Source organism: Anser brachyrhynchus, assembly GCF_964034855.1.
Source record: "Anser brachyrhynchus genome assembly, chromosome: Z".
NCBI classification, from domain to species: domain Eukaryota; kingdom Metazoa; phylum Chordata; class Aves; order Anseriformes; family Anatidae; genus Anser; species Anser brachyrhynchus.
The window spans coordinates 22,973,064-23,222,672 of NC_137697.1; the positions used below are offsets into that span (position 1 = coordinate 22,973,064).

Here is a 249,609-nt window from a genome sequence, read left to right on the forward strand (position 1 = left end):
ATATGACAGAACACTGACTATTAAACTATGTTATATGCATAAATTCCAGCCTCTCATCCTCTCTTCCTTCTTCTTTATATGCCTGCTATGTAAGATGTATGTACCTTGGAGTACAGTGTTATGTTCAGGGACAAGATAGCCACAGCTTACAGACAGTGAGTTGACTGACCCCTTGCAGAAACCACCAAACTTCTACAGCTTGCAAAAATGTGAAGATCTGTAAATGTGGAACAGCTGGCAGATCTGCAGGTTCCCCTGGCCAAGAGCTCCTTTACTACTCCTCCCTTCCCCGCTGCTCCAAGTTTATCAAGCAAACCAGTTCTTCCCCTCCGTGCAATGTGTGTAGATTAGCCCCTGCCTTTGGTTCTTTTGGCAGCTTATAGAGGTTATTTTAACCTTTGTAACTTCTTCATTAGACATTTTTCAGAATATTTCTTCTTGATTCTAGTATAGAAAGGGCATGTATCTGAATTATATTTCATATAGAGCCAGAGTATTATTTCTTGCTCAGCTTTTTCTATAACAATTAACCTAGCCTATGCCCACACAGATAAGACGCTATTGTGTTCAAGTTATAAAATTAAAACATGCAGATAAATAAATAAAAAAAAAAGAAAGAAAGGCAAGTAAGGGCTGTTTTCATCAACACAGTTATTTCAGTGTGTACTATATGGAAGATGAAAGAAAAGTATTACAGAAGATATGAATTACATAAGCTTTGGATAGCAGTCATGAATAGCTCAGTGTTTCTACATGTGGGTAGTCTGCAAGATCTGAATCTTCAAAAAACAGCAGAAGTAAGGAGGATGATTTTGCAAAGTATGTTTAACATATAGGGAAAAAGTGAAAATTATACTGGAAAAATACCATTGTAAATTAATTTGGATCTGCTAGCCTATGGGGGAAAACAAATTGAAGGAAGAACATCCATAAGTATTTGGAACAAGGAAGTACGAAACGAAGGCGGTCCGGGAAATGGCCCTGAGCATGGCTTTGACCCTCCTGGGCAAGGCAACCTCTGCTTTCGTCTGTCTGCTGGAATGCCTTTGGGAGACTTGGAGTATGTAAAACCGATGGCTGAAAAAGAAAGATACAAATGGAGAGCTCTAAAGATGGAGAGCCCAATTTTTGTCTCCATTACAATGTTGAGCCTTAAGGATGAAGCATTACCTCAACAGTTTCACTAGTGGAGCATAGCAAATCACCATGACACATATCTATTACATTTTGAAGGTGTTTAATTGCCCAAATAAGATGTTTAATTAATTAAATAAAAGTGTTTAATTAAACAACTGGATTGTTTAATTAACCTTGCAATGACAAGTGGCTTAGTCTCTTTTATAGTTGAAAGGTGTCTAGAATCCTAAGCTCCAATTTCATTGAAAATTACACTCTCATGAGAGAAAATAACTAAAATTGAGACTGAAATGATACAACTCCTTGATTGTTCAGCCTTTTATATACCCTTTCAAAATAGAGGCCACGTTTCTGGAAATTTTCTTAAGGTGGTTTATTAGCTGGGACAGATAACAACACTGATGCAATAGCTTCTATTTTACTACTTGATATAAAGTACTGCATCCTGAACATGATGTTCATTTGGTGATGTTTTTACCACCTTGCAGTGAAACTTTTTTGTCCTTCCCCACACGGTGTGAACCAACTTTCACTGCCACAAGAGAGTGCCTGTGTGATAACTGTGACTGGTGGACACTGATAACTCTGCAAGGGAGGAACAGGCTTCTTCTGAAAGCAACTGGAGAAGGGACAAACTTTCACCTTACAAATTCTAGCCAGATGTGCCTGCAGAAAGACATCAAGTCAGTAGGTCTTGAGTCTTACGTGATGGCAACTCCTACCTGGGCAAGTGGCTGAATGTGAAAGGTGCACGCACCTATGCAAGTTATCTTCGCACCACCTCCCTGCTGAGCTGCAGCAGATCACGCATGCTTGCCTAACCCACCCTTTCCTCCTGGTGTACCAGTTCAAGGAGATGCTTGGACATGCAGTAGAAACACAGAGCACACAGGTGCTCAGTTAGCTTCTCCATCCCTATGTGCTGTCAGTTTGACAAACCACAGCAACTCCATGACATCCTTCATTGTCACCTTGTCTTGACAAGACCAAGACAGCAAGCAGGGTGATAGCTTCTCTCTGCAACTCTGCAGACAGAACAGAGTGCAGCAGGTGTTGTCTCTGAATGTCCATTTCCCTCTCATGTCAAAGTCTGTATAAATATGACATGAGTATGTCTAGATATGGATCTGTCACACACACTCTGTATCATAGAATCATAGAATGGTTTGGACTGGAAGGGTTCTTAAAGATCATTTAGTTCCAACCCCCCTGCCATAGGCAGGGACACCTCACTAGGCCAGGTTGCCCAGGGCCTTGTCCAACCTAGTCTTGAACACCCCCAGGGATGGGGCATCCACAGCTTCTCTGGCAACCTGTTCCAGTGCCTCACCACCCTCTGAGTGAAGAATTTCCTCCTAACATCTAATCTAAATCTCCCCTCTTTTAGTTTAAAGCCATTCCCACTTGTCCTGTCGCTGTCTGCCTGAGCAAAAAGTTGCTCTCCATCTTTTTTGTAAGCCCATTTTAAGTACTGAAAAGCTGCAATGAGGTCACGTCAGAGCCTTCACTTCTTTAGGGTGAACATCCCCAGCTCTCTCAGCCTTTACTCACAGGAGAGGTGCTCCAGCCCTCTGATTATCTTTGTGGCCCTCCTCTGGACCCATTCTAACACTCCACACCATTCTTGTGCTGGGGACCCCATACCTGGGTGCAGCACTCTGGGTGGGTCCTCACAAGGGCAGAGCAGAGGGGCACAATCCCCTTCCTCCATCTGCTGGCCACTCCTCTTTTGATGCAGCCCAGGATGCAGTTGGCCTTCTGGGCTGCAAGCACACACTGCTGGTTCATGTCGAGATTTTCATCCACCAGAACCCCCACGTCCTTCTCCGCAGGGCTGCTCTCAGTGAGTTCTTCTCCCAGTCTGTCCTCATGTCTGGGACTGACCTGACCCAGGTGCAGCACCTTGCACTTGGCCTTGTTGAACTTCATTAGGTTCACATGGGCCCAGTTATGTAGCTCATCCAGGTCCCTTTGGATGGCATCCCTTCCTTCTGTTGTACCAGCTGCACCACTCAGCTTGGTGTCATCTGCAAACTTGCTGAGGGTGCACATGATCCCACTGTCTATATTGTTGATAAAGATATTAAACAGTAACGGTCCCAGGACAGAACCCTGAGGGACACCACTTGTCGACAGTCTCCACCTGGACAGAGTCATTGACCACTATCCTTTGGGTGTGACCCCCAAGCCAATTCCTTATCCAGTTAATGGCCCACCCATCAAATCCGTATCTCCCCAGTTTGGAGATCAGGATGTCATGTGGGACCGCACCAAAAGCCTTGCAGAAGTCCAGGCAGATGACATTGGTTGGTCTTACCTTGACAACTGATACAGTCACTCCATCACACAAGGCCACCAGCTTGGTCAGGCACTGTTTACCCATGGTGAAGCCATGCTGGCCGTCTTGGATCACCTCCTTGTCCTGCATGTGCCTTGACATTGCTTGCAGGAGGATTCATTCCATGCTCTTGCCAGGCACAGAGGCGAAGCTCACTGGGTCCTCCTTTCTACCCTTTTTAAAAATGGGAGTGATGTTTCCCTTTTTCCAGTGTACTCCATGTCTGTCATTACCAGTTCACCCTTCTCGTCCATCAGCGGGGGTACAATCTCCTTGGTCTTTCTTTTCTGAGCAATGTACCTATAGAAACCCTTCTTGCTATTCTTTGCATCCCTTGCAAAGCTCAGTTCCATCTGTGTATGCCTATCCTAGCTTTGAGAAAACTTTAAGATCAGGCTTGTGAGTTCATCTTCAAGGGCTGCTGGAACACAGCTTCCAGAAACTGTGCAGGTTCACAGCATGGATGGTGAGGATCCAGAGGCGGGGATTTTAGCCGTGGCGGGTGCGGATCGCTAAAGGCAGGTGGAGGCTGGAGCAAGCTGGCGGTTTTGAAGCAGGATCAGAGCTCCTGACCAGCATGGTGACACAGGCTTCAATCCGGGACAGCTGGGTGAGGACAAGTGCATACCTGGAGAGGCAACAGGATCTCAGTTCGACCTTTCAGGGACATGCCAAGCATGCAGCACTCAGCACTGAGAACCAGGTTGCTATTGCAATCCAAAATCTGCTAACCACTTCTCCAGCTGAAAGAAATGACTAGAAACCTGCAGCAGTGGCAATGAACGAAGCACAAGCATGAGAGAGGGAGCTTTACTGAGCAGTTATCATTTCTATTCATCCATGAGCAGGCAAGACAATGCATTTCCCAAAATACCAGAAGGTTTTCTGCAAGATAGCTCAAGCCAGAGAGGTAAGCAGATAAACAATATCTGATTCCCAAGTTGCATTATGTGAAAATATAAGAAGGAAAGATTTGACATTGTACAGATAGAGATCAGAGGCTCAAGATACCTAGGTGGAACTGTACAACAGTTTTGTGCATCCGAGGCACTCTGGAGATTTGGTGCATTTGGGCACGTCTGTGAATTGCTACTGTATAAGCTGATCCTGAGATATTAGTCTGCGATGTCCTCACACAAGAGATTCAAAAGAGTAGTATTAGCCTAATAAATCACTGCGGCAATGATTTCCTTGTCAGCATAATTAAACAGAGAAAACACAGTACAAGAAACTATGTGTGACCATGAGTTTCGGGAAACTACGTGCAAACGTGAGTTTTGGACATCCAGATCATAGAAAATCTATGGGCAACAGAATACGGCCAGAAGAACTTGTGAGAAGGCACTGGAGAGCACTTGGCTTGCTTCGCCTGGTTTATCATATCAGCTGCAGGTTTTGTTGGCACTTGCTCATGCCCTTATCGGCTCTTGAGGCCACACCGCTCTCCTCCGGTGCTGTGCAGGTGACTGCAGCAGGCTGCCCAGAGGATGGGGTTATTTTGGCTTTGGCACAGCTGTGCTCTGAAAGGAAGGCTGCCCCGAATGACTTTTCATTTTTATTGTGATTTAAGAGTGGCTCACCTCAGAAAAATCCTGTCCAGTGATGATGTTTTTACAGGGTTTGTTCTTGGTGTTGACCTTTTGATAGACCCTCAAGCTAGAAAGTCTTCACAGACCCTCTGAAAACTAAAGAAGCACTGATGGTAGCTGGAGTTAAAATTAATTGCACCTTATCAGAATGCATGGCAGCTTTGCACCAGCTGCTGTTCCTTGTGGTTTGTTGTAAATGACATTTGGACAAAGCTGGGGTAGAAAATTGCAGCGCTAGTAGAGCAGTCACGAAATGCCACATGAGATACCATAGAGCTGTTATGAGAGGTAGAGTGAGGCTGCGTGCCATGGTGAGACAAAGATGACCGGGTACTTCCAGGACTCCTGGATGGACAGAAATGTCCTCAGTGGCCAGTCTCCTCCTGGCCAGTGGAAGACAGGGGTCTTGAGTCTCCCCTGGAAGAGCCTGTGAAGAGCTCCCCCACCAGAGCTACAGGCAGTCTCGCCAGCAGCATGAGCTGGAGCCTTTCTTGTCCTGTCAAAATTCTTGTTGTCATTTGTCATCACCCATACATAACCCACCGCACGGATTATCATGCAGCAGCTCTTGCATTAAACTCAGTAATACCATAAAGATTTGAGTCTGAGACTATGTTTTGGAACGGTCCCCTGCTCTGATTTGCTCACTGTCTGCAATGAAGATTTTACTACACAGCTGGGCATGGTCAGATTAATTTCTCCAGTGATGAAAATATTTAAAAATATAATTGATAATGTTACAAATAAGGTAGCATTAATAGACAAGTGAAGTTCTGATTATGAAGTTTGCTACCTCCTCTCAAAAATTAATGAGTATACTCTCCAGGGGAGAATCCATGGATTTGGCTAATTCCAAAAAAATAATTTTTGCACTGGAGGTAGCAGTATTTAGGCCTAAAATCTGTGTTGTCATTTCTGATATATATACATATATATACACACACACACATATGTACGTGTGTATAAATATACATATATATACACATGTATGTATATTTATACACACATATACGTATATGTATATATATATATCAGTAAGCATCTCTTTGAATTTTAGATGTTTAATTATAATCAGAAAATAAGTCCAGGTGTTTCTGCATAGGTTTAAGAACTGAACCTTTTGAAAATCAGTTGGAAAGTCAATGAAAATTGCTGGAAGAAAGAAGAGAATAGCAAAAAAAAAAAAAAAAAAGAATCATCTTATGATTTAAGTTGCATACAAAGTATGAGATTTTCTGTATGCCTATGTCACCTATGTCTTTTTTTTTTACATTATACAGTTTTCATTTTTGTTTGCACTTTATATGTTAAATTCATTGATGATATCATGTTGCAAGCTAGAAATCTATCCTTTATTCAAAGGACTGATAAAAATATCAAGGCAGTTGAATAATCTGTCAAAGACAGAATAACACCAAAACCCACTGAGATATGAAAATGCATGATTATGAAAGAAGTATGTTTTCCCATCAAACTTTTAAGGTGAAGTTATGAGCAGTGTTTTGTGCTGCTTTCTTTTTTATTAGGACGGACAGATATGGAGGTTGTCCTTCATGAACCAGCAAAGTGTATAAACCACTGCAAATTGTAGCATGTAATGAACGCAGCAGTCCAGTAAGCACTCCAGAGATAACAGTGGCAAAGAACTGGTTCAGGAAGTTTCTGTTTCTTTCCTGTTAGTAGGTTTCAGATAACAAATTAATCTCAAAAGAGATTATGACTATCTTGAAGAGTTAATGAGTATCTTAAAATTGTCTGCTTGTCCAAGGCCAATTGTCTGCTGTCCAATTGTCTGCTGTCCAAAGGGCAATTGATCCTGCAGTATATAAATCACTGATGCGTGAAGATGAGAAGCAGATCTGAGACAGACAGCAAACAAATAACACATGGGAGCTCAGTGCTGTGTTTGTGGGGAAAGATGAAGAAGTTTGTTTTTTGCTTCATTCGTGTTTCTGTGCTCTTGCTCAGTTTCTCCATCATTTGTCTGGGAGTCCTTTGCATTTACACCAGTTCCTCTGTGTGCAGATGCGGGAACAACAAGCTGGTTGTTTATTTCCTCTTAGCTGTGGGGCTCTTGCTCCTTGTGGCTGGCATTTTCTGGAGCACAGTCCATGAAGCCATGAAATATAGGGGCTTCAGCAGCATCTTCATGAGAAATCTCAGCCTTAGAGAGCTCCGTGTCAGCACCATAGACAGGTATGTGTTACAGTACTGGTACCAATGCATGGGGGGAGAGACGCTGTTTTTTAAATGTACTCTGAGAAGAGAAAAGCAATACAAGGTTTTCATAAAAAAAAAAAATCCATCTTAGTATATTGTGATGGAGGGAAATTTTACATTTTTATATTTTTTTATTTTTTTTAGAACAGACGTCAATCTGTGTAATACACACCAGTGCATAATGTAAGGCTTATTCTTGAAAACAGGACAGGTTGCGCGGAATGGTGCAAATCCATTCATGGGGAGAGCAGGTGCAACTGCACTGACATCAGTGGAGATCCCAGGGGAACCTCTCTAGTTTCACCCCACCAGACAGCTCAGGATGTGCTGCTGCAGGCTGTGTTCTCATAGGGCTTGTTCTAGCCACATTGCTCAATGGTGTGTGCAATGAGCTGCAGCTTCCCATATGGCCCTAGCCAACGTTTTCTTGCATGATTGTCCCTGCTATTTCTGAGTGAAGTCTGGTGCTCTGAGAGAGAGAGTTTCTTAAACTGATTGGTGCGAGGCCTGACAAAGTTTTTAACACGGTCACTGCATACAGATTACTTTCCCCAGACTGTTGAGGAAACCGCATCAGAAACACTGGCAATGGGTGCTCTGAAAGCACTCCAGGTACAACATTTAGCACATTTTGGTGAGATAAGCAGGAACACGCAATGCATATTTTAAAAGTGTGGAAAACAATGATTATTGTAATAATAAATAACTTACTAATTTAACGTACTCCAGACAATGACCTCTCTTTTTTTTTTTTTTTTTTTTTTTTCCAAATCAAGCTTTTCTCTGGCACTTTGCTGAAATACTTACATGTGTAAGAGTCTGTATGCCAGGGGTGGGAACTCCCATGGTGAAGGCTCTTGTTTCTCTGAATTTTGTGTTTTAATAAAAGATTTTGGAGAAAGACACAGGTAATGACCCCAGCTATGCTGGCTCTTTTGTACTTACATATTGCACTGACCCAGCCCTGCTTAGGTTTCCACCTACAGCTTAAGCCTCAGCTAAACTCTGGAAACACAGCAGACATCACCAAGCCCCCTGAGACAAATCATGTTTCACCTCCACATGCTTCATGTTGGCTTGCTGTGTTTTCAGGCCGGACTTCTACCCGCCATCCTACGAGGACAGCACAGATCCTGCAAAGCAGACCTTCCCATTGCCAGCAGTCTCCACACCGAAGGAGCAAGAAGTCATCGACATCCCCCCGCCGCTGTACAGCGAGCGCAGCACGGAGTCCGCCGGCGAAAATAACGAGGGAGAGCAGCCCCCACCCTACGCATTAGCTGCTGGCCAGGACTCGAGCCCAGGGGGGGAGCCAAATACTGGTGCACCCACTCAAGAAGATGTTTGCTGACAGCATGGAGGCTGCCAAGGGACCTCAGAGAGAGTAGGGGAGACATGGACAGAGGTGTGTGTCGGTGCTGCCTGACGCTGCACCACAAGGCCGCCCCAGAAAAGCACTGACCATCCTGGTGTTTGGGTGAAGTTGGAAGGGTGTATGTAAAAAGTTGCTCTGTGTTTCAAAGCAGCAGGAGGGTCTCCATCCTGCAGGGGTTTGCTGAGCGAGGAGGTACCTCCCGTCGTGGTCACCGTGCTCATTCAGCTGGGAACAGACACCCCAGCACAACGCTCTGTGTGGCCACTCAGCCTGCAGGGCTCGGAGCTGCCACAATGCTTACAAGAGAGCAAACAAGCTGTCCACAGCATTCAGAAAACCAGGCGGTAAGGTGCATATCAGAGATGTGCTTCGTTGTTACTGCACAGCCTGAGGGAAGCACCCACTGGGGACTGCTGCTCCCCTGGTGCATCAAGGACAGACCCCATCCCTCCCCCCATGCGTGAGGGTTTGCTGCTCTGACGGTCTGTGCCTTAAAATGCTGCGTGAAATTGCAGATTCTTTGGGAAAAAATGTAACAGTAAATGGGTCTGAGAGCCAGAGTCAGTCGCTGTCAAGGTCAATCAGAAATCATCTATCGGTTTCATTGGAACTATAATAATAGTGCAGTTTTAAAGCTTGATACCAAAGCTATTCTACCCAAAAGGCACAATGGGCTTCGCTGGTGTCTGAGATTTTCAGCTGGATACAGAAATATGCCTGCAAGACTGCCATTCTTACAGAATTGAAGGATATACTGTGTTGCTCCATTGAGAATCATACTCAACAGAAAAAAAAAAGACACCACTGCTTAATATTTTGTTTTTTGAAATGGCCATAAATGAAAAGCCCAACTAGCTACTTTCATTTTCATAAAACGTCTTATTGTTTTTCTGCCTCTCATACAACAGAGGTACTATTGAGATAGGAACTGACGTACTGTATCTTAGAAAAGTCAACGTCACAGGCAATAGGAGTAATTTCCTATGCTGCTAGGTGGATGCTAGTCATGGAGCTTTGTGCTGCTATTAATCTTAAAATGTCTTCTGCCTTACAAGGAGTTTTGGCTGTAAATCCTCATTTGTGTTTTTCTAACATTATCTGACTAGCAAAACCCATTAATTCATGAGCTTTTGTCTGGAATTTTTAACATTTACAGTAATTGAGTATTTTTGTAACATATGTCTTTGAAGCTACTTGTTTTATTTTGGGGTAATAATAGCAGGTATTTTACTATGGATTTCATAATAAATTTTGTATTTAAAACCAATACCATGTCATGTATTTACTTATATGATACAAGATGTTCATGATTCAAGAAAAGCATACAGTAGGAAACCTTAGTACACATCTTAACTGCTAAAGGACAACCCTCTTTATGCCCACAGCTCCTCAAAGGGAATGGACAACTGTGGCAGGGAAACCTGCTCAGGCTCATTCTTCGGAGCTGTCTCTAAACACAGTTGCTTCCGCCGCTGCTTATTCAAGAGCTGTGAGAACTAAAAGGTGGGTCCTGTATCCTGTTTATGATACAAGTGGCCCCATGGTTAGGGAAAGAGTACCGGAAAGAGGACAGGCTTGGACTCATCCTTCCTCTGTAACATGGTTCCTTCCTTCCGCAAAATCACAGACAAAAGTTTGCATCCAGTCCACTGTAGTCTGTAATTCCAAATAACAAGAAAACTTTATGGAGGTTCACCCATTTGGACCTTCAACAGTGACTACAACTGGAGCCTTGTTTTTGGTTGCAAAAGCAGCTAATCAGAAGAGCTTCCAGATGCCCATATGCCACAAGAGAAAAAGTTTAACATTAAGTTTGCATTTACATTAGAAATGCAAAGCATATTGTTGGTGGTAATAATGGTTAAGTCCAGAGAAGTGAGGAATTTTTTCTTCCAAAGAACTTCGTCTCTTATGGGAAGGACCTTTAAACCTTCAGTTGATGTAAGGAGAAAGGAAATCAGGACAAAATAATGTGGAGAAACTGCAGGGAAAGGAATATCCATGCAAGGCAAGTGGAGGAAGAGGAATGTGTTAAAAAAATCAGATATTTTTTAAAAGTCTCTGAGAAAGATAAAAACAGACAAAAGATTTTATCATTATGTAGAGATTTTCCTAAGTTACTGAGAAGCTGCACAGCACAGTAAAAGCCAGAGCACTGCACATTATTTCCAAAACATCTGGAGTGAGGATGTCATGTGTCAAGTGACCCTGATACAGTCAGTACTACATTCAGCTTACATCCTGACAAAACTCAGACACAAAAAGGAAGTGCACAAGAGGTGGAAGCAGGGACAGGTAACCCACAAGGAATAAGAGATGCTGTCTGATCATGCAGGGATGGGATTAGGAAGGCCAAAGCGTATAAGGTGTTGAATCTGGTGAGGAACAAGAAGGACAAGAAACGTTTCTACAGGTACAGTTGGTGACAAAGAAAAGGCCGAGGTACTCAGTGACTACTTTGCCTTTCTTCACTGGTAAGACTGGCCTTCAGGAACCACAGGCCCTCCAAGACAAGAGGGAAAGTCTGGAGCAAGGAGGACTTACCCTGGGTGGAGCAAGATCAGGTTAAGGAGCACTTAAACAAAACAGACACACACACATATCCATGGGATGAGATGGGATGTGTGTACTGAGCTGAAGAAGCTGGGCCATGCCTTTACAAGGCCAGTCTTTGTTATCTTTTGGAAGGTTGTGGTGGCTGGGAGAGGTTCCTGAGGACTGGAAGTGATCAAAGGTCACTCCTGCCTTCAAAAAGGGACAGGCTGGAGAACTGGGCTGACAGGAACCTCATGAACTTCCGTGAAGGGAAGTTCAAAGTCCTGCCTCTAGGGAAGAATGATCCCTGGCACCAATACACACTGGGGCCAGTGGACTGCAAAGCAGCTTTACAGACAAGTACCGATGGGTCATGATGGACAACAAGTTGACCACTCATCAGTAATTCACCCTCATAGCAAGGATGACCAATGGCACTCTGAACAGCATTAGGAAAAGCATCACCAGCAGGTCAAGGGTGGTGATCTTCCACTCTGCTCAGCACCGATGAGACATCCTGGAGCACTAGGTCCAGATGGGCTCCCCAGTGCAATAGAGACATGGGCATACTGGAGTACCTCCAGCAAAAAGGCCACAAATATCATTAAGGGATTGGAGCATTTGTCTTATGAGGAGAGGCTGAGAGAGCTGGGAGTGTTCAGCCTGGAGAAAGTTTAGTGGGATCTTGTCAATTTTTATAAGTACCTGATAGGAGACAAAGAAGAAAATGGAGCTCTTCTGAGTGGTGCCCGGTGACAGCATGAAGCAATAGTCACAAATTAAAACACACAGAACTCCATCACAACAGTCAAGAAAGTTTCTGTTGGCCTGTTTTTTTTTTTGTGGCAGTGGTCGAACACTTCAACAGGTCACCCAGAGAGGTTGTGGTGTCTCCTTCTTTGGAGACAGTCCACACCAGACTGGACACAGCTCTGGGCAATCTGCTCTTCCTGGCCCTGCACTGAGCCAAGGGGTGCACTAGTTGATCCTAGTCCTGATGGACTGGATAGACCCTTCCACCCTCAACAGTTCTGTGATTCTAGTGAGCACTGCTGCCATCCAAGTTGTCTCTGAACACAAAGTGCTTTTCATCCTGCCACTAACTCTTTTACAGGAGGCCACCGCTCCCAAGGGAAAATGCAATAACCATTCAGCTGTGCTAGGTGGTAAATTTGCTTGTATTTTATGACTTAGCTCAAACCACGTAATGCTGAAGAGCAGATGCTAGTAGTCTGTACAGTAAAAAGCTACAACCATGCTCCTCCCTTGAGACTGCTCAAAACAATTTGTTGCTTCCAGTCACATGTGCACTACAGTCTCCTATTGTTTTCAGTAATTCAGTCTTAGCTATTGTGATTTGTAAACTGTTAAAGTTATGTCAGTCACCATTTTATACTGTTCCAAAGTTGGCTTTATTTCCCCCCAGTGAAGACCATGTATCTTAGATCATGACAGTAATTACTACAATACACTGTCAATAAATGGATGAGATTACAATTTTCTTTAATATTGCATCTTATTATATCATTCTTAAATTATGCTCCCTTGTATCTATTTCCTTTCTCTCTCTTTCCATCTCTCAAACCCATTGTTGTGCTATTAGCATTTTTTATCATCTCTCTCTGTTTTCAGTGGAATCCAGCAATCTGTGCTTTCCTAGTCCTCTCCTCTACCCGTTGCCTCTTTCTTTATTCATGGGACCCACCCAAGCCCCATCTTGGTTAGCCCCTCTGCTAATATACCTTGAAATAGTTTTTCTCACTGGTGTCTGTGAACTCCTCCCTTTTCTCCATTGTGTTGCCAGAATATCTTTCTATCAATGGGTGCAGAAAAAATCGTGGTTTTGAAGACAGAATTACTGTACCTGTCAATGCTAGCAAAATCACAAACAACATGGGAACCTTGCAATTTCCAGACCTGATAAAACTGCTACTTCAATAATAGCAACAGAGGGGTCTAGGTCTCCATCAAAAACCTCAGACACTGTGATAAGACAGATATTATTAATAATAGTTTTCTCTCTGCTAGATTTATATGCTGTTTTAGGAGCCTTGCATCTTTGTGTGAGCATGTGTATGTTGCTCCTTTCCCTCATATAAATATCCAACCATTCATCTCTTACATGAATAAGTAAAAGACCTGAGCAAACACAGCACACTTTGAGATAATGGCTACAGTCCTTCCCCAAAGACATTAGATTTAAAGATATACCCTGTACTTCAGCCTTGCAAAGTTATATGCAACTTCTTGCCCAGAAAAGCAATTTGTTACATTTTATCAACATTGCCAATCATCATTAAAAAGGGATGGTGAGTGGATTTGGATTTGGGGTTAGGCTGGTTTTGTTTGACAGTTATTTCAAGTCACACACAAACAGTCTTTTTCTCCATTTCAGTACTGAGGCAAAACTATTGTTTCTGAACAAAGTCAGTACAGAACTTCTGAAGCATACCCTTTGTTCACAAAGGCTGCCTTCATGAAAGCAGACTGCCATCTACTGCAGCTAGTGCTCCAGTAACTTTCTGATAAAAGCATGAGTATGATCCGATTACCATGTGATCAAAAATGATTACATTTTCAGAGAACATTTAAGAGATTTTAGAAGTTCTCGGACTGTCCCTGTCAAAACATCCATCCATGCAGCACAGTAATTTGAATTTAAATGTCATTATCTGGAGTAAGTCTATGCTTGACCACCTGTAATACACTACAGTTAGGAACTCACTAGCCTGCACCTAGAGGAGTTTGATCTATAGGAAAACTGAAAGAATAGTTAAACAATTCTTCTCTAAAGATGATGATTCTTACATTCAAAATATGTCCAAAGTATGTGAGAACGCCATGGTCTTCTCCAAAAAAAAAGTCTGTAGAAAAAGAACTGAAGCCTTACAATTTCTTTTGGCTTACAGGAACGCTTAATAGAAAGGTGAGATGCTTTGTGAAAACATGAGTGCCTCGTCTGTTTAGAGTCAATTAAGTAGATAGTGTATTTGTATTAAAGACAGTTTTATTAGGATGCTTGAAAGTGCAGTGTGTCTTGTTAACAATTGCATATGAAGACAGAAATACAGCATACCTCTTTATTGTGTATTCAGTGTCATAGAAATTTTTTGACAGAAGTGTTGAAAGAAATAAAACAATTTCCTTCGCTGCAATGTTATATAAATTGCACTAAAATTTGACAACCACAATGAATTGGAACGCACTGCAAAGAGGCAAGTTGCACAAAGCCACCTTGACAAATGATACAAGTGACCACACTGTTCCCAAGGAAGCAAAGCTTTCAAACAAGTCACATGCATAAAGTGTTTGTGTTCTTATTCAGAGCACAGTACTGTAGCTAGAACTGCCATATCACTTCACAAGCAGAAAAACGCTGACGTCTGTATCCCCAATGTCCTTCTCAGATTTATGCCAGGTCATCTCTTCTCTCTTTGCGCTCCCCAACTTTTTATTTCATAATCTACTGTAACATAGAATCTAACAAAAGCTGAGTCCAGTTGGTATATCAAACAAGTTACTTCTATTTAATTCATTAGTGTTTGTTTTCATTTCCTCTTCACTACACAACTGACTTGCCGCTTTGTGGTAAGCAGAATGTCACTGCTCCAAAGACTTAAAAAGCTTCCATAATAACTTCTTCATGAAAAACTGCTGAACTTGCAATGTTTACCTTTCAAACACAGTAAGTACCAATATTATCTGCTGACATGAGGAATACTGCAAAAGACAGCCAAGATTCCACACCCAACATATTGCTGGAAGGACACAATCAGCTTTTATAGCACAACTGCCTCCCTCTGGAGGTAAAAAAAGAGTCTCAAAATTCAGGAAGATGTAAAGGCACAGGTCACACTGATATGCTTTAAAAGCAGGGGTAAAAAAAAAACATAGGATGACCCTTTCTTTAGGAGCATGTGCAAGTGTGTACACAACACTGCTGCCAGCGTGTATTTGTGAGCAATGGGAGAGACTGGTGAGGAGAAGTGGTGTCAGGTTAGGAAACACACCCTTTGCAAAGTTTAGTATAAAGCTCTTAAGCCCCAGACTTGCTTTGTGTGTCTCCATAAACCAACAATAAGATAAGAATCACAAACAATATTCACCAAACATGTCTGTGTTTTGCAACCTCTCCTCCTCTCTCCTTAACTGAAATTCCCCCAACCTTTATAATAGCATTCAAAAATAAGCAGTTTGCCTTTTCTGTAACATTGCTGGCAACATTTGAGAGTTAAGGCCTTTTCTGTGGTTATATTGCTATCTGAAATAAAGATATTGCAGGTAAAACAAAGAAGTCAATACACGACTGTCTTTGGAGATCGATGCAACTGAATATGCTCAATATCATATTGAATTTTTCTTCCCACCTCCCTCTATCCCCACAAAAAGTTTTAAAATCATACAAGGCACAAACAGCTAAAATGTTTCAGCAAGGTCCCGTCTCTTCCTTGCTGTTCCTCCTTTGGCCCTGGTTTAACAATCCTCTGTGGCTTCAGGTGATGACAGTGGGTCCCTTTCGCCCTGTCCTCTCATGAATCTGAGATATTTTCAGTGCGATTGCTATAAGAGGACTCAGCACAGCCTGAAGAGGAAGAAATGCAATGGATTACATAGAGCAGAAATATCAAGAGACAGCTTATATTTATCTATTCCCCTCTTTACTGTAGCATTATATAATAGTCAATTATTAAATGCAATTATAACAAAAAATCTTATGCGCTTACACTGTGTTGTTGTACTTGATACACCACAATATCATGTCGTTTTGTGAAGTTTTACCTTATAAATACCTAAGATGCGCATAAAAGAGAAACCAGTAAATATACCAAAATGGCAATGTCTCAGTGTAACAGGAATTGTGGAGCTCTTCTGAAATCTGCTGTACAAAACAGTTAGAAATAACATATGCAGAATTATTTCTGTTCTGACGAGTGATATATTAAACAGGATAAAAGCCACAGAAGCAGCATGAACTCTCAAGTTTCAGGCTACTGACCTTACTGAATGTTTTTATGTATGAAACCGCCCATATGTGTAAGTGCAGATAACAGCTGTGATAGTACAATACGAAAACCAAGTAAAACACAATTATTCAAATGACAACTAAATCTTCTCTCAGTTAATTATATGATACGGAAAGTTAAACTGGCAAAGCTGAGTTTTGTAGAAAAACATATATTAAGAGAATTATATATTTTATTGCCTAACTAGGATTTTAATTTTCTGACACTCAAAAATTATTTTTCCCCTGTCTCAAATAAACTACATTCTGTCTTTAAGCCTGTCAGGTTTAAAAATCAAATCAAATCTGTGACTCTGAAGAGCTTAACAGATATCTTTTTACAAGCTTAATATAATTAATTCTTTAAATCAGTTTTTCACCTAACAGTTTCTGATAGTATGATTTGCTTTATTGATGCAAATGGTCAGATGGTTAAATGGTAGAGTGGGGAGACAAATTAACTGTGCAGTCAGAGTCATGATACAACACCAAGCATGCCATTATCAAGAGAGTTGATGATCAAACTTAGCTGTGTACAAGTGTGAGTGGTCTGACATTATTATTCAACAACCTCGACATTTGTAGATATCTATCAACTGAATAATGATTAAACAGAATACAAGCCCATTAAAGTCAAACTTGCTTAGAGCGATTAACACATGGAGCATGGATTCACCTCGTGGACAAATCATGCAGAAATAAATAGTAAAATGTGCCAATTTATAGGGTCTGGACCATGTCGTTCCTTCTTTCCTGCACCATGGATTAAGGAAAACTGAAAGAATGAAGCATCTGAACACTGTCTGGCACTCTCCTGAGAACCTTCTTCCATATCTAAGCTAAAAAGCACGGGAAAATTTAACAAAAAATCCTACTGAACTAGCTATACTTGACCCTCATTTCTCAATCAACTAATTTACTCTGAAGAAACAAGAAGAAAAACAAAGGTCTACCCAGTGCTTTGAACAAAAAAAACAAAATCAAATCAGTTTATGTGACACCCATTTACGTAAACATTCTAGCTGCTGTTGTTTTGCCAAGTGGTTCCAATTACCATTAAAATATTCTGCTTCTTATAATCACACTTGTCAAAAGAGAAAAGCCTATTTTAGTTCTGTCCTCTCATACTTCAATTTAACTACACTTTCTTCATCCTGCAGATGTTAAAAAAGTGCATTCTTTCTGGAATAGCAAAAGCAGAGCAGAACAAGGAACAAGAGCTGCATATGCCTTTTAAAAACTCCTTATCTCTGCAACGAACAGTTTACATTTCAGTTGCAAAATATAAATCCCAGACAGCAGGCATTTATAGTTAACATAAACCTATAAAGACTTCTTAAAGATACTATCTTAAAGAGATATTGATTCAAAAATATTTTCCAAATGCTCATTTTACTTGAGAAGTTCTAAAACCTTTCTATTGTCAGGTCAACTTGCAATTGCAATCACTCTCTAAGTTTATAACATATTTATTCCTTATAAACTATTTGTAAGATATAAAATGTTATACTCTATGCAATATTTAAGAATAGAACTGTAAATTAGCAGAACTAGTGACTTTAACCAGAAAAAAAAAAAAAACTCTTTTGTTTTGTAAGAACAAATAGAAGCTATACCGCTAAAAAAAAGAAACTAGGATAATTAAGGATAATTATTCATATGAGGAAATGTTTCAAACATGCAGCTATCTAACGTAAAGCAAAAAAATATTCAAAGCACTTTGCATGGGAATAATCAGTACCAGAATGGTCTGAGGTGTGTTATTCCTGGTTGGTTGATGTAGTATTTTAGCTCTCTGTGACTTTGTAAGAAAATTCTGTTCAACTACCTTTCTCCTAGTCAAGCTCTAGATAAGATTTGTCCCACGATGTAGCCAGTTTATTAAAAGCTCAGGCAGGGCTGAAGTGTACCTAATTGCATGTTAAAAGGTCAGCAGGTGCCTGCACTTTGGCTTTAGACAAACATTTTTCTCAATACAGGTGGTCAAGCATCAAGAAATACCTTGTTAAAACCTGTGCAGTACATGTTACAACTTGCCAACTTTCATCAAAAAATCATGCAATTCGGATGCCAAAATCATAATCTGTTCAGACTTTGCCTGGAAAGCTCACGAATCTTTTCTCTCAAGTCTCTTGCCTAGTCTGTGCTGAATTTCAGTCTTGCTAGGGAAAACCAAATATAGATGAGTTTTACATAGTCTAGGCATGGACATTTTCCATAAGGTCTTAAAATCACTTTTCTCAGTCCACTGCAAGTCTCAAAAACAAGTTGCCCAACCAGTTGCATCAGTTAAAAGAATTCTGCAGATCTTATCTTGGAAAAATAAAGCAGAAAAAGCTCAGAGAATGGTAGTAACTTCAACAGGACCCAAAGCATTTTAGTGAACACAAGTAACTACAACTCTCTCATGGTTCTCAAATTTTTGCTCTGTCTTCTCTTCCTGTATGGATCTGCATTTTGCACACAGCATCATGTCCTCCAGCATTATTTTTGGCTTTCTCAGCTTTAAATGTACCCAAGCAAATAAGCAAGGTGTAATAATAAAAACATGGGGTCAAGTTATTTGTATACATACTGGCATTTGTAAAACATGAAGCACTACCCCATTTGTTCCTTGAATTCTGGGACCAGAGAGAGATAATGGAAAGCCATTTGAATTAGCCATTCATTAAAAGAATGCCCTGCTGGAGGCAAAGATCCAGCATCAATCAGCTAAGCCTTGTGTGACTATTACATGGTATATAAGCATTTAGGCACCTGAATTACTAATAACCAAAAGGACACTCTGGACAGTAATTATTTCAGAACAAATGCTCATGCCTTGCTACAGATTTCTAAGCAGAGCTGGCATAGTATTACATGTTCCAGAAGAATTCACTTTCCTGGAACAATTTTTAATGCCTCAAAATTAAAGAGAGATAAACAAGTCAGTTAGTACAGCATGAAGTCATCAAAGAAGGACTATAGTTTAACATTTGGAGCTCTGCCAAGATAGCAGATGTGCCAAGTGTTTTCCATCTTTGCATCCTCCCTTTCTAAAAACTGCTGTCAAATCCAAAATTCTACCTCTTCAGCTGCTTGTCTATCAGATTTAATATCAATTAAAGTCGTTTTCTAATTCCTCAAGGCAGCCTTCAGAAAAACATGCTTGCAGATTATTTTGAAGTCACCAAAAGCTGTTCTTGCTAGGTGTTGTTATTATATAAATTATGATAAGCCTTGAAGCTTTATAGGAATCCTTTTCACTCATAACACTTAAATTCATTCTAAGTCCGTCTCATCATTTACACATCATAAAGAAGGCAGCTCAGAGATCAGGGTAACTGAAATAGCTCTAAGTCCAAGAACAAGGACACAGAGGAGTTATGAAATAACTCCTTCCTTTCTGACCTGTCCCTGCTCCCATGTCATTTTCCCTTGTTTCATGTGCCTGCTTACAGCTGCTGTTACCCCTTCTTAACCCGGGGCAGCAGAATCGGTTTTACTTTAACTTAGGGAACAGAAAAAGAAAGGCAGAAGAGAGTGGGGAATCCCCCAAACATGTTTTGATGGCCTTACTTACCAGAAGGATCTTTTCCTTTGGCTGTAATGTATTTTGAAAATCAAACCAATACGCTTACAAAGCAACACTTAAGTGATGGAAGAGACATATAGAATGGACTAAAGCAACTGCAAAGTGAGCTCAGCATTAGCAAGCACTCAGCACTAAACACACAGCCTGGCACCATATTGTATATCCTGCATATGGGGTAAACGCACAGCTCATCTCAGAGTGCCCGTCTGGTGGACAGATAGCTGTTGGGTCTTGTATTCCAAAAAAAGCAGAATTATTTGGAAAAGTTTACGCTACAGCCACCAGTCCTAAAAGATCTAAGCAATGTGGATAACCTGGTTAATCATGGAACAAACTGACTGGGTCTCTAACATCCACAGCACTGGTGGTGGCCACCTCATTACAATGAAGCTACATGTGATACGGGGAAAAGGGAACTGCCATCTCTATTTAGCTACTTCTACTGACTATTAACTACTGCTTGCTAACTCTAATAAAGCAATAAAAAGGGCCATGAGGCCAGTTGTTCTGTCCCAAGCAGTAGAGAAAGGCATGCATGAGGCATAAAAAAGACAGGAGGAAAATGTATCCTGAGCGGTGCTTGGAAATATATATGTTTGCAACAGATCAGTTCTTTTCTAGCATACCCAAAGAGCTCAGATTGAAGCTTAGGTTTAATGAACTTGCTTCCTTGATTCAGGAAATATTTTATAATTACTATCACATGATATATTTTTCCAAGATAACATGAAAACAAACTACCCCGTCCAGTTCCAACTTAGAGTGAAAGTTGTTCACTATAAAGCTTCAGGCAGAATTTGACGTTAAATTATTTAAATAGCATACACACAGAAGTTTGATCAAACAGATGGAAATCTCCATATCCCACATCCATTCAAAGAAAATCTATGAATAGTAAAGGCAAAACTTTATATGAACTCTTTGACCCATACTGTACATTTAATAGCCAACCAGAGGCATGCTAAAAGACCTAATGCTTCAAAAATAAATGAAGAGGCAGTAACTCTCTAGTGAACTGCACTTGTGCATAGGTGTTGTTAAGAACATTTTGATAGAACCCTATAGAAACTTTTCATTTTATCTCTATTAAATAATATTGGGCAAAAGGGCTTCTAGGTTATTGATTCCAGTTCCGTGCTCTGAGACAAACTTATGTTTGTGAGTGATAAACAATCCCTTTATACAATCACCACATATATATAATCATATATAATCCCAATTTTTTATATAAGTCCTTACAAAGGTCCACCTGAAAATGAGTTTATTTTTTCCTCTGCTATTTGCTATTCAAAAATTGTTTCAGAAATTCAGTCTTTGATGGTGAAGAAACTTTATATGTCAATGACTTTTTTAGTTGGCACGTCTTTTTGGCAAAGCACAATGAAACAACTCTTGCTCCAAAATCACTGTGTGGTTGCTGTTAATCTACTGATTCTTTAGATAACTAGTACCTAATTCAACAGACTTTGGCTACAGTAATTGTAGCATTTGTGATTCACTGTATCCCAGTTAAGGAGTACTTCATATGGACTGAATGGGTCTATGACAACACCTATTTATTTCTATTGCAATTCAAGTAATGAATAATAACATACTGTAAACAGAGCTGGTTAGTTAATATGTAGAACAATCCAGATTATTCACTACACTGCTTCCAGGGTGTTTAGTCTGCAACAGCAGCAAAATTGTGTTGTTGGAGGGAACACTGCTTTCATGAATAAAACAATTCAAAACAATTCTGCATAATGAGTCATTTCATTTTTGGTGTTTGTATATGAATCTTCCTGTTTGGATCTTATCCAAGTTTGATAATGTATCCAGGTGGCTAGAAAAAGGACAAGCAGATATTAACCATCTGTTGGGATCCATAAATTGGGAACGAGTTGATCTGTAAAACAAAGCTATAAATGAATTTAAAGGTCAAAAAAACTCATATTTTAGTTCTTTGTGCCCATTCATCTACTCATCTCTAGATCTTCATCTGCGTTTGATTTAGCATAGCTACTAACCCTATTAAATTTATACAAAGAACTATTCCAATGCATAAAGGCCCAAGACTTTACATAGAAGTTTGTTGTTTATTATAAAGCAATAAAACTCCAGAAATTGCTAGTTGGATGCCTATTTGACTGATGAAAGCTAAAGAAATCATCTTTTTAAATAATATGTTCCAAGGTAGCTAGAAAGCAGCCTTCTCAGTAATATACAGTGATGAGGTACATCACCAGTGATAAGAAGCAGCAACAGACTGTTATTCTATTTTAAGGTGAACATTCACATTTTAGAGAAGTGTTGGGCATTGTTTTAAATACTTTTGTTTTAGCCTGCATAGAACCAGATGCCATCATAATTATAAACTGTGATTCTAAAATGCTGACAGCAAATTGTTTTTAATGTACTTTTGCACCGAACTTGACAGTCATTTACCATTAATCACTCCTGATTTTTATTTCTGTTGATACTGGCTTATAGGAGGAACTGAACTACTCATGGAAATGGAGTAACCACTCCTTAATTCCCAGGTGATCATGACGCTGCTTCTGCCAATTTCCTTGAACTGATCATAGAGCAGGCAGTGACCACAGATATTCGCATTTACCTGTGACCTTGGACTTCTAATCATTAGCATGTTTTACTACTTTCCCTTGGACTTTTCTGTTGTTGTTCAAGCAGTTGGCTATGCTTTATTTGTTCCAAGGTGGAAAGTATTAACCAATTAATTGTATGAAGATGCTACTAAAATAACATTTGGGTGACCCTTACATTCATTAATAGCTACTGTTTGGCCCACATATGAATTGGAACAAAAGGCCCTTATGGGCCTTGCTTCTCTCTAGTTACAAAAATGCTCTTACAGAAGCTCTGAAGGTGGAAAGTAAACACTTGCAGGCCATGAGACCTGAAAATCAGCTCTTCCTCTGAGAGTCATGGAGACATAGATAGAACTGAAGCACAATGAGGTATGAAGAAAGCCTCACTTGAGCACAACTCATTTAAGTGGCCCCATGGTACCAAAATTGTGCCAAACGAAAGTCACAAGTTCAAGCATCCTAAACAGTACTTCAGAGTATCTCAGGTTTTCTGTTGGCTATCAAAACAAACACACTGTAGTACTCTCCAAGTAGTTGAAACTTGATGATATCGAGCATAGTTATATATCTTTTTTCAAATTGTATTCTGGACAAGTGTTGCTCATACAGCACCCTTGCTTCTTATGCAGTAATGGCTGCTCCACAAGCAAATGTTAGGTACTGCAAATGAGGGAAAAAGAGTCACAGTGGAAAGAGAACAAAGACACTCAAGCAATGCTAAGACTGGCTAGTTAGGTATCGTGTATATATAGATACAAGGTAATGCTAAAACATCGCAAGCATTTCTATTTACTGCTACTGATTCTACACCTAGAACAGAATATTATAGTCTGTCCAAACTGCGAATTTGTCTATCCAAGAATTCAGATGAAATGGAAGGTAACAAGGTCTGGCCCTTGCCTTCATTCAGAACACATGAACAAACACACAGAGAAAAGCATATAAAACTTTTCATGCACAATCTTCTAACATTTCGCACAAAGAATCATTACACTTGGCTGAATAAGTAAGGCTACTGAGCTGTCCTAAATGTTTAACAAGCTTGTTGATTTTATGTCATAAATCATATCCTACTTTCACAATAAGAAGTGACAAAAAGTTAACAGAAGAGGTTTCTTTTGGGGGGAAATTTTCCCAAATTCCCATTATTTGACTTTTAAAATTATAAAGAAAAATAAATTCAATTGGAATTGCAGCTGTACTAAATATGGGTGATTTCATTCACATTTAGAGAAACAATTTATACTAAACATGGAATGGTTTCGATCACACCCTGTGGATAGCCACCTTGCTTATGAAGGGCATCTGTGAAAATCAACTTACAAAAAAAAAAAAAAAACAAGAAAAGATTTCTGCTTCAGCTTTCCAGATTATTGAATAATAATGATAAGATCAGATATACATGGTAAATTAACACTCAAACATCAGAACCACACAAGGGCAAAACTCATCAATTTCACAGAGGTTTGGTTTTAGTTCAGAGAACCACAAAACTCCTCCATCACCTGGCCAGCAGAGCTGGTCCTAAGCACAGTTACTGTGGGCAGAGCCCAGACCAGTAAGGCAAACCTGAAATTGAGTAAAAACCCTGAATTAACACAAAGCTTGATCTGTTGCTAGATTTCTACCCCATTCTTTCATTTTAAGAATCCCCTCATTCTTTAATCAGTACAGCGTTATTATAACTAAAAACAATTAAAACAATTGAGAAGTACTGCTGATACAGAAAACATTTTTATTTCTTCCCAGCTGATTCAGAATCAAGACCGAGCTTATGTTTGTATTCAACACGTTTAGATTCAGGTGGAAGAAACTCAGACTTGGTAGAAGAGGCCATAAAGTGGCACTGTTATTTGAGTCAATTGGTTGAAATGCATATGTGTTGCATAGCGTGAAACAGAGATTCAAGTGTCACATACCCAAAGAACTGCAAACTGTCCTAAAATGGGTTATAGTTTTAATGCATGGGTTTATTATTTTAAGAGAAGTGAGATGATACTCTCCCTGGAACATGAAAATAAAGGTGAGATTCATCTCTCCAAAAAGTATAGCATCTGTTTTGAGTTATCTCCTTCTACCCCCTCCTAATGTCAGAGGAGATAAAATCACTTGAAGGGAGCAATTTATCTCAGACTAACACAGGTGGCTATGTAAGGTTTGATACTGCAGGATATGTAGAACTGTCTTCTAGAGATGCTTTCACTCACTAGGGACAGAGTACTAAAGACTAAATTAGATGAATACAGTTAACTGAGATTAATCCCACTCTAACAATACAGTATAACAATTTCACAGGAAAGCCTGCTTTTCTTTTGACACTGTCAGTCACTAAAATGTGTTAAATTACTGATTTAAAAAAAGCAAATGCCAAGCTGAAGAGAAACTACTAATTGATACTAAATTATTTGTTGGATACAAAGATTTGTGTACCTTAATTCTTAGGCATTACAAATGTACTTGTAAATGTACTAGTACCTGTAAAAAAAAATATTAAATACTTTTACGTTGCTCTACCTCCCACAGCAGATTTCACCAGTTCAGGTTTTGTCAAGTATGTAGTAAGTCTCCATGTTTGAACATCAGTTTTAGTGAGATCTGAATACCCTCAGAACAGTTTCACCTTACAGATTCACTCTAAGGATAACACATGTCAGTGAAGACGGAATAAGACTTTCACGGATACTTTTTCTTACAGAAAAATACCAGCACTTGGAAATAGTACTTTTGTGTTTATCAGTAACAGCAACCAAAACTTGAGGGGGAGAGGGCGTTAGCAACCTGGTGTCGCAATCCTATTTTTGAAAATTTTGATTAATTTTCTTGTTTGCTGTAGTGAAATGAAAACTGAATAGTATCTCAGGAGTTATGATTATCCAAAGAAGTAGAATCAACTGGAATTTTCAACAGGCAGAAACACAGGGCAATGAAAATAATCCATCTTCAAACTCTATCTAAAAATAATACAAAAAAAAAAAGGTACTGACAGAAGATGATCCAATAAGCAGAAGCAACAATGTGTTTACTTAAGCATTTAAGCAACAAGTATGTATTTTTTTGTTTTATAATATATAACGTATGGAACTAACAGTGTTATTCCTGATCAGCTGTTCCAGGCACAATGTAATGATACAGAATTTACATGTCATCACCTAGCCAATTACAAAGATCAGGTATACTTAGACTAAAATAAGCATTTATCCCAAATGTAACAAAATCTTGCTACTCACACTCTTCCACATACTCCACTGAAGATTATCAAATGCTCTTCTGAAAAAAAATATTGTTATTTTTGTACTGTCATGAGAATCTCCTAAAATCAAATGTACGTATTCCCTCAAAACCTGTCATATGGGGCAACCTAGCGATCAGGCCCAGTCAGAATGATTTTATGAAAGGCAGGTCCTGCTTGATGAACCTGATCTCCTTCTGCAACAGCATGATACTCTCAGTGGATGAGGGAAAACTGTGGATGTTGTTTATCTAGACTTCAGAAAGGCTTTTGACACCATTTCCCACAGCATTCTACTGGAGAAACTGGCTGCTCTTGGCTTGGATGGGTGTACGCTTTGTGGGGTTAAAAGCTGGCTGGGTGGCCAGGCCCAAAAAGTCATGAATGGAGCTAAATCCAGTTGAAGGCTGGTCCCAAGTGGAGTCCCCCAGGGCTCAGTACTGGGGCCAGTTCTCTTCATTATCTTCATCAATGATCTGGATGAGGGGATCGAGCACACCCTCAGTAAGTTTGAAGACAACACCAAGTTAGGTGCATGTGTCAATCTGCTCGAGGGTAAGAGGGCTCTGCAGGAGGATCTGGATAGGCTGGACCGATGGGCTGAGACCAACAGTATGAAGTTCAACAAGGCCAAGTGCCAGGTCCTGCACTTGAGGCACAACAACCCCACACAACACTATAGGCTGGGGAAGGAGTCACAGAACCAGAGAATCATCTAGGTTGGAAGAGACCTCCAAGATCACCTAGTCCAACCTCTGACCTAACACTAACAAGTCCTCCACTAAACCATCTCACTAAGCTCTGCATCGAAACGTCTTTTACAGACCTCCAGGGACGGTGACTCAACCACTTCCCTGGGTAGCCCATTCCAATGCCTAACAACCCTTTCGGTAAAGAAGCTCTTCCTAATATCCAACCTAAACCTCCCCTGGCACAACTTTAGCCCATTCCCCCTTGTCCTATCACCAGGCACATGGGAGAATAGACCAACACCCACCTCGCTACAGCCTCCTTTAAGGAACCTGTAGAGTGCGATAAGGTCGCCCCTGAGCCTCTTCTTTTCCAGGCTGAACAATCCCAGCTCCCTCAGCCGCTCCTCATAAGACTTGTTCTCCAGACCCCTCACCAGCTTCATTGCCCTTCTCTGGACTCACTCAAGTACCTCGATGTCCTTCTTGTAGTGAGGGGCCCAAAACTGAACACAGTACTCGAGGAGAGCTGCCTGGCAGAAAGGGACCCAGGGGTATTTGTTGATAGCCATCTGATCATGAGCCAGCAGTGTGCCCAGGTGGCAAAGAAGGCCAACGGCATCCTGGCTTGTATCAGAAATAGCATGGCTAGCAGGACTAGAGAAGTGATTGTCCCTCTGTACTTGGCTCTGGTGAGGCCACACCTTGAGCACTGTGCTCAGCGTTGTGCCCCTCACTACAAGAAGGACATCGAGGTGCTGGAGTATGTCCAAAGAAGAGCAACAAGGCTGGTAAGGAGTCTAGAGAACAAGTCTTATGAGGAGCAGCTGAGGAGCTGAGGGAGCTGGGATTGTTTAGCCTGAAGAAAAAGAGGCTCAGGGGAGACCTTATCATGCTCTACAATTACCTGAAAGGAGGCTATAGCAAGGTGGGGATCAGTCTCTTCTCCCAAGCACCAAATGATAAGACAAGAGGAAATGGCCTTAAGTTGCACCAGGGGAGGTTTAGGTAGGATACTAGGAAATACTTCTTCACTGAAAGGGTTGTGAAGTATTGGAACAGGTTGCCCAGAAAAGTAATTGAGTCACCATTCCTGGAAGTCTTCAAAAAACCTGTAGATGTACTAGATGACCTTCAGAGGTCCCTTCCAACCTCAGCTGTTCTGTGATTCTGTGATAATTCCTTTTAATCTTATGACAGGATGAGATGTAGAGCTTAGTGACATGGTTTAATGATGGACTTGGCAATGTTAGATTGAAGGTTGGACTAGATCATCTTAGATGTCTTTTCCAACCTTAATGGTTCTACAGTTCTATAATTCCATGATTCTATATGCCTGTGGGATACAATCTATGACCCTGAAGTTCATAATGCCCCACTGCTGGTGGCAATGTAACCAGCCAGGGCAAGGAAAGAGGAGCAGTGGGAACTGTGCTATATACAATGAGAAACTAGATGACGAATTCATCGCATTAATCAAGCTGGAATGACTATTTGTCCCAGCATTTTGCACATGGCAAGAGATAAAAAGGATGTCTACAAGACTAGGTATTTCCTAAGGTTGTCTGAATGTTAAAACATCTACCTGTCTTCACTGTGCAGTAAAGCTCCTGCAGCAAGTTTCAAGGTAATGCCATTTCTTCCCCTGGAATTACCAGTTCACTAGTGAGTATCTTGGATAAACAGACAGAAATGTAACAATCAGAAAAGCTCTGGCACATGTATAGAAAAAGATGTACAGGCTTTTTTTCTGTCTCTAGGAGTAACAGATGCTTTCGGTGTTTTGAAAAAAAGACCAGACTCTAAAATGCCTGAGGACACTGAGAAGGCTTACTGATCCTGACCATCTCCGCTGAGGACTTCCCCTGCACCCTGTCCAAGTGCACACAGGGCCAATTTCAGCTCCCCCCAGTGGTGCTAGTTCCTGCCTGAGCAACTCCATGGGTGTGCCCATCTCCAGACCCACCTTTGGATCTGCAAAATATCTGGAGAAATTGAAGCACTTTTACACTTCTGATAGACAATTGTTTAATAACATAAAAAGAAACTCATTAATTTTATGGTAGGAATCTGATAAAGAAACAATGCCAAACATTCCCCTAGGGTTCAAAAGGATTTCATAACACTTATCATAGAATCACAGAATGGCTTGGGTTGGAAGGGACCTTAAAGATCATCTAACTCCAATCTCCCTGCCACAGGCAGGGATGTACTTATGTTTGTGGAAATTTGCATTTGCATTCTAGTCATTAATACAAAACTACATGGGACTTCAAATACAGGCTTTTTATTTATTATGAGCTAAAAGCTTATCCATTCTTTCATTACACATCCTCAGTCCTCTCTTGTTTTATTTCATAACATGTGGTTGAGATGGAAAAATCTGAGAGGTGGATACATAATTTATATTACTAATTGGTTTAGCTGTCTTCTAGATTGTAATAAAACTTACTCTCAACCTTCTGTCTTCCTAGGAAAGAGTCTGGTTGTGATGTAAGATAATTCTTGGACAGCTGCAAGTCTTTCCCTTACAAGGAATCCCTACACTGTTTAGACTCAGGCATCCATACTTCCTAAGTGTACTCTCCTTGCAAGGAATGCCTGGGATACCTTAAGTAAGTGATCCCCAGACAACCTGCCTGAAAATTAATTAAATTTTTAAAATATATAACTCAGAATACAACACTTACAAAAACTGAGTGAAAAAAATAAAAAACCTCTTGAAAGACTAAAACTCATTCCTCAGCTCTTATCACTCAGACATCTCAGCCCTTGAAATTCCTGTTGTGTTAGCTATTACATAAACATGTACTAAAACTGCTAGTCCTGCCTCAGAATGTCGTCACACAATTAGGAAAATTATCTACAAGCACAGAAAACAGAGGTTGGAGTGTTGAGTGTTCCTTGTGATTCCAGATGAAAACCTGTGGCAATTGCTATAATTGGGAAGTGTGTTACATATACACTCACTTCAAATGAATTAAATATAAAAAAACATTCTGTCAATGTGATGTGTGAAGAAGTTTCTTCTTCCCCATTCCAGCAGTTATGAGCAGAGGGGGACTCTCCTCTCCAGAAGTCTGTCAGAAAGTCATCAGTTTGCTCTGACAGCACCCGTGATAAAACTAACCTTCAGACCCTACTGCAAAGAAGTATCCCTAATGTCCCAATGGATTCAGAGAGCTGCACCGAGGGCAGAATCGGGCATAGATTAGTTACCTGCATGGCAGGGCTGAAGGAAGACTTATGGAAGAGTCAAGCTGGGGGTGACAGAAGGAGATGGAAGCATCACGAACAAGACAGATACTGTCAGGAGGCTGCAAAGGCTGGCTGCTCCCTCAGTGCCAGGGACAGCAACATAGGCTGGCAGGGCAGGGCTCAGGTCCACATTACCCAAATCAGGCAAGCATGACAGACACAGAAATTGTGCCAAGGTTCAACTGACAGCCCAGATCAACAGACAAGCTGATGGCAATGAGACAGGTCCAAGGTCAAACTGGGAATTCAATCCACAAGTCAGGTCCACTGATTGCCAGCAGGACCACAGTGACAAGTTCTAGGTCAAGCCAAGAGACACTTGGATAGAAACTTTTCTTGGACAGAAAACCTGTAACTGCTGGATTAATGCTCCTTAATCTGGAAAATGGACCTCACACTAGAGGAGCTACAAAGGAAGCAAGGCACATCTGATTCTACAGGCTGAGGTGATGCATGAAATTGTTTGGAATTGTATGAAAACAAGTAGCTGTCAAGGAAAAAGCTGAGATGCAGAACACATGCCCTCTCCTCTCTAAGAGCCCTGAAACTACTCAAGGCACCTAAAGCTTCACTACTATTCCCACCAGCATAAAATGGGTCCATCTAAACCAGTATCCTGTCTGAGAGTGGCACACTGGATACTTAGAGTACAAGAACAGAACAAGTATTAAGCAACCCTTCCACAGCACATATTCAAATATCCAACAATCTCTTGCTAGGAACTGACTTGGCAGTTACATCTGCAGCTCTGCTTCATGTCCCAGCAAATCAGTTTTAAGCAGCTCCATTTTCATCATCCCAACCTGCTTATTCTTTTTCTAGACCATCTCCAGATGCGAGCAGCCTATCAGTGGTTGCAGTGCAATTAAGTAGGTCTGCAAAACCTTTCAGAGCAAAAAGGACACCCTCTATGCTTCTTCCACAGGCCATGAATGAGAGTCGAGTCACGCTAGCACAAGTGACAGTACATAGTAAAATCCAGGACTAACCCAGGACTTCTATGATTATGAGTTTAGTAAATTACATAGATGTGAAAAGATAGCATTAAAAGACTTGAATAAAGCCAATATACCCTTCAAAGTTAAGGCAATATTTGGTGCTTTAGATGTCACTGTCTTTCTGGCATTCCACTTAAACCACTAACACATGCATTTTAAACAAAAAATGGGATTTCTCTGGGTGTGATATTTTCTAGAGTTGTCTGGACTGACTGACTGAATGCATGAATATTCACATAGCACTTCTTTCCTTTTTACTCTTTGGCTCTCTGCTTCAATGATCCTCACTGAATTGATGATTTCCAAAATATCTTCTTTCCAAATTATCCTATTTTCAAAATATCCTTTTACACTTCAATCTGTATCATTATAACTAATGTAAATTCTTCAGTCTCTCATTGTATCCCTGATATTTCCTTTCCAAGATCAAGAAGCAGCTTTCCCAAACGAAACACAGATCTAGTGATGCTTCCTGAGCACTTTTAGCAGTTTTGGCACAATGCTCAGGTATTTTGCGTTTAGCACTTCACAAAACAATAGTGATAGTGTATTTCAGGCTCCTACGGGCATCTGCTGGACTTCCAGACAATTACAAATGGCCAATTTTTACAGGTCTTATTACAGTGTTATTACATTACCTGTGGTTCCTTATTGTGTTGGCTAGGATCCTTCTCATAACTCTCTGCATAGATCCGGAGAGTAGCTCTCACATGGCTAGAAGCACTCATTCTGAAGATGAGCCTGGAAGCATCTGAAAAAATAATCCGCAAGCCCTATGGGAGAAGAATAAGTGGCACATATGTAAGTTGGCAATACCTTTTACAGATGTACTGTGTTTACATGGCAAGGTTTCAGTAGTGGGGGACTTCTGTGAGAAGAGTCCAGAAGCTGCCCCATGTTAGATAAGGGCCAGTTTCATCCGGCTCCAAAGGGACCCACTGCTGGCCAGAACTGAGCCAATACGTGATGTTGTTTATGCCTCTGTGAGAGCAGATTTAAGAAAGGGAAAAAAACAAACAAACAAACAAAAAAAAAAAAACCGCTAGGCAACAGCAGCTGGGAGAGAGAGAGGAGTGAGAAGCAGCCCTGCAGCCCCCCAGGTCAGTGCAGCAGGAGGGCAGGAGGTGCCCCAGGCATGCAGCAGCAGTTCCCCTGCGGCCTGTGGAGAGGCCCCTGGTGGAGCAGGCTGTCCCCCTGCAGCCCACGGGTCCCACACGGAGCAGATCTCCACGCTGCAGCCCGTGGAGGAGCCCCCGGTGCAGCAGGTGGATGTGGCCACTGTGGAGCAGAGGAGACAAAGCATTAGGGACACAGCCACCATTCCCCATCCCCCCGTGCTACTTGGCAGGAGGAGGTAGGAGAGGGTGGATGTGGGGAAGGTGTTTCAAGTTTGTTTTCTTTGTTTCTCACTTCTCTAGCTTGTTAATAACAGGCAATACATTTCCCTAATCTCCCTGTGCTGAGTCTGTTTTGCCCATGACGATAACTGTTGAGTGATCTCCCCTTGAGCCCTTTGTATCGTATTTTCTCCCCCTTTCCCTTTGAGAAGGGAAAGTGAGAGAGTGGCTGTGGTGGAGCTCGGCTGCTCACCTGAGTAAAACCACCACAACAAATCACAGTTTACTGCCCTAAAATAAAACGTGAAAGGAAGAGTCATTTGGATGCAATTCCACTTTCTCTATAACTTTGGACAACTCATTTATTACTTTCTTCCCTTCTCAAGAACAGAAATGATCTTGTCTTTTCCCTCCCACTCCTCGTAACAAGGGTTTTTTTTACTGTTGTTTTTAATTTCTTTCAATGATTTGTTCTTGTTCTGTTTGCTAGAGCAAAAAATCAATGGTCTGAGAAATATTTATATGATCAGCAAAGTGTTAGAAGCAGCTACAGGAGCAAAAAAACATTGGTAGTGAAAACAAAAGACAATATCAGTTCCCTTATAGACCACGCAGCTAGGTTTGATTACAAGGATTTCAACAAAAGTCTGTGAAACAGTTCAGAAACTTAACCTATGGTGTTAATTTCAAGTATACTAATTAACACACAATAACTGCATGTAGAATAAAAATGATTTATTATTAATTCAACAGGAATTTGCTTTTTGCTTCCATCTTCATCTCTTTTTCTTTACTCCTTCCTGCTTTCATACTGTATGTATGAACACATTCTTCCACAGACTACAGACAATGTACCTGGTTCCACAGTCAACAGATTTTCTGTACAGGAGGGCCATAAAGTAAGCAAGAAGGTCAGACAGATAAACTTGCTCGCACTAAAACTAAAGGACTAAATTGAACCGTTAAATAGTTGCAGTGTTTTAATACTCTACTAATTCTGCACTACCACACATCCTAGTTCCCTTTCTCTAAATAGTACCCCTAGGCCAAATGCCACCTCTGTTCTACTACTGAACTTTATTTCCCGTTTTAGTCCTGCTGTTGGCAAATGCCTAGTGCAGAAATTGAGATCCTTGCTAATTTTAAGGGGCAGCAAACCACTCAAAAATGAAAGACGAGAATTAAAGTATTTTATTCTTCCATTTTTATCAGCAGCTTGAGAAGACTCTGATGTTATCAACACAGTGCTTCAGCATTCTAAAATACAGGTGGAAAACCTTTGTTTTCTCAGATATATGTCAAAATATCTTCAGCCCTGTATAAAGTACTTTCTGGCTGATAGTACCCATTAACACTAGGGAATACGAAAATATCACATGTGGATAAAGGGTTGGCTCAGATGGCCTAAGAGATATTATCCATCTCTAAGTTTGGTGATAACATGAACCTCTTTTTCACTGGTACGAGAGTAATATAAATTAATTTTAACATGCACCAGCACTTTGAATGGTAATCAAACATAGGACCAGCATCTCAAAGTATGTAACATTAATATCAAATAGCTTTAAGAAGGAAGGGAGTGCAACACATGCACAAACTGAAACCGTAACTATCATGAGCATGTGAACGTCTTCCTATTCAATTACTAAGTGGACTTTCTGTATGTTCCTGGCAGACCAAGCCACCCCCACAACGACATGACTAGCAACACCAACTTGAATACTCTTCCACATACTCCCTGTTTATCTGTCAATAATAACAATAACACATTGTTACTTCTCTTAGAACATGAGATTCTGAAGTCTCACCACTCACTAACTTAAGGTCTTTTGGAACAAAAAGGGTTTATAAACACTCCCCATAACTCTGCCTTTAACTTTATGATGCCAAAATATTCCACCAAACTACAGCATCTGTAGCCACTTCGATGGTTTTATGGTATTTGGGATTTTTGTGTAACATACACACACACACGACCAGCATTCAGACAGTTCACTGTACTATTTCTGAGCTTGTTACTTTCTCCATTTCACATTTCTCAGGGACACATGACCAACGGTATTGATTTTTACACAGGAGTGATGACAGCTGATTATTTGTATATAAGACTACAATTCCTGCCGTACAACTTAAAATAGTCTGGCAAAAGGGAATTATAGAAACACAGAGGCTGTGTTAAAAACAACAATCTTCTAAGTGCCAGGCAGAAATTATATGGTAGGGAAAAATGAAAGAGTAGCACACTGAAAAGTACACAGGACAGAAACTTGCACTTTTAATAAGATAGGGCACACTATTTGTCACAAACATATTTTCTTGTGGAAACTGATAAGATTTTTTTCCGGGAGAAAGCATGTGAAAATGTTCAGCACAGCTCCCACACTGCACATCTGCAGATATTTATTCTAGGCAAATTAGGCCTGCTAATGGATATTAATGAGCTGTGTGGAAACACTGAAACAAAATTATGTTCCATGGTTAACTCACTGGCTTGGAAGGTAGTATGACAGACAGAGCTTTACAGGGATTTCTCCCTTCTGCATTATAATCTGGTTAAGCACCAAATTTATTAGGATCTGCGAAGCACCCATAAAACTAAACTTAATGCATATTGTACTATGTAAATTTGGTTTTTAGCAGTCTGGTTGTGTGTTTTTTTTTGTTTTTTTGGTTTTTTTTTTTCAGTTAGCATTTTCATATTTAAATAAGTAAGAATTAACCAGGATAGTAAGTTAGGATGAACAAGACTAAGTAGCAAACTTAAAGCAAAATGGCTTAGGATTTTGAAAACCATTATTAAAGTATAACAGAAGAATATGCAACACCAGTAGAAAATATAGCATATCAGTAATATATTAAACAGAGACACGTACATAAATTAAGTGCATGTAAAATAGCTACATCTTTCTTCAAAATACTGTGGTTATCATAATTTCTATTCATCCCTCTATGGACCCTCGAGTGTCTCCAAGGCATAGCAGACCACCATTCTGATAGGAAATACCTTATTGCTGGTACAGGATTGAAATAATCATTCTGAACAGAAAAGAATTTTTGCCTTATCTCCGGAGTTACATGAAACAACTTTCTTCCAGCTTTTCCAATGCCTTTTTCCTGACTCTTGCTTAAACAACAACCAAAATAAAAAAAAAAAAAAAAAGAAAGACTGTATGCAGAGCCTTTTGAATCCTAAATCTAACAAAGGAGCAAGAAAACATTAAAATTTAAATGATAAAGCTCAGGAGTTTTATTCTGTGCATCTCAGAATATGATAGGTCTCTAAAAAGAGCCCAAAGTTAATCATTATAATGGGCAACTTCTACTTCTGGTCCTTCTAATTCAAATTTCACAGACAAATGCAACTGGTCCTGTTTCTGGATTGCAGGATCCTCAGGAGCATCACTGTTATGTGCTAATGTTTGTGCAAAGGCTCACACAATAAGACTTCAAAAATGAAAAGAGTCTTCAAGAACAGCAGAATGTTTAGTTTTATACCTTATTGCACTGTGATAAACAATATTCATGGGTTTCAATAGTCAGAATAAATTAGAACTTACAGTCTGGGTGTATTATTATCTGCCTTTTTTGTTGTTGCTGTGTTTGTTTTCTGTTGCTGTGTCTGTTTTTGCTGTTTATTAACACTGATTTATTAGTATGAGGCCAGCTTCTCATTCATGAGAAGTTGCGTAGTTACACTGAATATAAATGTCTCTTCACGTACTGCTGGGGAACAAAACTTTGAACGGGCTCCTGAAGACACAGCTTGAAAATCTACATGAAACTCATAACAGTCACAATGAGGCATCTGTATTTACACAAGAGAAAGCCACCTGAGGAAAATGGCAGCAGGAACTGTTGTTTCATTTGTACAGATTAATGGCCTTTCTTATTTTATTGTGCTTGGAGAATCCCACTGAGGCTGCAGACACACAGAGCTAGGAATGTAACCTTGTATGAAGACAATCTGGTTGAACTGTACTCTCAATAACTGAGTGCTTTTGCCTATGAAAACATATGCTTTCTGGTTTTATGGACTCAGAGTCCATCTAAAAACATGCCAAGTCATGCTTCTCTATTTGTGTTACATTGTGATTTGATTAGCAATTACATTGCAATTTAGGGCAGGGCTTTGGATGCAAAGTAAGGGAAAGAAAAATACGCTAAACATTTACTAGCTATTTTTTAAAAGAACAAGGGCCACAAGCCTGCTGTGCCCATAATTTTCCAGTGGACTTGGATATGACAATATCCTCGTGTATTGTTTCAGCAGCAAAAAGCGCAAAGAGAATAGCTCACTGGCAGGTGGGCTGCTTATATTATCTGGATGCAATGATGAATGGAAACTATAAAGATGCTGAGCAGAATGGCATGACAATAGCTTTAATGGCTCGTAATATCATTTGTAAGGGTCCAGTCAGGTCAAGTAATTTACAAACCACAGAAACTAGGACAATAAAAATAAACAGCATAAAGTTTAAAACATTTAAATATGAGCCACAGTTCATATTCAAGATGTTTTAATAAACATTTAACCAGGCAACAGTACATCGTTAGTTTTTAGTACGTCATGAAACACTGAAGGTTTAGTTTGAGTTGCAAAACTCGATAGCCAAGGAATCTTACAGACTACAGTCAGCCCAGAAAGACCAAAGAAGCAGTCATTTTGGCTAGAGAAGTCAAACATGCCCGCATATGGTACAATCTACTTAAGTTTTCTGCATGCTGTTGGCCACAAGAGAATAATGTGCCTTGTGCACATAATGCAAATACTGTGCGACACTGAGAGCAAGAAAATTTGACCTTTTTTTTTTTTTTTTAAGTGTAGATTTCAGATAGAAAATAGGAAAAGCAAAGACTGTCTTTCTACAGGACACTTTCCATTGTTCAGGAAAGGGAACCCTCACTATACTTGCATTGCTGTCAACAGGGACTCAATGCCTTGCTACATTCCCAGTGACACTACAGCTGGCCTCCATCTATGCACAGCAAGGGCAAGCTAAACCAGAGGTATATTATCTTATCCTGTCTGAGCTAATCTTAAGTAGGAAATATGGTATCTATCAGAGCAAAGAAATCACCATCCTATAAATAAATGGTGAGGCTTGTCACCTGAATGTTAGAAACAACATTTTAAGAGACACGTTGAAAGCTCCAAAACTTAGCTACTCCATCACTACAGCCATACCTGTCTTTTGGTCACAGTGCCATCCACAGGATCTATGTACTCAAAGCTGTCTGTTCTTTCCACACTGTAGATATTGTTGCCCACAGCAAACTGCTGATGGCTGAATGATTTGTCAGTGATCAAAGCTTCGAGGTCTCTCATTATGAAATACGCTGTTCTGGGCTCCAATGCTTCATAATCAAACCTTTCATATATACAAGAAAAGTAGAAGTAAAAAGTAAGTCCTGAACAGCTTAGGAAAAAAAAAAAAAAAAAAAAAAAAAAAAGCTCGGTATATGCACAGTTAGCAATTTACTGCTTACTTCAAAAATTAGAGGTGGACCATTGAAGTACTTCATTGCAAATCAAACTAGCACATGCATGCAGTTCTGTGCAACCTGCCCATGATGTGCGAGTACCACAGTTCTACACTGGCCACTTAACTCTGAGGCAAAAGAAACCATTTAGAAAATGCATGATCTCTAAAGTAACACAGAAAACATAATCAATACACAGACAGCCTTCTGAAATTAAGGACACAATCAGCCCAGTGCTCAAAAGAAACTGAAATAGATGAAATTTTGCTAAAATTTTTGACCAATAGCTGTGGGCAGAAGATGTTACAGATATGTTAACTCCTCTGGATTAAGTATATTCTGAAAAAAAAAAAAAAAGAGAGAGGCAGAGACTAAGATAAAATACGTATCACGTAAACACCAGTTAGAATTCACCTTTCCAAGACCTTAATAAAAATGAGTAAACATCTGGATCTTTGGAAGAGTTCTCTCTTGGACAACAGTCCAAGTTGTCACAAAAACATTTTCATGTGGAAGCACAGACAGAAACAAATACATGAGTAAATTGTGCTGAGATTTTGATATTTTTCAATACCATGTAGCTAACTACTCCCATGGATTCCACATGTAAGTAATTTGAATATTTCAGCATTTGATGTCAGAAAAATCAATTATCCATACACTGTAAGTGACATATACACACTGCTCCTTCAGTAAGTAATTAAGCTCTCCTTTCTCAACAGAAAAAAAACTGCATACAGAACAATGGTAATCTGTGGCAGATTTTCATCGTGCAGACATAGCAAACACCCACCTGCAGTAGTAGTGCCGGCCAAATTTTGCCCAATGATCCCTGACAATCTCCTCGACACTTTGCTTTCGAGCTGCTAGGATTGAAAGCCAGACTAGCACAGCCCATAGTCCATCTTTCTCTCGAAGGTGATCAGACCCTAAGGAGAGAGATGTAAAGCACATTATTTGCTACCACTGCCTATCAGAAAACAAGGTGAGGAGGCTGGGCAAATGTCTCATTCAACTTGTATGTCACCTAACAGTAATCTGTAAGGTAGTAATCTCCACAACTATGGGAGCTCCCAGACGGACAAGCAGAACTAATGTTTAAAATATGATTCATTTACATACGACAAAGTCTGTGCTTCTAAGGTTAAATAAAAAAGATACTCAAGTACTTGGATAAAAGTAGTAGTAGCAGTAAAACATTTTTAATCATTGCTCCCGCTCACAGCCATGCAGGGTATTTTCACACCTCTGGTACCCTTTCCTAGAACTGGGTCAGATATGCAAACTCTTGGCCATGAAGCAGAATGTTCTGAGTTACATGAGTCAAGTTCAACTGCATCTCCTTATTTGCACAGACGTTCATCATCAAGCCATGGAGAAGGAATTTTCCTGTTTCATAAAGAATGAAGATTTCCAGAATGTTCATGACCTCCCACCAGGAAAAAAAAGAAAAAAAAAGAAAAAAAAAAAAAGGATCATGATGAGCATGATAAAATAAGTCTGGGGGAAAAAAAAAAAAAAAGTAGAAAATAACACTTTTTCCCCTTTCTGCATTTCTCTATACCTCTCAGTGATAAAACTGTTTGAACGCTCAGACCTAACTCATTTCCTAGCTTTTTATTTATGAAGACAGAAATTGATACAACAGTGGAGACTGAGAACAATTTTGGACTACCCCCAAAGGATTTAGCACATGCTCTGAGACGTAGGAGGCACAAGTTCAAGTCTACTGTCTGAATTCAAACAAGCATGGACTTGAACTTGCACTTCCCATGTCCAAAACCAAAATGCCAACTTGGAATAATGACCTGCTCTGCAATAAATACGTAACATATCTCATACCTTGACTAGAAACATTTCTATGAAGCTAAACTCTACCTGTTAAAACAAGAATGCAAAAGGTTTCAATAATCAGTGCAATAATCAGCGTTTTCTAACAAAGGAGTATTTCATAGGAAAGGTCTTGGCCACTTCAGCTAGTGCCCTCTACTTTTGGATAATTTAGAGCAAATTTTTGAGGCAATCTGTACCTAAACCAGATTACAAAAATTCATAACAAAGCATGCATTACTGATAATTAATATAAAGTAAGATCTCAGACACCTGATGCTCAGTAGATATGGAAGATGACTACTTAAGCTAATAAACTCAAAAAGCTTGACTAGACAGGTTAAATCTGTGGCCATTACTCTAGCATAATAATGCTAGATTTGGCTGAAGTTTGTTAGCTGTACTGTTATCATTTTTTGTCTAGTCACACAATACAGAAACCCTGGGTACAAAGTAAACACATTAAATCACAAGTTTTGTTTCCTCCATCAATTACTGACAAATCAGTGGCAACCAGTTAGACTATCCATGTCCCTTGAAATTACTTAGCAAAAATCCTTCACAGAGAAATCTAAACAGATTTAGTTTCAAAACCTGCCGCATGACGTATCCTCCTTCACCAAACACAAAAACCTTGTTGCAAGACTGCTTTTCAGTTTTACTGAATAGCCTGAAAGTTCTGTACACTCATTTGTTAAAATGGCTGTGTTTTCCTACTGGCAGCAAACCTGGATCCCATAATATAAATTGATACACTGAAGCTATTAGTCCTGTGAAAAGTCAAGAGAAAATTAAAGACATATAAGGAAAACAGTAAGACGTGCATGGAGCCACCGTGATTCCTGGGCTTCACTCTTGACATCTATCTTCCAGTCACTGCTGCTGCCTTCAACTTGCAGTCCCTCTTCTTGAGAGACAGCAGCAGTCAGGCTAACAGAGGCTATTCATACGAATTTGCTAAGAGCCCATCATTCTGGGCTTGCCACAGCTCTGCCTGCCACTTAGGCTCACTTGCTTTCATTCACCCCTGGGGTGTAGACCCTCAGCCCCCTGAATCTAACAAAAAAAACAATCAAAAAAAAAAGACCACAAGGTTAACTACGTGTAAATGACTATTTCAGCACAATACTAGAGCTGTATAAAATAATTATTGAAGAGTTTTTAAGGGAAAAAATGTTTCTAGAAAGCACAACAAAAAAGACGTGAAGATTATGCTTGTGTCTGTGAGTTTGGTAACACAGAAAACAGGGACATTGAATAGCACAGATGGATTTAAAAACTGAGACAGACAGTAATGTTCCTTCATGTTTGCAAAGTAGCTGTCACGATACTGAGAATACTTCGTTTCTCCTCTTTTTAATCTGCCTTGGTCTGTAGTCTGTGAGCTCTCTGCAACAAGAACAGTCTCCTAATACAATGCCTAGAGCAATCGGCTGGTCCTCTAGCAGCTGCTATAAAAACAGCAAGAGCTTACTGTGTTCCCTGGTTCAGAGCCTCCGGGCGCTATCAAAGCATGGAGTGCCGACTAATCAGAAGAAAAAGGGCAGGGTTATTTATGAGCTCTCAGAGCTTTGCAAATAGCTTCAGATAAAAAAGGAAAACAAATGTCCCTCCAGAGGAAGTCAGCCCTTCAGATAATCAGGTCCTCAGCTCTTCTACTCCCTTGTCATGATAACACGCTAGGTCAGCTGAAGGATGCCTTCCACAGAAACACCAACATTAAGACCTACAGATAATAAAGTCATCTTTGCTCATACGCAAAGCAGATGGCATGGTCATGATCAATTTTACTTTAGCCAAGAGTCTGTCCCCGACAATGCTGCCGGTGCAGGTTTCTGCCACTATCACCAAAAGAGAGATCTGGAAGAGAGCTGTCACTTCCCCCCATTGTCTGCATTCCTTGTCATGTCACCAGTTGTCGGGTCACCACAGGGTCTGGGGCTCCATGGGGACCAGAAGCAGCTTGGCAGGGCCCATGTCTGGGCAGGACAGGAGCGTGGGGAGCTGGAGCCCAGCCCTGCTGGGGTGTTGCTGGGGCAGGGGCTGATATGGGGTCCTAGGCCCTGAGCAGGGCCAGGGAGCCCTGAGAGGCTGTGCATAGCCCTGGTAACTGTGAGCATGCCCCACCATGGCTGTTCCTTTCCTTCTTAACCTTCCTTGCTCTTCTTTTAGTCATTCATCCTTAGCACAGGAAAAGTCAATTTTGCCTAAAAAGTCATCTCTATTGCTGATATTACCAGTAACTTAAATTGCTTACGTATCTCCACAGATACTAGCAACAAGTGGAGACATGGTATTGAGCCAAACACCTGGATAATTTGTTCTAATATAAGCAATCATTTATTCTCCTATTGTATAATGCCCTGCAGACTACAAGCTATCAAATCATGTAGTGAAAAATAGATTATTTAGTCAGCAAAATGATCAATATATCAAGACTTCTGTGCAAAGGTCTGAACTAAACACCAAAGAAGAGATGCATTTTGATTTAACAAACAGTTTGAGCATGTTTCATTGAACCAAAACGGTCCAATGAAACATGGAGTGAAGAATTTTTGGAAAGGTCTCTGTCATGCTCCAAGCCTTGTTCTGGCATGGCTTAAGCTTATAAATCTCTACGAAGAAGGATGAGTGTACACACGTATCATCCTTCTGATCCATTTAGCAGCTTTGGCATGTACTGTGTCCTTGTGTGTCCTTCAGGACAACAGACAGACTGATGTTTCTCTGGAAAGAGAAAGCATTGAACAAAAGCAATCCAGAGGCAAAAGTCTCGATGGAGAAACCTGGAAACCACACAACAGTTCCAGAATTAAAAATCACTGATTAAAAATGCTAGCCTAATGTGGATATAGCAACAATAATCCTGTGTGCCCGAGAAATGTCTCAGTTCATTATTCTTACTAGAAGGAAAATTGGCAACTGGGATTTCTCAGAACTTTTTTATTCCACCTCTTTTATTGTAACAGTATATCCATCAGTTGAGTTACTATTTGCACCTATGTGTGAATGTATTGCCTTTATTTCTTTTAGCAGATTAAAATTCACTACCACAACTCAGACAACTCTGGTTTTCACCTGCTGCACCTTCGTTTGCAGATGTCTTTGCTTTTCTCCCTCTTTTATTCCTACCTCTCAACTTACATGTTAGAAAGATTAGGGAGGAAGCTAGTTCTGCCTCAGCTCAGATAACAGTATTTCGTTTATATACCCAGTATCTCTTGCGGATTTGCAGAGGCAGAGCTGGTCTGAACAAAGTGATCAAGATGCCTCACAACTATGTATTCCTGAAATTACAATACTAACAGTTGTCCTGTCTTGCTGAGGGAATTTATCAATCTCAGGATAATCCTGAGCTATACGTTTTATTGAAAAACCAACACATTAATGAATTCCAGGCCCTGTAAGGAGCTGAAGCAGAAAGAACAGTGGAGTCAACAAGTATTTTTCCAATTATCCCATTATATTTATTTTGACATTGGTAAGGAAAATTATAAGAACAAGTACTTTCACAGCTTATTTTTGAGTTAATGTGTCACGTATTTCTCCATATAATAGTAGCAAAAGGTTTTTTTTTACTACTGTAACAGTCAATTGCTAAGGCCAGACTCAGAGTAAACAATCTGGGAAAAACTGTCAGAGCATGTTCCCATTCAGAAATAAGTACTCAGCTTAGACAGGCTTAAACTGAAGTAAAGACTTGAGAGTCAGTAGCCTGAGAAACAAAGTAAGATCATACAAAATATGTTCATATTATGATTTTTCTGATGCTGTAAAGCTGTTGGGCATGCAAGATTTCATATGCCTCATTTGTTCTTTATCTGAAATGACTTGCAATTTTGATTGAGAGAGTGAGCCCTGAGGGTCATATGCATGAAAACAACATATTTGCTTTTCCCTAAACTAGCTAACTCTGTCTAGTGTATTGCATTCTGTAAATACAATTTTAAAGCAAAAATGAGATTGAAGCAAGTACACAAACTCACAGTACAACATTTTTGTTTGCACGCAGTTCTTACAAATTTAGTCTTACAAATTTATCATCCAGGAATCTGAATCCTGGTGATATTTTAGGCAAATGGAGATTTAGGGACATTCTGATCTGTTCTTTGACTCAAGTTAACAGGATTATTTCAGATTTGTGTTACTGTAATAGATACCACCATACGGGTTTTTAAAGGCTTTCATTATTTTCAGCACCAGACCACCTTTATATTCTCCACTAGCTGTTCTTCCACATAATCTTGCAGGAGAAGACAGCTGGTGTTAATGGCATCTGGAAATTTGGAGATGAAACATGCAAGGTTATGAAAGATGCAGAAATTACTGAAGGGGCTTAAATTGCAGAAAGATAAATCAACCACACAGCTCTCCTAATCCTGATTAATAGTTTGCTGATGAAATTTAGAAACTAATTGCTGCTGCTGACGCCCTTCTCTGAACTGTGTCCTGGGCATTAGTCACAGAACCAGAAAGCTACTAACCTCATCTGACAAGCTCCCCACACTGCTACAAAAATGGAAGAAGTTTTTAAAGCATTGGTTGAGCTCCAAGATCAGCTGCCAAAAAACAAGTCTGGGAAACACAGCCATATGGGATGTTTTCAGAATCTTTTTTCCTTTTATAGCAGAAATTTTGCTTTTATTTACTTGCCAGTGCAAAATCCCTTATATTATAAAACTAGGGCTCTGTATTGTTTGGAAATTCCAGCTGGGCTGGATTACCTGGGTACACAACCAATCAGTCTCCAATGCTGTTCAGTTAGTTTGACAAGAGAACATGGATCTATAAAACTACATTCTGTTGCACAGAACAACAATTATACCACTCTGTGGTGTAATGTGCTGTATGGCACATTTCTTGAAAAATCCCACACTGAAGCTAAAAAAGTACTAAATTTCAGTTCCCTAAATAGCTACGATGGAGGGGAAAGATGTAAAATTGATTCAAATGCCCAATAGTGGCAGAAACTTGTGAAGGTCATGCAGCTTAGGACATTACCAAAAGGTTCGCAATAAGGTAAATATTTATTGCTAAAAACAGCTCACATCGCTAATGTGTTGGTCATCTACAGACCAGCCTGTGTTTTACAAATAAACCTCCTGGCATATGAGATATTTTGAGACAGCTGCACTGAACTGAAAGATGATAAGAAAACTGAGGCAGGGAGAAAAACAAACTTTAGACATCACTGTAATTGCCCTGCAGGCACTGTCACAATCCATTTACACAGCAACTACCTACACGCTGATCCAGTGCTCCAAGTTGTCTGAATGCCCATGGGCTTCAATCTTGATAGTTTATACCAGCATTTAGATGGAATTGTCAAAAATGGAAGGCCTTCCAACACTTCCAATGAAGTGCTGCAGGTACCAGGAAGCCCATCTGAGCAGAATGGACTGAGATGCACAGGTTAAGTGCTGCTGTAGAGCAGCTCTCCATGCTGGCCAGCAATGTTTTGGTCAAGGAATCTTAAAACTCACAAGAGACAGAATTTACTAGAAATGTGAAGAATTAATGACAGGATAGGAGAAAACAGATTCAGACAGGAACACAGACAGTGCTAGGAATGCAGAGACTGGTGTGAGGTCAAGAGATGCAAGCTTCAAAATTAGAAGACAGGCTATTGTACAAAATACAATTGTTTTAGTGTCCTACAGCAAGATCCTAGTGAAGGAAAAAAAGTCAAGGGCAGGGAGAGAGAGGAATTGTAATTATGTTGCCCACCTTGAAGAACAGGCAAAACTCAAAGGCCCTTTACCTCTGTTAGACACCTGCCCCTGTTTCCCAACCCCAATAAGCAACTGCTACTCTGGGTAATAAAGAAGTTAGGCCAACACAAAGCATAATGCCCTTAGTGTTTCAGTAGATCAAGCCCTGAAACCACTTCTTTTGATTTCTATAAAAGTGATCTGCAGGCTTGAAGTCCACCAACGCTTGGGAGAACCTACTTGGGAAGACCTGAACATGGATATAGGTCATACCTTTTCAAGGTGCCAGGGAAATTTGGTGTTTGGTCTTTATCATAACTGCATGTAGTGGGTTTACATGGCAAGGTTTTGGTAGCGGGGGGCCACAGGGGTGGCTTCTGAGAGAAGAATCAAGAAGCTGCCCCATGTTAAGATAAGGGCCCCACCACTGGCAAGAGCGAGGCCAATAAGCGATGTTGTTTGCACCTCTGTGAGAGCATATTTAAGAAAGGAAGAAAGAACTTCTGGGGAACAGCAGCTGGGAGTGTGGAGTGAGAACCAGGCCAGCAGACACCAAGGTCACTGCAGAAGGAAGGCAGGAGGTGCTCCAGCCATGGAGCAGCAGTTCCCTTGCAGCCTGTGGAGAGGCAGAGCAGGCTGTCCCCCTGCAGCCCATGGGTCCCACACGGAGCAGATCTCCACGCTGCAGCCCGTGGAGGAGCCCCCGGTGGAGCAGGTGGATGTGGCCTGGAGGAGGCTGCAGCCCATGGAGAGCCCCCGCAGGAGCAGGCCCCGGGCCGGAGCTGCAGCCCGTGGACAGGAGCCTCCACAGGAGCAGGGGTCTGGGGGGAGCTGCTGCCCGTGGGGGACCCGTGCTGGAGCAGTTTGCTCCTGGGGGATGGACCCCGTGGTACGGAGCCGTGTGGGAGCAGTTCTTGGAGAGCTGCTGCCTGTGGGCAGCCCCCGCAGGCTCAGTTCGGGAAGGACGGCATCCCGTGGGGGGGACCCCGCGTGGAGCAGGGGCAGAGTGACCGTGAAGGAGCAGTGGAGACCAAGCACTAGGGACTGACCGCAGCCCCCATTCCTCATCCCCCTGCTCCAGTCTGGGGGAGGAGGTAGAAGAGGGTGGATGGGGGGAAGGTGTTTTTGGTTTCTTTCCTTTGTTTCCCACTTCTCTAGATTATTAATAATAGGCAATAAATTTCTCTAATCTCCCCATGCTGAGACTGTTTTGCCCATCATGATAATTGTTGAGTGATCTCCCCATCCTTATCTCAGCCCCTGTGCCCTTTGCATTGTATTTTCTTCCCCTTTCCTTTTGAGGAGGGGCAGTGAGAGAGAGCATGTGGTGGAGCTCAGCTGCCCACCTGAGTAAAACCACCACACTGAACTATAAATTTTTCCTGACAATTGTCCTTTGAAGCCAGTCACTATTAAGCAAGCAAAGATGCCTCTCTTCTCCCTGAGAAAGGAAACATCTACAAGAATCATAATCAACACCACCAGATGAAGCTGGTCTAGGTGCCTTACTTCCCAACCAGAAACAGGCCTGAAGTAGTGGTTTGTCACGGCATACGGCCCGTACAGGCTACTACTGCTTGCTTTGCATTACCTCTGCAGACAAAACTGCATGCAGTAAGACATGATACACTTAGCAGGCTAGGGTGTGCAGACATACTTCAGTACCTGTATAGGAGCTCACCACCAAACTCCTACAGGTCTCAATTCCTAGTCCTTCCAGTCACAATCCACATTTCTCTTCCTTCAGCATGACAATGAAAGTAGGTTGGTTTTGTTTTTGTTTTTTCCCAAAATAATTTGGGTGCTACTGAGGTCCTGTTGATGTCTCAAGAGGCACCCAACTTTCATGATAATATCTGTCGTCAGATATGCAAGAGGAACTTTAATATTTAGAGAGAAGGGGTACAGAACTGGCCTGGTGAAAAAGCATCAAAACACAGTAAAAGTTGAAAGCTGCCCAGTAAAGACCTCTCATGGGCAAATGGAGATGTGGTCTAAAAGCATATGGCAGCAAAAGACAGTATGTTCTGAAAAGAACAAGACCTTCCTACTTCTAGAAACACCCTTCTCTCCAAACTAGAACTGTCACTCAATGACCCTGCAAAAGACCATTAAAAATATCCATTCAAAAGATACACCCAAGGCAATACAAATCTCTGCTCCTCACAGCAGTTAAGGCAAGGCAACTAGGTTTCCTATCTTGGGACAGTCATTCACATTCAGAACAGAAAGCAAAATACACATTCATCATTCATTTAATTTCTTTTACTTCCTACAGACAGGCACCCAAAGAAATCTAACATATTTTTGTTTTTTCCATCATAATCCAGATACTTACAGGAAAGTTAATGAGAGGCTACTGTATAAAGTGGCATGTGTATGCCTTAAAGAAGTCTTCATTTTTAAAAAAGCAGCATTCTGCTCTAATCTCAACTAATACTAAATACTAAAGAAAGCAACAAGAAATTTGTAAACCAAACTTCACTGCATGATAAATAACTTTCTGTGAAAAGCTGTAGGCAATGAATTACACACCAAAAAATCAAACTCCATGGAACTCACATCAAAATACAGAATAAATTAGCCAGGAAATAGGTCAAGTAATTCTGATATGTGATTATTCAAAAACATTTATAACGTAACTGTCCTGGTTCCAGTTACTACTACCACTACTAAAAAAAAAGTAGAAATAATTTATGTGGCAAAATCTGGAAAAGGAAAACCAAACACTGTAAAATGTATTTGGTTTCTCTCATAATCCAAAACTATGTTTGTGTAGATTTACAGAGTAAAGACTCTTCTGGTTTGCTCTGACTGAATACCATCAGTACTGAATTCTTGAGGACTGCTCAGATTTGTCTTTAGTTCTGCACTCTGTTGTTGACTGGTCTTGGGACAGATGAGGGACAAATACTTAGAGAAAATAAGTGCTGACATGCAGCTGAATTTATTCTAGTGATGATTTTATCTTTATCTGACTGTCCAGTAATTGTGATGTTCTAAACATGGGATGTTTGGAACAGGTTTGACTAGATATGCCATTAGACATACCAGTCTTCATGCTTTGTAGACTCATCCACAAGTCCACAAGAACCATGTGTATGCAGGCAACATTCCTCAAAAGGCTGTTGCAGTCTGTGAAAAATACTATTATAGTGTGACCAGTGAGATCCTTCTGCATAATGTCCAAGTCAGAAGAGAGTGGCAGACATCTCTGAAAGCTGTCTGGGCAGTGATAGGATTGCCTATGGTTTCACAATGTCCATCTTTCACATTTTTCTTACTCCAAAAGTATATGAACAACAGAGATTGCAAGAAGATGTTCAAGATACAACCAACTGACAGTCCTCTGTTCAAGCACAAGATCGAGTTAATTTGATGGTTTTTTTGGCTTTGACTTGTTTAACTTTGAAAAAATATTGTCATTAAAAGTCTGTGGAAATCTTTGATTATGTATTACTTACCAGTGCCAAAGCTTTCCTCCCCACAGAGTGAACAACGTCCAGAATCCATGAGATTGGAAAAATATCTCCATCCTGTTGGTGTTTCATACACAGGAACCTTCATTACTTTTGCCACTCTATAGAAGACAGAATAAAACACCAACAATTAAGACTGTGGTTTTTTATATATATGGCTTGAGATCACAGTATCACAGAATGGTTTAGGTTGGAAGGGACCTCTGAAGACAATCTGGTCCAACCCCACTGCCAAGCAGGATCACCTAGAGCACACTGCGCAGGATAGCATCAAGGCAGGTTTTGAATATCTCCAGAGAAGAGACTCTACAACCTATCTGGGCTGCCTGTCCCAGTGCTCTGTCACCCTCACAGTAAAGAAGTGCCCTCTCATATTCAGCCGGAACCTCCTGTGCTTCAGTCTGTGCCCATTGCCTCTCGTCCTGTTGCTGGGCACAACTGAAGAGAAACTGGCTCCATCCTCTTGGCACCCTCCCCTCAGATATTTATACACATTGATGAGGTCTCCCCTCATTCTTCTCTTTTCCAGGCTAAACAGGCCCAGCTCTCTCAGCCTGTCCTCGTATGACCGGTGCTCCAGTTCCCTAATCATCTTCGTAGCCCTCCTCTGAACTCACTCCAGTAGCTCCATGTCCCTCTTTTACAGGGGAGCCCAGAACTGGACACAATATTCCAGGTGTGGCCTCACCAGGGCTGAGCAGAGGGGGGGATCACCTCCTTGACCTGCTGGCAACTTCTTCAGTTGAGGAATATTGTAGGTTTCGCTCTGTCTCCTGACAGCTAGACTATGAAGTAAAACACAACATGGCAGACCAACAGCACCATTCAAAACTGATCCTTGTCTCAGAAACCAACATCAGTCAGAACCCAGGTACGTTTACACACTGTAGTATTTTCATATATTCTAGGAATAGGTGTTCATTTTTGTATCTATATGTTACACCCTAAAAACGGTGTTTATAAATGAGATCAAGTAAGAGTTGCTAATACCTATTTGAAAAGAGCTAGAGAGGTACTTGGAGTAAAAAGAATTATCAGAATGTTTAATCTTAAACTCAGCTTTCATGTCTGTGTAGAGTTAGAGGCAAGTGTACCTCTTGTGTTTATACAGCACTAGCTGTATTACTGACCCTTAGATATATCACTGCATAATAGATGTTATACAGTGCAGAGCTGAAAAGGGCTCTAGCTGGCTCTGCAGAAAATAAAAAACATAAAAGGATTTAATCTCTGTGTGACAATAATTGCAGGCTGGGAACGGGACAATCCTGCCAAAATGTAGAAAACAATCAAACAGAAAACAGTGACTAACATGCTTGAAGAGCAAAACTAATTCTCTTGAGGTAGCCTAATAATATACCAGGAATATCTCTGTTTGCAGAAATGTTCCAATATCCTGGTACTGTTAACAGAGAAGGAAATCTCTTCCCTTTCACTTTTCTGTATTCCTCTAGTTTGGGGACAAACAGCCTCAGATGGACCTATCTTGATGAGCATGAGAGTCTCCCAGAGACTGTTATGCTTGTTGAAAGTTTTCTGTTTACTAGGCCAGCTCTGAAAATACAGATAATGATTTGTTGGTATTGGGTTTAACTTAGACTATGTCTTTCAAACAAACAAACATAATATAAATATAAATACATATGTATAAAGTTTATAGTGAAATACAAGACTGTTTCTAGCAATTATTTTTTGTTTGTTCTTGATTCTCACAGACTTCAACAGAGTAAATAGACTTTAACAGAGTAAATAGTTAGAAGCAGCAAATTCAGGCCAACTTTAGCTACTACTGTTCAGCAGTGCTGGAGGGAAGATAGTTACATTATATTACGCAACAAGCAAAAGATCTAGTAAATAAGGTACTCAACAATACACCATATTCTAAACCAGAATGATTTCTGCTATAATTTGTGTCCAGAGGAGATTCACTTTCCTCTCTCTGCCTGTTTTCCCCATTTAGACTGTCACTTTTTGAGCAAGGACTAGTACTGTTTTCAAAGCACTGTAAAAATAAAAGGCTTCAGTCCCAGCTGAGTAACACAAACCACAATAACCTTCATAATAATCTTTCTTTGCCTCAAAGCTACAGAAAAGCAATAGTATTAATAAACCAACAGTCTGTCTGAATTAACATGCAATTATTATAATATCTGACAAGACTGGCATCTCATCAAAGCAGCACTGCAAAGAGCCCCATCCTCAGTGTAGGGGTGTTACAATGACTAGAGGGTGCAAATTGGAAAAATATAAGGCTACTCTTACTGTACCCAGCCCAAGATTATCCCTGCCTTGCCCATAAATCTATGCCTATGGTTAGTAATCTGAGGAGAATGTACACTTTAAATATGACAACTTTAAAGAATCAGTATCTACCAGTCACAATTATTGGCAGCAGAGCATAAATATCGGTGAGCAAAGGATGGACAGATCAATTCAATAAAATCTTCTGCATTTATAAATTCTACACAAAATGCTTAAATTTCCCATACTAAATTTGTGACATCACTAAACACTGAAGATGAGAGCTATTGAAAGCACACTAAAAAATAAGCACCATCTTTTTTATTGTCATTTTGCTGAAATAAAGTGGAAGTCCCAATAAATACAGCATGTGCCTTTGTGCAACTTGGAGACATTTACAGCCGATGACCACCCTGGAAAATATGGATTCCCACAGGAAGATGAACAAAATACTCAAAACTGCAGATTAAGAGCAATAATGTGTTGTGTCAGATCAAACAAATAATAACACAAGCTACAGGACAATAACTCTCAGAAGATGGAAACAAATATTTTGTAACTGGGAAATTACTAAATCTTCAAAGCCATGGAAAATAGAGATTGAGCAGTGGTGGAGGAAGGGGGATTTTCAGTACATCTGCATCTTTTGAAACAAGAAGCAAGACAGGCATAACACCAGTGTTAAAAAAAAAAAGTATCTTCAGTTACTCAAACATTTTTTTTCAGCCAAACTGCTTTCTTGTAGACATGACAAAATCAGAGCTTTCAGTCACTGCAAAGGCAGATACGTAAAAAGAAGTGCCATCTGAAACATAAGCATTGCATTTCTCGTGGTCCAAAATTTGGTAGTTAGTTTCTATGTACTAATGAAGATTCCAGCACTCTCTCACGCAGCATAAGACTTCATGAAAAGTTTAAAAAACACTAAGAAGACATTTATTCCACTAGGCAAAGAAAAGCTTATGATGAGGATTCCTGGAACATGTAATTCTGCATGAACAATTGGTCATGGTAATTGTACTCGATCACAGATCCAAAACAACAATCAATCTATGATGTTTTTAGCAATGTACTTTTACAGGATAGTTCAAACAAGTCTATGTGTATGCAGCTTTTAAAGTTTTTCTTCTTCTTTCTGCATGTTTAAACTGGAGTCTGAGTTCTTGAATCCCTAAATTTTGGGGAGTTAGACAGGTGGTTACCATAAAGTTTTTGCTGTCTACATAAGATCTCATGGTCAGACAGGATACTATTTCTCTCAGAAAATGAGTTTTGGAACTGCTGTTGCAAAGAGATTATAACTTGTAGAAGTCACGGACACACTGTCCCACTCTTCTGAGGAAATTTTGTATGTTATTATATACATTTGAATGATGAATCATCACCGAGATACTGATGCAGCAGTGCTTCTGTAAGGACAGTACCTAACCCTCTGAGTTCTCTGTGTGTAAGTGTCAACTGTCAAGAGTTCTGACTCAATGGTTGGAAAGTACCTCCAGAGCAATTCAAAAGAAAAACTGGAAGAAAACATGCCATATGAATAGGTTTCTTTTCCTAGTCTGTTTGAAGCAAAGGCATTCTATTTATGTCTAACCACACAGTTGATATACCTGTGTTTATATGTTCTGTGAGTATGAACTATGTGGAAGGAATACAGAAAACCCCGGGCATTCTGGTTCTTCTCACCTCAGACATTTAATGGGACTGACTTCAAACAGTATTCTTTCTTGCTTTCTCTCAGCGTAAGTGCTCACTACATCAATGAGATTACGCAGTAAAGTTTCTTGTGTCTGTGTGTAGCACTAAGAAGCTCTTGCTAGACTGGGACATAGGGCATTTACACTTCCACCTGAACTGTAGGGCAGCCACTTCAGTTATTCTGCCCATATCAGAGCTAAAAGTACTTAGGTTCCCAGTATGCTGAAGTACAAAGAAAAAAAAATCAAGAAATAGTAGACTGTACTTTTTACAGTTACACATATTATTTAAAACTATGTATGCTTTGTGAATTAAAACAAAAAAAAAGCACATGTTTTTACAAGGGGAGATAATAAAGTGAGTAAAAATAAGAACATAATTACTGTAAGGATATGTAGTAACATTTACCCTTCTACTGCACAACTCAATTCTCATTTTTATTTTCAGGATCTATTCCCACACTACCTATACTTGCTGTCCATTTTTTATTAAAACATAAAAACACACACAATGCAACTATGAGAAGTAGCTTGAGCTATTTCATCACTGAAAAGCAGAATTACTGGAGAGTTTAGTACCAACCAAGAACTGTTAAGCCAGTTCTTGAGCTCTACAGTACAGCTCACCAAAGAATGAGCTGGCTAGTTCATAAAGAAGGTAATAATGAACATAGGAAGTAATAATGAACATAGCTTCATAAGGAAGACCAGGACTTTTGAAAATTTCCTGTCAGGAAAAAAGAATTAATAGCTAATTCTGAAATTGCTTCTGAAAGCCTTGAGAAACAAATGTGGAAAATTTACCTGTTCTGCACCAGGCAAGTGGATAAATTATCTTACAGTTGAACATCTGAATATCCCAGATCTTCCTTGTACTTCATTAACCATATGCAGATCATCTAACTATGAAAACAGAGGATACAGGACTCTCCATGGTCCAAATCATTTTCCTTGGCACAGCAGTAACAATGTTATCCTGCTTAAACTGTGTAAAAAGGTAACTCTCCATTGTGAAGAAAAAAGAAAAAAAAAAAGAAAAAAAAAACACATTCTTTTATTTCAAAGAGTTAAAGGAATTAACCTTGCGAGACTGTTCTTTCAGTTTTCCATCCAGTGAAAACAACGAACTACTTTTCACAAATGGCCAAACAAGGCAAAGTGATCCTTGAGGGTATCTCTCAGTCACTGTGGTTCTGCACTAACTAAACACCACTGGTTTAAGCAGAATTATCCATACATTCACAAAAGTTAGAGGAGGGTTTACTCCAACCTATTCTCTACAATGCCACAGAAAGACCTGATGAATACACATCATTCAGATACAACAAATGGCCTGGGGCAAGCTGACTTTCTTGTGCGCAGTGAAACTTTTATAACTTCTGAGAATAGATCAGTAAATCAAACAAAATTATCCTGCCAGAGTCATAATGCCTGTTCACTGCAAAGATAAAGGTCACAACACTGAGGGAAGGGCTTTCTTTGACAGGCCTCATGAACTGGTCTAAATAACTGGCTAGAGTTTTGCATTGTAGATTTAATGCTGGCTAGGGTAAACTGCGGTGTTGCATTCATTCTGTAGTCTTAACCTGGAGGAAAAAAAAAAGAAGATTTCAATAAAATAATTATTAAAGAAGTAACTATTACATGTCTTCCTCTCATCTTCCACCACCTACAGGTGTCAGCTGCACATCTGAAGCATGCTCACAGACACTTGGGTGAGCAGACGTGAAAATACAGACTTGCATTTCATGGACATATTTTCTTCAAGCCTATTCCACTCTGTGGAGCCAGTGCTGAGGTAGACAAGGTGCTGTAACTTGGGCAGCAAAGAGCCCCATTCTGCAGGAGGGTAAGCACCCTCAAAGCCCAAACAAAGTCAATAGGAATTGAAAGAATTTGAGAGGCAGACATATGGGTCGTTGCAGGAAAGCATGCGGTAGTGGCATTTCTCAAAAGATACCTGTAAGATCTTCTTTCAGAGTTAATGGCTAAAAAAGAAAAAGGGTTCACACTGGGTCTTCTAAACCTCTACTTTAGCCACTGAAATATACTCTGTGTTACCTGATCTCCAGCCGATTAAAAACCTCATTTTTTTAAGGCCTAAAGCGTATTTTATTTTAACGTAAAGACTATGATTTAACTGAAGCTAAGAAAGCCAGTTTTTCTTCCCACTTCCGTAGTCTTTCTTCACACAAAGGACAGAAAATATCTCAAGTAAGAATCTGCATATGATTTATCAAGAAAATCATCTCTCTAGCTGCAATATAGTCTTCTGGCACAGTCAAACCTTGCTGCACAAATGCTGAGTTTTATTTGATATTTTATTTACTCAGATGCTTCAAAATGTTTGTAACTCCCTGGACACTTCTGAGATCATAATAACTGACTTATGTTTGCCTACATCAATTTTTCTGATCCTTTATTAGAGATCCTGCTTTTACTGTTCTCTAGCCACATCGTACAGCTTTTGTCTTCACAGGCTTACTTAAGTTTCCTTCAACCAGTCCTAAAATTTCATTCTTTTGGAGTACTGAGATAACATCCAGGATTGAACTCCTAACATGCTGCCACACTTTCTTCTCCATCCAGTGTTTGCATTAGTTAGCTCACTCCCTCTCCAACTTTCTAAATCCCTTTGTTAAGGAATTTTTTTTAAACTTCCTTGAAAATATTCATTGTCTTTTCAGCCACAGAGTCCCTATCCCATTCTCACTGCATGATGTTTCCACTCCGGTGTTCTCTTCTCATTGATGCTGCAGAACTCCTTGCTACTTTGTTTCTCAACTCTGGAAGTCTAATTCTGCTCACCTCTGGTCAGTTTCCTCTTCATTATTATTTCTCAAGGTGCAGGAGCCATGAACTAAACAGTTTTAACTTTCTTCTGTGATATCTTCTGCAACTTCCCCCTTTTTCTTTTCAGCTCTGAAACTCTTAACAGCCTGTGAGAAATTCACAGCAGTAGCAATGACAGCACTAGCACTGGCACCAAGTATAATGTGAAATAGATGTTCTGCTTCTGGATGTTTTCACTCTGTCTGCACCGCCTTCCCTTAAAAGGCTTCGACTGCATATTGTGCAAGGAGCAGAACTAAAACAAGTCACCTCCCTTATACGGTCAAGTATTACAGTGTTACTCCCTCCCAGTCTCTAATTTATTAAGCAAAAAGCAGTGGAATGCTAAGTGCTCGCACACAACTCAGATAACCAGGACATGTCACTAAGATAAGACGTAAACCGCTATGGTTGGCAGAGAGGCTGTCAGGACCACAAGGCAGGGAAAAAAAAAAAAAAAAAGAAAGAAAGAAAGAAAGAAAGAAAGAAAAAAAAAAGTACTTACAAGACAGCAAGTTAATTTTCTTTCTGCTTTTAAGTATGCTGCATCTCACAGAGAAAGATTACAGTAACAGAAACTGATAAACAAAAAGCACCCGAAGACACTTTTGCTACGAAGGATCTAAAACTGTTTGGCTTTTTTTTCGTTTTGCCACCTCCCCACCCCCTTCAAAGTTTTAACTCTAAGATACTTCTGTGGGTAGACTGAAAGTGCACTAAATCAGTATCTGGTGTTCAAGGTAGTTTCTGTCTTGAAAATTGGTAACTTCAGGTGAATTTTTTCACCTGGCTACAGTTCTGGGTATGGTTACAAATTGCTAATAAATGCAGAAATCCTATTACTGCTAAATTATATTCAAGACAGTTTGAATTCCCTTTCCATCAATGGAACCTCTTGGCACTCATGCAGCATTAAGCGTGGTGCCAACTCACTGTTCCAATAATCTCTTCTGCTTCTTAGACTCACATTGGCCCTTCCCTGTGTCTAAATGCTTTCAACAACACAAACTAAAAATTATCCCAGCAGAAACGGAAAGTCATATAAACACTACCTACCTTTCATAGAATCATCGTATCATAGAATCATTAAGGTTGGAAGAGACCTACAAGATCATCTGGTCCAACCATCATCCTACCACCAATGTCACCCACTAAACCATGTCCCTAAGCACCACGTCCAACCTTTCCTTAAGCACCCCCAGGGATGGTGATGCCATCACCTCCCTGGGCAACCCGCTTCAATGCCTGACTACTTTTTCAGAGGGAAATGTCTCCTAATTTTTAAACCTAAACCTCCCCTGGCACAACTTGAAGCCATTCTCTCTAGTCCTGTCACTAGTTACCTGTGAGAAGAGGCCAACCCCCAGCTCCCCACACCTTCCTTTCAGGTAGCTGTAGAGAACAATAAGGTCTCTCCTGAGCCTCCTCTTCTCCAGACTAAACAACCCCAGTTCCCTCAGCCGCTCCTCACAGGACTTGTGCTCCAGGCCCTTCACCAGCTTCGTAGCCCTTCTCTGGACATGCTCCAGGGCCTCGATGTCCTTCCTGTAGTGAGGGGCCCAAAGCTGAACACAGCACTCGAGGTGTGGCTTCACCAGAGCTGAGTACAGGGGGACAATCACCTCCCTGGTCCTGCTGGTTACACTATTCCTGATCCAAGCCAGGATGCTGCTGGCCTTCTTGGCCACCTGGGCACACTGCCTGCTCATGTTCAGGCGAGCATCAATCAGCACCCCCAGATCCTTTCCCTCTGCACAGTTTTCCAGCCACTCTGTCCCAAGCCTGTAGCATTGCATGGGGTTGTTCTGACCAAAGTGCAGAAGCCAGCACTTAGCCATGTTGAACCTCATCCCCTTGGCCTCTGCCTATTGACCCATCCTGTCCAGGTCCCTCTGCAGGGCCTTCCTACCTTCTGGCAGATCGACACTTCCCCCCAACTTGGTGTCGTCTGCAAACTTACTGGAGGTGCACTCAATTCCCTCATCCAAGTCATCAATAAAGATATTAAACAGGATGGGCCCCAGCATCGGCCCCTGGGGAAGATCACTGGTGACCGGTCGCCAGCTGGATTTAACTACATTCATCACCATGCTCTGGGCCTGGCCATCCAGCCAGTGTTTAACCCAGGAAAGAGTGTACCTGTGAAAGCCATGGGCTGCTAGCTTCTCCAGGAGAATACTGTGGGAGACATGCCTTGTAACACAGCAACCATACATACCAGAAACTTATTTGAGCTACACGGAACACTTTCATTTTCAGCACAATCACCACTATATCGCATGGACATGAAGTATTGTGTGGACGATAAGCACTAAATTCCTAAAACAAATGAATTAAAAATTTAGTATCTCCCTTGGGCCTTTGAAGTTCATTGGATTTTTCTTTTAATTATTATTATTTTTTTTTTGACAGGAGAAGGACTCTTTGTCAGGGAGCATAGTGACAGGACAAGGAGTAACGGCTTTAATCTAAAAAAAGGTAGATTTAGGATAGATATTAGGAAGAAATTCTTTGTTCAGAGGGTGGTGAGGCACTGGCACAGGTTACCCAGAGAAGCTGCGGATTCCCCATTCCTGGAATTGTTCAAGGCCAGGCTGGGTGGGGCTTTGGGCAACTTGGTCTGGTGGGAGGTGTCCCTGCCCATGGCAGGGGGTTTGGTGAGCAACCATCACTGGCTGATCTTTAAGGTCCCTTCCAACCCAAACTGTTCTGTGATTCTATGATTCCATGACTCCAGTACGAGCAGACTTGAGGAGACTTGAGAAGGGAAGTCTGGCTCCAAAATACGCACACAGTGGGGCCTTGGCGTAATTTACATTCCTTGTTGCCACCTGTAGGCCATCGTGTGAACACACAGTTCAATGTTTTACACCACCCTGTTTTCTTGCACACATTCTGTAACACCTCAGCCAAATTTTACAAACCCCTTGTGGGGAAAAAAAAAAAAAAAAAAGATAGCACTTTCTGAAGTACACGAGACACTTTACAAAACAGTGTTAAACTAACTTGTGTCCCAAGACCGAAAGGCAACTTTGGGATTCAATCACAGGTGGTAGAAGTAAATTGATGTGTCAGCTTCATAGCCAGCTGGGGAGCACTGCCGAACTGAAACACATTTCTAAGCAGGACAGCAGATGCAGAGATGCAGCACAGCTCTACTTGCAAACTCTGCCAAAAGGCTGCAGAAAGCCTCTGCCTCTTCCTTGCTTTTCAAGGAGTAAGTGGTCAAAGTAAAAACAGCCAGCACAGCTCCTTGTGGAGTCTGCTTTTGCCTTCAGAACTGACGTGATAATCCTATCCACTGTGTAAGGGTACTTTTTTATGGATACTGTACTTCAGACCAGTCTCCCTAATTTGCTCTAGAATGAAATGTCATTGATGTAGAATTAACTGGTGACTAGGCACAGTAAATGCACCTTTAATGAACAAAATAGAGAGCATTCAAAGATGAAATTTTTCACCCCACATTTGCATGCACTGCAACTTCTTTATTGTTGTAGCTATTGAGATATGAAATTACTGTCAATGTTAAAACTACCATTAACAGTAGTTACATGCATATTATCACAGTGAGATTGTTACCATCCCCAATTTGTGGCTAAGGGGATTATGAGGCATTAAAGTATCTCCTTCTGAGAAGTTAAACCACTTTTAAGAAGTTGCACTGAGAGAGACCTAATAGGCTTAGGTTTTATGGCCTTTAAGTACAGCTTTGGTTAATAAGTTCCCCTGTAAAGTTTGAATGATATCAAAGCATCCTAGCAATGAGATTCTATGGGAGACAAAAGTTCTCTGAAGAGCTACGTATTTAATTCAATTTAACTGAAGTTTGTGCATATGTTACCTACCTAAGTTTCCTTCTTTTCATGGAAATACAGCATTAAAGAAGTCCTACCATGTAAAACTGGACTTTATTAGAAACCCCTCCTTCAGACAGGAAACTGGCCAATGAACCTGCAACACCTGTTTCTGCTCATCCAGGTTATCATGGTATGGACGGTACTGTCAGCAACAAAGCAGTGTAGCTCAGAGTACAAAACACACAATTCTTTGCAGTCTCCAGAACCCTCCCCCCAAATCTCCTCCCTCAGCCTTTTAAAAAAAATTCTCAGCACTTTGACAAATTTTAGCATGTTCAGAAAAGAATCATAAACAGACACAACTGTTAGATGTTAGACTTTTGCATGATAATAATAAAATAGAACCAGATAAATACTGACTTGGTGGTGTTTGCTATAAGCAGAGTAACTAAGAGGCACTTTCTTGAAACTGCATTTAAAATTAGAATACTCCAATAATAAGCATGTTCAAAGGTCAAGAGAAAAAAAAATCATCCAATTGTTTAAAAGAAAAATTAATTTAATTATAATGAGAAATGGTTCACTACAAAAGAAGTATTTTTGCTGTTATTACAGGTAGAGGAACCAGACCTTATGTGAATTCACATCTAGCTGCTATAAATGATTCTCAGATACTTTTTGTTAGGAATTAGATAAATGGAAAATCCTGTTTCCAAACTGCTAAGAATTTTACCTGTGTTGGGTTCCTCACATGGCCAACATCTCTTTCATTTCTCTCCCATTGAATGTTACAAGTCAGAATGAATCCACTGTGTTTAAATCCAGATTGACTGTCAGCCCTAATGTCTATATCTGCACTGAGTTTGCTAATAGAAAGAGTTTATTCTTAGAATTTATACTAGTGTTCTTTTCTACTGTGTATGACAGAAAACATAGTCATGACTGCACAAGAAACAAGAAAAAAGACAAGAAATAAGTCTACAGCACTTCTCAGGTTCAGCTCCACAAAGCTGTCCTGCTCTGAAGGTGCAAGTGATAGTAAAGCATGTCATACTGTGCAACACAGCATGGTTCAGGGATTACTAACCTCACTGTGAAGAAGCTTATCTGTTAAGCAGGAAGCAGTCTGGTCTCATCAGTGGGGCACTGTTCTTCTGCTGGTTGATCTCCTGGTGCCTTGCTAGCACAAACACACATGCAGTGGGACTCCAGCTAGTGTCTCTGCACTGCTCTGTATTATAACATGTAGACATATGGGCTTACTTAGGCTTCCAGAAAAAACACTGCGCTGAGTGATGTAGGCATGATACAGGCACTGAATCTTCCCTGAGGTGGAGCACTCTCCAGAAACTTCTCAGATTTTATATGCTTTCAAACTAGAGTACTGTTTGTGGACAAGCAACCCAGCTTTCTGAGTTGTGTTCCACACCATTTCCATGTCTTCTTATGTCTTCTCAGCCCTGCTTGAATGTGCCACCCATGCTGAGATTTATGAAGAGGAGCAATCTGGGAGGCTTATGCTAAGAGAATGCTGACCCGGTCACGGTACAACTGCAATTTCTACTATACAGAACAACAAGTGTTTTATAGAAAGGCTCAGAGCCAAAAAGTAACAAGGATAGCACATAATAAAATGGGGGAAAAGATAAAAACATTGAAGTCATGGAAAAACGAGTGCTTTGTGATTTTTTTTTATTCTCCATTCTTTTTTTTTTAATAAACTATTAAAAAGGTCTTTCATATTTCCATTCAAATCTCTGGGGTTTCTCACAAGCCTGAAAGTTAAGTGTATGCTTAAGTATTTTGCTGAACTGGTGCCAAAAGGCAAAAGTCAACTATTTTCCTTTATTGAGTATTAAGCACCCATTAAAAAATCAAGAGTAGTTACTTGCACTGTAAAGCCTGCTTCCAAGAAATCTAACAAATCCAGCACCTTGCAGACAGAAATACTGTTCCTTATGAAGAGAAAAAAAAACTGATGCCAAGGTGGATAGGTCTGTGTAAATAAAGATAAGTTCAAAGGTTTATTATTTTAAGGGGAGGGAAGAAGTACTTCTAATGCACAAAAATGGTTGTGTTCATCCTCTTGCTCCTGATTTCTCCTCATTGTGTACATCTGTATAGAAAAACAGGATGCTGTGAACACACACCCTATAAGAAACCCCAGCAATTCTTTAGTGTTAATAAAAAGAGTTGAGATACTTGTCTGTGCTGAGACTAGATATTGCATGTGTTCCTCCTGCCTAGACCCTGCAGGTCCCTCATTTTCTTTAACCAGAAGTACCAATCAGACATAAACAGACTCCAAAGTTTGAGGGAGGAAGGGCATCTCATCACATCCACATGGGGAAAGAAAACATTCTAAAATGAACACTTAATGAATGTTAAGAAGTTATTTTTGTCCTCTCAGTCTCTGCCCACACGGATTTGCCTCACTTATTATAACTTGGAGCAGTTTCCCAAGTTAAAGGGTGATGTTTAAAAGATCCTAGAGATAGCAGGTTAAATAAAGGGTGTGTAAATAAGGGGCTCATTAAACTGGGGCACGAGCAATGGGCACAGGAGGAATTAAGTAGACCCCTTGCCTATTTTGTCTCAGGTATGGAAATACTCTGAGGCATACTGAAGTGTTACAGGGACTCTCAGCCATTCATGATTAACAAACCGTAATGTGCTGAATGATCCTTCTGAAGAATTTCTAAGAAGATACTGCAGGGCTTTCCACAACGTTCTTCAGTACCACAAAGAATGGACTCATCTGGTACAAATAACAAAGTATTACTCTGAAAACATACAACATGTGGAGCTTGATTCTTCCTGCATTTGGTGGTGGCTATAAGAATAGAAAAGGAAGGTTCTGATGGGTTAGTCTAAGCTACAGTTAAACATTATTATGGTAAACTCAGCACGACATTCTACCAACACTTCAAGCCAGTGAGTTATAGAAACCTCAGTTTAGTCTCTCCAATTATACTGTCTGAGTGATACCCACTGCAAAGCCAATTTTTGCAAAGCAGAGAAGTCAGATGTAAACTGTAGGATGAGCACGCAGCTCAGAATGGTAACAAACTCAGTAAGATCCTAGAGTTGGCAAAGGCAAGCATGAATCAGGCCTTAAGCATTGCTAAATTATGGGAGAAAGAACAAAACAAATTACGTTTGTACAGAAGTTTGACAAAAAGAAATTGAGATCTTTTGATGTACCTGACTCATTTGAACAAGAAGTAATCTTACTGTTGCATCAGATCACAGCACGCTTGCTGTGAACTCATAGACTCATATGGTTTTAGACCAAAATTTCTTGTGCTTCTGTAGAACTATCTAAACAAGATTCAAATAGAAAGGAGGGATATAGAATTAGCTCTCCGTTCCAGAAGACTTAAGAACCAAGAGTTGGTGTGGACAGTCGATGCTGTCTGGCCCACAGAGGAGCAATCCTTAAGATTGCATCATGCCCAGTCTTCCCTACGAAGTCAATCTTCACATAGGAAAAAAAGACTGAAAAAATGTGACACAGAATTACTGCAGAGGTAAAACAATTCAGCAGACTACCCCAGCAATAAGTGATCAGTCAGTTTGGAACAGCTGCAAAAGAACATTAATTCTCCAATTTACAAATAGATCTATGACCAAGCTCATTTCCTAACACAATCCAGCAGTAAATGTCCAGAGACACTTGCTACATATGTACTTGGTCACTCTCCAGAATCACAGAAAGATTCTGCAGGCCAGACAAACCACCTGTGATGTCTGGACATTGACTTCAAGCAAGGAGGCTCTCTGGCATACTACAGGAGACATATAGCATGCTGTGAGTCTACATCTCTAAAAAACATTACGAGTTACTGGGGAAAAAAGGTATGGAGTGGTACCTTTAGTATGCCACCTTGCACCTTGGAGTGTATCCATAGACAGCATTCTGTCAGTCTTAAGGCAGGAGAGGAGAGGCTAAATTTGCTATCTAGGGTCACAGTATTTGTAGTGGCATTTGTGGCAGAAAACAGCCAAAGTGTGGGGTTGCTCTCTTATTCTTCCTAGACAAAAAATACACAGTAGAAGTACATAGTAAAAAGAAAATGTGAAAAATGTGAAGAAAATTGAAACATGGAGCAAACAACAATTCCTGAAAATCCCATAAAGAATGTGAATTACAATGATTACAGATGTACCTATACCTAACCTATATTAGCTATAAAGATTAATTATGTTTATGGCATTTGAGTAAAAGGATATAGTAGAGTAGCAGGAAGGTACTGATGAACTTTGCTAATTGGAGAGGGAAATAAATGCCGATTTGACATAAATGCCTTCTAGAGCACACAGATGCAGAACAGGCTCACATGGTACTGTAGTTGTATGCATGCCACATCCGAGATCCACAGTACCAAGCAAAAGAAAGAGAATGAAGCAATCCTTAAAGGAAATCTACAGACTGTGATTTAGTTCACACTGTAACATCTTGGCAACTTCATGATGTTGTTTTAGTGGCAACAAACACTACTGGTACACCGAAACCTTAATAAAAACCTAGGTATTAGTGCAGGTTCCTCAACAACAAAGACCATACTTCTCAGAACATCAAATGAGTAATAGAAGCGATGTAATAATGAAAACAAAAAAACTCTTACTGGTCTCATGGGCAAATCAGCTAGGGTAAAAATTATTTATGTATTACTGTGGTCAGCTAAATATATAGGAAACTATTCCTCCTTATAGATGCATATATATGTATAATGGACAGACGCCAGTGGGATGAGGTTCAACATGGCTAAGTGCCGGCTCCTGCACTTTGGTCACAACAACCCCATGCAGCTCTACAGGCTTGGGGCAGAGTGTCTGGAAAGCTGTGCAGAGGAAAAGGATCTGAGGGTGCTGATTGATGCTCGCCTGAACATGAGCAGGCAGTGTGCCCAGGTGGCCAAGAAGGCCAGCAGCATCCTGGCTTGTATTAGGAATAGTGTAACCAGCAGGACCAGGGGGGTGATCGTCCCCCTGTACTCAGCTCTGGTAAGGCCGCCCCTCGAGTGCTGTGTTCAGCTTTGGGCCCCTCACTACAAGACGGACATCGAGGCCCTGGAGCGTGTCCAGAGAAGGGCTACGAAGCTGGTGAAGGGCCTGGAGCACAAGTCCTGTGAGGAGCGGCTGAGGGAACTGGGGTTGTTTAGTCTGGAGAAGAGGAGGCTCAGGGGAGACCTTATTGTTCTCTACAACTACCTGAAAGGAAGGTGTGGGGAGCTGGGGTTCGGCCTCTTCTCACAGGTAACTAGTGACAGGACTAGAGGGAATGGCCTCAAGTTGCACCAGGGAAGGTTTAGGCTGGAAATGAGGAGACATTTCTTCTCAGAAAGAGCAGTCAGGCATTGGAATGGGTTGCCCAGGGAGGTGGTGGAGTCACCGTCCCTGGTGGTGTTCAAGGAAAGGTTGGATGTGGTGCTTGGGGACATGGTTTAGTGGGTGACAGTGGTGGTAGGATGGTGGTTGGACCAGATGATCTTGGATGTTTCTTCCAACCGTAATGATTCTGTGATTCTGTGATTCTACATGAAAATGTCATCACTTGGACACTGAACTGTGCAATATTTCCATGAACTCAAACTTTTGAGTTTGAAAACTTCTAACAAACAGTATTACAGTAACTAATGCTGTTTTTATCTGTTTCTCTTGGTTACAAATGCATTGGAAAGCTTTTCACATGAAGCAGTCTGAGTAACTCTTCATTATGGATTTGTTTTCTTCGTTGTGTGGGATGCTAACAGGTGTACTCATCATAACGTTCCATACCAGATGCTGTTCTCATGTTGCTTTAGTCATCAGTTTGAGATTCAAATCCAAAATGTGTAACTTTGCACCCTCTTTCATAAAAGGTTTAAAAGTCAGCTCCCAAAGGAAGTATAACCTTCAGGACAGAGAGCCTGTGACTCCCTGCCATGTGAAAACTTCATTGTCCCCTTCATACCAACTCTAATAGAATCACTAGAAACAGCTGTTCATATATACAGTATCTAAATACAGCTATGCTAAAAGCAAGGATAAAACAAGAGATGAAAGTTGCTCTGGTAAAATCAACTAGTAAATATAAGCATTTGTATGAGTATATAATGAGAGAGAGATGTGCTTTGGCAGCAACATAAGCTAACAGAATTTTGTCTTTCACATAATAAAACCAGTTGGCACATTGCTCAGAGTCCCTGTGAGGTGAAATTGCTCACACATGTACTGTAGATCCGCACAGAATCTGAGGTTTGATTGCAGAGAGTTCATAGTAACGATGACTGAAAAGTCCAACCATCTGGTAAGCATGTGACCACGTTCTCCAGATGTATTGCAATAATCCTTAATGTTATTCATGCCTTTCCTGGCTGAGACACAAAAAATCACTTTTCATTACTATTTCCGCATTCATATGCACATATATGGTTAACATCTATATATGTACATATATAGTTAAGACATGGAGAAGGCTGAGGTACTCAGCAAGTTCTTTGCCTCAGTCTTCACTGCCAGTCAGACTTCCCATGTCTCTCGAGTCCCTGACCCTCTAGGCAAGGGCTGGGGGGAGCAAAGTCCCTCCCACTATAAGCAAAGAGCAGGTTTGAGACCACCTAATGAAAGTGAACAGGTACAAGTCTAGGGGACCCGATGCCATGTATCCCAGGGTCCTCAGCGAGCTGGCTCATGGAGTTGCCAAGCCTCTCTCCAGCATATTTGAAAAGTCCTGGCAGTCAAGTGAAGTCCCCTGTGACTGGAAAAGGGGAAACATCACTCCCATTTTTAAAAAGGGTAGAAAGGAAGTCCCAGGGAACTCCAGGCCAGTGAGCCTCACCTCTGTGCCTGGCAAGAGCATGGAACAGATCCTCCTGCAAGCAATGTCAAGGCACATGCAGGACAAGGAGGTGATCCTGGACAGCCAGCATGGCTTAATCAAGGGCAAACAGTGCCTGACCAAGCTGGTGGCCTTCTATGCTGGAGCGACTGCATCAGTTGTCAAAGCAAGACTGACCAATGTCATCTACCTGGACTTCTGCAAGGCCTTTGACACAGTCCCACACGATATCCTGATCTCCAAATTGGAGAAGAACAGATTTGAAGGGTGGGCCATTAACTGGATTGAAGGATTGGCTTGAAGGTCACACCCAGACAGTGGTGGTCAATGACTGGCCAGGTAGAGGCTGGTGATAACTGGTGTCCCTCAGCGGTCTGTCTTGGGACTAGTGCTGTTTAATATCTTCAACAGTGATGCAGACAGTGGGACTGAGTGTGCCCTCAGCAAGTTTGCAGATGACACATGGCTGAGTGGTGCTGTAAACAGACCAGAAGGAAGGGATGCCTTCAAAAGAGGCCTGGACAAGCTTGAGAAGTGGGCCCATGTGCATCGAATGAGGTTCAACAAGTCTAACAGCAAGGTGCTGCACTTGGGTCAGGGCAATTCCAGACATGAGGACAGACCAAGAGAAGAACTCATTGAGAGCAGCCCTGCAGAGAAGGTTCTGGTGAACAAAAAGCTTGACATGGGCCAGCAGTGTCTGCCTGCAGCCCAGAAGGCCAACTGCATCCTGGGCTGCATCAACAGGGGAGTGGCCAGCAGGTGGAGGGAGGGGATTGTGCCCCTCTGCTCTGCCCTTGTGAGGACCCACCTGGAGTGCTGCATCCAGGTCTGGGGCCCCCAGCACAAGAAGGATGTGGGGCTGTTAGAGCGGGTCCAGAGGAGGGTTAAGAAACTGATCTGAGGGCTGGAGCACCTCTCCTGTGAAGAAAGGCTGAGAGAGATGGGGATATTCAGCCTGAAGAGAAGGCTCCGAGGTGATCTCATTGCAGCTTTTCAGTATTTAAAGGGGGCTTATAAAAAAGACGGAGAACAACTTTTTACTCGGACAGGTAATGAGAGAACAAAGGAGAATGCTTTAAACCAAAAGATGGGAGATTTAGATTAGATGTGAGTAGGAAATTCCTCACTCAGAGGGTGGTGAGGCACTGGCACAGGTTGCCCAGAGAAGCTGTGGATGCCCCATCCCTGGAGGTGTTATAGACCAGGTTGGATGGGGCTTTGAGCAACCTGGCCTAGTGGCCTAGTCCCTGCCCATGGCAGGGGGTTGGAACTGGGTGGTCTTTAAGGTCAGTACTGGACTTTGCCTGATTAAGGATTTGGCAAGAATTTCATAAAGAGTGCAAAAATGAAATGTCAAAAGGACCCTTAAGATATGCATAGTACAGGGAAAGAGAACAAAGTTTCATAGCCTACAGGTTCCTCATGAGAGGTGTGGAGGGCACACGTCTCACATTATTCTGCAAATCCTTACTGAGATTGTTGTCCGTACGTTCATGCCCGTAGGTGAGTCTCGGTAAGCACATCATTAACAACTGGCAAGACCTGTGACCTTTTACAAAAAAAAATCAAGAATCCCATGAACCAACTACAGGAAAAAGACTCTCCAGTAATTTGGAGTACACATGTGACCAATGATATTTAGCCTGCTTAGGCCTATTACAGTGAGGTCAGCTGGTTCAAAAGGCACTGTGTCTATGCTCATTAATAACAACACAAAACAGATATGAATATAACTACAACCTGTGGCACCAAAATGTGTTTTGATAGCAATTCAAGCTGGAGTTCCAGTACTCTGAATTGTCCAAGTAACAGAGAAACAACAGTCTTAGGTACTTGTCAGAAGTTACTGGCTGGTTCCACTGCATTTTCTTCCTCACCTCCCAAGTACTGTAATACTGCACACATCCTCTCACTCAGAGTCAGCAGGATAGCTTAGAAAATGATCAGAAAAAAAAAAAAAAGTGTAGTTTCTCCAGCTGGTTAATCTCTTGCATTTAAAAGAGAACAAAAAATGAAAGAACTGAAACTAAGATAGAGGTTTTCTATACATCACTTTGCTGATAATCATGGTAACTACAGGACTGCAAGAATGCTGGCAACCTTAACAATCTTGCAGCACCAGGATGTTCCAGCAATGGTCTCTTCAGAGGGCCACAGCACAATAAAAAAAAAGTTCAGATTGTAAGGTACCATGGGAGATCCCTAGTCCAACCTCCTGACCAAGGCAGGGTCAACTATGAGGTAAGATAAGGTTGCTCATTACTTAATCCAGATGGGTTTGGAACAACCCCCTTGTTCCAAACTATGTGTTGTCTCTTGTCCTCTCATCATACATAGCTGTGATGTGCCTGGCTCCATCCTGACATTTATATAGGTGGATACTACAGGTGGCTGCAATTATGTCTTGACAAAGACATCCCTTCTACAGGCTGAACAAACCCACAGCTCCCAAGACTTCTTTTAGGGCCTGTGCTCCAGCCCCCAGCTGTCTTGGCGACCCTTCATTGAACTCATTCCAACTTGAGATCTTTCCTGTGTTGAGAATCCCCGGTCCAAACACAGTATGTGGAAGTGTTTTCAAAAGTGCTGAGAATAATCAATTCCCACAGGCTCTGGGCCATGCTCTCATTCATACAGCCAAGACTGCTGCTGATTCTGGGACACACAGATGGCCCTCATCCAGCTCACTGCACACCAGGACCTAAGAGCAGGTTTCTATAGAGCTGCTCTCCAGCTCCTCTGCCTGCAGCCTGCGTCACTGCAGGGCTCTGCCATTTTAGGGACAGGATTCACCATCTGTCCTTGCAGAATTTCATCAGGTCCCTGTCTGTCTGTTCTTCCCAGCTGTCCAGGTCTCTCTGATACCTTCCAGCATACCAACAGGCCACCTTCCAATCTGGTATCATCTGCAAACTTGGTTATAGTGCCCTCCATCCCCTTCCCCGATCACTGATAAAGATTTATACAGGACAGGTCACAGGTGGACTCCTGCACTATCCCTCTATTTTTATTTTTCTTACGAGCTCATTAACAACTGGCTCATAAGCCTGACTACCAAACCATGTATGCTGACTTTTACCTGTATAGTTGTCCACCCATCCAGATCATAAAGTCCTGAGTTGAATAAAAGAGTATTGCAAAACACATTGTCGAAAATCTTGTTATGTCTGCTGCCCTACCCTTATCAACAGATTCAATTATTGTATGACCTAGGCAATTAGCTTGGTCAGACATGATTTATTCTAGTTGCTCACTAATTATGCCATCTAGATTTGGACTTTCTTCCTTAAAATTCTTCTGCTTTTTCTCTTACGCAAACTCCTCTGTGGATTTTAGAGATTGAGAGTTACTAAATATTCTGTGTGGTAGTGATGTTTGGCTGAGAAGGGAAAGGAAGAAAGCAGTTTTAGAACTTTATGATAGTGTTCACAGCAACAGAGAAAAAGAAAAATTAAAATGAAGAAGAAACTACAATATGCCACAGAAATAGATTGTTATTCCAGAATGGTTGAGATTGGCAAGGACCTCTGGAGATCATCCGGTCTAATCCCTCTGCTCAAGCAGGGTCACCCGGAGCAGGTTGCCCAGGATCATGTCCAGGTGGCTTTTAAATATCTACAAGGAGGGAGACTCCACAACCACTCTCAGCAACCTGTACCACTGCTCAGTTACCCTATAAAGTTGTGTGCTCGTTTGTTTGGTTTTTTTTTTTTAAAAAAAACATTTCCTTTCAGATGCAACCTTCTGCGTTTCAGTCTGTACCCACTGCCTCTTGCCCTGTCACTGGGCACCACTGGAAAGAACCCAGCTCTGTCTTCTTTATATTTGGAACACTGGATTTGGATACTGGATATTCTTTATATCTGGAATCTGCAATATTCTTATAGTAAAAATTACCAGAGTATTCCAGCACTTTTCATATATTCTGTTTATAGAAAGAATTTCATTCTGTTTTGACTGCAGTGTACTACGTGAAATTAAAAGTGATTTCTCAGACTCACACTAAAAACAGAGCTTCAATGGTAATTTATAATACTATTAAGAAAGGAAACCTCCATTCTCCTTTAATACTAGGTTCTCCTAAGAGCACTCTCTCTCTCACACACACACACACACACCACTCTTTTCACCTCCTTATTCTGATTCTGGAAAGATCTTAGGCCTCTTTCATTACTCCACAAAAGGAAGCAGAAGACAATGTTTCTGCTCCTTCAAAATTAATCTGACAATTCAAGTGACTAAGTCTTAAAGTAAGATCTGCTCTTACAGGACTCCCATATTTCTCTGAAGATTGTTAAGTGGCTCTATCACAGTTCTACAGAGAACTTCTTCAAAGCCACCAGAATGTAAAGAACAATTTCCTGTCTTCTTAATTTGAAAACAATCTGATCTATTAAATTAGCAGAAGATCACACTTTAAAAAATACACATAAAAAATAGAATTTCAAACATACGGTTCTGAAATTCTGTGCCAGAAAGGTTTTCTTTGAAATCAGCAGGAAGCCTTCTCCATGAAGGTCACCAATTTACAAAAATCCTTTGATTGGAGAGGTCGCTCTTGGGCTGATACCAGCTGTGCTGTCTGACACAGACGAAACTTGTTCAGACATGCTAATCCACGTGGGAGTCTTTCAAGGTTAAAGCCGAAAATAAGACTGCATAAATCCTTGAAAGTAAAAGGGGACTTTATTTTAAACTCTCTTTTAGTAGTCACAGTCTTCTTTACCTGACTTGCTGAGCAATGCCTCAGATTGTTTTAATTAGAATGCCTTTGGTCTTTTTTATCAAGACATTTGTAGAAATTCTTGTTGCTTATTCATATTCACATACATTTTCAGATATAAGACAGATGTGTCACTAAGAAGACTGTGGACTTTACTGTGGACTTTACTAAGGAGACTGTGGACTGTTGCCCAACATCTGTCCATTGCACAGTGCAAGGCCTGCTCAGAATGATTTGCAAAAAAATTGTTCTTTTTCTTCAGGTAGTTTTCACATGTGGCAGAGTAAGTCCAGACAAAAGTTTGTTTGTTAAGACTCCAAATAAACTTATTTCTTAATAAATTATTACAGAATACGTTTATGTCCCACCAAGCACAAAATCTTGTTCTCTCTAACTCTGGCAGACAAACTGTACAAGCAGACCTCATTTACAGTCATAACTTAAGCTGGAAACAGAGCACAGTAAAGCTTTCAACTCTTCTTTTCATTGATAAATGTCAAGAGTTTTCAATACAACTTTCTACACTCAGTCCTGAAAACTGTTCACTGTACAACCAATCAACCTGTTCATTCCAGGCTCAGAGCCATAGCTGCCCACTTCAAGCACAGGCCAGAAGGCAACTAACTGCATAACTGCAACCCACCATTCCTAGTAGGGTCGGTTGCCTCAGGGTCAGAACTGGCCAGTGAATCCCTTTCAGGCCCAAAAACGAAGCTGTGTGCGAAGTAAAGATGTAAGCCACAGGACCTTTCAGCCACAGAGAACAACACAGGGTTTCCTACTGATATTTCCTAGTGCACAGACATGCTTTCTGTACTTTTCTTTCCAAGAAATTAAATGCAGCCACTGAAAAACACAAAAACACAATTCATTCTCTCCCGGAAAGTTCAAAAATACACAATACATTGAGGATAACAGCTAGATTACAAGCACATTGTAGAAATGAAACTAAGGCAGAGCTAATGAAAGGATTGCAATGCCTTGTAACAATAATTGCGGTTTTTTTCTCCACAAAGCTTTTGAAACATGGCATATTTATATAAATAAAACGTTTAGCTGCATAACATATTTGAAAGTTGGAAGGGAAAAAACAGTATTCTTTATCAGATATACAAGGACACAAAGGACATACACAGCCATTTTTGTTGCAGTGTTGTTTAAAAAGTTGCAAATCCTGAACAAATTTCCCATAACACAGCGCTCAACAAATCTGTATTATACTTCCAACATGTTAAATTATATTTATGAAGGTTTTATGCAGCTGTTCTTCTGCAGCATTCCAGAACAGACCTTCCACTTGTCCTTCTGTTTCGTCTAATTTAAAAACTGCTTATATGTGACACAGATTCAGCTCGACAGAGGTGTTTTAAAAAATCCGCAAGCCTATTCCAGATAAGAGAAAGTGAGACTGACTTATTCCACTGAAGGAAGATAAAAAGAGCAGCGTCACAACTGGCAAAACTTAAACAAATCACAGTTACAGCAAGTGAATGCTCCATCAGCCAAGTAGAAGGCTGTATTTATAACTTGGAGAAGTCATTATTTTGGAAGAATCTCTTACAACTCGAGAGTGAAGGACATCCATGTGGGGAAAGGAATGCACAGTACCAATCCTGCTTCTTTCACAAACTTTGTCGTTAGAATAGATCATCAAGAATACAGAAGAAAAGCATATGGTTACAATGAAACAAGATACTAAGTTACAAAAACTTCATACAAAAGTTTAAAAAACTTCAGCAAAATTCAGAGAAATATTCACAAAGGCACAAGTGGAATTTGGTACACTGTTCTCCATGGCAACTAAGAGTTGCATGTTGTTTTAATTGCTACTGCCTGATAAACAGCAATAAAAGGCCACATACATTAATGCATCCAAAAACTTTTTTTTGGTGCTTACAGAGGGAAGACAAGGGTTTAACCTTGATCTGTGATTAAAGCACAGGAAACCTTAAGTCTCTGCTTCACAGTAGACTCGTCTTAACTTACCTACATCACTTAGACTTCATTTTTTCAAACACGGTGTATAATTAAAGAAGATTAACAGTCAATGGCCAAGGTCAAACTTGCTACGTAAAGGCTGTCAATGGAAACAGCCAGTCCTCAGAATCCTTTGAAAGTAAGATCAGACAAGGAAAAGAAAAGCTGGTAGTCTCCAAATTGGAGATCACTTCTGAAAATAACAGCTCTTAATTTTCTGGTCTACAAATAACTTATTTATAATGAACTTGTTGGGAGCCTACTTCCTGATTACATAAGCTGATACAATTTCTCTCTTCACTTGCTTATTCCAAGACAGTATTTGTCCCTATGCAATCACACAAAAAGGGCTGAGGTTTGATCAATGCCCTCGTGTCTGTGAAGTATTCAAGATCTTCACGCTGAAGATGTGAACAGTGTCACTAAACCTGTTTGAGTTATACCTAGCTGAGTATCGATAGACAGATTGCACAATAACTTTTAATAATGAACATGTTCGAATAGATTCTCTTTCAGAGATCAGACATTACAGAAAATCTTTTAGTTAGAAAAGCCTGAAGTTAAACTGCAGATTGAAACCATGTTGTAACAGAGTCAAGGAAATATGCTATAATCCGTTTTTATGAGTAGTTGTAATCAAACACATGGGGCCTTTTTAAGCTTGCTTGACTAGACATCCTTCAACTGACTCAGTTAGATTCAGGACAAGTGGCAGCACTTAGAAAGACCCTCCTCACTCCAGCCTAGTTAAGACTTGTGCATTAGGCACTAGTTGAAGGCCTGAGTCCCTTACTCCTTCAAAATAATTCTTACAGCATAGCGTCTATTTTTACCTGTTCAGTCTGTGATCTGCTGCAAATGATGTCTCAGTTGATTATGCTCTGTACATAAATCCACTCATTCATATGTACACTGTTCTGTAAATACACATACCTAGCGGCCACGCTACTAGATACTATTCAGCCAACACTGAACGTACCCACAGAGCTATTACCGAAAGCAATCCCACTATCTGGTCAGAAAAGTCAACTTCCTAATTTTTTCAAGTTTACCAGTTTATTTATGTAACTATTTAGAGTTGTCTAGAGATGAAATAACATCTATTTTCAGCAGGCTCCGTGATCTCCTGTATTCCTACTTGCTTTCAGGATTCAGGAACTAACAATGCATGCACCCTGTTGCACACATACATTAATTGCCCTCAGGAACACTAAATCCTACATATAATGGAATGATTATAGCACAGCAGGAAAGCATATATATGCAGCACAGATTTCTGAGGAAGACACTATTTAAATTTTTATTTGTTTCCCTGACAGTCTCCTGCTGTGTCAGGGAACTGGGGGATGGGAAGCAGGGGACAAGAAGAAGCAGCACAGGCACTTCACACTGGACAATACTCTCCAAATGTACAGAGAGGGTCCAACATTTCAAGGGGAAGGAGGTCTGCGTGGGGCTGTATCCCCCAGTTGAGACTTGGGTTTAGAGCACTGCCTCCCCGTAGCTCTGTCCTTGCTGGTACCAGGCCCTGGGAATCACGTTCAGGGGAACATTCAGTCCTTCTTTCTTTGCCATCTCACCAGCCTGTATTAATTTTTGTGCATAGTTTGACTCTGACATAACACAGTAAGCACTAAGTCATCATTCAAACTTCATTATGCCCTTGTGGTTTCTTTCTATTGCAACCGTTTTCAATGCCAAAGAAAGATGTTCAATATTTGTTAGTGGAAGCAATGTTTGCTTCTCTAGTGTTTCCAGGTAGGAGTCAGAGACAAAAGCAAGCTGACAAAAGCTAAGAATGGAGAGGACATCTTCTTGGGCAATTCCTACAAGCCAATTCTTTTGTTTTTTCCTAATTCTTACAATGAGATAAAAACTCCTGGAGCACTGTTGCTCCTCTCTAAGCAATAATTGAGAGGAATTTGGCTGGTAATAATGAGTAAGCAAAAATACAGCCTTTGCCATGCAACTGGGCAAAATAATACTAAGATGACAGTTAGTTGGATTAATATTCTTCATCCCGTCCTTTGTGCCATTCATTGCCGTTCATAATGTTGGGGGCTTCTGACCTACAGGAACAAAACAGGCAGAGCCATTTCAGCGAACCCTTCTGCTGTGCTTCGGACAAAACCGATCCCCCTCCAAATCCTCATCAGCACTATGAATTTAAGAGTTTCTTGCTAACAGAGATTGCCTCCTCCTGTACCCAACATAGTTTATTCAGAGCCATCACATCTTTACCCTATTCGCTGCATGAAGATATTTAAGTCAGAACAGTCACTATCACTGCAGGCCCCCTCAAAACCTGCCTCTAGCCAACCAGACAGTAAATGGACAGTCAGCATACAGAAAACTGAAGTGTCAGAACTGCATTAAAAGATGGGCTATCACATGTAAAGCAGATACTGAGTGGTGAGGTGACTAGTTCTGCTCAGGAAAAACATAATCAGAGCAACTAAATGTTGTTATACTGACCTGGCCATAGAAACAATAGCCATAAATGAATTCTCTAAACAATCCTCTTTTCCTGTACCAACTTGACTGTTATTTTCCACACCCACCCAACTTCGTAATTCCTACAGAAACAACTTTTGCTCACTCTTGTGATTCTCATTTTGCAGACCATTAGCTAACATCTCAGTATTCCATTTCCTTTTCTGTTAAGCAGACATCAGATAAACCAGAATACAAGGATATGAAAAAGAATAGTTTGTTCAACAGTGTACACAGCTCCACATTCCCCAAAAGAAAAAGAATACCAGCCTAAGGTTATGTATTGCCAGAGAATTGATGTCTGGAGACTTACTGCCACAATCCTGTTGATGTTGGAGCATATTAAAGCAGATGTTTCCTGTCAACTGCTATACTCTTCCTACAGTACATACAAGTATACTCCAGCAGTCACTTCAAGCAAACACATGTAAATGTCAAAAATCTCAAGTGAATTATCTTGTAATCCACTGCTCCATCTGCTATTGGTGTATTCCTAAGCAACATTTAAGTCCTCTAGATTATTGCTTCCCTCTATTAAACGCACGCTGAAAAATTATTAAACATGCATAAAAGTGAACAAACTACTAGATTTTCTATATCTTTTCTTTCACGTGCTATGCGTGGTATTTTAATAGCTGGAGGAAAAGCTCTAATATAATGATTTAGTCTAAACTATGGCCACACAATATGGATGCACCATAAGAAGACGTGTTTTCTCTTTGCTTTACAGACAAGATTCCAGGTAAGAGAGGTCCCATGACCTCAGAAGACAGTAGTTCTATTGAGCCAATTCTCTCCTGTGAAAGCTATGTTATCACTGAGACACAGAAGCAGGCCCAAAAAGACAGTTGGGTACACAACACTAAACAAATTCATTTTGTAAACACAGATCAAATTATACCTTTCAGTCATTAGTGGGGCTCTGAAAATATAAGTGCTTTTCCAGAGACATGGTTACACCATCAAATACAATGAAGCATGCCTAGCAGAATCCATCATTGTCTCATGAAAAAAAATAAGGAATGTTCACATCCTTATGACCATCATTAGCTCCATTCTCTTACTTGTAACAACAATCAACTGGGAAAACATTTCCATGTGTTTTAATTTTTTTACGGAGTAATGACTGCATTATTAAATCCCAGATAGATATGCTTGAAGTTAGCATTTCCTAACTTCTTCAGGAAGACTGAGACATAGCAAGTACAATACAAGTTTTGCTTCTTTTCTACGTACTATTTCTTCTAACCTACTGTATATAGCATTACAAATATTGTCATTTCCTTTTCAATCATCATTTTTTTAACACATTTTCTCATTTTTTAGTATTAGATTGTCAAAATATAAAAAATAAGGAATATCAGCATTCAACAGCACAGTAGAAATGTTTTCTAAGTACTCAGTTTATTAAGTGTGCTTTTCCTCCCTTGTTAATGAAGTGATACTCTTATTCTCCTCAAGGAAATGAAATTGGTAACTTCACAACTTTTTCAGGCATAGCCTGCTGTCCATACTATCACATGCTGTAGATCACAGTTGGCTCTGATTGTCCTTCTCCTTTATTTGTATCTTTATTTGTATATGTAAAAAGACTTTTCAAACTGTTTTCAAACAACTATTCCAATGGAATTGAATAGTTCTAGACGTGCATTCAAAGCCAAATTATGACTAATTCAAGTTACCATACTTCAAGATTAAATCTAGCAAGGTAAGTGAGACATCTAAGCAACTTATTAAAGTAAACTGGTATGAATTTGAACACAATTCACCACTTAATCTTTGTCTATAAGATCTGCTCTGAGTTTACTATCTCAAATGGAATATATGCAAACTTGAACAAATGACAGACTAGATGTGAGTGAAATATTTAATCATTTAAAGGATTTGTTTTAGTTGTTACACTGGGTGTAGCCGTGCAGGTGTTGGCAGCAAGGGCATGGGTCCTCACACTAGACCCAGATAGTTTCAAACAGCTCCGAAAAGGACAAAGCACAGGGCACAGCTAAGACCAGCAGACAAGATGGTGGCAACTCAGAGAAAACAAACTTTTGAAAGGGTAAAATGCTGCCCAGCAATGAGGGCTTGGGAATAAAAAGCCCAAGAAACAACCCTACAAACACCAAGGTCTGTGAAGAAGGAGTAGGAGGAGGTTCCCCCACAGACCACAGAGAGAACAACAGTGGAGGAGATATCCACCGTGCGTGCTGTGGGTGACCCCATGCTGTAAGCTGGTGGATATTCCCTGACAAGAACTGCCATCTGTGGAGAGCCCATACAGGACAAACATTTTCCTGAAGGACTGCAGCCCACGTGGAGACCCCATGCTACTTTAGGGGAGAAGCGTAAGGATAAAGGAGTGCCAGAAATGAGCTGCTATGAATTGACTGCAACCTCTACTCCCCAACCTCTTGTGCAGCTTGAGGGAAAAAGGTCAAAGAGTTGGGAACAAAGGAGTAAAGTTAAGCCTGCAAAAAAAAGCAGGACACAGGAGGAAGGTATTATTTTAATTTTTGTGGCTTTTTTGTTTCTCACTGCCCAAATCTGTTTTGGTTGGCAATAAATTTCCCCAAGTCAAGTGTGTTTTGCCCATAATTGGTAAGAGATCTCCCTGTCTTTAGCTTGACCCATGAGTTCTTTCATCCTATTTTCTCTCCCCGTTCTGTTGAGGATAGGGAGAAAGCAGCTGGATAAGCGTTTATTAGCTGCCAAGGTCAAGACCCACCATAAATACTTTGATGCATATTTTGATGTCCATTTTAGAAACAAACAAAATCTTCAGTACTGGCATAACAGCAAATAGTTAATAGTTGCAAGGAAGGCAAAAACCAAGCAGCTTTGGAAAGTTAGGCAAACAGGACAGATTTCAGCTAACATCAGATGATGAACTGTGATTTTCATTCAAAACTTTTTACAGTTTTCATTAAAATCATTATTTGGAAGTTCATTAGGATTTAATTCAGCAAGTCCATTTTAACCAATACTTCGATTAAAGCTTTATCTGTGAGACATTTCACTCACCTAACAATTCACACTTTCTACTGTGACTATAACTATGTAACACAAGAGCTTTTTTCTAAGGACAAATGTAAGATGAGGGATGAGCGAAAAATTCTTAAGCAAGGAATACTTTCCTTCAGTAAAGGAGAAACACAACAGGGAATGTTTAAACAAACAAGACATGCACAAGTACATGAGACCTCAGGTCCTGAGAGAGCTGGACAATGTCATTGCCAGGCTACTCTCAGTTATATTCAAAAGATCATGGCAACTGAGGGAGCCTTTGGTGGACAGAAAGCAAGCAAATATCAATCCTAGCTTCAAGAGGGGCAACAGAGAGGATCTAGAGAATTACAGACCAGTCAGCCTCACCTTAATCTCTGGCAGGTAGTTGGAGTGCCTAGTCTGGAAATCACTTCCAAACCTATGAAGGACAAGAAGGTGACTGCAAGTAATCAACACAGATTTATAAAGAGGAAATCATGCCTAACCAATCTGTTAGCCTTCTACGGTGAGGTGGCTAGCTCACTGGATGAGGGAAGAATAGCAGATATTGTCTATATAGACTTCAGCGAGGCTTTCAACTCTCTCTCCCATAATATCTTCATAGACAAAATGATGAAACACACAGCAGATAACTTGACATTGAGGTAGATTGAAAACTGGCAAAAAAAAAGCTCTAGCAGATGTGATCAGCAGCACAAATTCCAGCTGGAGACCAATCACTACGGGTGTCCCCCAGGGGTCTATACCATGGCTCTATTTATGACCTGGACAACTGGGTAGAGTGTATCCTCCACAAGTCTGCAGATGATACAACACTCAGAGGAGTGGATAATATGCTGGGTGGTTACGCAGCCACTACAAGGAATCTTAACAGGCTTGAGAAACTGGCAAACAGAAACCCCATAAGGGTCAACACAGGGCAATGCCAAGCCCTGCACAAGGGCAGGAATAATCCCAGTACATACTGGGGGCCAATGAGCTGGAAAGCAACTCTGCAGAAAAGGCCCTGGGGTCCTAGTGGACGATGACTTGACCACATACCAGCAATAAGCCTTTGTGGCAAAGAAGACAAACAACATGCTGGGCTGCATTAGGAAAAGTACTGCCAGCAGATCAAGTGAGTCTTCCTCACTACTTAGTACTGGTGCAGCAGGACTTGTGATCCTGTCTCCACTTCTGGGCTCTCCAGAACAAGTAAAATACGGACCTACTAGACTAGTTCTACCAAAGGGCCACGAAGAAGTCTATGGGATTGGAGCTTTTGTCATACTAGGAGAGGCTGAGAGAGACAGAATTTTTAAACCTTGAGGAGAGAAGGTTCAGGGGGAAATCTTACCGATGTGCATAAACACCTGATGGAAGGGAGGAATGAAGACGGAGACAGACTCTTCTAGTGGTGCCCACTGACAGGCAGGGAGTCAATGGGCACAAACTGAAATACAGGAAATTTTGCTTCACCACAAAAAATAAATGTTTAATGTGAGAGTAGTGAGACACAGGCAGAGGTTGCCCAGACAGGTTGTGGAGTCTCCATTCTTGGGGACACCCAAAGCCCAGTGGACATGGCCCTTAGCAACACACTCTGGTTGATCCTGCTTTGAACAGGGTTATTAAACTAAAGGATGTCCAAGCATCCTTTCCAGCCTCAACTATGCCATGATTACTTCCTTCTTTTCTGCCAGGATTAATATTCACAGTACACTTCTAATTTAATTTTCAATCCTTTCCTTCCAGTGCATGAGCTTGCAGCATGAGCTGTACGGGCAGATATAGAACGGGCTTCTACGACAATTGTCCCTGGAGCACAGAAGACAGCCTATCAAAAAGGAATAAAAAGGATCAAGAAACAAAAAAGACAATAGATTAAAAGCATACACAAGTAAGCAGCAACTTGAAACCTACTCCAGAATTTAAAGAAGGAGTGTTATATTTTCTTTTCTGAATGTTCTACTGAGAACAAAAATATTTTCCACACTGACTTAATTATATTGGAGATGAGATATGCAGCAGAAAACAGAGATGGTACTGTCACACTAAACAACATGCTGTCTATTATCAGCCGTCATAATCTTGAAGAGAAAGGATTTCCCTTCCCTTTGCAGAGAGTTCAGGTTTCTAATCCTAAACATTATACTAGTACACTAATTCTACACAGAACTGCTCAGTCTTGCTTTTTTCTTTTTGCTTCAATGCACTGGCAACATATTCTAGTCCTTCAAAAGTACAACTCACAAAATACACAATTATTTATTTTTTCTTGTAAGTTAACTTTTTAGTCCATGGGAATGGAATCATGAATGCTTTAAGCATTTTATTTTATATCCAGTGTCCCATAGAAAGATTTCACTGACACTAGTACAACTGTCCCTTATGTATAGAGATATATGAGATTGGAGTCCAACTCAACATGAAACTCCTTCAGGCAATATATTGGATTTCAGACAATGACGTTCTACAATTTTCTGGAAAAATCGCTCTTATAGAAAACAATCTTTCCTGGATGTTAAGCAGTTCCTTAAGGTGGGCTCCAACAGGAATCCTGGAAGACATGATTGTTCAATAATTCTTCTAGTTGATCTTTGAGGAAGGTGTTTATAATATTGCTTACTGCATGTCAATGCATGTAGCCAGCCATTATATAGAAAAAGTGACTTGCTTAAGAGGAACTACTGTGTGTGATTTCATGACTAAGCTGGGCTCTTCAAGGGCTGAGTTCAGCACTGGCACATGGAAGTTAAGCAACTTATAGAATTTTGGCCACCAAAGCATATGAATATCTGGATATCATTATGGCATTATTACAGAAACTTCAGAATTCAGGTATTTTGGATTGTCATTAATCTAAATGAAGAGTCACAAAACAAAAGTAACCATCTTTGAAAGGATGCAACTTTTAAATCTTCAGGAAAACACAGACAACCTCAAAACAAAAGAGAAAAAAACAAAAGTGTCCTGGGTACAAGCAGCAAACATCATTATAATAAATATTTCTAAGAATGGCTAGGAAAATATTTACATCCTCCCATCATTATCAATTGCTCAGTTTTATTTAATAATAAGACTTAGCTCCACCGAACTAAATAAGGCAGTAATGACTACGAGACAATCTGTGCTCCAGAAGGTCAAATAAACATTGTCAAGAACATATGTCAAGTAGTCACAGTGTTACTGAAGGGGACTTCAGTACATTCATACTTTCTGACGTACTTACCCAGCTTTAAGAAGAAAGACAAACATATTTTAAAGTCACGGAGTCTTCAAGTCTTACAACAACGTACATACTCCAGGTTGTATAACAAAAATGAACCTCTATTTATTTCATGTATTATCTTAATATAATAGTAGCTTTCACTTAAACAATGAGATTTTCAGATTGCTGAATGGATTAGGTAAAATACAGCAAACCCCATCCTAACAGTATTTTCTTAAAACAGACCATCCACCTACAAGTAAGGAATATTTCCTTGAAGATTCAGTCAATCATTCAATGAAGCTGCTAGCTTTGAATTTAGTAAATTTTTGGAATTTTCCAAATACAGAAGCACCCTAATATTCTTGTTTTTCAAATAGTGATCAATCTCTTCATGTAAGCTACATTTCATTTTAAAATGACTGTTTCCTGATTAGACCAATTTAATAGGAGCAGCAGATCATTCTTCTGTTAGTAAAGCTATGCAGCCAGATTAATACTGAGATACAATTATCACTGTGAACACTCTTTCCACATGGAAAATCTAAGGCAACAACATTTAGCTTAATCCTCTTAGGAGGAGATTTATAGAAAATATAGGCCTGGACGAGACTTGTTTAAAATCCATCTGCTAACAGAGGATGCACCTTCACCAGGGTTTTTTTGGAGCAGATTTGCCTTGTCAGAAATAGCTTAAGTATACTTTCAACTGGCCTTGATTAGGCTGTAAACCATTATTTATTAAGAAAAACAGTGAAGTTATTTGGAAAAGGAATAACTCGGTGTTCATACTTGCAGAAAGATTTTACTTTTCACACTGTATTGAACTTTTTTCATCCAAGTAAAGGTTGGTAATATTAATCTAGGTAAGATCAAAACATCCTTGAAACTAGTTAAAACAATCAATCACATAAAGGTTGTGAAAATTAGAAGCTTTAATCAAAAGACTTAATAATTTTGGTATTCCTATATAATACAAAACAGAGAGATAACTAATGAAATGACCAAGGTGATAGAGATATATGTTTTGTCTTACTTGTCCAGGGCTGTGCTGGTGGGCATGCTCCTACCAAATCCTCGGACACCCATCTGACAGAAGTATGGAATGCAAGACAGATTGGCAGCAATAATTGCCAACGAATCAGATGCGTTAACAAAGAAACCATTTTGGCCAAGGATCATGTAGCGGTCCTGAAGAAGACAAGAGATACAAAAAAGCGTCTTAAATCTTACATTTTGGGGAAAGGTAATTTCTTTTCTTAGAACCACTGCAGATACAGTAAAAAAGGAACAGGTTTTGGGTTACCTGGATCCCTATTTGGGCAGAATAATTTATTGGCATTGTCCTGACAGCTTTACAGTTTCACTATCACAACATAATTTTCTCAAGCCCTACAAACAGAAGTTCCAAATCAGTCCCTAGCATCAGCCTCCTACATGATACTTTAGTAGGTCTGTTCCTGCCAGGGAATGCTTGTGTAGGAGAATCTTTCTGCCAATGTCACGCACTATACAGGGAGTAGGAGGGTATTTTGTGTATAAGGACAACAAAAAACAGCTTCTGTTCTTCACAGCCTTTTCATCATTCCCACATCCTGTCAGGTCAGAAAGCTGTTTCTGTAATACTTTGTTGGTAGGCTGATAATATGACATAAAAAAAAATAAAACAAACACTATTAAGTGCTTTATTTAGCTAAAAAACCTTCAGTTTGTGATGTTAACCAAAACTGACTTCACTTAGTTACTTAGTTACTACGTAACTGTGACAAGTCAATATTATCTGTATATGCTGCCTTTTCCCACCTGGGGAAGTTTTACACCAATACAGAAAAAAAAAAAAAAAAGCCTAATATTTAAAGAATTCTCATTCCGGACTCACATCCTGTTCAGTTTGCAAACATCTGCAGGGTCAAATTACCCCATATGTGTCTGATTTATGAGTACAAATACTATAATCTTTGCTTGAAGGTATCACCACTCCATTTTGAGGACTTACTGAAAAGCAAATAAATTATACTTACATGTCCCATATCCGACCCCAGATAAAACAACAACTACATTGAAACCTCCAGATGAATTAAAATACTTACTCCATCAGCATCAAAAGCAGCTCCAAATCCATACTCTCCGCCTCTCATAGCCTCCAGCAAGGCAGTTGCATATGTTAAATTGGGATCAGGACGCTGTCCACCAAAATCCTCTAGAGGAACACAGTTTATGGCAGAATTTGCAGGAGCTCCTAATTCATCACACAGGATTCTTCTCACATAAGGTCCCATAACTGTAAAAACAGAAATCTGCCATGCAATCACAAGAGCATATGCTTGACATTTAAATTTTTCACAGTACCGTGGAGACTTGATACAAAACATACTTTCAGCAACTCTATACATCTGTCTTACCAACAGAAGACAGACTATTATTTCATATAAAAGTATGTGATTGTCCCCATAGTAAATGACCAATTGGCAAGTCAGCATCAAAAACACACTGCCCCACTAGTGGAAGTGAAAAAGTAATCACTGAAGGGTGAAAGATCAAAGTTTTATTTAGCTATTATTAGGGAAAGAAACTATCATATACATTTAGGGGTATTCCTTACTAAAATAAAAATGAGATGCTATTTTGGGTCTCCCAGAATGCAAGTAACAGTTTAACAAACATACTGGCAAAGAAAGTAAACAATAGGGGAATACAAATGGGGAATAAGCTCCTCAAAGGTTTCTAATTCTTATTGAAATTACAACAGATTTGTCCACCAATGAATTTTACCACATTTTTTCTACTCTCATGTAGAGAATAAATAAAAGTTTTCTTTCAACTAACTCCAAAATAACTCCTTTATTTTTTTATGATGTAGCCAAATAAGACCCCAGTTCACGCTATTATATCATAATTAGTATATGCAATACTGTGGACTATCCAAAAGCAACACCGAGTTTCATTTTGGAGCAGCTTTTTATTTCACCTAGATTCCCTATTAAAATCTCATGTCTTTTCTTAATTCCCTAGTAGGACTTACCTGATTTTACTTACTGAAAAAAGGATATAAATTTATATTCTTCAACCCATGAGTCTTCATCTTAAATAACTACAAGGAATATTTTATAACCTTTAATAGTAAATGTCTATCATTTCAGCCCAGAAATAAAAGGAACCTAAACACACATGCACCTCGAAATGCAGTCATTATCAAACTATATGAAACATTAGTCCATCCCACAATTAAAACTTTTGCTTCTATGGAGAAACTGTAACGTTAGTCGTGTCTGAAATCTACACTAGAGCATTCGATGGCTGAACAGACACTAACAACTGACTGAGCTCTCTGCATTCCTAGTGCAAGTGTGAACAGGTCACACAGAGGTAAAAAAACACAAGTGACTGCTTTCTCACTTGCTCTTGCTTCCTCTCTCTCCACACATTACACACATTACACATTATTGCAAGAAACTTGTGTTCAAGAAAATTTAGATGCCAGTTCCATAAATATACTATAAATGATGATTGAGGTTCTTATCAAGAGTAGACTCATGATAAATTATTCTTCTCTATGCCAATGTTAAACCAGCAATGTCTACATGAACAAAAGCATATTCCAAAGCTGAAGAGCTAGTTTGTAACTCGCTCTTAGTTAGTTTGTAACTAACTCTCTTACAGTTTGTAACTCTATTATGGCTGGTGGTTCACTTTTGGCTAATGCACTTTATCCAGGAAGGCATTTTGGTGAGTTGCCACCAAAATATGACAAATCCCAACTCATTTGATAGATTGTTCCTGCGATTAACCACCATAACCCATAAACATGTGTGCTACATTTCATATTGAATTTGTCTGGCCTCAGATTTCTTCTGTTGATTCTTCTTGGTATTTTGGAAAGAGATAACTGGGTCATGATTTTGCTGAACAAAAATGAGAAAAAAAACCTCTCTGTTGCACAAACTTCTTGTATATGCTACTGCATGTGTACAGTGTATTTACAGTACAGCTACTTCTCCATCACGATACAAAGTCATAAAGTCCTTATCACCTTACCACCTTGTAAACAAAGTGAACAAACCTGGTCCTTTAAATTTCTTATGATTAATCAGTTTTTCTAACCCTTAGCCAGACCATGCATCTTTTTGGACACCGTTAGCACTTTTCAGTACTCTGCAATAGATGTGGGCATCAGAGCTCTACACACTATTTCAATTACATTCTCTCCAAAACTGTATGTGACACAAAGCATTCCCTTCCTTATTGCTCAGCCAACAATTTGAGGACTCTTGGGTGGAATTTATTCATGTTTAAATAATCTTATACCATTTACCCTTAGTAGAGACTGTCCTGCAACATCCTTGGTAACTACACACTGCAAATGCTTCATCATCCTTTCATGGCAAGATTAGCTCATCCTGCTTGCTTCCAAATGCAGAAAAATAAAAATAAAATAAAATAAAATAAAAATTGGATACATATGCCTTCGATTCTTATCAAGAAATATCTACCCCCTCACCTAGTAAGGGGCCTAACCCATTGTTAAGATTGTCTTTGTTACTAGCCTAATGCTCAAATCCTGTCTTATTGCCCCAAGTTTTTCTAAAAAGTCTGACTATTATACACCATACCTTTATTGGTAAACCACTGCAGTGTACTCACAGTTTTGTCCTGACAGTAACTTAAATTCATACCTCCATTCATGGCATCAATCCTTATTTTAATCTGGTTGGGTCCAGTCAGCAAATTTCTGATTGCATTGAAGTCAAATATATTTCGAAGGAGATTGAGGTAGATATCCACAGAATCAACAATTTCCACTGGAAAAAATAAGGTTAAAGAAAAATTGTACAGTTCACATATGGGAACATGTCTCCCAGAACAGTTTCACAACCCATGCACCTGAACAATAATCGGAGCGTGCAACCTCTACATAATATGGATTTGCTCTGAAGTCCACAGAGGCAAAGTAAAAGATTTCTACTGATTTCAGTGTGGCTTCCATTAGGCTTTAAGCCTTGCACAGGTTAGCAGCTTTACCTGGTAAAGGACTGCAGAAGATGGAAGATGTCTGTGTGGATATAAAGTCACAGTTTCTATTATTTGACAGCAGTATCTGTATCACCCCATCCGGAGAGATGTACAGCCTATTCTTCTCATTTTTTTGGCACCTAGAAAATCTGTCTCCAGTTTGTCGTCAATTCACTACTATACTTTTGCATTTTATAACTTACTGACTCGGGAAAGTTAGGTTCAAACACAACATCTGTTTTTTTGCTAAGGTCTTGCTAATCTGAATTGTGAATTCATAAAGGCACAGAGATACAATTTTTCTAGTTCTGTCAGATGTAAAACAGATCAAACTAAAATGAATTAATGAAAGTAAGTCTGTCATAATCAAAGCAGTTATCAAGCACCTGTCAAAAGCCATGCTTTTCAGTCATCTTGGAACATATTACTTTTCCTAATTAAATTAAAAAGCATATGTTATACAAATGCCTTTTCATCTGGTTAAATGAATATCTTGAAATAATTTAGTTACAAGTTAAATTATTACTTAGAATATCAGCCAGTTTTCCTCAGAAACACTGACCTCACCCCACTGCTCTTCTTCAGCGTAACATGAAAATGACACAGATATTTTTGTGCCTAAGAAAAAAGCTTAGAATAGATTAGGAAAATACACTTGAACTGAGAAACAAACCCCCCCCCCAAAAAAAAAAAAAATCCCAAGGCTGAAAAGTAATCTGTAAAGCTTATTTGAAAAAGAGTCAATTCTGTGGTATAAAGTGACATTCTCAAAAATTCACTAAAAGACAGTTTTGTATATCTTCTTAGCCCTGCTCCTAATAAAGTATATGCAGGATCTAAGCTTCACACAAATGAACAAATGCCTCAACTTCAGTGGAACTGCTCACACATGTTAAGGTAAAGTGCATGCAAGATTAAAATCTAAAAATTATTTTAGTTCCTGCCAAATCCAACTGACTTATTCTCAGTTGTTTCAACATCTCTGTAGTCTTGATTTGCAGGAGTTAGTTCATACAACTGAGTAATGAGAAGTTTGAAATACATCAGATAAAATCTTAAAATACTTCTTAAATTATTTTCATTTTTTCTGCAACTTGATTTTGCATTCAGACCTGTGTAAATTGTATTTATTCATGTACCTGTAGGCCAATTGCAGGAGGGTTCTCTGGCAGCTATATTGTCCCAGAATGATGCATTCTGGGGAGAGATGATTGGGAAACAATTTTTCCTCAGAAGAAAATTCAATAAAATTGAAGTTATTTTTAATCTATTTTTATGCTACTTGTCAGGTATTTTGTTTTGTTTTTTTTTTTCAATTTTCATTTTGAAAAATACAATTTGGAGAGATTAAAATGCTGAAAAATCAAAATTCAGCGATCAAGTATGATTCTGGAGTGGTGTTAAGAGCTGAATTTTCTTTGCTTTTTGTTTGAAATAGAAGCCAAAAAGAACATGTTATTTTAAATGACAACAGAAACAAAACAAAACAAAACAAAAAACATAATTTAAGATTTGTATTTAAATCACAAACTTCATCTATCAAAATGTACTTTCCCTCAGAAAATGTATTGTGGAAAACCAAGTGGCTTTAATTCTAGACCATCAAGAATGAGGAATAGTTCCCAAGGCCACACAGAAGTTTTACACTATTTGGAATATTCCTCTTCTGGAGTTCTTCCCTTGCTTTTGACTCCTTCAGGACAAAATGGCAGTGTTATCTCAATTTAAGTCAAGTGTAGCCATAAAATTGTTGACATGCTTAAAATTAAACATGTGCTTCGTGTTACTTCACATTTTAAGTTACTCCTTCTGTATCTCACAACTTTTCAGAAAGGAAGTATGAGCAAAGAATGAGTAAAGCAAGATTCTCACTAACTGTTCTGCCAATAAGACTTACATGAGCAAACTATACCTAGCCCAAAAATATGTTTTGTGTTTAACCATTAGCAGGCCTAAGCACATATATTCCACATAGGTGTTTGACTAAATGGTAAGGCCCAACGCACTTGCAGTCCATGCCTTAGCTCCCTTGTGTGCAAGACAAATGGAACACTTACCTGTACTGCTTAATATTTTGAGAACTGGTAGTAGTAAAGCATTACAAAGAAATTAAATTTTGTTTAAATAGTTACCAACTATCATTCTGCAGCAACTCTAGTATCTAGAATAAACAAATGTAGCATGCATAAAAGCCTATGTCTATACCTCGGAAAGGTTTGAATTTGTTCTCCAGATCAAACTCTTGTCTTCCTAAGCGAGATAAATCAACTCTGAGATCAGGACAAATTGCATATTCCTCCAAGGTTTTGCTGATTTGATAAATTTTATCTGAAACTGCATCTGGAGCAGGTCCTGTAAGAAAAGAGAACATGTTGTTTCATTTTTTATATTTTTTTTTCAAATTTTAAGATTTACAAAAAAAGTTTGCTACTTAAAAAAAAAAAAGTTTAAGAATGTATCAGCAGTATTGAAGAATAAGCCCCAAAAAAGAACACTGTAGTAAAATATGGTCATTTCTTACATTGTAACACATTTAACATATTTTTGGAAAAAAAAATACAATATGGAAATACAGTGTAATCTCACTCAATGCATTCATAAAACTTATTTAAGTCAATCATTACCCAGGGAAAAACAATTACAGCCAACTTTCCTTGGGTTTACTGCTCAAAGACTTTGACATTTTTTCTTCTACAACAGATCTCAACATATATATTAATGGAAAAACTGTCAGAAACAGTTTCTGGTATTTTGTAGGGTTTTTGCAAATGCATACCTGTGAAGCTGAGATAGTTTGGTGTTTCACTTAATTTCATTCAGCACAGATTATCATTAATAAATACTTTACAGATTAACAGAGTTATTTTCTTTCAGCTTCCCTCCAATGGCTTAATGAAATATATCTTTGTTAGAATTCAAAATAACTTTATCGCTTGACAGCAATTCTGACCTGGAACAGTTAGGTCATTGAAAAACAGAAATCACATCTTACTCATGCATTACTTTTATTACCAAATCCTGAAGATTGACTATATTTTACAAAATTTACTGACAATCTGATAAAAATTGTAGGCTTCATGTAGAAATTACCACCTAAGCTATGCTGTACGTAATACAAGATTTCAGTCAAAGTTACAACAGAAGACCATTCTGGCTTCTCTGACTCTTCTTCTCCTACACTTCCACTCTGAAAAAACGACTTCCTATATTCTCTTTTATGTTCACTCTCTCCTGATCCAATGTCTCAATCTTTTCACCACTAAATCCCCACCTCCTCTAGCAATGCTGCTGTATTCAATGCAGTTTTGCCACATGAATCACCTTGCCACATCTCAGATCCAGTTCATCAGATAGTCCAAGGCAATACAACAAGTAACAGTCACTTAACTCTTTACTTGGCTTAGAAAATGACTTCTTACTGGTCTATTCCAAAACTACCTGTAGGGTGAGGACAGGTTTAATTAGCTCTAGATCATCCTCAATGAATGGATATTTCACCTAGAAATATTTCCAGCTAAGGCAATCCCATAGTGTCACTCTGCATTCTCTCCTACAACTACAGAAATAAGCCTGTTTGCCCAGCCAGGATCTGCAAAATAGACTGCATGAGAACACTGAGCAACAGTAGCCTCCCCTAGGACCTTGTTGTGGTGCTCAACTATTCTCTGAGACAAATAGTCTTGCCTGGTGCTTAACCCACGTTTTCTCAATGACAAGTTAAACCAACTATTTTGCATTTTGTCCTTGCAGATTATCATAAATAATTGAACTCTGTGACCTGTGCTTGAGGAGCACAGGTATATATATTTATAAAGATTTAAATTTAAAGTTTAATAGCCTGTTTGAATTTTCTTTAAAAAGGCAAAATACACCACCAAAAAAAAATGCCCCACCAACTGCTACCTACTTATCAAACAGATTTTAGGTGGTACATGGTATTTTGAAGTTTACAGAGTGCTAAAACATCTAACAGTTTGGTTCTGGCGTGTTTGTGCTCTACCCCTGGCTTTCTCACTGTCTGCCCTTACATAGTCCCTTTAATCTCTCTAGGATTCAAGCCTGTTCTGTTTATAAAATCCCACTGATTTAACTATGCATGTTTTTCAGTCAAACAACAGACAAGGGAGAAGCACCCCCTTGTCAAGTCTTCCCAGCTTCAAAATAGGCAAGAAAACATTATTTTAAGGGCACTTCGAGATTTTCAAAAGGAACGCACTCTACGTTTATGAATTATACAAGGTGTCAGCAATTGTCACTGTGATGTTTTATGGGTGTGCACAGATCTACAACATAAAATATATACAATGTGTAACATAATTACGTGTGAACTTGCAGATTTCAGAAAATGAGACATCAGCTGTATACATAAATTACATTATTCAAGAGTGAGATTTTAACTATTTAACAATAGTGTTTAACAATAGTTAACTAAAGTGGTACAACTCTCCTTTGATAAATGCAGTTATTTTCTGGGTAAACATGAGAAGTTCTTTCTTCTATATAAGACATGTAAGTTATGCTGCTTATAGCACTTCTGAAATTAAACACTTTAAAGTAAGCCAAGACAAGCAATACAGAAATACAAGCAAAATGAAGTTCCTTCATAGGCATCTTTATAAAAGGAAGAAAATTGTTACAATGATCTGGCAGACCAAGTAAAATATAATAAAAATGGGATAGCAAAACTCCATAGTAGAAATCTTACCGATCTCACAAGGACTTTAATGAACACTTAATATTTATTGTACATATGCATGCAAACAAAGGCACTCCTACCCTTGAGAAAAAAAAAAAAAGTGTTCTTTCTAGTTCTAACAGAATAACCAAAATCACTAACAGTTAAAATCAGTTGGACTGTATTTTCATCAAACTGAGATGCAATGTGGTAAACGCATTAATAAAAAAAGACCCACCTCCATTAGCAACCTCAAACTTGACTCCAAACTCTCCTCCAGGTCCCCCAGGACTGTGGCTAGCTGTTAGAATAATACCTCCAGCTGCTTTGATCTTTCGAATAATACATGAAACAGCAGGTGTGGATAAGATACCATTCTGCCCAATAACCAATCTGCCAATCTAGGTGAAAAAAGAAGTTAAAATATTCTGAATGGTACTAAATTCTTGAACATTAATAAACAAACACACACGCTATACACACACAGAGTATAGATGTATACAGTGGCTAAGATGGAAATACAAATTCCTGCTATGGAACCTATTCGCTTGCAGAAAAAAACACGTACACAGGTTGGTTGGATGCTACTCTGGAATGTGAACAAATATTGTATCTTGTAGCCCCAGTGCAGCAAGCACGAGCATAGGCACAACAGTGATTTGCAAAGCTTCCAAGCACAGTACCGGGGCATGATCCTGTTATCAGACTTTTCAAGGTATCCCTATGAATCAGCAAAGACCCTCAAATATCAGTATAGTTTAGGGCTGACTGTGTGGATACAGTGTGTGCAGGGCTGGAGCTTCAACAAGCTAAGAGAGAACAGCAAGCAACTTGCCTTTCATGGAGGAGCCTTTCAGTGCAATCACAAGTATTGAACTTACTAAAACTTGTAATCTCTAAGTCACATCTCTGTAACCCAAATACCCTTGGATGTCCTGCCCCATAGGAAATACTATTTCTCCTTCAGTCATCGTTTACTCTTTGGCTACTCCAGATGAACAGGCTGCATTTCCCAGGGCAGAGCTGAGCAGAAGTTCTCACCATTCTTAAACTAAAAAAAAATGCTTTCAGGTGGTGTTATTAAACACTGACTCAATGTGTTTGGTATTATGTGCAGCTCTACTGTGTGGTTCCAATTTCAAAACCTTCCTTCATCACCTACACATACTACAGTTTCAACTCAACATAAATAAACTAGGAGCCAACTAGAAATTTACTTACAAAGAAATACCAAAAAGTTCTAGTTCCTGTGAAACATGCAATTGAAAAAGCATTGATGAGAGGGGAAGGTTAATATTACAGATGAGAACTGAGGCAGCTCTATATAGAGCTTCAGAAGATACTGCAAAATATTTTTAATAGCCTCACGAAGACAAAGCAAACCAAACAAAAAAAAAAACATAAAACCACCTATTCTGTAACAGTTCAGGAAGGTTAAAAACAGAAACGGGGGGAAGGAGGGAAAGAGAGGGAGAATACCAAATCCTTCACATTCCCTACCTAAAAATAGGGAGTTCAACCTCAGATTTTTTTTTCTACTTTAAGGGAGATTTTATGGCTTTACAGTCTGTGTGGAAAAGCAACAGCACATGAGATGTCACTACCTGCCTCCTCTGTAGAAATACTTGTTCCATATATAGATGATCTTCTGGGTCCAGCAGTTGTGTGAGGCCTTTAACAGTTATTTAGAGGTGGGATTACAAATAGTTTCAGAAAAGCAAAGGATAGACAATTTATTAAGCCTGTTACTGTCAACCATTTTAACAAAAAAGAAAGACTTCCAAATGGAAACAATCAACTTCTGAAATGAAAAACTAATTGTTGTTTTTTCTAACTCTCACAAAACACAGAACTATGGTTAGCTATTTCTCCTTCACCGACAATGACAAGACCTGTTTTCAAATTAAAAATATATACATATTCAGAACAACATATTCTATTAACTGAGGTTTCCATCTCAAGATCTGGTGCCAGGATGATGTGTTTATCCACCCTGATCTCTTTTCACAGTTTTTGCAGATAACTTTGATGCCTTGGGATCTTTTTGCTAGAAAACAGAAAAGCTATCTAAATCATAAGTAAAGTTCATTGAAAACTTTCAGGGTTCATTTGATTTACTGTTGCTACTACTAGGAAAATGTTTTGTCTCACTGCCTTTTTTTCTCCACGGTAGGGGCAATTATGAAGGAAATGATAAGAAATAAATATAAGAAACCAAAAATTGTGGTTTCTCATTATTCTACCTTAATTATAATATTTTCCAGGGAAATATGTATGCTTTGGGGGAAAAATTATGCAAATAACAAAACTGACATTTTGTTTCAACAGATGTTTTTTTCTAAGTCGTTGTTCCATTGGCATGGTCAATTGGTCAGGGTTGGGCATATGCATGGTTAACACATGTACCAGATGGCTGAACCTCATTTCTGCTCAGTTCAGTGTTCAGTTTGAACAATTTTATTTCTTATTCAAGACTAATAATATGGTTTCATTAGCCTAAGATTGAATGATTAAGAACAATAGTGTCTTCCTATTTGCAGAACCTGAGGCCAACATTTGATTATTTGTGGAAGAACAAAACACAGTAGTGATTAGTTTTCCCTGAAGAACAGATTAAATGTTATGCTAGTGCCCTGTGACAGCATTTGCTCCTGGAAGACTCTATTGCTTTCTGGCTCTCTGTCTCTCCGGCCTTCCCACTCTTGCTTCTCCCTGAAGGTAAAACTAAGCAGTAATTTACAGTACATGTGTTTGTCAATCTCTCAATTTATCACAATTTACAAATCTTAGGAGCAACAATAAAGGCATCTTTCTTCCGCTTCTATCCCCAAGCTTAGTGAAGTGGCTGATTAAATGTTATTTCACTGATTACAGAACAAAACTAGTATCTTTCTTAGTAACTAGACAACTTGGCATGCATGTAATGTTATTGCCATCTTTTACAGCTACTTTAAATCTCCTAATGTTACATTTGCACTTCCTTTATTCAACTGTTTTGAATACTAAACTACTTCAAAAATACCTTATATACAACGCTACTTGTTACTGCAGAAATGTAATTCCTACGTTGTGGAACAAGGAAAACTTTTTTTTATAAAGCAGAAGTGTTTCCAGTTGTTGTGGGCTGACTTTTGACAAGACTCACTTTTGCCTCAGAAAACACATACGGTAAAACACCTTCAAAACTCCTCCAGGAGGGGCACTGAAATCACTAGCAGTTCAAGCACATGCCTTGAGGCACTTTCAGAATCAAGTTCAAGAAAGAAAACTTTCAATTAGCCGCATTACTTACTGTTTTATTTATACCAGTGCCATGTAAGTAATTTGAAAGAGAAATACAGACTTTTTTCAAATTATTTTGAATTTGAATGTGTCCTTTTATGGGTTCTTTTCAGTCCATGAAGAAGTTTTTGGACAAGATGCCATTTCTTCCAAGACTGTTGTGTTAGTACTGTCATTTAACCATTATTGCCAATTGTACCGAAGCTTTAGAAAAAACACAGAACATTAGTTAACAGGCTTTAACAAACATTCTTCCAGCCTATACCATGTACATTTATTATGAGAAGGAAAGCATAATGAAAATAAACATTGAAAAAAATGTTTTGAACATTTTCTCTCCCTTTTTTAAACTATGAAGCATGTAGAACACTAGAGCAATGACTCAATCTTCCAAATACAGCTGTCAGAAATGGGTGCCAACTCTTAGAACAGAATTGTATATGGGTAAACAAAAGGACAAGAATTATATTTTGCAAAATGCTTGAAAACAACAGAGCTGAATCTATCTTGATGTATTCAAGTACAAATACATTTATATTTGAAAATAGGGTATATCATGAATTCTTCTGTACTTCTAAGCAAGGTTTAGATTTGTGCTTTCAAGCACACAGAAACTACTGTTTTGAAGTAAGCAAAATATGTAGAGTATTCAGAATACACAAATTACCTGGCATTCTCTCTTCACTGTACCTCCATTTTTTCCTGTTCAACACAAACCATCTTTCCCATTTTTCTGGATGCCCCAAATTAATATGAACAGGACTACTTTGCTTTCCCTTCAACATTTGTCACAAGGTTATTGGGTGTATTCTAATTAGAAATGTTATTCATTACACCAATTTCCATACTGTAAAAATACTGTAATATTTAGTATTCTAAATTAAGGATGAAAGTGAAATTGTATGTTATAGCACACAGATATTTTGTTTGTAGTGACTGTTGCAAAGAGCTTTGCTCTATGTGAAGGTCTTCAGTGTTTCTGTGAAAATCCCTGAAGACACTCCTTATAAGTGTACACATCTTCCTCTCTTCTCTTCATTTTGGTGGCAGGAATGCACAGCCTCATCCACTCTTGGCCCAGTTGCTGTTCATTTTGTCTCTGAATCAAATATTAAACTGACATCTAATTAATTTTAAGTAATGAACTCTCAGATTTACAGACTTCACACAATCTGGGCTAGAACAGAAATGAAATAGTGTCCGTATACTGGCTCACAATTAAAGTTCCAGTAATATCCTTCTGAAAATCTTGGACAGTTTCATAGCACGGAAAGACTATCTTTGGAATTCAAAAACTTGCATGGCTACAAGATCACAGGCATGTAATGGCTCTTCTAATACTGTGCCCCACGCCACATTCTATTTTGTCACTCTGCTTTTAGTAGCAACGGCAGCAACAAAGACCATGATCCTCAGCAAACTCGAACGGCCAAAAGAATAGTCGCCCTAGCAAGTACTTTAAAAGAACATTTTTATGCAATATCACCATGTGCAGCTGTGCATTTGCAGACAATTCAGTAGATCAACATTCAGTCACTTAATGCTTTTTTATTATTATTTTTTCCAGTAATCTCTCCCTCACATGCCGCAGTCAATTAAACTTGAAAGAATATAAGAGAGTAGATTATATCTTAAACAGCATGGGGCAATGCCGTCCGATCTTCCACTATGATATCTTAATGATAACTGACTGTAAGGCTCAACAAAGAAGCAAATATGTCAGTCATACAGGTGCAGGAAGGAAAGGTGAGATTTGCACGGAAGACCATGGAAAATAAAAACAACATGGTATTATAAAGACAACTGGAAAATTCTTTGCCATCTCAAACCTTTACAGCATTATTATCAGTACTCAGTGATTCCTCTGGGATGTTGCTATGACTTTCCATAGACAAAGTATGATCATCAATTCATCTGCTTCTGATCAGACCCTGACATAATTGTTTCTCATTTAAATTTATCCTAAATTATGCATCAAAAATAAAGTGCCACATCCAGCTGATGGGTCTAATGGAATACTTGCATTGAATTTGTAGTGGAACTGTGTTACATGTCATGGAGTTTTCTGCCTCAGTTCTTTCTGTTAAGATACACGGACACTGCTACTGACAGGACACAGGTGAAAAGGAAGATAGAGCCTCAGATATTCTCCTACCATCTCACTTTGCAAAAGTGGCTACTGCAAACTGGAATAGGACAGGACCTGTCTGGCTTTCTTTACACTCCCTCACGCTCCCGTGACGTGCAGTCCCTTAGCTAAATGAGTTTGCTGCAAACCCATCCGTGCACTCCATCAAAGGGTGACCACTTCCAGCTAGCCTGTACCCATTTTTCTGAACAGAAAGATGCGGTGAACCATGTGCAGACTACAGTTGCATGGCACGGACCACCCTGTAGCTGTTGCCAACAGCAGAAGCCTCCACAAGCTGCAGCTGTGGAGTGTATACCTGCAACCCCAACTTGGAGGGTGAGAGCAGGAGGGACCGCTGATGACAGGAAGGCAGGGCAAGCAGTGGCAGCTGACTGGGCAGGGGGCCTCAGCTCATTCCTTGTCCTGGGGCCGATGCCAACTGTGCTCGGCTGCTAACACAGGGAGAATGCGGGGTGAGTCACCGAATTAGAACAAGGGGAACCTAGTGACTCTAAAGGGCAATACTTTTACAGTTGATAACAGAAAATCCCCTTTATTTTTATACTCAGCAGGCACAATTAACCATACGACTCAGTACATGTCTTGCAGGACAGAGAATCAGGTTCAGTTTCTGAGCACTATTTGGCCATCACCCTACTGGAATTCTGCTGCAGGTAAAGGTTTTAAGTGCAGCTTCAAGGCTTCCACACTTTTCATATCATCCCGTCTATGCCAGCTCACTTTTTTTCCCCTTGTGATATTGGCCACACTCCTTTTAGTGACATTCACCTCGCCCAAAGGGAAAGATATTTGCCCTCAGGAGTATTCCCTTTCTCTTCCCCCACCCAGTTACACAGCACAGCACTGAACAATGGCTTCAGGGACATTCAGATAATTTCCCAGCTGTCACATTTTAACAGTCACAGAATAAAATGTGCAATTAGTATTCACTGGGGAAAAGAAAAAGAAAGTGAGGCTTATGGACTTAACAGTGTGCTGTAGAGAGACGAGGAAGAGGGTGCACAAGGTGGGGATGGTAGAGAAGGGATGGAGCACATGGAAACAGGAAGACTTTTCAGTGTCAGTGTCACCCCACCAGCCAGCCTCCTGAATCTCTAAAACTGTATCATTAGTAAGAGTATCATGCTTTAATTCACATATTTGTGGGAACTGTTGAGCACAAAAACTTTGTTTATTGGCTTCAGAAAATAGTCAGGAGAAACTGTTTCCAAGAAAGTTGCAGTAACTTAAGAAAAGAGGAAGCACTATTACAGCAAAGTGCCAGCAATCTGTCAAATTGGAAACCTCCTGAGGTCAAAAAGGCTTAATCTGCAGGCGAATGGGGAATGTGACAGGAGAAGTTGGAAGGAGGCAAGCTGACAGGAAAATTAGCCAGGAAGGAGTCTGGAATACAGCACAGTCTGGCTGAGAACCCCCTGCTCTCCTAAGCCCTCAACTTCTTGCCTCCCTCAGCACCTCAGTCCTTGTGGTCACCTTGCAGCCCTAGCTCACACTGCCCACACAAGGGACACGCACGACCTCAGGACGGGCAAAGCAGCTCTCACTGCAGGGCTGCCGCTTTAGCTTTCACTGTGCTTTATCCTGCCCTGTCAGCAGACAGTTCCAGCGGCTTCCCTCACTGAGCCAGCTGGAAGAGGGGCCAGGGGAAAGGGCTCCTCTGGGCCTCCCATGGGGCTCCCAGCAGCAAGTTGCGGCACCCTGCTGCTCCCCACAGCCGGTGCTCGCTCCCCGTGCCGCACATCCTGGCGGGTGCCCCGAGAGCCTTCCTCGTGCCCGGTGCCACTGAGACTCCATCCCGTGCCAAGCCCTGCGTGAACAGCGAGTTTACACAGGCACCTGGTACGCAAGGCAGGCAGGCTCCCTGAAACCTCAGGTGCTGCTCAGCGTGTGTTTGGTAGCATTGGACTGGCGTGACCGCAATTTTGGGATAAATTAAAACTGCTCGTTGTTTGCAACGGGCTGGCTAAACCACACAGCTCGTACTTGACACTAATGAGAAGGAAAGATTCAGACACATGGAAATTTGCTTTGAAGTTGAAGGACATTCTGGTTATGAAATTGGACTGAATGTAAAGAACTTTGGGGAAATTAAAAAAAAAATCAAGTCAATTCACTAATAAAAATGTGATAAAATTGTATTGCTTCTTTTGCAAGACCTGAAGAATCAAATTAGCCATCCTAACGAAGAGACAGCAGTTTCAACTCTGCTTTAAAGTGAAAACTTCGAGCCTACGTTAGCTGGTATTTCCAGCTAGAAAGCTGGAAATATGTACAAATAGACACATAAGTGTGTGCTATCAGAAGATACAGGTTCTCTTACTATTTTTTATTTTCAAAATTGAACAAAAGAAACCTGTAAGCCATCTGATCAGAGTTATCTGTCACTGTTGTCTTCTTGTATTTCATAATTTGTTCATTTGGTGAACAGGGAAGAACAATTTTTCCTAAGGTGCAGCCAAGGTGCTGTATTTCTCCTGTTTCGACAATATTTTCCCTTTATGTCTTTAAAAGACCATGAGTACACGCTTGACACCTTCGTTTCCCACACACTTATTTCTAATTCCGCCACATTTCTCTGCCGCGGGGTCAAACGCGCTTTCCAGCTCCCGCGCCTGCCCCATGAGGGGCGAGGCGTGAAGCCAGGCGGCGGGGCCGGCAGCCCCTCGGGGCTCTCAGGGACACCTCGGCTACACCCGGGGGCACCACAGCCTAAGGGGCGGCGGGGCCGGCACAGCCCGGGGGCGAACCGCGCCGAGCCGCCTGAGGGGCGAGCCCGAGCCCTGAGGGGCGCCGAGGCGTGAGGCGGCGGGCGGCCGTTGGCGGGGCGGGAAGGGCCGCGGGCGGGCAGCCGCCGCCCTGAGGGGGCGCCGCGAGGGCGGCGGGGGGGGCTCGCTGGTCTTACCCCGTTGGCCGCCGCCATCTGGACGACGATCTCGATGGCCGCCCGGCTGAAGTACCTGCCGTCGCTGCCCACCACCATGGTGCAGCCCTGGCGGTCGCGGAGGTCGACGGAGGAGAGGAGGCTCTGCACGAAGTTGGGCAGGTAGTTGCGCTGGCTCTCGAAGAGCCCCGTGGGGCGCCGCAGCCCCCCGCCGCCCGTCGGCCGCTGGTCCTCGTAGGGCGCCGTCTGCACGGTCAGCACCGGGATGGGGGTCCTCTCCATGGCGGCGCCCCGCCGCCGCCCGCCCGGCTGTGGCTCGGCTGGCGAGCGGCAGCCTCTGGCGGCCGGGCTGGCTGGCTGGACGGCGGCGGGGCGGCGGCGGGCGGTGCCGCCCCCCCCCCCCCCCCGGCCGCCGCGGGGTCGGGCTCCCTCACGGCCGGCCCCCCGGGACGGAGGCGGGCTCGGGGCCCCCGCGGCACCTCTGCCGTCGGCCAAAAATAGCCCTGCAAGGCGAAGCCGAGCGCCGCCGCCTCCTGCCAGGGCTGTAACTGGAGGCTGGGGGCAGAGGGGCGGACAGCGCGGCACACTTGCGCGGGGGGATCACGCTCTGTCAGCGCCGCAGCCGGCCCCGGCAGGCACGTATGGTCCCGGGAGGCACTATCGGCAGCCGGCCGTGCCGTCCCCGAGGGAGCGCAGCCCCGCTCCGGGTGCCAGAAACACCTGCATCTGACCCCGAGTCCGCTCCCTCGCTGGAGGTGGTGGTGCCCCGTTTTGCGGGCGAGAAAAGAGAGGAGCAAGGAATTAACGCATAAACACCGTCTTTCACTACAGAGCCTGAAGTGAGGCGAAGGGATTTTTTCCCCGTGTTGCTCACAAGCAAGCTTCTTGGATAATAAGCAGGCTCACAGAGGGGTTTTCTTTTGTTTGTTTTCACAGCAGGAGTTGAGTACCACAGAAAGGGTCTAGTCTGACAGAAGGATAACCGAACATGCAAGTTTCCATCCAGGCGTCTTTCCTGTGAGGCTAAGCATCCCTCTGAAACAGTCTTTCACTTTGAAAAAATGTCAGGTATTATGTATTTCCTAGGGATGTTCATTGACTCAGTCCATTCACGTCAGTGTTCATTCTGTTTAAAATAAACGCAGAGGTGCTAGCACTATTGCAGGGATGTCTGACATTTCCCAGTATAAAAGCAGTGTTTACAGATGCTTATGGCTGTCAAACATCAGCTGAAATTTTCCATCCAAATGCTTGCTTCACACTAGGTCCACACAACAGTGTTGTGTGTGTGTGTGTGTTTTGTTTTGTTTTGTTTTTTCTTGCCAGGGCAGCTCTGTTGGCTGGAGAACTGGAAAAAAAAAAAAAAAAGGCATGCAACCTAAATGTCATTCTTGTGCTTATGAAATCCCTGAATAAGTGCACCTGAGCAGATAAAAAAATTTGTAGTTCACTGGGTTCTCTTTCGTGGAAGCATTCTCAAGGTCTCCTCTAAAGAGGCTGCTCAGAAACTGCTCAGAAACTTGATGGAGTGTCAAGGCTCAACAAGACATGTTAGCAGCATTACAAGAGGTGACCAGGCAAACAAGGAGTAAAATGCTTCTGTCTATTACATAGTCTAAGTGCTCATGAAGCAAGACTCATGAGAGTAAGACTCTCAGTGAGACTCACCTGATGAATGGTAACCACAGTAACTCAGTCATGCTTTTGAGCCGTCTCTGCAGACCTCTTGGTGGTTCGGACAGACTATGTATGGCATTTTTAAAATGATTGTCTACTACTCATCCACCCCATTGTGAGTGACCACCACCTTCACAGGAGAATGCTACCCATGCCACAGTAGGCAAGGCCTAACAGTTTAAATAAACTTGCCCGCTGAAGCAGGTAGGAATTTTAGTTCTCTTGAAGGGTCACTTACATTCTGGCAGAGGGCCAGTACTGCAGAACAGATAGAAAGAAGCAGTAATCTGTTCCCTGTTAGATCTCCTAGAGCTTATGTACTATGGTCTATAGTAGAGCTATGTCAGCAAAGCCATTGTTGCAGGGATCTCTCTGTTTAGATGAGCCCACATGCTGGCCTTTTTGTGACAGTGGACGATTTAATAGATAAATCACTTCTGAAAAGGAAGAAGGAGAAAATGTTTTTCCTTAAGAAAAGTCCTAAACTTACCAGTGTTTGAGAAATTCTAGTGCTCCTATGCTCTGAACAACAGTAGAAGTGGGGTAATAATATAATATTTCCAGAAGGTCATCTATGTGTTTAAGCCTGTGAACTAGGTTGATGGTTGGTTGGTTGTTTTTTTGTTTGTGTGTTTGTTTGTTTGTTTTGAATTCAGAAATCAATGGAAGAAAAACTAGAAGAAAAGTAAATCTATCCAGTATTTCTTAGAAATATCAATTCTGCAGAAATTAGTGACATTTATGGCTGTCTGTTCCAATCAGAATGCATGTTAAATAGCAAAAGGAAAGTATAGAAATGCCAGTTCTCACGCTCCTAATGCAAACAAGGCACAGTTATAGATGAGGTGGTTACACCTTAAATAATTTTGGGCATTACCAGTATTGCAGCCACAATATATAGTCTGCAATAGTGAAAACTGAAATTGAATCAGGTAACTGACACTGACTACAGCAACAATTCAAAGAGGAAACAGCAACAAAGGTAGAAAGCCTTAGAAACAATGGATGATAAGTTCCAAATACCAAATAAAGGAATACACAGGATCAAAGTAAGAAGCAAAGTACTAGTCTTCAAAACAGGGAAATGACTGGACATTTTGTACTTGTAGGGGAAATGCATTCAGCGTTTGGAAAAAAAAAATACATCAGTTTGGAGAATGCCACAAACACTGAAATTCCCAGAATATACATGTTTTAGAGGCACTGATAGTGACAGTTTTCCAGAAGTGTTTGTTTTCAGCCATTTCCTTTACATAAACAATGTTGAAAAGTAAAGAAAAATAGTGTTTTGGAGTTTTTTTTCAGGTATCACCTTGACATTGGCTCTACCAGGAGTATAATGGATTATAAAGAGCACTGTAAATTTTTTAATTCATAGTCAGTCTTTCCTAGAAAAGTATCTCCAGGCAAAAGTCTTCATGATCCCTCTTTTACTGTGATTCCTTTAATAATTTGCAGAACTCGAGTTCCCAAAGTCATACTATTTCCTGAGAAGCTCAGTTGTTGTTGTTATTGTTGTTTCAATTAAAAACTCACCAGCCTAGAGAACTAGAGAATGTATAGAACTAGAGAACATTCTAGTACAAGAACTGAGTAAAAGGAACCTTTTTTTTTTTTTAATAAGTTCCCAATTTTTCAAGCACCTGGATTAGCATTACATTGATGTATTTATACCTAGGAAAGCTCTTCAAATTCTCTTTTATAGCAATGTGAGTCCCACAAGTGGCTCTGCTCTCAGCAAATTTCATTCAAAAGTGGAGGTCTCTGTAAATGGCCTCTATTGCAGTACATTAAGTGGTTACTGCTATGTATCTCTTAACAAAGGAACAACTATCAATATGGGATGATATTAAAACCTTGGAATGCCTTCAAGGAAAACAACAGCTAAATATATTCTTAGAATTACCATAGTGTGTTGTGATTTAGTCTTTAAATGGTGGTAAAATGAAAAACAACTTAATGGAGTGATAGAATACATGCTCAATTTGCTCCGTTTCCAAGTAAAACAATTAGCTTTCTGACTGCCAACTTTGCAGGCTAGCTTTGGCATACATTATCCAGCTCAGGAGTATTTTCAACCTTTATTTTGATTAACGCTTGTTAATTTCTGGGCCTTATAATGTTTACAATAACTCACTTGTGTTCTGCGATTGAATGAGTCAATGTTGTAAGAGACATAATTTTTACATTTTGTTATTTTTTTCCAGCATTGTACTGATGTCTGTTCTTGTGCCTTTAGCTCCAATTTTTTCATCCACTGAGCTGGACACTGGGTTCTTGTCTGATTGACTCACAGGAAAGAAATCACTCCCACAGAAGTCCTCTGTAGCCATGTAATTACTTCTGCCTCAGTGGCCTGGTGACCGTAAGTGTCCCCTCTGCAAGACAACAGAAACTGCAAAGGGATCTGCTTAAAGGTTGGTTAAAGAAGCCCAGCCCAGATGTGATTTGATGCAAATATACAAAAAATTGCTATGGACCTGAAGCTTATTTCCCGTTAAAGAAAAATATTCTTTTTTATTGCCTTGCAAACGCTGCCTCAGCAGCAGAACTGTGTTAATACCATTAGCTAACAAGTTTTGCTCCTCAATTTGCATTACTAGTCGTAATTCAGTGCTAGGATACCTGAGTTTTGGATAGAAACATACTTTTACAACAGTTCCATGCAGTACATGCTTGTGATAGAAATGCAGATAGATACTCAAAATTAAGCCATGCACCAAGGTGCCATATTTTGCATTTCAAATTCTCATTCTGGCATGCAACTGGATTTTCCAATTACTGTTAAAGTGCAGTGATCATTTGAAGAACAGCATACAGTTTTCTCATTATCAAATGAAAATTGCTAATCTGACCTATAAAAAAAAAAGCATTTTGCAGAAAAGTCATCATAAAATGTTGGCACATCAAAATCAAAACATAGAAAGAAAATAGCTAATTCCAATCTATGTACTGTTTTGCAAATAAAAGCAAAAACAATTTTTAAAACACACTGCTTCCAGATGAGGCATTTTCTACTTGTGAGTACTTCATTTTCTCTGGCTTTAATGACCTTGTTTCAAAATGTAAATCACTTTGGAGTTAAAAAAAAATAAAAGAGAAAATCAAAATGAAAGATTTTTAAGTAGCTTGAGCTGTCCTTTCTTTCACACCAAAAGATGAAAATGAGTTCACAAATGAAAGATTTTCTATGTAAGCCCTGCTATAAACTGTTTAGAAAAGGTCAAAAAGTGTATTTTTATACACTTGTAGGAAAATGAGTTCCCTTGTAGCAGGGCTTTATTGAGAAATAGTATTAATAATAATGTGGATATCACAACTCAGAGAGGCTGTTTTCTGGAAATTACTCTTAATCACCGGAAAAGGCTATATTTCACCACAGCTGTAAGCTTCTAATTATTATGAAACAGGGCTATTGTTCTAAGGGACATTTTCACACAAACTCACATGCAAATTGATTTACAGAGTCCACACAGCAAAAGTTCCCTAAAAAAATGATTCTCATAATTGGCAACTAGTTTACTGCTATGTCAGCAACTCACAATGTTGCATAGATTAGGTATGACTTAAAAAATTGCCCATCACTAAGCATCAAATTAGGAAAAACAAGGAAGGAAGGGAGTGAGGAAGGAAGATCACTGATCATTAACCTAACAGAGAAAGCAACATTTGTAAAAATAACATCCCCTCAAATGCGGAAAGTTTGTTTAAATATTTTTGTGCATAACTGAGAAAATTGGGATAAGTATCCATTTCAAAACTATAACAATATGCCTACTCAAATTAATGCTTTCAATTCTCTGGGTATCTTGGCATCACTAGCAATTTTTCTTTTTCCAGTGCTATGAACAGACCAATCAGTTATTCTTATTTTCAATAAGTAAATCCATAAACACTCAGGCATGCACATTGAGTTCTAGTCCACGAGGCATGGAAAGGTAAGGGCATTTACCCATTCAGCCCTTGCTAGTCTGGGGAAGAGGCAGAACCTGAATGTGGGCCCAAGCAACTGTCTTTGTCCCCACTCTAGTCCTGCCACAGCTCACCAGCTCCATTGCTGCCAGGACTGGAGCAAGCAGGGGAAGCAGCTGAAACTAATTCTCCTATCGCCTTAACAGGGACTTGGAATGTGACTCACCAGCATGGGAAAGGAAACAAAATACAATGCCTGGGAGTTGAAGTAAGCCTTCTTCAGTCCTGCAAGGGGATATGCAAAGCTTCTATGTATGTATTGCCATTCTATGCATGTATTGCAAGAACACCATTATACTTACTTACACAGCCTTCTTAGGTCATCAACTATTATGCACTCCCTGTACATTAAAAGAATTAAAATATATTCAAGTCTTGGTCTGCATGCTAGGTTTGCTGTCTAGTCCAAAACAAGTGCTGCCGTACAGCGGCTTTGGCTGGATGTCTGAAATAAGGATGTAGTGGATACGTTTCTGCACAAATTACAGCTTCTCATTAGGCAGCCTGGCTGGGTTCATACAGCCTGGGAAAAGGGGTGGAATAAATGCTGTGTTGATAATAAGACTGTAAGTAATGTACAATTCAAGTTTTTCTCAGTATTGTTCAATAACTCCTGTTTAACAGCTGCTAGATTCAATCATTCAAGTAAGCTCTAAAATGTGTATAACTCTGTGCACACACTAGCTACCAACATTAGGAATCTGGACATCTGCAGAGGACATCTTCTGGGAACATTTCAGTATTCTTAACTTGAGTTCATGCTGGGGTTTATGTAGAGATGTGAGATTATTCTTCTCTGTGTGGGAATTAAAAATGAATGAATACCAAAAAACTCAGCATGGAATAATGAACCATCAACCTATACAATGTTAGTTCCTGTCGTTTAATTAAATACAGATTGGGAAGTCACTTGATTCAAGGGTAGAGAGAGCTGGGATGGGGATGGGGAAGGGCAAGGCTAGGGACAAGAAAGATCTGTGCAGAACAGTTGTCTCCTTCTTACCAGCAGGAAAAGGCACTTGGGAGAGGGCACTGTGCAGTACGAGTCCCTCCTACTACCCCATAAAAATGCTTCGGGGCAGTCAGTGCCCAGAATGAACAATGCACATTGTTCATTCAATGATGTGATGATGTGTGCATTGAACAATGCACACATGCAAAACAAAAAGGACTTCCGACATGGATCTTCTGGAAGTTATTCACAGAATCTGGAAATGTATTTAAGCCATCTAAAACACTAATATTATCAAATGTTAACATTTTGTAATTACCTAATTAAATTCTTGTTCAGGAGGTGACAGATTCTCTGAGTCCAGCAGAAACTCTTCCTATATTTGTTTCTGTAGGAATATGTCTTTTCCTTCTGGAAGTGCTTAATATAGAGCAATGCTTCATACTCTTAGTTTTGCCCACTGTTAAGAGATTTGTAGTCTTTCTAACACAAATAAGTAAGTTAATTAATCCTTCTACATGTAAGATTACATGTGCAATCACCACAATCTTGTTGGCCTGTGTGGTAAAGATCGTTATATTCTGTTTAAGAAACTGTTTGTGTTGCCAAGTAAGCAACATGCCGTCAAGTCCTGATTTAGCAAGAGCTTACTCCGTATATGCTGTGGAAGCCTTCCACTTCCATTTATGGCTATTTACCATTTGTGTCACAAGTTAAGAGTGAAAACTTCATGCATATGATTGACATTCTGGCAGGTGACATTCAAAGAATAAAGCACAACCTGCAAACTGCTCCGACTGCAAAAGACCTGCAGATTTCAGGTCTGATGTTCCGAGGCGCAAGAAATAGGTACTACCACTGCAGCCAATGAGAATGACACGAGACCAGGCTGTTATGCTGTGACATCATGTTCTATAACTGTTACCGAATAATCCTCACAGATACTGCCAACTGAATGGCCTCTTCACCATCGTTTCCCACTTTTGCATTTCAGAAACCTGGCAGATAAATTGCTTCATGGCCCAGAGTTTGCTCCTTACAAGCTAGCATATCCGCTATGTATGTTGATGCTTTCCAATGGAATTGCTGAGTAAAATGAAACAAAACTAATCAGAATCTCACCTGAGGACCAGCAGTTTGATACGGAGACCTGGGCAGTGATAACAGAGAAGTGAAATGTACATTCTGATATATATTCTGGCTATCTTTTTGAGCCACCAGCACCAGGGATGCTAATTAGTAATGGTAACAGAGAAAACACTGGTTTTCTCACTGTACTGGCAGATTGGCGCACAAAGCTGAGACACTAGTTTTTGTACAGATCTGCTGCCCACACAATTAAAAAGTCCTGGAATTTTTAACTTGTAGTCAAAGCATATATAAAGCTGAAAAATGCACAGCAGGAAACACTCTTCCCCAGCCATTCTGAAAGCAAACACCTTTGAAGGGAGATACACAATATTATGATTGTTTGGTTCAGGGACTCCTTGTTGTATATATGCTGGCTTCCACAACAAGGTATCAAGGTAGGAAAAACAAAGAAGGGGTTGTCATCTCTGCTCCAAGTCACAGTCTCTCTGACAAGGACTCAAGACTTGAAAACTATTCAGGAATGCAACAGAGATGGAAGGAGAAAGCAACACGGAAAACCAGCTCCTTGGAAAGAGGGGGAAAAAAATAATACCAAGTTTACTTTCTGAGTTTTGGGTAAAGTCACATTTATTTAAGTCCCTCAGTTCACACGCTTTAGAAAGCTCTTTAAGACCTTGGGATTACAAAGCCACCCTAGGTACATTTTCAGGAAGGTCCCAGGCAGAATTCCATCAATTCCTTAAAAAGTATCAATATCATGGTTCAGATCACTTTGTATAGTTGATTAAAGAATTTCTCTGCTCCTCTTTGCACCTAGTGAAAAAGACATTGTTAACTTCAGTCTTCACTGTCTGCTGTTTCTGGCCCTGCCATTTCAGGGAATATTACTGGTTAAAGCATGGGAGATTTTTCTCTTTTTAAGTATTTCCCTCTCTTTCATGTCAAGGATCAAGAAAGTTTTCAGCATTAATACTCTAAATTCTAGCTGACAGTAAGATTTTCCCAGCAAACTTATTTTATCATCTGACTATAAGTGGTGGCAAGAAGAGAAATGTCTTATGGTAATGTACTGTGTCTGTTAAACAGCTTCTCTGAATTCAGGTGGCTCTGACTATTTCTTTGACCACTAACAAGCTTGGATAGACATAAAAGCAGTACCTTAAAGGGATTAAAATAATCCAGAAAAAAATACTGACTTTAAGTTCTGAACCGACCTTATACTCCAGAAAAATCAGACAGAACCGAGTCAAAGGTGTAGTTTCGAGGTGATTCACGACATCGCCGCTCGAGTCCTGAGAATCCCAGCCAGCTTTCAGCAGTGATGCGCAAACTGATCGGGCAGCGCCTCCTTCTGCAGTCGTTCCCTGTGTCTGCTCCTCAACGGTCCGTTTTTCCGCAGGAAAAGCTGCTTTATTTTTCCCTTCCTTAGCCTGCCACGTCCTGCTGCTCGTCCGTGAGACACCTGCAAGCCCAGCAGGGTGTTTCGCTGGGCATCTCCGCTTGGAGGAGCGCCTCTGAGCGCCTGCAGTCAGAAAAGCTAGCTTTTCCATTCTGGTGCCTCTTCCCTCCTGGTCTTCCCTGCCCTTTCATTTGGCTTCGGGTGAATCCAGTGACACTTCAGATTTTCTTATCTAGATACTTTGCAAGCACAAGTGGAATCAATATTTGATGCACTTTGGAAAACGAGCCTAGCTGTGCTTGGCAATTGCAACACAAAGTTAACTAAATTACTAATATAAGCAAAGTATCAATTGCAGGTATTTAATAGGTGGTTTCCCTGCAGATTTCCAAGGCACTGAGTTAATGTACCTAGTATTTCTGTGATTGTAAAGGCATACAGAGAATAAAATAGTAAAATATCTCTTTCCAAAGAACTGCAAGGCTGAATTGCTGTTTTTATTGGGCTGTAAACTACTCAGCTGTTCTGTTTCCTGTTTGAGGATCTCTGACCACTTACAAGAAAGGAAATGAACATGTCTCCATGTAATAGCGCAATAGACAATAAATTATCAGCTTAAATCACAAGCAGGGTGATACAGGTGACCTTTGTGCAACCATGGGGGATAATTCCTTTAATTCCTGCTATATATAAAACAATTCATTTTATGCCAGCAGTCCAGTTCTGGATTGAGGTCTTCAGAGCCTAATGCTTCAGAAATGAATCTGCCTTGAGCAAGTTTGTCTTATTTAGTCCACAAAGCTTTTTGAAGAAGTAACATGCTGCTTAATTTCTTCACTCTAGAGCTACAAGTTCGTTTTCCTGGGAGACTCCCCTTGCACAGAAGTGAAGGTCTGTGTGTGCATGCCAAGCTGTTTTGACTTGCTCGCATCAGGCTTTACTTTGAATTCTATTGTCTTTGATGCCACTTCCCTTCCAGCTTCTCTTGCAGATAAGTAACAAGCAAATGTCCTACCAAAGTGGTGGTCTCCTGGGGTTTCTGGACTTTGAATATTTTAGCTTTTCTTCAGCCAGTCTTGACCTAATACAAAAATATTCAACCATAGTTCACAAGCATTTCTCTTTCAGCCTCAGCCCCATGGCAATGACTTTTTATTCACAAAATCACATTTGAGTGAAAAGGACTGGAAGCATACATGAAAACATATGACAAATTAGCCTTCTCCTTCATAACAGACAATGTTAAGATACAGATAGTTAAAAAGAGGTTAGGACAAACTCAGAAATGGTGTCTGTGGACACTGCATCCCTTTTTCTTAGTGGTGCCTCTTAACAAAGAGTGTATTACAGAATAGTCTCATTTGTCTTCCATCCTGCCCTTTCCCAGCAGTGCTGTGTGCATCATTTCCTGCACGCTTAAACATGGACAAAATGCAGCTTCACACATTTAACATCCATGATTTTCCTGTTTTTCTGCTGCGTTATTGGACTGCCTCATCCAGAGCATGTGTTGTCTAGCAGCCTTCAGCATAAATGTCTGTCAGTGGTGTGGAGCAGGACTGCCTGACCTGGCAATTCCTCAAAGAGTACAAATTGCTATTGATTGGTACCTACAGAGCTAAAGCAAGGAAGAGCAGCTGTAACTCAGCACACCATGCATGATAGATAGTAATAGATGCAAGTGATCCCTCAGGAATTCACACACTGGCGTCCACCCAGTAGCAGCAAGAATATCACCTAGAAGCCTCCTTAGGAATTATATATTCAAAAAGTCCTAATCTTTTCATGGTATGATATAAACATTACCCATGCAGTTGCTTGGTTTTAGATAGATGGTTTTGTTTTCTTTTGTTTTGGATAGATCTCCCTTTTTTCCTTGTTTTCTTTCTTTCTTTCTTTTCTTTCTTTCTTTCTTTCTTTCTTTCTTTCTTTCTTTCTTTCTTTCTTTCTTTCTTTCTTTCTTTCTTTCTTTCTTTCTCTTTCTTTCTTTCTTTCTTTCTTTCTTTCTTTCTTTCTTTCTTTCTTTCTTTCTTTCTTTCTCTCTTTCTCTCTCTCTCTCTCTCTCTCTTTCTCTCTTCCTTCCTTCCTTCCTTCCTTCCTTCCTTCCTTCCTTCCTTCCTTCCTTCCTTCCTTCCTTCCTTCCTTCCTTCCTTCCTTCCTTCCTTCCTTCCTTTCTTTCCTTCCTTTCAGGAGGAGGGGGGAATTAGTTCAATTGTACTGAGAAAATACTGCTTGTATATTCTTCACAATAATGAAGAGCTCTTTTCAGTTGTGATTAAAGTTATCCCTCCTCTGTTGGTGCTCGTGTCAGTAAGCTAAAGTTTAGCTTCTCAGGCACCTTTGATGCCATCATTGGTTCTTGCAATAATGTCAGTAAAGTTGCTCATCAGAAAACTGGTCAGAATTCTCATAGTTTTACAAGACAGAGGTGTCCTGGTTTTGGCTAGGATAGAGTTAGTTTTCCTCCTAATAGTGGTATGGTGCTGTGCTTTGGATTTAAACCACAAGAAGAGGAAAGCATTTAGTAAGAAAAAATAAAACAGAGTTACCACTAAAAAGACATAGGCCTTCTCTCCCCCACCTTTACTGCCTGAAAAAGAGAGTAAATCCAAGATCAGCTTTAGAACCCTGTATGAGAAAACACAAGAACATTGCTGCAGCTAAGCTCAAATCGTTGCTAAAATCAGTGTTACCAGTAGATGACAGCAAATACTAGTTTTCTGCAACATTTTCTTTTCTTTGGTCTGCATAATCTTCGAATATGCTCCCCTCCCCCACCCTTTCCTACCCCCCCATGGAGAAAGTTTTTTTTTCAATGATGTAAATTGTAGCGAATGACATTAAAAAGCACGGTTTCACAAACACTTGATTTCTTAGCTCTGTGCTGCTCCTCTTGCGCACAAGGTTCCCAAACCAGTTTCCAAAAGGCAGGAGCAGACCTCACAACCAGAGGTTCCCTGTCATGCAGTGGCATTTTGGCCTTCACAGGAAAATGTTTGACTGCCGCTGCGTTGCGCAGCAGCTGGTGCTGCTCCCCAGTCATAAATGTTGATTTGTGATGGACAAAGGTGTGTTTTGGGAGCAGGTGTTAAGGCTGCAGGTAGCACCCCTCCAGCTGGGGGGGGGGGGCACATGGATGTTCCCCAGCGGGTGGACTGTATGCCCTTTTTATTGAGCTAAATAACAAAGTTCTGGGAATGGGTGTTCTGACATATTCTGACGTGCTATTCTGATGAGATAGCTGGGGTAAGTGGGAAACTGGTAGTCCTCCCTTACGGGGAAAAAAAAAAAAATCCCCCAAATAGCCGGCACCCCTGCCTAACAGCAGACTGGTTAACTGGGCATAAGCCACTTGCTCCAGCTGTAAAACCTGTGACTGGATTAATGAAGCCACCAGATCAATGGGGAAATAGGGAATATTAGGAAAATAGGAAATAGGAAATGCAGCTACAACAAATAGGAAAATACAGCTGCCCATGCTATGTTAGCAAAAGAGCTGGAATCCGTCCTCCTCCCACCTCTCATCCCCTCCATCACACTCTGCATCATGAGGTGTTTTGTAACATACACGCGGTGTCTCAGTGTGAGGACCAGGTAAGGAAATAGTTCTCCAGGCAATGTTTAGGTACCCGACAGACAGGAGGGTGGGAAGCTGCCAGGATCAGTTTCAGCAGAAATGCAAAGTGATGCGGCACCTTCTGGTTAAAATGGGGTGGTGGGCTTCCTTACTGACCCGAGCGGGGCACGGGAGCAGATCCTACCCCTCAGCAAACTTGGCTCCCACCACTCCTGGGGAACACAGGGATGGAGAGATGTGGAGTTCTGGTTAGTAGTATTGCAGTGCTTACTCTGAATTTGCTACTGTGAATTATGTTGTGTATTTTTTTTAAATAAAACCTGTCTTTTTTTTTTTTTCCCCTTTAGCTTAAGAGATTGGCTTTCTGCAACACTAATAATAGATGCAACATGGAACACTGATGTCAGACACCCCATGAAACTGCTGGTATTTGTTTTTCAGACAACTGTAACTTACGTAATTTACAGTCAAAATTATAGAATTCAATTTTAGAAAAATATTGATAGGTAATGGGAAAAAAAAAAAAAGCTTATATGTTCTTATGGTCAAAAAAGACAGCTATATAATTGTCTGTTCTGACTTTCCTGCATGTTAAAATAAAATAACCTATGATATTTCTTAGAATGACAGAATTTGGAAATTTGGAAGGGACCCACAGGGATCAAGTCCAGCTCCTTGCTCCACACAGGACCACCCCAAAATCAAACCATAGAATCACGGAATATCCAGAAACTCCAGGAATATGATATCAAGGAATGTGAACTACAATGCATACTCTGGAAGGATGTCCTTCTTTGATTTAAGGAGCCTAGGTAACTGAGACTCCAGGTTGCTTCAGATAGTTAAATATCTGAAAAAGAACATCTTTCCACTACTTGATCTTTGTATAGATCCAGCCCTAGGCTTCAGCTCTGGCTGTGACCTTGTCTGCTAAACTGAGAACAGTTCGGTCTGTGAAAAGCCTCTCACAGCAATGATAAAAATAACTGACAAAAGGTGGAGTGAAAAAATAAAAACATGGTGTTAAAAAGGAAAGTAAATATTAAAAGCATAAGCCTTCAGGTGATTATGACAACTAAAGGTTACTTCTAGAGCTGTGAATTCCTTGTCGCTCCTGGCAGAAACAAACAGACAGCAGCACACTCCACTTTGGCAAGGTGTGAAATTTCTAATTTCTTCACCAAGTTGTGCAATTTCCCAAGGGATATTTTAGTATGAGCAACAGAAAGAATTCTAAGAAACTAAAGCACACTACCTTCCAAAAGTCTGATCTTTGTTTTATGCTCTCTTCTGACGAAGAGAGGTTCCAGAAGACATGCTGTTTTTAAAAATTGCATCTGCTAACAACAACACAAAGAGAACTGTGCAGTTTCAGTGAATTAACCTATTGGAAGGTAGACTCTGTGCTCTGCAGCTAGCACAGCTGAAGACATCGAGATATCCAGGTGCTTGCTTCTGTTCAACAGCAGGAGGGATTGTATTTTTATTGTATTTTAAAAGGAAAACAAACAAAAAACACAGCAAAACTTTCTCCATAAGGAAAGATTTAATGCTGTAAATCCAAGCAGCCTATTGTGAAATAAAATAAAATCACACATCCTGAGTAATTCCTGAAAACGGAACACAATAGGTGACACAATCCGATGGTGCTTTGGCTAGTCCAAGGGAAGAGATCGTTATTCTTGGTTATTTTTGGGTTACCTAAAAAAATATGTGGGAAGTAAAATGCAGTAGAGAAAATGCTGCTTTGGAAAGGTGATTCCAGGTAAGAAATATTTGTGATGGTGCAGAGGGTACCAAACTGTTGGGATTTTACAGTGGGATTTACAATGTATTGTAAAATGCCTCCTCTGCCTCTGCTGGGGAAATAAGTGTGATTTTATTGGTAAGACCAATGCCAAGTGCGTACCTAGTATCTTGCATGGTTTAGTGTGGTTTAGCAGAGGCAGAAGCATGGGGAGACCCTGCGCCTGAGGAGGTGCAACCCTGCCGGAGCAGGTGGGGCCACGAGGCGTGCCGGGCTGTGGGTGGCTCCTGTCCCACAGTAGGCACAACTTCCTAACGAGCGAGGCACGGCCGCTCACTGCTGCGCCCCTCCTGGGACCCCCACAGGGAGAATCATAGAAGTGAATCATTAAGGTTGGAAAACACCTCCAAGATCACCTGGTCCAACCACCCCCCTACCACCAGTATCACCCACTAAACCATGTCCCTAAGCACCACGTTCAGAAATGCTGATGCTATTACTCACAGGCCCTTCTCTGCCCCACAGGTGGACCTGCCCCTGCACTCATGCCCTCTCCGTGCAGTCTCTGGCATGAACTTACAGGTAACACCTCACTGTAACACAGGCTCCATGCCAGGATGAGGGCATCCTTGATGTTACTGCCACTAACACAAAACAAATAGCAGAAGTGTTCAACCATCAGTTCATAAAGCGTAGTTTTTATTGGAGCTCAGACGTATACTTTCCTTCTTCTTTTCATTCTGATGTGATGCAAGAACAAGCACCCCAAGCTGGACACATGATACAAGAAAACAGTCCCTCCAACAAATATCCAACAAAAAAGAATACAATAATCTTCTTGGGAGGAGAGAATAAAGAGCAGGCCCTTGATAGTACTACTACTGTGTCAACGGAGTAGACAATGACACGACATGGCAGGCAAACTGATGGCCAGCAAGGATAAAGACGTGCACCATCTCGCCCTGCCTATCTTTCTCTGGGCCAGTGGCTCCCTGCAGATCTATGGGAAGAAATGTGCAAATAGTTTATCGGAGACAGGAGGAGAGAAGAGCTGGTCGCGGTGACTGAAGTTTCTCTAGAGCTACCTTTGCAAAAGGTAAGGGCCTGCAGAGGAAGAGTAGTACCAAGATGAGCTGTACAGAAGTAGATGGCCAGCTGCAGAGATGCCCCATTAACAACATCAACACAAACCAGGATATTGACAGTACTTGTGGGATCTCTGGAATATGTGATTGGTAAGCAAATGCAAAAAGAATGCATTTAAACTGTGATGATAAATGTCAGGTATCCATGGCTTGCTGTCTTATGATTCATGGTTGAAGTTCTTATTAAATCTCTGGACCCTTTTTTCAAGTTGAAAATGATCAGTTGGGCACTTCAGAGAATATCAATTCATGTTTCTAAAAGTAACAGACTTCCTGAAGTACATAAGGTATTTATATGATAAAAGGTATTTGATTGCTTTCTCTACCCCCCAAAAAAATATATCTTTTTATAAATGATTGCTTTTTCTGCCAAAAAAAAAAAATCTTTCTTTTTATAAACTTCAGTTTATAGTTTATGGAAACTTCTTCAAGCTACCTAAAACTACTTACAAATCAATTCACGTCTGCTTGTCTATCCACTGGTAGACTGAGGGCCTCTATCTTAACGGACACATGACTTCATATATTAATCAAATGAGCCAACAGCATCTGGCAGTGAAAGATTAACCATGTCTCCTTCTTCAGTTCGTTGGAAACTCTGATTGTTTCCCTAAGGTCATTTATAATAGTAGAAGCAAAAGAAATTTTTAAGGCTGCTGTTCAGGAAATGGCCGTGTATTTTTACTTTGATGCACCTTTTCTCCTAAAGCATACATTATGTGCATAACACGTGACACACCCTAGTGAAAACTAACTTCTGTTTACCCTATTCTTCTACCCTGTTCACCGCATATGCTATAATTGTATTTTGAAATATTTTTAATTTCATCTTATTTTCTTCCATCCACTCTCTTGCATTCACCTAGCTGTGGTGAACTTACCCTTCTAAAGCTAGGAGGTGTACAATGACTGTTGGAGAAGTCAGAGAGCAAGAAATTCAGCTTTATCTTCTACAAGCAAGGAGCACAGAAAGAGAAATTTCAAACTAGGTTTACAAGGCAGCAATTGCAGTGCCATAGAACCCCACAACAAATCGTGCAGGGCAGTCTAGATAACAACACAGTGAAAATCTCCTGTCCCCAGCCCCCCAGAATCCTGAACTGGCAAGGTCAAGGCCTAGACCTACGAGGCCAGTTACATCTTTCAACACTTTGACTACATGACTGAATGCTGCATTATTATGTGGGCTATATATTCCAAGTGGTCTTGATCCTCTGCTATTTACATATTTTCAGTTTCATTTAATAAAACAGATTTAGTGCTACCTACGGTGGATGCATTCAAAAATCAAGGAACAAGTAGAAAGTTATACAAGAGAGTTTAATAGTAAACATTAAATACTTTTTACTGTAATTACATGACTGGTAAAAATCAATACTACTTAATTTCCAGTACTAAAAGAGAATTAGCAGGAGAAAGGACTAGGTTTCTAACAAGTTTACTACATGCCTATTGGAATTTATGGCTTCTTTTCACATATGGCATAATAAAGGCTTTTGCATATCTGTATTTCTGCAATCTAAATGATGTTAGTGATGTAACTTAAGCCAAATCCAAAATGCTAGAATTCTTTGTGTTTGATTCTAGGCCATAACAGCTAATCTTTAAGCAGTAGGTGAGCTGGATTTCTCAGGAGAACTTCAGAGTTTAACTGTTCTGTAAACTGCAAAATGAAAACGAAACAACTGCACTGCATGCCATTCAGTCTTTTTTATTATAAAAGGCTCGCAAGGTTAAGCAGAGACTTTCAACTTGTTTTTAGTTTGATGTCAACTGTTTCCGTGTTTCTCTGTCACAGTGGCTATGAATACTTCTTTGATGATCTCCTTATCCAAGTGCCTACCTGTAAAGAGAAAAACAGGTTAGCTATTTGTATTTCACAAAAAGCCATGCATGAACCTACAGGTCTTCTCAACAAAGAAAATATTTATTGTATCAATGAGTGAAAATAGAACTTTGATAAAATTAAGCTGCTGGTAACAAGCTTAACTTTACATTTTACGTGCAACACCACATTTCAAGCTGTACATGGAAAAGAGGAAAATTAGGAGGTTTTTTGGTCATAAAAACACTTTGCAAAGCACAGTATCAAGCCAGAAATAAGAAACATGCAACCCCAGTGTTAAAAGCTTTTCAGAAACAAATCGTATTTTGTACACTTTGATGACTATAATCACCTTCCTCACCACTACTGAATGTGCTCAAATAATCAAACTATTCCCAACAACGTTTATATTTAAGTATTTTCAAAATAATCTTAAATATGCCTATATAATTTATGAATACTTATTATGTTATTTTATTTCACTAAAAAGGATAGCACAGATTCTCCTCAGCTGCAATAAAAAAACCAGGAGGTCCTCAGGTATAAACCTTGGAGTGAAGGTTATACTGAACATCCCCTCACTGCTGTTACTCTGGCTAGTTTAGGCTGGTTGCTTTTTACTGGACAGGTCCCAGGACCACCTGCTGAAAGAAACAGCTCCTTAAACTTACACAAAGAGATGCATAATTTATTTTTACCTATTAAAACCAGTCTATTTGTTCTCTTTTCATCTTCCTTCCATTCTACTGCAGTTTCCTCCAAATCGTAGAGCTCGTGGACACCTTGGACTATCACTTGATGAGATTTGCCTTGAATAGATACCAGTCCCTTATCAGAAAAATAACTGTTAGGGTATATAAACAAATCTTTAAAGAGGAAACACTTAAGGGAGGGAAAAACAACTCTGAAAGTAGGCAAACAGGGAAAAGTATTTCTGTAAACTATGCACCAGTTAATCCAAATGACAATGCAGTACGGTCACCTCTTGTAACATCCATTTTCGTATCTTTTGAGTTTGCTGAAGACTTAACAATTACGCTCTGACATACTCTACCTTCATTTGGACAGTTACCTACTACGTTTGAGTAAAATAAAACATCATCTGCTACCATGCCGCTTTAAATATATGCATGAAGTGTGTTCCTACGAAAGACTGATTGCCAGCCAAAGATGATGTAAAATGAGCAAAAATGTTGAGATAATTCCGATTAAGCTCTCATGCTTAGCATTAATGCTATTCTGAAAAAGAACCTCTGGATACTGGAGAAAGAACTAACATTTGTGAGGTAAAATGGATTTAGCAATGGAATTAGAATGGATTCCTGTCAGACTGAGCCCATTAACCCACATTCTAGAAGTTGCATTAAAGAGTTTCCATCACTTTGTGTAAAACTTTGTAAAATACTCTAGTGGCACACATTCTGTCAAACACTTCTACACTTCCCTAAGGAAGTAAAAAAAATATTGAGCTAAGAATATTTCATGAAAAAAAGATCTGCATTTGACAAACTAGTTGGAATTCTACGACTGTCACTGCCAAAAGGATTATCACTGCAGGCAAAATATAAACATAAAAGCAATAAACTTTGGAACCCATTCTATAATTAACTGGGGTTTGTTTGCTTTGGTGTGTTTGTCCATGACTGAGGCTCAGCACACAGTATGTTATTTGCCTCAGATCTCCTGAAGAATTACTTTCATTCCAATGCTCAGTACAACAAAAGCATACTTGTGCACAGCAGTACTGTTTTCAGACAGCTTAAAATGCCATCAGTGGCTAGTTTCTTCTATTTTTAGGAGGGGGAAGACAAGAATCTTCAGTTTTGATGCTGAAAGATCAAAGAATACAACCTTTCTTCCAATGAAGTAAAAATAATTACGTTGCTATCCATGACACACAAGTATTCTCAGAAAACAAACCAGAGCATATTTTCTTGTATTTCTCAAACCTTACTAACTGACAGACTTGATTTTTACTTTTTAATGATAGTCCTTTAAGGAAAATGAAAATATATCCTAAAATGTTACCTACGTTCACCTCAAAACCATGCAACAGAATCACATATGAAGTGTTCATGAAGACGAATACATGTATGTATGGGTCTCATCTTTAAAACTGTGGTTTGACATATTAGAAAAAGTTTTTAAGTGTAGACCACAACTAGTATTGTGCTGCTTTGTTATGTTGAATTCAACTTCTGCGTATTACGTCAATAACTGTAACTACAGATAGCAACCTATAGTTAGAACCCTAGATAAGGAGACGTTTATGCGAGATGGATGAAACCTTTCAGAGCAAAGCAGGTGAAAAATGAAGGACTGACTTTGTTATGTCCTGCTCATTAATCCTGCCACATTGTGTGTTGGGGATGTTTGGGACTGCAAGTCTTCCCTTTGAGTTCACAACAAGTAGGATCAATGTTTGCTTCTCTGTCAGCTATCTCCTTTTGAGTTGCTCCACTGGCCAGCAAAGAACAAGCTGTCTCTACAAGGAACAATGACAAACTGCTATTCTCCCTTTTGTCTGCTCTGCTCCAGCACTGCCTTTGATAGCTCTGTAACTGACAGTACATTTTAAATGTAAAAGAGGGAAAGGACAAAACAAATAAGTTGGTCATTTCAGACTAACCTTCAGTCTTATAACATCCATGGCATGTCCAGTCTTATCTTTCACATTCTTCTCCCACAGAAGATTCTATAAAGAGGAAAAATGTTTTCATAAACAGAATAGTGTGGGATGACTTCCTATACAAAGCCACAATGACTTCAGTTGACAGTGATGTATTATTTACCTGTATAAAGAGATTCAGGTTTTCTTCTTTTATATCTCCTAGAACTTCAAATGTTACTGTCATTATACCCTGCAAATGAAAAGACCAAGTTGTTACTACTGAATGGCATAAACATTTCAATACATTAATTTTAAAAGTTAGCATTCTTTATAACTTGGCCTTATAGAAAAGAAAGTAACTATCTACTACTCCATCCCAAATTACAACAAAATAAAATAAAATCTCCATTTCTCTTTTGCCCTAATATGCTGGATTTTTTGGTTCTGTTTGGGTGTGCACTTAGGGGGCATAACCAATACTCTGGACAGGCTAATACCATCATATTCTATGGCAAAACTCTTTGCTGCAGGTGATGTTAGCTCTCAAAGAAAGCCTAACAATTCCAAATCTTAAAGGCCAGTAAGCTCAATCATATAACTAAGTTTAAAAATGCTATTTTCTTGGCCTACTAATCCTTGTCATTTCTGCTTCTCATCACAGTTCTATCAAATGAAAAATCATCAACGTACTTTTCATCTATGAGTACTTTCCTTTCATAAAAAAGCTTTTTACAAATAAACAATGTAGGAATAGATTCCGGAAATAAAGATGTCTGAAGTTTTATTCCAAACCAACCACCAGCTACCAGTCAGAAGCAGCTACTGTAACAGAAGCTGACAGTAAGAATGCAGTTTGGGATTTACATTTTGTTCAAAAATAAAGGAAATCATATGTCTTCTTAATGTATTTTTGCAAGTACAACCTCTCAATGGCATAAAAGCACACAGAAAATGTTTACTGTACAACCTAAAAATCTTTCAGATTAGTACTTTCGGAAAATTGCTAATTCAATTTAACAAAAATAAATAAAAGCAATAAGCAGCGAATCTACGTGTTTATCCAATGCCCAAGAAATCTCACCAGAACATCCAAGCGCTAACACACTTCAAGCAACTTCAAAACAAGAGAGATAGCAGTGCACTACTTTGTGCACAGCGTATTTTTTCCGTTGACCTTCCACATTAAGTCAATAAACACACTTTATCATTCAACAGGGACTTACAGCCTACTGTGAGAGGAGCGTTCTGCTCTCATTTATGCCTCATTTGTCTCACCAGCTATCTTAAAACTGTGGTTGTTGAACTAGACAGGGATAATAACAATGAATTCTGTTTCCTGCTGGTTGAATGGCTCCACACTACAAAACCAGCAAGAAATCTCCATAGTGATACAAGTATACTATGAAAATTGCAACATTCAGGAATGCTTCTACTGTACTTCAGACTATTATTACAATAACTGAACCCTGTTAAGACAAACATAAGTTTTTATTAAACAAAAACCTATGAATTTAAGATTCAGATCATAATTTTAGTTAAGCAAGAAACTGTTTTATATTTAATCTTTAGTTCCAAGAGAAAACTATAACCATCTTTCATGTTTTTGAGACTATCAATTTCACAGTCAAGACTTGCAGTTCAAAAGGAAAACTACAGGTATCATATGTACTGCATTTTAACTTGAAAATTAAATTCAATCATAACAACTTTCTCCCACGTGCCTGGTGATAGGATGAGGGGGAATAGGCTAAAGTTGTGCCAGGGGAGGTTTAGGTTGGATATTAGGAAGAACTTCTTTACTGAAAGGGTTGTTAGGCATTGGAATGGGCTGCCCAGGGAAGTGATTGAGTCACCATCCCTGGAGGTCTTTAAAAGACGTTTAGATGTAGAGCTTAGTGATAAGGTTTAATGGAGGACTTGTTAGTGTTAGGTCAGAGGATGGACTAGGTGATCTTGGAGGTCTCTTCCAACCTAGACGATTCTGTCGTTCTGTGAACTTTCTAAAAAGATGGCACACTTTTCTAGTCTGCTGCATAAAAATAAAAGTTTGGTTTTTTTTTCCAGCCCCTTAGAGAGCTCTTATAAGTGGGTGAAGTGCACCAGACTGGGGATACCTTGAAGATGTTGGTGGCCCATCACTGATCCATAGAGCAGGGTACCTGTACATAGACTGGGGTCATGGGTGACCCGTGGAGCAGGCATACCAAGGAACTGAGCAGTGAAAAAAAACATTACGTAAAAAACAGCAGAAAGCTACAATGCCGTATCTCCATTCCTCCATGGAGAAATGTTGACGGACTCAAAAACCTACTAGGAAGGTAAGAAAATTTCACACTTGTAAACAGAGAGGGTAGGTGTTCAATCATCCATGTATTTCTTTTGATACCAAACAAGGTATCAGTAACTTTTTATGACTAACACAATATTAAGTAAAAGTCCCCAATGATAGTTGGGGAACAGGTTGCCCAGAGAAGCTGTGGATGCCCCACCCCTGGAGACGTTCAAGGCTGGATGCCCAGGCTGGATGGGGCTTTGGGCAACCTGGTCTGGTGGGAGGTGTCCCTGCTCACGGCAGGGGATTTGGAACTAGGTCATCTTCAAGGTCCCTTCCAACCCAAACCATTGTGTGATTCTCTAACTGATGGGAAGGTTATGTTGAGCTCAATCCTTCCAAACACACAAACATGACCTCTGTCAAGGGACTGGGCAGAAGTGGCAATTTGTCCACAGTTGCTTGGACTACCACTTGACTTTACAGGAGAGGGGTAAAGAACCCTGAAAAGGTGTTATCACCGAAGCCACGGCCCCAGAGCTCTGACATCTGGACACTGTCACTCTTGACCCTCTAGTGTTACCTTCCACCTGATAAAATAGTGGGACATCCTACAGGCACTTGAGTGACCTACAGCATCATACTATGGGTAGCATGCAGGTGTGAGATCAGCCTCACAGCAAAGCATGACGAAACTGCAGTAGCGAAAGTGACAGTAGGGGATGAAAAACCTCCCTGCTCCCACCCTACAAACCATGACTTCGAGGTGGCAGAAAGTCCTTCAAAGATCTATAGATCTCAGTTAAGTAATTGCAAGCTGAGGAGAAAGATCTGAGCTCAGCTAGAATGCTTATAGGATGTGGAGCAAACTCTGGGAAATTTAAGTCATCGGATGTATCATTTTACTCTTCAACTGGGGAAATGCCCATGCTGTATCAAATGAACATCGTTCACCACACATTTCAGGTCCTGAGTGAAACTACAGCTGCTAGACTCTGATATACTGGATATCCAGTAGTGATGTTACTCTGTGTTTGTACTTTTTAATGGTTTTGTTTGAGTATTTGCTCATATACTAAGGTATAGTGAATAAACTAAACAGTTGAGTGTCTTGGTTTGGTGTTTTACAGAAATAGGGCCTAAACCTTGCAGTAAGCACTACTAATCTCTGTAACGTACAGCAAAGGGGAAAAGGGTAAAGTCTACAAAGGAAATAGGTAAACTGTTACACTGCTAACCCCCACAATCCAGTTGAAGGAGTATGCAATGGAATTTTTCAAGTGTATATTCAGACTGCTACACTTTTATACCTATGCTCTGATTCTTAGAGGCAACAGGTGAAATATGATGTAGGTATAAACTCAGTTTCTGATGATATAAGGGGTGGAGCATATAATCCACGTATGTTCACACAGCTCTTACACAAGCATTTCTAATACGTGTAAGCTTACAAGATTTGTGTAGCAGGAGGCTGCACTGGTGAGGTATGTGGGAGGAGGCCATCAGCTGCCTGGTGTCTCTCAGGACCTGTTCCAGTCAGCTTTGAAACTGTACAACAGCGAAAAATAAAAACAAAAAAATAATCCCACTAAATCTTCAGCCATTCAGAGAAGTATATGGCACCCTGTTAAAACAGAGAGAGACAACTCCAGTCATGTGGGACAGCAGATTCTTTGGAGGAGGCACAGCATGCCAAAGGGGTTACACATACCCCTGAGGGATGGCAGCCTGTGCTTTATCCACAGCACAACAGAACTCCGCAGGGACTGCAGCACGTGGGTGAACCAGAGGGCAGTAGCACCACAGAAAAGTCACTGAACAAACATCCCCAACCTCTTATGCCAGTCATTGCCTTGCTGGATGAACTTGGATTGACTAAGTGTAACCCACCAAAAAAAAATAGGGCAAGCTGAGGGAAAGAAGGGCAGAGAAAGCGGTATTCACTTACGCATTTGTGTAACTGTTTTGAAGTTTTCTGTTGTTGTTGTTTTTGTTTGTTTGTTTTTTCCCAGTATTAAATCAGTAGGCTTTTGTTGCCTGGCAATAAACTCTATAGTTCCCTTTTTTAAAAAAAATTGTTTTGCTTTTGGCAAGGTTCTAAGCAAAACAAAACAAAAAGACTGATTACAGCAGTTGGAAAACCAAAAAGAAACCAAAAAAAAAGAAAATGAAAAGGGAGCTTTACTAGTAAAACCTGTATATCAAGGATAAGACAGATGCTTGAAAGCAGCATTTAGCCCAAAACTGTTTGTATTCTGTAGGGATGACAGACCAGATCCTTTTTCCTTGAGTCTGTGTTAGAAATTCAATTTGCAAACCACAAAGAATACTTTATTTGCTCTGTATATAAACAAAAGCCATGAAGGCAGAAATGCGTTTTACAGCTGCATTATGCAAGCATAATTTTATTACACACAGGGATAGAAGATTTCTGCATTGACATAAATACACATTGGGTTGCAGATCTGGAAAAACAGAACATTTTAGAGTTTGACAAACTAAAAATAGTATCAACGTAACTGTTCCTAATTTCTACCATACACATACTTGTAAAATTTACAACTAGTTTAGGGTAAAATCTACTTGACTATTACAAGTCAAACTGTTGCTATTCCTTGTGAAAGCAATGGCTAGCACTCAGAACAGGAATATACACCCCCTTAACCTCCTAGTTAAGTTTTAATAAAGCTTCAAAAAATGCAAAGTACGTACACAGACTATTTGGACACAAAACCTACAGGATAGAGATCAGCTATAAATTCATGACTCAATTCTGCAAATATTGAAGAGTAGTGTTTTTTGTCTGTTTCAATAACCGTCTCCAATATACCTGAGTAAATGATGTGACTGCCTGCAACAGTGTAACTCTAAGCTATTTTTGATAGTGTAATTTACTATATACATTTAGAATGTATCTACAAAGTACACTGCAGTAGACATTCAAGGTAATCTTCCAGAGGTATTAAGGCATTCTACTACCTAACTGAAACTTTCTGAAAAAGTAAGATGATGAGCATGCAATGGTTGCAATTATCCTCAACAATTCTCTTACAAACAGACTGAAGCAGTGTCTTTGGTAGTTACCTTATCTAAATGTGCTTGTGTTGTCTTCACATGCTCAAGTTTTTTCTGCAAACTGAAAATAAGTAAAATTAAATGTCGCATTTGAATAGTATGGATGTAATGTCATTATTTTGAAGTTTACACAAACTCTTCAGTATTGCAGAGCAAAACTAAAATACCAAATATCACACTCAGAATAACCTTAAACTGTTAGTTCCGTATTAATCTCAAAATAGTTACATTTAATTACATGGTTTGATCTTGTTAATGGTTTGTGTTAGAAAGTTTGTCACAGTTTACCTGTTGTATTTCCACTCAACACATTACTGACAATCATATAATATTATTTTTATAATGTACAAAACAGATTTTTTTTTCTACATTAGAAAAAAATTTAAAAGTGTGTGATAGAGGAAGGAGTGATTGATGTTCCAGCCTATATGGTCAACATATTCTTGTTTGAAGTTGTAGGATTAAAGCTGTGCATCAGCTAAAGAGCTAACAAAGTGTCTCTAATCACAACAGACTAATCAACTGTCAGACTGACTTAAAAGATTTGGAGATCCGTTTTTATAAACAGGCTAACAGTATTGCCCTCTAATTCATTTTTAACAATCGTGTCACTATGTAACTTCCATTGAGAAGACAATGAAACAGGTAATAGTTTGAATTAAAAATACTGTTGTGAAACAGCAAATCACATTAAACACATGGAAGCTTATAAACATTTTTCTGACAAGAACAGTTGCAACACTAGACAGTACTCGCTCAAAAATAAATTCATTATAACTATGGATTCAACATCGTGGAGTCACACACTGCACAGGTGTGCTGAGGTTCAAATACAAGAAAACACAACCTCAGAAAGAAACTATTTTACATGAAAAAAGGATCACAATATTGGCGCTGTGACTTCAGTCACAGCAAGATGACAAAGATTTTTGGAAATCTGGTGAAAGCGGACCGAGGAAAAACGTGAAATTTACGAACTGGTAAGAATGAGCTTAAAAAGTTTCAAAAAGTTCACATGCAAATACGCTATTTAGCCAAGTTAATCATCAGGGTGTCTTGACACTGATAGAGTTCAGTGTTATGCTTTTCTCCTTCCTTTTTTGGTTCTTCAGAAAATAAAAACTCATGAATAAATAATCAAAATACCAATTTAAAATTATGCTCACTAGCACACCACCACATTTTATACTTTTGTATTTTTATAAAAGAAAAAAAACCTTCTGGTATCAGGGGGATGTCTTTATTACTGTCAGCGACACAGAATATTTTTAAAAAATAAACTTAAGTATTAAATTATCACTCAAGGCATTCACCAATCTGAAACATGCCTGAATATTACAATTCCTTGTTTGTTTGCTTAAAACATAAACACAGATTATAGTACGAATTAACAGTATACTTAAGTATTTATACTTCAAATAAGAACAATGTTGATACTCCTTTGTGTATGAGCAAAAGTAGGAGCTTGCATCATTAGTGCAAGCAGGGAAAACTAACTAGAATCTGTCCATGTAGTGGACATTAGCTATCAAAAGTACTTTAGGAAAAAAAAAAAAAAGTACAAAACTATTGCTTGTGAGAATGAAATCAGTACTATAACACTAAGTGAAATACTACATGCCAGCTTCTATTCAACTCCAGTGAACAGCTCACTCCTACTGCACAGCGTGTCTTCTAATTTAAAATTGGTCCTCTCTTCAACCTTAAAGAACCTGGGGACTTCAGGGAACCAGGAACATATTATACAGCATTTGCAGTGGCTTAGAATGCTATGGAACTTCAGTCCCTCTTGGTTTTCTGTGAAAACTAAGAAGGTCTCCAGTTCTTCGTGATGTGAAGTGAGAAAATTTTTCAAAATCCTGTAAGTTTTAAAAGAAACTTACAAGTCAGAAAAAAAAAAAAAATCAAAATCTGATTTATTAGTAGTAGTATTAAAGCAAAACTTAAAACCTTAAAAAAAACTTCTGTTGCATGCATGTCCAGTGGAAAAAAAACTGTTATTTATAAAGTGAGAATGTTAAACAACCGACTTAACTAGAATTTGTACCAGAAACCCTGATGTAGACTTTGCCAGCATATATCTATTTCATGCCTGTATTTATACAATGAACATTATTTCTGATAAAAGACAGTGAAATTCTTGCCATACCTTATTCCAGATAGACTGTCAAAAGCATGCAGGTCCAACACATTGGAGAGATCAACTCTATACAAGGGAAGAAAAAAAAAGCTTTGTATTTTTACTGCATTTAAAGATTTTGCATAGTTCAATGAATCATCTTTGAAATAGCTTTATGTTTCTGTGTTTTTTTTCTGGTCTATTATTCTAATGCCACCAAACACAAGTAGCTAGCCTTAATTTTGGACTTCGGTGGTTGGCGTTCTCTACTACAGCAAAAAGCAGCTTTTAGTTACACAGTCACACAAGCACAAAAACAGAACTTTGAACAACATAGTTTAAAAAAATAAAGGTCAAGAAAGTATTTCCAGAAATATAAAATCCCTCATGATGGCTGCCTGAATAATGTAAAGTTCCCATACAAGAAAAGGAATCTTGAAGTTCTTCCTGCAATTATTCTGCACCCTTAATATTTACTAATATAATTCTACAACACACGTGTGCACTAAAAAAACTGGCAGATACACAAAATACTGCTGAAATACATGCAGTTATACTGACACACAGCCAAGAGAGCTGAAGTTTTTAAGTTCACAACTTGAGTTAAGTACATTCCCCTTCATCAAACCACTGACTGGCCCCTTCTGTACTGGATTCCTGCAGCTTTATTAAAAATAAGAGTCTATATCTATTTTTTAGACGTTTCAGTGCAAGTGTATCTGGCGTGTACCACCGTGAGACCGAAGCAGCAACTTCGGCATTTGCAGCCCTGGACAAGAGCTGGCTGAGAAAAATCCACATTGCTTGGCCACTGAATTCTCCGAACTAGAAAACCATGAGTACTTACAGGCTGTCATTTTCAGAGAGTGGATTTCAGGAGAACATAAAAGCCATACACCTAGAAACAAAGTTATTTAAAAGCTATTCTATCTAGAGACCTTGTTTGAGAACATGGGATGCTGAGACTTCTTTTCGGAAATGGCCATAGTTTGATTTTATTTTTCAAACACTGGTGGAACAAGGTGGAACACCAAAACCTCGTTCAGCAGAACAACCAAGCTGCATCTGCTCAAATAATCACTAGAAATATGCTATGATGCAAATGTTACTACGACGAATTTCAGCTCTAATATCTGAAGCTAAGACTGATGAAAAAACATAATTTGAAATAGGCAGCACCGATCATATTTACTTTTAAGAATAGCTACCTGGAACACCTGCATAAAAATATTTTGTTTTATAAAAGAAATATACTCATTTGATTTGTAACAAAGGTTTCACTGCTAATAGCAACTGACAGCTTTATAAACATATTTAACATGGCTGAAGACCAGGAATACATTTACAGACAAGACATTAAAAAGAGACTTCTAGAGTGTAGCCAGTATTACTGTATTATTATGAAACTTTAATATCCAACAGTAGCTTTACAAAGCCGTATCTAAGATGAAAGGTTTATAATGTAAAATGCATAACAAACCCTCTATAAAGTTCAAGACTAGCTTCAGTGCAAACTGTTTGTCCTCAGCAGTCTTCTGAAAACTCGTATTTGGTTTATAGAAACACAAGAAATTGTTTTTACATGTTGGATTTTGTGGGACAAAAACCGTAATTAAAGAAAAATGTTTTCAAATGATAATAAATTATTTTGGTGCCTATTTCACTTCTGAAATGTATCACTCACTAAAGAATATTTATTGGTAAAATAACAGTTATCACTGAGGATTGTACCTGAGGTCCACTTAATTTAATCTCTCTAACATTGGCTGGCATCAAACACTCACAGAAAGTACAGATGTGAACATTACGCCTCACACACAGGATTTCCCTAACCCTCCATGGACAGATACTAATTCAAGCCTCAAAGCAGTAAATTTAGTATGCTCTTCAAAATTGGTAGCCACTATAGATTTCTTTTTTTTTTTTTGGCACATTACAAAAATTGGCCCCAAAGTTGTAATCATCTCCTTCAGGCAGTTAGACCGGTACACATTAATAAAGTTATATCCTGCATAAATTGTGTAAGAGCTTTCTTCCCACCCCCAAACACAAAGAATTCTGTTGATGATTTCTGTTCTCTGCCTTGCAGCAAAAGAACATGGAGCTCTTGATCCGCTTTCTCAGTATCACTATTTTCACTAAAACTCTCATGTTGTCCCTTCTTTGATTTCAGCTTGAACAATCTATTACAAGTCTTTTTTCATAAAGACTTCTTTCCTAAGCCCTAATTTACTTCTCCACTCTTTGCCACGCATAAAATTTCCCATTCCTCCTAAGATGAAATCCAGAATTTTAAGAATTTATATAATGTTCTGAAATGCTTACTTAACAGGAGAAAAGGGAAATGCTACAACTGCATCTCTGCAACTCCATCACTTCACAGCATTTTTACACTTGCTCTTAACCTTAAGGAAGATGCTAATATCTTTCAATCTTTTAATATAGAATCACGGAAGGGACCTTAAAGATCAGCCAGTTCCAACCCTCCCTGCCATGGGCAGGGACACCTCCCACCAGAGCAGGCTGCTCAAAGCCCCATCCAGCCTGGCCTTGAACACCTCCAGGGATGGGGCATCCACAGCTTCTCTGGGAAACCTGTTCCAGTGCCTCACCACCCTCTGAGTGAAGAATTTCCTCCTAACATCTAATCTAAATCTCCCCTCTTTTAGTTTGAAGCCATTCCCACTCGTCCTGTCGCTGTCTGCCTGAGCAAAAAGTTGCTCTCCATCTTTTTTGTAAGCCCATTTTAAGTACTGAAAAGCTGCAGGGAGGCGTCCCTGAAGCCTTCTCATCTGCAGGCTGAACATCCCCAGCTCTCTCAGACTTTCTTCACAGGAGAGGTGCTCCAGCCCTCTGATCAGCTCCGTGGCCCTCCTCTGGACTCGTTCTAACACATCGATGTCCTTTTTGTTCTGGGGAGCTCAGACCTGGACGCAGCACTCCAAGTGGGGGGCCTCAGTGGGCAGAGCAGAGGGGCACAATCCCCTCCCTCCACCTGCTGGCCACTCCTCTGTTGATGCAGCCCAGGATGCAGTTGGACTTCTGGGCTGCAAGCACACACTGCTGGTTCATGTCAAGCTTTTCATCCACCAGAACCCCCACATCCTTCTCCGTAGGGCTGTTCCCAATGAGTTCTTTACCCAGATGCTACACTTATGCTATACTTAAAGTATATACATACATTAAGTGAAGAAATGTCACTGCACAGAGGTCATGTAAACAGCGATCTCAAAAATAAGATACTCAAATGTGGATATTGTAAAATTTGTAATCAACTTTTACCTCAGAAACAACTGGGCCTCACAAGTTACTCTAAATACAAGATCTGGGTCACAAGTTACGAGAAAAACTGAATTCCTGCCTGTAACACTCCCTTAAAAATCTGCTATGTTTTTGGAATATACTGAAGCCATTAAATTATGTCCGCATTAGCATTTCTCAGAAACTTTCCAAATGCTATTATTCCCAAAGTAACAGCATTACTAAAAAGCAATTTTAATAATTAAAAGTTACATTCATATTAAACTTAGACCAAAATGCAGGTTTTGCTAAAATAACATCCATGAAACATGATTTGGTACCTAGTAATACTGGCCAATCTAATACCTTGATCTTTGCGTCTCTAGAATTTTAGCAAATCCATTTACTGACCTAAAATAAAACAGAAAAAAGCAGAAGTGTAAAAGCAATTGTAATAGACAGATTGAACAATCTGACCATGTAAAAAAGCACAAGAAAGAGCACCGCAACAACTCCAATGCCATTATTAACAAATCGAACAATCCCACAGATATCCCAAAAGGCTTTGCTTTTGTGACTTTTTTATACCATAAGATTGAACTTCACAAGTTCTAACAACAAAATTAGTGAATATAGTGTTTTCTTATGTGAGACTCCTCCTGATAGATACTGAAACACATTTTGACTTTTTTTTGTTTTAGAGGAACCATTAATAAAGTAGCAAGGTATTTCTCCATTTTAATATTTTGTTTATCAGTTTATTGAGAAAGATGGCACAAGCCTTTGATCGCTCATTCAGTTCAAACCACTGGTTCTTTTACACCCAAGACAATTATTTGGAATATCTTCTATAACCCTTTGTATTTGCTAACGAAAACATATCTACTAACAGATTCTCCCCCTCCTACAAATGGTTAACTCAAAAATGGTAACAGCTGCCCCGAAATAAAAGAAAGTAGACACTTAAGACAAAGGCCTTCCCTTAGCAGATAATATCAGATCTTATGTAGGCAAGCTGTTAAGACTGTGGAAGCTCATAAATGTAATGGACATGTCTTTTTAAAAGTCTCTTTTGCAGTCTCTTTTTCACTGCTGACTAAACGATGTATCAGAATAATCATGAGATCTAACTTCTGTATTAGCAGTAAGAACTGTGGTTACACAGAAAAATAACATTTGAGCCAGTACAGCGTTACAGGTACACCAAAAGTTTCATACCTGACAGATGTTCTGACTTTATTCAATTCTTCCCCTGAAACCAAATCTGTTTTATTGATGATTATAAGATCAGCTAATGCAACCTGCCTATATGTTAAGAAAAAAAATAAAAGACACTTGAACAAACAAATTATTTCTGTAAGGCAGAAGCAACATCTCTCCCACATGAACACAAAAGTATTATATTGTTAGTAAAGAAGAGCAAGCGTTAATCAAACAAGAACATCATGGAGTATAACTACAATACTATTGACTTCACCTTCGTGTAACTCCTCTCCTTTGACAGAATTGGAGACTACTAAGCTACAAAGGCTTGATGTAGAAAGGCTAAAAAAAAGTTATCTACTCCAAAGTGTTTGGTGATTTATGAACCTAATTCTCTTGCATGTACTCTTCATAAAGTGATATCGGAAGTCCCTGCTTTATGAAGACTGCTATTACTACAATTACATTTACTCATTGTGGCTCCACATTTAATAAACAAAATATTTCTCTATCTCCCATTCTACTTTGACTATCTGACAGATCCTAACGTCATTCTTTTTTGCCCCCAGTACAGGTTATTTCCCCATATTTTATGTAAAATTCCATCTCTCTTAAAACATGTATTAGAAGAGTTAGGATGGAACATGAACTCACTTTTGTTTTCTACCTCATTAGATCAATGTAGATTGGTGTGAAAGTAAAGAAGCAAAAAGATTTATAAAAAAATTTAATGACCTTCCATATCCTTCCATAACTCAACATACAGTTCCAGTTGCTGACAACAATAAAAAATAATTAGTCTTTATATCCATACCGAGATGCTTCATTGACAAGGCCTTCTGGTTTCTCCTCTGTCAAGTGCTAGACAAAAATTAAAACAATTGGATTAAGGATGTTCAAATAACGGTCAAATTCATTTGCGCATAAAGTAAGCCAAAAACATTGCAGCCAAGGTATGATTTTCAACAAGAAATAACAATGACTACATCTTGGTTATTTTAATTACTTTTTAAAAGTTTATATACTCATCATTACAGAAGCTTAACTTTTCTTTAATGAAAACTTTTTTTAATTTTTTTTTTATTAGAATGCCGAAGAGTTGGAAAATTATATTATAGTATTTATATTCAGTTAATTCACGATAAATCTGAAAACTAAAGTCACCATGACATATAGTAACCATGGAAAAAAATATTTGAATTTTAAAAGTACAGTGATTTTCCTAACAAGTGTGATGTCATCTAACGGTTAAAGATGTACTAGGCTTGCAGTACAGGAGTGCATACTACTCCAAAAAACTTGAAAACCTATATATTTATAGTAAAAATTCACAACTCTTTCTGGGTTTGTATGTATAAACTACTCCTTGGCGAGTCTGCCCATCACCACTGTGCACTGCCTATGCAAGCAGTAACTGGGCAAAATAATTAGTCAGCACTGCCAAGAAAAGCAGTATCTGGTTATGCTGCAGGAGCTCAATGTCTTACCACCTGCAGCTTTGTACTACACTTGTGTGCCCAACAACGTCTCCCACAGAATTAAGTGAAAGAGAAGAAAATGCCCCCATTTCAATCAGCAGTGCAAAGTGTAGCAACTTAAAACCATATTTTCATCAATAATTTAGAGCAACAGACTTCATACTCTAACAGAAGACATTCAGCTACAAGCCATCTTTTGCACACCCTGCCATTAAGGCAGTAATGCCTCAGAAGCATCACAAACACCTGGAAGAGTTGAAATTTTAAATTGACATAATATTTAAGAGTGCACCTCTGATGCTTTACATATCTGGGAAGATCATCCTGTGCATTCCTTCATCAGCTCTAAATGTATCAGGAGTATTATTTTAAAATCAATTTCTTGAAGACACAGGAATACCAAATGAAAGTGTAATTAATTTTCATTTGAAATGTGTCAATTAACAAAATTTAGAAAACTATTGTTTAAGTGGAACTTAATTAAAGCAATTGTTAAAAAATATTTGTCAAAATGAACATTATTGCAATAACTTTTTTAACGTTGCAAATCTTTTTCAAATATGTAACAAAGCCAGTACCTTACCTGCAATCCATGCTTTGCATCAACGACAGATATAATGCCTAAAAGAGAATATCAAAATGGAGTAAAACTGTTAGCCGTTTTCAGCATAATTCAACAATTTCTTAGCTTCCTGTGCAACTAGTAAAATGACGGCATCATCACACTTAAAACTGCTCATAATACTTCCAATGCTTCCAATGCATCTCAACATTAGACTTGTCACTTTTTTTTGTTTTTGTTTAAAAAAAAAAAAATCTACTGAGCCAGGTAAGAGAAATTCATACCAGATGGATGCCTCTCCTTCTCCTTCCAGGCCAAAGCAAATTGGCAGAGAGATACTTCCACAGATCATTAAAATAAATTAAGGGGACTGACCAAGGTATACAGTTATTTTAAGTGACCAGGAATCTGCAATTGTCTTAGCAGAAACTTAGGAAGCTGTTTCCTACACAACTGAACGCTTCCTTGACTAGCTGGCTGTTTCACAGCCGAAACAAATTGTTACGGGGACTTTTTTTTAATCCAAAATCTAAGTTTTCTTCTAGCTAAAAACAACAACATTCAACATGCTCTTTAACTACTGACAGTTTATATTACAGTAAACTCAGATATTTAATGGAACAAGCAAATGTTAGAGCAAACAAGAGTACAAAAGACAAAAAAAACACAGAACAGAAGACAGATGAGTCCAGATACTAACTTAAGAGTTCAGAAAAAAAAAAGAAAAATGAAACATTGAATAAAAATAATAGAAACTGAATAGAAACTGTAATATTACTCCTGAGTAATGTTTAATAACATCTAACTAATGAGGTGTTTTGTTTTTGATTTTTTCCCCCTTGTATCAAAATCAAGATCTCTCATTATCTGATCCCTCTGCAAAACATACACAACTTTTGCTGGGTTTAGTGAACTGAAACAGCTCATCAAGTATACGAGCATCAGAGCAAGAAAATGGATCTCTGTTGTTAAATCTGGGGATGTGAGAACCAAGATTATGTCTTTCAAACATCTTCTGAAATCTTGCCTTAAATTATAAGAATACATTACACTAAACACGGGTACAGATAAACAAGCCTGCGCTGCTTACCATCAAGATAAATGTCACTTCCCAGCTCAGAATCAACCCAGAACATGGAGGCCACAGCTCCTAAGAAGAACAGTAAATTTAGCTGCAAAAATAACATTAATAGTGCTGTATTTAAAATTCTTCTCTTCCAAATTCAGGTAGCGTCACAGAGGTCAAGTACCCAACCACACATTTTATCTATCAGCTGCTACATTATATTTGTGTGCAGATCAACAGCTATGACTAAGAAAAGCTTTAAAAACCCCACACAGATGCACATAAGTTGTCTGAACTAGCTTAGTAACTCAGTAGTATTAACTCAGTGCTGTACTCATTGCATGGCTCCCTCATTTTTAAAGATTTCTGCACTACCCCCTTCACCCATTGTTTCCAGGTCACTGTGCACACATTTTATATATAAAAAAAGGGGGGGGGGGGGGGGGCATTTAAAAGAGATAAAACAGTTAAAGAAAAATGGTATTGGGACGTTTGGGAGAAATCAGCTCCCTCCCAAGGATCTTTTTTGCTTCACTGGCTTTACTAAAATGTCCTATGCAGCTTCTTACATCACAAATCAACAGTATGAAGAAAGTCAAGAATAACTGAAGACAGAAAAGAACATTTTCCTTATCTCAGATCTCCACAAGAAAACTTCTGGCCTAAAATATTTTAGGATAAATCAGGTTAACACATCTCTAACATAGGTTCAAACTGCAGACAAGTATTATACTGGAGGTTTAACAGCGTAAATCATGACTGATCAATCTGTCAAGGCCATTCCTGGCCTTCTTTTCTGATGAGTAATTTCTCTGTGGACCAGGGCAGTCCACCGCATGCCATTTACCTCAACTCTAGCAAAGTTTTCAACGCTGTATTCTAAGACATTCTTGTAAGCACACTGCAGCATTACCAATCTAAGCAGAAACACAACTAGACGAAACTGGTTGGACAATCAAAATCTGAAGGCTGCAGTTAATGGGTCACACCCTATTTGGAAGCCAGTATAAGCAGGGTATTGCAGGGGTCTATCCTGGCACCTGTCCTTTTCTAACCTCTTTAGCAGCAGTCCAGAGTAGGAGATAGAGGACATGCCTGCCAAGCTCACATTGAACATCAAACCGGGAAATGGACAGTCAATATGCTTAAGGGTAGGGCTGCCTTTCAGAGGGGCGGTCAGGAAGGAAAGGGCAATAGGAACCTGATGAAATTCAGCAAGAATGGTCAAGCCACACACTAAGGAAAAGCCAGCCCCTTGCAACTATACAGGCTAGGCAGCAGGTCTATGGAAATGGCCCTTGGGATCCTGGTCAGCAGAAGCTGTGCGATCAGTACGCCATGGGATTAAAGAAGGCCAACAGCATCCCAAGCTGCTGGAACAGGAGCATGGCTGAGGCAGGTCATCTTCCTCAATTCAGCACTTTTAAGACCATACCTGGATAGTACTTCCAGCATGGGGATCCCATGTACACAAAAAATGTCAATACACGTGTATGAGTTCAGCACAGGATCACAGGAACAAGGGGTTCAGACCACATATAGCAGAAATACGCTTTTTCACCATGAAAAGGCAGGCACAGAACAGGCTGACTAGAATTGTTCTATCACTCCCATTCTCTGACTGAATACCCTGCAACCTGATCTTATATCTTACGCTGCTTTGAGCAGGAAGTTGGACTAAAGACCTCCCAGCATCCTTTCCAACCTGAAATAGTCTGTGATTATAAAAAATATAAATGTAAAAATTACGTAACGTAAAACAGAACATACTAAGCTGATAAGCCTAGAAGAAAAAGAATCAAAAAGTATTTGAACCACTGTGGTCACATTCTATCAAGGATTTAGAAATTTGTGACCTGGAACCTGTGTAATATATATGGCCTAAGAGCACGCTACTCCTTGCTTTCTGCTAGAAAGACCCTGTGAAATAGATTCTAGGAACTGTAGGATGTGCTGCATATTTATGAAACAAATCACAAGGTGTCGTGAAACAAACCAATTTAGCATGTATCAGTGCCCCAATATGAAGGACAGAAGGAGCTAACAGCAGTAACAGTACTTGTATTTTTCAATTATCAGACCCTTCATTACTGACAGGCTGTCTAAGCAGAAAGAAGAAAACAATAACTGAACTTATTCTAATGCCTAGAGCTGTCCACCTGAACTGACAAGACGCAGTCCTCCAAACATCACTCTGTATCAACACCAAATACCTGTCAATCGTTTACAGGGCTTACTCATGCAGGCTATAGCAAAGGCCACAAGATCTAATGGTTTTCTGGTATCTATTGATTTTTTCCAAAAAGCTTAATAGTTTTCCAATTTGACTCAAATAGGATTTGTGAGTAACAGAGGCCAAATCAATGTCCTTCCTTCGAAAAAAAAAAATTACTTTACTATGACAACTATTTAACTTTGAGCTGGAAAGTGTCAATCTATTAAATGGGAAACAACTGAATTGCCAGTAAGAATTTCCTTCACTCTCAATCAACGACACATTTTTAATTGGTATGGCTCAGAGACAACCATTTAGATAGCTATTACTAACATGAACTCCAGTTGAAACACCTTTTTATAATAAATATCATTAAACAGCACACAAGGAATTTGTAAGATCTATTACTGCCCTCTACATACCAAACCAATGTGTTAGTCTGGTTGGCAGTACATTTTATGACTTCACAGAATACAAGGCTTATGACAACCAACATAACACTAAACTAGATGATGCTAATCTATACCTTGAAAGGAGAAATGCAAGACAGAAAAGACTACTGAAAGCTCGCAGATTTAGAATGCGCTTCTCTTCTCCAAGCCTTACCAGCTGTTTTCTTGACAGACATATATTCTAACTGGATTTCTGTTAAGCTTTAGAGTCAATCTGAAGTTTAAAAGTTTAAAAACACCAACAAAAAACACCACAACCTGTTTGTGCACCAATTCCCTTAACCAGTTCAGTTTCAGTCTATACAGCAACCAAAGCATGTGACTAGTGACTCACCCCTTTATAATACATTCTGAATGGTGAACTGACCGGTGAGCAAATAAACACTTCATAAAAACAGGATAATTATAATGGTTATGGAAAACATACATAATGTGAACTACCTGGATCTGCCAAACCAGTTGTTTCTAACAGTATATAGTCAAATTTTCCTCTCCTTTTCATGAGGTTCTCAATAGCCTTCACACCATTGTCCCTGTAAGAAGAAACAATTAAACCTGAGAACAGAGAATACAAGTAAAACATGCATAAACATGTTTTATATAAACACATTTCTCCATCTTCTCATGCAGAACACAGTGACAGTATCATCAAAGCAAAGGTCTGAGTCAGGACTTACAGTCTACACTTAAAATTCGGTCATCAAGATGTTGTTCCAGTATCAGGTAAACAGCAGTTTTCTGTTTTGTTTTAGTCTGAAAACACTATTTGCCCACTCCCAAGGACATAACAATGCTAATTTAAATGAATATTCAAACACTGAAATAACTGTAAAGCAGGGCTGTGTGAATGTGTAACTGTTTTTATTTGGAAACAGATTTTAAAATGAAGGGGGGTAGGGGGGTGGAGACTGATCAATGTTCTCCTGTCTTTCTCTATCACATATAGCAAAATCAAGATGCATCATTGACTGAAATCGCAGCTGATGAAGTCAAAACATATGGTATTTTATGTAAGAAACCAATGTATTTAAAAAAACAGTAGTAATGGCGGCATTCTTTATATCCCGCCATACAACACAGTACAATAGGATCTTTGTTTTCCCCTTACTAATCCAATTGTAAGGCATAAGGCCAGTTCTTCAAACTTCCTGGACAAACAAACCATCACCTTTCTTATAAATTTATCACAAACAATCTGGCATTCAAACAAACATGGGAACAAAACATAACAAAACCAAATGCACTACTACTTTTCAACATAACCATCAATTTACAATTCAGAATACCGCGTTTCGTTAGGTCACCAAGCCCACCCTCTACCCTTTCTGAGGAATAAAATATTCAAGTGTTAGTCAATATAGAGCAAGAAACACCAAGTAAGGATTTAAACTGGAAATTAGTTCACCTGAGGCCTAGTTCCAGCCTTCCTGTTTAACAGCATATACTAGTAACAGAAGACTGAGAGCTCCTTACCCTACAACACCCAATTGGTGTTTAGACCAACGCATTTCTAAAATACATTTCTACCTATCAAATTCCAATTCTTGTTTTAACTGAGGAAAAGAGGTCACAATCAACACTACCATCAGTTTTATGAATCAAGACCTCGATCTCCTCTCCTCAATTCCCCAAAAACCCACTGTAAGAACTTGCGTAACAGTCCTTCCTTACTTTACTGAACAGCACAGGCAGCCATTTCTGAGCTCCAGCCATTCTTCATAGAGTTCTCCCCCTTGACTGATTGCCAGGGATTTCTCCAATGCACTTCCTGGAAAAAGAGGAAGTACTATAATTTGAAATCAAAAATCTGTGAAAGAATGCCTGCAAAGGAGATATGAAAGACTCAGGTTGGCATACATTTCACTCTTAAATTACATTTTGTTTTCTAAGACTCTTTCTAACATGTTGTTCATAAATCAGTATTTTCCATTTTCTGAGAAATTTAAAAAACAAAGTCAAACTGGTTCCACAAACACCAAAACCCAAAGGATAAACATGACAGCACAACTGCAACTAACTTTGCTAAAAGCAAGGGAAAAGGCTATGTTATTTTAGGCTCCATGACCAGAAATGACATGCATATAGAAAAAACACCACCACTAAAGAAAAACAACACTACCACAGTGCAAACTGTAAGCAACACTGACCATTGTAGAGATATAAAATCCATCCTGACACCTAAAAATCCTAGGTACAGAAGCAAAAAGGTCATAGGACCAGAGAGACCATGCATGTATCTCCCTGTTTTCTTGGTCTAAGATAATTTGTGATCTGTAAGTGACTAGGGAGAAATGGAAGAAAAGCTTATCCACCAACAGTTCATTTTAATTTCCATCTGCTTAAGAATGAGTAGACCAAATGGAGGTACAGCACTTGTAGCAGCATAATATATGCATTTACTTGACTTCAAGGAATTGAACTGATGTACAAAACTGATTAGCACATAGTATTTTCTATTAATACCAACCAAAAGACTTTTTGCCTTTTTAAAGGGTGAGTTATAACAATAATCTCAGCAATGAATTTAGAACTTCAATGTTCTTGATTTCTAGAAATTTTACATATATTTTACAGGCAGAAATAAATAATAATAATGTTTCTACAGGTGTACATACCTTCTCCAAACTCATTGAGTATCACTGCGATTTTTTTACTATGTTGTTCTGTCAGTATGTAATTTAGAAGTGTTGTTTTCCCAGCACCTAGAACACAAACATAATTTCTGATATGGTTTTAAAAGTGGCTAAATTTTCAAATTAAAAACAAATACTACTGTGGGCACACATACTTCAGACGAATCTAATCTCTTTTGAAATAAAAATTTTCAGTCTCACATCCTGCATTCTATTATAACATTGTAAAAATTAACCCGAAGATATATTTGAAGGAGACTTCGAAGAACTATTAGCTCATTGTATCTCAGCTTAAAAACGAACAAACCAAAAAACACAGTCTTCTCTACACTAAGTGTCAGTGCTCAACTAATTTACAAGTCCCTTACGAGCTGGGCAGTCTTTTCCTTGAAAATTCATTTTTACTCTGTTAACAGAATGAGCATTTCTTCTTCTACCTCTCATTGCTTCTTCTAAGCAGCAATTTTGTCATCAGTGGTGACTGTACGCTAAGTGCCATGAGACGAGGCATCATTAAGCAACCTGCAACACCACGCTCTGAGGAGTTTCATCCCACAAAAATCACAACTAGGGGAGCCTGGTGAAACAACTTGCCTTTGCGTCCTCAGGTTTCTTTGAGGGAGGACAATGGAGTACAAAGTTTTAAGACAAGTTTTGGAAGGGGGTGTGCACTCCTAGACTTAACTGGACCTTTACTGTATATAGCTTTATGCGGTGTTCCAAACCACTGCGTTGGTTTAAGAGAGGGAGAGCAAACCTTTCGTTCGCAAAGCCGCAATTCAGCCTGCATTCAACTGCGACAAACCTAGCACATTGCTGAGACGTTAAATGGGGCCACCATTAAATGGGGACACCCCACGCGGCGACGAACCCACCGCCCGCAGCGCAGCGCCTCACCCAGGTAGCCCGTGATGATCGTCACGGGGATCCTCCTGCCGGGGTCGGGCCCCTCCGAGCCGCCGGCGGCGATGGGCACCAGGGCCGGGCACTCCTCGTCCTCCATCACAGCGCGGCTAATGGCGGCCGCGCCGCCCTCCCTCAGCCCGCCCCACGACTGCGGCGCACGCCGCCACCCCCCCACACACCCTCCCGCCTCCCCTCCTCCCCCGCCGCCGCCGCCGCCCGTCACGGCCCGCTGTGAGAATGCGCGGCCCGCTTGGGCGCATGCGCGTCTGTGTGTAGGGGTTGGTAGGAGGCGTTTCAGTAACGCAGGTTTCAGTGCGAGCTGATAAAATACGTGTCTTAGTCCGGTTTGTGTGCTTGTTTATTTCTGCGGCGGTACACACGATTAGTGTTCGTCTTTGAATCCTCTTGCATTTTTACGGGTTAAAACATCCCTGTGGCGTGAACGGTATTAAATGATTTTTCTCTCTGGGTAAATAGTTTAATTCCTACTTCGGTCGTAAACGTGTAAAAATCTGATCTAAAAATGATAAAAGTAGTTACATGATGCATTAATTCAGCTTGTCATGCATGTACAACTATTTATTCCAACAGAAATACCTATAGCTATGTGATTGTCTAGATATTAAGGTAACAAGGAAAGCTCAAAAGCAAATTATTATGCTCTTAATTTTTTTGAGAAATGTAGGTTGTTTGTTTGTTTGTTTTTTTGGTTTGTTTGTTTCTTTTTGCTCTGCTTGTAGTTAAAATAATTCACGTTCTCCTACACTATAAATCTTCTGCCTGTTTGATGGAATTTCAGTAGAGGCCTGAGCGTGAAAGCCTGGAGTTTAACAAGATAACAGACTTAGGTATCATCAACAAATAAGGATACCTGACAGAAATTAGTTGTGGAGTTTCTGTTGCCGTAACTGTGGAAGGCAGTAAATCTCATCCATTCCTTATATCGTGTAAGCATGCAACCTGTTTATTTCTAGAGTTTTAGGACCAATACAAGATATGATACACCTTTTTGCATTCTTGTTTAGTCAAGTCTTGTTGGTCAACATTACAGATCGTGTTTTAAGGAAAAAATCTTGATCTGCTTTTCAAGACTGTCTCTCTTTGTTTGAATTCTGAAAGCAAATTCCAATGGCATATGCTTCTGCTGTCCTGAGACTGCCCAGTTTTTCATACTTCTGCTATTAAGGGATTAATTAACAAAAATTGTAAAGATTTCCACTGTGAGAAAGCTGTGGACAAAAGGAAGAAAATAATCAGAGAGGTGTTGGAAACTGACATGTTAGCATGACAGAGCATAAAAAAAAGGCTGTAAATTGTCTTCAAAAATTGGATAGTTTTAATACTGAAATTTCATTTACATGTCAGTGAGACATACTGGGGAAAAAAGAGATGATGAGACCAGTGTCCTGGCTCTTTAAGCTGTTCTGTTTTTCATTAGTTCACATGGCACAGGTCATTACGTTTCTCTGGAACAAAATTACCCAAAATAAATAATGTGGATTCTGGGTTTCCTTTCAAATTTCTTGAAAGTTTATATTCAAACATCAGAATTTTGCTGTATTAGCTGTCCTCGGATTTCTGTTGAACTTTGTAATAAGGCCTACTACGTGAATTTAAATGCAAAGCCTGCGTATTTTGTTGTGGTAGCCACTAAAATGAACACAGCAAACTGGGTGGCACAGTCAGAGTGGTTTATTCTAAGATATTTCTCTTCCAGTCACACCATCAGAAAGCGGTGAAATGTTGATAGGTTGCAGGAAGTCGTATTTAACTGTTAGTTTAGGTGGTTTTGGCTGCAGTTGAAGTAAGTTAGTACCTTCCAAAACTCTGAAGATCTCAGTGCAAGCAAGTAGTTTGTTTCAGACTGATTTCAACAAGGGATAAAAATATTTATTTAGGCTGTTACTCTTTGAGGAGAATTAGGGAACAAGACTGTAAGAGCCATGAAAGTAAGCAAAAGGATGTACTGAAGAATGTTGCAAGAGATTGCAAATTGCTGCCGTATCATGTATCAATAATGGGAGCATGATGCAGTTAAAACAACAGGAAAATAAAATCATTGACATTTCCGTGGTATATAGAATGTAACAGTCTTAAAGCAACATGCCTTCTGGAGAAGGAGGTTTCTGTATGGTATTAATAGTGTATATAATAAAGTGTAGTTCAGCATCCCAGAGAAAGGTGTTGCTGCAAATCAATACAACAATACCAGATTTTTTGATGTTATTTAACCTGCAAAACAATGAAGGAACTGAAATTTTCAGTTTTGTGATGAGTTCAGTAGCTGCTTAACAGCCCCATGTATATCTCAGAATATAAACTGGTAAGCAGAGGCATAACCTTAGTGTGATTTGCATACTGCTCTGGGTACATTAACTTCTTTCTTGCCTGTGAATGCTGTTTAAGTATTTCTGTTAAGCTTTCTCTATGTTCTTATCTATATTTAGATTCTATTTTCTTATTTGTATGTAGATTGAGAACTTCTCATGACAGTTTTTATGAATGTACTTGTGGATGTTTCTGCTACGCCCAGTGTGGACACACAGGAAATAAACAGATAAATAAAGAGGGTTTGAAAGCCTTTTGCTTGAGCAATCTTCTGAGAAATGATGTCCAGTAATAACTGGTAAAAAAGGTACAGTAGGTAAAAGATATAATGCTGGCCCAGATCCTGCAAATACTGCGATGGATTCCTGGCACTATGTATGTGGAGAGTCGGTGTCATCAGCACGTGCTGACCTGACTCAGAGAAGCACTTCAGGTGCTGTCAGACCTCTGTAGCTGCTGCATTGTAGCGAGGTTCGATAATGAGGTAAGGTTCTGCCCATGTGGAACTCTGAAAATGACTTGCATATTGAAATATTAACTCCCTGATAAAAGGACATAGCCGGATTTTTGTATTATTTTTTTCTTTTTTAGTGAACACATCATTAACATGCAATATAAGACAAGGAAATGCTTTTAAAAGCAACAGTGTTACTTCAGTCAGTACACCCACTTTTTGACACTTCTGCTTTTTATGACTGGAGTGTAATATGACGTTATGCTTTAATTTGTTTTAATGAAACACAATATTTGAATAGATGCATGGCCTATAGTCAGAATTTGAATATCAACATATACAACCTAGCAAGTTCCCTAACTGTACGTAAGAGGATGGTGGTTATAATGGAAAATATTACCTATCAGCGTTGCCTCCACCTAAGTGCTGTTTACTGTGAATGTGAGCATTCTGTTGAGAGTTCAGCTTATAATATTTATATTTCTACAGAAGAATTTGGATAAATTAATGGTAAAAGAATGGAAAAAAAAGAAGATTCACATAGGCTACTGCTTTGTTTCTAGAATCAAGTGTTCTATGAAACGGCAGCTGCAGTGTGGTCTAAGTTCCCTTTCTCATGTTTCACCAACACAGAAATGAAACTTAAAGATAGAAGTGTTTTGTTGTTGTTGTTGGGTGGGTGGGTGGGGTTTTTGGTTTGTTTGTTTGTTTTGTTTTGTTTTTTAAAGGATGGTTGAGAATTTCTTTGCCAATTTCTTTCACACATAAGTAGGAGTAGTAGAAAAGTACACTTTTCTTAGATTTAGCCTCCTAATTTTTATATAAGAGTTTTTGTCTTATTAAACTTGAAGTGATCTTAGACGTTACTGAGATTTATGCCAAGGAGAGCACTGCAAATGACCAGATCCAGCTTCCCTTAGCAAGAGTACGTAGTGGCACTGGCTACATGAGCCAGCAGCATTGTAGAAGGGTGTTGTGTTAGCAAACGTCAGTCATTGTGTGCTGCTGGCGGTTACTGAGATCATCACAGTTTTCCCATTGATGTGAACCTCCAAATATTCTCATGAGGTGATCGGTAAACAGTTATTCTTTACTGAAATTGCATACTGCTGGTGTATTTTGCCAAGGATACAAAGTTACCCTTCGAAAAGATACTGAGAATATTCCCGTGGACTTAATTCAGATTCTGGTAGATCATCAAAGGCATGTCTTCGGCAAAGAGCAAGGGACGCTCAGAGCCTCAGCAGGGCTTTATCATCTCTGACTGTCCTGGGCCACAAAGTCATGTTTAGTGGTAGGCACCCTGCCATGCAATAGCATTTTTTCAGGGATATGACTGCCAGTAAACAAGTGATTCCTTATTTACACTTTTAAGGAAAAAGGGTTTTAGAAATGCGTGTCATTACAGAAAAAAGCCCCCGGTAGATGGCGCATAGACACGCTGTTTATTGTCCCTTCCAGTGCTTCCCAATCCCTTGCCAGCTCTGACAGTTACTCGCAGCAGTCAGGACCGTACCTGCTCTGGCAGTACCAGCAGTCAGCAGCACCTCGCTGCCTTTGGAGGCTGGCCTTGCAGCTCCTCACCCTGCCCAGCTGCTGGTGTCCCACCTCCTGCCGGCCAGGTTGCAGGAGTGAGACCAAAGCAGAGTGAGAACATTTGAAAATGCAGTGGGGTTCAGGGGATGCATGCCTTTATGACAGATTCTAGGGCTGAAATGTGGTGCTGCGTGAAGAAGCAATGATTAGGATCACGGTTTGGGACGGTTTTGTCTGTGACAGGAGGATGGGGCTGAGGAGATGAGGAATGAAATCGTACTTTCTAGTGTATTGTATGCAAGGCCACTCAGCATCTGCTGCCATCCAAGCAAGCCAGGTGTGGAAAATCACCATGTGTTCCAAATTGCATTATTTTCTTTGCTTTATTTTGATTTTTTTTCTCCCTTCACTCACACTTGGTTTGATGACTTTTTTACCTCTTGATTGGAAAGACCTTCCTACTTCTTTTCCTAAAGACATGATTACACTTCATGACCTTGTATATAGTAGGTTTGTTAGTTGCAGGAATTCAAACAATGACAGCGTTTAATAATAAGCTGAAGCAACACTATTGACAAAATTTTATTGGATCAGATAGTTTAAAAAGTCCACCTACTAACATCTCATCTGATAAATCCAATGAGTTAAAAATATGTAAACTTGCATGACAGAATTCCTTTTTTTTTTTCACAAAACAAACCAAAAAAAAAGTGGTGAAATAATATATGAAAAAGAATACTTGATGACTTTTGCTTCTCATTTGATGAAGTAGGCTGCTGATAATTCAGTTCATCCAAAAAGATGAAAACTTCTAATGATCTAAATGTTTGGGCTGTAGCTGCTGAATATCACAGAATCACAGAATCATCTAGGTTGGTAGAGACCTCCAAGATCACCAAGTCCAACTTCTGATTTAACACTAACAAGTCCTCCACTAAACCATATCACTAAGCTCTTCATCTAAATGTCTTCTGAAGACAGTATACTAGACAATATAAAACATACTAGCAGCCATGGAAACCCTGTGTCATGGATTTGACTGGGATAGAGTTAGTTTTCTTTATAGACCCTTGTATGTTGCTATGGTTTGAATTTTTTATGAAAATAGTGTTCATAACACACCGATGTTTTAGTTGTTGAGGAGAAGTGCTTACACAGAGCCAAGGACTTTTCATGCTGCCCTGCCTGCAAGGAGGCTGGGGGTGCACAAGGAGCTGGGAGGGGACACAGCCAGGACAGTGGATCCCAACTGACCACAGAGGTGTCCCACACTGTATGATGTCCTGTTCAGCAATAAAAGACGATGTGAAGAAGGAGGAAGAGCAGGGACATTTGGGGTGATGCTATTTGTCTTCCCAAGAAACCATTCTGCGTGATGAGCCTTGCTTCTTGGAAGTGACTGAACACCTGCCTGCTGATGGGAAATAGGGGAACCTTATCTCAACCCACGATTTCTTGCACTTTTATCTTTCCAACTCTCTCCCCCATCCCACCTGGGGAGGGTGAGCGCGCAGCCACGGTGCTCAGCTGGAAACATTTTGATAACAGCTGTGACCATGCGCCTGGGCTGACAGATGGCCAAGGCATCACTGCTGTCCCTGTGCAGCTCTGCTGGACAGGCTGGGGCTCCAGAGTGAACTCAAGTCTGAGTGATAGAGACCTGTGAGCGAGCCCACGTGGGAGACATACACCCCGAAGCATCTCTGGCCATGGATAAGCCCCAATGAAGCAAGTGCACCTTGAAGCATTTGTGGCCGTGGAGATGTCCATGCCACAGCAGGTTCGCCTTGCAGTGTCCATGCCCGTGGATAAGGCCATGACAGAATACACCTCAAAGTGTCTGTGGCCGTGGGTGAGACCACAACGCAGGAGGTGTCTGAAGGGACGTCTGAAAGTCCCGTGTCTCCATGCCAGAGCAGGTACACCCTGAGGTGGCTGTGGCTGTGGTTATCTCCATGCCCCAGCAGGTAGGCCTCTGAAGAGGCTGTGGCTCCTGGATAAGGCCATGCCGGAGCAGGTGCACCTCTAAGGGACTGTGGCCAGTGGACAAGCCCAGGCTGGAGCAGGGGCGAGGGGAGGTGTTCATTGCAATGTCAACCCCTATGGCCTGGTCCAAAAGCACAAAGTGTAGAGATTGTAATAGATATGCCTTCAAACTGCTGTAACTCATGATTTGAGCTGCATTTTATAGGAAGTGTTATAGGAGGAACCCTCTGCTGCTAGCCAGGCCAGGGGCAAGGGGAGGAGCTCATTGCAATGTGGAACCCTGTAGCTTGGTCAGAGGGGACCAGGGGTGGAGATTGTGATGGATATGCCTTTAAATTGTTGTAACCCATTCAACCCAATCTGAGTCGCATGTTATAGGAAGTTCTGTAGCAGGAACCACTCAAACCAACAGAGCATGAGTCTCACAAGAAGCAGTGCAAGTGCAGCAGTGACCCAACCTGAGCTGGCCTTGGTATCCAGTAACTCCATCCAGTAACTCTCCTGTCCTGAGCAGCCACCACAACAGGTAGAATCTGAGTCATGGACTGAAAGAACTCAGTAGACATTTTATGAAAATTTTAAGGGCATTTCATGGGGGTGGTCTTTAAGTGAACGATGTCTGCATATTAATTGAAGGGTAGTGATTAATTAAAGGGTGTAGTACTTAGCTGCCTGCTGGGGTTAAACCACAACACCCTAGTTTTGTGTTTCTCTTCAGGTGCTTTTTCCCACATGTGACAAATTATTTTTGAATTATCCTTTTGTCCTCGTTTAAGAAAAAAAAAAAAGCGGGAAACTGCAAAATAAATAGTTGTGTCATTCATAAACAGGTGTATTTGTGAGATTGAGATGTTATATGCATTACTGCCACCTCAGTTTGTGTGGCCAAATTTGGCAATCAAAGAAGGTACCACATGAGCTGTTAAGATAAAGCCCGTACTTTTTTATAGCATAAAAATTGAGGTAGTGATTTCTTCTTGAATAGTTAGCAGTTCTGAAGACACAGCTAGAAATAGAAGAATGGTCCTGTCTTCAAACAAACAAACAAACAAACAACAAAACCAACACCCCAAACCCAATTAACCATACACTTCAGTAAAGGAAGAATGAGAAAGTCCTATTCCTGTGATTGGGCCTGCAGTGACCAGAAGGATGGGTGTGAAACCTATTTATTGCCAAAACTTTTGTCCTACTGTCTCCACATCCAGACAATGTACAGAATGGTTAAGGGAGCTACTTGCTTATTTTTCATTGCTTACTTTTCTCCTCCTTTGCTTGTAAGCTGCTAGAAACAGACTCATAGTTAGAAAATGCATAGCACTTCATGGAGGCTTTAGAAATTAAACAATGAAAGGATGGCTATGGTTTTTAGAAGCAATATTTTGAGAAACAAGAGACCTGACTTCTGTGGACACGTAGCTCTTCTAATGACAGGCTATCCATAACGCAGGTTTAAGCTACCCGAAAAGAATTGCATGTGATAGCAGTAACCTTGTACTGGTGAAAAACTGCAAATGGAGTTTTTCCTCCACTACTCCTTTTACAGAGGAGTTAGAACGCAGTTGAGCTGAGAGAGACCATCTCAACATGTATGAAGAGGACATAATAATGTCTCCTGTCTGTTCTGCAGTGAGTCTGAACAGCACAGAAAATGGACAAACTGGTGTTTATTTCATGGCATCTTAAGAAGAGTGTGGTTTATATTAATGTCTAAGCTAAAATTCTGAAAAGAAAAAAGGAAATAAGAGAAAATAAGGTCTTTTATATACCAGTTCTGAGTAATATCAAAAAGAGTAAGTGATCTAGAGAGGCCAGGATACTAAAGTAAATATTTCAGCTCATTTCTGATGCATAGCTTTCAAAGGTGCTGAGGCCCTTGACTCCAACTAGAGTAGGTAAGAAATGCATGTGAAGTGCTCCAAGAAAAATCAAGCATTGGGTGTTTTGTGTCAATTGTGTGTGCATTTTATGTCAAATTAAGCTCTCAAAAAATAGGTGTATCAATTAAAATTGCATGGGTCTATTAAAAAATGTTTAATTGTTCTTGTTTTTTCACTGTTGACACAAGGAGATTGCAAATGGCCTGTCAGAGGGCAGGTTGCACATCTGGAGTTTCTTGCATGGTAGTAAAATATCTATTAAACCCACAGCTGGGTTGAGCACTGGAAAGAGTTCGGAAGGAGTGATCAAGTTTCAACAGACGCACGCAAGTGCACAGAAGTAAGGCAGTGCAAAGCACTATCTTGCCTCGTCCAGTATCTCTGACACTCAACAGTTTTCTTGAGACCGACACACATGCCGGATCACAGTTATGACTGATTTGTAACCAAGTGATAACTAAGTTGAAATTACAAGTAGGTAAGTGGCGCTAGCTTTATCTTGGTGACGTAAAGAAAGGATGGGTGTGGTGGGTAAGTTCTGTCCAAAAAAGTTTCTAATGTATTCTTCCCAAAGCAATTGTTTTCCAGTTAATAACAGTGTATTAATAGTAGATTTCAGTATTTTCTTTCTCAGTTTTTCAAACCTGTCTCCAAGATCTCATTCTGCTGTAGATCTTCGCATGTTTTTCCCCTAAACATGTCTATATTTGTTTCCATTTTCCATTTATTTACTTCTGTTGTTTTTGTTGTTATTGTTGTTAAATCTTACAGCTCTTCAGCATTTCAGCCCGTCTGTAAGGACGTGTAGATAGTGCTCTTTGAAGGCCATATGGGTTAACATTCATATTCAAGACCACCCGTACTAACAGTGCTCTTAAAACTGGTGAATCCTGTAGAGTCAAAGGTAATTGTTGGTAATACAATTTTAGATCTGCACTGCATGATATTCTTCCACTGCTTGCTTCAGTCAGCTTACTCTGTTTACCTGTAGATACCCTTCAGCTCACTGGGAACAGAGAAACAAGCTGTGACTGCCTTTCAACAGCTGAATCCTAATGTTGTTGTCTCCAAGGCAATGATTTAATAAAAACCGGACAACCTAAACTGAATTGCCTCTGCTACCCCAGAATTCATTTACAGAAACCATTTCTAGCTTTTGTTTCCCCTTTCAATGAAGCCCGAGTTCTGCTTATTTGCAGTAGCAGTGAAATCTGCACCAAGACCGAGAGAAGCATACCAGTCAGGAAACACAACTTTGCAGTCAGCTTTGCAACACAACCACAAGATACTTACTAAAAATGGCAGTTTAAAAGAGTCAAGCTGCAAGTGAAGGTGAACAGTACGGTAGTGGTGCCTGCTTAGAGCCAAACTTAGCTGGTATCTGGTGTTGGTATTTGTAGGTTTTCCTTACTAGTCAAGTACTTAAGGGGTAAGAGGAAGATATATCCAGAGTGCATGTGTGTATCGGCAAAATATCATCACAGGTCAAGAAGTGGTATCTATTTACCACTTAATTCTTAGCTTCACAAGCTTTAAACCTGCGTTTCACTGAGGTGAAATGAGACATTTCATTGACGTGAATTGACATTTCATTGAGGTGAGGTGTGCTCCTCCTTGCAGACGTGGCTTGTGGCTCGCATGTATTCAATACCCAGGTATTGACCCTCACGTGCTCCCGACCTTGCCACCTCCACCTGCCTGAACCCTTCCATCACCGTGCTGGAGGGACAGAGAAGTGATCCCAGCTATTACCACGCGTGCAAATGGCAGTGTGTGGGTGTGCAACACCAACGCCACGGCTCCCCAGTGAAAGGGGCTGGGGGTGTTGGCGGGGATGCTCAACACTTTCCGCAGGTCTTCGCCCACAGGTGCGAGGCGAATTCTCCACGGCAAATTCTCCCGGTCAAATTCCTGCTTTCTCCGCCGATCCCCTCTGGATCCCTCGGAAGGATCCGGGAGGGAGCGGGGTCGGGAGCGGGGGCTGCGGGGCGCGGTGGGGTCGCCGGAGCCCCCCGTCCCGGGGGAGCGGGGCAAGAAGCCGTCGGTGCCGAGCGGCAGAGCCCTCCCACTTGGGCCGATTTCGGCGAGGAAGGTGAAATGCGGAAGTTGCCACCCAAGAGCTGTCAGACGGCCGCCGGCTCCGTAGCCCGCAGCATGCAATAAGCAGTAGTAATAATAATAATAAATAATAACCCAGGCGCCCGACGTGCGTGCAGCCGGCTTCTGCCCTCCGCGGCGGCCGCATGGCGACTCTGCCCGCCGCAGAGAGGAGGGCGTTTGCCCTGAAAATCAACAGGTGAGAGAGAGACCCCCGCGGTGGGACGGGACGGGACGGGACGGGACGGGACGGGACGGGACGAGCCCCCCGGCCGCGGAGCCGCCTGCCTGCCCCTGGCAGCCGGGCTCTGCCGCCGCCCCCGCGCCTGCCGAGGGCAGGTGGGGGCTCCTCTTCTTCCTCCCTCTCTTCCTCCTCCTTCCCTTTCTCCTCCTTCTCCTCTCCGCACGCAGCGGCAAAAAGATCTGAGGCTGAAAGCGTCCGGCAAACTGAAGGTTTATGTAGGGCGTCCGTACTGCGGTGGCATCCCTCCGTGCGCTATTTTTTTTTCCTTTTACCCTTTCATCTATGAAAAGAAAAAAATCCTTCTGATTAGAAATAAATGTATCCTTCTCTCCCCCGTTGAATCAAGTGGGTGAGTTAGCTGTTGAACACCAAACTCTGAGCTTGCAGTCTGCTAGGCTCCGCTGTCTTTTCCCAGGGAAGTGGTGACTCTCAGCTGGTCTCTCTGCTCCGTGGCAGCAGTAGGAAAGCAAGACAATTATTTTCACACTGCTAAAGGAAAACACAGGCCAGCTTTTCAAGAGCATTGTTGCTTGAGACAAAATCTCTGTTTCCATGGTGTTGATGTAAGTACAAGGTAACTGAGTTTGCTGACACGTAAAAGAGCAAATAGCACAATGGTAATATAAACTGAGGAAAAGGCCAATCTCTGAGCCAGAGAGAAAAGTATGCACAGAAACTCCACCTCCCCAGCAATTTATTGGAAGACTTGGGGTTTTCAGTTACAGAGGATAAAATTAGCTCCACTGTAATATGCCTTTCCCATGGCAGAGTACACATCAGTGTACCTTTCCTTGTCCCTTGAGAATTCATTTTAAATGTATGGGGAATATACACAAGGGTGAGATACCATATTGAGAAGCCATCAGATGAGCGGTTCCCTCCAGGGTCCTGCCATGTTTTCTGATCATTTGGAGGCTTGTTTGAATATACTGTAACTGGCTGATATTTAGAGGGCTTGGATTATTTTTTTTTTCTTCCTATTTTTAGGGTCAGCTTTCTGGCAGCCTTTCCCAGCTGTGGTGATGGTCACTGTTCATCAGTGTGACTAAAGCCTTGCAAAGGAGTGCAGTCATACCAATTAATCTGGCATTGTTTCACAAGGGCTGACAAAAGTTTCACTAGCAAGAACTGTTGTGAAATTAAACCATTTGGATTTTATTTTTATTTATTTTTATTTTGATCTGATAGCAAAATATTCAGTATTTTTGGTAGAAAGTCAAATGTTCAGATATGTTACTCATCATGTTCTGGCTGTAGTTCCATTTTAACAACCTGCATGTTTATTTGGCAAGTAAGAATATTCTCTTTTACACTTTGGTAGGAATGATGTGTATTTGCTAGCAGAACATCATGTTTCCCTTTCTTCAAAAGAACCAGGCCATTTTTGCATGACCCAAGCGTGGTTTGTTTTACTGACAGTAGAGTAGTATTTTTCACAAGAAGCTTTTTTTTTTTTTTTTTTTTTTTGGAAAGGAATCTTCAAAATAAGAGGAATATTAAGTCACTGTCTAAATTTACTTGTCTGTACACAAAAGGCTGTTCTACAGCTATAAAATTTTGTTCCCCTTTCTTCAGAGTTCCTGAGCTTACTTCTTCAAAATACAACTCTTAATGAAAGTTGGTCATTACCAGCAAGGCATCATTTACAGGAGTTATTACATTGTCTGTATAATTACTCTCCATTCACTACAAATACATATGCAAGCTCTTCTCTTTCTTGTTCTTTCTCTCACCAGTGACTTGACTAAGCTATGCAGTTTTCAGTGAGGACCAGTAGAGTTTTACAGGTTCCTCAGTACAACAACACTGGCTGCCTCCATGATCTTATGGGTGAGCCTTTTGTGTTCGTGGAAAGCATGATAGGTATCCAACCATCTTGCAAGCTGTGCTGACCACTGTGCTGTAAAAAATTAGCAGTGGCATAATCCAAAATGTTGTGTTAGTGCTCTGGTGTCATGATTTAAAGTTAGCATGAGTCCTTGATCATGTGCAATGGGGTTGCAGATGCTTCAGGAATGACTATTACATGACAAGCATCATAATTGTTTAAAATAAGGTCAAACTTTAAAATCAGGCTTTAAAATAAGTACAGATTTGTAGGCTGCATATTCAACCTGCCCACATAACCATGTTTTCCTATCATTTTATTTTTCCTTCCACCTATCTTGTGTTTGTTGCCCCAACCTGTTGCTTCCTGCCTTTTTTAATCCTGCAAAGACTTGCACATGTGTTTTTAATGCACGCATGTGTGAGTAGTTCCTTCTGTTTTAATGGGATAACTTTTATATATAACGATGTTCATCTTATATGCAGAGTGAAGGAGCAAGCCCTTAAATTAGTGTCCCTCATGCTAGGCAACATTCTTAAAACTTACTTGTGTACTACTTAGAGCTGAGTGGCTGAAAACTCAGCAAGACCACAGAAAACGTCCTATTCAAATAATATTACTATTACATGAGAAATTAAATTCGTGTGCAACTTAGACTTCATTTCAAAGAACATATAAAGGTATCACTTGAAAGAAAATAAGCTATACCTGTCTTTCCAAATGGCTTCCTGCACAGGGCAAAGGAAGGGGAAGAAAATCCTCCTTACTGTGCACTATTGGGAGATGTTTTTGGTGCTGTCTGAGAGTGCTAGGGGTCCATAGTTTTCAGAAACCACCACAGAACATGAAAAAGCTGATTGTCCATGCTGAATCGAGTAAATCCGAGATAATAATTTGAAGGTACATGGACTGCATGTTGTAAATGTTTCTACTTTTCAATCACAAAATTTCTAACCAGAAACCAAGAAAGTTGATAAAAAATTTTATTAAAGTGCTGAAGAAAGCAACTAATCATTGTCAAAAGTGTGGGCTCTAACATGTAGCAATTGAGCAATGTATGTCTGAGAGGCAATACAAGCTGAATTTTAAGCAGCTTGCCTCAGCAGTGGGTTAGGATAAACATAACATTCACTAAAGAGATTTCTATTTTTATTACTTTTATTTAGCTAATGTAGTTTATTCTTTTATCTTCCACATAGATCTAACAGTAGTAGTACTTTGTTTTGACTTCAAGTGAAGAAAATTATGCTTTAGGCACCTACCTGTACAATCAAAACATTTCAACAGATACATTACAAAACAGAAGGCTATCAAGAGCAGCACTACAACCCCTTAACATATCACTTAACTTTCAGTCATGTGACCCATGCAATTTAAAATCCTCACAATAGACATGCTTCTGAACTCTCTCTACAGACCACCAATGTTTGCATTTGCAAGTGATACAAAACATTTTTAGTATTTAGTTTTACCATTTAATTTCTGTGTTCTTGAAATTGTCCAGTTGCCAAACATTTTTTTTTTCATTTTTTAGTTTTTAAGAAGTACACTTAAGGATGAGTTTAGAGTCATAGATCTATATTTAAAAATATATATTAAGGCAAACCTTTGGCTCAAGAAATCCTGTTAAAAATAAAATCTAAGATTACAGTCAAAACCTTATCTCATTCTCAAATAGTACCATGAACTCTACACTAATAACAACAGTACATTAAAATTACTCCTACCTGACACAATAAAGCCAGCTTAACCTCTTGTATTGTACAACGTCTTATCTCTGAAGGTTCAGAAGAAATTACCTTAAGTGGCAAAGCCTAGTGCAGAGGGGTCAGGTACAGTGCAGAATGGTTTCAGTGGCAGAACAGGCCATTTCCTACCTATTCTGACAGCAGACTTCTGTTCACTGCATCACCTTGATGGGATTGAAGCATGTATCTTTTGATTGAATTTCAGTAGAACTCCTACTGAATGGATATAATAAACTAATAATTACTTAGAATAGTTTTCCAGACTTCATTGCATAGGCCAAGATATTTCTTTTCATTATTTTTTTTGTTCGTTTTACTTTAAATATATTCAATAAGCTGCAGAGAGATCCTCAATCCTTTTATATTCTGTATGTACAACAGGCTCATGTGGTAAGTGTAAAGATGCACTTTTCAAAAACTGTGGTAAATTGTCCTAGTCAGTTTTTTACATGAAGTAGTGCATGATAGAAACCTCAATAAAATAGCAGTATGTTAATAGTTAAGACCAGATTTTTGCTGTAAACCTAAAACACACATTTATGGCTTATCAACTATTAAAAGCTACTTGTTATCTACTTTTTATCAAATATGACCTCTGAACCATTGTCTAAGCATGTGTACTGTCAAGACAGTGGTAGTATGAAAAATCCTGTATTCATTTTTACTGAGTCAACCTAATTCAGGAAAGAGAGTCACAAGGGAAAGCACGCTTGATCAAAGCTCTGAATCCTGTTTCACTCAAATGAGTTGCACAATGGGAATCTGAGTGATGATAACTCTGATTAATAAGCCCTTGCAAGCTTATATTCAAAAGAGTTTGTTCAAGCAATCAAATAGTAATCTGTCTGAATTAGTCTGAGATCCAAAGCATAAATATACATATAAGTATGGCTTTTAAGAGAAGCTAAAAAAATCTAATCTGTAATTACTATGGCAACAGATTGCTTTTTATGTACTACATGTGTGAAATAGTAGTGGTTCTGTATTTTGCGTGGAGAATATTAAGCGGTAATAAATTAAAGATAAAAATGGCATGTACGTAAGTTTTGCATCTTATATGTAACAGCTTCTTACTAACAGTTTATATTAAAAGGACAGTTTTCATAGACTTCCATGAAATTAAATGAGAAGATGACTTTTGAAATTACTTTGATTTGCACACGCAGGGAGCATAAAGAACAGGCTGTCATCTTGCTTCTGCATGCTAGTTTTGTTTGACAGCTTTTTAATTTGGCTATAGGAAATATTTGGGCAGTTGTCTCTTGAGGTTATCACTATACTGTTTTCACCTTTCATTAATTTTTGTAGTCATTTTTTTTTCCATTTTTTCAGCTGGGTTCAACATGCGTTTTTTCTCAATTGCCAGAGCATGTATAACCTATTTCCAGTTTACAGGGTAGAGTATGATCTGATCAAATTATCAGCTCATTTCTTTTGCAGAATCACAGAATGGTTGATGTTGAAAGGGACCTGTGGGGGTCATCCGGTCCAACCCCTCCACACTCAGGCAGAGTCACCTACAGCAGGTTGCCCAGGACCATGTCCAGAGCAATGAATATTTCTAAGGAGGGATACTCCACAAAGCCTGGCTCTGTCCTCTTTGCACCCTTCCTTCAGATATTTGTAGGCATTGATAAGATCCCCCCTGAGCCTCCACTTCTTGAGGCTGAACGGTCCCAGCTCTCTCAGTTTCTCCTAATAGGAAAGGTGCCCCAGTCCCTTCAGCATCTTTGTGGTGCTTTGTTGAACTCTCCAGTATGCCCATGTCTCTCTTGTACTGGGGGGTCCAGCACTGGAGACAGCACTCCAGGGTGTGACCTCACTGGTGCTGCGGAGAGGGGAAGGATCACCTTCATCAACCTGGTGGTGACACTTCGCTTAATGCAGCCTTCCAGCATATACCACCAGCCTTCTTTGCAACAAGGGCACATTGCTAGTTCGTGTTCAGCTTGGTGTCCGCTAAGACCCCCAGCTCCTTTTCTGCCAGGCTGCTTTCCAGCTGGGTGGCCACCAGCATGTCCTGATGCCTGGAGTTGTTCCTCCTCATGTGCAGGACTTTGCATGTCTCCTTGCTGAACTTCATGAGGTTCCCGTCAGTCCATGTCTTCCTGTCCAGGTCACTCTGGATGGATGGCAGCAACACACAGAGGGTCTGGTGTATGCAAAAGCAAGCCACTCCTCCCAGTTTGGTGTCATCTGCAAACCTGCTGAGGGCACACTCTGCCCCATTGTCTAGATCATTAATGAGGATGTTAGACAGGATTGGATGCAGCATTGACCCCTGGGGTACACTGCTTGTTACTGGCCTCCAGCTAGACTACAGGCCAGTGAGCCTCCTCTGGGCCCAGCTGTTCAGCCAGTTCTCAAACTACCTCACTGTCTGCTCATCCAACACATAATTCATTGGCTTTAGACTTGTTTCCTTTATACATATGAAAGACCTGATTTCTTAAGCGTTACTTCTTCCCAGGAAAGGTCACTCCTTTCTTCCTGACTTACTGCAAGCTGATTTGCCTTATTTTTATTTTTTTTAAGGTGTCAGTGTCTTTGTGTCTTCTGGATTTGTATTCAGCACAAGGAATAGATTGTACATGCATCTAGAGCAGGGGCAGAGAAGAGAGATGACAGGGAAGTCTGCTCCTTCATGTGCTATTCACGAAGGCCAGTCCCTGCTGCAGCCTCTGCATATAGGTTCTTTACCTCCCATCCCACTACTTCCTGGGTTCTGGACAATCTGAGTGAGCCGAAAAATTGAGGAGGAGTTCAGACCACAGTTTCATCCCTGTTGTATCAGCTATGACTGCTCACTGCATGTGAAAGACTAAGCAACATTAGATGCCTCAGATGGCTATTTCCTTAGGTATAATATCCTGTCTCTCTTATCTGGGACATGTTTATAAGTATTCTTCCACTCCAAGGGGGAGATGTAACCTGCAGGAACTATGACCTAAATCTACCATATAGTTAAAAATATTAAAGCAGGCTTGGTAGGGATCCTGTCTATAGTAAATAGTTCTGCAGTTAATAGAGGGAACTTCTTAATGCCTGTGAGTTTATCTTTTCATCAGCCCTAAAGATAATTCATTTGCCTTTGCTAGGGTGTTTCCAGTGAGTAGTCAAACTAGACTAAATCTACATCAGTGCACTGCTACTAAACTTGCTTTACAGCCATGCTTGTGCAAACGACAAATGTAGGTGGTGCAGTTTAGCTGGTCACTATGTGCAATATAACCAGTATCAGCTGATTTGCATATAACATTTTTGCAATTAATAGTTGTTGCATTTAAGTTCAACTATATTAAAGCCTGTATGCATCCACACAATCAGACTGCACCTGGAAGTGAGCCGTGCTGTAGACCATATGAGCTAGAACCTAGCTGGAGGCCCCAAGAGAGACAACTGCATGTAAAGACGAATATGGCTACAAGGTTTTTTCTCAAATTCCCATAAACATGTTATAGACTCAGATTAGATTGCAAGCTGTCATATTTTGTACAAGCACAGAGTTAATGAAAAGCAAGCAATTTGCAAAAACACATGTGCCCATGCAACACCATGTGAATCCTTTAGAAGTTCTTGATCCCGGTGGGAACTGTGAACGCTGGTTCTGACAGAGGCGGATTGTAAATCAGTTACAGGAATGAGTTTACAAAGTAATCAACATTATATACCAAGATTATACCATAGGATATAAATTCATAGTGCTGAGATAAATGTCTATAAGTATCCATTCATTTTTTCAAAGATAAGATTATTCAGAACACTCTTATTAGATTTGACATCCTGTTGTCCATTACAAAGAATAAATGCACAGACCTACAGACCTTTCTTATGGTAATCTGTGCAAAAGACTACAACATTTCCTGCCTAAAAAAAAAAAAAAAAAAAAAAAAGTAACTTTTAGGAAGTAGAATAGAAAGAGTAAGAAAATGCCATCCTCCTACTTTTCGAGGATGCTGATGACCTTGGTTATTTGCAGTGATTTACTTTTGTACTGTTTACCCTAAATTTTATGATTACCTTTTCTGGAGTGGTCTGCCTCTTATAGAACCAAGGTAACAGCAGCCACTTATCAGCAAACAGCCTCTGTAGAAACAAAGCCTTTAGAGAACATTTGGCCACACAAGCAGAATACTGTTGTTACTGTGGAGACAGATGTTATTGACAGGTGTTAGCTGGAAGGTAATCTCTTCATCTGACTGGCTATTCAAATTGTCTTTAAAATACAGCTATTTTCTATAACAGTTGTTGAAGACTGGATTTATACTGCACATATATCTGTGCAGTCACTAAGCCAGACTTGATAATCTGTGCTGCATGATTAGAATACTGTGGGTTTTGGTTTATCTCTGGAAGATGAGCAAGAAATGGACTTTAGGCTCTGCACAAAAGCTGCATTTAGAATCCATTTCAAAAATCTTATGTCACTCTCAGACTTCAAACATTTACATGCATTGGGAAGTCTAAGCTGCAGTCTGTGATGAGGTTCTGTTTTTGTGGCACAGGAAATGCTAAGTTTACACACAAAAAAAAAAAAAAAGTGAAGTTGCAAAAGAGAAACATCTTTACATCCACCAGTTTCCACATATAAGCATTCCTTATTTTACCTTTCCAGGCATTTTGAATTTTCAGACATGATTTTCAGCAAAGAGGAATATTTAATGTTGTATTTCATTAAAAAAAAAAATCATAAAACCTATTTTAGGTTTTATGGTCATTAAAACTATTGTACATGAGCATAGTTGAGCATTGTTGTCTTTATTTCTATTCTAACTTGATTACCTTTTTTTTAAAAAAACAAAACAAAACAAAACAGACGGAACTATATTGTTGTTTGTAGCAGCAGGTAAATTCTACCCTCTGAAAAGTGCTTACTAGATACCATACCCATCCTAAATGTTTGCCACCAAGAATGCAGTTACAGCAGAGTAGATCTAGGACTAAACCAGCTGTTTAGCCAAATTCACCAAAAAACAAAAACTTCAACAGCATTTTTTCTATTGACCTTCGTAGAGCAATACTTGCATGTGATAAGTCATGCAGTTACCTAACTCTGATAATAATGACCTGGAGATTTTTTATAAAAGAGTTAGCAAGCCTGGTCTCAGTATTATTTTTCCGTAAAGTCAAGCAATCTGGATTTGGCAAGAGTATATTTTATTTCAGTAGTCACATGAGCTGAGCTTTACAATCATTATAATAACAAAATCTCATGTCCAGAACACTGTTAGAATAATATTTAAGCTTTTCCCAAGCTTGACATTTTACAGATGAATTAAAAATTGAAATGCAGTTTTCATGATGCATCATCCCAATGTGTGTGTGTATGTGTATAGCATAATTTCTATAGAATTTGTACCTCTAGCAATAGCCAACAGATACAAAAATATATTATTTTTAACAACATCATTGTTAATGTGCAAAATTCTTTGGGCTTTTTTATTTATAAGAGTGTGAGCAGAAGATCCAGCTTTCACATGTATCTTAGTTATTGCTCTGCATTCTGTTGAAATCAAAATTCTCTGTTCTAAAAATGGCAGTACCTCCCCATGTACGTGAAATTGTGCCAAGTCTTTCAGGTACAAAGACCTAGTAGAAGATCATTATTTTTTCCTTTAAATTTAAAGCTGTAAAGAAAAAAATATATATTATTCTAAGAAATAACTGGGAAAAAAAAAACCACTCAAGGATTTTATTTTTGTTACTGATCTAGTGTGTTAGCTTAGTGGGGCAAGATTTGTATGTTTTTATGTGTTATCCCAGTGCCAGCTCCAACATCAGTCACTGCTTTTAGGCATATTTGAGAGGCAGAAGTTAGATAATCATCAGCATTATGAGCTTCCCATCAATACTGTGTCGTAAAGAACTTACATCTACAGTAAGACCAAGCAGCATCTTCCAGAGTGAGTTGTGGTAGCACAGGCCACAAGGAGAGGAGTTGAAGATGCCAGTCTAACAATATCAGCATAAGTCCTACATTATGCCATTAGCAACATCACAGCAGGGCTCTGCTGCTTCCTCATGAAACAAATGAAAGGTCACCCACAGAAAGGTCACACTGAACCTCTACAAATCAGTATGCTTAGGAAATGAGGGGCCAAAATATTAACTCTTTTTTCCAATTCTGTGTTGTTTTCATTATCTCCTCCATTGGCTTGTGAAATAATTACATTATTACAGTGTGAAAGACTCATCTGGAATATGTAGTGAATTTGATTTGAAGCCAGTCATGAAAAATACAAAATACACATTCTTTCCTTCTTGATAAAAATAACAACCTTGATCTTGGAAAGAAAAGAAGTGACAAAATAACCAGCCTTGTCATAGAAAAAATGAAAATTTCCCCAAGAATAACTTTAAAGTGCTCTTTATAATTATCTTTAATGTCTGACCTTCTTTCATTTACTATTAATAATTGTTGTTTAGGAGGAAAGTGGAAACAAAGCATAATTATGGGTTTTTAAAAATTATCAGTATTACAGTAGCACTTTTGTAATGAAGTCTTTGTGAAGCTCAGGTGATATGCATGAGCTGAAAGATAAATCCTTACATTTATGCCATAATCAACTTGTTTCGAATTGGTAGAACTGTGCAGACCAAACAAAAATCCAGAAGGACATGCTGATGCCGCTCTATTACATTTCAGTCACAGTATAAAAGCTAGCACATGTGATCACTAATGCTTTTGAAATTGCCCTTTTTGTTGTAGATGATCCGGGATTTTGGAAGCCATTTAAACAGTTTAGCAAGGAACAAACAAACAAAGAACTAAGCACAGCCACAAAGTATTGCCCGGGAATACCGATAGAGTCTTCTGTAGAGATCAGGGGACATTTGTTAGAATGATGTTCTTCAGCCCTCTCGGTTGAAATGACTATTTAAGGAGGCCCTAATGTGAGCTTTAGCTCACACAGAAAGTTCTCTTGAGACAACCATGGAAAATTATCCTTAGATAAATTGAGTTTAATCACTTCAGAATGAAAGATTTGTGTATATAATGCAGCATGCTGTAAGATTTTAAGCCAATGGGTACTTTAAAAAAAAAAAGTTTCCACACAAATTTATCTTCTGTTAGCATTGCTAATTAGCATCATGTGAAATATTCATTAGAAACTTTGTATTGAGTATATAAACTCTCATGATCAGTTTAAGCCTACACTAAAATGACAGGTAAGATTGATTTATATACCTTGCTTTCCAGGAGGTACCAGTATACTGTCACATGAAACACACCTAGAAACACTCCAATTGCAATAGGCAACCAGTCAACAATGTACAACCTCTTCTCAAATGTTATATTTTGCATATTATCCACAGAACACGGTGATTAAAAAGCCCATAAAAGCATGGTTCATCAGGGCCACATCCTAAGTCTTCTGTTTCTTTGCATGGCAAGAAAGTATGGTTGTCCTTTTCCTCCACTGCTAGGATTAGAGAATATTTATTAGTAGTAGTATTAGTATTATTACTTGTAAGCTTATGTCTCTTCCTGAGGGAGAAACAGCAAAGCCAAGCTGCAGTGAAAAATCTTCACTGAATGAATGGCATACATGACCTGGGACAAAAATAAAAAGTGACCTCTTGACTGTTTTTCTGTGTAACAAGCTGCCAGTGTTATGAAGTCAATTTCCCCTCCAAGACTTCTCTCTTCGTTCCTGCACCATCTTTTTTGAGAAGATTGTGGTTAAATTTCAGCCAAATTGAATAGGATTGTTATTGCCTTAGTTGATACGACATAATGTGGTAGACCCCTAAGAAGGAGTGTGCCAAAGGATGCACAGCCTACCTGAGTCGCCAATTAGCTGCTAGTTCAGATCAGCCACTGCTGTAAACAGTGAGTAACAAAGCTGGCCTCTGGTGCCTTAAGGACTAATTATAAACTTAAAAGAAGAACAGGCAGTTCCACTGGCAGCAAGAGAAGAACTTCTAAGCAAGATTCCCATATTTGCTAGTTAAAGATCTGGATTGCTGCCCAAAAATCTGTGTGTTTGTGTGTGGGAGTGGAGGAGAGGGGTAGGTATTTGATAGCTTTTTCTCTTCTAGAATTTTTGGTTCTGTGTTTTTCAGTTGTAACTAGAGAAGTTGCATGTTGAAGGCTCAGAAAAAGAACAAAAGCTAGCTGAGAAGCTTCTGCACCGGCAACAGATGGAAGGGATTACTTCTCAGGGTAGCTAAGGATTAATATTTTACCTGTTAAGCCAAACTTTTCACTGTTTTACTTCATGATTCTCCCATCTATATACATTTACATGCAAATGTTTCTCCATTCTTGGATGTTGTTCTTATAGTCCCTTTTTATTTCATTTTTTTTCATCTTTTCTTGATGTCATATTATGTAGGCAGCTCTTGCAGAAGGCAACTCACTATTCCTCAGAATCTGCTGAAAGAGATTGTCAGGGTGTTAAAATTTTCTTTTCATACCCCAATCTAGTACATAATGTTTAATTTTATTTGGATAACTGGATTGGTAGGTGTATGAAGCATACTTTTAAGATTTTTTTTTCCTATTACGTACCTTCTGTTTTCCAATAAATAGATGATCTTTACAACTATTCTCTTTATGTTTTCTTTTCTCTGTAAATCCCTCGTTCTGTGTTCAAGATTTTGTATGATATCTGTACTAGCAAAATCCTTATTGTCTCTTCTTTTAAACATGTTTCAAAGAATTACAGAACTAGCTCCTTGCATTATGTATATTCATATCACTTTAATTATAGAACTTACCCGTGTTCAACTACAGTATTACATGTTAGAGAGAGAAAGTAAATGACAATGTTACCTTCCTTTCCCGATACCTCATCTAGGCCCAAGCACTACCCCAAATTTCCAGGTCCCCAAACCTGCAATGAGCTCTCTACTGAGACACACCTCAGAATTTGACCTATGAGTTAGATTTAATTTTTAAAACCCACAGATACAGTCTGTTACATCAGTTGCAGTATTGGTTTAATATATTATACAAACTATACACTTTGCATTGGATAGTATTTTTGCAATGAAAAGTTGAATGTTTCAACTTTTTTTCAGCAATTCAGGAGAATTGCTGGAGGATTGTATCAATGAGTGACGCAGATGCTGTCAAAATTCTGATTAAGCAGAACAGCACTGGTATATTTTTTTGGCTATCTTGTGTCATATTTGGGTGGTTCAGAAAGTCTGGAGAGCTCCAGCTTTTTCAAGATTTGCACCAAGGAATACTGCATCATCATTCATGAAGGGCCACATCAATACAGAGTGAAGCAATGAATTCCAACTGACATTATTTTGCTCCAACACTGTGGAGCAACCAAGGATCTAAAAAACCCAGGAAAGCCTTAGGCTGCAATCATCTCCCATCTTTCTCTAGGTTTATACTGTCTTGCAACATAACATGGGAACACTGACTAACTGTGAATTCCACCATGACTGTTGTGGAAAAAAAAACTCCTCCAAATCTACATTTTTATTTTTCAGGCAGCTTTCTCCTAAAAAAAAAAAAAGGGGGGGGTTGGCGGGGGGACTGGTACCAAAATGATAGTTCTGTAGAGCTGTTAGAGCTGCAGCAGCTGTTAATGCTGCTGGTGCCACTTCTGCTCTGTGAAAGGCTTGCAGCTGCCCAGCTGTTGCCTCTTGTTAGTTCTTGGTAGTATTCACTACAGTGCTGGTGTGCTCTCATCACTGTGGCATCACCAGATAGCTTCTTCCAGTGTCCCATTGCCTTCAAAGTGGGAACATTTTTCCCAATTGCTTATTAAATATTTTGTATTTTAGTTTAAGAAGATTGCTTTTTTCCATTTATGGACATGAATTGCTCACTGTTTTCTTTATGGTTTGCTATCTTTAACGTAGTTGGGGACAACTGCTCTGTCTCCCCTCACTCATCTCTTTTGGAATCTGGACACCACTTTTTTCAATCTTACCAGGTGGATCAAAATGTCGAGTATTCTCACTGCTTTCCTTTGGAGCCTTTTCACTGTGATTGCATATTCCTCTGTGGTATTCTTAGCGTGTACATCAGCTTTAACACTGTCATTGGCTTAAATAGATAGAAATAACTTCCCCTTTTTTCTGCACTTATAGTACTCTGTTAATAAGTGGCCTGGTCTTCTCTCTCAGATTGTCTGCAGTGTGGTTATTTATTTAGACAGTGCATCTCCCTTTTTGTATTTCTGCGTTTGATGGGCTTTCTTCTTCCTACATTTAGGGTTTTACATTTATTTTTATTCAATTTAATTGTGCTGATTTAGACAGTTTCTAAATGTGAGATCATGTTAAGTATAGCCCTTTTTTCAGTACTCACAATTTCTTCCAGTCTGATGTCATCCACAAATTTCATTACTACGTCATCTATACCATCATCAGTGTTCTTAAATAAAATGCTAGGCTGGAGCTAGGCTGAAGACAAATTACTTTACTCACTTACAGTACATTGTTTGAAATCTGTTCACAATCTTCCTCTAAACTTTTGATGACTACACCTTGCGTAAGTGTGGGGATATTTTTTGTTTGTTTGTTTTTGTTTGTTTGTTTTTGTTTGTTTTTAACCAAGTTTGGAAGCAGTTGCGTTGATTCCATCTACGCATTCTCTCTTTAATTTGCTTAAGGGAATGCTGTGAGGGATACTAACAAGAGCCTTACTGAAACCAGCTAACTCTCAGAGAAAAGTATTATAAATCTTTATGTGACTGTCATTTGATAAATCCATAATCATCATTATCTAATTTTTCTTTTCTATACCAATAAGTCACAAACTTTTCAGACCTTGGGGTACTAAACAACTTTTAGTTGCTCACTGTGCAATTCATCATCAGGCTAATAATAAACAGGCATTGTTATGGTGATTAATGATTAAAATTGATTTCATGGCCTGTGCTTCAATTGGAGGTTATAGTTTGGGACCTGGACCAGTTCCAGCTGGTCATCAGTTGATTGCCCAGTAATTTGCTTTGCTATCTTTTTGAGTGTCAGAGACAAGCTGACTGATTCGTGATTGTTTGAGTCCTCCCAAAAAACGGAGAACTCAAATAATCATGAAGGGCTTCTGGAATGGCCATCTGTTCCCAGCTTGGTACTCAGGTTTTCAAAACTCTCCATGACAATCTCTGACTGTAGCACCCACCTTTTCTCCATGTTGGGTAGCTGACTTGTACTTTGGGTTTGCTGGCTCTTAGCAGCTGTGTCTTTCCTCTACTTATTCCCATTAGATCCTGCCAATCATTTCTGAGTCAGTTCAAACCAACCTGCTGTCTTCTGTAACTATAACTCTATTTCTTCTCATTCTTCCTTCAGAGATAAGAAAAATGTGAAATCAATCAATTAAACTACTCTTAAACCTTTTGAAATTCACCTTTATAGATTATGGGCTTATTCTTCAGTTGAAGCAATTTATTTTGCAAATTCTTTCTTTTGCATACTGGGGAGCCTCTGGAACTAATTTTGAGAAACTTGTTTCCTCTCAGTTAGCTGGGTTTGCACAGGCTTTTACCAGACAGCAAATTAGCCCCCATGTCCACATGCATGCTTCCTCTTTTGTGGATGAAAGTTCATACCATTTCCTTTTCAAAAATGACCCCATATCTGGTGTAATTTTTACTTTTTTTTTTTTTTTTTTCCCTAGCAGCAGCTTCTGCAATACACTGTAACACAGGTTTATGAATACATCTGCTCCTAGACTTTTATTTACATCAGTAACAGGTATTTCCGCACGGGACAGAAACTGACTTACTCTGTTCAAAGGAAAATCATAATTTTTAATAATCTGGGGTGTATTTCATGCTTTGTTACATACATTCATGATTAGAGATTGTCTGTAGTGGGAAGATGAAAAAAAAAAAAAACACCTTGATATACAAACAGGTTTGCTTTTCAAAATAGGGCAATAATAATGAGGAAATCTGCAGACTTCCTTACTCTCCCTCCATGGCTTCTTTCTTATATAATTATTGAATCGCCTTTAAAAAAAAAAAAAAAAACACATTTTGTACTTCCTGAGATTTGGGATATCAGTATTGACAAGGAATTTCTCTTCCAAATGGATTCCTTTTCTTTCTCTGTAACTCTGGCTTTGCTCTGTCTGCAGTTACTGCTGCCTTTAGAGTATAGTCATGTCCCATTCATGCCAGGCCTTGACCTCCAAGCACCTACTCTTAGTTATGCATCTTATGCATCTGTACTTTGGAAATAAGGCCAAAAATTTGAATACCTTTTGTGAGATGCCTGTCCCTTAACAAGAGTAGAACTGCATTCAGGAGAATTTGTTTTTTGTCATACGTGTGAACAACAGCAGTAGCCAGAAACTACATGTGGCAGAATAGGTCAAGCAGTCACGGAAAGAAGGTGCACAGGAAATAAGGAGACTGTGGCATCTGGTAGTTTGAAGACACCTACCAATGCTCGCTGGAGTTGGAAGAGAGTCTCATATAGAAGAGAAGGTCTTCTTGCCTCTGTGTTTTCCTGTCTCAGTGTTGGTTGTCCTGGTGGGCTGGCTGCCAGAAGGCTTTTGTTCAGATTTGGAATCTGCTTAATTGCCTCTTCTTCTTTTGAAAATCTTGTCCTGAATATTCATGGAGTAATATATTGTAAATGTTTTGTTATCACTTCATGTTTGATTAGTCTTAAATAATATTACATATTTATTGATTTATTTCCTTGAAGAATGAGCAAGCTGCTCTGTTTTGCACTCTGGGTACATGCAACTGTATTATCACTCTGGGATTTCCAAAGAAGTCAGTACTGGCCTTTTTGTTCCCATTGAAATCAACTAATTAGCACTAAAGTACTCTTTTCCTCAAATGTTCATCTGACACAGTTCAGACTGTTTTTTAAATTCATGCTTGGGTTTCTCTTGTGTTGTTCAGAACAGACTACGCTATTAGCATAAATCTGTGCTTACACTGTTCAATGAGCAGTCCTACTTTGATTTTATCCATTGGTCAATTACTAGTTCTTTAAAATATATTCCTCTCTGATGTTCATTCTTCTTTCTTTGCTCTATTATTCTTTAATTCTTTTTTACAGAAACAAATCTGCAGGTATCACTGCCACAGGTTGCAGTCATACTTCATTTAAGGGCAAGGTAATTCTTTCTTGCGTAATCCTTCCCAGTTGCAAGGATACATAAGGATATAAATGTGTTGAAAGAGTGTCAGAATATTAATTACTTAGGACTGCAAATGTTTGTTGGAGATCGGTATGAATTACAAAACAAGAGGAGTCTAGAACATAATCAAAATATGTTTCTAAACACTGGGACATAAGGCTAGATTGGATGAGGTCTAGGATTTGACATATGTATGTGTATAACTGTAATTATAAGGGTTTTCTCTGCTTAATTAAAGGTACTCCTCTGCAGAAATAAGAAAGCAATTTACTCTCCAACCAGGCTTTGCGCAGTTCTGTCAACGAAGTTTAAGCACACCTGGCTTTTCTACTCTTCATCTGGTAAGTTCTGGGTTTGTCTTCTATGTACAAGTTTGGTATCTTAAGCCATCTTTACTTCACCTGTCTTCTGCCTCAAGCTGTTAAAAATGCTCCCTGGTATGTTGAGGATATTACACACTTGAAAGAACTAGGAATGGTCCTTGGAGCCTGAAATAGACAGTCGTTCTACATACTACTGAGAATCAAAGTTAAATAGTTAGTGTTGGAATATATAACAGCCTTGCCTTGCCTTGCCAGAAATGTTCAACTCCACAACCAAGGAAATGCATTGTGTGGTGGCCACAGATGTTTTACAAAAGGAGATCAACAAGAAAAATCAGAAAGGTGGAGGCTCTACTAGCATGGCTTATTTCATAGTTCCCAGAGCTAGCAGCAGAGACAGCATGCCAGCCTGCCTTTCAGTGATATTGAGTAAGCGTGCTAAGTGAGAAATGCCAAAGTGTGCCCTGATTGGCATAGACCTAACTGAGTCAATTGTTATATGGCTCCAAATTCAGCCTTCCACAGTTAATCCTCTTCCCCTCCCCCAAAATCAGACCATATGACATTGCCCTTATGACAAAGGGAAAAAATACCAGATCTTCTTAATTGCCTTTCAGGACGATGAGGATTCTGCAAACATGCTATGCCATAAAAAAAAAAAAAAAAACCTTTGGTATCAATAAGTAGTAGCAGAAAAAGTCTCTATGCACCAGTGATTGTGAAAAATGAAAAACACTAGATGTAAGCGTTTACTTCCTGTGTGTCAGGGCCTCCCGCCACTACTCACTTCCTTAATCTGAAATGCTGTGGTGTGCTTTAACTTATTCATTGTGGTTATTCCGACAGTGGAGGCTGGGTTCTCTTCTGCATGCATAAAGTTGCTTTTGCTCTTAAGAAACTCGGTAACATTTCATTTCCTGGGTATTGCACCATAGCTGCCATTTTGTGCGCTGTCACAATCTACATGCCTCTAGTCCATCCTCCTTAAAAAGGTATGTTTGTAGTAATGATTTGTGGCTTTTTTCTTTTTTTTTGTAGAATGATTGTTTTGCACACTTCTGTAATGTGTGAATATGAGTGTAGGCTTCTGGATTGAAACAGTATCTCTCTTTGTTTTCTTTGATAATTTGCACAGTTAGGGAGACCATTACCCTCCACCTGTATTTACCTTTTTCACCATCTTTTCCATTTGTATCTCATTCACAATAGTCAAAAGCACACAGTTCCATTAATTAAAGATTATTACTATCACTTCAGCTAGAAAAAGTTATAAGACATAATGAATTGTGATGTATTTGACTTGTTGGAATGACGAAGTGTGGTATCTGAAAGGAAATGCAATGCTTAATTGAAAATTAGATTGTAATAAGCAACATTATTTTGCATGCAAAACATTACATCTTCAGCAACTGAAAGGACATAATATGTTTATATATATATATATAATTTAAACTGTGTTTTGCTTTAATCTTTTGCAAATTATTTTTTGTACAGTTTGCTAATATATATCTACGCATTAACACATACTGTTCTAACTACTAGCAGGACAGTACAGTAAATGGGCTTCAAGGATATTGTCCTAAGACTATTAGTGAAAAGTCAATAGCTAATAAAGATTCCTATTTACTCATAACTGTTGACCCAGTATGCTCAGTCAGTGTTAGGTTTTCCTTTTGGGTAAGAAGGGCAAAGAATGAGAAAAATTTTTCCAAAACTGATTTCAGAGAATTCAATAGATCATTTAAATGTACAGGCAGATGGGCAAGTTCTGACACTTCGCTCATGTAGAGACCACTAGAGTTTCCCTATAAAAGAGGAATATGTGGGTTTTTGTGGGGTGTGCTCAATGGTCTCCACAGCATCATTGGCTATTTTTTACAAATGTTTAAAATGCTTTGCATCTCCTAGATGTTTTTACAGTATTTCTCCAAAATATGCTTCACTTTCTGTGATGTTTTTGGATTTTCATTAGCTGAATAACTTCCTCACTTAAGTTTCCAGAACACTAATAAGCCTCCAATACTTGTAGTTATACCACCAACCATTTTTAACTCATCTCCTTATCTACAGTGACTGATGTGATGTGGCATGGTACGCGTGAACCATTTTAGTTCAGAGCTACCCAGACCTTTGTTACTGCTGTGCACCTTTGTACTTTTCATAAGTTGCAGAATTCTTCATTGTCCTGTTGAGATAAAATTCCTGAGTACAACACTGTCACTTACAGAAGTAAATTCTTACTCCGGTGAAAATCCAGCCAACTCCCATGAGAGTCTTTCATGAGTAGGTCTCAGTAATAATGAGTGAAAACTTCATGGTTTTGACCTGCAGATTTTATTTGTGGAGAAGAAGACAGAAATGTAAAGAGAATAGCTCGAGATTATACCCTGGATGAGACAATTGTCACAGTAACATTGCATATAACGGCAGTATTATTATCAGGGACATCAGGTGCCTTGTTTTCCCCACACCCCATCAACAGAACCATAGAGATAGATTATCTTATCAAGTTTCAGACTAACTATTGTTGGAAGCTTCAGAAAGCCGTTGTATGAAATGTGTTTGGGCTGGCTGGTGCTATACAGTCCTGGTTCTTCACAATCAAGGATGATTTGATATCTATTTTTTTGGCTAAAATTCTTCCTCCTAATAAATAAGGTATTTCAATGCTATTGTTTTAATGCTCTAACTATATTTCATTGATATTACTGCACTTAGGTTTCCACGGCCTTTCTGGAACTCGCAAAACATAAACCAGAGTTTTCTAAATCTGTACTTTTTAGAACTCTTAGTTACTTGTCAAGACAGTCAACAATATGAGATGCTGGTCTCTGCACACAACTAGACAGATATTTTATTTTCTACACATATACAATCTATTTTTATTGACCATATAGAAAGTGAAAATAAATGTCATTTTTATCTACAAATGGAAAAATACATTAAAAGTAATATATGAAGTTACATTTATGTGTAACAATTTTAGATATGATATCAAACTACATTTACTGCTTCTGTTTTTGAGACAAACCAAATAAAAAGAGCCAGACAGTTTCACAGCATGTACGAGTGGCAGAGCTTGCACTTTTTGAACTTTGTTGTGGATTGAATGTTCTGTGTAAGAATGGCTGATAAAATAAAATCAAATACTTCTGTTCTCTATCGAGGTGCAATGCCACATGCCATAGAAATGGTGGTTACCTAAGGTTTGTAATAATTACTTTAGTAGTTCCATGTAATATGTTGTATAGTTATTGTACTAACTGTTGAAAAATCCAATAAAATTAAAACAAGTAAAACTAAAATCCCAAACAATTTAAAACCAACAACATTCAGAGATGGAAAATAATTTCTTCCTATTTTGGGTAAATCTTGCCCTCAACTTTGGAGCTGTAAGCACATAGCATTTCTAATAGCCAGTACCCTTCAGGCACAACACCCCAGTTGAGAGGCATCTTCACGATGGCAGCCATGGTGCTGGCACTTAGCTCAGTGTAACCTACCAGACTTACTGCCTTAGCCTTGTTATTGCTAGTGCCTTTCTCACACATGGTTCAGAGCCCATTGGCAGCTCCCTGCCAGCTGGCCACTGTCATGTTGGTTGCCTTGCCCTTGTTTCCTACTTTCTGATGCTTTTTCTATCACTCTGATGAACGCCATAGACTGGACAAGAGGGACTGGGTGTGCTTCACAGGGATCCAGCAGAGTACATCTGAGGGAATCCAGAATGTACTTCAGACAGCACTACTCCTACCAGCATCTGTGAAAGCTTAAAAAGGAAAATAGGTGCAAATTTGTTTTTTTTCTTTGTTTTTGTTTTACATTAAAACTTTTCTTTCTTTGTTTCATCATTTCTTTTACAGCTACATGTTTTGTTAGCAACTTTTCCCTGCATTCAGTGCAATGGCACAGTACATTAGGCTAGATAGCTCTTCCTTATTTTTAATAAAAATGGGACAATGACAAGAATTAAATAAGGAAGCCTAAGTTACACTATTATAAATACCTCTGTTACTAAAACAAAGTTATTTCTTTCTTTCTTTAGCCCTCCTTTTATGACGCAGTAGACCCACTAGATTTTGAAGGCTTCCTAATGATGCAGCTGAACAACTTGGACTCAGAACTGGCACATGAACTTGGTGATTTTCCTGAAGATGACTTGGATGTTGTCTTTACACCCAAAGAGTGCAGGACTTTACAACCTTCTATGCCAGAAGATGGGTAAGGAGACTTTTTCTCTCTCTGAAATGCTGCATGTTTAAAAATAGTTTTGAGCATAAAGATATTGGTCCAGACACCTCACTCTGCTATCCATCCAGCCCTCATGTACTTGCTTAGCTTTAAACATCTGAACTTTGTCATTGATTCTGTTAGGCCTGTTGGCACAGTTAAAGTTATGCAAGAACTTAGACAACTTTCTGCTCTGGCTGGTAGCTGCAGATGGGAGGTAGGGGTAGACCAGGACAAAGAGGGAAGAAGGGCAGGAGGGTAGTATGAAAAACAATTCTGTAGCTGTGACTCTTGGAGGTGGAGGTTGATTTTGATCATGTAACAACCATAGGACCAAGCCTTTTTTCCTTTTTTTTCTTTCCCACCAGCTACGTGTTACATGGCATTGACTAGATCACTAAGCATCTTTTTCTCAGTATCTTCTTTGTTTAATATTCAGAAGGTTTGGGGGAAGAAAAAAAATATCAATTTCTAGTGTAGAAGTCAATTCTGGGCCCAAGTATATATTATTGAAATAATTAGGAAGCTTTCCACTATTTTCAATGGTTTTTAAATTATAATAGTTAGCATGAGTTGATACTGGTAATTATCTATCCTGGAAATACTTACAGTGGTTTGATAAACAAGGAAGATATGAGCAAAAGAATTTTTCAGAATGAGGAAAAGCACTGCCTTGGAGAATTTTCTAGTGTGGTTTAGGAGAGTCCTATGCACTGTATGCAAAATACTCACCAAGGATTGTTTGGCCATAAATGTTACTGTTGAGTAGAACCACAAAGGTGTAGCAAGGTTTGCAAGCAGCAAGAGCCAGATAAACCAGTCAGCACCAGTTTAGCCCCAAACTGTTGTGTTTGCAAAGATGGCTAACTGTGTAGGAGTGTTTGGGATGCAGCTTGGCTCCTTCCAGTGTATTCACGATATAACCATATGAACATGGTCTATGTTCTCTGCTGTGCTGAACCTGAGTGCTGAAGGCATGAACAGGCTTAGCTTATGGTGTCCTGTCTCAGGGCAGACCTGCATCCCCCTCTGCTCCTGCATGAGATGTAACAGCCTGTCCTAATTTATATCAGCTAGCTGTATGAATTAGAGCCCTATACAACAACAGTATGCCTTCAGTGCTTTCTGCTCAGCACACCAAATGTGATGAGGCTAAGTGGGAATGACAATTTAGGTGATTTTCACTGTCTGTGGACTAGCTCAGTCCCCCTAGGTGGGTTCTCAGCCTGCATATTCCTTCCTGGCCTAATGTAATTCTCAGGAAGTTCAAAAGAGCAAAGGTGGTAGAGAAGGTGTCACACTAATCATGCAGATCCTGAGAGCTCTTTGAATCATACAGATCCCATGAGATTTTGTAAAATTTGCACAAAATGTGATTTTTGACTTAAAGTTGCACATGAAGTCACTCATATAAAATGTTCCAGTCTTTCTTATGAACTCTTGTTTTCTTGTAGCTGGGGAAAGAGAACGGATATCAAAAGACAATATTTTGATGCTTGAAGTTCACATTCAGTATATAAATACACTACTAATAAGACAGGGAGACAGGATGAAAATAGTAAAAAAATATCCAACTTAAGTTTATGTGTTTAAGTTATGTTTTAACTTAAGTTATTCACAACAAGTGAGTAAGTGAAATTAAGTTTATTGTTATTAACAGCTCAAGTAGTTATTCAATGTGATTTTAAAAGACAAAATGATTCCCATACACACACACATTTGCAGCACCGTCTCCCAGTATAACTGTTATTTAAAACAGCAGTTAACTTTTTCCACCACGGTGGTATTAAAATATACTTAAAGGTATCTGTGGCATAGCTTGGGGAGACAGTAGCAACAAATTTGTATCCAGCAGACGTTTTTATACAACAGCTCCTTGCTTAGCCATTTACGCTGCCACTATGGATATTAACACCACATGCAAAATCCTGGTCAAGGATGCATGGCATGTTAGGGAGGTGATCGCTTGGGAAGGGCATACACTGGAAATCTGCGTGCAGGCAATGCAGCTTTTGGTATCTTCCTGTGCTGAAAGCAGGAAGCAGACACACCAACCAGATGAGGTTAATGTGCTGGCTGCTGACAAAAGCATGTCCTTCTGATGCAGGAAGTCACCACGTGCTGCCTCAGCCCACTCGTGCCATGAGGTGATCTCAACCCCGATCAGATGTTACCCAGCCTGGGCTGCAAATCTATTTGAGCACTGGGTGGAAAGTGCTAACAATCGATTTTGGTACAGGTCACTAACGTTCTTCAGAATAGGGGTAGGGTAATTGTGCTACAACATCATGATAGCACGTTCATCATCACTAACATTGACTATAGCTTATAATGTTTCAGTGCCAATAAGTATCCAGCCTCTCAGGCAGCACTGACAACTTTCTACATTAGATGAGACATTTCAGAATCATAAAATTGTAAAGTATTTTCATATCTCACAGTTTTTTTGAGCTGTCTGATTAAATGCTTAGGGTCCATTTCTGGAATTTTCTCCATTTCTGTGAGAAAGAAAGTTATACCAAAGTCTTACAAAGAGACTATGTATTTGCAAGAGTACAGGAGCTGAGGCCTCTGGAAAAGTATCTCTATTGGAAAAACACAAAGATGGATACGTGGTACACTTTAATTTATTTTGCAGTACTTTATAGCAACACCAGTCTTATATTCGTGGCAAGTGGTTATCTCTGTTAAATGTATGTTTGTTAATTTATAAACACAGCAACCAAAACCTGCATAAGGGTACCCATACAGTACACATATTCCTTAAACCTCAAACAATAGCTTAGCAATAAATAAACATACAGGAGAGAACTAATAGTGAGGCCTTTATCTGAACAGCATGTTTAGATAAATTTCTCTGTCCTTAAGGCATGACCTAGTTACTAAAATATTTACCATGTGTTGCTTTTTCCACAGGGTTGAACTGGATTCACATGTCAGAGATTGTGTTCAGACGTATCTCCGGGACTGGCTGATTGTGAATAGAAAGTAAGCTACCTACAAGTAAATGAAGTAGAAAACATTTTGTGTCCTATTTGACAGAGAGAAGATGTATGTTATTAGTAATTTTAAAAAATAATTTGAATCAGTGACTGAAGACCAGAACTGACTTCTCAGTAGTTTTGCTCTACTGTTTTGTTTGAGCCGATGGGAATTAATCAGGAAGTAATTCACATCAAGTGTCTATAATGATGATTTATCTAAATCAGGATTAATTCAGGATACATTCATTGTGCTTCCTTGCATTCTCAGGAGTCAATTAATTGGCAACTATAACATACTTGGTGGAATATTATCTTCAGAGAAACAAAGCTTAGTTCTTGAATGCCTGGTAGTTAAAATTTCCATGTCATAAATTCGTGAACAAATTACAAATGAACCAATTCAAATATATTCCAATTTTATTCCTCAACCGTGTGGTCCAAGTGGGTGTCAGGTCAATCCCTTGCTTTCAGGTTACCTAATACCTTTCTAATCTGATTCACCTCCATTTTAAAGCAGTATCTTAGTAGTAAGTAGTAGTAGCTGTTACCACGGTTGTCCTAAAACTTTACTCATCTAAAAGTTGCAGTCATTTTCCAGGTCCTGGCCTAAACATTTTCATAGCCATGTGTGCCACTTCTTCTTAGGCCAAAGCTGTTTCTTCTCTCCTTACTCTTTAGCCTCTTTGCACACTGAGGGACAGCAATCATATCCTACCCCAGCTTTTAAACTGATGGGCTAAACAAGCCAAGCTTTTTTAATCTCTTCTCCTACTGTAATAGCTTCGGTGTCTACTCAGTGTTTATGTGGTGAGTAGTTGATCTTTCATCGTGACCTCTTATCCCTTCTTTTTCTCCTTTTATATGATGCTTGAAAAATCTTTTTTTTCTTTTCTTTTTTTTTTTTTTCTTTTTAAGTTTTGTGCATTTATGTAAGGACTATTGCAGTTTGAGTTTTGTCAGTTTTCACTCTACCCATTCATACCAGGCTTTTAATATACAGCTGTTAGCTGTCTAGTCTTCAGTCCTTTCAGGCTCTTTGATTACTATTGTACACTATTTATTTTGTACAGTTTGGGGCACCACAATACAAAAAGTACATAAAACTATTAGTGAGCATCCAATGGAGCACTATGAAGATAGTGGAGGGACTAGAGGGCAAGATGTATGAGGAGCAGCTGAGGTCCCTGGGTTTGCTCAGCCCAGAGCAGAGCAGGCCGAGGGGAGGCCTCATGGCGGCCTGCAGCTCCCTCACGAGGGGAGCGGAGGGGCAGGCGCTGAGCTCTGCTCTCTGGGGACAGCGGCAGGACCCGAGGGGACGGCATGGGGCTGGGACAGGGGAGGGTCAGGCTGGGGGTTAGGGAAAGGTTCTGCACCCAGAGGGTGGTCGGGCACTGGGACAGGCTCCCCAGGGCTGTGGTCATGGCACCGGGCCTGTTGGAGTTCAAGAAGCATTTGGATAATGCTCTCAGACATGTGGTCAGACTGTTGGGTGGTCTTGTGTGGAGCCAGGAGTTGGACCTAATGATCCTTGTGGGTCCCTTCCAAATCAGGGTATTCTATGATTCTATATACAGTTTTTGTGATTATGTTTTGCAAATGCTGTAGATTTCCTGAAGATCCACAGCTTCCAAAACTTTGTGAATTTCTTGTCAGAAAACAGGAGATTTAAAGAATCACCTTAAGCAGAAACAAGACAGATTTCTGCTCATGGCTAAATTTTCAGATGCTACCAGAACATGCCCCTGCACTGAAAATGCTATCATTTTACGAAAGGTCAAAACTGTACACTGTACAATTGACAGTGCAGGGAAAGTGCATTTCCCATTTTTATTACATTTGTTGCTAAAATAACCAGGCCGTACTAATTTTGATTTATGCTAACTTACTATTTTATAACACTAAAAGGAATGAGAACAGGGATAAATATGTGTGGATCATCTCTTTCTTCTACATGCCCTGAAAATTCTACATGATTTGATTTCTAATGGTGTGTGAAAAGGAAGTGTAGTCCTAGAACAAAAAAAAAAAAAAAAAAGAGTATTATGGGCTTTCCTGGCAGAGATTGGCAGTATTCATTGGATTGTTACCGATACATCCAAGAAAACTATTTTACATAGAATCCGGTGAAGGATTTCTGCATTTGGGGTCAGTGTAATTCAACACAGAGAACTGGATCTATGCATTACAGTTTATTTTATTTTATTTTATTTTATTTTATTTTATTTTATTTTATTTTATTTTATTTTATTTTATTTTATTTTATGTCCTGTCCCATCCTTGTCCCTGTCGTGTCCTGTCCTGTCCTCCTCTCCTTTTTTTTCTTCTCTTATCCATTTTTATTTCGTTTCATTCAATTTCACATATTACATGTGAAGGGAACTTTCAGCACATGCTTGCTGTGCAGGGGAGCCCAAACCCAGATTCTTGGGGATGCAGTGTGTGAGTGGAGCTCTCTGCCTTCCCCAGCAGACCCTCCTGTTCAGTTCCTCAGAAAGACCTTTCTGGGGCTCCAGTTTTCTGCAGCATTTCCTGTTCACCTCCTCGTGTGCTCATGCCCTCTTCCTGAGGAGCAATGTGGCACTGGGCAGGCCAGCATATTTGCTGTCATTGTGCTGTGCCCAGTCACCCAGCTACTGGTTTTACTGATGTGGGGGTATGTCAGCAACCATGCATTGTGGATCATCTCCCCCCGGCCATAAAGGATTTGCATGGTTCAGTTTTGCCACCTGTGCGGGGAGGAAGCAGCTTCCGAGAGCTGTGAGGAGACTTCCTCCAGGGGTGCTTATGAAATTGGTTCAGTTCTCAGAAGTGATCCACAATGAGTCACCAGAAAGAAGCTGGCGGGTTTTGCAGGCTCACTACGTACACTGTGCAGAGCACAGTGCTCATGCTTTCACACAGCACAGCTCTGAGTGCACTGTGAAGAGGCAGCATTGTCTCTGCACACAAATAGGGACTGAGCAGTCAAGTACATGCAGCAAACAATAAATAGCACATGGCTATTTTTGCTCTTATGGGTGCATGCAAAAATGTGAATGGAGCCAGAGAGATACACATGCATGAAAAGACTTTTGGGGTGTTTTATTGTCTCACTGTTTCAAGTGAGGCAAATTTGAATTCAGACGCTTTATTAAGTCTGAGCCCTCCCAAAGAGCTGACCTTTGAGGGCTAACAAAGTAAGCAATTAAAATTGCAAAGAAAAAGGTAGCATAAACGATGCTCCACTGTTGGGAAAACCAGTGGCTGCTATTGGGAGTCTCATGGTATGCTGGGGCACTATTCTGAAAACAGGTATGAGGAGGAGGCAAAGAAGTTAAGGGAGGAGAAAGTACTCATAGGAAGTTTTCCACTGTATTGAGAAAGTCTGAAAAGGATGTGGTTGTCAACTTGAGAGATAAAGATTTGTAGGACAGGGAGATGAACTTATGGTCTGGAGAGCTGTGGGTGATAGAAATGTGTGTGTGGCTTTCATCCATTCCTGGATGGGAAAGTTAAAGGCAGCAGAGCGAAAAAAGTTTGGTGGGTGGCACAAGGAGCAAAGACTGAGGAGGTCTCCTAGTCCTCATGCCTCTGAGCAGGGGGACATGTGCAATAGGGGCTAGGTGCAGCTGAGGGGTCTTTGTGGTTGTACTATGTCTGTACTGCCTTAACTTTCCCTGCAGCAGCCCATACAGTGCTGTGCTCTGCACCTGTAGCTAGAACAGCACTGGTATCACACCAGTGTTGTGCCTACTGCTGAGCAGTGCAGGCACAGCACCCAGACTCCCTACAAACCTCCCAGAGCTAGCAGGGAGTGGGCAAGGGGTGAGAAGGGGACATCACCAGGGCAGCTGACCTAAACCAACCAAAGGGATATTCCTTATCTTGTGGAGTCACACTCAGCAATAAAAGCTGGGAAAGGGGAAGAAGGGGCGGGGGTGGGCTGTCATTATGTCTGTCCTCCCAAACAACTGCTACATGTATTGAGGCCCTGCTTCCCAGGACGTGACTAAATATCATTTAGTTTAATTATCTTTATCTCAGCTAGTGAGGATTTGGGTTGTTTTTGGTTTTGTTTTTGTTTTCCTCATCATATTTTCTGCACTCCTTCCTTTGAGGAGGGGCGATTGAAAGAGCAGTGTGGTGGAGTTTATTTGGCTATCAGTCTGAAAGCACCACAATGATTTTGGTATAGGCCAAGGTGAGGTGAGTTCCTGTGCATGTTGGTTTCTCCCTTCAGTTGTCCTTTATTTCTTTTCCTTGTCCTGCTTTTAGAATTCAGCCATTAATGTGACATGTCTGTTAAAAACAGAGTTTGCCTCCTGGTGAGTTTTAATTGCTACCATCCTTTTAAAAATAAGTAAAATAAATTTCCAGGAATGCTTTATGGGAAGGGCATCTTTAGTGTAGCTTGTGCCTCAGAGGGAAAGTGTGATCTCAGGTAAGCAAATCTCTGTATTCATCATTGGAATGACACTAGAGGTAGTTAAAAATAAATCAACAAAACCTCTTATGGATGCTAAGGTGTCTCAAAACAAACTTGTATTAAATTCCTGTCTTTCATTCTGGATGATTAATGCAGTTCCAAAACAAGGTCATAACCAAGGACAGATGGGGTTGTCTCTTTTATTACTTCAGTTTTCATTTGCACTGAACTGGTAAATGATTAAAATTCAAAAACAATTAAAATTAATACACATCAGATGATATAATTCAGTTAGTCTCAAAATATAATAAAAGGTGTCTCCCTGATCAATAATTACGTATTGTGACATCTTTATGAAAGTACTGAGATATTTAGATGTTGCTTTGTAAGTGCTATGGAAAGGAAAATGAACAGAGCAAGATACTGTAACTAAGGACACTAATTCCAAAAAGGCTACCACAGAATTTAGCAGATTGTTCGAAAAGAATAAATAGTTTTATACACTTAATTTGCTTAATTACTTAATTTTTAGTTTTTATTTTTCTGTTTTCTTTTCCTTTAATTCCTTTTTTGCTTCATCCTGACTTACTTGGGTTTCTCTCTGAAAGGAACCAAGGGAATTCAGATACCTGTAATCTGAAAAATAAGGGATCCCGAAAAGATTTTCACAAGCGTCTTCAGAAGCAAACATTTGAATCAGAAACTTTGGACTCTGGTGAAGCAAGTTTTCAGGTATCTTTTATTTTCTGTAGAAAAAGTTATCAAATATAGTAGCTTCCCTCAGAAGAAGTCAAGGTGCAGCATACTGGGATCTCTGTAGCAGTTGGCTTGTCTTTATGAGGAGTTTCTGTAACCATTGCATGTAGAGCATGGAGGTATCAGTGCACGGGCTGATGTGGCTGTGTAACTCCTGCTGCCACCCCCTGATCAGGGAAGTGTGAGCAACAAAGTGGGCTATGTGCTGCTGGAGGTCCCCTGGCCTGTTTGTTCTCAATGTGGATATAGTCAGGCTCGGAGACCTGAAGAATTACAATGGCTCACCACCTCACCTTGCTCTGCTTTGACTTCAGCAATGTCCACCTTGAAAATGGGAGGTGAACAACCCTTTTCTTTGTTCCCCTGCACGTGGAGAGGCACAAAGTGTAGGACAGTACTTGCCGTCATCTCCCACTTGTTGGGCCTCCTGGCAGATGTGAAATTAAGGCAGCCTCTGAAAGATAGGCAAGAGAAACCTCATGACGTCCACACCGCAGTGGGCTGTAAGAGGTTTTGCTGTGCCTTCATTTTCCAGCAGACGGGGCCCAGACATGTGCCCACGCTCCACGAGGACACCTCCAGAACTGCCCCAGCCTCCTGCGACTTCGACCTGCGCAGCCTGCAGCCCGATCCCCGCCTGGAGAACCTGCTGCGGCACGTCAGCGCCGAGGAGTTTGAGAGGCAGAACGAGGAAGCCCGGCGAACCAACAGGCACGCTGAGCTCCTCGCCCTCTACCCATCCGTGGACGAGGTGAGCTCGGAGGACTTCCCGTGCACAAGCTGTGCTTTGCTGGGGGGGGCATTCTCGGAGTGTTGATGGATGCCTGCTCCACATTGAAACATGGGGCTCCTGGCCTGGATCTCTGCCTCTTCTGCTTTTGTGTGTCTAGCTTGGGTGAAGGGACACCACCATGGGCTCCACAAAGTATTTTGTATGTGCATTCAGGTGGTTGTACCAGACTCATGGTGTTGCCTAAGGCCTTGTTACCCTGGTTTAGTGTGGGTCAAGCCACATTCTGTTAAAATATTTGTGTCAGAACAAGCAACACATGCCTGGGAAACACACCAGATGACAGTCAGTAGTGTAGATATTTGGGAATATATATCAATTTTGGGAATATATATCAATTTTCTTTCTGGCTGAAGAGGTGAAATGTTTGCTGAGTGAGGGAGCATTGTTTGGTAGCAGCAGCCAAGTTACATCATATAAAGCTGTTATGTAAGCATGCAAATTTACAATTACTTTAACAGTATATGAATAGAATAACTGTTTAATGATAGGAAGATGCAGTGGAGATACGACCAGTGCCAGATCGCCCAAAGGAACACCTGGGTAACAGGATTTTGGTAAAGCTGCAGTCTCTGAAGTAAGTATCCTTCTCTGGAAGGCCTCAGTTACAGCTCTCATTTACAGTTTCTTAATTTATCTGATTGTATTGCTACAGACCTGTTACACTGCATGTTTCCTGTTCAACAAGCATTTACATGCTTGCTTGTTCTTGCCATGTGTAATTTTGGCAGAAAACTGTTTCTATCCATATTTACAGAAGTCTTTATATTGTCATGGTGAAAAGGATTTGGAGATGATGCCAGTTATATATTATGAGTAAAACTAGATTGGTCTCTGTGCATGCTAGTGGACTTGATAAATAGAAAAAAAATCAAGAATGGTACGATCATTTTAACTGATATCTGAGACCAGCTTTCAGACCAATTTAGAAAATATTGATAGCAATTTACTCCTTTTTGTTTTTTTTCCTCTTGAAATCATCTAATGAAAGGCACTATTAAAAAAAAAAAATCCTCCAAATTTTGGGAGAGCCAAACTCTGGAACTAAATATTTTTCCTCACTTCCTAATGGAAATACCAGTGAAAATATATCCGCCCTTTTTTTTTTTGTTATGCAGAGTCTTAGGAGTAAAATATTAATGAGTGTACTATGTGTCTTTCCTTAACAGGTTTGATATAGAGATTGAACCTTTGTTTGCATGCATAGCTCTCTATGATATAAAAGAAAGAAAAAAAGTAAGTGTACACTACAGCTTAAAAAAGGAATGGAATAATAATTGTTCATTCATTTACTTTTTTCAGATTAATTTCATTATTGATTAAAAATTCTAGGACGTTTATCTTGTCTTCTGTTTCTGTTTTTTCAATTGGCTTGGATTTTATCTCTTATTTATATCTTTTAACTCTAAAAGCTATTTAGAATAACTTACAAAAAGTACACAACTTTTGCACGTGTGCAGCCTGATCCAGGTTTCTTTTTATTCAAACTATCACATTTGCAATTGTTTATTCTGTAGTTCAAGTTACTTCTTTTGACTTATTAAAACAAAATTCAATGCATTTTTACTTTGCAATACATTGTAAGTCTTTTTCTTTTCAAGATCTCTGAAAATTTTCATTGTGACTTGAACCCTGATTCATTAAGAGGATTCTTGCGTTCTCATACACCCTCCATTGACCCGTCTACTCAGGCAAGATCAGCAGTATTTTCTGTCACTTATCCCTCATCGGATATATACCTAGTAATAAAGGTATGTTACAGTGCTACCTCAACAACATGCTTCCTGTTCCCAGCCGTGCCTATTGTCTGAGTTTGTGGAGTTGACAAATAGTTAACAAACATAAGTTTCCCATAGCTGAGAGGAGGTATTCTGATAATTTTTAATCATACAGATGTAGGTATATCTCACTCCCAAGCTAAGAAGTTATATCAATACTCTGTGTTCTAGTTCTAGTAGGTAGAGTTTCCTCTCTCTTTGTTAAGAAAATTAAAAGTAAAGTGAAATAAGTCATTTTTAATTTTTGAATAATATTGGAGGGGGTGAGAGGAAGAAGGGCCTTTGGTTTAGAACACTTTGCATTTTTTTGTATATTTAATTCTGAAACTAAGTTAGCCTGAACCGTTTCATTTGGAATGTGTTAATTTTCTTGATTTCAGTGAAAACTCAGTCATACTTGATGGACAGTGTTGTCACATACAGGTTTTCTGCTTTATAACTAAACAGATGGAAAACTGGGAGAAGTTTCATTGTACATTAGTCCATAAAGACTGCTTTAAGAGTTGTGTATTGTAAATTTAGGCTGGTTCTTTCATATTGCTAGAGAAGCAATGTGTTAATTATGGTGACATTTTTCCTTTCTGAGTGTCTTATTTTATTGCTATTTGTAGATAGAAAAAGTACTTCAGCAAGGAGAAATTGGAGACTGTGCAGAACCCTACATGGTTCTTAAAGAAAGTGAAGCTGGCAAGGTAAGTCAACAACCATGAAGAATGTTTAGATCAAAAAATGCACACACATGGAATAGGACAGAATCCACAGAACAATGGGGAGGAAGTCAGTTGGTGCATCCATGGGACAAGCAATTTGGTGACTTTGATTGACATGAAGAAGTCAGGAGAAGACAAGACACAAAGAAGACTTTTTGCTTCCTGACCACTTTGAAAATCTGTACTGATTCCAAAGTCTTGAGCCACAAAGCAGCTAGGGATTTACAAAAAAAAAGATGGCAATGGAAAATGGAGTTTGCACAAATATTTATACCTCAGGGACAAGCTGTTAATTTGGATAGACAACTAACCTGTTATGGCGTGTGCATGACCAGTTCATTGCTGATATCACTAGATAGCATGAGCTTTATTCAGGGAATGCATGGTTGTTTACCTCTGTGGAGCAGACTGATAGTGTTTCCTAGAATCCCACCACATCTCTCACCTTTTAGATATCACCTTCAGTAGAATATTGTTTGTGTATCTGTTGAAGGAACTAAACCTGCTAACATTTTATTGTGCTTGCTCATGATGGACATAAGGGTCACTGCAAGAAGATCTGCATACTCATTTTTGATAATAAAAATGAACTTGTTAAAAAGAAATGGGAAGTGAATTACAAATTAAAACAGCTATGATCCTGGCAGTAACGTAACAAGAAAACACAAGAGATAAGAGTGCAATTTACTGAACTGTAAATTTCTTTTTTTTTTTTCTCATTACTGAGTTAAACTAACTGATTGCTTTTAACACATTCATTATTTTCTTTGTCTTAGACAAAAGAAAAGATTGAAAAACTGAAAGCACAAGCTGAATCCTTCTGTCAGCGGCTGGGGAAATACAGAATGCCGTTCGCCTGGATTCCCATAAGCCTAACTAATTTCTTCAATGTTTCCACACTTGAACGAGAAATACCTGAGACTGAAGGTTTAAATGGTAGTCATCTAAGTTTTCTAACTAACACAAAGCAACTCTTAGGTGGTTTTGACCACAGGAAACAATGTCATTCACTCTGGCCTCAAGAATGACTGACAGATTCAAGTTCACACCTTCTCAGCCTTCAAATACAATTCAATATTCTCACTATTTCATCTCTGCTTATGTATTTTTATGTACTCTAAATATTCTTCCATGTTTTAGACTCAATTTTGGTTGAACACTAGCTTTGTAGTAGGGAAAGTGTCTTTACTGTATGGAGTCCATCTGCACTACGTAGGAATCAAAATACTTAGTTTCTGGAGTGTACAAGTGATATTTTTAAGCTGCACCCAACATTGACCAAAGGGGGTTATAAAACCCATTAAATAAAAATTTAAATAAGCTTGTGCGTTGCAGCAGAAATAATGTCACACTAGGTGTGTCCTGGCATTCCATTATGTCGCATAGTCTGAAATACGAGTAGTGGGAAATACAGGCAAAAGGTAGTAGGTACTGTTCTCTGTCCTCTGACGTTACCAGGAACTCGTGGATTTTTAGTGTATCCTTATAGTCTTTGTAGAGGAGCAATACAAAGCAAGCTGGTATTTTATTTAATTTCCCTTTGAAGGGAAAGGATCAACTAGTGACAAGAAGGCAACACTGCTACAGGCGAGAAGACTTTCTGAGAGAAGTCTCAGCTCCGAGGACAATTATCCATCATCAAACTTCAAAACAATCTCTCTGACACTCAGCACCTTCTTTAAACAGGTACAAGATGCTCTTTATTTCTGATTGCCTAAGATATATTTCATATGTGTCATGTGAGCTGTGTTGGGAAAAATTACCCAGTGATGTTAGTGGGGGTACAGAGGATAAGTGCTGTTGAGTTGGCAGTGACCCACCTGCTTTGGATGCCTCAAGGTTATGTTTCACTCAGAAACCTTTCTCAGTGTCATGGAGTATTGTTATAAGAATACTGATTTTTGTCTTTCTCCTGTAGGAAGGTGACAGGCTTAGTGATGAAGATCTGTTCAAATTTTTAGCTGATTTCAAAAGATCATCTTCCTTGCAGAGAAGAATTAAGACTTTACCAGGTACATAATCCATTTTGGGTGGAATAGAATATACGTACTTTTCTCCTCTAAATTGCTCTATCAACTCCAACCCCAAAATATAATAAACTTTTTTTTTTTTTTTAAACTCTATAACATACTGTTGTGGAACTCTCTGGGTTCCTCAGGTCCACATGAGTGGGTATGAAGATTCATATTTAGCTTGATACTCTCCAGTGATTTGCTTTCCTCCCTAATTTACAGTGTATTTACTGGATGCCTTTTATTATTATTCAAGCTGTTTGAAGACAGTGCTTTCAAAGGAGATTTTCCTTGCAGTTTTTTTTAATGGGTCATATTTTACAGAAGGAGATTAAAATGTGTACATATTTCATCTTGTATTTGGGTCAGTGTTAGCTAACGAAATAGAGATGTGAAGATAGAGTTTAGCTACACTTAAACACCTGACCAGCTGATTTTCACTTTTTACATAAATTATGGCTTGAACTCTTCTGGATTGTAGAGGAACCTCAGAAAACACGAACTGAGTGCAAAGCTTCTTTTGCCTCTTTAGCTGACAGCCAGAAATGACAAGTCTGTGTTCCCCCAAAAGTTTTCACTTACCAAAACTTAAATTGAAGGCCTGATTAATTTTTGTGTCAATGTTATCAGTAGTAATCATTTAATTGCTGACCACACAGCAAGTGTGTCGTTCCTGTTGGGTGGTGTCTACTTTGGCAGATATTAATCAAAGCAGAATCTTCATAGACAGCGACAGAACTCTGCTAGACAGCACCTTTTTTCAGCTCGCTGTGTATCCTTCTACATGCATGTTTTTTATTCTTATGTAGGCCTCAAACCAAAGATCCAGTTCTTACTTCTGCTTATTTCTATGCTTTAGTTATTTTTGATTATTTTTTTTCTTTTGCTGAAATATGATTTCTTTAAAGGAACACTTAAACTGGAGATCTCCCCAGCTCCAGAAAACCTCGGCTATTGCCTGACACCAGAATTACTACCAGTGAAGCCATTTCCAGAAAACCGTAGTCGTCCTCACAAAGAGATTTTGGAATTCCCAATTAGAGAAGTGTATGTTCCCCATACCATTTATAGGTAAGATTATTTTTCTTTAATTCTTAAGATCCATTTGCAAAGATAATTGTGATTTATTTTTTCAGAAATATTTTTTAAATGCTTAAAACTATGTGTTATGCTGATGATTTGATATTGTTAGCCATTACAAGGTAAGATACCTGCTGGATGCTGTATTTAGTTATGTAGTTACCTTGTCCCATGCAAAATATTTCTAAAATGTCCAAAAACCTAACAGCTTTCATTGACTTGACATATATATAATGGACGTATATATATTGACATAGATATTACATATATATATAATTGATACACAAACACATATATATATTTGACATATTATATATATATAAAATACGTTTTAATATATATAATCATCTTCCCTTTTGTGTGTTTATTTCAATTACCATTATTTTTAATATTCATAGTTTTCATAGATATTTGTGCTTGATAATTACTACTGTTAATTTGAGTCATCTGGCCATCTAAGGAAGTAATGTGTAGCTCTGTGTATTTTTTCACTTTGAACAAGGACTCTATGTCATTTATTTCATTAAATCTGTTCTGGTTGTTTCAAGAAGACTAAAATACTCAGTAGCATTTCTTAGTGGTCTGACATACCTGAGTCTCCAAGAAGCAACAGGTATCAAAAGAATGTGCTTCGATGTGTTTGTGCAGCATAGTGTTCTAATAAGTAGTGATACTGGAAGTAGCTAACTAACAGTAATTCAAAAGGTGTTTATTACAGTATTACAGATAAAAAATATTTTCACGTGACCATTTTGTTAGTGAAAACATGGAAGAAAAGCAATGGTAGTTTTTATACAATTGAAAATGCAAACGTAAATGAACTTGAGTAAAAACACTTTTTTAATGAAAAAAATAGGCTGAAGTTTTAACTTTCCTATTCATTGTCTGTCTCCAAAAATGAGCAGCACTTTCTAGCTCCAGTGTTGAGCCATGTAGTGTATAAAGATTTGCTTTTGAAAACAAAAAGCGTTGGCAACCACTGTGAGTTCCTGAGCTAGAAAGGGAATTGAGTTCACACAGAATATTCTCTTTAATTCTCACCAGGGTAAATTTCTGCAGCTAGACATCCTGAATACCAGAGTCACCATGTTAAAAATTAATTTGTGGATCTCCAGAAGCAAGTTGGTGTGTCTCCACACATCTTCAGTAGTTAGGCATCTGTGTTGCATAAACACGTCCATATTAGAAGAAACTCTTGCTGTTGCTCAGCAGTTGTTCACACCCAGCATGCATAGCCTGTTCAGATTTTTTTTGAGCTCTGTTTTGATTTTCACCTTAAGTAAAAGTTGTGGCAACAAAATGGATGCTGTCCTGCCTAACTAGTAGTAAGTAATAAAGAGAAGATCTATTTAGTATATTTGCCTTAGGTAATCTTTACCTCAATTAATGAATCAATGGTGATGACACAACAGGCATGCCATAATTAGTATTATGCTGTAAACTGTAAACTCAATCAGTTAATATCTCAATTTAACCCTGGAGACAGCTTTTTAAATACACTGGGGGAAAGGTGAAAAAAAAAAACGCCAGAACGCTAGGTTGTGTTCTGACAGCTTTGTGACTGCAACCATGTTTGGAGTCAGACCAGGGAGCTGCCTATAAAGGCTGCTGAAATAGTTAATAATTCTGAACTCCAGAAATAGTTCCGCAGAAAGTCAAATGAGGCAGCTTTGCAAACCTTACAAAATGCGGACTTGGTGGGGCCAGGAAGTAGCACCTGGGTTTGTGCAGCAACATTGAAAGCACCTCCTTTTCCTACAAGCTAGAATAACCTAGCTGTGTCTGAGATGCTTTTCCTACACCATATACACAATCACAACAGTGCTCCTTTTGGTGAGCATAAGTGTTGATAGGGAGTATAAGCCAATTATCTGTTTAAATTAATCGCCATCCAAGCCTCCTTGCTTGAGACAAAGCTACCCTCCACGAAGTTAACTCTGAACTTGAACAAAGCCAGATACGAAGTTTTTTATGTTATTTTATTGTCTTTCCTCTAACTCAAGGACCATAGAATCATAGAAGTAGAACCATAGCTTCATAAAACAATGTGCTAGCAGTTAGTCATAACTGAATTGACTGTGACGGCCTGCTGGTGTGCTGAAGTCAGTTTAATGTTTCCTAATTTTGACTGTAAGTCTACAAACCAGTTTTATTTACCAGTGCTATGGATTTAGGTATTAAAAGAATGAAAAATGGATGAAGTTATTAGCTGTTTCCTATTAATGTGTTACCGTGAACGTAGGAGAGGGTTACATATAGAAAACTATTAGAATAACAAATCAATAAAAGCTTTTAAAAATACAGTCTGGTAAGATCTTACTAAGATAATAATACTTCTGCACATGTCCAGACAACACTAATGAAATACCTACCTTCAGTTTGTTGCCTGGATGTTTAAAAGAGATGCAAAGTCTTAGTTTTCTTTTTCTTTCTTTTCTTTCTTTTCTTTCTTTTCTTTCTTTTCTTTCTTTTCTTTCTTTTCTTTCTTTTCTTTCTTTTCTTTCTTTTCTTTCTTTTCTTTCTTTTCTTTCTTTTCTTTCTTTTCTTTTCTTTCTTTTCTTTCTTTTCTTTCTTTTCTTTCTTTTCTTTCTTTTCTTTCTTTTCTTTTCTTTCTTTTCTTTCTTTTCTTTCTTTTCTTTCTTTTCTTTCTTTTCTTTCTTTTCTGTCTGTCTGTCTGTCTGTCTTTCTTTTTCCAGTGTAAGATACCTGAGGGGGGGAAAAAAAAAAGTCTTTTTTTTTTCTTTTTGAATAATAGTTTTTTCTCTATTGTAGGAAAAGCAGAGTCCTCTGTAGTACTCTTTGAACTTGGCTTTTGCTAGTTTTTATACTGGTGTAATGCCATTATTTTAGGTGATTCTGTTTCTGATTTATGCCAGAGAGATCAGCCAGCCCACTTTCTTTGTGCATTGAGAAACTGAACACTTCTTTTTGTTGTGTACCTACAATTCTTTAATAAAAATAGCTCCCTGAAAATGTCAAAACATTCCAAGATTTATTTCTTTCAATACCTTTCTTTCTGTTCTTAATAGGAAAAAACATATAATTTAAAGTTTGTTTATCATTTTATTTTGTTGTGAAGTATAAATGAAAATGGTGATGCTTACTGCCCCTGTGAGGTGTTGGTTCTGAGGAAAAGGGATGGTTAAGTCCCATCATCTCAGCAGTAACTCAGCTTAACCAGGCATGGAAAGTCTGTGCTTTGATAGGAGAAGTGCCTAGTGTTTACAGGATTTTTAAGGGAAGGGGGGAAAAAAAGCTTTTCTATGCTGTTTTATTTCATTTAATTGCACACCACTTGGCAGTGTGCTCAGATTTGCTCTAGTCTGCAGTCTGCAGCATTAGTTGGAGGCTTTTCTATGGTAGTCATTCCACCCATCTTTGACTAGTGTTGAGTGAGGAAAGACTGTAGGTAAATGATGCTCTGTGATTCCCCTATTACTACTAAAGCAGGACCTGCGAATATTGGTGGATAGTTGGCTGAGTACAAACCGGCAGTGTGCTCAGGTGGCCAAGAAGGCCAACGGCATCCTGGCTTGGATCATGAAGTGTGTTCAGCAGGACTAGGGAAGTGATTGTCCCACTATACTTGGCTCTGGTGAGGCTGCCCCTCGAGTGCTGTGTTCAGCTTTGGGCCCCTCACTACAAGAAGGACATTGAGGCCCTGGAGCATGTCCAGAGAAGGGCTACGAAGGCGGTGAAGGGCCTGGAACACAAGTCCTGTGAGGAGCAGCTGAGGGAACTGGGGTTGTTTAGTCTGGAGAAGAGGAGGCTCAGGGGAGACCTTATTGCTCTCTACAGCTACCTGAAAGGAAGGTGTGGGGAGCTGGGGTTCGGCCTCTTCTCACAGATAACCAGAGATAGGACTAGAGAGAATGGTCTCAAGTTGTGCCAGGGGAGGCTCAGGTTGGAAATGAGGAGACATTTCTTCTCAGAAAGAGCAGTCAGGCACTGGGACGGGTTGCCCAGGGAGGTGGTGGAGTCACCGTCCCTGGGGGTGTTCAAGTAAAGGTTGAACGTGGTGCTTAGGGACACGGCTTAGTGGGTGACATTGGTGGTAGGGGGATGGCTGGATCAGATGATCTTGGAGGTCTTTTACAATCTTAATGATTCAATGATTCTATGAGCCTATGATTGATGAGATTTGGAGGGGGAAGTAAGACTTTTCATGGAAGGTTTCATAAAATTTCCTCTGCTTATTACTTAGTTAAAAATGACTTTGTCAAATACTGTATAACAAAGCAGAAACAATAAAGATAAAAACTTCACAAACAGCGTTCTGGGAGCATAGGCCCCACTCCCATAGACAGCTTGTTTTTCATGACAATCTTCATTAGTTATATAGTACTGGCACAGAAAAAAACATGCCACCATGGCATGGTAATCATTGCATATTCACTGAGCAGAGAATCTGAATAAAATATGTATTTGCCTAAACTTCCAGATGAAAGCAAAGCCTCTAAAGAAAAGTGTTTTATTATTAAAAAAAAAAAAAAGCAAGTACTTTAATTAGAGGGGTTTTGGGGGTTGTTCAAAACATTTTGGGTAATTGTAATTTAACATCATAAATTAGATTCATAAATACACAGTTTTGAGTTGGCTGTCAAGCAAGTGTGATTTGAAATGCAATAGCATTTAACCAAATCTTGACAATTTGGTGTCTTGAATAGCTGCTCTATATGGAAATCATTAGTATAATATTTGTTTTCACATTCTGTTTTATACTACTTTTTATAGCACTTTTATACTATTTAAAATCTACCATATAGTGTCACATCTTACCTAAATGTTGTGTTTTGCCTCCAAACATAGTTGATGTTTTATTCTTGATGCCTTTGTTCTTCAGCTTCAGTATTATTACTTCAGTCTGATGTGTGGAAACAAAAGAACACTATCAGCAAGAAAATCTTGTTGAAGTCAGCTTTGAAATTAACAGAAAGTAAATGTAAATCATTCATAATGTATTCCAAAGAAACTAGTGTTCATGTCTTTTGCAAGTAAAATTGAGTCTTCCAGAGACCTGCAGGAATTAAAGACTGCATGGATTTAACATGTAGGTATCTCAGTCCAAGCAGAATCCTAAAGTATAAGAAATGTGGGACTGAATGGCTCTTCCTAAATTCAGTTCCGATTCTGTCACTGACTTCTGCAAAACCTTGTTTTAATGGTTATATCTCATATTCTCCAACTGCATGGTCATATCCACAGCAAGATGCCTATCATGCAGGAACGTCAGAAGGTTTACACTAATATTTGTATATTATGTTCAGTCAGTTCTGGGAATTTGTTGTGGTTTGATTCCCCAAAATTTGAGGCTATTTCTTTTTCCCACTTCTGTGTCCTGTAAAAGGTATGACTATTGCTTCTACTCTAGGATGTTAAGATAAGAGCGCTCTGTCAAGCACTCCCAGAAAAACTGAACTGCTCGTTTATTATTATTGCTACTAGTTAGTGCAACACCAAATGCTCACCATCTTCACAAGAGAGAAGTTATACTGAAAACATGAAAGAAACAACTACTATGAGGCATCTACCTTTCCAGATGATTTTGATTGGAATCATCCTCTTCACTGTTTTGGTCTTGCTGCAGCTCCACTTCATCAGGCCATGGCTTATACTGTGATCTTGTGTGACGGTGTTGGAGAGAAATAATGAAGCTACTCTGATCACTGATACTAACCCTAGTTCAGTAGTGTGAGCCTGAGAGATACTGACTGAATCTGTTTCTATTGTAAAGAGCTCTCAGCCAGGACTCTCAGAACTGAAAGAATTCCTTTGCAAGCCTGCAGATCTTGTTGCTGACCTCAGGACACTGTGCCTTCTTCTTCAGACCATTTGCTTTCCACCAAAATGAACATGCTTGAACTTCACCCGAGAATTGTTAAGATGTTGGATTACTGGTGGTAGTAGTAGGTGTCTTCCCATTTGGTAAGACAGATGACTTCTTTAGCCTAGCTCTGCAGGGCTTTCTGCAGAGACCACATCATTTTTCTCAATACGTTTCTATTCTTGCTTTATAGATACCTTGAGGCATGCAGTTTAGAGAAGAGGTATCACTGAGGAGCATTGCAGCTTGTCAGTATAAATTCTAGCCTCCCAGATCAGGATCTGGGGAGGGTGGGGAGGTGGTGGTGGTGAATGCAATCCACAAGTCAATTTAGACAAATCCAGCTTCCACTTGTTGACTCCTAGCTGCATAATTCTTCTGTGCTAGGTTTACTGCTGAATCCTATGGCCACCATTAAGGTTTTTTTAAGTTTCCAAATGAAATTTTAAAAGCCAAAATTATCCCACCACAATTGTCAACCATACCACCATATTTTGAATAGGTTGACTGTCATGTAAAGATCTGGTATGTCCTTAATTATCAGGGATTCACTACAAATAATTTTGAGGTAGAACTTCACCTAGGTTTACAGAGCTAAAGGAATTGCAGGTTCTGGGATGGTGAATGGATGTAGAAATACAGCTTTAAGTCATGGTTGCTATCTTCCTTTTTCAATTTTTCATACTTCAGTCAAGTGACAGGGCTATGCCTTATGTATGACCTACCATCTGGTTACTACAGTGTCTTCATATTGTAATAGTCAATACCTGGTGGATATCCACTCACTTTATCCCCTTAAATAACACTGCTACTTGGGAAGTTAAGGAGGTGAGGTTATTATCAGTGGAGCAGTGGATTTAGTTATGGCAGAGGACTGCAATGTGAGGGTAGAGACCTCAGAAGGTGGTATAATCTCTGCTTTTCATATTGAAAAAGTTTAAAGTTGTTTTAAGACTAACTTCTGAAAAAGAAAATGTGAAGTAGAGAATTGTGGGTCAGAAAATTCTCTACATTTGAACACTAGAAAATTATTATGATAGGTAACATTATTTTCTTCGTGCTTTTTATGATTCACAACATCTCACTTACTTGTCTTTGGTCCTGGTTTTCAATCACGTTATGTGGTTGACTACTTTTTTTTTTTTTGTAATATTTAATTTTTGAAGTAACAGGAAGTCAGTTTAATGATGTATATAGAATAACTCTGGGTTCTGGAGAGAAAGCTGTTAAGATTTTTGTCTGCCTTGACTCTAAGCTCTAGATTACATCTAAGCTTAGGAAGATCTACTTTCTTTTCATAATTTTGATGTGATTTGAATCCTCAGGAATCTGATGTTAAGAGTCAGCCTTTCACTCCATTCCTCTGGTAACATTTTTTTTTTTAACTAAAAATTTAATAGAATGTTTATTAAGGTTTTCACAACGGTACTAATGGACAGACTAAACTGAAAATTACTCTCGCTCAAAATTTAATGTGGTCCGACCACTGGCTCTTTAATACTTCCTAATTTCAGCAACATGAGAAAAAATATTCAAACTATTGTCCAAATTAGAAGAAAATTGTTCTAAGATATACAATATATGATATATATATACAACCTTTGGGATATGACATGTTGAAGTTCTGTCATTATGCCGTTTGTTCTAGTCAGTGCCTGGTAAGGGCAGTAGTTCTGTACAGTATTTTTGATTTACATTATCTGTTTCAACCATTTTTTTTTCTGAAGATTCCCCCAGAAAGAATAGAACAAGAGAAATCCACAAAGATTGAAAGTTATAACTAATGAGAGTATCAGGTTTTGTTTCCAATACCATAAGTAGCATATAGCAATGCTGATTGATCAGTCTCTGTACACTTATACACAATTTGTAGTTTTTATCAGTAGTGACTGCTTGCTAATATATTGGCTTTTGTTAGGTACAGTCATCAATTAACATGTCTAAGAAGTTTGAGATGCACTTGTTGAAACCTTATATGTAACAGCAAGAAGAAAGATTTCATTATATCACACATATAATACACAGCAAATTACTACAGACAAAAATTCTGTCAGATCACAGTCTTGAAAAGTATGCACAGATTTTATTTTAACAAAACACTGGTCTGCATTGCTTTGGCCATAGGAAGTGATCAAATCATCACTGCTAAGTCTCATGAAAGTATAGAAAAGTCAGCAAATTCAACTGAGAATTGTTGCATTGTGTCCTGTGTCAAGCTGTATGGACCCTTAGCTTTCCCATCCTGAAACAGCCTTTTACTTTACAGTCCTTGCTGGGTCAGCCTCAGACCCAGAGAAGCTGTCTGAATCAGTACCTCCCCCAGAACCCTGTTATCCTTTGGGACTCTAGTGTTGGCGTTCAGTGTTCTGCCATGGCTTTTGTAGATGCCTACTGACTTGTGGATGGCTCTTTTGTTTTTTGTGCATGCTTCTGGCTGTGGTCGGAGATAGACCCTTGCTCTTTCTGTTGAGGGACTGAGAGAAGTTTAATTACACTATCTGAAAGCAATTGCTATGGCATGTTGTTTGAATACTTCAGCTCAGCACAGAGCCTCAAGGGGGTCATGATGCCTCCTGGAGCTCACCACATCCTTAGAGGCATGCTAACTACTGTGTGGAAATGCCCAGGCTCTGTGGTTTTTGGAGGGCACTGATGCTGGCAGGTAGTAACACTCTAGGGACTAGACAGCAAAGGATCTGCTGTTCATGCCTGTCCCTATTGCAGTGTGAAGAAACCTTGTTCAATCATCTTTCCAGCTTCCTACTTTTAGAGTCAGGCATCACTTTCATCTCTTCAGGATGCCCAGAATCAGTGTTTGCCTCTGTTCTTCCTCAGGTTTAATACACATGTAAGGAAGGTCCCTAAAACTGCTTGAGCATAAATGGCATAAGCTTTAGCTCTTCAGTACAGTACATGCTGGAGTAATGCTTCCTTGGTTGTCAGCAGAGTCAGCAGAGAGCTCTGTTTGTTTGTGATTTTCCACATCTTTCATCTCAAGTCACATCTAAATGTAAAATCCAGTGCTCAGGGACATTATATGGATTTGTGACATCTTTTGCTGGGCTGCAGATTAATGAAGCAACAACTGGATTATGCACCCTCCCCTATATGTATTTCTTCATCTCTGACAGTTGTAATGCTGATAATATCCTTCATTTAATATGCCATTCCCCAGACATAATTCAGTGGAGGTTACTGATATATTTCTCACTTTCACTTAGCTTTTCCTAACATCATGTTGGAAAGAATTTGGTAGAGCAGAAAATGCATGTAGGAAGGTAAGGAAGAAAGCACATTAGTGTGGCAGCCAGGAGTGCTATGCTGAACTAAGGCAAAGGCAAGTCACGTACTGGTCTGTTTGCTAAGACATGCCATGGCTCATGTAGCGTATGTTGGTTGGTGCAGTAGCTTGAACTATGTAACTGAAAAGTACTGTCACTTTCTGGCACATGACAATAAGGAGTACAAACCACAGTTTTCCATGTCCTAGAATACAACAAATGGAAGATGGACTATCTGATTTAATTACAATATTCTCCAAAGCTACTCCACACAATTTCAGCTGACAATAGCACTAAGGTACTGTGATAAGGACAGGGAAACTTTGTGTGTAGTTTCTGACTGTCACAGACACAAAGCAAGGGTGAAAGTCCGTGAGTACTGCTTGGTGGAAGCCGACATGCTTCCACCAGACATTCATCTTATTTCTTATACTATAAGGACAAAGCGTGAGAATCTTATGCCAAAATGGCTATTTAATTACTCATAAAATAGACATAGTTGTGATTCCAGAATGTGTACAATTCAGGTCTAGCTGAAATCTCAGACCTTCCAGAGACTTCAGTGGAGAAAAAGCTTTGTATTTTCATTTTGACTCTTCTGTCAGAATTCTTGGGTCTTGAACTCAGAAGACCATCTGTGCTGCCAAATAGCCCACAGAAATTAATGGTGCGTTTTAAGTTTAGTAATCTGTCCGGGTACAGAAGCTAGTAATGTATGATGTGTTTTAAAGAATTGTTTGTATTTCTTACTAAAAAATGAGTTCTGAAGCTCATTTCTAGTCAGTTTCTAGAATTACAGGTTAAATTTCTTGTTTATATTTATTCAGCATTATCAACACTGCCTTTCGATCTGCGTAATCTAGAAACACGCCGCTTTCGGTGTTGTAATCTAGGAGTGTATATTGTTGGTTTTATTTGTGATTCTCTGAGTGATTCCTTTCCCCTTTCAAAATCTGATTCTTTGTAGCTGAGAAGGGAGCTGCTTTCTTGAGAGATTCCTACTTTTTATTACATCAGGCAGAGTTATTCATTCATTTCTATCTAGAAATTAGAATCCCTAAACACAACATGTTTTATGTCACAGAAAGAACTTATCTTTTCCATGCAAACTTTTGGAAAATTGTTTCTGCAAAGCTTTCACTATATAGGTGGGACTGAAGGACAGGGAGAGAAATGAAAAAAGAAGTGAAAGAGAAGTGAGAAGAAAAAAAAAAGAGAGAGAAGGTAAAAGCAAGTTTGTGCACTTCATTTTGAAAAGCTTGCCATTTGCCTATTTTATTCTTCTTTCTCTTTCTTTCAGAAATCTCCTCTACGTTTACCCTCAGAGGCTGAATTTTGCTAACCGACCAGCTTCTGCAAGAAACATTACTATCAAGATCCAGTTTATGTGCGGTGAAGACCCATCCTGTGCAATGCCGGTAATAAAAGCTGAGCATTTTTAGCAACCTTTTGCTTAGGTGCAGTCCTGAGGAGTCACTGAAGAGACAACTTCCTGTTTACTTCATGTTGCCACAGTTTCTAGTTGGGCCTTAGGAAGGCAAACATCAGAGAGATTGTGAAGCTTGTCAACTCATCAGGAAGCAGAACTGCAGTCCTGACCCATGCCAGGAAAGAACTGTCATTGGAGTGGAAAACGGGCATATCGCTCCCTCTTATCTAACTCTTCCGACTTTATTTTCGAAAGAGTGGCGCTATATTAAACCAATGCCATGTTGGAAACTCTGCCAGTAAAATTCACAGAGCCTCAGAGACCTTTTAAGAATGATGCATTCTGCCATCCAGTGTAACCCATCCATGTGCACTGTGTGTACGCAAATGATGTAACACTGCCATGCAGAAGTTGAAGTCTTCGTTACGTGAATATGAACGGGTGCACAATCATGCAGCTTAGGTAGTTTTTTTCTGGACCGTCCTGTGTATTAAGGCACATGAATGCACTCCTAGAAAAGCAGGCAGTGCTGTCAGTGTTCAGGTCATCCAACATTTCTCATCATAGGATCCTGTCCTCAATTTTACTAAGTTTCAGGTGTTAAGCTTGAAGTGCTTTAGCCCTGTAGGCATCAGCTTCAGACTGAAATTTTTGGGAAACTTTCAGACCACGTCATTGGCTATTTAAGAATGACATGGGATAACATCTTTTGTGATTTTAGTTGTGCTAAAGGGAAAAATACTGAATTGAAATATTACTTTGAGGAACCCTAATCCAGCAATATGTTGGAGCAGGAACTGACACCTGATCAGCCTTTATGAGTATGCTAACACAGTGCATACTTTACAGTTGTACATTCCTTACTCCAGTTGAGCTCTGGAATTGAAATCAGAGCATCAGCACAATATTTTCCGAAGCCACATTTCTTCTTCTTCTGGAGCTGTGCTGTATGAATGTAACACTTATCTTTCACACAATACTGCAGTGTTGGTTTTGTTAAATTCTGCCTGTATCACTAATTAAGTTTTGATGAACACTTAGGACAGAGGCAGTTTGTCTTGCATCACTCTGCACTGTGAGTGTGAGCTTCACCTCAGTACATATGGGCTTGTGCTGTACAGATATCCTTGTCTGAGCTTATTTCCCTGGTCTCCCTTTAAGGTTGCTGGGTTCCAGCACCTTACCATGGAGGCTGAAATGAGAAAAGCGAATCAAACACCATTAAACATAAAGGAGCTGTGGACGTCTAAGGTTAAGGTGAGATGAATCTCACCCTAAACGATCAAGATACAACTGAAAAACAAACTTAAAAAAGATAATTTAACATTTTAACATTTGATTAAAGGCAATGTGGTAATGTTCAAGAGGCTTATCACAACTTCATTTATGCAGTTCCTAACTTTTAATAGTGCATGACTAGACAATATAATACAAGATAGTCAGTGCCTTTGCCCCATTTTCCTGGTGTTTTACACTGAATGTTGCGTGGGGAAGATGCCAGATAATAACACATTTGTTTTAACATGCAAAGATCAAATTGAAGGGTTATTTTCAGCTTTGATATATTGTCTTAAAATTGATACAAGATGATAACTATTAAATGCTTTAGATCTGACTGCTGTTACTTTCTTTTCTTCTTAATGCAGGTAATTTTTGGGAAATCTTCAGGTCCAGAATTTGTGCAGGAGATATACACAGCTATCACATATCATAATAAGTAAGCATTCTTATTATTTGTATGAGATGAGATGTATTAATCATGAATTCTTTACATAACTCTCAGCCTACACAGTTAATCAAAGAATAATGGTACTAACCCATTTTAAACTTTTATATTTTATGAGTATTTGTCAGTATTTTATTTAGATTACTACATGCATTTGTGTAAGTGACCATTGCTTTATTTTGTTTGGAGCTCTGTAGTCAAAGGTTAGTCAAAAATATTCGTAGTCTGAAGGTTAAGGAGTAAGAGCAGGAAGCAGCAGCACAACTTTGTAATAACATTCACTTTGATGAATTCACAGATCCAAAAGAGCTGAAGGGGCTCTCTCTTATGAATGTGTACTCAAGATTTGGTTTTATACAGTAACAGCTGAAATCCCAAATTAAGACTGAGTGGTTTTGGAAGTAAGAAGATGGGTGATACTTGAAACATTCCAGCTGATACACTGCATCTATGCTTTTTCCCTGATTCAAAGCTGTAGATAGTTCATATGTATGTCCAGAGATGGGTGTACCCCATTTGCTTAACTTGTCTCAGAAGCTGTTTTCAGTATCTATACTTTTCTTATAAACATCTGGAAGCCTACTGGCAAACATGCCTTTTGCCCAGTCTCATACTTACTCTGGAGATGTGTGTGGCTTTTTTTTTTTTTTAAACAGGTCTCCTGACTTTTATGAAGAAGTTAAAATTAAACTGCCAGCAAAACTCACAGAGAAACACCATCTATTGTTCACATTCTATCATATCAGCTGCCAGCCAAAGCAAGGAGCATCTGTGGAAACCGTCGTCGGGTATTCAGTAAGTTTCATTTAATATAAATGTGTACGTGTATGGGGGGTAAGTGGGCATGGTGTGCATCTCGTGCATATAGACTCTTTGCTTGTCAAGAATTTTGTCACACCTTTCCTTTCTGGTTGTGTTAACACATCAAAACCTGTAGAAGGTCCTCATAGTCAATTCACAGATAACACAGGCATGTTTATATGTTCATTAAGCGTACAGGTTTTAAAAATACAGATGCAACTTGTGCTATGTTACATCCTTGTCCTGTAACTTTACATTGGTAAGCATCTTTGAAGTTGATGAATTCACTCAAAGCAACTGAAGTTAAGTATACACCTAAATATTTACAACAGCAGTGCTTTATAGTATAGCACCTAATTCTGTTAGGTTTTATTTGCTGGAAAAAAAAAAAAAAAAAGCAATTACTGTTATTTACTGTTTATCTAACATGTTCATACATGAGGTAACAACTAAATTAATATAATTAAGTTTTATATGGCATATAGCTTATCTTAAAACTGGTCTTTACCCTTGTAAAAATAAAAATCACAAAAAATCCAGAAGCCAAAATGTAATTCTATCACTTTTGTTTATCTTCATGTTGAACCTAGCATGTTTTAGCATAAGAAATACATATTGTAGTATAATCTCTTTGACATTTTTCTTTATCAATAGATATTTTTAACTAGAGAGATTTTAAAATGAGCGGAAAGCATAAATGATGATAATACTTTAGACTGGAAAAAGTCCTAGTGCTATTGAACTGTGGAGCCTATCTATTTGTTCTGGTTGTGAAGTATGTGTTTGTTTTTGACTCCAGTACCAATAATCCTTTCAAATGGGCTTTCTTTTGTGGACAGATACAGTTCCACCCATTCCAATGGTATTGGTAAGAAGTAAATTAGGCTGTAGTTCAGAAGCAAGACTTGACATAGGCGAGGACTTAATTTTTAGGTTTCTACTCACCTAAATACGAAATATGTCTGCATTGTGCTACTCAAATGCACAGCCTCTTTCAGATTTAAATAAGAGCAAAAAGAATTGTGTCCGGATATCAATACAGAGTTTGGATGGGTCATTCTGACCCTAATCCTCATGGTGACATTGAGCAAAATGTTCAATTTATCCCTAGCAAAACCTTCAATTTATCCCTAGCAAAACTTTAACTCTGTTGATTTGCTTCAAAGCCAGAAATCAGCCTATTCAAGACAAGTTATTTTTTAAATAAAAACATGGGCCCTATTAAATCTTTCTGATAGGATTTATTTGAAAAATATGTCACATTAAAATCTCTGTGTTTGTTTTCTTCAAAAGAGTTGGTTTGTAAAGCAGTCTTGTACATTTTTCTACAGTAGCTATCAGTGAATTTAAAATGCAAATTACTGTTGAATGGATTGGAGCAGAGAAACTCAGGTCAATATCTCATTTGTTGTTCTGTCGACTGTCCATAACAAATTAGATAAATAGCTCTAATCATATATAGTCATGAATATTGCCGCATTTTCTCTTCATTTGTTTCAGTGGCTGCCAATTCTGCTAAATGATCGTCTTCAAACAGGACATTATTGTCTTCCTGTTGCATTGGATAAGCTGCCTTTCCACTACTCAATTCATTCTCCTGAGGTAACAAAGAAAATTATAAAAAGATAATATTTTCCCAGTGTAGAAGAACATTATGAGTATTTTATGATCTAACATTGGTGTCTGCTTGTAGACAATTGCCCCTTTTTGTACTTTAAAGGGTGAAAGCTCTGGAGAAAAATGTTGTTGTTATTATTTTCATTGGTGTTATTATTATTTTAAATTGTTATATTGTGTTTTTTAAAGTTATTAATCCAAACCAATCATTGCAAATTGTCTAACCGATGATACATCTGTTTAGAGGGTGTCAGTTTAATAATTTGCTTTCTTTCACAGCATGATTTGCTCATTTTTTGTAGCTATGTGGGAAAGGGAGAGGAAATGGAATCAGGTGCTGTTACTAGAGCACAAAACTGCAATCAGAGTAAAATATGGCAAGCAGGAAACTGTCCACAGGTTTAGAAACTGTCCATGGGTTTAAAAACTGTCCATGGGTACCACATCACCAATGAGTTCCTTTGGCATTTCATTAACTATGAACTTCTAACCTTAAAAAATTCCCATCAGGTGATGTGCATTCACACTGTCTGTGCTAGGCATCCAGCTGAAATGTTCCTCATTTCCCTCTTTAATGCATCAGTTTTAATTCACCTAGTCTATAACAGCAAGAAGATGCCTAACTGGGGTCCTCTGTATGGCATTGAATTAGATATCTGAAGTGAAGTGAACACATGAAGACCCTACAGACCTATGTAAACAGGCTTTCTGCTTGGTCATTAAAAGGAGGACAATGATTCCCATATTTCTTTTCTATCACAGAAAGTTCCATCACAGACGCCACCTATTAAGTGGGTTGAAGGACACAAGGGTGTTTTCAATATTGAAGTGCAAGCTGTTTCATCTGTTCACACCCAGGTAATGCATCAGAAGCAACATGCAGTTGTAGTTTCATTTCAAAGAGAGTTCAGATGTCCAGGCTGATTGAGGAGGTTTATACACTGGAGACATTTAAGCCTACACAGGTTTGAAAACAGCTAAAAAGTTCCTACTGTCTTATAGCTGTGGAAAGAACCTGATATTCTCGGTGAACGAAATCCATGGGTATGAGTGAACAAATGAGCACTCTCAGCAGCCAGTCACATCAAGCCATAGGGAGTCTGGTGTCCTCTCGGCTCAGCAGAGATCTGCTTGAAGGACACTTGCAGGGCGCAGTGCCAGTTTCTTCTGTGTGTGTCTTCTGTTCTGTGAAGTTAGGTCAGACAGTGTACCCACATCTGCAGAGAAGCATGGCATCTCCCCTCCTTCAGGGACAGGTTGGACTGCCAAAATGCTTTAGGCAGCTCAGCCACCCATGCCATGTGGTCTAGGGACCCAAGCTTAGTGCTGAATGAGAACTCTAGGAATCTGGTCATCTAAATGTGATAGGAAATCAGAGGTTTCCCATTTCTGTTGGGATTTGAAGCTCAACAGATTGCATTGTTTCTGGTGTTTTGTTGTGTCTCCTACTCTTTCTCTTATTCTGTTTAACTATGATAGCTACATCCAAACAACCAGAGATCCTGTGTCTGAAGCAGGTCTGCTACCCTTTTATAGCATACTTCTTACATACAAGTATGGCATACTCATAAGGCACATAACTTGTATGTAGCTGGAAGTGAGACTGTTAAATGCAGGTAGCAGAGGAGCTATAAACTTACGATGTGACGGGGAGAAGGAACAGCATTGTCATGAAATGAAGCAATCACTTTAGTGCGGGTTTTAGCTTTTCTGCTTTTAATCTGAGCTAACCACATTCTGAATTTGAGCCAGATGAAAAGAAGCAAACAAATCGTTGTGGCAGTTGACTTAGAAATTGGTCTCTAGAGCTAACCACCACTTTAAGCCAGAAGGGCGAAAATATTTTTTCTCCACATATCAGGTGTAATTCAGGCTCTGCTTAGCTAGTAGCAGGCTGACCTGTATCAACTTTGTTAACTGTGAGTGCACTGTATTTGCAGGACAATCACCTGGAGAAGTTCTTCACTCTGTGCCACTCTCTGGAAAGTCAAGTGACCTTCCCCATTCGACTGATGGACCAAAAGATCACAGAGGCTACACTGGAACATGAACTGAAACTCAGCATTATCTGTTTGAATTCTTCACGCCTCGAACCTCTTGTTTTGTTTTTACATTTAGTACTAGATAAACTTTTCCAGCTGGCTGTACAGCCCATGGTCATAGCTGGCCAAACAGGTATTTACTGATGCATGGTCTTAGAATGGTAATGTAAGCAAACTAAATATGTGGCTGTGGAAAAGCTTTCTAATTATTCAGGCTCAGGTTTAGTAGTTGGGGTAGTCCACTTCAGAAGGAGTTGTGCTTCTCAAGACACAATTTCACAACACAATTTAATCAGGTTTGATTAGATTATCTGTCCTCCTCTTCTCCCCACACATAAAACTTTCAGAGGTACCTCTCTTTTAGAGGTAAATTGTAGTTGTTTACTTACCTGGAGAGACATATCAGAAGCAGGATTGTGGTTTAACTTTGTTTAGAGTTCAGTTGCTTTGCAAGGAAAACACCGGCAAAATAACTTATTCTACAGCTGACACTGCTGATTGCACCACTTCCTCTGCCCAAGTATTTTTAGACAGAATTGGGTGAGCACAAAAACAGAGATGATATAGTCATGCGTTTTCTGTTTCTGAAGCTGCCAGCTGCCTATTACTTATGTTATATCTGGAAGGAAAGCATACTTGGAGAGAGTGGTGCAGTTGATTTCCTATCTCATTTTGATAATCAGTACTTGTCATTCACTGTATTATTTGTGGAAGAGCCTGGTAGCTTGTATTTCCCTGTCAGCTGGAGGAGAATGAGTATTGGTGCCTTTCAAGTAGGTATTTTATAGGAAATGCCTGAAGGCTTCTAGAAATGATAATTAACAGTTAGGGTCTGCCTTTTTGAAGCACCAATTGGTGGAGAAGCAGAAAGTAGGTCAATTGAAGATGGGTTATTGGTCTATATACAGTTTGATTCTGGCGTGGTATAACAATTGTTGTCTGCAGCTGTGAATTTGTTAAGGACAGAATTAAAGCATGTATGAATTAGTTGGAATGCCCTAACCTATTTGTGTAACACCCCTCAGGGCTAAGATTAACTCTTGCCTTTTGTTTCACAGCCAACTTCTCGCAGTTTGCCTTTGAATCTGTGGTTGCAATAGTGAACAGTCTCCACAACAGCAAAGATCTGAGCAAAGACCAGCATGGGAGAAACTGCCTTCTGGCATCTTATGTCTACTATGTATTTCGTCTGCCAGACCCTCAAAGAGAAGTGGCCAAACTAGGTAATATTGATGCAATAGTTGCAAAAGAATTCTTTTTTTTATTGATACATGCTTCTAAGTGTGCTGCTTCTGAGACATAGGCAACTGCCTATAAAATAGCAAAAAAGAACTTCTTATAACCAGACTACATACCTTTCAAGCACAGCACTGTTTAGATGCATCACTTTTCTGAGTGCTGCAGAGAGCAACATAGATTTGCCACCCATGATCTCTCTCCCACTGTCCTTTGTTTAAGATCCAGAGTCTTGGTCAGAGGGCATGCATTATGGCTACAGGCAACATGTAGCTCCATGGAGATGAAAGAGCAAGACATGTCCTGAACTGAGGCTTTCTTCAAAGAAATTTCCTCCAAAATTAAAATGGCCCTAAGATGCCAATTTCTTACTGGCCTGTAAATCAGTGAACTGCTTTCCATGCAAATCAACTTACTGCTAAGTGGCAGAGGGCCAAGCTTTGCTAATTTCTCCATTGCATTAAGCATGTCAGCAGAGAATAAAATCCTGTATGTTGGCCAATAGGTTGAGTAATATAATCCTTCCCTTTTATTCAGTACTGTTGAGGCCACAGATGGAGTGCTGTGTCTAGTTCTTGGTTCCCCAGTACCAGAGAGGCATAGATGTAGTGGAAAAAGTTGAATGGAGGGCCACCAAGATGATCACGGGACTGTAGCATCACTCCATGAGGAAAGGCTGAAAGAGGTGGGACTGTTCAGCTTGGAAAAGAGAAGGGTCAAGGGGTTCATATCCATTTCTGTAAATACCTGAATGGAGGGTGCAAAGAAAGACAGAGACAGGCTCTTTTCAGCTGTGCCCAGGACAAGAGGCAAAGGGCAAAAACTGGAACACAAGAGGTTCCGTCTAAGCATCAGGAAGCACTTCTGTACTGTACCAGTGACGGAGCACTGGAATAGGTTGCCCAGAAAGGTTGTGGAATCGTCCTCTTTGAAGATATTCAAACACCAGGACAGGGACCTGAGTAACCTGCTGTGGGTATACCTGCTTGAGCAGGGGTTTGGACGAGACGGCCTCAAGAGGTCCCTTTTAACCTTAACCATTCACTGGTTCTGTGACTCTGTTGGTGTCTATTGTCCTAAAACATATGGGATTCATATGATCAATTGCTATGTATTGATTGACATATCACCAAGCAGCTGTGCTGTGAGAACTAAAGATATGTAAGTCTTTTTCAAATATTCATGTAAACCTCCCATAAGGAACATTTAGGCAGACATTAGGATGTGCTAAAACCTCTAAGTTTGCCTACACTTAGAAAATCTTTATCTTGGAAAAATAAGATCTACAGGGAAGCTGAAAACTAGATAACTGTTTAGTGAAATTCCTGCAGGCAAATCTACCAGCCTTCTTGGCTACTTTGAGTATGGTGTTAAATTTTATCTGTTCAGGCATGTGAATCTTTTCTTAATCTACAGAAAAATTAAAAAGAGGCGATAGAGGGAAGAAAGAGCTACTACAATAGTGCTGCTACTCAGATAGTCTTCTTAAACTTTCACTACCGCAAGCACAATCACCTTATGAGCTGTAGTTTCACAAAATGTCTGTTCCTTGTTATTCAATGCCTAAGTAATTTGTTAACAAAGCTGTTGGTGGTGAGATTTTTGAGAGCTCTGTGCTATTCATATTGCTGGTGCTGTAGCAGCACCAAGCAGAGATCTCAGTGAATCTCATGTTTGTCTCATATAAATATGTTCTTCAGTCTTAGTTCAAACATCTCCCCATGGGCAGGTGCAGGGGGCAGTGCCATTCTGTCGGAGTCTCGTTATTACACATTTGGGCGTACTTCTGCAGTGGCTGTGGGGAGCAAACTTCTGCAGAGCCGAGTTATAAGCTGCAGCAATCCTGACATCACTGTCACACAGGCTGCTACTGATGAGGAGGTCAAAAGCATCATGTCATCCAAGGTAAGAGAAGGAAGTCAAATATCTGGAGAAGTGTATGGGCCAAAACCTGAGCTGAGAATCTAGATTTGCTCTTTGAGAGTTGGATTTGCTTCTTATGTATGTATACATATAAACCAGAGTTGGATTTGCACTGTATATATCACCAGAAGCATCCTAATTTCAGGATGTTTTTATTTTTTTCCAAATAATACACAGTTAAAACATCTGATGTTACAGCTTCATCGCATTGATAAATGTAGCAATTTACAATGCTTGAGTGACTACTGCCACTACATTGTCATTACTTTTAGTGGTAGGAAGAATCCCAGATGATAGTTTATTTAGGATGTAGAACTACCGAATATACTTAAAGGACCTTTCAAAGGACCTTTCGAGGGTGAAATTTAGAGCTTCCAAAACACAGCTGCAGTGCTGACGTTGGGCACATGATGTCAGTGTTGGTATTTTCGCTCTCCTGTGTCTGCCAAATTCAGGTGGTCTTTGGCCTCCTCGGGGGAGGAGGATCAGTGGGAGAGAAAGACGCAAAAAAGATGTTTAGGTGAACATCTGTATTTACCTGCCAAGAAAACACCACTGCTGATTTATTTTCTGGTAATTAGCATGTTCTATGTATTAGCTTATTATGTACATATTTCTTCTGGCCATTCTCTTCAGCCTGTGGATCACAGCTCCAGTCGGATGTCTTTCTACATTGAAGGAACAAATGATATGCCAAGTGTTTGTGCAAATCCAAGACCATCCAATAAAAAGGTAGCATACCAATAAGTATGAGGGTGCAAATTAACGGAGCCTGGAGTCTCTGGGGACAGTGCTGGTAATAAGCACTTCCACACGTGGAGAGGGGAGAGGGAGAACAAAATAACAACCAGTTTTGTTGAACAAGGAGTCTGTGGTGGAATACTGAATCTGTGGGTAAATATTGCCCAAACATTTCTGCCTCTGCTCCATAGTCTTTAAATTCTTTTTCTGGGACAGATTTAGACAAGTAGCAGCCTGCCTGAATCCTCCCTTTGCTCTCTTTCTCAAGGTGCTAGGGCCTCTGTCTTTTTTCACTGCTTTTTCCCCTTGGATACCTGCCTTTACATGTTACCGTAAATTGCATTCAGACGTGTTTGCCACCTCAGTCTTCTGTAAGGAATGTTTTACTTCTCCCCTTTTTGTAGCTTTTAGAACCAAGAAATTCCTCCTCATCCTGAGTATGTAACCCCAAATAGCTTTTTGACAACATAGAAGATACCATATTAGATAGCTAATTCCTCCAGAGCTGTATCTCATGTTTGGCATTAATCAGCAGGAGTAGCTTTGGATGAAGAAGCTTGGGAAAAACCCTACAGTGAGCAGTCCAGAACTTCTGTTGTGGTTAAGAGACACTTCTTTCTTATTCCTGTTTATCAGTTTGATTTGTGTCAAAAAGCATAGGTTCATACCCATCCTGAATCTTGTCTGCACTATTGTGTTCTATTGCATGTAAATAGCCTTTGGAATTTCATTAGCTTTATTTTTTTGTGTGTCAGAAACAGACAATAAACACTACAATAAATGCTTAGTCCAGGCCTGAGCTTCCTAAAAGTTTAGATCATTGGGACTGTGAGTCTTATGTTTGGATCTCACTGCAAAGAGAGTGGTGTCCAACTGAAAATTTGATGAATGCTCTGCTGTGGTTGTTGCTGTGTCTTTCTCTCCCACCACAGAGTTAATCTTACTTACACCTTCTCTCAAGAAACACAAATGTACTAAACAGCAACACTCAGGAGGGAGCAGAGGATGTGACCGCTCACTGCCAGGCACACAGCCAACAGGCTGAAAATGGACCAAAGGCATTTTCCAATTTGGGTATCCAAGGTTCTGGATCCACAGAAAAATGGATCCTAAAGCCTGTTTGCTACCATCATGCTCCTTATGCAGCATTTTAGTAAAATCCACCTTCTCATCCTACCGGGATGTCCACATGTCCCCAACCATCTACTGACTCCAGTATGAGTGATGTTGAAGGTGTGAGTGTTGGGGGTTGGTTGAAACTGAAGGAAGAGTTGGATGAAAAGCCATTTACCAACACTTTGTGTTTATTATCTAGCACTTCCATGAGGAGCTGGCACTGCAGATGGTGGTCAGCACGGGTATGGTGAGAGAGACTGTCTTCAAGTACGCCTGGTTCTTCTTTGAACTCCTGGTAAGATATATCAGTGGTGTTTTATATCAAGTTGACGGTGAAATGCAGCATGTACAGCAGGCACAGTTTAGTTGGACCACAATGTCTTCAGTTATTCAATCCCACTGTGACATTATCTGTGATATTATCTGTAAAATTCCAGATAATGGAAGTACATGTGAAGAATTCTCCATATTCACTCCCATTCCCAACTGACAGCCTGTGACACCAAAATCTCACATGAACTACATGCACAGCGGTCTACAGCTACAGAAGTCTGAAAGACATGTCAAACTGAGCCCGTTCTTCCTTTTCTGTGAATAACTGCTCCCATTTCTTACACTTTGTTAATAACATAGGTGAAGTGGCAAGGCTTCCCAAAGTCAGTTTTACAGAGCCCTGAGGTGACAGATGCCACTGGAAATTTTTTTGACATACTGGTTTCCACTGAAAGCATATAAACAACACAAGAGCAGATCAAGGAGTGGGAATTAACTCCGAAAGTGTTACTCCCTGTCTGTCATCATGAAAGCCAGAAGGTGCAAGCAGCAGAATTTCAGACCTTCAGGGGCAGGGGACCAGCGAGGGTCATCCCAGCCTCAGTGCTGAGAGCAGCCAGCCAAGTGATGATGAGCAGGAATCAGTGACCATCTACGGTCGAGCCCTAAGCTCTCTGTTGTCATTGCCAATAAATATAGGATTTGTCAAGTGGCTCTGAGAAGATGAGGGTGGCTACATTCAGGGAGAAAGAAGTAAGGAATCTTATGAATCTTACTCCCATGGACTAACTTAAAGCAGTAGTTATATCTCTGTTATATCTCTGTTTCCTTTTTTTTTTTCTTTGCAGATAAAGAGTATGGCTCAGTATGTTCACAATATAGAGAAACAGGACAACCCTCGAAGAAGCCGGTTCTCTGACCGTTTCAAAGATGATATTACCACCATAGTTAGCGTGGTTACTTCAGAGATTGCTGCACTTTTAGTCAAACCACAGAAGGTAAATGCATGAAATAAGTATAATGGCTGATCATGTTACATTACACTAAGCTGTATTTAATCCTGTTACCTTCAAGAGCGTCACAGGAATTAGACCAAATCTGAGGCTGTAGTCTTGGTATAGGAGGGAATCCCATTTCCCACAGACAGGAAAGGTTGGACTCCCTCTTTCAGTAGCTGAGTTGCTTTATGTTCAGTTGTAGGACATCAAGGTGCAGCCCATGTGTAGCTTTTTCCTTTTATCCGCCTTTCTCATTACCCGCAATCTACTGCATAGCGCTTCTTTCTACATTTGACTTCCCTGGTTGTAACATGAATGCAGTGTACGTCCTGAGGTCTGCAAAACCCAGCCATGAGTGGTATAGCCCCAAATATCTCTTAAGATGAATTGGTCACATGAAACTCAAAGACAAAAAATAAACCCTAAAACCCATGTAAGTCTTTCTCCTGGTGTATTTTAACGTTCCATTGACATAATGGGTTATGAAGCTAAAAGGATCATGAAATGCGCTTTGTATTTTAACATCACTACTGTCAACTGGCATCACTGATGCCACTCCCCATTGGCCAGTACATAAAGTGAAAGCCACAGATATGCACTGGGTGACTTCTGTTCACTCTGTTGTTGCAGCTGGCTTATTTTCATGCCCCAGAGCTGCCAAAGCACTGTGCTGGCAGGGCAGTATATTCTGCCACAGGGCAAACCAGGCTGGAAAGCTGACCTGCTCAATTACTGCTCAACCAGCTTGGGTCCCCAGTCCAGTTCTCCACCTGTGCCCAGCTGTGCTGTCAAGTGGCTGAAACTAGTGAAGGGCCACAACCAGACAAATGAGAGAGAATGGCAGAGGTGATCATCACTGTCCACCAAAAAGTTGTTTCTGAAGTTTTCAGCCTTTGTTCCACTCCATCCTTTGGTGTGCTACTGTGATAGCCACGTGCAGGAAAAGCATTTCATGGAAATGTTCACTTAGGCATCAGTGACTTTTTTTTTTATTATTATTATGATGTGTGATAAAAATTTGCTACATTAAAATGTTTTAATGGAACTGTAAATTTTACCAAGAGATTAGTATTTTATGGCTTCTTCATGAGAAATACACAGGTTTTTATGGACTGTTAATTCAATTCTATTTTGATTGAGTATACAGAGCCTAATTACATGTGAAAATCCTACTGCAGTGTTTGCAGAATTAAGGTTGTTGATTAGTTGTACAGAACAGCAGGAGCTGATACCTGTCTGCTTTTTAAACCCATGAAGTTACAATCTGTATGTTTCGATATATGGTTGGACATGTTAGATTGAACTGAGGTTTAGAATACCCTGTAAGCTGGTGGAAAACTATTTTTTTTCAGCACAGTTGAAAAATATTTTGCAGTGTAAATTCATATCATAAAATGTATATATATATATGTTCCTGAAAAGCAACAAAAAGGTTGAAAAATGAAAAAGTAAGTCATAAGCACCCTGAGGTGCTGCACACCTGCTCTCACTAGTCAGAGATAACAGTAGCAGCAACATTTTTTGCAATCATCTCCTGTCAGTCTTCAATTAACCCACCTGAGGGCTCTGAGCATAAAACGTGTGCAGACCCCTCAGGCACCTCCACAAATTCTTCTCGGTGAACTACATATGCTACTGAGCTATTATAATTTAAACTGATATGTTTGGAATAACTGTACCCTTGTTTTAGAGGGTACGTGGAGTTCTTTGTGTGTCTCTGGTAATCAGGCCAATTGTAAATATAAAGGAGTTTAGTTAACAAGTGGTAGAACCCACAGGTTTATCTTAGAGATAATATTTTTCTGATCAGTTTTAAACATTAAATTTCTAAACAAAATACTTGGCATTCTATCAGTATATCCAGTGAATATTTTTATTAATATCTTAAAAGAATACGTTGAATACCTAAACATTTTTTTGTAATGTTAAAAGTTCAATTTAAAAAAGAAAAAGAAAAAAAAAAAAAGAAAAGAAAAAGAGAAAGAGAAAGAAAGTGGCATATACAAGTTTGGAGCCCATAGGTAGTTCAGAACAGGTTTCAAATTCCATTTCAGTGTTGTCAGCCCAAAGGTTTGCAAAGATAAACTTGGTTATTCTTCCTATTCCAATTTCTCTCTGAAAGCAGCAACAGTTGAAATCATTTACAGGAGTGATTCTGCATAATTTTAACAAGATCATGTAAATTAGAGAAGTGAAACAATTTGTCCAGTCTATTCCATGACATGTCTCTGGGAGCTGTCCCCTACAGTATTTTTCAGTGATTCTAAAAAGTCTTCCACCTTTACGTGACATTTGTAAATCATAACAGTAATTCTCTCTCCCCACACCCTTATTTTTTTAAAGGAAAGTGAACAAGCAGAAAAAATTAATATCAGCCTGGCATTTTTCTTGTATGATCTTCTTTCTTTAATGGACCGAGGATTTGTGTTTAATCTCATCAAACATTACTGCAATCAGGTATGCACCATGTGTGATTGGGATTGTATTTGGCTTATGGCCAGTCTTGTGTTCTGTTGTGTTTGATTCATTTATCCATCAGGATCCTTTGAGTTGTGTTAAAGGGTAAGGTAAATTTCCTATTTCCTATTGCATATACAGAGAGTTTAAAACTCTTTTGATTTGTGGTCTGCAGGAAAAAAAGTGAGTAGAGGTTAGGATTCTTTTAGAAATGCAATACCTTACACTGCTGCAGAGCATCCATGGGGCTACTTTTCTTCCCTTCCTCTTTTACATCCCTGAGTAGCAGCCTTTGTGATCCTCAAGGCCTGCAGAGCATATAGAGCAGCTTTTGGTCTCTCACTAAAACATTGCTGTTATAGGCAAGATTTAGATATGGGAGGTTCAATCAAAATCATCCACCTCTGTCTTCTTCCTTTACAAGTGTTGTGGTTTATCCTAGCCGAAACTAGGACAAGCCTCCAAAAAATTAAAAATAAATAATGTTTTCAGGGTAATAATATGAAGTTATTTGTTGTGTTTGAGTTGGAAGGTTTTCCTTCTTTCTTGTGAATTGATATACCTGCTGCAGGTTTTCTGCCAAAACAAGGCAAAGCTGTCAGCTAATGGGAGATGGGAGAATTCAAGGTGTCTGCCACCCCAGTTTCCTATAGTATGTGCAAAATCCCACTAATGTCAGTATTATTATGAAGGGACATCACAAGACCACTGGTGCTGTGTGCTGACTAGCCAGCCTTTTGATGAATTTGCCACAGACTCAACAAATTTTTGTTTGTTTTTCATCTTGTTGTTATGGAAAAGGGAAAAATTATTATGTGTTTTTCTTTTGGGAGAGAAAAAATAAATGACAGTCTCTTGGGAAGTTGGGAAGTCAGCCAGAAGGGAAAAAAAGCATCACCCACCATTCCAAACAAACACCACCTAATGGATGGAAACAGTGGTTAGGTACAGGGAAACACTGAGCATTTTAATGCATGCTGGGCTGTTTCAGGAAGGAGGATATTTCACTGCGTGGTAATTTAAATAGCAAACACCAGTCACGAGGCACATTTTTTGGTTTGTTTTTCTAGCTCTCGAACAAGCTGAATTCACTCTCCACCCTGATTTCCATGAGGCTGGAATTCCTGAGAATTCTCTGCAGCCATGAGCACTACCTCAATCTGAACCTCTTCTTCATGACCTCAGCTTCTGCTCCAGCATCCCCCTCCCCATCCTTGTCCTCCCAGGTAGGCATCCATCAGGCAATGTTATGTGGACTTCACCTGAACAATGAATGTAGGGAAAGATTTCTGTTGCTCTGTATTATGCTGCTTAGGTTAGAATTAATCAGCCACAACTGAATCGGGGAGAACAATCTCCCTCTTGTAAAAAAAGGGGCAAAAGAGTAAAGACTAAGGAGTGCTACTGTGAAACTGAACCCACACAAGTTAAAATTTGTATGGCACAGATATATTTGTGGTTATTCTTCAGCATACCTCTCTAGAAACATATAAATAGAAAATGACTGTTAAGGTAGACATACAAGGTCTAAAAGGAACATGCTTCTGAAGGTACAGAGCTCATTTACAGGCATACCTATATTCCACACACACACAACCACAAATATGTATTTCAGTATCAGTGTCTGGAGACATTATGGAAAATTTGGCGTGTGGCAGTGCACAGCAAACTTTCAGTGCATTTGCCTTCTAGCCGAAGTTTCTGTTGTCCAAGTGGATGAAGGTGCTAGCACTATGTGAGATAGTGACTAAACCACTGTAATTTTCAATATCATTGAAAAATTTTCTGTTGAGCTGTAGTGTTGTGCAGAGAAGGATTATCATTCTTTCTGTGTTAAATAGCAGTGTTCTTTTCTTGGGCTCCTCCCCACCCCGTAGTACAGAATATGCTATGACTTTGCCAGTGATTTCTCTGAGTAATGGAGCAATTCAAATTTATGGTTTCCTCTTCAAGTGTCATTGCTAAAGATATGCTACATCTCATACCTTAAGGGTTCTGACAGGTCAATAATAGTAAATAATATTTTCTTAGAGCTTTTCCTGGTTTTCCTTATATATATTTTCCTTAGAGTTTTGCTTAATGCTAATCCTGAATGTCAAAGGGCTAGAACAGGGGTACACTGCTTGTGGGGGTGGGGGAAATCAGCATAGCTCTTGCAACTAGTTCTAGGAAATCAGAGCAGGGTAGACACCAATTTGATCATTTTCCTTCAAGCAGCATCAACTCTTTTTTTCATTTAGAAGTAACTTGTGAAGTGCAACTACACAAATAAATAAGGCTTCTGAGAACCTTGCATGATGTAATACAATAGCTGACCACCCTTGCACTAATTCTGATCTGTCTGCAGGAGTGCTACCCAACTACAGTTAGATTTTCAGTAAGAAATGCGGCCTTGTGAATAAATCTTTTGGAATTCCTGGAGAGTAGCCAAATTCACTTTAAGTGGATGTTCTTCACCTTAGTGTTATACCACACAAACAAATCACATCCAGTGCTTGTCTGCTTGAGGTTTAAATGGGAGTAGGTGGAGCTATGTGAATCCGAAATATGGGGCTACTCAGAGATGTAGGTTTCATTTGATCCGGTATGCTGGAAGACATCTTCCATGATGTGGTATACTGATACTTCATATGTTTGTTTTCTGGGACTATTCCCAGGTGACTGACGGAAATACTGGGAGAGAATATTGAACAATATAAATTAAAAGCAAATTTCGGACTCATAAACCCTAGTAGCTGCACTGTGGAGTAGAGTCTAAGAGTTATGCTCACCTGATCAGGGGATAAAAGCATTCTAGGTGACCTGTGGCACCTATGATTGGAGAAGCTAAAAAGTTCACAACACATATATAGCAGTAACTTTCCATTCCTGGACTGGCCGTATATCAGTCATAGTCATAAGTTGCAGGAGTTTGAACGCTGCTCTAAATTATGTCTGCTGACAGTTAGCTCAGTCAAGGATTTCCAGGGTGAAAGGAAACACTGTTCACACAACCTTCCTGACCTTACTTCCATGGTAGACATTGTGGATGCTGAAGAGTGCAGAGCTTCTGATTTCCAAAGTCCACCTCATCTGCTCTGCAACAGTAAGAGCAATGTAGAATCCTGAATGTGGAGAAAATTCTGACTTTCTCTCCTACCCAAACTGATAAATACAGCGTAGGAATTTTACGTCTCAAAAAATGTCAAATGAGTTACTGATTTGTGCAGAATGGAAAGGATGAGGTTGCATCCTAGCAAGCAACTCACTGAAAAATGGGTGCTTTTTATTTCACTCTCAGATATTTTCCTCCAAAATGTCCAAACTTCTTTTAATGTCTGTACTTCTCTGGTAGGATATTTCGTAATCTACATGGATGTCCCTACAACATTTTTAAGAAAGTTTCATTTCAGTAATCATCCTTTAACTACTTCTAATATACTTCTGCAGAACTCTAGCTCCTGCTCTAGTTTCCAGGACCAGAAAATCGCTGGTATGTTTGACCTCTCATCAGAATACCGTCAGCAGCACTTTTTGACTGGCTTACTCTTCACAGAATTGTCAGCAGCGCTGGATGCAGACAGTGAGGGGTGAGTATCCCAATCTGCAAATTTTAGAATAGAACATTGTCACACTATTACTATTGGCTAGGCCATAGTTTAACTACAGGGTAGTCCTATTTATCCCCTGGATGCGCTGAATATATCATAGCAGTGTTGGCTGGAGTTATGAGAAATAATATTTTCTGTCTTTGGCACAGAGTGGGTGAGTCCTGCAAAGCTTATTTGGTGCTCCCTCCATAAAGAAGTACTACTGCATGAACCTTCATAAAGGTTCATATAAAAATGCAGTGGATGTTTAGATATCTGCTACTGACATTCTCACAAACATTAATAAATCAGTCGTTGTGAAGAAAATTGATTCTGGAGAAAGGGAAACAAAAGAATGGTCTTCACCATCTTTAAATGAGTCACTCTGTAACATAGCAATAAAACAGTCATTGCTTTATCTGTGGTATGTTGATCTCAGTGAGTGAGAAAGTACTATTTGCAAGCAGACAGATCACAGCTTAAAATTTCAGTTGCTTTTCTCTGTAAAACACCACTGCATTTGTCTAAACTTAAGAGGTTAGATTAACTTTGTACAGAGTCTGATGCTTATCTTTAAGAATCTCTCTTCACCATTTTGAATTTTTATGAGATGCTTTGAAAGACTTGGGTGCTCTGAACTGAATTGGCCTCGTAGGACAGCTATCTTTTGCAGGGAACATGGCTCTCTGCTCAGAGTGGATGTTATTATATAATGAATATTGAGGTATTAATTTGTTTCTTCTACCGTCTCCATGTTTCTTAAACCTTTGATCTAAAAATAATTTGTGCATAATTCATTAATGGAGCTCGTGGCTATTTTTTGTGTTAACAGGATTAGCAAGGTACAAAAAAAAGCTGTCAGTGCTATCCTTAGCCTGCTGAGTTCCCATGACCTAGACCCACGTTGCTCCAAAAAAGAGGTGAAGATTAAAATTGCAGCTTTATACCTCCCTTTGGTTGGTATTATTTTGGATTCACTGCCACAGCTCCATGATTTTACAAGTAAGACCCTTATTCGTTTGTCTTTTTCAGCCTCTTCATAGAATCGCAGAATGGTTTGGGTTGGAAGGGACCTTCTAATTCCAACCCCTCTGCCATGGGCAGGGACACCTCCCACTAGATCGGGTAGACTCTAAGTACCTTGTCTAAACAATCTGACTTAAACATTAAAAGTATACCCTAAGTGCTGAAATTCCCCACAGTTCAGCAAGGTTGAATATTTCTTTACTTCCAAGTAAACAGGATTTTTAAAGACAGGAAAAATTTAAGTGTCCTCACCCGTGAACAAACAATAGACCAGAGATATATGTCTGTAGAATCTTGCAAAAAGAGTTTGCAAGAAATACTGAGATACAGATAGGTTTAACAGACAGTGGGAAAGAAAACAAGATTGATATGGACATTGCATTACCTCACAGTTAAATAAATTGGATTGTATACCCTCCACATTTTGCTATTGCTCTTTAGGGTTATTAACATGATATCAAAATTAACCTCTGGCAAGTTTAACTATCAGTCAGGAAATATGTTCTTATCACCTATTATAACTATAAACTTTGCCCGATATCATTAAGCCTTTTAATACATTTTTATCTAAGTACTTCTGTTTTTCTACAAGTATGTTCATATGAAGCTGCTCAAAATAACAATTTGACTGTTTATTTGAGAGTCGATCTTTGCTACTTGGAAAACTACCTTTCACTTTCATAAAAATAAAATAATGAAGACTACAGAAAATAAAAAGGTGTAATCTTTGAAGAATATACTTTTGTCACTGGTTCTGAAAATATTTTGCATTTTGATGTCTGGACAAAACAATTAATACTATGAATGTATTATTGAGCAGTTTCAGTCTAATAACATTAAAGCATTTTTTACACATAGGTTAATCAGGTCTCACTGCATTCTTCTAATATAATTATTGTCCTTATGCCACAGATGAAAAGGAGTCAGAGTGAAGAAGCCCAGGTGTACCGATACGGCTAGTTTTTAGAGTGCCTTTCTTTTGAATACCTGCAATATCAGAGGTTGTTGATCTTGTTCTGAACACACTGAGATTGGCTGGTCACTTAGTTTCTGTGAGAAACAGTTCTTGCAAAACACAAATGGACACTCAGAATCAAATGAGATTTTTATGAAGCTTGGGTATAACTAACTTTATTTGCTGAAAATTGATTTCAAGAACTTGCAGGGAATAGAAGCAGCCAAATAACTGAAATTAAGCTTGTCCTTTAACCTACAGGAAATATTGCCTGTGTTAGGTGTTAGCGGACTTAGGTACTTTCTGAATATCCCCAAGCTCAGGCATGGCATTCACATTGGTCCTTTCACCTGGAATAGACAGAAACTGAGCATGTCTGGCTTGGTTTTGAACTTCAGAGCCAACCTCATGTTTGCTACTGCCTTTGCTTTTAATTCAGCTTCCACGAACACATGGAGATTATTGGGCACATCTCCTTTCCCTGTGTTTATTTGAACAATTTGACATCTTTTGCGAGTGACTTCAAACGATCTTGCTAATGCTGTGCCTCTTGCTGGTTAGTACATCAGCCAGACCAAGTCTCAGGGATGGAGGTGCCAAACGTATTGTTAGGTAACCACCTAATGGAAGACTGTGACATGTGAGCAGCAACAACTGGATTGCTGATGAAGTCCCAATGGAATGTTTCAAATCTAGTTTCAGATGCACGCAGTGGAAAGGGGCGCACAGGAAACCCAGAAGAAGAACAAGAGTCTGCAGGGGCAATCAATCAAAATGTGGCACTTGCCATTGCGGGGAATCAGTTCAGCCTCAGGAGCTCTGGAATATCGCTGGCGTCCTTGGTATGTCCAGGGCTCTGCCAGTCTCCTTTCTTGCATATGTTTCCTTCTTGGTATCCCTTCTTGTGACTAATAACTAAAGTCATAAGAAATTGTTTTCTTCTTTCCTCCAAGAATGCTTCATGTATATTCCTCCTGTCATCTCCTACTCTTCTGTTCCAATCTTCTAATTGCCTCTTCACCATAAGTGATTCCATTTTTTTCTTCTGTGTGCCTATTGCCATCTTCACACCCAACCTAGTCACATTTTGACATCAGCAAATGCTACTATAACTCCCCATCTCCCACCCTTCCACCTCCCAGTCCCAGTCTCATCTAAATCCATGGAATTAGGGCTCTAGATCCATCTTTTCATGGAATTATGGGATATCCTGAGTTGGAAGGGACCCACAAGGATCATCAAGTCCGACTCCTGGCTCCACATAGGACCACCCAAAAATCAGACCATATGCCTTAGGGGGTTGTCCAAACGCTTCTTGAACTCCAGCAGCCTCAGTGTCCTGGGGAGCCTGTCCCAGTCCCTGACCACCCTCTTGGTGAAGAACCGTTTCCTAATATCCAGCCTGAACCTCCTCTGTTGTAGCTCCATGCAGTTTTTCTCTATAAATCTTTTTCTTTGTAATTGCTTTTATCTTCTGTGCAATTTGGCTGATGCAGCTGGCAAGAGGGGACCAAACAGTTATAGAATATATGCCTACATTATTCTAAAGAAATTAAAATACAGTCATCTAGCAACAGTGGTTCTGTGCTTCTGTCTTGCTTTCACATACATACAACTAAACCTGCTGTCACTAATACACATGCATAGATTTTAAAAATGCAGTTAGTATAACCTGAAAGAGGCTAAACTTACTGAAGCGTAACCTTGAGATTTGACTCCACTGAAATTTAAGTAACATTACTTCACTTGAATATCCTCCCTCTTCTTTTTCTTCTTCCAGCTGACATTTACCTTATCTGCTTCCAGCCCTACAGACAGAGTGCCACATTAGGTCCTGACACCACTCGCAATCTTTTGATTTGTTTCCTCTGGATCATGAAAAACGCTGATCAGAATCTAATACAGAAATGGATTGCAGATCTTCCATCCATGCAACTGAACAGGATTTTAGACCTCCTTTTCATTTGTGTTTCATGCTTTGAGTACAAGGTAAGTGAAACATAGCATGATTTTGTTGGCAAGTATTTTGTTTGTTTGTCTGGTGATCTTTTTTTGTTGTTGTTATTGTTGTTGTTCTTTTTTCATTCTGGCTGTCCAGGGGAAATTTGTTATCAATAAGTGTTAAATTAGCTCTTGTCTAATCTAAACTACGAATAGATAAATTAATTCAGATAAAATAACTGACACCAGCATTCATGCATAATGCCGTCAAAACCTTTGAGGGCATCTTATAAAGTTGCTTTATTATTGGTTGTATTATTTTCCTTATCCTGGCGATTTGAAGGCTATTTTGGATGGGTAATACATCCACAGGTCCAGTTTACTAATATTTTTTGTCTGTGAAGGAATGTAAGCAATTGGAACTGTCACTACTGGAGCTGTTCTCTTTATGCACTACCCATTTAAAGCAAGGTCCTGGCAGATGACCCTTCACTTAAGGGTTGGGTCTGGACATCAGGACTCCCGTCTCTGACAGAGCCTATCAGAAATGGGTCAAATAACTTTATCTCTGTGCTTTGATTCCTCACTCTGTAACACTGAGCTACATTTTTGTGTTTATTAACAGTATATATACTATCTCCTTCCTCATATGCAACCTTTAAGTATATGTGCCAACCTTTGTATACTAGTCAATGATATTCTGCCTGCTGTCCAAGTCTTTCCTGTTGTCTTTGGTTCTGGTGGTGTAACCTGGACTCATGTCCAAAGGTGGCAGCACTGATGGTGATTGCTTTGACTTTACTTTCAGGGCAAACAAAGCTCAGATAAAGTTAGCACCCAAGCACTCCAGAAGTCCCGAGACGTGAAGGCCCGATTAGAAGAGGCTTTATTGAGAGGTGAAGGAGCCAGAGGAGAAATGATGAAGCGCTGCAGAATACCAGCTGGTACTTCATACTCCCTTTCCCCATGTCTTTTGACAGGATCTCAAGAGGTTGTAGATGCAAATGTGTTTGCTGAATTTCTTAGAATCATACAATCATTAAGGTTTGAAAAGACCTCCAAGATCATCTGGTCCAACCGTCACCCTACCACCACTATCACCCACTAAACCACGTCCCTAAGCACCACGTCCAACCTTTCCTTGAACACCCCCAAGGATGGTGACTCCACCACCTCCCTGGGCAACCTGTTCTAATGCCTGACTGCTCTTTCTGAGAAGAAATGTCTCCTCATTTCCAACCCGGAGTTTCATGAAACCTGTGTTTCATGCACACTGCCTGTTCTTATCCTTATCTTTTTCTCCCACAGTCCTTTCCCTTTCCCAGCATTTTGTTTTGCTGTGGATAAAAAAATTACTAGTCTTTAACTATGCAGCAGGTAGCTAGGACTGGCCTCTTCTCAGGTGAAGAATATGAAAGCAAACAAAAAATCTGAAGATGTTCTGACAAATTGTTGTTAATCAAGAGCTATGAAATAGTGTCAGAATTATAAGTGAGAACAAATTGTAGCAAAAAAAAAAAAGTTTCATTTAATAAATGGAATAATTTTTTTGGTCTTTGACGACAGCTGTACACAAGCTGATGTTCTAAAAATGCTAGGTGAAAAAATGGTCCTATCGTTTTTCTAGAACCCTGAGGCCATAAAATCGAATGAGTCTAACAGACTTTTTCAGACCTGTAGCTCTGTCTTTCAATGAGCTGTTAGACTTCAGGTGTCCCCCTTTCCTTTGATCTCACTGATATATATTGCACTTTTAGGGAATGACAGGTCAGCGGGGCTAAATGAAAACCTGAGGTGGAGAAAGGAGCAGACTCACTGGCGGCAGGCAAATGAGAGACAAGATAAGTAAGTCATTTAATGAAAATATATTGCTTTTATTAGAACCAAGCTTTTATTATTATTATTATGTTTTGTTCTTTCTCATAGGATTGTTGTATTGCAAAATCAGCAGTCTCAATCCTTTCACTCCTCTGTCAAAGGGAAAGAAATAGAAAATGTTTATGCAGCAGAGGTATCAGCTGTTGCTGTAGCACAAGAAAAAGATCACGAATGCTTGAATGGGATGTTTAAATCACTATGCATTTTTTCCTTTTGATACCAGAGTGGGACACACTAGTCATTGGTACGTCATGTCAAATACTTCACAGAGGCTTGCTATGATGCTTACTTTGCTGCTGCTGTAGCACCTCACTGTGTTTAACACTGTGGTGTAAGTTTTGCCACATTAAATAAGTTGAGCTGGGTTTGATGTGCAGTGTTAACGGAAGAGTTATTGGCAGGAATAGGGGAAGGTGATTCCGTTATGAACATTTTTCTTGTTGCAGTTTGTAAGTTATGATGTACCAATACATTTCACCTTTTCAGTACTTGTGCACAAGTACTTGTACACAGGTGTACGCAAGTACTTGTACACAAGTGAGTGTCTAGGCTTATTGAAAAACATATTTTCAAGAAAGGTTTTCTACTAACAGTATTTTCATATGATGTGTGCTAAGTTTCTATAAGCATGAAACTTATTGCTTTTCCCTAAAGGGGCTGTGCATAGATCATTTTCCATAGATACTTGCTTGAATTTTGACTATGTGACACACAATGGCCTCTCACCAGTCCAGCTGCTCTGAGCTCTGATGGTATTCTTCAACGTGTGTGAGCTTGAACTGAGAATACTGGGTTGTGCTCTGCTCAGCAACTGTGTTGTTGCCACCTAGCATTCATCTGTGATTATCACACACATTTTTGAACACAAAGATTGTTAATTAGGAATTTATTTGAACCTTAAAAGAGTAATCCTTCTGCTGTCTGTCCAAGATTGGAAGAGGTGCAGATCTTGTGAGGATATTCTTACTTTGCCTTGAAAGCAGCTTGCTTTCCCCCAGTTTCACTGAAGCCAGAGCAAGCCAGTCCTCAAGCAGCAGCTCTACAATATCTATTTGTATTGGTTCAGTTAAACCACTTAAATTACAAATTCTGGTAAATAAGTAAAGCTCTTCATGTTGTCAAGGCACTTCTGTTTCATTGTGCTTGTGACTATGGTATGTGAGATCTTTGCTCTCGTCCTTTGTGGATCCCCATAGAGTACCTCCTGCAGGTAAGGTGTTTGCAGGGCATATGTGGCATGGTGAGTTTGCACGTGGCCACTCAGCCTGTTTCTCCTTGAGCCCAGCATAGGCTGGGATGGGAGCTGCAGATATAAGCTAAGTGTGGTGTCAAAGAAGATCCATTCAGCATGGTTACTGTGTAAGACTGCGTGGTTGCTGGAAATGGTTCAAAGGACTATGTTGTTTGCTTGATTTGTTCAGTTCTTACTCGTATTTAGCAATCCATGGCCAGCTTCTTGGCAGGCCCTTCTGTTCTTCATTGCTTTGAGTCACTGTAATTAATAACTGTACTATTGTCGTGACTTCCTGTCCTGGCCCTCTCCAGATTTACCTGGTTGTGCCCCAAAGAATGGCTCTTTACTTTTCTGGTTTTCTTTTTGGGTGTGACTCCACTGGGCAGAAAAGGGAAGCAAACATAGCAGAAAAGCCACAGATTATTAACTCACTCAGAAGTGTGGTTTTAAGACTGTTCATCTATCCAAGAAATACACCTTTGGGTGCTCTTGGCCCAAGTCAGAGCAGCTCTAATCTCAAGCTTTAAAGAGTAGCTTCAGGCCATGCAATAGCCCATTTCCGAGTGGTTTAGGAAGTAGAATAAAACCTCCTCTTTGTGTTTATGGCATGTCTGAAAATACACAGTTGTTAGGAGTTGAGCCCCAAGCTCAGAGTGCTCAGCTGAAGGGGAACTGTATTACAGATCTCATCCTTAGGTCTCAACTAAAATGGTGTCACATTGCCATACTTTCTGTCTTTGGGAAGTGCTTCAGACCTCTCTTAGGTGGTCTGGGGTGCTGCTGCACTGACCCTGCAGCCATGGGACCTGCTGTCTTGTATTGTCAACGATCCCAAGAATCAGCGTTCTTGAGTTCTTATATTAAGCACTGCTGCTATGGCGCTGAAGCTGTTTCCCCTCTGCCAAATGCAGCCTTCTTTCCTTTTTTTTTTTTTTTTCCATTTTGGGTTTTCATGTCCTGCTAATGCATTCAGAAATATCTGCCTAGGTTATTGAACAATGGAGCGTGATATTGAGGGTAGAGTAGCCAAGAAGGAAGCATCAGCATCTATTTGACCTATCCAGTGGACTAGTTTTCAGGTGTTCCCTTTAGAACTTGTAACCTACAGCATCAGCTCTCCTCATTTGACACCATGGTTCTTAAGAAACACTGCTGAACACTGTTTTCATTGTTTGCTCTTACAGGATCATTCAGAATACCATCATTTGTATTTTGCTTTCGTTTAGATAGAAGGTCATCTAATTCCTGTGATACTTGCTGTGTGCTTTAATTAGAACTCCTTTTTGTAGGACAAAAGCAGAGCTAGATCAAGAAGCTCTGATCAGCGGAAACCTGGCAACTGAAGCTAACCTGATCATTCTTGACATGCAAGAGAACATCATCCAGGTGGGAAACTGCAGAGCTGGCTTTGTACCAATCCCTGCTCCCTCAGAAGTCAGTGGAAGCAAGCCTTTATGTTCTTAGGCATTGCAAATTGTTTTCATTAAAGACCTCCTATAAGCTTGTATAATTGGGGTGGGGAAGTGGAGTGGAGGGGAAGAAGACAAGGATGAATTAATTCAAAGACAAAACTATTGCTTTACACTGGTGTCACAAGCACTTTCTACTATACAGCATTACGCTAGTGTGAATGAAATGGAAGGCTACCCCCTTGTCTTCAGCTGATGTGGCTGAAAGCTGTTTCAGCTGTCTTACCATGACACAGGAGTTTGGAGAGGATGAGGAAAGAAAAATTTTCATTTATGTTAGGAATGTATCGAAAGTTATTAGTAATTTGGAACTGGGCTGGTGGCCAGCCTTAGGTCATACTTTGCTTCTCATGTGATCCTGTGAGAGAAAAGGATTTAGCCTTGACTCCCACAGAGTGCCTGATGCAGGAAAGGATCTTCCACCAGCATGGAATGCTTCTGAAAAGGATGTGCTGATGTTTCCCCCTTAACAGCAGTGTAAAGAACTTAACTTGCAGGAGTCAGATGAAGCAAAATTTCACAGTGGAACTGTGATAGTTAACTGTGCCAGGATGGTTTAGGAAAGAAGCTCCAAAGTCATGGGTATTGGAATACTGCTGTTGGAGCAACATACATATTAATACATAACAAAGAGAAGACTTTGTTCTTCAAAACTTGCTAACTGAAAAGCATTTAGCAGATAGTTGCAGTACCAGGCATGATTTTTGCATGACACTCCTCATAGAGCCTTGTGTTCCCAATATCCAGGTTGTGGGTTTGATCAGAGCATACCAGTATGCCTGTATAGCATGTATGCCCAGGAAATGCATGAGGGAAAAGGCTGGTGCATGGCCACCAAGGAATCACTTCCTAGTCCAAGGTGCATGAAAGACTGGACACAAAGTGGACAGTGTTGCAAGAGTCACTGCAGAAGCTGGCTGAGCTTAAAGGTGCATTGGGGGTCTGTGGATATTGAGAAATGTTGGAAACATTTTCACTCATCTTCCTGATCACTACAAAACTGTTTTGAGCTTCCTTTTCAGCAAATATTAACAAATTAAAAAAAAAAAAACAGAAAAAACTGTGATCTCCAAGCTGCCGGATGTGTCTTGTGGACGGGATAGTAGAACAACCAATTCCTATGTGCCAGTTCACTGCTGAATTACCTAATGCAGTTATTGTTGTTTTTCTCCTCCGTGTGTAGGCAAGCTTTGCGGCAGAATGCAGAGACAATCTTTTGGGAGGAGTTTTGAAGGTCCTGGTAAATTCTCTTGGCTGCGATCAGAGCACCACTTATTTGACTCATTGCTTTGCTACACTCAGAGCACTCATTGCTAAGGTATGCTCTTGAAATACTTCTGTTTACATGCTTCCAGTCAAGTTATCAGAGCAGCATTTCTAGAGCAGAGCTGTGTGCATTCACTCACCATTTTTCCTGTGGCATTCACTAAATATGTTTTGCATATGTAAATACCAATGCCTGTCTGTAGGGACACGGAGAAACTTCTCCAGTTGTTGCGAGATTATTTCATTGACCACAAAAAGTGGACTAACTGAATCAGAATAACTTCATGATTCTAGCAGTTTACTCTTGAATATAGAAAACTCACTAATAAAAAAGGTTAAAAAAATCCATCTAATCATTTTAAATACTTTTTGATTTTAATTAGGAATCTTAACTCTAGGGACTGCACAGATTCCATGAAGTAAAATGAGTTATTATATCATCAAGACCACTTTCCAATCTAAAATCTGGTAAAGATCCATTCACCTACAAAGAAAAACATTTCCAAAAAGGAAAAATCTGTGAAATGCTTTTTTCACCTAAACGTTTCTAAAATGCAAATAATAAACAGGATACTCCTGTCCAATTAATGCCTGTCTGCTGTTAGATGTAGATTGGATGACAAAGCCTAATTATAGGGTAGGTATATGAGCAGTTATGAAACTCATAATTATGTTTTCATTGTACTTTATCTTTGAAAGCTAACTTCCAATTAAAATAATGAATTTTGTGAAGCAATCGTTATTTCATTGAAATAGATCTTCCAGTTAAGCTGACTCAGTTCTTTATTTTATGAAGCAATCATTCCAATTATTTCTGTTACACCTTAGGTATATAAATGTTATTTTATAAACAAATGAAAATGATAGAACCCTGTGCCAGCAGGTTTGTAATATAAATTAGGCTTAAAACAGTGAGATAATCAAGTGAAGAAAGTTTGAGGACTGGGAAATAGTCCTGCAAATGAGAAATAATATCCTGTATTCTGTTCACACACCTTTATCAGTCCAGTCTATGTACATACGGTACTGGTGCATCTGTGCTGTATACACTGACATTTTCTTAGGACAGACATCCTGTCCCATGGGTTTGTTGTCTATGAGGTGTGTTGAGGAGACGCTTTAAAGGAGGGTCTGGATGAAAGCTGGGCAATTGAAGTTTTGTGGCATACCGTAGGAGGGAGAACATGCTGGAGGGCTGAGGAAGGGTAGGGTGTTGGTGCAAAAAGCTAGTAATTGCTCCTTATGCTTAAGGAAATATTTGCATGTTTCATCAACCATTATATATTCTGAAAATAGCAACTCTCCATGCTTTTTATGAATTTTGCAATATTTGATCTTTCAAAATCTTCTGGAGCCATGGGACTCCATAAAAAAATTTATTCTCTCTCAATCTGTTGCTCTTTATTTAAACACTAAGGCTATTTTAAAACCTTTCTTTTCTGTAAAAAGCCTTGGAAATGGAACCTACAGAGGCACAGAAATCAGATGTCTGTATCAAAGGATATAAAATATCTTTCTTGCAAATTTTAATCTTTGTCTGAATCCTGTGATTTTTGTGCGCTAAGCACAAATTCATATTTTAATGGCCAGAAATGTGAGTAATGAATGATGTATTCTTTGTTTCCCTTAGTTTGGAGATTTCCTGTTTGAAGAGGAGGTGGAACAGTGTGCTGACCTGTGTCAAAGAGTTCTCCACCACTGCAGCAGCAGCATAGATGTTACACGGACTCAAGCATGTGCTACTCTTTATCTCCTCATGAGATACAGCTTCAGCTCTACCAGTGTAAGATTCTGAGAACAGCAGTATGTTTTGTGACATCAATTTTGTGACCAAGTGAAAGTAAAACTTAAGTTGTGATAACACATGGGAAGCATCTGCAGATTAATATGTTGTGCTGTTTCACATACATGAAGTCAAAGAGGTGCCTACAAGTGTAGGGGAAAAGTAGTTTTAATTATTGTTCTGTCTTGTTTAGGAAAATGTGATTTATTTTTTTTTTATGCAGTATCTGTAAATGCATTTTCAAATAGACTTCTGTTAGCAAGGGCAAGACATGGTCTAGGGATTGGGCTGGGTAGGTCAGGTTGTTGTTTGGACTTGATCTTGAAGGTCTTTTCCAACCTAGATGATTCTACGATCCTGTGATTCTATGGGTAAACAACACTCTTCAGTTTTTCTGGTATTCTTTTTCACTCCTGTGTCAGAACTGCTTAAACCTAGACCAGTTCTACTCTAATGCATTTACAGCCTCAGTGGAATGACTGTATTTAGTTATTAATGTGAATTTTCCACTTGCCCTTTTGTGTTGGGAACAGTAATCTAGGCTCTGACTGTACCCATGCATACAGAGCAAAATGCTTATTTTATGCTTGTAGATTCCTAATGTCCTAGCCTGTAAGGACATTCATTAGCATTTTAGATAGCATCTGATTTTACACAGTATTTTTCTAGTATTTTTTCTAGTTTTTACTTTTAAAGCTTTGAATATGTGAAAAGTGTTGGCTTTGCAGGAGCGGAATATGCCTCTGAGACAGTTAACCAGCAAGGCATGGTACATTACCATGTGAAGCCCTCAGAGGCCTTTTGCTTCCTAGACTTGTTTCCAGAATGCTTACATAGTCCTGCTGCCTCTCCTTCTCTGTGGATGGCGTGACTTATGTACCTGCTGACCTGTCCAGAGGGGAAAAGAAAAGGGCTTCTGACTTTCCCCCTGTCTGAAGCAAGCATATGTATTCCAAGGCACATTCTTGCCCCAAAGCATGGACACATCAGAGTCAGGGTTTGCTGATTCTTACTTGCCTGAGCAGTGATTTTATCCACTCAGTGTGGGCAGGGAAAAGGGTGTTTGGTTTATTCAGGAGACAGAGATATGTGAACTGATATGCATGGTGTGGTGTAGCCATCATTCTCTTGTTTTTGTTTTTTTCTTCTGAAAGAATTTTGCAAGAGTGAAGATGCAGGTGACCATGTCACTAGCTTCTTTGGTTGGCAAATCACCCGAATTTAATGAGGAATTCCTTCGACGTTCCTTACGAACCATCCTGGCCTATGCAGAAGAAGATGTGGATATGCAGGCAACGCCATTTCCCCTTCAGGTCAAATCTTTTGTGATATCTGTGGCTTTATATCAGAGCTTTCACATAGCAATGTGCTTGGAGCAAGACCTATAATCTTGGTCTTCCACAGTAATGAAAATAAGGATGCAGGAGTTATTGCCTGAGCTTATCTCTTATGCAATAATAAGCAGGACAAAAGTGGAGGATGTAATTTTGTAGAATAAACTCTTGGAAATTTCCATTGGAATCACGTTAGAGAAGAGTTATCTCTTAGCTTTGTGCACATTTTTTTCCTAGACTCCAGCAGGAATTGTACACTGTAAGAGTTTCCCAAGAAGGAATCTGATTAATTATATTTTCAGACAAGTAGCACTATGAAAGCTTATCTCCCAGTTTATAAGGCAGGAGTAGCAATAATGAAAAACATTTCAGACAAGTTCCAGGTGCTTTGCTGAAACTCTTAAAATAACTTAGTTTGTGTTGAAGACTTACAAAAACACCTGCTTTGTTATCAGATCACAGTTCAACTAAAGATGAACTGAATTAGCAGGTAGGTTTGTGCTGTTTTGCTTTGTTTATTTTTTTCCATTCAGAATTAAACTGATCACAGGGGTCCAACTCATTTTGATTCATTAAAATGTATGTATAAGATTTACTATGTCAGCAGTGTTTGCTGCATTGAGTAGAGCTGGAAAAACATACCTAGTAGCAATTCAGCATCCTGTCATTTCCTTGGCTAAGAGGAACTAAATGGGAATAACTTATCATTTGGTGAAGATGCTGGTGTTTTTCTAGAAGGGAAAAAAAATGCGTGAGAAATTCATGTTGATCTTTATATTACTGCAGGTAGAGGAGCTGCTGTGTAATCTGAACAGCATCCTGTCAGATACGGTGAAAATGAGGGAATTTCAGGAAGATCCAGAGATGCTCATGGATCTCATGTACAGGTGAATCCACTTACAGTTGTTACTGAGGAAATTCTGCAGTGAGGTGAGCACAAGAGCTGTGTATGTTAGGGACAATCTGTGGACAAAACCAATGGCTGTTCTGCATGTACACTGCTACTTCAGCACAGCTGACCTCTCTCAGGGGGCCCAGGCAGGATGGACAGTGTTGCAGTGGAGCCGTGGGAGGTGGCTGGTGGACATGGGCCTGGGCAAGGACAGGAGTCAGGGACTAATGATCACCGAAGGGTCCAGGATTCAGGAATTTTACTCTCCTCATAATCTCTCTCTGTCCTCGTTCCTCTTCCCTAGTTATTTCATTTGCCCAGTGCTCAGTGAATCATATTCACGGAATAAAGAAACAGGTGTCCGCTTCCATTTACCCTGGAACTATAGGGGTCCTTTCTGTTATTTGAGAAGAAGAGATCAGTCATATCTCCTTTCTTCCTCGTGTTGTTAGAATTGCTAAAGGATACCAGACATCGCCTGACTTGAGACTGACTTGGCTGCAGAATATGGCAGAGAAGCACACCAAGAGGAAGTGCTACACAGAAGCAGCCATGTGTCTTGTCCATGCTGCAGCACTGGTGGCTGAGTACCTCAGCATGCTTGAAGATCATAGCTATCTCCCAGTGGGCAGTGTCAGCTTTCAGGTAAGGAGAGGATCCAAAGTTCTGACAGTATAAGGCTGGGATGATCTGTCATGGTGTGTGTATTTCTTCCTGTGTTAAAGCAGAGTAAGAGTGCATGTATGGAAAGGAAAAGTTACAGTGAATCCATCAATGCTTTTGATAGGTTGTGCTTAAGATTTATTACACTCACTGATGAAAACTGGTACTGTAGTATCTCTCTGTCTCTATTTTCTCTTTGCATCCTTTGGATGCTGTAATCTCACGTTTGCCAAATAGAACCCTTCTATTATCATATATCTTTTCCTAGGGTTGTTTCTTAATAACTAGAGATGAATCTTTCAACCTTCTTTCGGATAAGCTAGGTAACTGGAGTTACTGTGTTCTTTTAGATATGTTCTCCAATTCTTTGACAGTCCTCTAGTTACTAACCAACATCCTTCTGAGTAGTGAATGGCATAATCATATTAGTCTATAAGCAGTAAAAGTGTCCCATAAATTCTCTAACCCTGTGAAGTACCATCTCTCAGTTTTATCTTCAAAGACTCCACTGGTTGTTTTGGCCTTGTTGAGCTCATTTCTCAGTGATACATTGATCTTTTCCAAAGAATTTTTGTGGTTTTTGTTTGTTTATTTGTTTTCTTACACACTTCTTTTCTACATCTCATGGATAAGGAAGTCATTCTTTATTGTCACTTAGACATTGTGAAATGCAACTATTTATTTGTACATAGTTTGTCAGATTATGCAGTTTTAGTTATCCTTACCTGAACTAATTTTTGTGCCAACTTAGTGAGTTTATCACTTTTTTTTCCACACATAATTAAAAACCAGAAATGACTGTACCCTTAAAATATCCCCATGTGTAGATTATTCATTTGTGATTATTGTCTAAGACATGTGAAGATCTATCTAAGACTATTTTTCATTTGTAGCATTTGCTGCAATGCTTTGGAATCATTCTAAGCAATTAATAGAAATGTTGTGCAGTACTAACTCAGATGTTGGATAGACATCTGTTGTTTGGGCATTATTGCCTTTGTCAGATTATAATCTCTTTAAAAGTAGAACCTGAGTTTCTATAGTCTGTGTTGATTCAGATTAATTACAATCTCTGATTTTTTTTCCTTAGTAAAAGTTTGTATCAGAATTTCCGCTATTTTGTCTGGAATGTAGCCTGATAAACCTACCAATGGCTGCTTATCCTGTTCGCTTTTTTAAAAATGTAGTCCCCAAAAGACATTTCCTCCTCTGGAACTTCTCCAGTTTTCCAAAACATACAGCAACTCAGTACTAGCTGCATGAATACCCTTTTGCTTAGTTCATTCGAAGAGTTGAGGGGCACATTTTATGATCCAGGTGATTTTGAAATGGCTAACACTAGTAGTTGGTACATTCATCATCCCTTGGTATAATCACAACACATTTGCTTTTTCCCTTCAGAATAGTAAATGTGAATATTATTGAACCACATGGCATTTTGCATTGAGTTTAATATGTTGGGGAATAGTATTCACAATTCCACCTTAGCAATCAGGCAACGGACTAGCATTATTAGAATTCCTTTACAATTAGTACACTGGTAGTTACCTGTATATACTTCTTACTGGATAATATTCTGGCCATGGATTTACACTTCTGCATCCCTTATTCTTTTGCATCCCATATCAGTTTTGCATTCCTGACTTGTAACTTACAATAATTATTTCTATTTTCTTCTTTCCTCCCTACTTGTTTTATATGATTATCGTCTGCATGTAGGTGAAATCTGCATTCCTTTTCCAAGGTCTTTCTGCTCCCAGTCTACCATGAACACTTGTAATCTTGCGCAGTTGACCTTAATGCAATTCCTTCTTTCCTTCCTCCCAGACTGATCAGATGAATGAGTATGGTTCCAGTTATTTTAGAGAACTAAAGTCTATTCTACAAGGCACTAGAGAAGTTAAAACTTAGGAGTTAAGAGTATCTTAGACAAATCAGTCTCCTTTGTCAAAATGCTTATGTAACTACATTTGCTAAAGGAACAGTTGCTCCATAGGGGAGCGGGAATTAAATGCCTTAATGACCAGAAACCCAATTACAAAACTCTTCATCTGACAGCATAATTTTAAACCTCAGTTTGCTCAATGACAATAATTAACTATAATAGCACTTCACATTTTTACAAAGCTTTTCAAGAGAGGAGCTCCCGTTCTTTACAAACAGGTTTGTGTTTTGTAGCACCTGTGATTACCTTGTTCAGATGACCTCTTTAAAAAAAGAATAACACTACTCAAAGTGTCCCAGCTTTACCTGGAGTTCCAGATCTCACCCACTGATTCTTTCTGTATCCATTTCTCCATTTAGCTTGAATATGGAATTAACTAGTATTGGTGATATGTATTCAGTTGTGGAATTGAGAGAATTAATGTGTATAAAAACTATTGTTCTGAATGAGCAGAAGTGTTATCTTTTTATATACGTATATATGCATAAAAGAGTAAAGTGATGTAGCAAAGAATTAAACGAGTTGACATAGGTCTCTTGTGACAACTCCATTAACATCCAGACAACTGGTTGTCAGTGATATAACACTTGTCCTTATACTGTGCCAGGCAAAACTGTATATGCTCCCATCTCTGCAATCATAAAACTATCCCTGGAGATTAGCAATTTGTGTTTGCAATAAATCACCCTTACAAGTGATGAGGAGGACTTAAGGAAACCATGAACTACATGTGGACTAACTATAAAGTCACTTTATATTACCACAGACAAGGTCCTAGTATGTGTACGTCTACCTGCTGAGACACATGGCTAATTAGCCTGGGCCTGGTGTCAGGCTAATTCAGCTATGCTGTTTTAGGGATCTAAGTTGCAGTCTTCCTTCCTAACATGGGGATAAGGGCCGATGATCACTGTCAAGCCTCTTGAGTTCACAAAAGTGTCACTTTTCCTTAAAGAAAAATAGGTCCATGAGGTCCAAAATAATTGCAAATAATATATGACATAACTTATGTATTGCCTTTATCATATAGTGACTTACAAAATTCTTCCATATGGAAGGTAGATCAAGGTTAAAGGTGAATGAGGTATGTCCACTTTGCAAAACATCATACTAGCACCAGAAATATGTCATGGAGGGTGGCCTCCTATTAGAACATGTGGATTGTAAAACATGGAAATACATGTCTGACATAAGTTATTACAGATTTAGAGCCAAAGAAGAGATAATTAATGTCTGTGATTTTCTTGGTTTTCTCTCACAAATAAATCACTTCTCTGGACACTTTTCCCATTGCTAAAGAAAACAAAACAAGAAAGCCCTCAAAAGCTGCATGCCACTCTCTGAAAACAGTCTTAACGGCTACTGCTACAGAAAGCCAGGAATTGAACTGTAACGTGTTGTATGAGTTTCCCTAGATATGTGCCAGGTATGCCAACTGTGGTTTATGTCACTGTCTTCCATGACATGAAATTGGTAGGTCAAAAATGGCAGGCATTGGAATGCTAAAAGGTGCTGCAGTTTTCCCTCTGGCTGAAATTCAGACACATTCTTAACTCCTGCAGATGCTGTCCTGAGCTTTGTGCTCACCCTTGCAGTGGAGCTGACATGGTGTTCAGACTAGACACGGTAATGGCAGCATGGCTGGAGTAAATTTCACCTGTGGAGGAATAAATACAGCTACAAAATCCACAGGGAAAAGTCCTGTGTTGCTAATGATATGTGATGCCAATTCCTTATCTGAAATCTGATCAATAGTAACAGCCCTCAGTGTCTCTGCAGTTTTATAAAGATGTCTTTCAGGAGTCAGATAGCTAGCCAACTGGCATCTATCCTGCACTCAGATAGATTGCCGTTGTCAGTTCTGCTGAAGTGAGACACCATGACACCAAGTTAACTTCTTTTAATTACTAACAAATTGAACCCTAGGATTACTGCTGCTCTTGAAAGTCACATATGCTAGTTCCATATTGTATTTGCACATATTTTAATGTGCATTTACATGTAGTTCTATATATTCTAATAGTTTTTATGTTGGTTCTACCCAGTGTCATTAATCCAAAGGGATCCTGAAGAGCTGTGGACTTGTTACTTTGTGGTCTAGAATCTCAAAAGAGTGACTGACACTGCATAATTTACTTAGTTTTATTTAAACACACGATAAGATCAGTAACTTTAACAAAAAAATGAGTAAATTGTTTAGGATCAAGGTGTAACAGGGTAGAGGCTGAGCCAAGAAGGAACATTCCAGTATTATAGTTCTTAGAATAATATCGTATATGTTCTACTTCTTTGTTTGCAGAAGTTGTAAAATTAACAACTTGAAAATTCAGCTTATTCAAACAGCTCACAAGAGACCTGATGTACAGCCTGAATTTTTTTCACCTCTGAGGTAAAAGAAACTGAAAGGGTATGGCTGCTAGTGACCGCTGCAGCATAGGAGATTCTGTGCATTGCAGATCCAGGGAAATCCAGCTACCAAAGGAAGGTCAGTTAGTGATCTACAGGAGTTTGCCTTTTAAACCTGAGGCGAGAAAGTTTAGGATTCTTCTAAAAATCTCCTGATCTGTCATCTGTGAAGATTTATGATGTTCCATTTGCTTCTAAATAAGATTTAACTATTTACCCCCTGGCTGCACTTCCATCTCATTCTTCTTCCTGTCATATAAATATGTTGAAACTGTTTCTGCCTGGGTCTTTACTGTAGACTATTGCTCTTGGATCCTGATTTTTCTACTCTGATTTATTTTAGAACATTTCATCTAATGTGCTGGAGGAATCTGCTGTTTCAGATGATGTTTTGTCTCCAGACGAAGATGGTATATGTTCTGGGAGGTATTTTTCAGAAAGTGGTCTGGTAGGGCTACTGGAACAAGCAGCAGAACTCTTCAGCACGGTGAGTGAGGGCCAAAAGCATGGGGAGATGTAGAGGGGCTATGCCAGCTTGTTTTCCTGCACACAAGGAATGGCAGGCTTACTGCTCAGCCAGGCTCCACAGATCTGCCCCACTGCAGATAACAAAGGAAGGGATGCATCTTGTGGTTGACCCAGCCTTGTCTCAAACAGCTCCACATAACACACTTTACAAGTAGCCTAGCTCAGCCACGTACCCACCTCTACTGTGGGGACTACAGGCAGCATCAACAGAAAGTGATTGACTTTCTGGCTGATATTTTCATGGGATGGTACATCTTAAAAAAAAAAGGGCCTGCTTAAAATACAGATTTTATGAAAGATGTGAGAGTTACTGCTATGCTTTCACACAGAGTATAACCACTGACCTAAAAATCTACCCTTACTATGTAGAGAGTCACGATGTTAATACTCAACTAGCTCATTGCATTGCTGCAGTGGTAAAGAGCATTATTTAGCATCTCTGAAGAAATCATTTGGGTTCCTTTATTGCAGATGCAGATTTTGTTGCTCGTTGGTCTCAATAAAGCTATACACACAAAACAAATCCATTCCCTTCTTCTCACCTAGAACTCTAACTGTTCTGGTCCATAACCAGAAACCACGTTCTTCACACAGGAATTTGGGGCTGAGAGCTCAGCAGATCAGAGATCCAAATTTGATCCAGTTTTTGGTTTAGAGCTACTTTAAGAACTACTCTTCTAGTATTATTGGATTTTAGAAAGCTAAAACAAATTACATAACAGATTGAAGTCCCATAAATACCCTTTTCAGCCTGTCCATTGGTATAGATCCAGTTCCTTTTCAGAGTGCCTGAGGACTCATTTCTTTTCTTCTATGTTTTTTTCTTTTTTTCCCTTTTTTTTCCCAAGGGAGGATTGTATGAAACTGTGAATGAGGTGTACAAAATTGTCATCCCTATACTGGAAGCACATCGAGACTTCAGAAAGCTTACCTTGACACACAGCAAGCTACAGAAGGCCTTTGACAGCATTATTAATAAGGTACTTGTAAGGCAAGGCAGCACTAGCAAGACAGGTTACTGGGTTGCACTGTTTGTTTATGACTGGTGATAATAAAATGAAAACTGGTATGAACTAGATTCATTTCCTTTTTGTAATAACAGCTACCATCTGCTTTGTCTTACCTGTGAAGTACACTCTACAGTGAAACAGGCTCTATTCTCCCTGTAAGAAAAAGAAGAAATGAATCTAAAACTGTTTTAGAGTTACAGAAGAACATCTGAACAGACCTAGAAGAAGAAATTGCCTGATTCAACCTGGCCACATCGACTTAAGAAAAACAACCTTCTTGTCCATTAGCTAGTATTTTCAATGCTCAAATAGAAGAAAGACAAATGCCTGGCTGAATTCTCAACATGCGTGCTGCCCCCTAATTTCTCTACCTCCAGAAGCATTTTACTACTGAGTCTAGTCAGTTTCAAGTTCTTACCAACCATTGCTCATTGCCAAATTTGAATTTTGTCAAGTTTGATGGAATTAAAAAAACATATGAATATATTATTTTGTTTTGTAAAAGTCACTTCATGGTCAGCCTAAATTTTAAGTTAGGTTTCAGTCAAATCTGCCCTTCACCTCTATGCTTGCTTTCATGAACATGTGCTTCTAATTCATTGGCATTGAAAACACATAAAACTAAATATGACTCTGAATTATGGGAAGATGTAGGATTAGTAGGTTTTCAGTTGTTTTCAGTACATCAAATTGAAAAAAAAAAAAAGGCATTCAAAGTATTCTATGTTGCCATTGAATAAAAAGTAATTGTAATTTTCCTCTTTTTCTGCATCATTTAGGGTCAAAAGCGAATGTTTGGAACTTACTTCCGTGTTGGTTTCTATGGATCTAAATTTGGGGACTTAGATGAACAGGAATTTGTTTATAAGGAGCCTGCAATTACCAAACTTCCAGAGATTTCTCACAGATTAGAGGTAAAGAAAAAAATGTTGTGATAATATAATCTCCTATGCTATGTCATACTTTCTAATGAATGTGCACAACTCTAATATTATTACTGATATACAGAAATCAATCACAATCTGATCTATACCATAGATTATTCCCTTTGTATATATCCTTTCTTTTATAGCCTTTTTACGGCAAAATGATGAAAGTGATCCATTCTCAGTACCTTGAGGCCATGTCGCTAATGGGAAGATTCATGATATGTTGAATGATTTGATCTAAACAGGCCGAATATTTGCTTTGGTACCTTTTCAACTTTTTCTTCAAACTGCAATGTTCTCTTCTTCTCTTTTTAGCTGGAGCTTTACATTTTTGTGAGCAGCTCACACTGAGCTTTGTCAATAAGGTGCCTGAGCCTGGCCAGCTGTTGTTCATGAAGCAGTGTGTTTACTGTACAGAGCCCAGAAATAGTCATAGTTGCTCCTTTTCCCTAGAGACACTTAGGTCAATAGCTTTGTATTAAGGACTTAAAACACTCTGGAATAATTCTGTTTCTTTTCCAGGGATTTTATGGCCAGTGTTTTGGGGAGGATGCTGTGGAAGTGATTAAAGACTCCGCTCCTGTAGACAAAAGCAAGCTGGATCCTAATAAGGTAGGGAAAGTACTACTTAGTTGAGTACTTCATCACAGAAGAGAAAGGGAGAGAGAGGGATCTCCTTCCTTGAAGCTTTTATATTCAAACAACAAAGCACAAAAAAAAAAAAAAAAAAACAAAAAAAAAAACACTACAGCTATACCTGTGTGACTAGGGAGGTCCTTAAAGCCAAGAGAGTCAACCATATCCTGGGGTGCATCAAGGTAGCCAGTCAAGCAAAGGGATTGTCCTGCTTTTCTCTGCATTGGTGTGGCCTCACCTCAAGTACTTTGTGCAGTTTTGGACACCACAATACAAAAAGGACATAAAACTATTAGAGAGCATCCAAAAGAGTGCTGTGAAGATGGTGAAGAGTTTAGAGGACAAGAGGTATGAGGAGCAGCTGAGGCCCCTCGGTTTGCTCAGCCCAGAGCAGAGCAGGCTGAGGGGAGGCCTCATGGCGGCCTGCAGCTCCCTCACGAGGGGAGCGGAGGGGCAGGCGCTGAGCTCTGCTCTCTGGGGACAGCGACAGGACCTGAGGGAACGGCATGGAGCTGGGACAGGGGAGGGTCAGGCTGGGTGTTAGGGAAAGGTTCTGCACCCAGAGGGTGGTCGGGCACTGGGACAGGCTCCCCAGGGCAGTGGTCATGGCACTGAGTCTGATGGAGTTCAAAAAGCATTTGGATAACACTGTCAGACACATGGTCTGACATTTGGGTGATCCTCTGGGGACCCAGGAGTTGGACTCAATGGTCCTTGTGGGTTCCTTCCAACTTGGTATATTCTATGATTCCATAAAAGCTTATGTGAAAGGCTTGGTTTGGTAGCTAGTCACAGCAGATGGAAAGTTGAAGCTCTGATCTCCAGTCCCTGCTCTTGCTCTGATTCCTGGAGTTATGCTGTGCCCTCTCCAGAGATAAATTTTGTCAGCTCTGGAGAAAAGAAGGAGCTCTGAAGGATTTGCAGCTCTGTGCAGTTCCAGACCATGCTTAGCCAAGTGTGAACTATGGGATATTTCATATGTACCATTCCTTTACTCTTTTCATTGTATTCCTCTTCTCTCAGGCATACATACAGATTACTTTTGTGGAGCCGTATTTTGATGAGTATGAGATGAAGGACAGGGTAACTTACTTTGAGAAGAACTTCAACCTCTGTCGGTTCATGTACACTACGCCTTTCACCATGGATGGGCGCCCTAGAGGAGAGCTTAGCGAGCAATACAAGAGGAACACCATCTTGACAACAATGCATGCTTTCCCCTACATCAAAACTAGAATAAATATTATCCAAAAAGAAGAGGTAATTGGGTTTTGAAGACAGATCTACTTTCTCGGGGGCTGAAGGAGTCTCTGGGCAGAGGGTAGGGAGAGGGGGAGATTTTCAAATTCTTTGCTTGACAGAAGAAAAGAAAGCTGAATTTTTCAGACATTACTCTCATAAATTGGAATGGCATAGAATAGGTAGAGAAATGCAAGATGAATACTTACGGTGAAACAGAGAGGATGGAGGATATACATCCTTCTTTTGACCTCTGAGTTGCTGTGCTGGAGGATACGTGGAGCTCTGTTTATGGCTGTACTTCAGCTGATAAAGCACAGTTAAAGAGTTAAATTGGGCTCAGAGCTGCTATAGAGGCAAGGAAACTTTCTTAGCAGTAGGAAGTGGAAAACTCTTTAAGACATAAAATCAGTAACTTAGGATAATAATGAGTATGTACAAACAGGGAGTCTGATCCAAATCCTACTCTTGCAAGGTAAGACGTCAAAGAGTTGTGGATCAGATGGAGCATTTATCAAGACGGCATTTAGAAAGAACAGTCTTCCTGGACTTCACAACTACTACTCTAACATGGATTGATGGTAGTTTTATTGCCAGATTTAGAATGGTTCAACTGTGTATATAGTTCAAGTAATGAAGAATCTCTTCCATTTCCACTAGTTTATTTTAACACCAATTGAAGTTGCTATTGAAGATATGAGGAAAAAAACACAGGAACTAACTGCAGCCACAAACCAAGAGCCACCAGATGCCAAAATGTTACAAATGGTTTTGCAGGGCTCAGTTGGAGCCACTGTAAATCAGGTAAGGGATCAAAATAAGCCAGATGAATATTTCCTGCATAATGCTCTGCACTTTTTCCGCAATAATCTCTTGCACTGGGACAAGTACATTTAGTCAGACACATTTAGTCACAATGTGCATTTAAACTTTATCCCTTGATACATAGTTCTTGTATTCTGTACAGTCATTAGGACTTTCTGCTCATAGATTTAGGGAGCATAAATAGTTTATCCTCCATTCATTTGCAGGTTTGTGCACGTGCATACACTTTCCAAGTCCTGGTTGAAAGCAGAAACACTAAAATGCTTAGACATTGTGTTTCTGTGATATTGCCACCCCAGGTGATATAAGAAGTGCTAGATACATCTCATGAGAGCTTGGTTCTCAGGTCACAGAGCCTCTAACATGGATTAGATCAGCTGAGGTATGGGTGTCAGGTCTAGGAAATGCTCTAAACTGACATAACATGTCTCTGTTGACAAGAATGGTCTTCCATGCTCCCTTCGTGTCCACAGTTCCTTCTTTTCAAACCAATACAGATGCAGAGGATTTCTCTGGCAGAGGGATAAAAAATTAAAAATAAAAATAAAAAAGAAAAATGAAAGGAGGCAATCTTCTCTTTTATTACTCAAGTAGTTCTCAGCACAGTTCCTTCATCAGGTTTGCTATGTGGTTGTGTCAAGTAGAGGTGAAGTCAAGCAGAGGTGGGAGTGTTTCTCCTGGCAAAAGTGTTTGTTGAAGTGCTGTGTTGGTTGTAGGTGCAGATACTCACATAAGCCTTGTGGATTCATCCAAGGATTTTCTATTTCTAACACACTAGCCATCTCAGCCATTTTGTTCACTCCAGATGCGTCCTCAGGGAATTAATATAATAATAACTCTGCTGTGGGATCATCACAAACTGACAGTTCACAGAAAATACATGAAGCCAAATACATGGGTGCTCAAAAAGAAAGCTGAGATGTGGCTATAATAACATAAATATGCCCAGTAAAAATAAATAAATAAATAAATAAACCTGAAAGGAAAGAATGGAAGTCAGCATTATTTGCCTTTTCACAGGACTTGGTTTCTTTGCTGAAAGCCTAAATACACTTGGTTTCTCCAGATTCTTCATCAGCCAAAGCCTCCAGTATGAAGTAAGATGCAGTTTTGAGCTTTGGAGAGTGGCACCTTTCTGCCCTGGGCTTATCTAACTCCCTTGAGGTCTTTGTAATACCAAGCATAAGGAACTGTGTTTCTCTCATGTAACCAGATTTGGTGGTACAGCTACCCCAGATCTTCTCTATTGACTAGAATTTGTTCTTTCTCTTCTTTGTGGGCCTGGAGGAGAAATAAAAGGAGGAGAGGATAAAATACAATAGGCAAAAACTCTAACAAAAATAAAATAGGGAAAAAACAAGCAAAAACGTCCTGTTCTCATGACTGTGCATGGTTTTATTTTCTTTCATAATTCTACACATGAAATAACAAACAAAATAACCAAACATGTGGTCTGTTTTCAGTCTAAGCAGATGTTTTTCTGATATTTTCCTTTGTTATTCCTACAAGGGACCGCTAGAGGTAGCACAAGTGTTCCTGGCTGAAATTCCAGCAGACCCCAAACTTTATCGACATCACAACAAGCTGAGGTTATGCTTCAAAGAATTTATAATGAGGTCAGTAAAACAAAACTGAAATATTGAATTGCATCAATAGTGTCAGTAATGGCAATAATGCAACAGTAATATGACTGTGTAATTAATTATGCAAACTAGAACCACAAATCCTGACAGCTCACGCTTCAGACACTTGGTGCAGAACTTGTCTCTGCTTCATGGTCAGTGCTTTGGTGGGTTTTGCATCCCAAATGAGAGTAAATTTTAACACTTCAAAAGAATTATGTAGAAAATAAGAGCTTAAATTTGTTTTATCTTCTGATATTTTAGGGAAATTGAGCACTTAAGACTAATGCTTTGATTTTATTAGAAGATATTTATATATAGGAATATAAATGTATAAATATTTCTTATATATATTTATATAAGAAAATGTTTGACCCTCTCAGGACACGTTGGTAGTGGTAGACACATACGGCCTTTGCTTTGAGATATGCTTGTAAATTTTAATAAGCATACTCATGTAGCAAGATACTTATCCTTTTAGTCCAGACAAAGCACAATTGCTGAAGGACAACTCTGAATAAAATCAGAATGAGCCTTGTGCATATAATACTACTGTCAGATACCGTAGCTGCATGTGTTGACAGTAAGTTGGCCAGTTACTCAGTATTCTGCAACCATTACATTTATTTTGTATTATTATTGTTTGTTGTTTTGTTTTTATTTTTATTAGCTCTCTCATGCGTTTCTAATTTCCTTAAAAATATTACTTCAGTTTGTGTACTTGGACAGAGATTTCTTACTTGTCCTTTATCACTTTCAACTTGACCAGATATCACAGGAATGGCTGGCCTGGAGGAGCCAGCAACTGGCCTATTCAGATTACCTAATGCAAAGTTAATGAGTTTAGCAGAACTAGGTGATACATGTCATACCTTCTTTTCTTTCCTTTTGTCTAGGTGTGGTGAAGCAGTGGATAAGAACAAGCGCCTTATAACTGCTGACCAGCGGGAATATCAACAAGAACTCAAAAAGAACTACGGGAAGCTGAAGGAGAACCTTAGGCCCATGATTGAGAGGAAGATCCCAGAGCTGTACAATGCTGTAGTGAAAGTCCACAGTACAAGGTACAGACAGGGCAGGACTTTCTGTTGCAGCTATACAAAAATATGCCTTTTTTTTTTTTCAGGAGGAAAGGCAGGTTTACCAGCAGCAAAAAACAGGCCATAATACACACTGTCAAATTCATACTTGATGAAAGAAGTCTGCTGACTTCCACTGGAGCAGAATGTAGTATTAATTGTGTTTCTCAAGCACTTCCATCATGGATTAGGGACTGATGTCATTTTAATGCACGGTGACAAAAGACTTCCCCTTCAACCTGATCAAGTGTATCTTAACCATTTCTTAAACACTTGAAGCCAGATAAGAACATGTATATTTTGAATGTATGGCACCTTGTGGTGTTAGCCAGCATGAAGTAAGAATGATTCTTTCACTTCCAGATAACATAATCCAGTCTAGTCCCATGACTGAGACAGAAGAGTCTTTATTTCTGCTCTTTACTGAAGAATATATGCTTGTTCACAAATCCACTGTGTCCAGTGCGGGGTGGGAGGGGAAGAAGGACTAAGCCTCTGGCCTGCAAACATGTAACATGTTTCAGCTGGTGATTGGGAAGCTGCTCCTTTTCACGGTGCAGGTATTTCCTGGATTTTTTTAATTTGCAAATTTTATTTCTGGATCCATTTCATTGCAGGGAATCTTTTCATAACCACAGTTTTAAGAAATATGATGCCCAGAGTTCACAGAGCACCTAAGAACTATCTGCTTCAGCCAAGGAAGAGCTTCATGCCAGAAGCCAGAAGTGATGGAGTATTCAACACCAGTGAAATCAGAAATCTCCTCTTACAAGATAGCACGTGCTCTTTCTGGACAGCATGCATTTAAATGAGATCTCAGAGAACTGTGGGATGACTCCAAATCAACTATATCTCATAAGGGCTTGGGAAAAAGGGGGAGCTTTTTAGATGCTTTTACATTTATTGTGAAATAGTCGTGTAATGCGGAAGGGGCAGAGCATTGCAGTGATCAGTGGCATGAGATTGGTCACCACTGGCAGGCTGAGGTTTGGCTGAGGTGTTACATGAATCCAAACAAGATGTCTAAGAGACTCTGAGGAATGACGTCTATTTATGTTCCTTTTCCAAGACAGCATTTATCCATGTCCATTTGGCACTAAAACACATTCTGCAAGTTAATCACATGCTTAAATGTTTTCTTAATGAGAAGGGACATGGACCCCTGCTCAGTGTTCACTGAGCTGGAGCTGTAGGAAGGAAAAATTCCTTCAGTTTCTATCACCAGTTTCCAACACAGTGTTCAACTGCAGAGAGATTTCTGCACAAATTCTCTTACCAAAGCTCAGAAAGCAAGTAGCAAAGAGTAATTCTTATAAATTTTTTTATTTTTTCTTTCTTCTGTATGAAAAGTATGTACATTTCCTGTGAAATGTAGAGACAACTACCTGACATGTTGGATTTCTTGTATTTCTTAATACTCAATGTCATGTTTAGCAAAGCTAATAAGTAATAGCTTAAAAAGGAGATGCTAAGCTATGACTGATTTTTATTATGTAATGCTCTTACATAGATAACCTTATTCAAAATTAACTTCAAAAGCACACAGTGAGGGTTTCCTACAAAGCACTTATGCAGGCTTTACTGCATTTAAAGATAAATTACCATGTAATTTATAATGCCTAATGCTTAGTATTTTCTGATCCCTGAGCAAGCATCTTACTAAATAGTCTTTACAACACTTTTCTGAAGTGAGGAGACATTGTTACTATTATGCAGATGGGGATGTTGTTACACAGAGATTTTAAGACTTCAGAACTCATTTAGTGAGGCCATGGCAGAACCACAATTTGCACTGTGACCTTGTTTACTGTGTAATGTTTGTGTTTTGAAATAAGTTCCCCTGATGTTACTTCCTTTCTTCTATCTTTTCACTGTTTGGAAATGATAGTTCAGTGCTGATTCAAGTAACCAATCCTATTTGCCCAAGAACATAATTTAATGTTAAAATTAAATGAAATAGTGAAATTAAGGAGTTTTTTTTCTACATACATTGTTTTAGAAAATTATACTGAACCTTTTCAGAGATCGTGTGATTCTCAATACAAAACCTATTTGCTGTGTCAGTATAAGGTAGGCTGAGGCTGCTGCTTTTAGTGGAAACATTTTGACTTTTTATGCTCATCTGCAGCCTTCCCAGAAGTCCCTAGGAATTCCCTAGGAATCTTCCCAGCACTTCCATTGACATCTGAGTAAGCCAGATTTTGCATGTAATATGCAGAAGATTCACAGAGATGGTCTAACAAGACGAGGTGTGGAAACAAGTTAAATAAAATACTGCACTTATACAGCACTTAGAGTGTAAGGAAATACTTCCCTTCTCATTCATAGTCTTGTTAAATGTAACAATCAGAAATAAATACTGTGATTTTGAAGTGAAAGCATCCAAAGTTTGTAAATATATATATATACTTTAAAAAGCTCAAAGGAAAAGATGCCTCCATGGAGTGGCTTTTCTATATTAAAGCTACTGTGAAACAGTTTTAAGTTAAAAAGATGACTAATTTCCCAAAGCTTTGAAGCCATGAAATCGCTGCCTGACAAAGCCTAGCCTCTTATCTACCTTCTTTAACAGCCTATTTTGGAAGAAGGTGAGCATACTGTCATCTTTCCACCCCATAATCCAGCCTCATTGTTTACAAGATGCTTATCCTTTACAGCTAAATATCAGAAACATCAGGTAAACAAAATCGAAACAAATGAAAAAAATCCTACAGGTGTACAATATAGTATGTAAAAGTAAGGAAGTGTTTTATGTTGTGTGGTCCTGTGCAATTGATCTCCTTGTGTTGTAACAGTTCTCTGGGTAATTTGAATACTGAAGGACTCAATGCTCAAGTTTTATGAGCTGAACACCCCTCAAACAGTTGGCCAGTCTAGCCCTCACTTTGTAGCCCACATCATCCCTTCCACAAACGACACATGGTTTGTACATTTCTTTGAAGAGTTGAACTATATGAAATGTAAATTTTCTACCTTATGATATTCTTTTTTTCAATAAAGTGACTGTTTCGTAGGAAGTTCAGAAGCACCACTGTGTTGCATCTTGTACCTCAGAAAAAATGTGTCTGAAAGCTTCAGTAGGAACAGCCTCTCCTTGTAGAATCGTCCATTCAGCAGAAAGCAAAGATTTGGGATGGGAAAGCATTGGTCTGTCCTTAGGATAAATTGTGTCTGCGCAGCTTCGCAACTTCTTTTTTCGTTCAATTGCCATGAAAAATGGCAGGTTGGAAGCTCAGTGACTGTAAAGCCCTCCTTCCTTCCTGCGGAGTGTAGGTATAACACAGAATCACACCTGATTCTTCAGTCGCATGCTCTCTGGGCTATTCAAGGTCAGAGAAGGTTGTGTGTGTCCACACATATGAGTGAGGTTCAGGGGTAAACTATGGAGACTTGCAATCAAATGCAAGCAAAACTACCTCCATCCAGATCCAGAGGTTCCCACTGGTGGCTGGGCTGAGAGTTTACCACACCTCATTTCACTCCTTGCATTTACCACCAATGAGCACCAGCTTTAAGGAGTGCGGGGCTGATTTTAAGGCTGGAATCCTCCAGCTCAGTGCCAGCATCTGCTTGTTCACAGCCCCAGCTGTGCCCCATCTTGCCACAACAGCAAGAACTCCTCAAGGTGTTACAATCTCTCAGAGCAGAGTTTGTTGCAGAAATGAACCACCTAATAACAGTGTTTTACTGCGTGACAGTGCCACTTCCTTCTGGAAGACAGAACCACATACAAAAAGTGTTCACAGGATGTTGCAGTTACTGCTGAATTTGGAAGTGGGGTGATTTGAGGAGTAGCTCAATTGACTATGTTTTAACAATCTTTTAAGCTGGTTAAATGACGTGTTTAAAATAAGTCGTCTCAGCCTGGGTAATGCACTGGTCTAACCAGGGCAGTGAAAGGAGAAGGGGCCCCTGTAGAAAAGTACTTTTTGATTACATGAATAAAGGCAATGCATGCTCACAGTAGAGCTCAAGTACTACTTGGAAAGGTAACAGTAAAACCTGGCATTGATTGACTGCTTGACAGAGTAAAATGAATATAATTCTGTGGCTGCTTATGCTCTCAGTGAGGGATTGGTTTAAATGAAATGTTTTTATTTTAAAAACCAACTGTTTTCCAAGTGCTGAAGAATTAAAAATCTAACCTTCCAAGAGGGTGGCTGGGCAGTGGAACAGGCTCCCCAGGGCAGTGGTCACAGCACCAAGCCTGAACCAAGTGAATTCAAGAAGCATTTGGATAACGCTCTCAGACACATGATCTGATTTTGGGGTGGTCCTTTGGGGACCCAGGAGTTGGACTCGATGAGCCTTGTGGGTCCCTTCCAACATGAATATTCTATGACTCTATGAAGTTTTTTCACAAACAATAGAGTCATGGAATCCTGCTTAATAAAAAATCTTGAGAATATCAAACAAAATGTTTAGCTGATCAGGACAAACAAACAAAAATGCCAATGACCCTGGATTTTTTTTTTTTTTTAGGATTAGTTTAGAAAACCTTGAGAATTGTAACATTTTGCTTTGCTTGTCTGTTTTAAGCAATCTGTTGCTGCTTTGTACCCTTCAAAACAAAAATTTCCCTTTATGAAAAAAATCGCAAACCTGAATTCTACCTTTTTTTTTTTTTAATCTTCCCCTTAGTGAGTTTATGCAGCATATGCTGTGTTGGACAGACCTAAACATGGATTAACTCCTGTTTACTACACAAGAACTACACACTTTTAACAAACTATATGCCTTCTCAATGAAAATTGTGAGGAAAAATTGGTACGTACTTATTTAAATTCCATGTGTATAGAAATAGAAATACAAATATAAGTATTCTAAATCATTACACATGTGTTTTTTTCTATCTTACAAAGTTGACTTTGAATTTTATGGCACAGAAAAATATCTATGTAATACTTCGTATACTTCATATTCAATAATACTTCATATTATTTATTTTGATAGGAATAAGGTTTTTTTTTCTGTATTTACCTGTATTTGTGGAATATATCTAAACATGTGTTGGATGCCTACTGGTGAAATCCAAATTACAAAGTAAGTGAAACTCTAATAATTGGAGGGGAAGGAATTTCAGCTAGATAGCAGGGGAACTATGTTTTGTGCTATTTAGCAAACATCTGTAAAACAACTGGAAGGGATGATTTCCTACTGCACATTTCTGACTTTTGAAATGTGAATGACTGCGCAAATTCTAGTTTCCCAAGGAAATCTCTGCAGAAAGGAAAAAAAAAAAAGAAAAGAAAAAAAAAGAAACAAAACAACAACAACAGCAACAACAACAACAATAACAAAAGCTTATTATCATTGATACATCCAAAACTTGAGAGTACCAGAAAGTGATCTTCAAACCCCACGCAAACAAGTGTTTTGGGACTTACTTAATAAGAGGATGAAGTAGGCAACACCAAACAAACAAACAAACAAAAAACATATAATTTTCTTTGTCTGCAGGTCAACTTTAAGAGAAATGTACAGCCCCTTTTCAGGTATCAAGAAAAGGTTGGAAGTGCTTCCAAAAGACTATCTTCCTTCTTGAGTGAAGGCATAAAATCCTGGACTTAAAACTGAGCCCTTGGGGTGACACTTTTCCTAACTGATACTACAATTAAAAACAAAACAAAAATAAATATAAAATAAAATAAAATAAAAATAAAAAATAAAATAAAATAAAATAAAATAAAATAAAATAAAATAAAATAAAATAAAATAAAATAAAATAAAATAAAATAAAATAAAATAAAATAAAATAAAATAAAATAAAACAAAACAAAACCAAAATACAAGGCAAGCAAGAACAACTTTACAAAAACTAAGCTGATGTTTCTTACCTGAAAGATTGGAGTTGTCCCGGAACGATGCCACCTCCACTGTAACTTTATGCTTCCAGTTTTTAACACTGGGAGAATAGCTGATAGGGTCTAGAAATTTCAACTACATCTGCTCATGTATCAGTCTTCAGCCATGGATTACAATAGGAAGAGCAAAACTCTTGTAATCCACAGCAAATTAAAGAGAATACAACCAGTCCTTCATGACTAGGTAGGCTCAGGTTGTGGAGAAACCCAGTAGCCCCGCATGACCTGCTTCAGCATGGGGCAAAGGCTGCAGCTGAGTGAAAGAAATCCATCCATAATGAAATAAATAAGTGGTAGGAGGGCAAAGGATTAAAACCCAGCACCCTGCAGGGAACAAAGGGAGAAAGAAGTAAGATGGAGCACTGGATGCACCTCACTTTCTAGACTGCCTGGGGCACTCAGCACCAAACGCAGGGTGTTGTCCTTTCATGGGAGCTGCCAGGCAAACATAATTTACAGAAGATTAAAAAATAAGAAAACAGGGGAAAAAACGATATTTTTTTCTATATTCTTCTTAGTTTGTTTTAGGGGTTGCTTTTGTTTTGTTTTGGTTTGGTGGGGTTTTGTTACTGTTGGATTTTCTTGGTGCAGGTGGTGGTGTATATTTTTTGCTGATTGCCTGGCTTTTGCTAGTTTCCATCAAGACCTGGAAGACTGAAAAAGCAGCAAAGAAAAGGCACCCTGTGCTTTCCTTGGAGGGTGCAGAGTAGGTTCCTGAACTGTGCCTGCAGAGCAGGGTCCAGGCAGCGGGCAGCAGCGTCACGGCTCCACACACCTCCTGCAGCAACTGGTGCCAAGAGTGACTGCAGTTTGCATGGCCTGTACACACAAGGGATGCTGTGGGTGAAAATGATTCAGCCTGGAAACACGGGTATTCCAGAAGATGTGGCTGGTGTGTACCACAAATTGAATGGAGAAAGTGAACGCGGGCTGCCTTATACACATGGCACAAGAATGATAGTGATCAGGCAGCAGGATTAGGGCAAATGGAGGAAGACCTTTTTCACACCAGAAGAAAAAAAAAAAAAAAAAAAAAAAAGAACTAGATTTGGAACTCCTTGCCCTAAAATAATCTGGATTTCAGAAATATAAATAGATTAAATAAGTAGTTGTACCGATCTAAAAAAGGAAGGTACAGTGAGATCAGTTAAACTCAGTGTTGAAGACGAAGCCCAGCTTAGGAAGTCTTTGCACTGCAGCGTTCCAGGAGATGGATGTGTATAGTGACAGAAGTATTTTCCTATACTTGCTATGTTTTTATCCTCTCTCCTAGGCATCTGCTTTTAGCTCCCATCAGAGACAGGAATCTGGCCAAGGTGACTTCATGTCATTAAAAGTTCAAAGCAGTGGATTTGCTGTCAGCATTTCCAAGCACGTACATAACGTGGAGTGCTGCTGCCCTGGCCATCGAGCACCAGATAAGGAAGCATGA

The 249,609-nt window shown here is 39.5% G+C and overlaps 4 protein-coding genes and 2 long non-coding RNA genes across 16 annotated transcripts in view; 3 read left to right on the top strand and 3 right to left on the bottom strand.

Annotated features, from left to right (window-relative positions):
* Nucleotides 1-9,926, top strand: part of TMEM252 (transmembrane protein 252) — a 12,314-nt gene extending 2,388 nt beyond the window's left edge. The window contains exons 1-2 of the mRNA XM_080572970.1: nt 1-7,374; nt 8,335-9,926. The exon at nt 1-7,374 is cut by the window's left edge and continues 2,388 nt beyond it. Coding sequence (XP_080429096.1) covers nt 6,911-7,374; nt 8,335-8,635 — 765 coding nt within the window. The 5' untranslated portion in view covers nt 1-6,910 and the 3' untranslated portion in view covers nt 8,636-9,926. The remainder of the gene's footprint in view (nt 7,375-8,334) is intronic.
* A 4,257-nt stretch (nt 9,927-14,183) lies between these two features.
* PGM5 (phosphoglucomutase 5) lies at nt 14,184-99,558 on the bottom strand. Its single transcript, XM_080572914.1, has 11 exons — nt 99,177-99,558; nt 91,079-91,241; nt 88,371-88,517; nt 85,829-85,954; nt 83,246-83,436; nt 82,192-82,346; nt 48,359-48,474; nt 38,147-38,282; nt 37,058-37,241; nt 31,174-31,308; nt 14,184-15,776 (listed from the first exon to the last, which is right to left on the bottom strand). The coding sequence occupies exons 1-11, from the start codon at nt 99,435-99,437 to the stop codon at nt 15,687-15,689; spliced, it is 1,704 nt and encodes a 567-aa protein (XP_080429040.1). The 5' UTR covers nt 99,438-99,558; the 3' UTR covers nt 14,184-15,686.
* LOC308185146 lies at nt 99,545-108,056 on the top strand. Of its 2 annotated transcripts, none has more exons than XR_013943154.1 (3): nt 99,545-100,223; nt 103,072-105,056; nt 106,512-108,056. It is a non-coding gene; the product is annotated as an uncharacterized lncRNA (long non-coding RNA). The 2 variants fall into 2 exon arrangements; XR_013943155.1 differs by lacking the exon at nt 106,512-108,056 and having other exon boundaries at nt 99,568-100,223; nt 103,072-103,249; nt 104,951-106,501.
* On the bottom strand, nt 100,292-108,925 carry LOC308185147. Its single transcript, XR_013943156.1, has 2 exons — nt 108,063-108,925; nt 100,292-103,210 (listed from the first exon to the last, which is right to left on the bottom strand). It is a non-coding gene; the product is annotated as an uncharacterized lncRNA (long non-coding RNA).
* A 7,485-nt stretch (nt 108,926-116,410) lies between these two features.
* On the bottom strand, nt 116,411-140,535 carry LOC308185538 (zinc-regulated GTPase metalloprotein activator 1A-like). 7 transcript variants are annotated; one of them, XR_013943447.1, is made up of 15 exons: nt 140,365-140,529; nt 139,450-139,536; nt 138,506-138,602; nt 137,276-137,367; nt 134,192-134,251; nt 133,123-133,160; nt 131,876-131,922; nt 131,077-131,163; nt 130,225-130,269; nt 126,649-126,705; nt 124,509-124,560; nt 119,334-119,402; nt 119,171-119,236; nt 117,240-117,350; nt 116,411-116,559 (listed from the first exon to the last, which is right to left on the bottom strand). XR_013943447.1 is itself a non-coding variant. In XM_080573787.1 (15 exons), the coding sequence occupies exons 1-15, from the start codon at nt 140,468-140,470 to the stop codon at nt 116,486-116,488; spliced, it is 1,107 nt and encodes a 368-aa protein (XP_080429913.1). In that variant the 5' UTR covers nt 140,471-140,528; the 3' UTR covers nt 116,411-116,485. The 7 variants fall into 7 exon arrangements, 5 of the variants coding, with proteins under 5 accessions (XP_080429913.1, XP_080429915.1, XP_080429914.1 ...); XR_013943448.1 differs by having other exon boundaries at nt 117,240-117,385; XM_080573787.1 differs by having other exon boundaries at nt 117,240-117,369; nt 140,365-140,528.
* Nucleotides 140,536-150,382: 9,847 nt separating this feature from the next.
* DOCK8 (dedicator of cytokinesis 8) lies at nt 150,383-243,316 on the top strand. Of its 4 annotated transcripts, none has more exons than XM_080573783.1 (48): nt 150,383-150,853; nt 167,791-167,893; nt 171,921-172,096; nt 175,022-175,093; nt 180,103-180,226; nt 180,786-181,001; nt 181,532-181,617; nt 182,210-182,276; nt 182,642-182,791; nt 183,430-183,510; nt 184,305-184,464; nt 185,075-185,214; nt 185,447-185,540; nt 186,449-186,611; nt 197,026-197,143; nt 198,801-198,871; nt 199,537-199,675; nt 201,182-201,283; nt 202,061-202,156; nt 203,239-203,473; nt 204,399-204,563; nt 206,306-206,481; nt 207,136-207,231; nt 208,556-208,651; nt 209,478-209,627; nt 211,971-212,084; nt 213,155-213,310; nt 215,514-215,653; nt 216,486-216,655; nt 218,331-218,476; nt 219,441-219,623; nt 220,384-220,519; nt 221,333-221,420; nt 223,977-224,073; nt 225,340-225,474; nt 227,053-227,205; nt 228,360-228,518; nt 229,326-229,426; nt 229,884-230,076; nt 234,789-234,932; nt 235,822-235,953; nt 236,763-236,897; nt 237,435-237,524; nt 238,572-238,808; nt 239,448-239,591; nt 241,122-241,228; nt 242,131-242,298; nt 242,931-243,316. In XM_080573783.1, exons 1-48 carry the CDS (start codon nt 150,801-150,803, stop codon nt 242,989-242,991), a joined length of 6,318 nt encoding a protein of 2,105 aa, XP_080429909.1. In that variant the 5' UTR covers nt 150,383-150,800; the 3' UTR covers nt 242,992-243,316. The 4 variants fall into 4 exon arrangements, with proteins under 4 accessions (XP_080429909.1, XP_080429910.1, XP_080429912.1 ...); XM_080573784.1 differs by having other exon boundaries at nt 180,789-181,001; XM_080573786.1 differs by lacking the exon at nt 150,383-150,853 and adding an exon at nt 162,360-162,487.
* Nucleotides 243,317-249,609: the final 6,293 nt, after the last annotated feature.

Bases quoted from the DNA above. Each gene is read 5' to 3' on its own strand.
- PGM5 (XM_080572914.1), bottom strand. From the start codon at position 99,437: ATGGAGAGGACCCCCATCCCGGTGCTGACCGTGCAGACGGCGCCCTAC. The intron at 85,955-88,370 runs GTATAGACATAG...TATTTTTTCCAG, and splicing joins CAAATTCAAACCTTTCCGAG to TGGAAATTGTTGATTCTGTG. The intron at 37,242-38,146 runs GTGGGTGTTTGC...TATATATGAAAG, and splicing joins GGCCGGCACTACTACTGCAG to GTTTGATTATGAAGCATTGG.
- LOC308185538 (XM_080573787.1), bottom strand. From the start codon at position 140,470: ATGGAGGACGAGGAGTGCCCGGCCCTGGTGCCCATCGCCGCCGGCGGC. The intron at 139,537-140,364 runs GTGAGGCGCTGC...TTTGTGTTCTAG, and splicing joins GATCATCACGGGCTACCTGG to GTGCTGGGAAAACAACACTT. The intron at 119,403-124,508 runs GTAACTACCAAA...TTTCATTTGCAG, and splicing joins CACAAGCACATTTAGATAAG to GGTATAATGACAGTAACATT.
- DOCK8 (XM_080573783.1), top strand. From the start codon at position 150,801: ATGGCGACTCTGCCCGCCGCAGAGAGGAGGGCGTTTGCCCTGAAAATC. The intron at 199,676-201,181 runs GTAAGTTTCATT...CATTTGTTTCAG, and splicing joins AAACCGTCGTCGGGTATTCA to TGGCTGCCAATTCTGCTAAA. The intron at 239,592-241,121 runs GTAAGGGATCAA...TATTCCTACAAG, and splicing joins TTGGAGCCACTGTAAATCAG to GGACCGCTAGAGGTAGCACA.